This window comes from Trichoderma aggressivum, assembly GCF_033847375.1.
Source record: "Trichoderma aggressivum f. europaeum strain CBS 100526 chromosome Unknown scaffold_056, whole genome shotgun sequence".
Lineage (NCBI taxonomy): Eukaryota > Fungi > Ascomycota > Sordariomycetes > Hypocreales > Hypocreaceae > Trichoderma > Trichoderma aggressivum.
Genome location: NW_026946422.1, coordinates 1 through 210,771, shown reverse-complemented (window position 1 = coordinate 210,771; position 210,771 = coordinate 1). Strand labels below are relative to the sequence as shown.

General features: G+C 52.7%; 65 protein-coding genes across 65 annotated transcripts; 37 read left to right on the top strand and 28 right to left on the bottom strand.

Annotated features, from left to right (window-relative positions):
• Positions 1–3,739: 3,739 nt before the first annotated feature.
• On the top strand, positions 3,740–4,174 carry Triagg1_9646 (uncharacterized protein; the record flags this gene model as incomplete). The annotated part of the gene is made up of 2 exons (XM_062904626.1): positions 3,740–3,918; positions 4,003–4,174. The coding sequence occupies 2 exons, from the start codon at positions 3,740–3,742 to the stop codon at positions 4,172–4,174; spliced, it is 351 nt and encodes a 116-aa protein (XP_062751463.1).
• A 1,816-nt stretch (positions 4,175–5,990) lies between these two features.
• Positions 5,991–11,115, top strand: Triagg1_9645 (uncharacterized protein; the record flags this gene model as incomplete). Its single annotated transcript, XM_062904625.1, has 4 exons — positions 5,991–6,408; positions 6,471–6,597; positions 6,658–6,969; positions 7,053–11,115. The coding sequence occupies 4 exons, from the start codon at positions 5,991–5,993 to the stop codon at positions 11,113–11,115; spliced, it is 4,920 nt and encodes a 1,639-aa protein (XP_062751462.1).
• Positions 11,116–12,957: 1,842 nt separating this feature from the next.
• On the top strand, positions 12,958–13,677 carry Triagg1_9644 (uncharacterized protein; the record flags this gene model as incomplete). The annotated part of the gene is made up of 1 exon (XM_062904624.1): positions 12,958–13,677. The coding sequence occupies one exon, from the start codon at positions 12,958–12,960 to the stop codon at positions 13,675–13,677; it is 720 nt and encodes a 239-aa protein (XP_062751461.1).
• A 180-nt stretch (positions 13,678–13,857) lies between these two features.
• Triagg1_9643 (uncharacterized protein) lies at positions 13,858–15,699 on the bottom strand (the record flags this gene model as incomplete). Its single annotated transcript, XM_062904623.1, has 1 exon — positions 13,858–15,699. One exon carries the CDS (start codon positions 15,697–15,699, stop codon positions 13,858–13,860), a length of 1,842 nt encoding a protein of 613 aa, XP_062751460.1.
• A 231-nt stretch (positions 15,700–15,930) lies between these two features.
• Triagg1_9642 (uncharacterized protein) lies at positions 15,931–16,679 on the top strand (the record flags this gene model as incomplete). The annotated part of the gene is made up of 3 exons (XM_062904622.1): positions 15,931–15,986; positions 16,093–16,306; positions 16,398–16,679. The coding sequence occupies 3 exons, from the start codon at positions 15,931–15,933 to the stop codon at positions 16,677–16,679; spliced, it is 552 nt and encodes a 183-aa protein (XP_062751459.1).
• A 148-nt stretch (positions 16,680–16,827) lies between these two features.
• Triagg1_9641 (uncharacterized protein) lies at positions 16,828–17,326 on the bottom strand (the record flags this gene model as incomplete). The annotated part of the gene is made up of 2 exons (XM_062904621.1): positions 16,828–17,136; positions 17,195–17,326. 2 exons carry the CDS (start codon positions 17,324–17,326, stop codon positions 16,828–16,830), a joined length of 441 nt encoding a protein of 146 aa, XP_062751458.1.
• Positions 17,327–19,430: 2,104 nt separating this feature from the next.
• Positions 19,431–20,783, top strand: Triagg1_9640 (uncharacterized protein; the record flags this gene model as incomplete). The annotated part of the gene is made up of 2 exons (XM_062904620.1): positions 19,431–20,348; positions 20,403–20,783. The coding sequence occupies 2 exons, from the start codon at positions 19,431–19,433 to the stop codon at positions 20,781–20,783; spliced, it is 1,299 nt and encodes a 432-aa protein (XP_062751457.1).
• A 1,277-nt stretch (positions 20,784–22,060) lies between these two features.
• Positions 22,061–25,864, bottom strand: Triagg1_9639 (uncharacterized protein; the record flags this gene model as incomplete). Its single annotated transcript, XM_062904619.1, has 4 exons — positions 22,061–23,152; positions 23,277–24,073; positions 24,166–25,608; positions 25,666–25,864. 4 exons carry the CDS (start codon positions 25,862–25,864, stop codon positions 22,061–22,063), a joined length of 3,531 nt encoding a protein of 1,176 aa, XP_062751456.1.
• Positions 25,865–27,838: 1,974 nt separating this feature from the next.
• On the top strand, positions 27,839–29,662 carry Triagg1_9638 (uncharacterized protein; the record flags this gene model as incomplete). Its single annotated transcript, XM_062904618.1, has 1 exon — positions 27,839–29,662. One exon carries the CDS (start codon positions 27,839–27,841, stop codon positions 29,660–29,662), a length of 1,824 nt encoding a protein of 607 aa, XP_062751455.1.
• A 317-nt stretch (positions 29,663–29,979) lies between these two features.
• On the bottom strand, positions 29,980–30,715 carry Triagg1_9637 (uncharacterized protein; the record flags this gene model as incomplete). The annotated part of the gene is made up of 3 exons (XM_062904617.1): positions 29,980–30,267; positions 30,336–30,404; positions 30,458–30,715. The coding sequence occupies 3 exons, from the start codon at positions 30,713–30,715 to the stop codon at positions 29,980–29,982; spliced, it is 615 nt and encodes a 204-aa protein (XP_062751454.1).
• A 4,472-nt stretch (positions 30,716–35,187) lies between these two features.
• On the top strand, positions 35,188–38,051 carry Triagg1_9636 (uncharacterized protein; the record flags this gene model as incomplete). Its single annotated transcript, XM_062904615.1, has 3 exons — positions 35,188–35,332; positions 35,392–37,672; positions 37,727–38,051. The coding sequence occupies 3 exons, from the start codon at positions 35,188–35,190 to the stop codon at positions 38,049–38,051; spliced, it is 2,751 nt and encodes a 916-aa protein (XP_062751453.1).
• A 1,330-nt stretch (positions 38,052–39,381) lies between these two features.
• Triagg1_9635 (uncharacterized protein) lies at positions 39,382–41,582 on the bottom strand (the record flags this gene model as incomplete). The annotated part of the gene is made up of 6 exons (XM_062904614.1): positions 39,382–39,660; positions 39,740–39,852; positions 39,927–40,155; positions 40,718–41,143; positions 41,197–41,266; positions 41,326–41,582. The coding sequence occupies 6 exons, from the start codon at positions 41,580–41,582 to the stop codon at positions 39,382–39,384; spliced, it is 1,374 nt and encodes a 457-aa protein (XP_062751452.1).
• Positions 41,583–42,098: 516 nt separating this feature from the next.
• Triagg1_9634 (uncharacterized protein) lies at positions 42,099–44,043 on the bottom strand (the record flags this gene model as incomplete). The annotated part of the gene is made up of 4 exons (XM_062904613.1): positions 42,099–43,023; positions 43,079–43,499; positions 43,560–43,967; positions 44,040–44,043. 4 exons carry the CDS (start codon positions 44,041–44,043, stop codon positions 42,099–42,101), a joined length of 1,758 nt encoding a protein of 585 aa, XP_062751451.1.
• Positions 44,044–45,698: 1,655 nt separating this feature from the next.
• Triagg1_9633 (uncharacterized protein) lies at positions 45,699–46,356 on the top strand (the record flags this gene model as incomplete). The annotated part of the gene is made up of 2 exons (XM_062904612.1): positions 45,699–45,878; positions 45,937–46,356. 2 exons carry the CDS (start codon positions 45,699–45,701, stop codon positions 46,354–46,356), a joined length of 600 nt encoding a protein of 199 aa, XP_062751450.1.
• An 885-nt stretch (positions 46,357–47,241) lies between these two features.
• Triagg1_9632 (uncharacterized protein) lies at positions 47,242–49,174 on the top strand (the record flags this gene model as incomplete). Its single annotated transcript, XM_062904611.1, has 4 exons — positions 47,242–47,258; positions 47,320–47,355; positions 47,408–47,648; positions 47,852–49,174. The coding sequence occupies 4 exons, from the start codon at positions 47,242–47,244 to the stop codon at positions 49,172–49,174; spliced, it is 1,617 nt and encodes a 538-aa protein (XP_062751449.1).
• A 1,169-nt stretch (positions 49,175–50,343) lies between these two features.
• Positions 50,344–52,502, top strand: Triagg1_9631 (uncharacterized protein; the record flags this gene model as incomplete). Its single annotated transcript, XM_062904610.1, has 2 exons — positions 50,344–51,175; positions 51,235–52,502. The coding sequence occupies 2 exons, from the start codon at positions 50,344–50,346 to the stop codon at positions 52,500–52,502; spliced, it is 2,100 nt and encodes a 699-aa protein (XP_062751448.1).
• A 4,187-nt stretch (positions 52,503–56,689) lies between these two features.
• Positions 56,690–59,305, top strand: Triagg1_9630 (transcriptional regulator family: Fungal Specific TF; the record flags this gene model as incomplete). The annotated part of the gene is made up of 2 exons (XM_062904609.1): positions 56,690–57,454; positions 57,569–59,305. The coding sequence occupies 2 exons, from the start codon at positions 56,690–56,692 to the stop codon at positions 59,303–59,305; spliced, it is 2,502 nt and encodes an 833-aa protein (XP_062751447.1).
• Positions 59,306–59,816: 511 nt separating this feature from the next.
• Triagg1_9629 (uncharacterized protein) lies at positions 59,817–60,551 on the bottom strand (the record flags this gene model as incomplete). The annotated part of the gene is made up of 2 exons (XM_062904608.1): positions 59,817–60,355; positions 60,410–60,551. 2 exons carry the CDS (start codon positions 60,549–60,551, stop codon positions 59,817–59,819), a joined length of 681 nt encoding a protein of 226 aa, XP_062751446.1.
• An 897-nt stretch (positions 60,552–61,448) lies between these two features.
• Triagg1_9628 (uncharacterized protein) lies at positions 61,449–62,828 on the top strand (the record flags this gene model as incomplete). Its single annotated transcript, XM_062904607.1, has 1 exon — positions 61,449–62,828. The coding sequence occupies one exon, from the start codon at positions 61,449–61,451 to the stop codon at positions 62,826–62,828; it is 1,380 nt and encodes a 459-aa protein (XP_062751445.1).
• A 973-nt stretch (positions 62,829–63,801) lies between these two features.
• On the top strand, positions 63,802–64,135 carry Triagg1_9627 (uncharacterized protein; the record flags this gene model as incomplete). The annotated part of the gene is made up of 2 exons (XM_062904606.1): positions 63,802–63,892; positions 63,972–64,135. 2 exons carry the CDS (start codon positions 63,802–63,804, stop codon positions 64,133–64,135), a joined length of 255 nt encoding a protein of 84 aa, XP_062751444.1.
• Positions 64,136–67,301: 3,166 nt separating this feature from the next.
• Positions 67,302–68,442, top strand: Triagg1_9626 (uncharacterized protein; the record flags this gene model as incomplete). The annotated part of the gene is made up of 2 exons (XM_062904604.1): positions 67,302–67,362; positions 67,442–68,442. The coding sequence occupies 2 exons, from the start codon at positions 67,302–67,304 to the stop codon at positions 68,440–68,442; spliced, it is 1,062 nt and encodes a 353-aa protein (XP_062751443.1).
• A 553-nt stretch (positions 68,443–68,995) lies between these two features.
• Positions 68,996–70,682, bottom strand: Triagg1_9625 (uncharacterized protein; the record flags this gene model as incomplete). Its single annotated transcript, XM_062904603.1, has 6 exons — positions 68,996–69,061; positions 69,118–69,951; positions 70,029–70,115; positions 70,172–70,449; positions 70,523–70,545; positions 70,648–70,682. The coding sequence occupies 6 exons, from the start codon at positions 70,680–70,682 to the stop codon at positions 68,996–68,998; spliced, it is 1,323 nt and encodes a 440-aa protein (XP_062751442.1).
• A 1,237-nt stretch (positions 70,683–71,919) lies between these two features.
• Positions 71,920–73,929, top strand: Triagg1_9624 (uncharacterized protein; the record flags this gene model as incomplete). The annotated part of the gene is made up of 3 exons (XM_062904602.1): positions 71,920–72,110; positions 72,199–72,398; positions 72,476–73,929. 3 exons carry the CDS (start codon positions 71,920–71,922, stop codon positions 73,927–73,929), a joined length of 1,845 nt encoding a protein of 614 aa, XP_062751441.1.
• Positions 73,930–74,386: 457 nt separating this feature from the next.
• Positions 74,387–75,478, bottom strand: Triagg1_9623 (uncharacterized protein; the record flags this gene model as incomplete). The annotated part of the gene is made up of 1 exon (XM_062904601.1): positions 74,387–75,478. The coding sequence occupies one exon, from the start codon at positions 75,476–75,478 to the stop codon at positions 74,387–74,389; it is 1,092 nt and encodes a 363-aa protein (XP_062751440.1).
• Positions 75,479–77,188: 1,710 nt separating this feature from the next.
• Positions 77,189–79,374, top strand: Triagg1_9622 (uncharacterized protein; the record flags this gene model as incomplete). The annotated part of the gene is made up of 2 exons (XM_062904600.1): positions 77,189–77,938; positions 78,019–79,374. The coding sequence occupies 2 exons, from the start codon at positions 77,189–77,191 to the stop codon at positions 79,372–79,374; spliced, it is 2,106 nt and encodes a 701-aa protein (XP_062751439.1).
• Positions 79,375–79,637: 263 nt separating this feature from the next.
• On the bottom strand, positions 79,638–81,317 carry Triagg1_9621 (uncharacterized protein; the record flags this gene model as incomplete). The annotated part of the gene is made up of 1 exon (XM_062904599.1): positions 79,638–81,317. One exon carries the CDS (start codon positions 81,315–81,317, stop codon positions 79,638–79,640), a length of 1,680 nt encoding a protein of 559 aa, XP_062751438.1.
• Positions 81,318–82,513: 1,196 nt separating this feature from the next.
• On the top strand, positions 82,514–84,694 carry Triagg1_9620 (uncharacterized protein; the record flags this gene model as incomplete). Its single annotated transcript, XM_062904598.1, has 7 exons — positions 82,514–82,720; positions 82,818–83,142; positions 83,204–83,305; positions 83,378–83,426; positions 83,500–83,555; positions 83,619–84,159; positions 84,226–84,694. 7 exons carry the CDS (start codon positions 82,514–82,516, stop codon positions 84,692–84,694), a joined length of 1,749 nt encoding a protein of 582 aa, XP_062751437.1.
• A 318-nt stretch (positions 84,695–85,012) lies between these two features.
• Triagg1_9619 (CAZyme family GT4) lies at positions 85,013–86,795 on the bottom strand (the record flags this gene model as incomplete). The annotated part of the gene is made up of 4 exons (XM_062904597.1): positions 85,013–85,194; positions 85,256–86,243; positions 86,303–86,438; positions 86,527–86,795. 4 exons carry the CDS (start codon positions 86,793–86,795, stop codon positions 85,013–85,015), a joined length of 1,575 nt encoding a protein of 524 aa, XP_062751436.1.
• Positions 86,796–87,431: 636 nt separating this feature from the next.
• On the top strand, positions 87,432–88,511 carry Triagg1_9618 (uncharacterized protein; the record flags this gene model as incomplete). The annotated part of the gene is made up of 1 exon (XM_062904596.1): positions 87,432–88,511. One exon carries the CDS (start codon positions 87,432–87,434, stop codon positions 88,509–88,511), a length of 1,080 nt encoding a protein of 359 aa, XP_062751435.1.
• Positions 88,512–88,744: 233 nt separating this feature from the next.
• On the bottom strand, positions 88,745–89,599 carry Triagg1_9617 (uncharacterized protein; the record flags this gene model as incomplete). The annotated part of the gene is made up of 2 exons (XM_062904595.1): positions 88,745–89,260; positions 89,321–89,599. 2 exons carry the CDS (start codon positions 89,597–89,599, stop codon positions 88,745–88,747), a joined length of 795 nt encoding a protein of 264 aa, XP_062751434.1.
• Positions 89,600–90,109: 510 nt separating this feature from the next.
• On the top strand, positions 90,110–92,274 carry Triagg1_9616 (uncharacterized protein; the record flags this gene model as incomplete). Its single annotated transcript, XM_062904593.1, has 3 exons — positions 90,110–90,248; positions 90,345–91,150; positions 91,219–92,274. 3 exons carry the CDS (start codon positions 90,110–90,112, stop codon positions 92,272–92,274), a joined length of 2,001 nt encoding a protein of 666 aa, XP_062751433.1.
• Positions 92,275–93,125: 851 nt separating this feature from the next.
• Triagg1_9615 (uncharacterized protein) lies at positions 93,126–94,445 on the top strand (the record flags this gene model as incomplete). The annotated part of the gene is made up of 1 exon (XM_062904592.1): positions 93,126–94,445. One exon carries the CDS (start codon positions 93,126–93,128, stop codon positions 94,443–94,445), a length of 1,320 nt encoding a protein of 439 aa, XP_062751432.1.
• Positions 94,446–95,022: 577 nt separating this feature from the next.
• On the top strand, positions 95,023–95,655 carry Triagg1_9614 (uncharacterized protein; the record flags this gene model as incomplete). The annotated part of the gene is made up of 1 exon (XM_062904591.1): positions 95,023–95,655. One exon carries the CDS (start codon positions 95,023–95,025, stop codon positions 95,653–95,655), a length of 633 nt encoding a protein of 210 aa, XP_062751431.1.
• Positions 95,656–96,775: 1,120 nt separating this feature from the next.
• Triagg1_9613 (uncharacterized protein) lies at positions 96,776–98,847 on the bottom strand (the record flags this gene model as incomplete). The annotated part of the gene is made up of 5 exons (XM_062904590.1): positions 96,776–97,581; positions 97,655–98,071; positions 98,142–98,209; positions 98,272–98,370; positions 98,456–98,847. 5 exons carry the CDS (start codon positions 98,845–98,847, stop codon positions 96,776–96,778), a joined length of 1,782 nt encoding a protein of 593 aa, XP_062751430.1.
• A 6,516-nt stretch (positions 98,848–105,363) lies between these two features.
• Triagg1_9612 (uncharacterized protein) lies at positions 105,364–107,994 on the bottom strand (the record flags this gene model as incomplete). The annotated part of the gene is made up of 2 exons (XM_062904589.1): positions 105,364–106,062; positions 106,135–107,994. 2 exons carry the CDS (start codon positions 107,992–107,994, stop codon positions 105,364–105,366), a joined length of 2,559 nt encoding a protein of 852 aa, XP_062751429.1.
• Positions 107,995–108,416: 422 nt separating this feature from the next.
• Positions 108,417–109,733, top strand: Triagg1_9611 (uncharacterized protein; the record flags this gene model as incomplete). The annotated part of the gene is made up of 3 exons (XM_062904588.1): positions 108,417–108,454; positions 108,517–108,685; positions 108,756–109,733. The coding sequence occupies 3 exons, from the start codon at positions 108,417–108,419 to the stop codon at positions 109,731–109,733; spliced, it is 1,185 nt and encodes a 394-aa protein (XP_062751428.1).
• A 3,163-nt stretch (positions 109,734–112,896) lies between these two features.
• Triagg1_9610 (uncharacterized protein) lies at positions 112,897–114,874 on the bottom strand (the record flags this gene model as incomplete). The annotated part of the gene is made up of 5 exons (XM_062904587.1): positions 112,897–113,055; positions 113,374–113,489; positions 113,711–114,446; positions 114,514–114,640; positions 114,801–114,874. 5 exons carry the CDS (start codon positions 114,872–114,874, stop codon positions 112,897–112,899), a joined length of 1,212 nt encoding a protein of 403 aa, XP_062751427.1.
• Positions 114,875–116,147: 1,273 nt separating this feature from the next.
• Triagg1_9609 (uncharacterized protein) lies at positions 116,148–119,078 on the top strand (the record flags this gene model as incomplete). The annotated part of the gene is made up of 2 exons (XM_062904586.1): positions 116,148–118,147; positions 118,214–119,078. The coding sequence occupies 2 exons, from the start codon at positions 116,148–116,150 to the stop codon at positions 119,076–119,078; spliced, it is 2,865 nt and encodes a 954-aa protein (XP_062751426.1).
• A 4,332-nt stretch (positions 119,079–123,410) lies between these two features.
• On the top strand, positions 123,411–124,444 carry Triagg1_9608 (uncharacterized protein; the record flags this gene model as incomplete). Its single annotated transcript, XM_062904585.1, has 2 exons — positions 123,411–123,717; positions 123,849–124,444. 2 exons carry the CDS (start codon positions 123,411–123,413, stop codon positions 124,442–124,444), a joined length of 903 nt encoding a protein of 300 aa, XP_062751425.1.
• A 573-nt stretch (positions 124,445–125,017) lies between these two features.
• On the bottom strand, positions 125,018–125,736 carry Triagg1_9607 (uncharacterized protein; the record flags this gene model as incomplete). Its single annotated transcript, XM_062904584.1, has 2 exons — positions 125,018–125,274; positions 125,619–125,736. The coding sequence occupies 2 exons, from the start codon at positions 125,734–125,736 to the stop codon at positions 125,018–125,020; spliced, it is 375 nt and encodes a 124-aa protein (XP_062751424.1).
• Positions 125,737–127,219: 1,483 nt separating this feature from the next.
• On the bottom strand, positions 127,220–127,681 carry Triagg1_9606 (uncharacterized protein; the record flags this gene model as incomplete). The annotated part of the gene is made up of 1 exon (XM_062904582.1): positions 127,220–127,681. One exon carries the CDS (start codon positions 127,679–127,681, stop codon positions 127,220–127,222), a length of 462 nt encoding a protein of 153 aa, XP_062751423.1.
• A 5,745-nt stretch (positions 127,682–133,426) lies between these two features.
• On the top strand, positions 133,427–134,683 carry Triagg1_9605 (uncharacterized protein; the record flags this gene model as incomplete). Its single annotated transcript, XM_062904581.1, has 1 exon — positions 133,427–134,683. One exon carries the CDS (start codon positions 133,427–133,429, stop codon positions 134,681–134,683), a length of 1,257 nt encoding a protein of 418 aa, XP_062751422.1.
• A 461-nt stretch (positions 134,684–135,144) lies between these two features.
• Positions 135,145–136,343, top strand: Triagg1_9604 (uncharacterized protein; the record flags this gene model as incomplete). Its single annotated transcript, XM_062904580.1, has 2 exons — positions 135,145–135,621; positions 135,723–136,343. 2 exons carry the CDS (start codon positions 135,145–135,147, stop codon positions 136,341–136,343), a joined length of 1,098 nt encoding a protein of 365 aa, XP_062751421.1.
• A 218-nt stretch (positions 136,344–136,561) lies between these two features.
• On the bottom strand, positions 136,562–137,390 carry Triagg1_9603 (uncharacterized protein; the record flags this gene model as incomplete). The annotated part of the gene is made up of 2 exons (XM_062904579.1): positions 136,562–136,960; positions 137,061–137,390. The coding sequence occupies 2 exons, from the start codon at positions 137,388–137,390 to the stop codon at positions 136,562–136,564; spliced, it is 729 nt and encodes a 242-aa protein (XP_062751420.1).
• Positions 137,391–138,155: 765 nt separating this feature from the next.
• Triagg1_9602 (uncharacterized protein) lies at positions 138,156–138,940 on the top strand (the record flags this gene model as incomplete). Its single annotated transcript, XM_062904578.1, has 3 exons — positions 138,156–138,165; positions 138,567–138,852; positions 138,916–138,940. The coding sequence occupies 3 exons, from the start codon at positions 138,156–138,158 to the stop codon at positions 138,938–138,940; spliced, it is 321 nt and encodes a 106-aa protein (XP_062751419.1).
• A 551-nt stretch (positions 138,941–139,491) lies between these two features.
• Triagg1_9601 (uncharacterized protein) lies at positions 139,492–141,756 on the bottom strand (the record flags this gene model as incomplete). Its single annotated transcript, XM_062904577.1, has 1 exon — positions 139,492–141,756. One exon carries the CDS (start codon positions 141,754–141,756, stop codon positions 139,492–139,494), a length of 2,265 nt encoding a protein of 754 aa, XP_062751418.1.
• Positions 141,757–142,345: 589 nt separating this feature from the next.
• On the top strand, positions 142,346–143,094 carry Triagg1_9600 (uncharacterized protein; the record flags this gene model as incomplete). The annotated part of the gene is made up of 3 exons (XM_062904576.1): positions 142,346–142,383; positions 142,451–142,814; positions 142,882–143,094. The coding sequence occupies 3 exons, from the start codon at positions 142,346–142,348 to the stop codon at positions 143,092–143,094; spliced, it is 615 nt and encodes a 204-aa protein (XP_062751417.1).
• A 441-nt stretch (positions 143,095–143,535) lies between these two features.
• Positions 143,536–144,477, bottom strand: Triagg1_9599 (uncharacterized protein; the record flags this gene model as incomplete). Its single annotated transcript, XM_062904575.1, has 1 exon — positions 143,536–144,477. The coding sequence occupies one exon, from the start codon at positions 144,475–144,477 to the stop codon at positions 143,536–143,538; it is 942 nt and encodes a 313-aa protein (XP_062751416.1).
• Positions 144,478–147,363: 2,886 nt separating this feature from the next.
• Positions 147,364–149,044, bottom strand: Triagg1_9598 (uncharacterized protein; the record flags this gene model as incomplete). The annotated part of the gene is made up of 4 exons (XM_062904574.1): positions 147,364–147,407; positions 147,530–148,679; positions 148,763–148,858; positions 148,991–149,044. The coding sequence occupies 4 exons, from the start codon at positions 149,042–149,044 to the stop codon at positions 147,364–147,366; spliced, it is 1,344 nt and encodes a 447-aa protein (XP_062751415.1).
• Positions 149,045–150,974: 1,930 nt separating this feature from the next.
• Positions 150,975–152,786, top strand: Triagg1_9597 (uncharacterized protein; the record flags this gene model as incomplete). The annotated part of the gene is made up of 5 exons (XM_062904573.1): positions 150,975–151,110; positions 151,167–151,644; positions 151,704–151,772; positions 151,836–152,536; positions 152,623–152,786. 5 exons carry the CDS (start codon positions 150,975–150,977, stop codon positions 152,784–152,786), a joined length of 1,548 nt encoding a protein of 515 aa, XP_062751414.1.
• Positions 152,787–152,923: 137 nt separating this feature from the next.
• Triagg1_9596 (uncharacterized protein) lies at positions 152,924–153,355 on the bottom strand (the record flags this gene model as incomplete). The annotated part of the gene is made up of 1 exon (XM_062904570.1): positions 152,924–153,355. One exon carries the CDS (start codon positions 153,353–153,355, stop codon positions 152,924–152,926), a length of 432 nt encoding a protein of 143 aa, XP_062751413.1.
• Positions 153,356–154,273: 918 nt separating this feature from the next.
• Triagg1_9595 (uncharacterized protein) lies at positions 154,274–155,050 on the bottom strand (the record flags this gene model as incomplete). Its single annotated transcript, XM_062904569.1, has 2 exons — positions 154,274–154,311; positions 154,384–155,050. 2 exons carry the CDS (start codon positions 155,048–155,050, stop codon positions 154,274–154,276), a joined length of 705 nt encoding a protein of 234 aa, XP_062751412.1.
• A 1,556-nt stretch (positions 155,051–156,606) lies between these two features.
• Positions 156,607–157,563, top strand: Triagg1_9594 (uncharacterized protein; the record flags this gene model as incomplete). Its single annotated transcript, XM_062904568.1, has 1 exon — positions 156,607–157,563. The coding sequence occupies one exon, from the start codon at positions 156,607–156,609 to the stop codon at positions 157,561–157,563; it is 957 nt and encodes a 318-aa protein (XP_062751411.1).
• A 1,043-nt stretch (positions 157,564–158,606) lies between these two features.
• Triagg1_9593 (uncharacterized protein) lies at positions 158,607–160,772 on the top strand (the record flags this gene model as incomplete). Its single annotated transcript, XM_062904567.1, has 4 exons — positions 158,607–158,793; positions 158,870–159,579; positions 159,660–160,061; positions 160,116–160,772. The coding sequence occupies 4 exons, from the start codon at positions 158,607–158,609 to the stop codon at positions 160,770–160,772; spliced, it is 1,956 nt and encodes a 651-aa protein (XP_062751410.1).
• A 1,954-nt stretch (positions 160,773–162,726) lies between these two features.
• Triagg1_9592 (uncharacterized protein) lies at positions 162,727–164,679 on the bottom strand (the record flags this gene model as incomplete). The annotated part of the gene is made up of 3 exons (XM_062904566.1): positions 162,727–164,105; positions 164,180–164,550; positions 164,648–164,679. The coding sequence occupies 3 exons, from the start codon at positions 164,677–164,679 to the stop codon at positions 162,727–162,729; spliced, it is 1,782 nt and encodes a 593-aa protein (XP_062751409.1).
• Positions 164,680–170,514: 5,835 nt separating this feature from the next.
• Triagg1_9591 (uncharacterized protein) lies at positions 170,515–172,416 on the bottom strand (the record flags this gene model as incomplete). Its single annotated transcript, XM_062904565.1, has 4 exons — positions 170,515–171,010; positions 171,067–171,906; positions 172,027–172,088; positions 172,219–172,416. The coding sequence occupies 4 exons, from the start codon at positions 172,414–172,416 to the stop codon at positions 170,515–170,517; spliced, it is 1,596 nt and encodes a 531-aa protein (XP_062751408.1).
• Positions 172,417–173,101: 685 nt separating this feature from the next.
• Triagg1_9590 (uncharacterized protein) lies at positions 173,102–173,485 on the bottom strand (the record flags this gene model as incomplete). Its single annotated transcript, XM_062904564.1, has 1 exon — positions 173,102–173,485. The coding sequence occupies one exon, from the start codon at positions 173,483–173,485 to the stop codon at positions 173,102–173,104; it is 384 nt and encodes a 127-aa protein (XP_062751407.1).
• Positions 173,486–175,463: 1,978 nt separating this feature from the next.
• Triagg1_9589 (uncharacterized protein) lies at positions 175,464–176,972 on the top strand (the record flags this gene model as incomplete). The annotated part of the gene is made up of 1 exon (XM_062904563.1): positions 175,464–176,972. One exon carries the CDS (start codon positions 175,464–175,466, stop codon positions 176,970–176,972), a length of 1,509 nt encoding a protein of 502 aa, XP_062751406.1.
• Positions 176,973–178,684: 1,712 nt separating this feature from the next.
• Positions 178,685–179,278, top strand: Triagg1_9588 (uncharacterized protein; the record flags this gene model as incomplete). Its single annotated transcript, XM_062904562.1, has 2 exons — positions 178,685–179,041; positions 179,117–179,278. The coding sequence occupies 2 exons, from the start codon at positions 178,685–178,687 to the stop codon at positions 179,276–179,278; spliced, it is 519 nt and encodes a 172-aa protein (XP_062751405.1).
• Positions 179,279–180,509: 1,231 nt separating this feature from the next.
• Positions 180,510–181,865, top strand: Triagg1_9587 (uncharacterized protein; the record flags this gene model as incomplete). The annotated part of the gene is made up of 3 exons (XM_062904561.1): positions 180,510–181,140; positions 181,211–181,610; positions 181,664–181,865. 3 exons carry the CDS (start codon positions 180,510–180,512, stop codon positions 181,863–181,865), a joined length of 1,233 nt encoding a protein of 410 aa, XP_062751404.1.
• A 551-nt stretch (positions 181,866–182,416) lies between these two features.
• Positions 182,417–184,018, bottom strand: Triagg1_9586 (uncharacterized protein; the record flags this gene model as incomplete). Its single annotated transcript, XM_062904559.1, has 2 exons — positions 182,417–183,580; positions 183,680–184,018. The coding sequence occupies 2 exons, from the start codon at positions 184,016–184,018 to the stop codon at positions 182,417–182,419; spliced, it is 1,503 nt and encodes a 500-aa protein (XP_062751403.1).
• A 3,630-nt stretch (positions 184,019–187,648) lies between these two features.
• On the top strand, positions 187,649–191,128 carry Triagg1_9585 (uncharacterized protein; the record flags this gene model as incomplete). The annotated part of the gene is made up of 1 exon (XM_062904558.1): positions 187,649–191,128. The coding sequence occupies one exon, from the start codon at positions 187,649–187,651 to the stop codon at positions 191,126–191,128; it is 3,480 nt and encodes a 1,159-aa protein (XP_062751402.1).
• Positions 191,129–194,356: 3,228 nt separating this feature from the next.
• Positions 194,357–194,867, top strand: Triagg1_9584 (uncharacterized protein; the record flags this gene model as incomplete). Its single annotated transcript, XM_062904557.1, has 2 exons — positions 194,357–194,444; positions 194,533–194,867. 2 exons carry the CDS (start codon positions 194,357–194,359, stop codon positions 194,865–194,867), a joined length of 423 nt encoding a protein of 140 aa, XP_062751401.1.
• A 1,115-nt stretch (positions 194,868–195,982) lies between these two features.
• On the top strand, positions 195,983–198,262 carry Triagg1_9583 (uncharacterized protein; the record flags this gene model as incomplete). The annotated part of the gene is made up of 6 exons (XM_062904556.1): positions 195,983–196,066; positions 196,181–196,384; positions 196,465–196,618; positions 196,689–196,801; positions 196,865–197,202; positions 197,263–198,262. 6 exons carry the CDS (start codon positions 195,983–195,985, stop codon positions 198,260–198,262), a joined length of 1,893 nt encoding a protein of 630 aa, XP_062751400.1.
• A 2,348-nt stretch (positions 198,263–200,610) lies between these two features.
• On the bottom strand, positions 200,611–202,546 carry Triagg1_9582 (uncharacterized protein; the record flags this gene model as incomplete). Its single annotated transcript, XM_062904555.1, has 4 exons — positions 200,611–200,871; positions 200,942–202,062; positions 202,130–202,187; positions 202,265–202,546. The coding sequence occupies 4 exons, from the start codon at positions 202,544–202,546 to the stop codon at positions 200,611–200,613; spliced, it is 1,722 nt and encodes a 573-aa protein (XP_062751399.1).
• Between the last annotated feature and the right edge of the window lie 8,225 nt (positions 202,547–210,771).

Sequence of the window (210,771 nt, the reverse complement as noted above, 5' to 3'; positions counted from 1 at the left end):
CCCCCCAGGTGTCGTGATCTCAACTTCATGTCCTTGAACAGCCCTGTGCTGCCGATTGGGTTGCAGCTGTGACCTTGGCGACTCCTTCAGACCGAGCTGAGACGGGGCTGTAGCCTATAACATGTCGTTTCCTGACATCTCATGTTGCTGAATACGATCGATGCTGCAAGACCACGCACGCAACTCCATGTCAGAAGTGGGAGTGTGAGATGGGGGGATGCTTCTACATGCGCAGAATGTCCGCGAAAGCCTCCACAGCGGTAAATATGAGTACTGCCGCCGTGATTGATCAAGGCCGTCTTGTTAGACCCGGGCTACCGAGATTGATCACATGTTGGCTAAATTGTCCAGAATCATCTTTTCAAAGCCTCGGACTCTGGCCAATTGCTTGCCCGTGGCTTCTCCTGTGGCCGAGTGTTGTAATGACTGGTTGATATTTTATCCCGTTAATCACGCAAAATTGGAAGCTGCCCTCTTATATGGACACTCCACAGTGGTGGATTCACAGCTCTAGTTGATGATAACTGATATTATGTGTGGTATTGTAATGTCCTTTGCGTTAAAACGCTTTGTACACGTATCTTGGTCTTCTTGACGCTGTCTAGGCCGATCTGGACCTTGGGCAAGTTGGTGTCATAATGCTGGCTCTATCGTATATTCCAAATGAGAAACGAAATCGGCCATCAGCGAATTTCTATCCGTTTAATTCCCATCTCTAGAAGCGAGCACTTCCTTTCCATGAACCAGTTGGGGGGGGATATCTCATAACTCATCACCTGATATCGTCAATATGTGTATACCCACTCATGAGACACTAGATAGATTCAAAATACATCACTTGATGTCATTAGATCAAGCAAACTCATTCAATACATTGTTAAATCAAAGCTTTGGAATCCTATTCTTTGTTGAACCATCTGTCAAATCTCGTGAAATGTGTACTGTAGGAACATAGACTGACATTATATGACATCTGGAGTAGATTTCCTCCGTTATTAAAAGACGGGAACCTGGACCACTAAAAGGAAACTGCCATGCCTATGTTATAAAACTACATATATGGAGACATCAAGTCCAGAGAGAGACACATCCTATGCTGTATAGTTGGTTCCTAATCTTTGCTAGCTGCTGGCGTGAGCGGCACTTAGATCTTCATCACTCCTCTCTTCCCTGCTGAGTTTGACATTTATCAACTATGAGTTGGATCATGATCCCTGGGAAAATAATCCGTCTTATTGCTTTACTCCTTGAAAATTTCACAGGGTCTGCTGTAAGTATTTTGTTGATTTGGTATACTCTCACAATCTTCTACTTATGCCTGATATCTCGTGCCGCGGAGATGTGACAAGAAATTGGCAAATATGTATGTAGCCAATGGAATCTAGCATCAAAATCACTCGAATGGTCTTTTGTTCTCTACAAACGTCATTAATTGGGCGTTTGTTCTCAGAGTTAATAAACGTGGCGACAAGACATGTCAGAAACCCCTCGAGCCTACGGCAATAGGAGAATGTATTCTTGATGTTTCTTTGCAGTTCAGTCAACAACGAGTAACGTTCTACAAGAGCCGCATGGCCTTGGAGTCGTCTACTTGTTCGCGCTCATCAGTTGACATGGTAAAGATGTCTGTTGTACCAATACAGCATAAAATCTATAGAATTAATGCCGCACAGGCAGTCTTACACATCCCATGACATGATTACAAGAGACAGGACAGAATTGGATCTTGCTCTTTGGTGGAAAAGGGCTTGAGCCACGAGGTTAGGAAGCGAGACTCTTGCTCGTACTTCGTCATGATCGAAGCGAAACCGGATATGCCAGTAGCCGGCTGGGCCAGGAACAAGCTGCCATCCAAGGCATGTGGGATGGCAAGGGTGGCTCGGACTCTTACTTCACCCCATGGATACCTTGGCTCTTTGATCTCGTTTGCTTCACCGCACTTCAATACTCTCCGCTCTGGTGTGACACGACGATAACGGCTCCAATGCTTGTACAAGAAAACGTCGGGAAACACCTTGGCACCCCCCAAAGTATTCGTGGATGTCGCAGATTGATTTGATGAAATGGGCGTCGGAACACCAGGGAGAAGCCGATATTGGCGGCTTGTGCGTGTTATTCCATCGCGCGGCATCCCATGCACCCGAATACTTATTCAGAAGCTTTGGCCACTTTGCCCTGTCTCGGAGTATAAAATGTGGCCGTGCCATGCTTGCTTGACGACCTTTGATGAATGCATCCCGCGAGTGGCGTTCCGGCGATAGTGACTTGAGATATTGCGTATGACAAAGAGGAAACTGAGTATAGTACTCGGTAAGCCAGGAAAAATTACTGCGTCACAAGGTCACAGTTCGACAGGGTGCGGAAAGGATAGCGAGACTAGAGTCATATAATTTGACAGATTTGATGTTGTTGGGCCTCAAGATGTTCCCAATCGAGGAAACTTGCTGTTGGTCGCCCAAGGAACCAGTGTAGCCGGCGCCTATGTCTCATGGGGCCATCACCACTCCGTACCAGGATATATTGGCTGCCTGGCAGTGTGATATATACGGAATACCTACACCTGTCTAGGATCCTTCGTGTGCTTGTAGACGCCTCGGATGAGATGGGTAAACAGCACAATGACAGCTCAATCTACCAGCGGCTTTGATGCAGGAGAATAGACTTGCAAGTGGAGAGAGGAGACTGCTTGATAAGACTCCAAGACATTTCCAAGCATGTCGCACGTGTGTACTCGAGTGTTTCGCCACTGTGTACAGACAAAGGTAGGTACGAATAGAGGAGGTTTCAATGTCCATCCGGGTACGCCAATTCGCTAGGATGATGCTGGAACAGAAGAGTCCGCGCCAGGGGTTGCTTTGCAAACAAGATATACCTAGATATGATACGAACCGGCTGGAGAGATGTGATTGCGGAGCCGACGGACATGGCTGCTGGGAAGCTTGTTAGCGCGCCGATTTGAGAAGAGGCGAAGGCTAGCAGTTGAACGGAGTTTGGACGAAATTACGATACTTGTAGTCTGGGACTTGGTAGGTCGAAATCCGTCTGGTGAATCATCTGATGCTGCTGTGACGGGCAGAGTCATGCCATGCCATGTTCACGGGCGGCGGCTCGGAGCTGTACGAGTACATATCGTGTCTAGTCGTGTCGTGTCGTGCTGTGTCGTGTCTAGTGTCTCGCATTGTCTTGTCTGATGTTGTTCGTGTCTCGTCTTTGTGACTGAGGCACAGAATTGCATTGCAGCACTCGCAATTACAGTGCGGGACTGGACCAGCACAGCCGAGCTTCAGTCAGTCTGTCTGTCTGTCTCTCTGTCTCGGCGCGATCCTGTGCATACAGCACTGTACTGGAGGTACTCGTAGATGAAATGAATGGATGAGGTTCAACTGCATCCCTGATCCCAGCCCCAGCGTCCTTAGCGGCCGGGACTCAGCGATTAGACCCCTGCAGCCAGGCGTGATCGAGCCGCCGATTGGCCAGGCTGCGGCGCGCACCTGCATTTGGCGCGCCCAATCAGCAGGCGCGACACACCTCGGCGCTTCGACAGCTCTTGCCATTGAGCGCCTGGGCCGGGCCGCCCCACTCTGGACCGCAGCCCCAAATCGCCAGAAGCTCCAGCCATGCATCTGGGCTGCCCCCCCTCTGGTTCGAACGTCTCCAAGGCTCGAGATGCTGATTGATTTGTGGCGATGGAGAGTGAAGAGCCATATGGAATCGAATCGACTGTGGCAAAGCACAATCAATGGACGAACCATGGCCAGGGCTCAGCAGCGCTCGTTCTGGCTGCCGCGGGCGCGAACGAACTGGTATCACAGCACGGCTGCAAGGTACCGTGCAGTCTCCCAGGCCCGGCCCTCGCACAGAGGCCAGATCGCCAGCGTGGAACCACCGATGCAACGGTGAAAGGCGCCGCAAGTCGGGGTAAGAAGCCCCGGTTGCTCTGCTAGACGTAGTACGAGGGCTAATGCGCAGGCGTATCAGTTGGTGCTGCTACTGCTCCGTTAGGTACGAGCACTCGTACTCACTTACAAATGTTGCTCCGGGCAAGACAGACATGGGATACGGAGTCGACGCAGAGCAAGTCGAGAAGCCCTTCGACACCTCGATGCCTCTGGAAGCTTTGATAGGCCCATATCCAGATGTCTGGCCAGGGTACGCGGGCAGCCTGAGAGGCTAAGCAGGGGGCTTTCAACAAGGGATTCTCCTTCAGCAGCGGTACATGGCCCGCTAGCGCCTGTACATCACCTGTCTTCAATTCGTCCGCCTCGAGGATCTGAGCCCATGATTCCCAGTCCCAGTTGACTCTGAGGCGACTAGCAATCGCCATTGCCTCGCCTCGCCCTTTTCGCCTCACTGCTTAGCTGGGGCCCACCGCGGGCGCACGCGCGTAGCAGACGCAGAGCCTAACCCGCGGCGGCTCGTTGGGACGAAACGGAGTGGGAAGGGGGAGAGAAAAAAGAAAAAAGAAAAAAGAAGAAGAAGAAGAAGAAGAAGAAGCGAAAAGGCTGCCGGACACATGGAAGCGATGGAAGCGATGGCAGCGTTGCAACGACGTCTGTACCTGTTACTCTCTGCTCGCTACACGCGGTCGGTAGCGAGAGAGGTAGGTACCACTACCACGAAGCCGCACATGGCCAGCATGTTTTACTTACCAGCCGTTGATGCTGCAGATAGCTGCAACACGGAAGCCCAGGTATCTTGTCGGCATGCGCATGTACCTGGGCTGCGTCGACGCGCATTGGCCGGTCCTTAGCTGCCGGACCGTATCCGTTCCATCCCAAAGACGGCCGTTGGCAGCTTTTGCACTCTAATTTTATATGGCAGCCAACCCCATCCATTGACAGGCCTCAACCACGGCCGCATAGGCGCCATGCTCGCCTGGCTCCTCTCCATCGGACCCATCACACCCCAGCCTGCTCTTATTACCTACCTATCCAACCCTCCTCTCCAACCTGTCCATGTCCATCTAATATTCTAGCAGCGACCTTCACCGTGCGTGAGTGGTGCATGTCCCTGCCGGATGTACAGGTCTTAGGTTGCCTGCGCGTCGTTTACAAGTAGCCGTCTTGCACTTGGGCCGCTCCGATATTTTCTTTTTTTACCTCCTCCTCCTTCCCTCCCGCCATCCCCATCTGTGCTGTTTCACACAGCTTGCCAAGGGTCATCAGAGGAGGATAGACAAGGCCTGAACAGACCGAGAGAGAACGGACGGAAGATCCGTAACGTCTTTCTTTGTTTCCATCAGCGTGACCACCATTACGCACCCAGCCAAAACTTCTCCTGCATCCGCCTGCATCACCTACTACTCCCAATCCTCCAACAGGAGCATCCCCTAGGCGGCACGAACAAGCGCCGAGCTAATCAGATCAGCCCCTCCTCTAACGCTGCTCGGCACATCACAGAGAACCGTCATTCTTCTTGCCTACGAGTTTGTTCTTTATATGCAAAACCGTGACGCTGCCCTCTTCCGCTAGGCTGCTTAGCCTTCTTCTTTCAAACCTCACTTCGTGGCCTATACTACGGCCGAGCCTTGCATTGTCAAACCTTCCTCGACGACACATCGTACCTCACATCTTGTACCGTCATCGACCAATTCGACATTCCTCCTTCTCGAGCATAATAAACATCCACCATCCTCGGTGGCCCGAAAGAAATCTAGAGCGGCTGGTGAATTGCAGTGTTGAAGAGGCTTGTGTCCGGGAATAGGCAGGAGCTGGGTTTCATGTGATGATTGATACCTAAAGAACGCCGCAGCTTGCCGCCACTTTGTGGGCTCACCCCAGAGAACGCTCTCAGAGAGTCGGACCTTGGCCTGGCCACGGGACTGTGACACCGAAGCTGGTGTTGTCTCACGGGCTTGGAGTGCTTCGCATCTTGTTGGAAGGGAAACTGCCTCTGCGCTGGCAGAGGTGTAGGCCGACTAAACGGGCCAATATAATCTCGGACTGGACATAATTGGCCACCGTGGAAGCCTCGATAGCAGGACCGCAGCCATGTCTTCCGCGTCACATATCCATACCGTGTCCAATCGGTCCGGCAAATCGTCGACCGCACGAGGCCGTCCAGCACCGCCGGAATTCGCACAAATGCCCAACATCAAGGACCTCAGATACTTTATCCCATCAGCCGCCACGGCGGCCATCTACCTCTATGCCCAAGGCCCATCAATAGTATGCTGTCATCACGACACTCTCACCATTGACCGGAGGTTCACACGGCACGTCGACGATGTCCAGCTTCTTGCCGTGGACACCCAGAGTGAAATGGGCGCTGGCCGTTTTGTCGTGAGCTACGACGCCGGCCAGACCGCCATCGTCTGGGATCTGATGACTGGCGATGAGATATCTCGCTTTGTTTCGTACGAGACGCTTACAGTCGCCTCGTGGATGCGCAACGGAAACGTTGCGTTTGGTGAGAGAACTCGCGCTATTCTCGGGTGGCTTGCATGGCCTAGCTAACATGTTGGCTTATAGGAAACACGCAGGGAAACATCATCCTTTTCGAACCAACAACATCCGAGCACATCTCAGCTCGGACCCTCGACCAGATTGCAGTGACAGCATTAGCTCCTTCATCTGACTGTCGGACCTTTGCCATCGGGTAAGTTACCATCACCATTGGCCGCAACGTGTTGTCATGTACTGAACCAACCAACCTCAGCTACCAGAATGGATCACTCCTAGTCGCCACTCTACAGCCTCGCTTTACCATCTTGCACAACTTGACGACTTCGAGAGGTCCATCACCTATTGTTACCCTTTCCTGGCATGCGTCGTCCTCGAGGCAAAAGTCAGATATGTTGGCCGTACAGACACACGATGGCGACCTGCGGGTCTGGAGCGTGGCCAAGTCGTACAACGCTGAAGACCCCGCCAAGGTGATCAGAGTGCTCCAGAGGAACGAGAACATCCTGTCTGGCCCTAATTGGATGGGGTGGTCCAAGAACGGCCGCATCATCCAATACTCGGATTCGTATGTCCCTCCAAACTGGCCACAGCCTAAGCGCGCGGCGACCTGCTTCCCGTTGGCGGTTTTTGTGCTAATTGATCAAACAGGGAAACATTTTCGTGGGACGTAAGGACCAAGCATGTCACCAAGGACTCCATTCCGACCCTTGAGCATGTAAAAGGCCTGGCCGTCTACGGTCCCGGGGCCAGTCTTTTTACCATTGGGCCAAACAATACTGTACAGCAGTTTGATCTCAACTCTCCGGCCATCATGGTAGCAAACGTGCAACACCCGGCTGGTGTCCTTCCACCATCGCCTCCCACATCAGAAGAGACCGGAGGCAGATCGGTGCACTCCGCAACCACCATCCATACCTCAGAGTCCGAGTCAAGCTCCGTCCCTCTTGAGATGGGCATCTCTGAAAGCGATGATGACCACCTATCCCCCTTTCAGCGGCTGGCAAAGCGCAATGCACCTGAAGTGAGAAACGAAGTATATGACTCAGGCAGCCAGGCCTCCAGCCACTCATCCTTGTCGAAGTCTTCGGCAGGCTCCCGCACACCCGGACAGGCTGGCTCACTGAGATCGCGAGGAATGACAGAGGGGACATACATCTCGGCCGGTTCATCCTTGCACACCTCGACAGTTGGACGGCGAGAGGTGGACAATTATTCGATGGGCTACACGCTTCCTAGCACGAGTGGTCCGTCGTTGGCCTCGTCCAAATCCAGACATCGCCCATCTCGCTTGCGGCACGAGGTGCCTAGGAGCCCTGATGATGCCAAGGTGCAGGACTTGTTCAAGTACACTCGCTCACGCCTAAGCGATCTTCCATACAAACATCCGATACCCGCAAGCCAAACTCATCCTACCAATGACGACTTGCGTCGACAGATGCTCAGCACCATCTTCGGATGGAACAAGGAAGTAGACGACTTAATTCGCGATGAGATGAGTCGTTATCCCGCAGGATCGGCAAACCGCATCTTGCTCGCAAAGTGGTTGGGCGACATCGATTCAGACATCATGGCCGCTGGCTCTCAGAATATGACTTCTCAAGACTGGATGCTGTTGGCCTTGAGCGGAATCGGCGGCCAGGCATCTCAGCACAAGCTCGGCCGCGTTTACGTCCAACGCCTCTTGGAGAATGGCGATATTCATGTTGCCGTGACGATTATGCTTGGCATGGGCGACTACAATGATGCCATTGAAGTCTACATCTCGCATAAGAGATACATGGAAGCTCTCATCCTCACTTGTGTGGCGTTCCCAAGTGTCTGGGAGCGACAAGCTGCCATTGTGCGTAAATGGGGCGAGTGGTCTGTTAAGCACGGTCAGCAACAGCTGGCGATTCGTTGCTTTGCCTGCACCGACCAAGAATCCTCGGAGCCTTGGACTTCACCATCGGCTGCTCAGCTCAACTTCCAAAACATCACGCCGAGCATCCCCGAGATGCTGAGCCCTCCGCTGTCTCCCCCCGGAGTCCAGAGGGGGCCTCAACGCAGTGTCGCCAAAGCGTCGGCGCTGAAGCTGATCACGTCGTTTGGAGACCAAAATCAAAAGGCCAAGTTTTACTCGCAGGCCGATGGCGGCCAAACACCCATCGCGGCCGGGGTAACGCCTATTGCTGAATCGGCCATATCTCCCGGAAACGGCTTTGATCCTGCGACTGCGTTTCTTCGGCCATTGGGCAACAGTAGATTTAACACGCCAACGTCAGCTCGACCCGCCCAGAATTTTAACCGTGGCCGATTATCCTCCATTGGAGAGGCCACTCTTGATAGGAACAGTCTAAAGCCCATTGATAACACTGCAAAGATCGTTGACGCACCCCCGCAGCGGGCGGGCCATTCCCGCAAGTCGTCCGCCACTCAAGACAATATGACGACGGGTCTTGCGATGCAGCGCGCTGCTACGGCCAGCCCCATGATGATGCGAGACCAGCATCCACGTGTCGTTCAGGGGTACTCGGGAGAGCGGCCACCATCCCCTGACCAGACCATCATGAGCAGGTTACAGGAAGTTCACTCGACGCAGCGGAACGGCTCCCGTGATCGGATTCCCTCGCATCTGCATCTGCAGCTGCAGCCCCTGGCGCAACCGGCGGATGCCATGTCTCCTGACCAGTCTGCCGCCTCATCTAATCGCTTCCACTGGCCGTCCCGGACACGTCGTGGTACTGGTCCTCCTGTTGCCGGATCTGTGGCCGGCTCCATTACATCCACCTCGAGCGCTGGCCGGAGCCACAAATCGAACCCCCGGCATAGGGATGATTATATCCACAGCCTGGAGGCGGCTCAGAGTTACTCGAAGAGAGCTGGAAGCAGGACAAGGAGCAAGGAAAGGACGAGAGATGTGTCCACCGGTCGCCACGGCAGCCGGGAGCGGCGAGCCAAGTCGCGCGATCCTTCAGAAGAGCGCGGTAGAGCTTCGGCCAGATCTTGGACAAAGGCCAAAAGATCTCCCACGTCCCCCGTACCAATGTCACCGGAAGACTTAGCCATCCTCAGCACTCAAACTTATAACAATAACGTTGAGCCCCTGACGATACGGAAAGCGAGCGTGATAAGGGGTAAGACGAGCGGGCGAGCGTCTAGCCAAGGAAGGAGCCGATCCGCTCCGCGGTCACCCCCCTCGCCAGTGCCGCTATCGGCGACAGCTCTGCATTATCAGGGATCGGAAGATGAGGAAGATTTTAGAGCTGCCATGCAGGCGCAAGAAGAATTCAGAGCCAAGCACAGCAGGAGCGTTGGCCACAATATCAACTCTCCAGTTGTAGGCCGACGGGAATACGCAGAAAGCCGACGAAGAGAGACACCCGAATCTCGAGAAGCCGTCCCGACAGAGTTGAGCCACACTGTACACGTACGAGCTGCATCTACCGAGCACGCCGGCGACTTGAAGAAAATGAAGGATGAGAGGCAGCGCAAAAAGGAGCAGGCCGCACGGGAGCTAGAAGAGCGTCGAAAGTCTCTTGCAAAGCGACAACTGGGCCCTCAGATCCCCCACCCGAGCGAGATATCTCCTGGCATGCCTCCGATTCTGGTGGAGGCCGAGGATGAGACACTCCCGGATTACCTCCCTCCTCGCTCTGCAACAGAACCTCCGAGGAGTATGTATGCGCGAAATGGGCCACATATTGGCCTTCCTGCTACTCCCAAGGCGATGAGACTCATTGTCCGGTCGGACGATAGCCAGTATGAAGACCTCACCCCTCCACCAGTTCCCGCAACATTCTCCCAGAAGTATTCCCCGCAAAGTTCACCAGGGTACTCTCCGCATTACTACATGGAGAAGAAGAAGGTGGTGCAGAGGGAGGAAGAAGATCAGCAGCAACGGCAGTATCAACCACCACCGCCGCCGCCACCACCTCAGCAGCAGCAGCAGCAACAACAACAACAACAGGAGGAGGAGGAGCCACTGACACTGCTGCCATCGACCGTTTATCAACTGCCGTCAACGGTTTATCAACCCCCATCTCGACCCATGATTCCGCGAAGCATGTCGGCACCGATTCCCGAAGAACCCTCTCGTAAAACTCGTTTCGGGAGAAAGGGGAGTGCCAATGAGGGCAGGGGCCTCGATGACATTGTAGAGACGGAATGGCGCCGACAGGTGAACAACCTGGTGCCCCCACCACCGCCGCCTCCTCCTTCGGCGCCTGCTACTTTCTTGAAGGAGCTGCAACATCTCGCCGTTCCTCCTCCTCCCCCTCCACCCCCGCTGCCACACGTCCGACGCCAGCCGCCCGTTGCTGGAACGTTGGCCTCGGGTATGATTGAGATTGTCATGGATGACACCGATACGGAGGACCCCATGATGGCCGCTCCCAATGACGGCATGGTACCCATGATTCCTCCTCCCGAGCCACCTGTCAAGGCCCACAATCGCGGCCGCAGCCTCGGAGAGGGCAGCCTTTCTGGCCGCATGGCGAAGACGAACGAACGTCTCCGTTCAGGCAGCCGTAGCCGAAAGGAGGGATCCATCAGCATCAAATCACCCCCGCTTGAGATGTACGGCGATGGTGGCAATCCCTTCAGCCAGCTCAGATCGCCTGTGGCTGGTATTCCGCCTCCCGTTCTCTACGATCGAGACGCCATTCGATCGCCAATCGAGGGGCATGGAAGAAAACTGTCGTCGGCTGGCCTGCACGGCAACGGGATGTTTTAATTTTGATAACGACAACTACACCAAAGGTTCCCCCTGCGCATGACGATTTGGCGTTCTTGCCATGCTTTCTTTGCTTCCAGTTTGGTTTTGGTTTTTATTAATCCCCAAGATGCGAATGCTGTGTTCGTATCATCCTGTGAGTTCAAAATACGGGGTCGATGTTTTTGAAGGGGTTCTCTCTGGAGGAATTTATTTTCTGGCAGAGATATGTCATGACTATATTTGATTTCTTTCTTTCAATTCTGCAATTTCTTTTCTTCCTTTTGCACCAAAAAAATTGTATTCTTTCTGGTGTCTTTACATTGCACTTGTGCAATTTTAGAGGAGAAGCTTTTTTTCTTTAAACCTATCTTATTTTGTGATATATGCATCAAGGGGTTGTTGTTTTTGGATAGATGGCCTGTGGATTCGGCCTGAATCGACATGCACACGCATGCGGGCATTGAATATCCTGGATTGGAGATGCTTCTTCTCGGCACTTGCCCCCCTCTTTCGCTTCTTTTTCTCTTCTTTACGATTGATGACGGATTTGGGCAAAAAACAAACAAACAAGCAAGTGAAGCTGGAAGACGGCGACGTCTCATGGCAGCAAGACTGGGGGAAATGTATGGACATGCGGTGCAGGCAGAGGCAGGAATGCAGGGCAGACTTAGTTTTTTTATACAATGCTGCCTCGCGGCAAATTTTGGCTTGAGGTAGCTGATGAAAAATTGACGTCTTGTATCAAGCGCACGTTTTGTCATATTGGTGTCTGTGTACTAATGACAATTGATGTGGTGCATTGTTGGTACGCATATACTTGGAGGTTGGTGATGGCTTCACACCCTGTGACTGTGGCAGATTGGTGCGAGAGGGAGGGGTTCAAGTGCCGCCACAACACCACATTGCAGCAATTTTTGCGTCAAGCTGGGCATCTAGGCGGATACCCGAATGACTTGCGAATCCTCTCGTATTTTTTTTCTACTTCATACCAAGAATAAAGCAGCGTCAAAAACGAAAAAGAAAAAAAAAAAAAAAGGAAATAGTAAAAAAACCAAAAAAATAGTGTCGGCATTCTCCGTCTCACCATTCCATCCCACGCCCTCCGCGATCGTAATCCAGCCCGCCACGCGACGGGGGAGAGTCCTCTGCAGAGTGAAACCTCCCTCAAGTGTCATCTCCATTGCTTAGGGCCGAACCGACGGTCGCAAGTTTCCTGTGCGAGCGGCTGGCCACCGCAGCGTTCGGGCTGGGCGTCGAACGGAGGGGATCTGACGGGGGTGAGATTGGAAAAGGCGAGTTGAGCGAGAGCCTTCACCGTTTGACCATTACAGCCGTTAGCAGGGGCTTGTAATTTTGTTTATAAAGGGGGGGAGCCCTAGTTGGGAAGATTGTTGAGCCGGGCCCGGGGGGGGGGGGGGGGGATGTGCTTGTACTTTAGTGGGTTGAAGGCGCTGTAGCTCTGCTGAAGCATGTGCTAGAGCTAGGTACGGAGTACTGATAGCTTCAATCTCCACAGCTTTCCGACTTCCAACGCGGAACATGGCATCGTCGACACCACATTCACAGCCTTGATGCGCAGGCTTGCCTCTCGTTACATCCTACGGCCTACACGAACCTGGGCCCAATCGACTTGGTTCTCCCATAGAATGGCCCGCGCCACTTGATTGCCGCAAAGATCTCCGTCCGCCTTCCCAAACCCTCCAACAGCTTTCCCGAGATAGACGGACGGACGAGACAAAGGCAGATCCCAAGGCCAATTGCTCTATACCCTGCTGCTATACGAGGCGATATAGAGTCACATCGAGTTCTTTACTATTCACCAAAAAAGAGAGAAGACAAGAAAAAAACAAACAAATCACGATGCTCACCACGGCCCCTCGCCTGCGCATTCGCCGCCCCTCCCCCACGACGGCCGAGTTCACCGTCACCACGCTGCCGCCGCAGACGCTGCCCCTGCGCCTCCTCTGGCTCCTCCTCGTCTTCCTGCGCATCTCCCTGTCCGTCACGGTGCTGCTCGTCCTCTACGCGCGCTGGGTCCAGGAGCGCACCAGCTGCGGCTTCGGCTTCGGCGCACCGCCATCATCCACCTCGCCCTCGCCCTCGCCACCGCCGCCGTTCCTCTCGCTGGGCCGTCTCGTCCTCGCCCTCGACGCCTTTCAGGGCACGCCTGCCGGTGCGATGCTGGCTAGAGCCGCGGCGGCGGTGTCCCTCCCGGTGCTGCTGCCCGTTGCTGTGGTGGTGTTTTACGCGCTCAGCCTGAGGGTGCACAAGCAGGAGAGCCTGCTCGTTCTGAGGGGGCTGGGCGTGCAGACGTGCGAGAGCCCGGCGACGTACTTGGCGGCGGCGGCGACGCGCTTCATCCCGACGGAGAAGATTCAGGATATCCTGGTGAACGAGGCGTTTCGCGGGTTCGAGGTCAGGTATTATCTCGTGGTGGTGGTGGAGGGCGAGGAGGACGTCGTGGTTGTGTTTCCGGGGTTGTTGCCCAAGAGGAGGATTGTCGAGACGGTGTGGAGGGGGGTGAGGGAGTGTTTGTATGAGGGGAGAGGAGAGGATAGAGGGTTGGCGAGCGATAAGTGAAGTTGAGGATATTGCATAATGTGCTCATGAGATGATGCTGTTCTTATTTTACATGGTGGCGCTTATAGAGCGCACTTTTGGTATTGTATTTCCAAAGAGTCATGTATTCCAGAACCAAGAAATCTATATACCCCCTCTTGATTTTTTTTATATAGTTCATTTTCTTCGTTTGCTTTGGATTTACTCATCGGCCATGGAGGTATCGCTCTCGTCCGCCGTATGGGACCTGAACCCCCTTCTCGCCCTCATATCCTCTGCGTCTGCATATCCCTTTCGCTTCGCATACTTGTCATTCTGCTCATCCGCAGACTCCAGCAGCTTCATCTTCATGACGCCGGGATACTTGCCGCTCAGCCTCCCACCGTTCCCCCCCTCAAAGACCTTTGTGCTGCTGGCGCTGCTACTTGGCGCCGCCCTGGCCGTGGTGGTGCTGCCGCCGTTTCCCTGCTGCGAGACGTGCTGCAGCAGCTGGCCGGCGAGGATCTCGTCCATCTTGCGCTCCCGCCACATCTGCCACGTGTCGTCCATGATGCCAAACTGGCCGAACCGCCCGCTCGGCCCGTCGTCGCCGACGTGCACCCACCGCAGCGCATCATCCTCGCGATGAGCCGCCGCGGACTGGCTCAGGTCGGACGGGAAGATGCAGTCCCAGAGCACCAGGGGCACCTCGTCGGCCATGACGTAGTTTGGGCGGCGCGGGTTCCTTTCCACGTCGAGCAGCTCGCTCACCAGCGACGGCTGCTCGAGGCCCTGGCCGACGAGGAAGAGCACGGCGACCATGTGGCGGATCTGGTGCCACAGGAAAGCCGAGCCGCGGACGTGGAAGTAGTAGACCTTGGGGTACACCTCGCCCGAACCCAAGGCCAAGTCTTCCGGGGCGAAGCCGGCGGCTTTGAGGTACGGCAGGGCGGAGGCGGCATCCTTGACCTCGACAATGTCCGACTCGAACATGCGGCGCTTGAAGTTTGTGATTTGCTTGGCCGGGTCGATCTTGCAGAGGTTGCGGAAGTCGTGCTCGCCCTCGTACCGCTTCGCCGCGTCGCGCATGGCCTCGATGTCTAGCCAGCCGGACTTCATAATCTTCCTGGTCCTCTGCTTCATGGGGACGCCTTCCACGTGAGAGGGCGTCGGGGCAAAGGCCGGCTGAGTGAAGAAGTACCGGTACTGACGTTCCCTGCACGAGAAGCGGGCGGAGAAGTCGGGAGGCGGCGCGGGACACCAAGCGAGGATGCGGATCTCCTTGGGGAGCAGGCGGTTGAGGACATGGGGATAGGGGATCTCGTCGCGAATGTCGTCAAAGGGTTTCTCCTCTTGCTGCTGCCGATTCTGATCTGCTCCGGATTCTTCTTGAACAAACTCCCCTGGCGCGTCCTCGTCGTCCTGGACCGGCTCCCTGGGCAGAGGCCTGTTGCTGCGCACCCTCAGCCCAATGACCTGCCCAAAGGCGCTGACCCCGCGGTCCGTCCGGCCGCACTTTGAGTACTCGCAGCAGTCAAAGTCGACGAGCTTTTCGTCCTCGGGGAAGATGAGGCACGCCTTGGTGAGGGCGTTCCACAGCTCCTCCTCGATGGACGGCTGGTTGCCCATGGCCTGGAACTCGAAGCCGCCGTAGTTTTTGCCCAGGTACGCCAGCTTCAGGGCAATGTAGCGGGTGGAATACTTGGACGGGTCCATCTTCTTCTTGGCCTTGGGCATCTTGACCGGCGGAGCCACTGCCTCGCCTTCTCGTCGCGGCTGTTTATGTCGCTGTTGCTGTAGAGAGTCTTGCGTTGAACTGGGAAGCAAAGATGCGGCCACCTGTAGCTGCTGCTCCAGCTCTTTCACTCTCTGGACGAGACCGGCTTTGGTCCAGTTCTTGTATCTCCCTTGATCAGACATCTTCAGCCTCCTCTCGCGGACTAGATCCAAGTTGTTGACAGTTGATAAACGGCAGTGAAATCCTTCTCTAGCCCTGCTAGGCCAGCTGGTTATGGCACCTCCACAAATCTTGCGGCCTAGATTCCCCTGGTGGAAAGGTCGCATGTGATGAGTTTGTGTAAAGTATTTGATATTTCCATAGCCAACAGGGGTTTTATTTCTGGCTGCCTTGGGATTTTTTACATCTTTGTGTTAATGGCTTCAATTGGTGGTTTTTTGAGTAGAGATGTATGTGGCTTGGCGGCCAGTGAAGTGTGGCTGGTGAGATAAGTAGCGCCACTCTAGTTGTCAATGCTATTACGAGCGTCTCTTCTTCTCATCCTCTCTCCGACCCAAATGCGCCAGATCTTCCCCGGGAAGAAATGGACGATGAAGCCGTTCAGATACTTCTCGTAGGAGATGAAAAATGCGGCAAAACAACGTTTCTCTCGTTTGTAGCGACCCATCTTCCTATAGGGTAGTAATAAGCACACACTGACGGGCGGGCTTTCATCGCAGGCGAGTCAGCGCTGGCGAGAACATCAACCCGATCCCGCTGCTCCGTGACATTGACCAGCCGTACATATTCTCGGTCAAAGTAGCGTCCAAGAGCCTTCGGTTCGAGTTCTACGACACTTCCAGTCCCGAAAACTGGCGCCTGCTGGACCCGGACGTCATTGTCATCTGCTACGACATCAGCCAGCGCCTGAGCCTCATTAACATGAAGAGATATGTTGGTATTTTCTTTGAATTGCCCTCGATTTCCCTATCTATCCTTGTCTCTGCAATCTCTGCTATATACAATTCATAACGCTGGCCATTAGTGGATCAATGAGGTGAAACAGTCCTTTTCCCGCATGGATTCGCTGCCGGTGGTAGTGATGGGGCTGAAGAGGGACTTGCGGTCTGAGAATGATCCGAATGGCATCATATACCCACAGGATGCCTATCGAATGGCCCAAGAGATGAGAGCAGATCGTTATGTCGAATGCTCGGCGGTGACGGGAGAGCTGGTGAGGCCTGCGTTTGAAGACATCTGCAAGACGGCTGTCGGGACGACAACGGAGAAGGGCGGACAGAGCGAGGGCGGTTGCACGATGCTGTGATCCTGAGCGATATCCTGTTTGGAATCTTAGATGGAGATGTCTGAGTTTTTGTTTCTGGCAGCTCATTCATCTTGAATAAAAGAGAGAACCGTGCCTTGCCTCGAATTGACGCTTGGTGCTTGTAATTTTTAGTGGTATCCATGGCATTTCATGGCTCTGCGGCTTCATCTGCGTTGCCGTTGGCATTAGGATCCGCCGCCTCAAACTGGCCCAAAACTTGCAGAATAATGGTCACCATCTCCTCTTGCTGCTCGTCGCTGAAGCGCTCCGACATCTCCTCGATGACGGTGTTGAGAGCCGCCACCGAGGCCGGGCGAAGGTTGAGAATCATGACGACCTCGCCCTTGGAGAGCTCATACGGGCTTAGGCGCTCAAGCAGCTGGGAGATGCAGCCAGGGGTGTATGTGCTGGGCTTTTGGCTCAGCGGGTTGGGATATGACTGCAGATATTGGATGAGCTGAGGAAGAATGGTTAGTTGTTGAAAAACAGTCATGTCATCTTGAGTTGTGACGAACCTCTCTGACAACCGTCTCTAGATTGGGAGGGCCACGACGCTTCCTCTGCTTGTATCGGTCCTTTTGCTGGGTCAGATGCTGCAGCACCTCGTAGTTGGAGAGCACGGCAGCCTGAGCTTCGACGACCTTCATGGTGGTGGTGGTGGTGGTGATATATGCCTTTGCCTCTCCGGCTGAGTAGAGCAAGACAACAGACCAAAGAAACGCCCTCCAAGTGAACGACTATGGCTACAAGACTCTAGATAGTACAATGTCTTGTAATGAATGATTCCCCCTTGAGCATCAGAAAAGACACACCACGCTCTTATTGAGCTGCCGCATCCAAATCGCTGCTACACGCTTGATCTAAGAAAAGATTGGACGACGGCAAGCATTTTCTCGCGACCATCCGGCGGCCCAATCAAAGCAGCGCCAATTGCCCCTCCTAAATATCTGTGCAGACCGCCCAAACAGAATTGAGGCCGCTAAAAATTTCCTCGCGTGGCTTGTGCCATTTGATGGTCAAGATCAATCCCTTGTACAGTGTGGAATGTCGCACTGGCACCATGTAGCGTCCAGCATGCAGCCTTTTATTAGTACCTCTACCCACTGCCTAGAATACTATCACATGCAGGGAACGGTTGAGGTGAGGGTGAGGGAGAGGAAGAGAGAGGCTGGTGAGGCTCGTGATGGGCATTTCAGAGGGCTATAGCAGTATTCATAATTCAAACACTCAACTTAGTAGTACGAGGGGAAACTCGAGACGACATCTCAGTGAAAAAAAAGAAAGAAAGACGCTGAAGCTCGCGAAATTTGCCATTGACGGATGCCGAATTTGCACCAAGGCCAACAGGTACTAAGCTGCACTAGCCCGTGTTGAAACATGGCAACCCTGCATCCAAGTCAAGCTTGAGACCCTGGGAAGATATCAAGCAAGGCAAGCAAATGCCTCACGAACTGGCCTTGATGAGGGGGAAGGAAATAATACGGCACGCCATCACTAAGTTGTTTGTAGGTGTCTGTCGGTTATTTTGTGTGAATGTCAGCATTACGGTGGATGTATGTTCTGTTTCGTTTGCTTGACGTCAAGCACGCCATGGTTCCATGCTGGATCAACGCCTCTGGTTCCCGACCAACTGTAAAGCGGCCTTTGCATTTGATTGTAAAGTAGGAGCAATTGCGCAATTCCCAACATCGTTGTTCAAACAATACGCCGACAACTCGCTAGGCCCGGTCCTCTGAAATAGTCGTCACCCTCCAGTGAGCGCTATTCATTCGGGTTCGTGGCCCAGCCAGTGGCGCCCACCACTCTGGCACATTCAGCCATCTGATGTCCTTTGTATGGAGAATGGAGAATGCCTTGCCCGATATTGAACACATGCGCCATCCATCACGGGCACATGCAGGCAGCAAGTACTGGACTTGTTAATGAATGACATGGATTCCGTCAGCGCGGTTGAACTGGGCTCTCGTGAGGCTGCTCGTACTCGTACAAGTCCTTTAGTACCAGGTACTCTTTCGTCTCAATGGATGTACAGAGCCCGACACAGTGTACCGTCTCTTCCCCCGCCTAGCACCAAGTGGAGGGGCGGCAGCGGGGAAAAGAGACCCTGCCCAGGCGCAGTTACAGCGCGTTTGGCCCTGTGCCAGTGCTGCACTTGGCCTGAACTGCGCTGCATCTCGCTGAAGCCTGCCCCGACCCCACTCATGCACGTCTCGGCAACAGACGCAGGCCGGTATGCGGTAGGTCAAGTTTTTTTTTTTCCCAATGCGCATTCAGATTTTTTTTTTTTTGAGTTCCGCCCTCCTGCTAGCCGTCGAATCGGCGTCCTGACTCAGAGCCTCTCTCTCCTCTAATTTTCTTCTCCTTCTCCTTTCTCTCCCTCTTCCATCTTCCCTCTCCTTTTATCTTGGTCATCATGCTGCTGTAGCATCTTTGCGCTGTTCTGCTGCCGCCGCCGCTGCTTCGAGGCTCTGCCATCGCCGCCTTGGTCTTTGCTCCTTGATTCCGTCGCCTACCGCATCTCCAGCTTCGGCCGCAATCGGCAAAGATCTCTGGACCACGGCTTTTGCATCTGACGTCGGCCTGGAACTCTGCTCCCCACACGGACGGCGGGTCTGGCTGAAAAAACGAGCATCGCCCAAGCCCTCACGCGACCCCTCCATTTCTCTGGAATTGCTCAATTGGAGACTCTTCTCTTGTCGTCATCCCTGCCGTGCCGTGCCGTGCTGTGCTGTGCTGCTTGACGCCGTCGCCATGGTTCGAAACATTGTCGTCCTGGGAGGCAACTCCCACCCGCAGATGACGGAAAACGTCTGCAACTTCCTTGGTATCCCTCCTTGCGACCGCATCCTGTCAAAGTTCTCTGGCGGCGAGAGTCGCTGCGAGATCAAGGACTCTGTCCGTGGCAAGGATGTCTACATCATCCAGTCTGGCTCGGGCCATGTCAACGACAACCTCATCGATCTCTGCATCATGATCTCGGCGTGCAAAATTGGCTCCGCTAAGCGCGTCACCGCCGTTGTGCCTCTCTTCCCCTACTCGAGGCAACCTGACTGGCCCTATAACAAAGCCGGCGCTCCTCTATCGAGGTCATCCGAGTCTTCCAAGAAGGATTATAATTATACTTTCGAGAGCGTCCCCCCTACACCGCGGCCCGGCGGACCGCGAAGCGCCGGCCTCTCAAATGGGGTTAATGGCCTCACCGAAAAGCTCTCCAAGAACTCCGAGAATGGCCATCGAGAAGTCAACGGCGACTCGCTGCCAAAGCGATCAGACACCCTCTCCAGCGTCGGCTCTAATGGAGTCTACCCCGACCTTACAAAACGAAGCTTCACGACTCACGATTACGAGAATCAGACCAACATCAACGGCTTCCGGCCCAAGCCTGGTTATAAGCAATGGGTGGCCCAGGCCGGCACTCTTGTTGCTGATCTTCTTACTTGCGCTGGCGCTGATCACATCATTACCATGGACCTTCACGACCCTCAATACCAAGGCTTCTTCGACATTCCCGTCGACAACCTATACGGCAAATTCCTCCTCCAAAACTATATCCAAACCCACATCCCCGATTACAAGGAGGCGGTCATTGTCTCCCCCGACGCAGGTGGCGCAAAGCGAGCGACCGCCATCGCGGACAGCCTCAACATGGACTTTGCGCTCATTCACAAGGTAATATGACCCCATGATCTTCTTGTTCGAGACTCATTCTTTACCCCCCTCTAGGAACGTCGCCCCATCAAGTTTACAGACCACCGCAACGCCAGCATGATGCTGGTTGGCGACATTGCCAGTCGGGTCTGTATCTTGGTCGACGATCTTGCCGATACGGCCAACACCATCACTCGCGCTGCCAAGCTGCTGAAGCGAGAGGGCGCCACTAGAGTTTACGCCCTCATCACCCACGGCGTCTTCAGTGGAGATTCCATTGCCCGCGTCAATGCCTCTGCCATTGACAAGGTCATTGTGACCAACTCGGTCCCGCAGGAGGAGCATCGTCGTCTGTGCCCGAAATTGGAAGTGCTTGATATTTCGCCAGTCTTTGCTGAGGCCATCCGCCGCGTCCACCACGGCGAGTCTATTAGCGTGCTCTTCCAACTTGCCTGAGTTGGCCTGGATGGAGAGGCGCTAATTCTGTGTTGATGGATCAGCCATGAAGCTCGCGATGGTATCATTGCAGTGCTGATGAGGGAGCAAACGGAGACGGGCTAATCTGCTGGAGCGGTTGAGATTTCTGAGGGTCACTTGGTCTGGGCTGTCTTTTTTTCCTTTTCTTTTTCTTCTCCCTCTCCCTCTTTCCCCTCCCTCCTTACTTCATGGATAATACCCTTGTGGCTCTTGAACTCGGTCTTGAGAAACACGTCGTTTAACCTTGAGCCTTCGATGCCACCTGGGGCTATTTATGGAAGAGGTGTGGCTGTTCTCTTGTTTTTATACCGCCAAAAAGTACTCAGCTCTCCCTCCATCTACTCGATTGGCCGTACTAAACGAAACCCCTTGAAATGCCTGACTGGCCTCACACAATATCTCCGAGAAGATCCAAGTGCGAGAAGTAAGAGAGTTTTATTTGCGGCATGAGCTTTGTTTTGGTTGTCTTGACGGGGCTGCGCAGCTAGGCGCGTAGGCCCTGTCGCCTACCATTTTACTATTGATGGTATTTTTTTTTCTGTTCTTTGCTATACACATCATCGACAAATACTGTCGACGAAGGAGCTGCTAGAGTGCTGTATGTACCCGTAGCTCTCTTCAAAATATCTGGGAGGCTGCTTATTTTTTTTTTGGCCCCCTTCATCCTGGGGATCTTGACAAGAAAAAAACCATATAGAAAGTAAAATGGCATCGTAGACTTGAGGATTTCTGGAAACGTTTGTGTGTGTGCTTGCGCGCCGCATGTGCTAGTTTCATGTCTGGGCCACAAGAAGGGAAAAACACATGTCGTGTAAAAAACATTTTTGGGATTCAATTGGCCGTAGGGAGTAAATGCCAACTTGGAAAACCAAGATAGAAAAAAGTATTTTTGAAAAAAAAAAAAAGAATTGAAAAAGACAAGAGTCTGAAAAAAAGGAGAAGAACTGGTCTAAGGTGTATTCATCTATCTCGGCGCAATCTATATGTGTTTGCCTCCTGATTCATCATTCCTCATCACATCATATCCATGATCCATCTTGCCAAACCCATCGCTTTCTTTCGCTTATCCCCCCCCAAACAGTCGTAGTCTGTTAACAAGCACATAGCAAAGCTACGCTCCTCACATCTAAGTTTCTGCAGTCCAGGTGCCTCCGATCGTCGCAAGGTCTTCCGGGATCTGCCAACCATGTAATCTTGCGGCTCGTTGGTAAGCATCGACTGCCTCGCCGATGCCGTAGTCATTAGTCCTATTGGTCCTATTCGACGTTTCCAGTCTTGCTGGACGGTCTCGATCTACTAATCCCAGGCGAATCTGCAAAAATACCTTTTCCATCGTCATCACCGCCGACCAGCCCGAGTTTGTGAGCATCTCGGAACAAATCGCCCCCCCCCATCGTAACATGCCCTCCGCCTCCCTGGGAGAATGGCAAGAATCTTGGCCTTACAACGCGAACAAAGGGCGGGGAGAAGGGAAAGTTGGCGCCGAAACGAAATTCAAGCACGATGCTGGTGCACCCCTTTTGTTTCATGTCTTTCGCGAGTGGAAGGTCGACTTCGAAGCTGTGCAACTCAACCGTCCAGTGAAATACGTTGCTTATCTTGTCAAAGTCGATATACCACCCGAGAGATGCGAGGTTTTCTTGGCGTTGAATCTCGTGCAGTTCCTTGATGGCGCGGTTTAGGGTCTTGAGTGCCATTGGAGAAGTTGAAGCCCAGCTCGGAGCCGGGAGCTTGGGGAGAGACTCCAGATCTAGGCTCCCGGGCACAAAGTCAGTCGTGAATTGCGCGACCGACTTCTCATCGGGTTTTCTATGAACAAATGCCGCAGTATTGAGTTTGTGGCTTCTCCTATCCGTCGAGGCAATTGACGAGCTTCGGCGCTTGATTGAGCGCCTAGCAACATCGTCGGCATGATTCTCCTCAGAATCCAGAAGAAGTTCGTGATCCGTGTCGCCATGGTCGCTTTCATAAGATATCTCGGGCGTTTTCAATGATTCATCTGGTTCACGGTCGCTGATTTTGTTGTTTCTTTGGACAAGGTACCGACGGTTAGATGGTAGTGCTGATAAGGGGATCCGGACTTTTACGCCGACAGAAGCACAGAGCGCCCTCGAGGGCTGCTGGGGCACGTATCCCGTGCATGTCTCTGTGGGCTTGGTGGGAAATGGCTGTTGCATCGCTTCTACTGTTGGGTCTACCGAGACGAATAGGTATCTGCACTGAATCCATTCGATTTGCTTGACCACGTAGTGAGGTGTTGTTTTCACAAACTCGCTGCATCGATTAACGACCTCGCATATACTGATGGCGGCAGAGGGCTTGAGTAGAGAATTTGGCCAGTGAGTTTCCTATTGCACAACAAAAGTCAGCCAGAGAAAAGAGGTCTACCAAACGAAGATGGAGAAAGTGTTTGTACGGGGGGCCATGTAATTTGCCGACGGTATGAATGCTAAAGTGCAGACATGGACTTACCACAGCGTTCATTTGCGTCCTACAGTAACCTGAGCTCACTGAAAAATCATTGCTCATGTACACCCCATCTCCATAGGAGCGCCCATTCTGAACAGTGTTGAAGTCGAGACCTGTTCGTATAATGCTATGCCAGTTCTGAAGGCCGCTACCATGCCATGCAAAGATGGAAGGGAATTTTGACCTTTCCCCTTGAGACTTTGAAGCGGCCAGAATCTCTTTCATAAAAAGACGTTCCCGTTCTGGAGTCCCCTGCAGGAATCGAAACTGCATCCAATGAGGCTGCAACCCCTTCACCTTGTGAAGATTGGGAGGGTTGGGAGGAATCGGAGGAATCGGAGGGTTGGGAGGCACCATGACTTGAAAATCATCGGAATCACCGAGTTTCTCTGCTGGCTTGATTAAATTCGGTACTGCGTCGTCTTGAAGAATTAGAGACCTATTCGAGGATATGATCCACTTCAGAAGGGTAAGTGAGTTCTTATCAAGACGACCCCAGGAGGAAAGGCGCTGGCTTGGATTATTCAAGAGATATGTCCTCATGTCTAAAACAGATGGAATTCCGCGCAGTATCGTGGCAAAAGCAACGCATCGGTCACTCTCATTCAGATCATCAGTATCACCCGTGTACTGAAGAATCGTGACAGCTTTCCATTCCCTTCGAGTGTTCGAAACCTCTGTAGGCCGTTCGGCTTCCGGTAGAGGCAGCACTCCCAACGGCGTTGAAGAGGTCGAAATGACCTCAAATGTGTAGAGATAGGTCGCAATGGCCGTCACTTTGCAAACGTGCCTTTCGCAATCTAAGCAGGAGCGTTAGAACCGAGATGTTGGACCCAGCAGGTGATAAAAGGGTAATTGATGCTTGGGCAGCAGAAAACGGTCAGTTACTTACGTCCGTTGACTAGTAATGTCGCTGGCAGGGTGCCCTTCACCCCGATGACTATCATGAGCAAATCACCGACCTTGATCTTGGGGCTCATCTTTGCATGAACATCCGGGTCGAAGCGGATCGTCTTGTCGTAAAAGCAGGCCTCGGCGATGGTGTGCACTGCCGCTTCGCTCATTTCTCCAATGGGGATGCTCTTTAGATTGAGACCAACAGGGAAGTTTCGTAGACTTTTAGGGCTGCCAATGGCTGCAGCGAAGAAGCTGATCAGAATGTCAACGACGTACGGGTTGCTGACAATATCGTGTTCAATGCTTGTGCCTAATCCAAGAGTCGTAAACTGGTAAACACACAAGGGATCATGGCAGACGTAAGGTTTGAGAGCCTCAAACTCATCTTCCAGCCTTTGGTGACACACCATACAATATTTTGTACAGCGGGCGAAGCGGCGAAGCGCAACTTGCATGGCGACCATGGGAAAGCTGAAGTCCTCATCTTGATCCAAAGCATAGTCATGGCTCAATGACGGCATTGCAGTTTCGGGAACCGGCGTGTCCGGTGCACCATGTTCGAAAACAACTGCATCCTGCGAAAACCCACCCTTGGCGAGCACTTTGAGTTGATTCAGAGCTGTGTCCCAAGACAAACCCTTGCCCCGTCTTAACTGTAAAAATGACAAAAACCCATCGTTCATAAGCATGTCGATTGAGTTGGACATATAGAGAGGCACAAAGCTTCCACTGGTATCCTCAGCCTTGTCGTTTGAGGCGTTTTGGCTAGCATCAGACACTGTCGTTAAGGCGGAGCGAGCACCGTCGATGGATGGCTTGGGCTTTGAACACTTGCCAAAACGGAACTGAGGCTTCCAGTGGCCGTCGATTAAGAGTTCCGAAAAAGTCGGATAGTGTGGTGCAAATTTACACAAAAGAACTACATAGTCGCCACGTTCAAGGCCCCATGCTTCTAGAGCATGCTCGGGGATACCAAGTTTGGTGGCTCGGAGAGATAGGGAGAAGAACTCAGCCTCGCCAACTGGCACTCTGGGATAAATTCCTACCGAAATTCCTGCTGATCGAACAACGTTCAAATCTTTCTTCAACCGGGCGATTGAAACTGCAGTGCCGCTAGGTTGGTTCAAACGTGGCCGGGCGGAAACCGCAGAGAAAGTGTACTCATCCACATGGTCCTCGTATTCTGATTCCAGCTCTTCCTCATCAAATGAGTCTGACGCATCATCCGAGTCGACGTCTGGCTTGGCACTTGCATCATCTTCGACGCCGGTTTCTACCTTGGAAAGAAGCTTCTCTGCAACAGCTTGTATGATGGTCTGAACGTCCTTATTTGCAAGAGACGCCGACAGACGTTCAAGAAGAGAAGAGACATCGACTATAGAATGGTCGGATTCTGTGAATATCATGACGCTTGAGCTTTTGGGATAGGAATCGACATCTGACTAGGTTTAACACGCAAGTTTCAAGGGTGGCAGTTGGGAATGTGGGCACTTACCAAGGACCAGGATTTGGATGTCCAGGGATGGCGTCGCGTCATTGAGAGACCAGGTAAAGACAACCTCGCCATCCGAGTCTCCTTTTCGAATGTTGGATACTCCATCGATGTCAATCGCTTTCGATGCGGATATATCCTGGTTGAACTGTTTCAGGCCCATGATCGACGAGTTCCTCAAAGGCGTGACGTCGGACGACATGCAGCCATAAGAGGTGCGCGCTCCACTCTGGCGATGGGACCGTCGTCGATGCGATGAGATGCGATCGATGCGATACGATGGCGAAGCGAGGCTGCGCTGGTGATGCCGTTGTAAATCTGTATCGACAGAGGGGCAAGGAAATGGAGAGAGGCTGCGGGAGAGGCCGAAGAGGTAGAAGAAGAGAAGATGGGATTAAATGCCGTCTAGTTCTGCGTGCGCTGAGTTTGCGTTTCCAGGAGGTTTGTCGCCGGGTTGGCGGCAAGTGGCGGCAGAAAAGGCTGTGCCTGTGCCGGGCGACTCTTGCAGCCTTTTATATTCCGACGGTTGGGAGCAAAGGCAAGAAAAGGGAGAGAGAAGAAGAAAAAGAAAAGAGTCGAAGAGCGTCAGGGAATCACCAAAAGGTAGCAGCCAGTCACCTGTTTGAGCAACTGCATATGGCCTTGCGTTGGCACTTTTCCGAGCCCAATGAGAGATGGACACTGGACGAGGCGACAAGCCTTGCTCTGGCCTGATTGATCAGTACTGGCATGACATGCAGCGAGAAGCAATGGCCGCATGAATGCATTCAATCAGATTAGGCGGCACCATTCCATCAAATTACAAGGACAGCTGAGGGCAAAGTGACCACGGGCACAGCTCAAAGCTCAGCTCAGCAGCAGCAGCAGCAGAGGTATAAGTAGCACCGGGTTCAGTCAGGTACTTACGTGCACCCAACGACCTCAATTATATCAGTAGTATGCTCAAGAGCCAGTTGACTTGGTTGCTTCTCCGGCGCAGAGGTGCCCACTGAACAGCCTTGGACGTATGCTGCCCAACTGCATGCAGGATCCTCTAATGTTGCGGTTAATCTATGCGGAGGCCGACGAGGAAGCTTGCTTTGCTGGCAGAATCGCAAAGCTGCAGAGTCACGGCAGAAATAAATGGGAGAGCCGCCAGTGATTCGGTTCATCAAATGTTGGACGACACACAGATGTTGAAAGTACCACCGAAGTGCCTCCAAGCACTCCAAAGTTCAATTTCAAGGCTGGGTCAGCGAATCATCAAATACGAAGTCGACTCGCCACAGCAGAAACAAGGACTCAGCCTTGGTGGGGTGTCTGGCTGGGGCTGTTGCCTGCGATGCGGGCATCAGTTCAATGATGACTGATGGATGTGATCTCTGGCAGCCTGTCTGTGCTGTGATTCGGCGCATCCAAGTCACGCAGGCCTCCAGATGCTCTTCCTGGTAGTACTTTTGGCAGCGGCAACTTTAACATCCATTTCTGGGCAATGTGTTGGTTGGCGTCCATGTAGAAGCACAAGATGAAGCTTGGTGCTTGGGTACTAGGTACATGTATCTACCTCTCGTATTGACCAACTCCTCTAGTACCTAGCACTAAAAACAAAAGTAGGCACGATTCTACATATCAGATACTTGGTATAGTAGCGCATCTCGGGGTGTTCTAGGCTTGATATACTTTGTGTGGCTTCGGCTGTTTGCCTAGGTGTATCTCCCGTCCACGAGTCTCTATCAACGTGGTCTCACAATCAATTGAACCTCCAGGTTCTGTCACTGATGCTAACGCGGGAGGTAGTACCAGACATTAGTGCGTACATACACCATTGTAAACCCCACTGGGGCGGTGGGGAGGCTCAGCGGAATTTATTTTAGCACGAGCCTTAACTTGAGCGTCCCTGGTAAGACCCGAGCGCGCCGATGCGCCACTTTAACTCCCAGATTCGCGCATGAGCATCACTACGGTGACAGACATCCTCAGGCAAACGACAACGACAGCTTCGCACAATGGCCTCCGTGAGCTGTCGGTACTCGCAGTAGCCAGCGATGCTCTGCCGTCCAGTCCAGCCTTTCTCAAATCCTCGTTTAACGCGTCCCGAGACTCAGCCGCCTTCGCCACAGCTTGCCGATCTCGCCTCTGCCTGCATTGCATGGCCCTCTTCTAGACCAAATGCACGGGAATTGTGCAAGCCACCGACATGCTCAAGCCGTCTCCTCGTACGCTTTGGGGCTGGCCGCTCTCTCGGCTATCCCCTCGTCGCCTAATCCTGCTGTCTCTATTTGCGCTCCTCCTGATTGGCAGCCTGACGTGGGCCCTTCCAGCCTCACCGGGCCCTTCTGCATACGAGCACAACATCTCTCTCCCTCGCCCTCGCCCTAGTGACGCGCCTCCTAGGGAACCCGAAGTCTCCCGCCCATCACAGTCGTCACAGTCACCGCCGCCGCAAAAGGGCAGCGGATACAATGGCTCGTATTGGTTGGCCGACGAGAGAGGGCTCTCGACCGCCTATTCTAGCGCCATCACGCTTGATAATGAGCGGATCTTGCTTCCGCCGCTAAAGGCCCGACGGCCGATCTATTGTTATCATGCTACAACCATGAAGAAAACAAAAGACGAAAGAGATGCCGAACAAGAGCTGCTGCTGACATGGCGCCGTGCTTGGTGGGCGCAAGGGTTCCGTCCGGTTATCCTGGGTGCCGCCGAAGCCAAAAGCAATCCTATTTATCAGCAAGTGCGGGAAATGGCAGCATCGTCTGAGCTGAGGGAAGATCTCATGAGATGGCTCGCTTGGGACACTGTCAATGGAGGCATCTTATCGGAATTCACAGTCCTCCCCACGGTTCCTCGACAGGATTCGCTCCTACTGCTCCTGCGACAAGGAGAATACGCCAACTTGACGAAGTGGGCGGATTTGGACGACGCATTTCTCGTTGGACAAGAAGCCGATGTTCGACTGGCAGTCCAGTCCATTCTGCAGAAAGAAGGTATAGACCAAGTGACAAGTGTCACTGCGGCTCTTTCAGATGATGCCATCACAGTAGACGGGACAAAAACACCGCTTGCTTACTACAGCTCCAAGGTCATCGACAACAAGTATGCCCAAGTAATCAGCAAAGGACGCAGGGCGGAAACTCTCCGCAATCTGAACAAGCTCATCAACTATCATCTTCTAGTTGCCTGGCAGAATACCTTTCCCGATGGCATCGAGATCGTCAAGCCACACCCGCAGCATGCGACAGCTATGCTGGCCGGCGCCTTGAAGCTTGCCAAGTCTCTGTCCTCTTGTCCTGCATCTCCAATGCCATCCACATGCCCTCCTAATCTACCTCATTGCTTTCCCTGCGTGGCGTCGCCCATGGCCGTTTCTACTCCTTCACGTCTTCGCAAGTCTCCTCAGGTTTTTACAATTGGCGTTGTCCCGCATCCATGGTCCTTTGCATTGGTAGATAATCTTCGGGAGTCTATCAACGTCACCTGGATCCTAGATTCACCCCGGGATCCGTGGCTCAGTGCTGTCACCCTAGCGTATCTTGGTTCTGGAGTGTCTTCGCATCGCAGAGTTGTGCGATTTAAAGAGCTTGTGGCTGACGAGGCTGACTCGGTTCGCTCTCTGTGGCTTTTAGCAGAGGATGAAGTGCCTGGTGATATGGACTGGTATTTTGGATTCACCTTGCCCGAAAAGTCCATGAGTGATGGGAAATCTCGGAGTCCCGTTCCCGCTGATCGCTTGCCGAAAGAAGATGAGGAGCCAGACCGGGTCAATGGACCTGTTGCTTCGGACGAAGAGGTCGCCCGTGAGCGAGCTATACTTGACAGAGCAAAGAGCGTCATCATGATGAACAAGCCATCGAACAACAGGACCAAATCACGAGCCTCGCTCGAGGCCTGGAATATGGCCGATACAGAAGCCTGGCGGTTCACAAGAGCCTTCAACGCGCGACGCTTCTTGGAGCGTGAAGAGTGGCAAAAGGAGACATTGTCAACGTCTGGGATCGAAAGCAGCCTCAGAGCCCACGACTAATAGCAGGGGAATTGATGATATGAAGGCAACGTGAGTTAAAAATGTTGAAATTCTTATATTTAATCTTCCTGTACACCCTCTTCCCCCCCCCCCATGCCTGCGCTTTGCATTTGCACAGGCAGCCTTCATGTACATATATTTTTTTTAATCAATTTTTAAACATGTGGTGAGCAATCCCAATCAATTTTTCCCCCTCTTCTTTTTCATCGTTTTCTCTTCACCACATTTGTGGTAGCCTTTTGGATGTTGAATCCTTATGAGCTACCAGACCTCCTTTTCAATATCGCAATCACGATTGAATACAGAGGCCGCTAGCATTAGGCCTTGGCAATAGTATCGCCGCCCATCTCTCCGCTCAGTTCGCGCGATGTGATTCCACGGCGCAGCAATCCAAAACCATTCTCAGACAGAGAGCCATGGTGTTGATTGTCGCGAAGCAATGCCTGCTCCTCAAGAAGCTCGTGGATGTGGTCATTGAGCCAGAGGCCGTCGAGTAGCTGGGATGGCATGTCTTTGGCGCCAGTGATAACCTTCTTGCAAGTGGGCTTACCGCAAAAGCATTCGAATGGCTGGGCCATGTTCCATTCGGTAGAGGGATAGAAGAACTGTGTGAGCGAAGAATGGGGTATATCAGCTACACGGTTAACTAAGACGGGGCGGGGGTTCCACTGACGGTGAGTTCATCTCCAGGCTGAAGCCCCTTGGGTCCTGCCACGATCTTCATGTTTCGCATGTCAAAATGCTAGCAGCACTTATTTAGCTGTGAAATCCTCCGAAGTTATCCGCCCCACTTACAAGAGAAGGCTCGCACGAGTGGTTGATGTAGAGCAAGTCGCTGTTGAGGTTCAGATGCTGGTCCTTGCCCATCTGAACGGTAGCATAGGTAGGCTCGCTGGCCAAGGCGCAAGGAGGGAACTCGAGTTTGGCGAATAGGCCAAAGGGCGGCACGGTCACTTTGGACAAGCTCTTGGTCATGAAGTCGGCACCGCTGACGACGACGTCTTGGACGCCGGGGTGGGAGGGCTGCTTCCAGGAGGGTTTGAGTGGCGCCATTGCGAGTGCGTATGGAGTTTAGATGGAGGTGAAAGCAGAGAAGAGCGTTTAACGATACTGGCTGGATTCAACCTGATGGGATGACTGTTCTGAGTAAGAGTCGGAAGTGAGGGGATTTACCGCTTGGTGATCCAAGGTATGAACTACTAAGCTATCGAGCACAGTACGTGATGTGGTCAAACTCAATTTGTGTCTCCCGGGCCATCCACGAGCTATTTATAAACCAAGCTTCTCTACCTACCTAGTACACCATTTCCCCAACCCCCAAGCCATCTTCCGGCCCTTTAGCAACAACGTCGGTTTCAAAGCCGCTCATCTGCCGCGGGCCGTACAACGGTCGTTTGGCTGTTCCCTCTTGTCGGATTGCCGAGGGACCATGTCAGCGGGCTCCACGGCGGAAGTCCCGCTTCTACTAACATCTTCACCAGCCCATTGGATGCTATTCTACTTGTACACTTGCTAGGGCAGATAGCTCGTGACAAAGGGCGGCGGGGTAGGATTTTCTTGACGGGTTGCTTTTTGCGATCCATTTGTCCTTTGCTGCCCCGTGTATCGACTAGAGCCTATCAGATGCTAGTCCGTAACCTAAACTGGTAAAGCAAAAGGCGCGTGTTTTTTTTTTTGGAGGTTTGAAGCTCTCCCTCTCTTTTGGGTTTCCTTTAGGATCCTTTGGGCCGACTGGGCGGAAGTGACGGGATTTGTAGCTGCTGGACGTAACGTTTCCGTTTGAGCATCGAATAGAGAATGAATGAATGGACGCTCAAGTGTGAGGCTGAGGTTTGTTAGCAGGCACTAGCGGTGTTCTGGTTGTTTTGGGGGCCCTTGTCAAACTGGTATTTAAGCCCTGTGAGTTCATTACTGGAGTGCAAAAACCCACAATTGGGATTGGCCGTTGAGATGCTAATTAGCGCATGTACGAGTTCTTGACATGTGAAACCTTGTAATGAAAGGAGCGGTAATAGTAGCTTGGTTGGGACTGGGATTCATTCATGTGTTGCGGTCTAGGGTATGGGTGGCTTCACCAGCAATTCACCTTGATTTCCCAATAAAGGACGTCGGTGACTGGCAGCATTGTAGCTGTATAGAATGAGCCACCTACCAATTGAGTCGGGTACGCATATAGCGATTGGTGTTTCTCTCGAAGGCGAAACTCTCGGATGGTGAACCCGGTGAGACTCCTTGTGATGACCATTTGGGTAGATTCTGTTGTTTTCCCAGGGTCGTTGATCAAAGATCAGAAAGAAAGAGTCAGAGGAAACAAAAAACCACACAATTATATTTACTGGAACAAGAGAGTGTTTACTTATAGTTCGTGATGTTGTCCTCTAAGTGTTTCCCCCACATAAGGTTCACATAAGGTCTGCCATGAACACCGCTGAACCAAGTGAGAAAGGGTGGCTTTTTCGGTTTCGACAATAGTTATTGATAAATTTCAGCAGCTATTCTTCGACTTTATTACTGGCCATGATTGGATAGCCCAGATACCACCAGCATGACAGGCAGCCGAATCTGAAGCATTGTCTGAGCCAGCTGCCAGCCACTTCGCTAAATAATGCTCCAACTGGCACACGATTCTTTATGAAAAAAGGACTTCTCCCCTCGATAATCGGTACTCAAGTACATGTATGCACCCGTGAGCAAAATTTTCACTTCTATAAAATATTCTCTGTGCCCACTTCTTCTCCCAACTCTCTCCTCCCTCAACTTCTTCTGCTCTCTATATCTTGCACCGCAAACCCACGACCTTCCTCTTCTATATTTCACTTCCTTAACAACATCATCATGAAGCTCCAAATCACATCCAAAATGTGGTGGAAGCTCACGTTGCAAGGGGTAACCAACTGTCGCTTTTGTCTGTTAACTGGGTGTGATAGGTAGCAGTTGGTTGTCATCGTACGGTTGGCTTTTTTGCATTCAGCTTGATAGACTTGGGGAGTTTCCTGACGGCTTATCACGTCTGGTATCAGAAATTAGACTACCTAGGTATATGGAAGTACAGCATAGTCCTTTTTTGGCCGAGATGGTAATGATGTCGAATAAACCAAGTGTCTGAAAAGATGCTTGGTTTGTTGATCCACCCTCTGGCATTTAAACTTGTCGGGATACGCAGTTTGCAACTATCCAAACAACATAGCTAGGTTTACCATTCGCTTCAATATTGATCATGGCCAACCGGCATCTTCCCTGGAATCCTCGAGCTACCTACCTGTCTGGTCTAGTCCACTGCTAACAAAACATGATGAAATTCTTCCAGGACCACTGAACTCATCCTGTAATGGAGCCAAATGCCATCGTTTCTACGAATGATTGTCCGACAATGAACGATCTTGTAATGAGCTTTATAGTGGTACGTTGTATGGGAACCAAGGCCGTAGAAGCGAGCCGGCCTGCTGTTCTCTGCATTCTTGGTCTGGTGCACGCTCTGGATTCTAGCTATTGAGGACCGCCATCACGACTCGAGCTACCTACAATTGATACCAAGACGTCTGCTGTAATAGTCCTACCATACGAGACTCCCCTTACCCTGACATTTATGGCTGTGGGGAGAGAAGAATAGATGAGGGCATATGGATTCACATCCGCATGAGAAACTTATACTTGGCATTCAGTTGCTAACATACTCATTCAGACGTAGCTTTCTCCAGACGAGCATGATATCCCATCTCACTTTACGAAGCTTCTTAATTTGCTCAACCATGGCCACCCAAGGACAATAGAGTCTTGGCACTTGTACGGCCTGTCTTTCCGGATGAAGAGATGTTGGCATAGCGCTCGTTTACGACCTTTGCATGCTGCAGTCAGTGATGACCCAGTATTCAGACTACCAGTACTTGGAACTACATTTACTTGACGCGTGAAAAGTAGTATAACGAGACGGAATCAGGCTTACACGGACACAGCAAACTCACTTCACATGGCAAAACCAATTTCACCAGCTGATTCTTCACAATCCATTCTCAGTATCCCTCAACAGCCCTACCAGCGCATCTAATTCACGTTGCTATTGTGTTGCCGGGGCTTACGGGTCTGTAAAGCCGGCACACGTCCGGCAACCTTTTGACGGGCCTCCCCGCCAAGTACATCAGCTTTGCTTGTGATATGAAACGAGCTGCCGCGTCCTTGAGCCTCTATCACGCGCAGTGCCACGGCAACGACGAGATCCACGCCTCTTGGTGTTTTATTTTTTTTTCGTTTCCAGCGAGCCAATTGGCCATAGAAGCTGCAGGCCCCCTACTACAAAAGCCTTCTCGAGTGCAACCTCTCACGCCAGGCTTTTCACCTTCGCAACTCACCACTTTCCCACGCTCTACAACTTTTGATCAACAACCAACGCCCTATCTGTATCTTGAAACTGAGATTCTCAGTATTTGGTTGAGGCATCAAGCCTTACTCGATATCCTCATCGTCTTCTTCTTTTTGTTTTCTTCTCTTGTCTTGGTGTTCGACATCATCATCTTCCCTTCTCGCCGGCTCCTGCCTGCAACCGCAGCCTCCTCTCGAGGCACGACTTCAGCCTCATATCGCCGAGAGTCAGGCAAGGATCCGAACTGCTATTCTGGGAGGCGCAGAGTCTTTCCCACTCTTACTCTCCCCAACTACCTCTAAAGCTGAAAAGTTACAGGCGACGACGTCCCCTGTAATTCGCTAGAAAGCTCGTCTAACCCTCTCGCGGTTTCCCAGACGAGCTCCCGCAGCTTCCTACCTTGACTATTCTGCAACTCACAAGTAACTTCCTCTTCACTCTTCCAACCTCAGGCAGGCATCTGCTAACGAGTTCTACAGAAGGTACATGCCCACTACCTACCAGCAGGAGTAGGTAAGCGGCTCGTCGGTGCTCTTTGTGCTGGATTTGCTCCTTCGCAGTCTCTTCACCTTTTGCCCATCTTCAACCACACTCTTTCGACCGCCAGTCAACCTCAACACTGCCCTATCCGCTCCCTCTTGCGTCTGCTGTCTTCAATAGTTCCCCGTTGGAAGCCTGATCAAGGCTTTGTATGCATACAGACCTTTTCCTGCTCGCTTGGCAGCTGTTTGGTAAGCATGATTTCATATCTCCTGGTGGGAAGCCTGGGCTACTCTCTTTCCCCCTTGCTATTCCAAAGCTCAAAGCGACGGTTTGATATTGGACGCAACACCTCTTCCCTCATTGTTTCTCTTCATATCAACCGATTGTTTATCCCCCTTGCGTTCTTTGCTGCACTACTTGGCAGCAACATTACCCAATGAACCGGTCTGCTCTTCCATGCCCAAACATCTTCTCTTGATGAGAGGATGTCTTCACATCACACCCAGTATCTACAAGCTCCATTACGTTTCATTCGTCATCAGTCTTCATAGCGTACTGACAAGAACAGGTTCCAGTTGCAATCGCGCTTGTCTCGACGCTTATCCACACACAGCTGCTTCGTTCAGTGATTTACGCTGTTCTTCGACTGTTTCACTTCACCCCTTCCTTTAGGAAGAAACAAGTAATGGCAGTCATTGCTGCTGTCGACGAGTCCGCAATGGCCGGGAAAGTCTACACGCCCGGCGAACTCCTCCGACTCAAGAATACCCCTGTAAATAGAGAGCTCTACAATCAGCTCCAAGAAAAGCTTCGCCAAGATCAAGAGCTAGGTAAGGATGAGCCTCTGCCCAGTCTGCTACGCTACTTAATTGCTGACCAATCGCTCCAGGTGAAGTCCTTCGTATGCCTCTTGAGAGCTCACTTGCTCGCATCATGGAGGAACCTGCCGATAAGCCTGCAGGCTCGGAGAGCGCTTCTCCCCGCCGTGGCGAATCTGCTAGACAGTTGGACGGTACTGAATCTGAATGGAGATATCGTGGCCGCAGCGACTCGGAAACTATTGGGGGTCAGCCAATCTCCGCCCCGACTGGCCTGAGTGCCCAGAAGGATGAAGGCTTCCAACGATTCTACCGAGCAGTCGTGTCACCAACTCATGTTCGAGTTACTGCTGGGGGCCGCATCGTGCCCAACACACGTGGCTCTCCATCACCCACCACTAGGTGGCCCAAAGACAAATCTGCGGTGGAAGCAGCTGACAGCAACTCCAGCCGCCCGCCATACCGAGATATTCTCCAGCAAAGCCAGTTTATTCTGCCTCAGCACCCCATGGGATTCTTTCCCCACCACGCCATGATCCCAGGCTTTGCGCCTGGAATGGTGCCCGCAATGCCTGGGATGGCTGGGATGCCAGTAGTACCTGGGATGGCTGCACTTTCTGCGATGCCTCCAATGCCACCAATGCCATCAATGCCTGCGATGCATGCGATCCAAGCAATGTCGTCGGCGTCAGCGGCGTCAGGGATGCCAGCGGGACCAAGCCCATATCCTATTGTGCCGTGGCCATTGGGATTCAATATCGCAGGGCCAGGAGGAGCGGCTCAGCCCACTCCCATGGCCCATGCCTCAGGCCTTGTGTCAATGCCACCAAACCCAGCCACCAATGATAGGCAGGATGAGACGGGAGCTTCAGAGAATGCGACCCCGACTCGGCCTCCACCCCCTGAGAATGGTGATGTTGCCCGACCTTACGTGCACAATGGACAATGGGTGTTCCCCTCTGCCCACTTTGCTATGGGACCTCATCCCGCATTCATGGCTCCCTCAATGATGCCCATGGTGGCTGGCCACAGGCTCATTCCCAACCATGTCATGGCTCCTATGGCCCAGAGCAACGGGCAGGTGCCGCAGATATCACCACAAGCAGTGGCCATGCCACCTACTCTTCAATACCCCTCGGTACCAACCCCTACCCCCTCTACTGGACAGCATCAGTCCTCCATCCGAGCCAGCCAGATAACCAGGAAACAGCTTTCAGTTCTTCGTGCTTCCCTCAAGTGGGCAGAAGACCAGCTCCAGTACAACAAGCACCAGATTGATGAACGAACCATGGAACTTCATGCAGAGTCGTTGCGTTATTCTATTGGACACTTCGAGAAGATTCAGGATGAGCAGGCAGCAAGTGAGAAACGGAGCCACCCAAAAGACCAAGCAAAGGACGACATGAGTGACTTTGCCTCTGCAGACGAGGAACGATCAAAGTCGCCAGTGACTAGCAGCGTCAAACCTGAAAACAGCGGCGCTGAAAGCTTTACTAGCCTGCCAGAGGAGTCCTCCATGGAACGGGTTGACAAGGCGATGCCGACTACTCAGCGCAAGTCTTTCACTTCCAGCCACGAAGAAGCAACAGTTCAGGTTGCCCCGACTGCCCAAATTTCAGGGCTTTCTGATGAGGTCGGCGCCAACAAGAGATCCTCAACCTTGCCTGTCACGGCGGCGCTGGCTCCTCCATTCCAGCCTCGTACTGTGGGCGGCCAGGATACCAAGGACGTGTTGCCTAGCTCTGGCCATTCCAGGCCCATATCTGAAGAGTATGACTCTACCAAGCCTTATCTCGTTGGACAGCTCCCACTCGGTATGAGAGTTGAGCATGCCAGGGATACTGATTACATTTACCCCCGACAGCTTACTGAAGATGAACTCCGAGCTCGTCACATGTATTGGGGCAAAGCTCCTCACCACCTTCAGAGCGGGCTTCCCAAGTTTGATGGCAAGAATTTCTATCCACCTTCGCCAGACAGAAGCCAGTGTGGAGAGCATGAGTCGGAAGTCACTCGTGGACAAGGATCTCTTCATGTCAAGGCATCCCAAGTTGAAAATGGAGATGGGAATGCTAGCACTGACCCTTTTCACTCTTCTCGACATGATCCACGTCAATACGAGCGTGGTGGAGTGGGAATCACTACCGAGCCGAGCTCATCTCAGCACTCTGGAATGTCCACCAACGGCGGCGATCGTTCTCGCCAAGAGACTGGAAAAAAGGCCCCTAGAGGAAGTCGTCATCAAATGGCTATGACCGGCAATCCCAATGCTCGCTCAGAGAGCGACAGTCCCGATGAGAATGACGAGAAGAGTATCGTGTTCAAAGGGCGTAACTCCTTGCGCCAAACTCGGTAAGCTATTCCTAGTCGTCTATAATTTCTCATGCTAACACAAACCCTTTATAGGCCAAGGCCTCGCAGCGGCATATGGCACGATATGATGAAACGCGGTACATCGAGCAGCAACGCAGTTCCAGGAACAGTTTCCTCTACAACAGTTCAGGGTGTTCTACCTCACTACAGTGGCCATGCGACTGCGTCTCTCACTCCCACAGCGACCAATATCAGCTCATCTTCTCGCGAGCACACAATCAAGTCGGGAAATGCCAATGAGAGTGGACCGGCAGACCTTACGGCCGAAAGACAGATCGAAAACAGGCCCCTAGGAGATGGTAAGCACAATGCTTATTCAGGTGTCCAGGGGTCGAAGAAGCGATCCTCAATGCTTTGAACCGAGGACCATCCGGGCTCTATTTTGCAACAAGAGCAGCCCAATCCAAGGTTCAATCGAATCATCTCTTATTGCAAGCACATTTATGGATTGTATGAGTACCTATTACGACTGTTACTTGATTTCGTCATTATTTTTCTTTCAACTCTGTTATCGCTTTGTTTGCGACGAACCATCTGAGAATAGCATCATGTCAACCTCACCATTTCTCCGTGGTGTCGAAGGGCGGCCAATCAGTGCTTTCTAACAGACTCGGGGCGCGTCACTTATTGTTAGAGTTTGGCTGTATCATGTACCATCTGCAGAAATTTCGGAAAAACTAGAAACAACCAAAAAAAAAGGGGGAGAGGGAGGTGTGTATGAGAAGGTGTTGATCATTGTGGGAATATTTTGTACAGAAAAAGAAACAATTGCTTCAGTTATGAACGGCGTCTCCTTTGGAGCCTGCTTCCTGCTGCCCAGCAGAAGGTTTGGACTTTAGAGGACAATCAACTCGCTAACCAATCAATATATTGCTTTGCTTTTTTGCTAAACTCTTCTGCTCCGCTGGTTCAATTGATGATGGTGAAAAGATGTACTCGTAGCCTCTTGACACAAGCATCCTGGGTGCTGGTGAATATGACTTGAACCCGCCGACGCAACGGCGAAGTCAACCACATCGTTCTGGCCGTCTACGTAAATACAGAGCTTGATTGGAAGCCAAGGGCCTTCGAGCAGGCGTCATGTCCCTCACCATCAAATTTCCAGCTTCGTTACAGAAAAGGCAAGATGAAAATCTTCGGGCGAGCGCAGAGTTTCGTGGTAATGAATCTCAGTCGGGGTTTGCTCTTCGCCAGTCGTATACCTCGAAAACCATGAATTTTGTTGGTTGACGCGGAGATTATCTAGCGGATTTCACAGACTACGAAGAATAGAGACGCAACCTACCTGTCTATGCCTTTTCTTTGTTCAAGAATCAAGAGTTGAGGCAGTCTACGAAGGCTGTGCGCAATGGCAGCCCCTCGACAAATGAATCGAGTATGACAAGGCTCACTGAGACGGCAAAGGGGAACAAGAGCTAGAAAAGCTTCGGGAAACACCTCCCATGGAGCATTTCACACAACAAGTTGGTGAAACGGCCATTGAGAATTGTAAAATTCTCGATTCATCTACCCTGCTGAGAAAGCCGGACCTGCAGGGGTCTCGGGTATCGCTAAAACGCCGGAGTATATATGCCCATTCCTTGCCCATCATTGTGCCATGGATGCATCACATGGAAAAACTGTTTAGTTGAAAAAAAAAAGAATTCATCTCCTCGTCTCACCCAAATTTTTTTAGATTTGCTTTAGATTTAAGCAGAGATCTTGTTGGGGACACGGAGCTCACGGCCGACCTTGGAGCGGGACAGGATGCTCTCACGGTCCTTGTCAAGCTTGAGCTTGGTGATGACGACGTTGGAGGGGTGGATGCCCAGGGGAACGCTCTGGCCGCTGGCCTTGTCGCGGGTGACACGCTCGACGTGGATCACGTACTTGAGACGGTAGACGGAGGTGACCTTGCCCTCGCGGCCCTTGTTGGAGCCACGGACAATGGTGACCTCGTCGTCCTTGCGGATGGGGATGCTGCGGACCTGTTTGCGAGAAGGAAAAAAATGTTAATTTTCCACGATGAAGACCGAAGAAGAGGGATTGTTTGTGGATATTACGAACGTTGTACTTCTCGCGCAGCTCCTTGCTAAGGGGAGCGCTCATGATGACACGGCGCTGGCCGGAGCCGGCCTTGAAGTGAGCGGCACGGCTCTTGCTCCTGGAGGAGGAAATGTCTAATCCCAGCATGTTAACACACAAGACATATTCAATTGACGGCACAGATAAGTAGAGAGAAAGGAAAGCTTACTCTTGTTAACCTTGACCATCTTGACGGTTGAGTTTTGGACGACGAGGAGATCCTGTTTTTGTCGGTTGAGCGTTGGGTGATGAGGAGAGGAAGAAAAGAGAGTGAAAAGTCGTCCAGCTAGGAAATTGTCGTCGTCTGGCGGCCGCTGTGGGCGAAATTTTTTGGCGAGCGGTGGGTTGGCACGTGACTGTTGCTGCCCTAGTTCTTGCTGCCGTTTCTGGAAAGAGGGCTGCGAGCTTAATGTGATTAGTCATTGAGCGCAACTTAGCTGGCTCCCCCATCGAGGCAAAGCTTGCTTGTTGAGATTAGGTAATCAGCGCGCTGGGTTTTCAATGATGGAATCTGATCGTTGAGCAAAAAGTGAAGACGAAAGAGGGATCAAGGAAGGCGAAAGAAATTTGGTACTGATTTGGAGAGATGGATTCTTGCTTTGCTCTCCAATCTCATCTTTGGTGAGCGGAATGCGTATCTTCAGTGTGCAAATTATTTATACAAAATTTCCCTTCCACGAGAATGAAAGAGCTCCATTGGTTGTAATGTACAGAGGCCATCCGAGAACTCCTGGTCGTCTATCTATAATATATCGTACAGAGACCGCAGCACCATTTTTAAGGAGCACCATAGAGGTCATAGGAATCTTCAATGCCCATTATTTGGAGGCAGGAGGCATGAATCTGCCGTTGTTGTCATATCTCGCTTCTGCTTTCGGTCAGTAGTCTGTCAAGGAAAAAGATGGTCAACGGCCGTTAAATCAATGGAATCTCACTGAAGAATGTATAATTGAGTGTTACAGTCTCAACGCCCTTCATGTTGATATCGTTCAACAGATCAGGGTCCAAGTAAAAGAACACAGGCATGTCCACTGTCTCGCCAGCATTTAATCTCTGCTCCTCAAAACAGAAGCACTGAATCTTGCTAAAGTATGGCGCACACTGGGCAGGCGTCACGCTATAGGTCGCCACGCCAATGATGTCTTGGTCGCCCAGGTTGGTCGCCTTATAGAACGCCAGGGCGGTCTCTCCGGGAAGCACTCGGACCTCTCGCTGCTGGGGGACAAACTTCCAGGGCAGGATATCGGACACGGCCGCGTTGAACGTGACTTTGATTCGGTTCGCAGAGGTGACGGGAACGAGACGACTGGAGATGTCCTGGTTCTCTTCGCCGGACACGCCGTGGGCTCGGACGGGCTGGCCACCCCAACCGGTGGTTTGGCAAATCTGTAGCTTATTTAGTCCATTGACCAACGCCATCCAGAGAAGATGTTGCGAACCATTTTATAGAAAGGCACCGAGCCATATGCCAGAGCAAGTGTGCCCATGATCACGCTGAGGGTATAGAAGCTGCAGAAAGACATGAGCCCAGTGTTGCACGAATTGCCGCCGAGAAGTCCTCTCCATACGCTATTGTCTTGTTCCTCTGGCCATACTGCTCCCGCACCTTGTCCATAGACGGCGCATACGTGACATTCTGCCGCGGCTGGTGCTGCATCTGCTGTTCTCGCCGCGGCCGTGAGTTTGAGAATTTGCGCCGAAAGTCTGCAAAGCCGGGCCGGCTGCTCTGTGGCCGCGCATGCTGGCAGAAAAAGCAAGCCCACTGCGACGAAGAGCTCGCCGTCCGCGAAGGGCCGTTGCGCACCAGGCGCAGTGCGTTGCTCATCTTTGTCTTGCTGGTTGCGAGATTTGGATTGCGGAAGTCTGGAGGAAGCAAAGCTCAAGGCTCGGTTTGGAGCTAGCGCCAGCATCTGTATATCCGATGCTCAGTGGCATGACATCGCGAATTTGGTGGGGCAGCGGTTCGGGGCGAATTGACTTTGGCTTGTGCCGATGCAATGCTGTAGCTACATGTACCCCGACTGCCTCCATTTACATCACTTGATATACGGCGAGATACATTCCCAATTATAAGAAAAAAGAAGAAGGAAATCATATCCGGTAGAGTTTAATCTCATAAAAGTAATCTTTAATTTCTCTGTCATATACTGGCCTTGGCCGGGTACTTAAAGTCTAATGTCTGTTCAAATGTGCTATCAGTCTTGTATTGCAGCATGCCCTCCCCGTCATGTCGTCATGAATTTTCAAGTCGCTCCATACGCTGTGGTAATATTCCCATAATAATAAGAAAAGAATAGAAAAGAATAAAACAAGAAGCATTTTTGAATTACAGCTGGGATGTTTATGCCAATTTTTTGCGAGGTTGTTTCTTCTGGAAGCCATTGAGAAGCGGCTTCACCACCCTCTGCCTTCCAGATTGTGCCAGTCTCTCCAGGACCTGTATGACAAACACCTGGATTGCCAGAATGATGAGCCGGAATAGATGATCCAACAAACCCAGCCTTGGGACTCTTCCTCTGCTATAGGTCGAGTCTCGGAACTCAAAGGGGAGCTTAGCCCCTAGATGGTCCTGAGCCACTTGCAGCCCACTGGTGAATCCGTCTTCGTGGAATCCATATCCGGTCCATGCCCCAACATAGCTGATTCCTCTCCTGTTCTGTATGTAGCGCAGCATCCTTTGAGCGCGCACAGATGAGGGAGTGTGCAGGGGATGAGTATAGTAATACTTCCCCTGGATTTTGGATGGGCTGGGGCGATGGATTGGATTCAGGGTGACCAAAACATCGCCAAATGGGTTTCTGGGGATGCGTTGCATGATGTTCATGTTGTAAGTTATGGAGACTTTGTCCATGTTGGCTTTCTGTGTTGAGGGAGAAGACAATGTCAAAAAGTTCCAGCTTGACCACGCTCTTTTATTCTGTGGCATCAGAGACAGATCTGAATGTAGCACCGCTTCGTTCTGTGACGTCTGAAAGCAGGACAAAATCGAACGCTCCTGCTCCGTGGCGGAGGGGCCGAGAATGGAGAGCGCCTGGTCGCCGTGAGTGGCAAGGATAACGTGATCAAACACCTCCGTCTTGCCATTTTCGAGGTGCAATAGCACTCGTCCTTGATGGTCGTTGGACACATTTCTGACTGGAGTATTGAGGGACATGTGGTTGGGGGGAAAGCCCTTCATGACAGTATCAATGTATGAGCGAGCACCATTCTTGAGCGTCAACCACTGTGGGCGTAGGGCGAGGGTGGATAACAGGTGATGATTCCATCTAATGCGATTGTCAGTGTGAGAGCCGAAGAGGCGCGACAGCAGTCTCGACTCACAGGAAGCGAACCAGCATGGTTGCAGGAAACTCCAATGCGCATTTATCAGGGCTTGTGCTCCAGATGGCAGCTGTCAGAGGAATCAAATAATCGTCCCGGAAGCCATCCGAGTAGCCCTCACGCTGCAGGTACTCTCCAATGGTCAGCGTCTTGGAAACGTGATTTATCATGTTCTCTCCTCCATAGCGAGGCTCATATTCCTCATCATCTATGAGCAAGTCCAGCGCGAACTGGCTGAAGCGAACAATGTCAAACAGCGTCCTCCACATCCTCGGAGAGAAGACATTTCTTTTTTGGCAGAATATCGTGCTCAGATTCGTGCTCGCCCATTCAAACAGACCCTGGTCTCGCGAGACGCTGAAGGTGACCTCAGTAGGCTCAGTCGGGACTCCGATTCTGCTGAGGAAATTCAAGAAATTGGCTAGTCAGGGGGAGGTCAGCACTCGGAAGATGGCAATGGAACAGTCCCAAGTCAACTCACGGTATGTCGCCGAATTCATCGCAATAAACCCGGCGTCGACGGCCGTCGTGTACTTGCCGGCCTTCCATTGCACCGTGTTGGTGTGGCCGCCCAAGCGGTCTGCGGCTTCGTAAAGATAGACATCGTGATACGTTCTATTCAGGGCCCAAAGCGCAGCAATGCCCGAGCAGCCACTGCCGACAATGGCCACTTTCTTCCTGGCAAACCTGTCAACAGAGTGGCTCATAGGCGCGATGGTATCTTGCTTGGGGGGCGGCGGAGGGTGAAGGGCTTGAGAAGGGAGTTGGGAGTTGGGGACGGCTTCAGCTGCCCAAAAAATACACGGGAGACGACTTGCACATGTCAGAGACTCGACATCCAGCAGCGGCCGGGACAAGGGGGGCAAAGCTGCCGGCGCCACCCATGGAACTGTGCATAAGTGTCGCGGCCCTGATTCGAGGACGGGCAAGAGATAACATGCAGGAGAATCAAACAACTCACACATGCCGCGGTTCTGCTCGCAGGGGCATAGTCACTTGTACATGCAGCGATCTCCAGCAGGTACCTGCGCCTTATGTATATGTACGAGTACTAAGGTATACGTGCTGTGCGTCTGTGCTGATGTGCGCAAGGCAAGGCAAAGCAAGGGATCGGATCACCACAGGAACAGCTCGGGGATTTAGCAGGAAGAGCCCTTTGAATGGGTTTATGTAGGTACTCCTAAATGGGCTGCCAGGGTCTTGGAATTGTCAGGGTGTGTTTTCAAGGATGAAAGCGGCTGAGCTGACGCCACTTGTGGCTGATATACAGACCCGATACCAAAGTGCCGGTTTCGATCAACGTCCATTCCATTGCTTTCATCAAATGTTGGGATGCTAGCCTAGGTACACTCTGTACTGTACAGAACAAAGGTTCTCTCGCCTCATTTCTCGAAATGCCACGTACGAGTGCCGTGCCTGTACGTTTCTAATTGATGCATTAGTTCCTGCATCGAGCGACGTAAGCCAGCGGATTCGGCACGTCCGCACATCCTGCCAAGGCAAATAAAGACGTGGCTGGCAGGCAGACGGCAGCTGAAAATAAGCTATTACTTTACGGAGCTGTCTTAGCATCGCTGGCGGTTAACAGCGAGGCGATGTTACGAGAGTCAGGTACTCTGTACTTTTGGCCAGGATTTGTTGCGATAACGCATCCCGTCCAGCACCAAACTCGGCCTAGAACTGTGGCCTGATGCAATTCATGCCTCGACGTGGAGATACATCAGTGGAGCATGCATTTTTTCCCCTTCCATTTCGCCTCCATTATCACATGCTTTGCAGCCGGTGCAAATCATAAGACGAATGCATGTCGTTTTACCGGCATGGATCCGTCACCGCTTGACCGCCTTACTGGCCGAGTTCTTTTCGAGCAGTTGGTACGAGCAATGCCTGGCAGCAGTACTTCGTATCTCATCTCATGCTAGTAGAGACGGATAGGACAGCCAGGGCTGGCCCTTAAGCTGGCATGTCGAGCACTCAACGGGATCGGGAAACGTGGGAATCGAATCTCCAATTCTTGAAAGCGCCGTGTAGGAAAACCTTCATCAATATGCCCGGCATCTCAACTGTGCGCCATTGACAAAGTCTAGACGCTTAGCCTTAAATTCTTCGTAGCCGGGGGAATCAACTTATTGAGAAAGGAGAAAAAAAATTCAAATGCTGCACGCAGTTGTGAGATAATATTGGCCAAAAAGCACGGACCACCGGGAGCTTAGTCACTTGCCATATTTTAGCCGTGGCCTCATGCTGCACGTGCTCTACAGTACAATGCCCAGGCTGCATAAAGCGCAGATAGGTACTTGGCCATGGGTTGAAACAAGGTATCCTGTCCCGCGCAGAATGCGGTCAGAGTACCTAACTGCCCGCAGCAAACCCGTACCCCTTCGGATTGCCCAACCAGCCTGTCTTAGCCTTGAATGCGTACGTACGATGACGGCGCTTCTATTCTGAGGCGACCATTTTCAACATCACCAGAGGAACCCAGCTGAGCGCACATCTCAGGCATAGACGCCGTCATCAGTCTCCCGTTTCTCAACACTTCCAGCGAGTCGAGCTCTTCGCAACAGCTTATTGCACCGTCTACCCTTTTTCTCTCCGCTTACTCCTGAACCCAACAAGCAAGATGGCGAACCCTCTCGATACGGATGCTGGCTCCGAACTTTTCAGCTCGTATGAGGCGGAGCTCAAGCTCGTACATGCTGATCTGGCGCAAAAGCTGGACCAGATCCCCGAACTGAGTGGTGAACCGCGCAAGGCTGCCGTCAGCCAGGCTGAACGCGCCTTGGAAGAGGCAGATGAACTGGTACTGTAACCCGTTGCAAGTACGCAGAGCCAGGTCTAACATTTAATCGTCACCATAGCTTGGCCAAATGCGCCTTGAAAAGCAAAACATCCCTACGTCTGCACGAGCCAAAGTCAACCAGCGCTTCCGCAACTACGAAGCCGACGTCGATGCAAACCGCCGAAAGCTTACGAGCCTCTCCACCAACCGAGCGGCCCTGTTCGGTTCACGCTACACCGACGAACCGTCCGGATCAACGGATATCAATCTGGAACAGCGACAGCAGTTGCTGTCGGGAACTGAACGACTCGACCGAAGCACACAACGACTTCTCAGCAGCCAGCGGCTCGCCAACGAGACAGAAGCTATCGGAGCTGAAACGTTGGCCGATTTGCACAGGCAGGGCGAGACTATTCGCCACACGCACGACACTCTTTTGGACAGCGAGAATTATGTCGATCGCAGCGTCAAGACCTTGAGGGGGATGGCTCGGAGGTAATGTGATCCAACACCGGCAGTGTCGAAGCACAGAATATTGATGATGAACAGCATGGCTACGAACCGAGTGATTACAATTTCCATCATCACTATCCTGGTGCTTTTGATCATTGCTGTGATTTTCAGCAAGTTTCGATGAACGCCAGAGTTTTGCTTGGAGTTATGTCGGCGATTCGGAGTTAATTCAGCTGGGCTTATTGCGTGCTTCTTTTCATCTTCTTTCTTTCGCAACATACAGACTTGCACATATAAATGAGCCTTGGAACAGACAGCAGGGCCTATAATAGCAGTAACTCGGGTAGAGAAGGCAGTAGTGTTGAGGCCCCTTTGAAAGCATGCACTAGTAGAGTGCATTGTTTACAGCCATTGTGTTTACCTTTCCTTTATCTCATATAGGCAAAATAGAAGTGTATTGAGAAGCCAAAGCGTTTCCTTTATCAACAACGAAACTCGGGTGACAGCAAGCAGAAGCCTCGGGAATGTAAATGTACCTCCCACTACAGCAGCAGTGCGGAGTACATAGGCACAGAGTTAGAGGTGGTTGGGCAACGGCCATGTGGGGTAATTCAGCGTCTCGACTCTATGGCCGAGTTTATTCCGATAAAACCCCGGGGTTGACGCAGACGCTTACGCGAGGGTTCCTCACGGGAGCTCAGACTTTGTCCAACCGTTTTTATTAGCCTCACAAAACTTTCTTCCTCGCACAAACCACACCAACCTCTCCGCATCCTCCACCCTCTCTACCCCCCAACACTCTCTTCCCTTTCTTCTTCTATTCTTCAATTTTCTCTTCTTTATTTCTAGTGCATAGACGCACTTAGCCTCCCTTCTTCGAACTCTTCTAGTTACAGCTCGCTACGTGGTCGACGTGGCCTCACGGCCCACCATGTCTGAATTCCTTGGGTATGCGCGAATGGCCTCAACTCACGTGCTGTGTCCCTCGAGCTAACAAGCGAGACTCCAGATCCCGTATTTCTCTCATCTCCAAGAGCGATATTCGGTGAGAACTTTTGCTCCTCATTCACCAAGACGGTCACTGACCTCTAGTGAAGCTACGTGGGGACTTTGCACGAGATCAATTCGGACGAGTCGACAGTGTCTCTCGAGAATGTCCGCTCATTCGGCACAGAGGGTCGCAGGGGCAGGCCTGAAGAGGAGATAGCGCCATCAGACCAAGTCTACGAGTACATCGTTTTCCGCGGAAGCGATGTCAAGGATTTGCGAATTGAGGAGCACCCCGCTATCAAGGAAAATAAGCCTCCTGTCATGCCTGACGACCCTGCCATTGTCGGTGTAAGTGATGTCTCCTTCTATTTCTGCCAACGTCTTTATGCCCTTTTATGATGAATTATTGCGGATGTAAACTTTTTGTCACGTCGGAAAGCGCAAAACCATGTCGAGATTTCCGTTGCCTTCCTTCTGATTGTAAAGGACCATGTTCACTGTTTTCCTGAAAATCGTACTTTGCGAGCTTGTTCTAACAAACCGATGCAAAGGCCCGAGCTCGTCCTGGAGCGCAAGGACCAAATCAAAACGCTCCTGCTGGAGCTCCCCCCGGGGCCCCCGGCTTTCCACAACACCAATTTCCTCCCAACCAGTTCTACGGTGGCCCTCCGCCTCCGGGCTCTTGGGGACGAGGCGGACCCGGCCCTATGGCTGGACCGGGTTTTGGCAACGCGCCATTCCCTCCGGGACCTCCACCCCCAGGCTGGTACCCTCCTCCAGGCCAAGGCTTCCCGCCTGGACCAGGTGGTCCAGGTCCATGGGGCAACGCACCGTTTCCTCCGGGACCCGGTGGTCCCCCGGGCTCTGAAGCTCCTCAAGGTCAGCGGGCTGCACCTGAGCTCCCCTCCACCCAAGAGTCAAAGCCTCCTGTTGGACCCGGTGCAGACAAGTCGAAGGGGGCTCCCCAATCAGACCCCAAATCTCACGCTCAAGCAGCTAGACAGCCTGCCAACGCGCCAGCTCCTCCAGTTGAATCCAAACCGTCGGTAGAAGAGGTCAAGGCAGTTGCTACGACGCTGGCATCGAATGGGGCTCCAAAGGCAACCGATGCGTCCAAGGCCATCCCTACTGGTCCCAAAGCGAACCGTGTCCAGCCAGTTTTGCCTCTCACCGGACCTGCATCTAAGCCTTTCCAGCCTCCCTTTGCAGCGGAGAAAGCTTCCCAGGGCGTTCCTCAGCCTGCAGCTGCCGGGCCAAGCAGTGTACAAGATGCTACAAGTGCCGCTAGAGCAGCCGTGGCGCTGGCGATGGCACAACTGAGCAACACTGGCGGGAATGCTATGGATAATTTGACCACCAAGGTCCAAGAGATGCGAGTCAACGCCATCAGAGGCGGCAGTGTAAATCGTGGCCGTGGACGAGGTGGCCGCCCAGCCAAGGTAGAGGTTCCCGATGCAGACTTCGATTTTGCTCAGTCAAACGCCAAGTTTAACAAGGAAGACGTTGGTAAGGAAGCCGTTGGGGGCTCTCCGGCGAACGAGGCTCCTGTAGCGCCTGCAACGGAAGGCTCAGAGACCCAAGATGGCACCACTCCTGTGGCATACAATAAGTCAAGGTCGTTTTTCGACAACATTTCCAGCGAAGCGAGGGAGAGAGCCGAAAACAATGGCCAAAAGCCTGGCGGACGCGAGTGGCGCGGCGAGGAGCAGCGCAGAAACATTGAGACGTTTGGCCAAGGAAGCGTCGACGGTGGATACCGAAACTACCGTGGCCGCGGTCGCGGGCGCGGAACCCGAGGAGGCGGTCGCGGCTATAGCCGTGGTGGACGAGGAGGTCCCCGTCCCCAGTATCAGTCAACTGCCGCTGGCCAGTAAGATGTATTCGGTATGGCCATTGTCATTCCGAATAGATTCAAAGGCTACAACAATTCACCATACAAGTCCCTAGAATGAGACTACTATAACGACGTCAACTCCGCAAATGAGCTCATGGTGCGACTTTGAGCTCATTCTCTCAATATTCCTCCTAATTCATTTGCACCAATGTACCAAAATTCTTCACTGTTTGCCTCTTCCCAGCTACTCTATAGTAGCCGCGAAGACTTATATTATTCATGTTTGATTTGCTTTCAGCTCAGGATAGGAGCTACGATTTGCACTGGTCACGGAACTCGACGACGATGCCGGAGTTCGGTTTGCGTTTCAAGGGGGGCACAGGCATTGCATTCCATGAATCATGAGGGAACATGACGAATGAACAAAAAAAATCTTTTCCACTAGGAGTAGGGGGGCGCTTAGGAATAAGCTGGATTCTTTCACTGAACGATGAGGCTGGGGATAAGCATGCGAATATATAATGAACCTGTACTGCCTTCTACAAGAAGCACGGGGGTCTGGTCAAGAATAACCAGACAAGATGAAGTTTGATGAATTAGCACCTCGTAGTGGGCAAGTGACTTTCCGGCCCGCTGCCTAGAAAAAGAAAGAGGATTAATTCCCCATGCTCCAGGGTCGAGACAATTATTCAGTAGATCCAGTGATGCGCAGGAGAACGCGATGGATGGTCGCGTATGACTTGATAAGTAAGGTATATTTGTTGAGCCAGATGCGATCCATTTGAAAACAACAAGGTTCCCGTCGGGCAAACCCACAATGAGATGAGTGGCAAACTCCACGATGGGCGTGAGAAGTGTGTAGAAGCTCCAGCGTCATGGCGAAAATTGGAGTTTGTGAAAATAGAAGGTAAAAGCAAGTGGGTTCTGCCGCTCAGCCCCGCTAGGTTCAAGGCGGCGTGACGCATATCAAGGCGAACCCTCCAGTTGCCTGCGCAACTAACCTGAACCATTTCAATATCTTTTGACGTTTGGTCGAACGTTACGGAAGCCATCACAGCAGTTGGAAAAGTATAAGTTTCAGGAGCCTTGCCGGATTTTGTATTACAAATAAATACCTCTCATTTCACTTTTCTTTATTGAACAAAATTTTTTCTTCTTCTCTTTATTTTGGATTTACGTTGGCCATTCTCCCCAGAGCACGATTCAGAAATGTCGACGAGACAGCTTCGGAAGCTCCAGAAGCAGAGGGAACTGGAAGCAAAGACTGTCCAAGAACCCGAAGGCAGCGATGACGATGAAGACGATGAGGTTGCTCCCGTAGTGGCAAAACCTCGGGCGAATTTGTTTGCTGCACTTGGGGGAGAGGATGAGGATGAGGATGAAGGCGATGACAATGCTCACGAGAACCCTGAGCAAGCATCAGCACTGGATCCCCCCGTGGAAGAACCTGTCGCTGCAGCTACTGCCCGGAAAAATAAGAAGAAGAAGAAGAAGGGCAAGACCAAGAAAGCTGCTCCGGCCCAGGAAGCCGAGCAAAGCGAGGATGATGAAATCGACAGAGCCATCAAGGAATTGAAGATTGAGCAGAAGCCCCAGGCAGGATCCGTCACCAGCAATGCTCCCACATCCCAAGGGCTTTTCAAGATTAACCTCTACAATCTCAAGGCCATCAATGAGATGCGAAACCTGTTCGGTAGAGACACGATTGAGTCGGCAAACGCAGAAGAAGAGGAGCAGCGTCGTGGGGCACGCCATGGCATCATGCCGGAACAGGTGGACTTGGAGACGTTCCTGAGAGGACCACCTAATGCTCGAAAGCTCCCTGAAGTGTCTAGAAGACGCAACATCTTCATCCAGGGGAGAGAGCATTGGCCAATGAGTACCACGGGGGGGTTGTCCTTGAAAGAGCTCGGCAAGACGGCCGATGGAGTCGAGTATACTTATGCCCATGCCCCGGAATATGATGAAATCCAGGCCTTGTTTTTTGCACAGGTGCAGATGGGGGATCCCATGAGAATGGTGCATCTTCTCGCCCAATTCCGTAAGAAGGCGCAATAAACCCCATTGTTTGGAAAAAACCATGCTCACATATATGGACAGCCTACCACGTCTCAACGCTACTGCAAGTGAGCAGTGTGGCAAAGCAAGATCAGAACATGGCACTGGCCGCGGAGCTGTGTGAGCGCGCCTTGTTTAGCTTCGGACGAGTAGCCCCCTCGTCGTTCAAACAGGGTCTTGAACAAGGAATGGCTCGCATGGACTTTAGGAGACCAGAGAACCGTCAGTTTTGGCTAGCAGGGTATCACTACATCAAGAGCCTCATAAGGAAAGGCACCTATAGGACGGCGCTGGAGTGGGCGAAGCTCTTCTACTCTCTAGACCGCAGCGATCCTTATGCGATGAGGCACTTGATTCATTTCTTAGCCATCAGAGCGCACGAATCGAAGTGGCTACTCGATTTCTTAAACCATCTGGACACAGAAGGCGGCCGAGACGACACGGTGTATATCCTGCAGAGCCGAGTATTGGCGTTGCTACAAATAGGCGACGAACAGCAGGCAAAGCAGCATCTTATCGAGGGGATGCAGCGAGTACCATGGTTATACTGCGCGCTGTTCCAAGGCCTGAACGTCGACACCCCGCCGTCTGTCTGGGGCATCCATTGCGAGACGGAGGCCACCGAGTTCTGGGTGAAACTGTACCTGTACCAAACCAAAGATTTGTGGAACAATCCGCAGGCAACACGGCTTTTACTAGATGTGGCCAAGAGTATTGAACGGGTGGACGCAAAGTCCCTACCAAAGGACGAGCATCCGATTGATCTGGGCGTGGCCCGAATGGCCTACATCGACGGGCAGACATCTCTCCTGGCGCTGGTGCCGCGGAGCATGCTAGAACAACAACCCAACTACGAATTCGATCCCCTGCCGCCGGCAGAGAAAGATAACATCTTCACGGGAGAAGGATGCAGGCTCCCTTGGCGTGAGCAGCGGCAGAACCCAGCGCGCCTCGGCGGCATCATTGCCCAGATGGAAGAGCTTCTCGCGCGGAGGGGCCCTCCACCTCAGGAAGACGAGGACGCTCTCATGGAGCAGCTTCGCGACGGAGCGTTTTTCGGTGCCGACGGCGAGGCTGAAGACGGCGATGGCGTAGCTGAAGTGCCGGTGAGCGGCGAAGATCGGGGGATGGTGGCCGCGCTCATCCAGATGCTCGGGTTCGGGGGTGCCAGGGAGGCCGGCGCGGACGCGAGGGAAGGCGAGGCATCTAGAGACAACGACGACGACGACGTGCAACCTGCGGAAGACGACGGCTCGGGGACTACAGACCTTCCGGGGTCATGGCCAGCCGAAGAAGGTCGGCGGGAATAATGAGGGGGCGCGAATGAGGCCCTTGATGGATATTCGGTGTAATTCACGGGCGCTATGTATGTGCACATGTATCGCTATGCGGCCCGCGATTACTGCCCTTCTACTAGGTACCTATCTCGTTTTGTATGGAAGAATAGGCCCAGATTGACAGGGATTGAGAATGGCATGTTGGATACAGTTCACTGCCGATGGGGATCCCGTTGCCTTCTCGTGCGTTATCCGTGTCCGTGTCTGCCCTTGAAGCAAGTCATACCATACACGTGTCTAGAATGTCACTGCAGAGTCAGAATCCCCGGACATTGACACTAGCAGGACGTGGTCGCCGTCCGCAGGGAGTAATTATAGAAATCGTGGACTACTATCAAGTTAATGCAGGTCTATGTATGTGCATGTATGTAAGCCCGTCTCTTTGCACATCCGGCTAATAAACGCGAACAAGGCCAGGGGGGGCGGTAACTTGGACTTCAACAATGTAAGCACTCGCATCTGCAACTCGTCCAAGGGTCCTATCATCGGTGAAAAGGGGATTACAAAGCACAGGCCTTGGGATAACTACTAAGCATTATTATTATTATTTTCTTCAGAGGGATTCCTAATCAGCGTTTTGCTTGTTCGAAAAGAGCCTCTAGAGTATGTTCTCGTCGGAGCATATTCCGCAGCATCTGGCAGTATCTTCAGCTGTGCGAATTTAGGCTATGCTGAAGTGCCACGATACTTGACAAGGGGGTTGGTTGGCATCAAATGAGATTAGTAGATAGGGATTAGAGTCTTAACTCGCTTGCCGGTTACCATATCGGGACTCGGGGAAAAAAAAACCACAAAGGACGGAATTATATTCCGCGCAACAGGGTAGGCAGATGACAGTAAGCACACACACATACATACAACGGTGACGGCTGAGATAATTCTCGTTTGTGTTGGGGGGAGGGGGGAGAGCATGGCCTTGCCATAGGGCGAGCGGCAAGACAAAGGCTGAGTGGCTCGGGAGGGGGATCCACCGTCATCACTTTGAATCCGGAATCTATTTATACATTCCGGCCGAAAAAATAAAGGCACAGCTAGTTCCCGGGGTGGGAAAGAAGAAGAAAAGGCCAGAAAGCTGTAACCGTGATGTTGCTCGAAACTTGAAGAGGGAGGAGACGAAGGGGGGTGGAATCCAGGATGGGAAAAAGAAAAGAAAAGAAAGAAACAACACGGGCTTGTGCTAACAGGGTTTGGCAAGCATCTCGGCCGATTGCCCGTTTTTTCACTCGTCTTGTAGAAACCAGATGCCTGCAACTCCGAAGAGTCGGCAATGCGAGTGTATCCCGTGCGGTATGCCATCTTTAGCGGGTAGGGAGACAGAAAAAAAGACTAACAAGCACCGGAGCCGGCCAAAAGGGCACATAATAAAACGATGCTTACCGTGGCTTGAAACGAGCCGCGCGCCCTTCGCTAATCCGTCACCGGGCCATTGAAGGAGGTCGCACGGCTAAACCGCCATCTTGAGGGCTCAGGGCCAAGGCGGGCTGCAAGACAGAAGAAGAAAAATTGAAGGGGGGAGGGGAGTGGGCGTGTGTGTATGTGTGTGAACAAGGCCAGTCAAAGGGGTTACCGCGGCAAAGGAGGAGGTTGGACGGGGGGGGGGGGGGGCTTTTGATCAATGTCGAAAGGGACGGGTTGTTGACTCGCTATTAGAGAGTCAACAGCGAGGGCGAGAGAAGAAAAGAGAGATCATTCCCGTGGCTGCGTTGATTGTGCTCCAGTTGCATGGATGGAGGCATTTGGGGCACAGGCATGTTATGATACGCGTAAAAAAAAACAGTGCAACGGAACTGGACCGTTATACGAGTGCCTGCAAACTTGAAGCCATTGGAAGCGAAAAAGGGCATTCAATTCCATCTGGTTGATCCATCCGGATTGCACAGTGCGGGCGGGCGTCGGGCATGTACTGTGCACGTTGCTGGATTTTGCTCCGTAGTGGCATCGACGATCCCAAGGCTACTGCGCAGGGCCTTGCATACATTTACGGAGCGGCCAATGGCGGTAACAGGAGATGCGATTTGTCCGGCCCCGGGGGGAGCAGCTCTCGGCCGGGAGGAGCGAACTACTGCTGAGGATGGGCTAAGGACAGCACTAAAGGGCCACGGAGGTGCCAAAAGGAAAAGAAATGGGGACCAGAGAAGGGAAGAAAAAACTCGAGGTTGCTCCGTAGGGGGTCGACGGCAGGGGTCGACGATTGGGTGGCCCAGAACCGGAGCTTTCGCCCGTTGGTGTACGATACGGCCGAGTAGCGCCCAGGCATGGGATTAATGCAACTTGTAAGTACGAGCAGGTACAGTAGCACCGTGCTGAGGCCCTGGAAGCGGGTTGACGCTGTGGGGGGGAGGACAGTGATGGAGAATGAGTTGCGAGCATGGGGGGTCTTTTTTTCTCTTCTGATTCTTTTTTGCTTCTCTCGTCATGCCCAGTCTGGCGCAATGCTCCGGTGCTGCACGGTGCAGGCACGGGGCGCGTTGCCCAATTCCACCACCGGAGGTCGGGGCCACGATGTGACGGAGAGCGGTAGAAGAGATGCCAGGGGAGGGGGGACGGATGCCGCTAATGCTCTGTTTCGACGGCATTGACTCGATCTGGACAATATCACGTACGATGGATGCTTTTGGGGCGAGTCCAGCGGAAGCGGTGCTGACGGGGGGGGGGGGAAGATGATGATGCCGATGATGATGCTGATGATGATGGGTTGGAGATAATTATAGGTAGAGTTTCAGCTTGTCGCTGCCGCTTTGATTGCTAGCGGGTGATAGGCAACGGCTTGATTGCTGGGGGAGCAGCAGAAATGTCCCGTCTACCTGGAGCCTGCGCCTTAGCTGCATGCGCAATGTCATGTACCTAGGTAGGTAGTACCTGTACCTTGCCGCTTTTTTGCAAGCACCACCACCGAGCAGTTGCAGGTGCAATGCAGCTACGGAGTTGACCAGATTTGTTTCTAGCTTGTACCGTACGGGAGGCCTGGTGGAGTGAGTTCATGTTGTTTGTGTTTCATGACGGACGACGAGTTTCCGTGGACACGGCAGAGCCAGATGAGACAAACACACAAACATCCGTCCATTATAGAGGTAGGTAGGAGGGAATTGTCCGGCTGCTGAACATACAATCGACGTCGTTGAATCGCCAAACCCGTGTCCCGTCACGTGGCGGTCAGCTCCGGGGATCCCTCCCAATCCTGATCCAATCCAATCCAATCCTGATCCTGGGCCACCGTCTGTCTGATGATCGGGTCTGGTCTTGTCCAAGCCAGATTCGATTCACCCTCCGACTCCTTACTGCTACCCTAACTCTTGTGCCCGGTCAAACCATTCTGCCTCTTCGCGGGCTGGGCTGCTGGGCTGGGCTGGGCCCCCCCACCTTCGACGGCGCTGCAGGGACATGGTTCGGCCGAGCCAAAAGCCTCGCTAAAGGACCATTCACACTTCCGCAAGCTAGGCTTCAAACTAGCTTCCCAGCTGTGCTGGCATGTGCTGCGCCGGGGAAAAAAAATAGAGGGAAAATTAAGAGAAAATTTAAGCAAGCCACGGAGTACTCCGGCGTCCTGGCATGGGGGGGCCCAGTTCCCAGCCAAGCAACCGCCGATCACTAACCTCACCATCGCCGACGCAAGGACTCTTGGAAGCTGAGCTGTGACGACGACGCACCATCCCACCAGCCTCGGAGCTTTCCGCTGCATGGCTGAGCTGGACTTGCGTCCCTTTTCCTTCCAGCGGACGACGAACAGAGATAGGGAAAGCCGGAGGGCGCTCTTTGGTTGTGAGAGGTGTATGAGCGAGCGCAAACAAGAGGCTCGACCAAAGACAGACAAAAAAAAAAAAGTCACAAGAGACGAGACGAACAGCTCTCTTCAAGCCACTTCCTACAATCACACCCCCCCCCTCTCCGTCGTCCTCGTCTTTTCCTCCAATTCCTCTCCCACTCCTCTGCAGTCTTTTGCGTCTCCTGCCTGCCTTGTGTTGCCGTTGCTGTCCGTTATGCTTGGCGTTGGCGTGCTGCCGTTAGATAAGCGACTTGTATGCGTGCCGTCTCCTTGACATCACAAGCACATAGTATTTCAAAGTCGACCCTCTGCCCCTTCTCCGATCGGCCGAATCACTCGGCCGCCCAGCCATCTCGCATATCCCATCTCCCATCTCTGCCCCCGTCTTGCCCATCGGATGGCCTCAATGCATACGTATCCTTCCATCACCGAGCCGGGAGTGGCTCAGTCGCCAGCCATGGGCGTCGATGCCTCCAACCCCAGCGAAGGGGCAAGTCCCTACGACACTTCGTCCATGTCTCAGCAGCCTTCGCCGCACCAGCATCACTTGGGCGCGTCACATTCGCAGTCACAGCTGCAGTCGCAGGCGCAGTCGCAATCGCAGGCGCAGCAGTCGTCACAGCAGCAGCAGCAGCAGCAGCAGCAGCAGCAACCACAACAACAACAACCACAGCGTAGCGTCAAGCGGCCACGGCCCGTCAAGTCGTGTACCGAGTGTCGGAAGCGCAAGCTGCGATGCGATCGCCTCTGTCCTTGCTCGCAGTGCCAAAAGTCGAGCCGTCCCTGCAAGTACGCGCCCGACCAGGACTCGGCCAACCTGTCCGAAGGCTCGGACGCAGAGGCAGCTGAGCCGGGCCGGCCAGCCAAGCGCAACTACTCGCACAGCACTCTGCCCGGGCTGGGCAGCACGTACAGCGATGCTGGCGCCGCCAGACCGAACAAGGCGAGCGATTCTGCCAGCCTGCCGCTGCTCGAGGAGCTGTCCATACGCATGGAGCGGCTGGAGAAGCAGGTCCTCGTGCGAAGCCCCAGCAGGGCCGAGCTCGGCGGCGGCAGGATCGTCGCCGCGCCACCAGAGACGATACGGGGACTGACAGTGAAGCGCGGGGCCTTGCGAACCCGGTATTTCGGGCAGAACGACCCCCGGGTGCTGTTGAATCTGGTAAGTCGGGATCGGTCGTGTGTCGGAGGGGCAAGTTTTGCTTTCGATTCTCTTTTTTTTCTTTTGATATTGGCCAACCCAGAAGCTGACCCTCAACGCTCCCCCGTGTTCTAGTTTGACGATGCAAAGGCATATGTGGCACACAACTTCCAGCGGGAGCCCTTCCCCAGCTTTGAGGCCCTACATAAGCACCTACGAGGCGAATTGACAAAGTCGCTGACCCCCATTACCGTCTTTGTGGATTCCATGATGCCCATACACAAGCGAATGACGGACATCTTGCCCAAGAAGGTGGTCTGTGACCGCCTGCTGGCCGCCTATCTCGACACCTCGGAGACCCAGTTCAGAATCCTTCACACTCCAACATTCGTGGAACAGTATAACCAATACTGGCAAGGCAGCCCGCAGGCTGAGCATTTTCTGCCACAGATGCTGTCGGTCCTGGCGGTGGCGTCTCGGTTCGATACCAAATCAAGGGGATTGGTTCACCAAGAACGCGTAGAGGGCGTGCACATCCCGACTGCGTGCGCGCTGATTCGAATATGGCTGGACGGCCTCAAAGGCAAGCAGCTCGTGGAGCTTGCCACGCTGCAAGTCGAGGTGCTGCTGTTGCTGGCCAAGAGAATGATTATTCCGCGGGCACAAGACTCGTGGAATCACCTGGGCTTCGTCGTACGCATGGCAATGTCCATGGGGCTCCACAGAGATCCCTCCGAGTTTGAACCGCGCATGACGGTGTTCCACGGCGAGATTAGAAGAAGGCTGTGGTTCACCGTCCTGGACATGGACTTGTACATGTCCATTGCTGCCAACATGCCCTGTCTCACCCGAGATGGCGACTATTCCTGCCGGCCGCCGCGAAATCTCAACGACGTCGACCTCTACCCGGAAATGACGGAGCTGCCGCCGTCTCGGCCCCTTGACCAAGCAACAGACAGCCAGATCCAGGTCTATACGGTCATGACGCTCCCCACGCGGATGAGAGTGGCGCACATGATTAACCGCATCGACACCATTCGTGATTATCAAGAGGTGCTGGACGTGGGCGGAAAGCTCGACCGCTTCCTCGAGGACATCAACTACATCTTCCCGCGGCACGCAGCCCTCAGCGATGCGCAGAAGAGCAGGCTCTGGAGAAACCGCGTCATTCTCGACATGCACGTGCGCCGGCCTCTGCTGGCCTTGTATCGACCCTTTGCCATGGCGGCCCCTGAAGCTCCAACGCAAATCTCGCGGGCATACCTGCGGTCCTGCATGGTGATTTTGAAATACCTGGACGAGGTCGATCCTAATCTGCCTCACTTTCCAGACGTTGCTGAAATGTACGTGCAGATGCTGCGGCGGGACATTGTCCAGGCGGCCCTGAGCGTTTGCTACTTTATCAGGCCGCCCCTCCGGCCTTCTGCCGATACCGTCATGCTCGATCAGCACGGGATACGGTCTTCGCCAGTCCCTGTAGACGATTTTCCGGCGTACATACCGGATGATCTGATGTTGTGGACGCCGGCGCGGCTGATTGGCACGGTGCAGAAGACAATCGATCTCCTAGTTGGGCTTATCCGCGGCAGTGATGTCAAAGACGTTTTGTGCATTGCCGTTGTGCTGGAGAGCGTAAGAAAAGCTGATGTCCGAAGCGAAGAGATTACCAACAATTTGTTTGGCTTGCTGGATGCTTGCTTGAGGACCACCAATGTGACGGCGGATAAGCTGCGCAATTCATATCTAGGCAGCGCCAACGACGCGTACTCCCATGGCAGGATGCCTTACGTGCAGCAAGGCTACGGCATGGGAGGCCTTTCGGACCCTACCACAGAACTGGGCGGCTGGATAATGTGGGATGGCTGGGATTGATTCCGACTTTTCTAGCCCGCCCTTTGTGGTTCTGTTCGTCTATTAATCTTTTCTTTCATTCTGCTTCATCTGTCTGCTTGTATCTTGTTGTCTTTTCTATTGTTTGTCCTCTCTTCATTATGATTGTTTCGTCTTCTTCTACGGCTTGAACGAGCGACGAACGTCATGGTCATTTGGGTTCCTCCTCATATATAGAGGCTACTGATTGGCGAGTATTGGCTCTGAGTAACATGGTCGGTCACATTCTGGTTGGTTTCTTATAGGAAAGTGTGTGAGAGAAGGAGATACCCTACGCGCGTTAGTGTTTAGAGCAAGGTGAAGAGGCTTTTTCTTCCTCTTCTTTTTTTTCTTGTCTTTTTCTTCTTTTGGTTGTATATGTACAATATAGGGAGGGTGGAATCTTGATAGGCAACAAGTCGTACCATGGTGTGAATGGCGGGCCTCTAATTAATACATTTGCTATTATACTGCTATTGCTGCTCTCTTACACGTATCTCTAACACGATGGCCATCAGTTGGTCAGCACCGGGGCCTTGCCATCCCACTCATCGGACTCTGCTGCCGTGATGAGCCACGCTCCCAAGCTTTCCCTGCTCAGCGTCACGTTCCAGCCGCATCCCTGACCATTGTCCGGCCAGATTTTAACTTGTGCAGCCGGCCCTTCGGTCAATCTCGGCGCTCTCGCAAAGACAAACGGCACGCCGCTCTCCCGGACCAGCGTATCCATGTCGTTGTGGTCCTTGACGGCAAACTTCATGGTGCTGTGGCTCAGGACGGCGCGGAAAGCCCAGCTGAGGTTCTTCCAGGACTCGCGAGCGCCGAAGATGGAGTTTACGACGACCTTGGGAGGGTGTGCTGCGAGTGGCGTGGCGGCGACGGCGGCGAGGAGGACGCTGGTTGTTGCGGCGAGGAGGTTGGGGGGGGAGTCGGGGGAGAGGGGGGCGAAGGGGCTGTCGGAGGTGCGGCGCTGGTTGAGGGTGATGAGGACGGTGGAGGGGGGGGATGGTGTTAGGAGGGCGGTTTGGACGTCTTGTTGGGAGGAGGGGGAGCCTGGTTTTTTGCATGGTTAGTTTTGTGGAAGAAAGGGTGGTTTGCGAAACGTACCTTGTATGATGGTGAGGTTTGGGTGTGGGGGGAGGGAGGATGGGTTGCGGGTTAGGACGGTGACGGTGTGGTTGCGGGAGAGGGCGTTGGAGAGGGCGATGCGGCCGTTGCGTCCGGTGGCTCCGGAGATGAAGATGTGCATGTTTTGTGGATGTGGGATGTATATGATGTTTTGTGTTGTTGTTTGATTTGAAAGTGGGAGGGTGGATGTTGTAAGTGGTTGATATGAGGGTGCGTGTAAGTGAAACCAAGGCTGTAATTAATAAAGCAAGTTTTTTTTTTTTTTTTTGGTTTGAATTTGTCTGTCTGAATAGGAGGATGAAGATGTTTATGAAGTTTTACAAAGATTCTACAAGGTCTGGAAATGCCGTTTATATATTTGTTTCCATCGTTCTGCCATTCGGGCATCTTTTGAATCAATCCGTCCACTCGGCCGATATACTTTGATCGGATCCGTGACTCGGCCGGTGAGCCGGTGGAATTTAAGTCCACCTTGTGCACACGCCGCAACAAAAAAAGCACTGACTGACAATGCTCGGCCGAGTCCCAATTTGTAATCCCCTCATCCTTTCTGTCTCACGTGCGTAACACCAAGGCTCATGAAAAATCAATCAACGTCCCTTCTTTGTCATGACTCCCTGTTTTCTCTCTATTATGCCTTTAAGATTCTCGGATTAAGATTGTGGCGGGCCCCGAAAACTAAATGGACCAAGCAGGCTTTGATCGCTCCACCGACAACTCGAAACAGAAACGGGTAATACGGGCTGGACGGCCCGCAGTACATACAGTACCTCGGCATCGTGCCCCGGATTCCCAAGGTCCGATCAACGCCTGTCTCCCCCGCATTCTGCCACGATGCAGCATACATTCACGTGCATATAAACTGCCGATACTGCTCCCTATACTCCGAATACGCCGATATAAAAGGGAGATGTACGTGTTCTGCCTTGAGTAGTGGTTTTACGAGGCTCTGATGGGTTGAAAGACACAAGAATACAGTCACAACCACAAAACAGAGGCTATATATCACACGCCAATCATGGCTCCCAAGCAAAAGTCGCCCGTCTATGTCCTCGGCGTGGGCATGACCAAGTTCATCAAGCCCCGGGGCAAGGTCGACTACACCGAGCTGGGCTACGAGGCCGGCGTCAAGGCGCTGCTGGACGCGCACATCAGCTACGACGACGTGGACCAGGGCATCGCGTGCTACTGCTACGGCGACAGCACCTGCGGGCAGCGCGTGTTTTACCAGTTCGGGCTGACCAAGATCCCCGTCTACAACGTCAACAACAACTGCTCGACGGGCTCGACGGGGCTGGCCATGGGCCGCACGCTCATCGCCAACGGCGCGGCCGACTGCGTCATGGTGGTGGGCTTCGAGAAGATGAACCCGGGCAGCCTGCAGAGCTTCTGGAAGGACCGCGAGAACCCGACGGGCACGACGGTCAAGATGATGGCTGAGACGAGGGGCGTCACGAATGCCCCGGGGGCGGCGCAGATGTTTGGCAACGCAGGGCGCGAGTACATGGAGAGGTACGGCGCCACGGCCGAGGACTTTGCGGAGATTGCGCGCGTCAACCACGCACACTCGCCCAACAACCCTTACTCGCAGTTCCAGCAGGTGTACACGCTGGACGAGGTGCTCAAGTCGCCGACGATCCACGATCCGCTGACCAAGCTCCAGTGCTGTCCCACTTCAGACGGCGGCGCGGCGGCGATCCTGGTGTCGCACGAGTTTCTCGACCGGCGGCCGCACCTCCGGGCGCAGGCCGTGGAGATTGCCGGGCAGTGCCTGGCGACGGACGGCGCGAGCGTCTTCTCGCGCGGCGCCATCGACCTGATGGGCTACGAGATGACGCAGCACGCGGTCCGGACGGCGGCGGGCGAGGCGGGCATCTCGCCGCGGGACGTGCAAGTCGTGGAGCTGCACGACTGCTTCAGCGCAAACGAGATGGTGGCCATTGACGCCCTCGGGCTCAGCGACAAGGGGAAAGCGCACGAGCTGGTGCGCAGCGGCGACATCACGTACGGCGGCAAGTATCTCGTCAACCCGTCGGGCGGGCTCATCTCAAAGGGCCACCCGCTGGGCGCCACGGGCATCGCGCAGTGCGCCGAGCTGGTCTGGCACCTGCGCGGGTGGGCGAACAACCGCGCCGTGCCCAACACGCGATACTGCCTGCAGCACAACCTCGGCCTGGGCGGCGCCGTGGTGGTGACGGTGTATCGGCGCGCCGACGGGGGGGTTGCGCCGACGACGCTGGACTCGAGGGCGGTTGGCGAGGCGAACGGGCTGGGATACAATCCCGCGGTGGAGGCGAGGGGGTTTACGAAGACGCAGGCGGAGGCGGTGATGAGCAAGAAGGCGAGGAATGATTGGGCGCTGCAGGATACGCTGCAAAAGGTTGAGTCGCGGTTCTAGGGGTTTGACGCTGGCTGTGTCTTGATGTATTGATGTTGTCTTGCTGGGAGGAGACATGATGTGTGAACTGTGACTGCGACTGACTGTTTGCTGTGTATTAGTGTGTGAATTGTATGTATGACGGGCATCTATGTAGTCTTGTGAGCAATGAATGATTTATGATTTATGATCCTCTCAATGACTACTCTGTCGCTGTCTTGTGGCGATGACCAACACATGTCTGATCCATTGCACGTCTCCGTGTAAGAGCTGAGACTGAGACAAGCTTGACGATACGGACCAGGCGCAAATGACGCAATCCGGCGAAACGGCCTCAAACGACACGAATCACAACCCGAATAAAGGGGGCAATTCATCTTATATACATACATTAGCACATACAAACCCAACACATCAAATTCGTAATTCATCGAGCCCCCTATTCTCATTCTCACACAAAATACTTTCCCATCTGTTCAATCCAACGCCGTGAGCAAGTTTCACATCCCGCCCCCCCAAAGCTCCCTCTAGCGGGGCACTTGTTTCCCCAGGCAGTACACTATACCTCCGCAAATCTCCCTCACCGCACTCAGCCAAGGTATAGTAACGAAAACACTTGGACTAGCAGGTATCCGGTACATGGATCTCTAACCACCCCCTTGGGACAGACAGAGTTACAGCAATCGAGTCCCCCTTCCATTTTGGTGTGGCGCAATTCCCGCTTCAGTGACGAGCAGCCTTTTTTTGGTTCTTTGGCGATGTTCCTTTTTTGACATCTTAGAAGAGCAATTATTAATCGGACCTTTGTGTCAGCCCCTTCATAAAGAGAAGCTGATTCTTCGCTCGCACTTGTTCTTCTTCTTCCGCATCATTCCAAAAAAAAAAAAAACCACCCAACAATCTATTTTCTCCTTCTTCTATCGCATTCATCGCAAAAGTCAATTTATCTGTTCAGATAAGCCAGATTACAAACCAACCGCAACAACAGCAAAAAATGGCCGACACGCACACCTACGAGTTCAACGTCACCATGACCTGCGGCGGCTGCTCCGGCGCCATCGACCGCGTGCTCAAGAAGCTTGACGGTATGTGCTCTTCTCTCTCTCTCTCTCTTTCTTTTCTTCTTTTCTGTCGGGGACTGATGTAGGGGGTTGCGTGTTGCAGGCGTCGAGAGCTACGAGGTTTCCCTCGAGAACCAGAGCGCAAAGGTCGTCACTGCGCTGCCTTACGAGACGGTCCTGACCAAGATTGCCAAGACTGGCAAGAAGATCAACTCTGCGACGGCCGATGGTATTGAGAAGTCGATTGAGATTCCTGCTGCTGCGTAGACATGACAGCGGGGGTAGAGAGACGGGAGAGAGAAGCAGGCGGGGGAGAGGACAGCTTTTTCGCTGCTATCATTTGTCAAAGATTTGAGCGCTTTGTCTCTTTTTTTTTTATTAATGAAATGAAATCACGAGTCCTTTTATGGAGCTTGAAGACTTTGTGTCCTTTGTGAGGGGATACGAGGTTGGCCGAGGTGATGTTCGAGTGCGTTGTGCTGCGTGTTTGCCCACGTGTTCTTTCAGGTTTGTTGGAGTAGAATGTCTGGATGTTGACGGAGAAGGTGAGTCTGTTCGGTTGAAAGGATCAGATGGGCATACACATACGACAGAGGAACAGGAACAGGAACAGACAAGGAGCAGAAACAGGACCAGAACGAGTATATCCTGTAGCAACTCTATACAAAGAGGGGGCTCATCAATCTCGCTGATAAGGGGAATTCGATGATTTGTAGATCTACCAGGGACCACCATTTACTACTACTGGCCATGTGCCTGGCAAAGCAACTCGTAAACCATCTCCATCTCCATCCCGCTGCCCGCCGATCACCAACCAATAATCGCATCCCCAACGCCCGCCAGCTGAGGATGAAAGATGCTCCATCTACCAAGGCACCGAATTCTAGGCTTCCCCCGCATTTTGCACATCTGCCCTCCGCAGAGCCGGACTCTCGACGGCTGGAAACCTTGACGCTTCTTCCCCCCCAGTGCATAAACTATCCAGTCCAGGGTAGTTTCCAAGAATCCGTCGGACTTGCGCCCCAACCCGCACTATGCACCCCAGATTCTTTCTACTTGAGGAAAAAAAAAGCTGGGGGAAAAGAGACGAAACAAAGGCCCCCCAGGAGGAATAGAAGAATATGGAGATAGAGCTAACAACAAGAGGGGCATAGTGGCCCGGGAAAGCCTCCCGGGCAGTACTATAGCAGTAGCTGGATTAGACAGAGATCCGTTCGAGCGAAGAGCTTATCAGGTCCCGCATCCATCGGCGGAACGGGGGACTCTGGGCATTGACGGGATTTGGAGGCTTGTTTGCTGGGATGTATTGCTGGGAATGGGGATTGGAAGGATCTGGTGGCTACCTAGGCAGCTGTTCTTGTTTGATCTGGATAGGTTGGTTTTCTGGGGAAGAGGAGCGGGTTTGTTGGGAGGGGGGGGAGAATTGTACGACGGCTTCGGGAGAGGAATACCGAGCTTGGCTGGCTTGTCATGGGATCTGATCTGGGGTTTGGGGCTGGTGAAGTGAAGCAAGCCTCTGATCTATCCATCTTTAGGAGTGTATCTTGAGTATCTTTGATGAGAATTGTAGCTTGATCCTATTTACTAGTCAGGTTGCTATTGATAGTCTTGCTCTTACTCATGAGTATCTCTGTGTATGTATGCTTTGTTTATTGTATCACATAGTCTCCCTGCGAGCATCTTGCCAGCATCACGGCACTCCCGTCTCCGGAAACCGGTCACAAGGACAACCATTGAAGCTCCCTTGCTGCACGGTAAGCAATGGTAAAGCACTGACATAACTCTCCCCATCAAACCCCACGCCCATCGTGACACTCGGAGATTCGAGGCCTTGCTCTCCTCCTCCTCCTAACCATCCCCGGATTCCACAACGCTACTCTGCATCTAGATGATCCCCCCTCCTTACCATCCGCTCCCTTCCGCCCTTTCGAAACATCGTGGCTTGGAGCCCACTTTTGCCCGTGAGTGCCGCTCAGCATTCTATCTGGGCTGCAGTTTGTACGTAACTAGATATGTTGCATCGGTGGCTGCTTCACAGTGGGAAGAAGAATGCAGAGGATAGCTTTGGCCTGGCGTAAAGTCAAAGCTTTAGCAACGAATAGCTTCCCCCCTTGTGTAGCTATCTAGGCATCACCGTCTAGCTGTGTATGATGAAGCGGCTTGAGACGCCGGGGCATGCAAGGAAGAAGGGAAATGATAGGACCAACGTGTCGGTCTCTGTTGTTGAAGAATTCCGGTGCACCTAGCGCTGCACACCTTTTCCTGCTCCATCCCGCATCTTTGTTGGTTGCTCAATGCATGGGGATCTGCATCGGAGTTGAAGGGTTTGTTGTGATATTGCAACACTGACCTGAGTCAACTTACAGGGACGAGTACATTGTATACTGCTGCCCATTTTAGTACAGAGTGACATCGTGAAAGCCGTGGATGCATGGAAGTAAATCAGGACTGAGAATGCATCATTCTCACTTATACGGCAATGCAGTACTTGCCCAATGCAGTAAGAATTGGAGATGTCATGTAAAACAACAAGTAACCTTTACTCTATCAATTGAAAATAAAAACATTAATTTAAAAAAAAGAAAAAAGAAAGAAAAGATTAAGAAAAGAGGAACCGGGACAGTGTGTGACGACACAAACAGACTACAATCGAACACGGGCTTTCAGTCTCTCTCTTTCGCAACAAGGATCTGCCCTAAACGAGCTCCGATGCTGCTGCGGGGGCCTCATCACATCACTCGACGCAAGAGAAGGAGTAAAAAGAAACAATGGCAAAAAAAAAGGACCAACGGCGCAAATCACGGCCAATTCCTGCTGCGCGGACATGAGGATGTGGCTTGCTTTTTTTGCGAGGTGGCATGCCGCATGCATCTGATATGGCTTGATGGGCGTGGCATGATGCGCCATGGCATGATAATTTACTGCGGCCGGCGGGGCTTGCAGCTGTAGCTCTGCAGCTTTGCAGGGCTCTTCCCTCCCCCCTGGTCGCCTTTAGTTTCTCCGAACGCCATCAATCGCAAACCAGCCTCGATGGAACTGCGTGTGCGACGCCGCTTTTTGCTTCTTTCTGCAATCTTGCATTGGTGTTTTTTTTTTGTTTGATGGGGATTGCCACTGTGTAGTTGCGAGTCACCCAATCATGGCTTCGGTCCGTCCAGCCGAACGACGAAACGAGATGGATGCCCTCCTATCGGCCATGATATCACTGCCGTCCTCGTACGTGTACGTGGGATGTAGCTGAGGACTTCAAGGAGGACACAAGTATAAAGGAGCCGGTTCGTCTCCTGGATGAAGGTGTTTTTTTTTCCTACAGCTTGTTCTTTCCAGACTCTTCCTCTCAGCATCACATTTCTTCTTGAAAACAGTTTCAACCTCGACTCGATTCCTGTTTCCATCTATTCATATCCACAACTTCAACTCCCCAACATCCATCATGGGCAGCATCGATATCCCCTCTGAGCAGTGGGCGCAGATTGTCGAAAAGACCGGCGGACGTATGCTTTCCCCCCTTTCCAAATTCCCAATTCCTCCGCCTCTTCATCTATCCATTGCTAACAAAGCTTGTCTCTCCAGCCGTCGTCTACAAGAGGATCCCCGTCCAGAAGCCTGGGCCCGATGAGGTCCTCGTCAACATCAAGTACTCTGGCGTCTGCCACACCGACCTCCACGCCATGATGGGCGACTGGCCCCTCGACACCAAGCTGCCCCTCGTCGGAGGCCACGAGGGTGCCGGCGTCGTCGTCGCCCGCGGCGAGCTCGTCACCGACATTGAGATTGGCGACTACGCCGGCATCAAGTGGCTCAACGGCTCGTGCCTCAGCTGCTCCTACTGCCAGAACAGCGACGAGTCGCTCTGCCACAAGGCCCTGCTCTCGGGCTACACCGTCGACGGCACCTTCCAGGAGTACGCCATCGCAAAGGCCGCCCACGTCGCCCGCATCCCCAAGGAGTGCGACCTCGAGGCCGTCGCCCCGATCCTGTGCGCGGGCATCACCGTCTACAAGGGCCTCAAGGAGTCCAACACCCGCCCCGGCCAGACCGTTGCCGTCGTCGGCGCCGGTGGTGGTTTGGGCAGCATCGCCCTGCAGTACGCAAAGGCCATGGGCCTGCACACCATCGCCATCGACGGCGGCGACGAGAAGCGCGACCTGTGCCTCAAGCTGGGCGCCTCCGCCTATGTCGACTTCACAAAGACAAAGGACCTGGTCGCCGACGTCCGCGCCGCCACCCTCGACGGCGAGGGCCCCCACGCCGCCCTCCTCGTCGCCGCCCAGGAGAAGCCCTTCCAGCAGGCCACCCAGTACCTCCGCTCCAAGGGCGTCCTCGTCTGCATCGGCCTCCCCGCCGGCGCCCAGCTCAGCGCCCCCGTCTTCGACACCGTCATCCGCATGATCACCATCAAGGGCAGCTACGTCGGCAACCGCGCCGACACCGCCGAGGCCCTCGACTTCTTCCGCCGCGGCCTCATCACCGTGCCCTTCAAGACCATTGGCCTGAGCCAGCTGCAGGACGTCTACACCCTGATGCACGACGGCAAGATTGCCGGCCGCATCGTCGTCGACCCTACGAAATAAGATGAGTGGACAGACGAGAATACGCTGCTTTCCATTTGATCAACTGTTTTCAACTTGAAGAAAAAAAGTAAAACAAAAGTGATTGGTTTAGATATTCATCCTGGGCGAATATGGGCGGTTGGTTGCATGGGGCTGTCTCGGTATACAAATGACGGCGGAGCGTTGTGAGATGTAAAGTTCGATTATGATGAGCTTTTTTTTTTCTTTTTAGTTAATTGATGAGACATGATACAAAGTATTGGACATTTGTGTGTGTGTGAAGAAGGCATTATGATATCAACTGTGTGGCCAATACATCTCCCGCTGTGAATACCTGTCAGTCCCCTTTGTACCTGTTAGCAGCACTCTCATTGGCTTGCAACTTGTCACTCAATCCTCAGGACAAGAGTCTCGACAACCTACAATAAGTTACCCAATGATAGAAACCCGCACAAATGACGCGCAAATCTCATCACCATGATTTGTATGTAATGTATAAATTTTGTCAAGTACAAAAATCATCTGCCTAGTATCTACCCCGCGCCACATCGTAATCCGCCTATAACACCCCCCTCTATGAACCGCCGGGGCCACCAAGAAGAGCAAATCTTCGCACAATGCTAGGTCCGTATTCTTGGTACTAAGTCAATTGTTAGCCGTGATGCCGCCAAAAAGTATTTTATATATGCCACATACCTCTGCCTTGGTGTGGCAGTAAGATCGGAACTCGGGAGTCTGACCGAGCAGACTGCCGCCGAACCAGGGGCCGTGTCGCTGTCTCTTGTGTGTAATAACCTGGACGTCGAGTCCACCGCTGCGGGCGCCGCCGCTGCGCTGCTCGCTGGCCTGGATTCTGGCATCCACAAGCAGCTTGATATCTCGCTGCAATCGTCTTCCAAAGTCCTTGTAGAGGGTGCTTCCACCAGAGAGCACAATGTTCTTGTATAGACCTCGTCGAACGTCAATTGGGGACTGCTGAATGACGCCATCCACAACCACGGGCAGCGGGGTCAGGAAATCGGACGTGTAGATCTCGGGGTTGAAGAAGATCTCGGGTGCCAGGAACCGTTCGTAACCGACATCGACGGTAACCTGGCGGCCACCGGGCTGGGTCACTACGTGCTTGGCAAAGCGGCTGCGGTCGCGATCGTATCGGGCGAATTCCTTGACAATGTCGGGGCAGACGTAGCAGTACTCTTCCTTGATCTCCTGGGCTGTCTTGAGGGACGAATCGGGCTCGCCGCGGTCTCGGAGAAGAGACTGGACAAAGTACGTAATGTCTCTGCCGGCAACGGGAATCGACTTGATCGAAGACCCAATGACATAGCCCTCGGCCACGGGGATGACGTGGGTAACACCATCACCAGAGTCGATGACGGTACCGGTCAGCGATCGATCCGAGACCTTGGATGAGGTCCACGACGCCGCGAGGGCAAGGACGGCCTGCACGGCAATGTACATTCCGGCACAGTTGAAAGACTCAAAGAAGATCTCGGCCGTGTTTTCTCGGTTTTCGGGAGGGTTCAGCGGCTACCACACCGTTAGCAATTCGGTTCTTGGTCTTCCGTTCCAACCGGAGGGGTTGTCGTGTGTGTGGGTAAACGTACAGGCTCGGTGAGAAGGAAGTAGTGGTCTTCGGGCTCGACTCGCAGATACTTGAAGATAGAATTTGACCAAAACCGCTCCATATGATCCTAGGCATCCGTTAGATCGTCTTCTCCTTGTACTCTCGTGTCCCTCAGACGCATACCCAGTTCTCAATCTGACCGTGGCGGATGGGATAGTGGAGGCCATATCCGGGCCCGGCCGCGGCGCTAATGGCCTCATCGCCAATGTAGTAGTCCAAGTCCTCTGTTCCGCGCTTTGAGTTGAGGTGGCCGCTGGGACCAGCTCCTCCGGTAAGGAACGAGGGCTTGTTGGCAACGGAGGGACGACCCGATCCTGATCCTCCGGCGCCCCCACCAGCTCCGGCCTTGGTCGCAATGGCGGTAGGGAAGACGAACGAAGGGGAATCATTTCCGGCAAAACCTGGCAGGCGAACGAGCACATGTCAGTCGAGTTCAATTCAGGAGACGGGATACGAGGAACGGCGAGATGGTACCTAGCTTGGAGAAGCCCGTGCCGCTGTGAAAGTCTCCAGTTAGCTGCTGTTGTCACGCAAGACGATCCAGGAGAGGAGAGGAGAGAGGGGGAGCAAGAGCAGGAGGAGGGCGGAGCACGACTCACTTGTCCATGACAACGGCGGGAGTTTGGTTCGCCATGATTGCAAAAGGTGCTGGCAGCACAGGCAAAAGCTCCCAGACTCGTGACGGTGAGGCGTCGAGAGAGTTGCAGGCGGGAGAGCGAAGCAATGGAGCGTCGACAGCTGGACTCTAGGGACAAGTGGGGAGAGATGGATGGGAGAGGCACGTACGTACGTAACGTCCTGTGCTTTAGCTTAGGATGCTCAGCTAATTCTAGGCACGCCGTTATGTTATAGTGAGTGAGACCGCTAAACGACAGCAGCTCCAGTTGCTCTGACGAATCTCACCAGCCCCGCCAGCTACCGCGCGGCCGGGGTTTATGTGCTTAAGGGGGGTTTTGTGGGGAGCTGCCAGCGTTCAAAGGCTCCGACGTCATGCTGCGAATAGCTTCGCTTTCGGGATTGGAAGATGATGCTTGATACATCTTGGGTGCTCTGTACGGCTTTGCGGTTGGGGAGTCTTTGGTTTTGGCCACGCAATTGGAAGAGCTGCATTTTCTGCTTGATTCCCCAATTGCGTGTCTGCTTCATTCACATTCTGCATCAGTGAATTAATGCCATCTCATGCATGCTACGGATTGACACTCGTATATCTCGGGGCTGTTTGCTGAGATGCGGTTTTTGATCACGAAACAGATAGACCCGAACCACGCCATGAGGATCTACAGAGAAGCAGCACAAGCCTGGTGAAAGAAATCATATGCAGCAAACTCAAAGCTTCCTTCTGATATATCAAGGAAGGCGTCGCCCACAGAAATCTCAACCGCATGATGCGCCCTCAAGCCACTGCCTCAATGACTGCTTTGGCTCGACATCGACCCCTTTTCTTGAATCCGCCTGCCATATTCACGGTGTCTCCAGATACTTAGAAAGCCCCCCAGCTTTTGAGGGTTCAGAACATCCGCGGAACCAGCTTTCTTCGCCTGCCGCGTGCGTGCTCGGTGCAAAAATTCTCGGCTATCAGTTGAAAAGCGACTGCGCTCTGTAGGCCGGCAGAACAAAAGGCGGTGGCTTTGTCTCGTGCTGAGAGCAAATTCTCTGCACACACCTAGAAAAGACCAAAAACTCCAACACTTCCTAGATTTTATTCCTTTTACTCTCTTACTCTCGTGGTTCCCTCTCAGAGGGGCCGATCTGGTTGTCCTAGCCCGCCTTCTTCCGCTCCTTTTCCGCATTTATCATTACTGTCTCTTGTTCTCACAGCTTTCTGGACAGCTCTTCCGTGTACTTTTTATACGAGACCTCGCACCCAAAGCATGAGCAGCGGCTGTGACCATGAAGTTTCCCCCATGATGGCTGACAACACATACGGAACTGATGGTGCACTCGATCGCGTTCTCGGCTTCGGTCAGAAACAGCTCAAGAGTGTTCCAGCAATCTTTATCCATGCTGGAGCGGGTTTCCATAGTCACCAAAACGAACATGTTCACCTTGAGGCCTGCGTGGCGTAAGGCACCCCCTTCTCCCCGAGCTTTCTCTCGAAATCACCCCTTTGCTTTCTTTCTAATGTGCTAACCTGATGCATCATCTGATAGGGCCTGCGAGATGGGCATGAAATTCTTAAAAGCTGGCGCCACTGCCACCGAGGCCGTCGAAGTTGCTCTTCGCATCCTTGAGGACAAGGAGATAACGAACGCAGGCTACGGCTCCAATTTATCCATTGACGGCATCGTCGAGTGCGATGCAACAATCGTTGACCATCTAGGACGCAGTGGTGCCTGTGGAGCTGTCCCAAGTGAGTCAATTGTGCAATCCAGCCGAACAAAAACAACAACGTACATCATGTTCAACTAACAATGCTGCTTCTAATAGACGTCCGAAACCCCATTTCATTGGCGAAGCTCATCTTGGACACGAGCAACAAACCTCTGAGCCTCCGCCGGGTTCCCCCAAATGCTCTTGTGGGCGAAGGAGCAAGAGCCTTTGCTGAGGAACACGGCATGGCAACATTTTCTAACGAGTATCTCGTCTCAAAAAACTCCAGGGACCGCTTTCTACGATGGCAGGAGGACCTGAAGAGAGCTGATGTCAAGCCAAAAGACGCAAAAGGCGGCTCTGCTGCTAGCCAGATGAACTTGGGCTGCGGCCCGTGTCAATACGATACAATGGCAGTAACGGACCCTCATAAAAGCTTTCCTCGGGACCATACTGCAGCGATCCTGGCCGGCACTTGGAACGAAGGACAACCAGATTCTCCTTGTGTTGGCACGCCCAATCCTGATACGAGTAACATCTCGGAACCCCCAGCGTACCCGACAACATATGCTCGGGCTCTGGCCTCAACCCCAACGAATTCTCCAAGAAACCCCATGCGTGCAACATCGAGTGTGCTGCTGCAGACGACTTCTGCCGCTTTAACGGGCAATATGAGCCCGATGCTTTCACCCAACCGCTTAAAACGATACCCTAAAAACGCCAACCAAGGTGGTCGCGAGAACGGTGTGAGCAATGGCTCCCCTCGAGACGAGGCCAAACAGTCACAAAAGTCTGGAGGAGCGACTTTCGATGGAATGAAGCCCCCTAAGCGTCCCGGCAAGCTCCATGAGGTTTTGAACAACCCTGACGAGGATCAATCTCAACAAGAGGACGAAGCTCTCATAAGTATTCGCGGTCTTAAGCGTCCGCTTAGCGTATCAAATGAAAACGAGGATTCAATCACGCAAACAGTAAAGCGCCAGTTCCAGTCTGGTAGCTCTGAAGAGGATTCGGTCTCAGACACTATTGGTGCTATTGCAATTGATGATAGGGGCCACATTGCAGCAGGATCCTCATCTGGCGGCATTGGGATGAAACATCGGGGCCGCCTAGGACCAGCCGCCCTAGTCGGCATCGGGACGGCCGTTGTGCCTTGCGCCGAAGATGACAACGACAATCTCACGGTTGCGGCCGTAACGAGTGGTACGGGTGAACACATGGCCACCACAATGGCTTCTCAGAGATGTGCTGAGCGTCTTTATCATGGGACGCGTCGCGGTCCTGCCGGCATCGACGTTCAGGACGACGACGAAGACGCCATTATGGAATCTTTTATAGCTAAGGACTTTATGGACCACCCCGGGGTGAAAAACTGCCATTCCGCGGGTGCCATCGGCATCATGGCCGTCAAGAAGAACAGGAACGGCTACTATCTATACTTTGCCCACAATACAGACTCCTTTGCCCTGGCATCCATGGGCGGGCTGGAAAGAGAGCCGCGATGCGTCATGTCACGACTCCCCGACGGTGCTAAGATTGCAAAAGGTGGGCGCAAAGTTCGACTAGATTAAGGGGCTAGCCGGGGAAGAAATTCCTTCTTATTACTTTGGCATGTCAGGTTCTACCAGGCTGGAGGAGGGAATTGCAAGAGTAGGCTGGCTGGCACCTGTACACAATGGCGTTATGCTCCGTCTGTCTCTTCGTCTTCATATTCTTCGTTTCTCTCCTGATATTTGTACCTGGTACTCTCTTTGTATGATATTCGTATAGTGATTATCCCCCTCTATTCCTATATAGGCATTCTTTTGTTTCCAGAACTCCCATGTCTTTTACCCAAAGCTATTATTGCAAGCTGCCCTCGGCTGATGCTCACCGTTACACCAGCCCGGGCATCAATACAGGACTGTCTGATATATCTACTTTGCATGACAGCATAAACTCGCAGACAGCCATTTTTTATGTTAACACAAAAATATGTCTTGTTTTCCAATCCCCTCCAGGCAAACGTCAAACGTCAAGATGGATTGCTCATGGTTTCGGCGTTCCTGTGGCACTGCCCGTCTCTTCACGCCCGCTACCGTTGGTAATCTTCTTCTTCTTCTTCTTTTTCCGAGGCATGACGGCGGGCTTCGCTCCATAATTACCGAGGGCAAGGACAGTCCCGCATGTGAGACACTCGGCGTTCTCTGGGGGTTCGCAGAATATGCTGAGACACACTGAGCAGACAAAGCCAGTGTCGACGACCTTGCCGTGGCAAAAGCAAGCAGTACGGAAGTCGACAGTATCGTGAGTCGGCGTGATGAGATCCCCACGGGCCTCGGTATCGGGAATCAGACCAAACATGAGGTAGGTCAGCAAGCCCTTGGGATTGGAAGCTTTAAGGAAGATGCCGTTTGTGTTGAAGCAAGCTTGCTGGAGGAACGTCGAGTCTCCGGCAAGAGAAATGGTGTCAATGGCAACCTGATTATGGGCAGCGGCGAAGACGGCGTTCATCGTAGGGATATATTGAGAGGGTTCCGAGTCGGAGACGGAGATGACGACGATTCGGCCTTTCACTGGAGGAGGTGCGGTGGAATTTACGGGAGCGGCGTTGGAAATCGTGGTGTCTGATGAGCTTAGAGCCTGTACGGCCTTGTTGATGCGGCAGAGGGCGAGCGTCAGGGCTCCAGAGAGCTGCGTTGTTACCTGGTCGAGGTCCTGCACGGTGGTCTCTGCCATGAGCGTCTGGATGGACGAGAAGACGGAGGACTCGATTTGCGCGAACTGAGGGTACTTGTTGGCCGAGGCTGAAGAGGTATTCGTCTCGGCTGGCACGTCCTGCATCTGGACATCCCCTGAATTGTCCTTTGCTGCCGTGGTATTGGATGGACTCTGAGGGGTGGGATACAGCCATACGGCGCGGTTCACGTGTGCGGCAATGACGGCGACTTGGTTGGTGTTGCTAAAGGCCAGATGAGCATTGACGAAGACGAGAATGTTGGAGATGGCCTGGACGAGGGAGAGAGATGAGTCGAGAGCGGCCCAGGCGCGTGGATTTGTGTCGAGGACGATGGAGAGGAGGGAGGGAGAATTGTCGGCCGCGGTGACCTCGTAGTGCTCCGAGACGTCGACGGCATCCATGATGAACGGGTGGATGAGCTGGACGTAGGCTAACGGAGACAGCTACGAGGCCTGTGTAAGATGACGAGGAGAGATGGTGAAATGGTTCAGCGGTATTTGCTTGTTTGGGTGTCGAATTTGGTTCGTCGATGGAAGAGTGGTGTCGTTGGAATCGTTGGGCCAAGGCTAAAAATCGACAGATGGAAAGAGAGATGTCCAAAAGAGACGCGAAGATGGAGACGCGGTTATTGTCTTTAGAGCTGACAAGACGAGAAATTGCAATTTGATGGAAACAGCCGTAGCTCAACAAGCAGAGCGAAAGAAGATGTTCATGGCATGTTTGGGTGAGGCTAGAAACTAGCAGCTGCAAGACGCAGCTCCGTCATTGACAAGGCTGACTTTTGAGACCCAAAAAAAAAAGAATGCGAGAGACCGGGATGTGCACGGTTCTTGGGCGAGAGACAACGCCAAGGCACGTGACTGGATGCATGAGTATAATTCAAGATGCTTCTCGCAGTCACACGGCATTCTTCGTATGTTATTAGTACATATGCATTGGTGTATTATATGTAACAAGCAGCTTGTAATACTGTCTTACTTGAAGCTCTTCAAAGCGTTGAAGCAGTGCACATGGCGGAAGCAGAAGATCAAGGTCCAGTCACCCAACTGGTGAGCTTATAATACGACCCTGATGATGCAGTGTGGAGATGTGCTAAGGCTTGGGTACCCGAATGATAGGTGAAATCGGCTGTAAGCCTGCAAATCCCCAAAGAGGTCTTTAAACATCTCAAGAAGCCATCTTTTTGGTCCATCACCCCGGATAATGACAGAGATCGAGTGATTTATTTTAAAGCCTGCGAGCGAGTCGAATTTTACTGGGAGTTGGAGCTTGGGTCTAACGTGCCTGTTTGGGCTTGCAAAGGCGACTTCACGGTGACGCTGCCCAATGGAATAAGTGCCATGGTTGCTTGGGGCCAGTACATATTGGATGAAGTGCTGAAAGATGACGAAGAAGATGAAGAAGAAGAAGAAATGATAAAAAAAAAAAAAGAAGGGCCAGAAGAAGGGACACTGTGAGATGGAATGCTCAAAGTCAAAGAATGACGAAGCTGCACCTATAAGTACAAGTTCAGGCCCAGAGGGACCCTGACGTTGATTGATTGAATTAGCGACGAATCGAGTTCCCTGTACTCGGTCCTCCGCAGAGAATGCTCGATAATAGGCCAATTGCAGCGCTGGAACCCAAAATAACGTGCGCCAGCGTGCATTTCCGGTGACATGACTGGCTGCATGGCGGGAGAATATTGGGCCAACCAGGTCGCTAAAACACAGACGGTGACGCCAGTGGGTGGGGTTGGGAGCATCGAGCATCGACCACCGGAGTGGGGCAGAGTTGGGAGCCCTTTGGAGCTTCATTTTTATCAGCTAAACCTGCGTCTGGTCCATATCTTATCTTTTTCTCCGGGGGTTAAAGCTGGTGGCCTGTGACGTTTCGATAGAGTCGATCCATTCTCCATTCTCCATTCTTCAACATTCTTCTGCTTCTTGCTTTATCCAACCTCGAGTTCATCCCAAACTGGGCTTGCAAGGAACATACAATCCATCTCACTCCAAGAGAGCATTGGCATTGGAGATAGCAGGCCCAAGCTGGAGCCTGACCTTGATTCAAGCAAGACACAGACACAGACACAGACACTACACGACCTGAAAACACATCAAGCTCACTCAACCATGGCGACTGTGGCTCAGACGCTTCAAAGCTCGGGCCCGGCCGCGTCCCTCGAGGACCAGACGCTGCTCATCTTTGCGCGTCTGATGGAGGGCGGCCAGGAGGATGAAGAGACCTGTAGAGACCTGGACGCGCTGACCAAGCTGCTCAACGATGATGCCAACGCTCAGCAGAAGAACAAGGAGCACAAGTCCATCTGCAAGCTCATCGACAGCGATTGCGTCGACACCATCCTGTGCTATCTGGACATGCGCCAGCCCGAGATTGTCCGCGGCCACGCTACTCTGACGACATCGGCCTACCTGAGGGCTGCCGACGAGCAGGGCTCCAAGAACTTGTCCGCCTTCTTCTTTGATCGAGTCAAGAGAGGCACGTACGACGACTACATCGTGGCCTTTTGCGTGGCGGCGGCCATCTTCCCCATTGTTCCGGATCTCTCCGCCGAGCTGTTTCTCAATGAAGGATTTCTCGTTTCACTGGGCCCCTTGATGAGGAGGAAGTGGAAGAGCAGAAAGGTGGAGACTGCGTGCTTGGAAATGCTCAACGCTTCTTGCATGAACTCTGCGTGCCGAGAGGCCATACAAAAGTACTGCGTCGAGTGGCTCGAGGAGGTGGTTGACCAGGATCTGGATGGAGAGGTTCGCAGTATGAATGCGGACCCCAACGTCCATAGCGAGGGCGGCTCCATCAATATGAGGAAGCATTCCGAGCAGGTTCAGCACCTGGCCGCCGTCATTCTGGCCAAGCTCAGGGTGAGGAATTGACCCGTCTTTACACCATTGGCACAAACAAAAGCTTGCAATCGTTCATGACTGACTGACTCAGAATGAAGGTCGTGCCGTCGAACCCAGCGACCAAGGACCCAAATCAGTCTAGGATCGAGACAGCGGTCACGAGCATTGAAGATTTATCCGGCATGTTTACCAAGATGATTTTGCGTGACGAGGATCACGGAAGACAGCATTCTATAGAGGGCCTTGCCTATGCATCTCTTCAACCAAAGATTAAGGAGTCAATCGTTAACAACCCCGAACTACTAAAGAAACTCGCCAAAACGCTCAAGGACGCACCACCCCGATCTCCAATGACATATGGAGCTCTTAGCATCTTTCTCAACCTAACTCGATATCGACCCTCTCTTACTGAAGAGGAAAAGAAGATGTCTCAACTCAAGGCTTACGCGGACGCGGCTGGCAAGCTAGCTCCCCCAGACGCTCTAGATGACGATGATCACGTCACCAAGAGGTGCAAGGCTGTCTTCGATGTCGGCCTCACACCCATCCTTGTTACACACAGCAAGAACGGATCCCCAGCATCAATAACCATTATTATATCCATAATTCACTCATTCGCAATGACAAAGGCGCTTCGCGGCCCCTTGGCTCAGCAGGGAGCCCTTAGCATGCTATTGGCCGCATGGACGGCTCTTCCAGAAACCGAAGCGACTGGCCGTCGCATGGCCGCCCAGGCAATTGCTCGCATCCTCATCAGCACCAATCCTACTCTTGTATTCGGTGGCAATCGTTCCAGCTCAGCCATTGCTGCCATCCGACCCCTGGCTTCCATTCTCCCCCCCGATCCCGCAGCTGACAGACGAGACTTGCTTCCCACCTTTGAGGGCCTCATGGCACTTACCAACTTGGCTTCCATGGAAGATGAGGATATTCCTCGTTCCATTATCACCATCGCATGGGGCCAAATCGAGGAGCAGATGCTGTCTTCCAACGACCGCGTGTCTCAAGCAGCGGTTGAGCTGGTTTGCAACCTGATGCAAGCACCAGAGGGCATAGCGCTTTACGCAGATGGCAATCCACAAGCCAAGAACCGAATCCACATACTCCTAGCATTGGCAGACGCCGAAGATGCAGGCACGCGTAGCGCAGCAGGTGGTGCCTTAGCTTCCTTGACAGGCTACGAGAGTGTGGCGAAATTGGTCTTGCAAAGAGAAGGTGGCATCAAGGTCATTCTAGGGATGTGCACGGACGAGGACGAGGGGTTGCGGCATAGAGGCGTGGTCACGCTCTACAACATGGTCGCCGGAGAGGTGGAAGTTTGCCAGCTCGCGCGGGACAAGGTCAAGGAGGCGGATGGGATCGAGGCGCTGAAGCAATCTCTCAAGTTGACTAGGAGGCCGGAGGTTCTGCAGCTCACGGTTGAGACGTTGAAGGCGCTTTTGGGACAGGAGTAGTGCGTGCATAGGGGGAGACGTCTTTCGCATCTTGTCGTTACTCTGTTTTTCTCTCTCTGCATTTGATAGCTTTTATAGGCATTATTGTTTGAATCGAGTTGGGCATTTGGGAGACTCCCGGGTTCTCTCTCACTCTCTTTTTTATACATTCCTCATGGTCATGTCTACATACGTTTTGGAACAAACTGCATCACATCAAGATGAATAGAGGTGAAGGAGTCGAATGAGAAAACTTTTGTCGTGTTATTTCTATAAAAACCCCCTTAATTATCTATCCTGTTCAAAACAGCAACGCCTTCAACATGACCCGTCTGGGGGAAAAAGTCAAATCCTCTCAGGCTCTCAATCTCATACCTCTTGCCCTCGCCCTCGCCCCTGACCAAGACGCCGACGTCGCGCGCCTGGGTGTGCACGTTGCAGCTGACGTAGACGACCCTCCTGGGGCCGAAGCGGCGCAGCTGGCCGAGGAAGTCGGCGTCGCAGCCCTTGCGCGGGGGGTCGAGGATGACGGTGGTGTGGTCCGGGTGGTAGGCGACGCTCTTGAAGAGCTCGCGGGCGTCGGCGGCGATGAACTTGCAGCGGTCCTCGCCGAGGCCGTTGAGGGCGGCGTTTTGGCGGGCGGAGGCGATGGAGTCGGCGGCGATGTCGATGCCCGTGGAGTGCTGGAAGACGGAGGCGAGGGTGATTGTGAAGAGGCCGGAGCCGGAGTAGGCGTCGATGAGGTACTTGATGTCCGAGGACGAGGACGAGGACGAGGACGAGGGCAGGACGTGCTGCTTGATGTAGTCTGTGAAGATTGGCAGGATGGAGTTGTTGTTTTGGAAGAAGGAGCCCGCGGGGTTCGTGAAGTGGTGGTCGCGGATGTATTCGTGCGTGGTGGCTTTGGAGTCGGTCTCGCAGGTCTTGATGTCGATGCCAAACTCGCTGTCGTTGCGGACGGTACAAGGAGCCAGGCTGTCGGCGGCCGGGGCGGCGTCATCGCCAGAAGCATCGACGGGATGGCGCTGGGTGTTTTCTCGCAGGAGGATCGTCGCGCCTCGCTGGTACTCGCCAAACTCCCTCTGCATCCTTTCCCGTTCGCGCTTCATGCCCAGCCGGACGACGTCGGTGCCGATGGGGCAGTCCTCAATGTCCATGACCTTGCGCTGGCCCTTGCGCATGAAGCCAATGTCGGGACAGCTGTCGAACTGGGGCTTGGGGCCCTTGTTCCTCTTGTGCGGGCGGAACCCGGGAGGCCCGTCAAAGTGAGGCGTCAGCTTGGTGCGGTAGCCGTACTGCAGCGGGCTGCCGACGGTGTCGAGGACGGCGGGCACCAGCTCGGCCGGGAGGTTGGCGAAATTCCGAAAAGCCTTGTCGACGATTCTGCGCTTGCGGCGGAGCTGCTCGGCGTAGTCGAGCATCTGGAACTGGCAGCCGCCGCAGGTGCCAAAGTACTTGCACTGGATGCGGGCGTCGTCGCGCAGCGGCGAGGGCTTGATGATGGAGATGAAGTCGGCGACGGTCTGGTTCTCGCGCCGTAGGTGGCGGAACACCTTGACTTTGGCGACGTCGCCGGGCACGGTAAACGGCACGACGTATACCTGGTTGGAGCCGGCCCTCATGGCGAGGCCATCGCCGGTGGAGGAGAGCTCCAGGACTTCGACTTCGGTCTCGGTTCCTTCAGCTGGTAGGGCTTCTTCTTGCGTCTCGGTGGCTTCGCCGTCGGCGGTAGCATCGGTTTCGGATCTCCGTGATTCTAGCAGTGCTTCGATATCATATCGCAAGACCTCCTCCGAAGACCCTTCGGTGATGTTCTTTTCTCTCTTCGTCTTCTTCTGCTTCCAGCTGCGGTTGTTGCCGCCGGGATTGGGCCGCTTGGGCCTGTTGCCATTGGCGCCATTGCTGCTCGTCTGGGGCGCGGCTGGAGGGGCTGGAGGGGCCGCAGAGGCTTGAGCGGTCGCCATGAATGCCGACGGACGAAGAAGGCGGACGGGTGGTGGTCGTAGTCGGCAAGGCTGGAGGACAAGGCTGGCGATGGTGGGATACGATGAGAAGGGTCGTATCGGGCTTCTCATAGACGATGCGGAAACCCCCGTCGCAATTGAAGAATGGCGGATAGCACAAGGCACTCAGATGTCCTGGAGGAGATCCAACGGTGCTTTGTATCGTTTCAATGCGCTACCGATGGCTTCCTTCTACTGTGTCGAATATCTGTACAGAGTTTTGCCTTTGCATCTACGAAGGGAAAAAAAAAAAATCCATGCACCCCAAAAAGTTACTTGATATGGAAGTCCGTACACGGTAGACGAGCTGCAATCCGCCGCCTCTGATTGGCCGCGGCTGCGATAAGACATGCGGCATGGCTGATAGGCGGTCACAGGGGACTCGGAGCCTATTTTGGCACTAATTGGCGGCCTTTTTGGGCGTCACGAGGGCACTGGTTAAGCCAAATCGACGGGAAGCGTGGCATTGGATCCAGCTGACTGGCATATTGCGGAGACGAACGGTCCACATGTGGCACAAACGGATATTTGGGTGAGTTCGTGCTTTTTGGGTCGGTTGAGGTGATGAGGCCGGTTCTGCGGGATTGGGGATCCGGTATACTATGGCGGCGTCTGCTGTCCCTTCCAGTAAGCTGTTGTGACTCCCGACTTCAACCACAGAACCGCGGTTAGTCGCTTGTTTCACCGGTTTGGACCTCGCGGCGCCTCGTCGTGTTGCACCAACAACGTTCAGTCAGTTCTTGTAAGTGAGCGAGTGCCCCGCGCTTATCAAGTAGTCCGAGTCAATCCAAGTCGAGAGATAACGGACGCCCTTCCCGGCAATTATGTACATCCCCCGGGTCTGCTGAATACTATCGTCCTTGGAATCTCTTGTAATTAATAATAAACCGGTGCTAGTACATACTGTGACAAACGCGCACGCCGACGTTCCGGAGCAGACGCCGACCACCCATCCTTTTCCTTTGTGCAGCGCAACTCCCAACATGAGTGAGTAACATCCCCAACCCTCCTCTTTTTCATCTCATCTTTCTCTCATCTTCTTCCCTCCGTCTTTTACAATATTCGTCTGTAATAATAGGACAACTTGCTTTCTTCTCTGCATTCTCATATACTGCACTTGCTTTGCTCTCATCTCTTTGCCGCCTTATTGACAGATAATGTGGGTAGAATCGCCGGCTGTTCGTGGCCCCCGGCTTCTGGGATCGCTGCTCCTAGCCATCACGCTCCCCCGTGCCATCACCGTCCAGGCGGCTTCCATTCCGCAGGAGGTCATCTTCCAAAAGGAAGCACCAGGGCACATCGGCGGCGTCGCCAGCGAGAGCAGAGAATGCAGCGCCATAGGCAGAGATTTGCTGGCACGAGGGGTATGTTGCGTGCTAAGACTATGATTTGCGAAAGATGCCTCACCCGAAACCATCACCACAATCAGCAGAACTGACCTTTTGCTGTGTCTTCATTCAGGGTAATGCCATCGATGCCTTGGTCGGCACGACATTCTGTGTTGGCGTTATTGGCATGTATCACTCAGGCATCGGCGGCGGAGGCTTTGCCGTGGTCCGCGATGCAAACGGCGAGTATGAAGCCATCGACTTCAGAGAAGCTGCGCCGGCCGCGGCCTTTGAGGACATGTACAAGAACAACGCCAGCGCAAGCATCCGCGGCGGACTCGCTGTCGGCGTCCCCAGCGAGATCAAGGGGCTCGAGTACATGCACAACAAGTACGGCGTCCTCCCCTGGAAGACGGTCATGCAGGGCGCCATCCATGTGGCTCGCAATGGATTCCGAGGTAGATTTGCTTTGGTTCCCCTGAAAGATTTTCAACGTTGTGCTGATTCGAGTGGCGATAGTCTCGAGCGATCTTGTGCGGTACATGAGTACCACGTTCAAGGCGGACGGAGGGACTTTTCTCACCAAGGATCCCGACTGGGCTGCGGATTTTGCCCCTGACGGTGCGTCTAGAAGATTTGAATCTTCTTCTTTTTTTTTATGAGATGATCTAGACGCTAACTAACTTGTTCTAGGGGATTTGGTCAAAGAAGGTGCCTGGATGACGCGGAAACGCTACGCAGAGTAAGCCAGCCACTCGTTCCTTGGACTATTAAGCTTCGGATAGGATAGAATGCTTACTTGTCCATTCTTCTAGCACCCTTGAGAAGGTTTCCCAGCATGGCTCTGAGATATTTTATTCCGGAGAACTAGGTAAGCCTCAAGCTGACATGTGCCGCTGTAACAGGTTCTAACAACTCATCTGTCAACGTATAGCCGAGACCATTGTCGACTATGTTCGACGCACCGGCGGGACAATGACCCTCGACGACATGACCAACTACAAAGTCGTCATCCGTCCCGTCCACAATGTCACCTATCGAGGTCTCACTCTCCACGGCATCGGTTCCCCCGCCGGCGGCGCCGTCAGTCTCCAGATCCTCAAGATCATGGAGCGGTACGACTCGCAAGACTGGTCTGACCAGGACCTGTCCCGCCATCGCCTCGCCGAAGCCATGCGCTTCGCGTACGCCGCCCGAATCAGCCTCGGCGACCCGGAGTTTGTAGATGCCGACGTCGAGGGCTTTGAAAAGGAGATGCTCGACCCGAGGAACATTGATGCCATCCGCGAGAGGATCTGGGACAACCAGACGCATCCTACCAAGTACTACAACCCAGAGGACTTTTACGTCCCCGAGAACCACGGCACTTCGCACATTGTGGCTGCTGACAAGTCTGGCATGGCCGTCTCCTTGACGACAACCGTCAACCTCCTTTTCGGAGCCCGAATCATCGAGCCCGAAACCGGCATCATCTTGTACGTCTCTCTCCCGTGAAATCAAAACTTGTACAACACCGCCACTAACTCTGTGTCAATCCCCAGAAACAATGAAATGAACGACTTCTCCATCCCCGGCGTCAGCAACGAGTTCGGCTTCGCCCCCTCCGTAGCAAACTACATCCGCCCCGGCAAGCGTCCCCTCTCCTCCATCACCCCCATCATCGCCGCTTTCCCCAACGGCACTCTCTACGCCGCCATCGGCGCCGCCGGCGGCTCCCGAATCATCTCCGCCACGGCCCAGGTGCTATGGCACGTCCTCGATGACCACGACGCCACTCTGGCGGGTGCTCTGCGGCGGCCGCGCCTCCACGATCAGCTCATGCCGAATACCGTCCTGCTGGAAGAAATGTTCGACGACCAAGTGGCCTTGGGATTGGAGAAGAGAGGCCACAACGTGACTTGGGCTCGACCAGGTCTAAGCTCCGTACAGGCTGTCAGGAGATTCACCGACGGTGTGTTTGAGGCGGCGGGCGAGCCGAGACAAAAGAACAGCGCGGGATACACGCTGTAGAGATGGGCATGGAGTTTTGTGAAACGGAGCGTATGGACATGGGTCAATGAATAGAGGTTAGACATTGCAGTGATACCATTAGCATTAGCGCAAACATTTGGTTCTTCTTCTTGAATATGTTCGTCTTGCCGCTTTTTTATTCTATTCTCGAGTTCTACCCATGGCGCAATACTGCCTCCGTAGTCTCTGCCCCAAAAAGCAAGCAATGTCTATACATGTACCCTCCGCTAACCAGTCTATCAATAAAAGAAAAGGGGGTATCTCCTAGTTCTATATACCTAGCATTCTGCAATAAACACGAAACCAAACCATTATTCTTCACCTTCTTCTGCAAAGTGCCACCAGCCGGTCCATCTGCACCAGCCACTTGCCTTCAAATACCTCCTCGGAGAATCTCTTTGCCGATTTCCTCGCGCGTAGGCGCATCGCCAGGGGATCGGGAAGCGAAAGGGCTGCTTCGTATCCTGCTGCAAACTCGGCTGCAGTTGATCCGTGGAAGCCTGTCATCATCCCGTTAGTTTAGTGTTCTCTGTGCCTAGCTTTATTGTTCTCTAGACTTACCCGTTGGCTGACCATCAACTTCGGTGACAATGTCCAGCTTGGGGCCACCGCTATCGTGGACCACGGAAATCAACCCGGCGGCCTGGTATTCCACGACGCCGATTCCAAAGTGCTCGTTCCACATTCCATTGACGCCCACGGAAGCCTTCCTCGACCAGTCAAGAATCTCTGCCCAAGAAGCATTGATATGAAACAGGACACGGTCCTTGATACCGAGCTCATTCGCCATTAGCCGCAGCTTATAGACCCTCTTGGAGTCCGAGTCATCTCGGACGCTTCCAATCAGGACCAGGCGTGCTTTTTCTGCAGCTTCCGTCTTGGTCTTCACAAAATCAGCAAAAGACTGGAGAACAAGCGGGTGGTTCTTTTCAGGGCGAAACTGCGCAATGTAGATGAGAATCGGCTCTCGTTTCTTTTCGCTCCCCGCGGAAACGTCGACCTCCTTCTCGAACTCGCTGACGGCCACCGGGGGATACACGACAGCAATTGGGTTTTCTCGGTCCTTGCCTCGACGGTATGGACCCCACAAGCTCTTTACATGACCCTGGGTCCATGTGGAATTCGTCATGACAACGTCGATGGATGATCCAACAATAGAGTAGAGAAGAGCAAACAAATGCCAATATGCCTTCTTCACCGCCCCCTTGGCCCCGGTGCCCCGGCCAGCATTGACTCCCTGGGAGCCCACAGCAGATGTAGGATCCAGAGATTCCAGCATGTCGGTAGAGATTGTCGGATAGTGTACATAGGCGCCGGTGGGCACGCTCCGGAATAGGAGCTTCGAGAGGCTGAGTGCAAATGCGTAACCCATGGTATCAATAAAAACATCGGGCACCAGCAGGGAGAAGGCATCCCAGGCGAGTACTATCGAACCCAGAGACTGGCCCAGGAGCGTAAAGACTGGCCACCTTGACGCAAGAACCCAGCGTGTCTTGGAGAGGTCGAGGAATTGGACAGTCGGAGCGTGGAGCTGGATATTGAATCGAGTCTACATCTCAGTTTAGTCTGGCAGGCTCTCCGTGTCTCATCTTGATATTGGAATCTCACCTTGATCCGGTTTAGAACCGCACCTTTGGTTAGGGTGCGATCTCCGGTATACACAAAACACTTGGCTCTCGGCCATCGATCTTGCGTCGCACGAATGGCAGCCCACAGAACTCGCTCTCCGCCACCTCCAGCATTGCTGACGCGGTGTTAATGAAATGCAATGGGGAGTCATCGGAGGCACGGCAGCGGAGGGAGGGGCCGCGGCCACTTGGAGAGAATCATACCAGAAGGGGTGGAAGAAGCCAACTACTCCGTCCCAGTCTTTGGAGTCCTTGAGGTTGCCGTTTGCATCCAGGGAATCATTCGTTGTGCTGCCTGACTCTGGGCGCTGTTGCAGGTATTTCTTGTGTTCTTCATCCATCAAGCTGACCAGGTGCTTTCGCGTGCCATCTGTCTTGACTCGCAATATCCATCCGACGCCAGAGGCGATGAGGGGAAGAACAAAGAGCAGAATCAACGGCGAGGTGGCCACAAAAGTCGCAAAGATGGCCATTGAGTAGGAATTAAGCCCAAGAGCAGAAGACGGCCGGCTGCATGTCGCCGCCTCTGCCGAGCACTTGTCCGCCATGGGCAGGCCGGGAAACTCGCCCTCGCTCTGTCTGATACTGGCGATGCCTGGTTTGGGGGTCGAGCTGCTGATTTCTGGTTATTTATTATGTAGATGCCCGCAATGCCACACGCCTTGACGCGACAGCAGGTGGCATTGCCCGAGACAGGGACAATGGAAGAGTGAGAGGTTGCAGAAGGGAAGAAGCATGTGGGGGAATCTGCCTGTATGACTTGCTACTAATGTACGAGTATTGACAGCTTGTCCAGGCCAGTTTGGGACCACTATGAAGCCACTGTCAAGCAATCCTGTGGCGCCAGCTTCAGGCAACTGTGGCTTGAGCGCTGAATGGATTTCTTCGAGACCCACTCACGGGACCTCATCACGCTCAGTCTTTGTTCTCATGACGGCTAGGCTTCTCTATTATTCAGTATATTACAATTGGCCATGTGCTGGATCGAAACTTATCAATCAATCGATGGTATTGTGAACACACAACCTTTGACTGACCTGATTCTGGGCAATTAGAGTCACATTCTGGTCACATTCTCACTCCCATCGGCTTCAAAGCTATGACCGGCCATGGCTTTCTTCAGCAAATCAGTCAAGGGCATCGCCGCCCGTGGTAGCAGATTTTCACCTTCATCTTCACCTTCGCCTTCACATCTCGCCCAAGTCCCCTTTCCTGCAATCCGAAGCAGAACCAGTTCCATCCCAGGACGCCGCAGCTTTCACCTGAGCGCCGTAGGAGATGCCGTCCTGTGGACCGCTGACAGCATCACCTTCATCCACCATGCCGGGCTGCCCTGGTTCATCTCTATTCCCCTCGTAGCTGTCGGCGTCAACTTTTCATTTCGACTCCCGATTCAGTACTACACAAGACGCCTCGTGGTCGCCAGAAACAGATTGACGCCTCTTGTCACAGCCTGGAACTCCCGACATGCGGCGACCGTGCCTCAGGGCCAAGGTGAAGATGCTGCCCGACTCTGGCGGTTGCGGGTGGCTGGCTTGACAGAGAGGTCCCGTGCGCGGATATATAAAAGCTGGGGTGTCCAGAGATGGAAGTCATTTGCCCCTTTCCTGAGCATGGCGCCCTTCATTATCGTCTCGGAAGCTCTGAGACGCCTTTGCGGTGCCCCCACGGGATGGCTCAGTCATTCATTCGGACTGGTGGATATCCAGGCTGTTTCATCAGCCGTAGAGATGTCTCGCCGCTATCTCGATGAATCCCTGGTGGACGGTGGCTGTCTCTGGTTAACAGATCTGACTGCCATGGACCCTTATTATGCGCTTCCCGTCATCTGTTCGGCACTGCTTGCCCGGACGTCATGGGGGAGGTTGTCAAAGGACCAGCTTCGGGCCTTGCTGAGTGTCAGCCCGCCTCAGATGCCACAAACACCAGCTACCAGGATTCGGACGTCTGTAGGCCGAACACTTCTCTTAGTCCCTCTCTTCCCTATCCTCTTTGCCGACCTACCTAGCGCAATTTTCTTGTACTGGGCATCGACATTTGCCCTCAACGATGTCAACGAGGCCATCCTAGGGAGACTATTTCCACAAAAATCACCGGCATCTTTAAAGCCTACACCGAAGCCGATGGCAGTACTGCCATATCTACGAGGAGTGGTGGATTCCAAGGAACAGCCAGGTCCGAATAGATAATAAAATTTTGATTTCAACGCGCTCAAGGTAAAATTCCAAAATTGTCCAAAGTGATCCGAATCCTACCTATATACATCTTCGAAAAAAACGAGGTCAGGACACTGTATAAACCGGCCATAAAGCACGCCTAAACAAAAGAAAAGAATGAAGAGAAGGAAAGAAGGAAAGCAAAAACTCCTTGTAGAAACAATAATCACTAATTAGCCCGGTGTATCGTCTCGCGCAACTCGCCTTCAGCCAATAAAGATGGCCAGAAGCACAATGGTCAAAATGACGGCCATGATGAGTAGCAAGCAGCAGCCCTTGTTGCGCGCCGCCTTTTGGTATCGAGCTGCTTGACGAGTCTCCACGTCGGCGCCGCGGGTGCTTTCGTGGATATTCTCAACGGTATCAGAAATGGTAATGAGCTGCTGGCCCTGCTCGGTAACAATCTGTGCCACTTGCTTGAATAGCACATTCAAGTCGCCAACGCCCTGCTCGATGTTCCGGATTTCCTCTTCTCGCTCGATGATCAGGGCTTCCTGGAAATCCACCTCATCCTGTGGGGCTAGTTGCGATAGTTGCTGCTGCTGTTGCAGTTGTAGCTGTTCCTCCCCCCCGGCGCCAGATATTTCTGATGCCTGCGCCTCTCGGGCTGCGGTGATGGATGCGCGCTCTTTTTCCAGAGCCTTCCTCTGCAGACCCTGGAATTCCTGGAGGGCTGTCTGAAAATCGCTCGAGACCTTTGTCTGTTCGTACTTTTGTTGTTTCTAGCAATATGAGGTCAGCCCATCGTCATTTCGCATGGCAAGATGCAAGCGCAGACGTACGGTAAGGTCCTCCCACGTCTGCAGCTTCTTCACGCCATCGCCAATGTCCTTGCAAATCTCCCGAGACTTCTCCATTGTGTTGTGAACCCGCTCCCGCAAGCGAGGGGTATCTTTCTTGGTCCCCAGGACGTTGACATCGTTGGCAAGCTTGCGGTTATTGCTCAGCAGGGACTGTAGTTTGTCCTTCAGCTCGTACTGAAGGTCTTGGAACGCAGGGTCGTCGGTGTAGCCGGCGCCGCCCTGGCCGGCCTCGAGGTTGGAGAGTCGGTCATATGCCATGGTCGCGGCGGCTGTAGAAACGGAACGGGAAACGCGAATAGGGGAATCTGGTCCGTATTGCTGGTATATAGTGTATAATCGCCGCAGAAGGATGGAAGCTGACAAGAAGCGATGCGATTCTAGCGCTTGCGAGCAACAAAGATGGCCAAGACGAAACCGTTCGGTATGCAAAAAACGGAAGATGAATGAAAGCCGCTGGGACGATGGGGCTCTACGTAACCTGTTGCGACGGCCGAGTTACGACATGCATGCAAGTCACTCGGGCGATGGCGCGCCAATCAGAGGCGACGCCATCCATTCCACTTTTGCTTATCGCCACGTGACGCGCGCGGATAGAGCCAGGCTTGGCGCGTCTAGCGCAGCTCTGCTCAGCTTCTGGTTGCTTAGCCGGTGATTTTTCTTTTATTTACTCCCGTGCATCTCGTCCGCCCGCTCATTGATATCCCATCTCGTCGCCAGCGGCCTTGTTCGACCCGACGTTCCATTGCTCCGAGGGAATGCGCCGCGACCATGGCGGGCACACAAACGCGGCGAGCCCCCTACAAGGACACTCTGCAGCCGGCGTTGCATCGACGCTTCTCCTCAACAGCTAGTCTGTTGTTGGCCGTGTCGTACCTCGAATCGATCCTGCTGAGCAGCTGGGACTCCTGTGAGAAGCCAATCCCTCTTCCCGGCCCTCTAACTGCCTCTCTCTAACCAAGGGCGGGATGGAATGCTACAGATTTCTGGTCCTGGTTCCCTCTAGGCCCGGCAGGCTTTCGAACGCTGCTGCTCTTCACATGCGGCCTCACCATTCTCGTTCTCCGAATCGCCTTTTACCACGTGGGCATCAATACGACAGGCTCGGGCCTGCATCGCTTTGCATCTTCACTTCTCAGCCCCCGAACGTACGAGACAGCCTTTTGGTACGGTACTTCGAGTCTGCTCTACTGCGCCATCTATCTAGGAACGACAGATGAGGACTCAAATCTTGGATGGATCACATACTTTAGTGGCGACCGCGCCAGGCTAAACGAGCGACCCGTCTTCTTGGCCTGCTACATGATCACGTTTGCGCTTGTTCAGACTATTGAGCATCACAGACATGATACCGACCGTCTCGATCTCGGCGCGCTGGAAAGGAAGCCTGCGGCGGAGCAAAAGAACGCGGGTATCATATCAGGATCCCTTCAAGCTGTTCTGGAGGAGCTGCCGATGGCCCTAGCTGAATGCTTCAAGCTGGCACTCATGTCTATACCCGGGACACTCATCCTTTACTTTTTCTTCCTGAGATCGTTTGCCTGGTCGTGGACTTTGACATTCCTCCGTCCGTTCTACAACCTGCCCAGGACTAACATGCTTCCATCGTCTTGGCCCTCGGACATCTATCTTTTGGCTCGTTGTGTTTTGGCAGGAGTTGGTGTTGGATTCTTGTGGGCGGCCGGTAACAAGGCCTTCTCGATTTTCATGGTTAAGAAACCTCTGAAGAACGACAACCCCTTGACGTCTGACTCTAAGGACCCCAACGGCAGTCTACTCAACGGTCTGAAGAGCAAGAAGCTCTCCATCAAGGTAAGGATACGAAATCGGGCCAATATCATGTATGATGTCTTGAATGCTGACAAATGGAATCATAACAGTCCTTTGCCATGTGGGAATTGGCCCTCACAGCGCAGAACTATGGGCCCCGAAGGCAAAGTATTTTCAACGACATTGACCGCCAAGGTGGCCCCATGTGGTCTCAGATATACACAATCTGCATGGAGACTCTCAAAAGCATCGAGTCCAATGTTGATGCCTATGGGCAACCAGCAGCACACGTAGCTCCGGAAGCCGCACAGATTGAAGAAAAGCAACGCTCGTCAGCTCCGTTGAGGGACGATGCCATTTTCACCAGCCAGTCTAGACAGGCAACCCTTCGGACTGGGGTTGAAAGAGCTCTGGACAAACTTGCACGGAACCCCGGCTCAACACCCGCTTCAGAGCTTAGCCCTATCGCTCGCAAAACCTGGCAGAATGCCAAAGACCGAGTGCTGAGCAAAGAACAGCAAGAAGCAGTCTCTCCTGACCATTTAATGGACCAAGCCAGACAGGTGGCCATTCGCCTGATATCAATTGGATGGATCGGCGATCTCATCCGACAAAGCTTCCGAACGCAATTTGCCGCCGCAGTCCTGGGCGGTCCATCGGCCGAGCCAACCTTGCACGCAAACGCGGCCACTGCACTCTGCCAACTGGCGGTGCACAGCTTGGCTGAGGACTCGTATGGCAACGTTCACAGAGATGTCCCCAGCATAATCCGCACCCTGGCATCGATCATCAAGAAAGTGGAGGGGTTGAAGGCACAATTTCCTCTGCATTGGACCGACGTAAGGGGATCAAAGGAGTGTCCCGAGGTGGACGAGCTGGTGGAGGCGTTGAAGACTGGCTTGGAGCAGGTCATTTCCAAATTCGAGCCCTACAGCACTGATCTGAGGCTCACGCCTACCGACTTGCGGATCGCAAAGGAAGCCATTGGGAAACCAGAAGTGCAGAAGACCAAGGCGAGAGAAAGGACGCCCGAGCCCAAAAAAGCCTCCATTGAGACAAGGACGAATGGAGATCGGGCAGAGAGGAAACCCGCACGAGCAGACTTCAAGCGGGTAGAGTTTAAACGGGTAGAGTTCAAGGAGCCGGAGATGGAGCAGGTTCGGTAGCGAAAGCAGGGCTTTGTGAGACGAAGACGAGCTGGATGAGCAAAATGTACTTATAAAATGGGAATTCCTTGGGGGGTGTCATGAATGTCGCATATCGCATGAAGACGATACCGGAGTTTGAGGGATCACTATAATCAACAATACCAAGACACCTGAACTGCATGCTGGCCCGTAGAGAAACAAACAAACAAACAAACAAAGAGAAGAAACAAACAATCGAAACAAGGAAACAAAACAAGACGAATCAGCAGTGTAATATCAAATATTGCCAACTTTGGTACAGCTACACAAGGCAAAAAAGTACCAGCCAAGCCAATACTCTGCTGCAGGGACCAGCACACAAGCGTCTCAGCCACACAAAGTCACGAGTTGTGAACCCAGCAAAGCTGGGCAAAGGTATCCACGATTAGCGGAGCAGGTCCCGCGTACCTTGCATTGCACACGCGAAATGCCTGGTCGCCTAGTACATGTACATCATCGGCCATTGCGCCCCTACGACGCAGTACCTACAGTACCTCAGCATCCATTGATCCTTGCTCCATCCGAGCTCCCGACTAAAGCTTAGTAGCGAGGCGCCTGTAAATTACCTGCTGGGGCCCTGCTGGGCAGGTACAGCTGCACTCGTAATTTCGTCCTCCTGACTGCTTGCTTGTTCCTCCTGACAAACTCTCCTCTCCTCTCCCCCCATGACATGACGATATCGCCCTTTTGCCTCCCCTCAACAGCACTTACGGCAGCGTCTCGGATGATTCCCCAGCAGCCATAGCCATGCGACCGCGATTGTTCTCGTTATCCGAATCAGAAGGGCGGCGACGAATCAGTTGAGACCAGCTCCCGGGCGCGTTGTCGCCATGGCGCATCACAACCTTTTCTTGCGTATCCTCTACAGGTCCCTGTACCTGTTCCTCTACGTCGTGCTTTGCGGCCTGCTTCTCATTACGCCGAGCGACGCCATCCAGCGATCCGTGGTCAACAGGCAGTGGTACAACATCTGGATCATCGCGTCGGGCTACGTCGTCACCGTCTTCATCGTCGGCTTTGTCTACGTTGTGCGGCTGTACGTCAATCGGACGGTGCTGGCGTCGATCCCCAAGTCGTGGGTGCCCATCGACAAGGGCGACGTCAAGGAGGCGGTTTATAAGGTGATTGGGGCTGGGCTGAGCAAGAGCTCGGCGATTGCGTATGCTGCGCGGCCAAGGGTTGACGAGGAGATGATGGGGGACGATCAGGATGAGGACGACTTGGAGGACGAAGCGCGCACGCGAACCAAACTGATGGCGTGGAAGGAAGAAGCACTGGAACGAGACGAGCCGATTCCCATGCCGCCGCATCGTCCCGTCTGGGGCGTCATCGAACACTGCGGCTGGGCGTCTCCCAACTCGCCGGACCTTGCCAACCTGCAGTACGGCAATGTCGTTGCTGAAGTTCCGAATCTCATAGAGGCGCAAGCGCTTCGACTTGCGCCGTCGGACCCGACCTCTCAAACCGACCCTCCGATGCTGGATCCCGAAGCTGCAGAATTGTTGCAAAGACTCCCCAGCATGAGTCTCCGAGACTACTTTGGCCATTTGGCCAGTCTGGGTGTTGCCGTCATGGACGAAACGGTGGCCGAATTCCTGTCGAAATACGAAATCGCTCGTTTCTCCACGAAACCAATCTCCAATCCCGAGTTCCGCGAGCTGATGCATCTCTTTGCGGAAATCTTGCGATCGATACAGCCTTTGGACCCCACGGTCCTGGATCACCTATATGAAGAAGACGAAGAGGAGGGGGGGAGGATGCATAGGATGGCGACACCAGAAAGCGACATCGACAACGATGCTCCTGCGGAGACGATTCCGTCTACTCCAAGAACTATATCACGACCCTCCACGGCTAGTACTCAGCGCTCTGTTCAGAGACGGACAAGGCGGCGCACCAATACATATCGTACGGCGCCGAGTACACCCGGCAGCAGAAGACACATGGACATGACATCAGGCAGCGTCAGCACCAGTGGCTTTGCGCAGATGCGACGCACTTACACCTCCAGCCAGCACTCATCAGCCGCCAGCCTGCGATCCAAGTCGTCGGATGGCTCAGGATCCGTCATCCGTCTGGCAGACAGTGGGGACGCCAGTGATCTGCCATACATTCTTTCCTTGACGGAATCAACGGCGACGAGATATTGAGTCCCAGGCTGCCCGGGGGGGGAACTTGACGAATGCTACGCTGCGATGGGTTTGTATTAAAAATAGACTGTAACTTTTTATCGATGACGGCTCCAGAGGCCAGAGAGGATACGAGAGGGTGAAAAAGATATCGAGTACTTTTGTGATTTTAGACGAATAATTATATATACATAATTTCATTGGCTCAATCGGCCATAATTTTTCTTTTACTCCGTACATTGCTTTCACAATTCTGTTACCGTGTACTCCGTATTCGCAAGAATGATTGATTGATGTTTCTAGAAGCAGGCAGCTGTTTTCCCAACGGAGTAACTAAAAAGACCCCACTGAAGCTCCCAGTGCTCAAGAGTGACGCTACTCCAACCTTTTTTTTTTCTTTTTCCCAGCGACTTTTGTCCTGTCATTCGATATCCTCCTCACATTCGATAAACCCAACCACGGATTTCTCTCAAAGTTTCTTGCGCCCATTGCCATATCAAATTCAATCCAAGATTCACACAAACAATGCAGTCATAACAGCGACAACCCGAACATAATCCACCTCAGAAATCAAATCCATCTCAGCATCTTCCCAACAATGCCGCCAACCTCGTCAAAACCACCTCCCCTCCCCCTCGCCCCCGACCGCGCCGCCATAGCCAACAAAATCTCCCTGCTCCTATCCAACCGCACATCCCTCCTCAAAACACTCAACCCTTCCTCCTCTCCAACAGCGCGGCAAACGACGACGCGCCGGCATAATGTCAACGCAGACGACATTGAGCAGCTTTTTTCGGGGCCTCGGCCCAACGAGGGCGTGGGCTACGTTGCCGACCGGAAAGCCGCGCCTGCGACGGAGGACAGGATGCTGAGGCGGAGGTTGTTGGGCAAGGGGCAGAGGAATGGGAAGGGGGAGAAGAAGAGGTTTGCTGTGGAGAGTGAGAGCGATGAGGAGCCTGGGAGGAGTGGGCTGGGGAAGAGGAAGAGGAGGAGGAGGGAAGTGGGAGAATCTGAGGAAGTGGGAGAAGAGCTGGGGGGGGATGAGGTTGAAGATGAGGGAACTGGTCATGTTGAGGATGCTGCTCTGGTACTACAACAACAAGAAGAAGAAGAAGAGGTGATGGCGGATTCCAACGGCGGGGATGATGCGAAGCGGAATAAGAAGAAGAAGAAGAGGCAGAGGGAAAAAGAAAAGCAGAAGCTGAAGAAACTCGGCAATGCCTCATCATAATTCTACCAATTCCTTCATCCTCAAGGAGCTTCTACCAATTTCTCATCATCAAGAAGCTTCTACCATTTCCTCACCACCAAGAAGCACAAAAGAACAAAAAGCGGCCAATATCAAAAATATTATAACCATCCTATAATACTTTTTTTTACCAACAACATAAAAACTCACGAGAGATCTCTCCTATATACTTTATCCCCACCATCCCTTCCGAAAAAGAAATAATATCTCTCAGGTCAAACCCCCTCTCACTTCTCCTCCCTTGATATTAACCGCCAGAACAGCAATCTTTCCCCTCCTCTTCCTTTAGCTTCTCTTTGCTGTTCCCTTTCGCGAGAGCCACATCATCTTCAACCCGACCAAAAGAATCTAGACCTTTCCATCCTGACTTTTATGCCTTTCCACCAGGCTAAAGAAGAAACAAAAAAAAAGCCAGTTTCCTCCTCTTACTACGACGGTCAAAAAGCAGTAGTCCAAATCAGATCCCAAGATTTTTTTAAAAGATTCAGCAACTTTTGTTCGGCGTTTCAACGACGGATAGGGAGGGTAGCCTCAAGACGTGGTAGGATATGAGATATTTCTAGCAGGCCATATTCCATCAAGGATCGTATTAAGAGGCTCGATAAAAAAATGATTAACGCCAACTGATGTCGTTCCCTGGTAATGTCAAATAGACATATTAATCAAGAAGAAAGGGGAAAGGCGAGGTAGCTCCACAAATTGAAGTATGTTTTTTGTAGTGTGCCATGGAGGTGGTCAAGATCCAGTCCAAGGATGTTGTTTGTTATTATACAATCGAAAGTGAATGCGAATGTGTAAACTCGGAAACGGCCGTCACCTTTGAGCGTAGCTCAAAGAATCTGATCGGCCGTGATGCTGCCATGCCTAAGTATCCAATCTGGATTTGCAAAACAATAAAACATAAAAAAAGTAAACCAAGAAAAACACTAAAGAAAACCGAAGAAGAAGAAAAACATGCGTGAGGTATTGATATTTCTTTCAAACGCCAGCCTCAGAATGCGACCCCTTGGTCGTAAAGCAGCGCCAGAACTCATGCGCCGTGGTCATGATCCATCCTTCCTTTCCATCCGAACGTTACATGCCCGAGGCTTTCGACACCGCATCACTGTCTTCGTTTCCGCTTTCTGTCATCGTCGCCACGGGGATCTTCGTCTTCGTCTGATCGTTCAGCAGTATCGCTAGGGTTGAGAATATGCGCCATGCTCCCTCTCCTGGTAGGAGGCGCCGATGATTCCTTCAAGGCCCCAATCGTTTTGCTCTCGCGGTTCGATGCCGAGTTCCACGACCAGCTGCCAAACGTGTCCGAGCCACCGCTCGCGCCATTAGAAAAGGGGACATGTGGTGGCGTCGCGGGCCGTGAGTGGGGGTGGCCGTGAGTGGGCGGAGCTTGCAGGGAGAATGAAGAGAGAGAGTCTCTTATCCTCAGATCCTCTGGCGCAAGTCGGTTGGGAGACTGAGGCCACACGGGCGGCGGCACAGTTCCTGACGGGAAAGGAGGCGCATTTGGTTGCCATCCGTGTGCGCGAATGTCGGCGGCAGTATGGCGTCTAGCCAAGCTGTTGGGAACTGTCTCCACGTTGGAAAGGGGGTGAGGACCCGGAGGCGGAGCCGGCGCGGCATTGCGCAGAGGTGAAGATCCAGCACCGCCGCTGATGGATCCGTAGGGTCGTCGCGTGCCGACGGACAGGTTGGAGGGAACGGCTGGGCGGTAAGATGGCTGGTTTCGGCCCTGTGGGACGTTGAGAGTGACTCGTCTGGTGTCATCCTGCGGTAGCTGTCTGGGCGAGACGGGCGCGTTGTCGACAGTGCCGAAGAACTGTTGCCGGGCAGAATATACGGGTTCGTGTGGCTCGTCGAGTGAGCGCAGCATTTCTGCTTGCCTGACCATTTCGCCCTGGATCGACAAGACTTGAAAGCGTTCATGTTAGCCTCATCATATCTAGCTTTTTTTTTGAGCCAGATTGTTCAATGTGTGACGTACCATCTCGATGAACAGGATTGTCCGGAGGCACAAGCGACAGCAGTCCTTTGGACAGTTCCTGGTTGAAGTAGAGCAGTCGACTTAGTGTCTCCATGACTGCTTGGTTCTTAACATGCATGTAATGGGCCGATTCTTCGCTTCTCTGAAGTCTTGCCGCCGTATCATATAATGAGTGCTCCAAATTGGCCAGTCGAGCGTCAATGCTATCTGGCGGGACCTGAACAGGCTCGACTGGAGTGCCGGGTTGAGAGGTGGAGGTCTTGGGAAAGGTGTTCTCTCGGTTGACGAGAGCGTGTCGGCTCGCACGACGCTTGATTTCTCGAAGACCAACGAGGTCGCCACGCTTGAAGTTGCCGTTGCCGTGCTTGAACTCCCACAGAGTTGTTTCGGGGTTGCCGGTATGAAATACGTCCCGTTCTAGATGAGAGTGTGAGCACCTCTGTGCTTGGTCTGTTCAAGGATTAATGTAAACGGAAGCGGTCGGTACCTTTATGAAACCCATACATGTTGAGCTGCCGAACAAAGGACGAGATGTTGGTGTGCTTGAAGTATTGACTAAGAGGGCGAGGGTGAGCACATTCGTCAGGCCAGAGGCTGTTTGTCGAGGGGTTGCTTACGATAGTACCTTGGAGAAGTCGGCCGAGGGGGACATGACGAAACTTTCGGCGGATGATGACCACGAGATGAGATGTTGTATACTGGTATCCTCCAGCATGCTGCTTGCACCATCAGTAGCCGTCGCTAGGTCCGGGGGCACCCGGCGAGTTGACGAAAGGGAGCAGAGGGGTTCAGGATCCTCACTTGTATAGCTTGTGGATGAAGGCAGTCTGGACGATTTTGGGCTGATGAACAGCGGCCGCGGCGGCCGGAGGAGGCGCGGGCATGTTGATTGAGGTCGTCACGGCGGTGTGCTCCTGCGGCGATGTGTTGCCGGGTCGGGAGACGGCCGGCTTGCCATTGGCGCCAGGGTCGGAGTCGGGGCCGTGGGCGGTAGGCGAGTTGTCCTCTGGCGATGTGCCCTCCATCGGATGGTCGACGGGACTAGGTGGAGACATGCTGATGGTAGGTGGCGGTACGGAGACGGAGATGGAAACGGGGACGATTCGGGAGCCGGGCGAGTCTTGAAGTCTATCGATTGCCGGAATGGATTTCTGAGAGGTCTCAGTCCTGTGGGCCATCTGTACTGTCCCCATTGCGGTCAGCCAGCGATGGAATGGGATGTCCAGCGTGTGAATTGGGGAGAGTGAGGGGGTGGCAGGGGGGGGTCAGAGAGAAGAAGGTGATGGTTCAGGATTTGTAGCGGCGTCGAGGAGGAGAGGCGGGATGTGAGGAGGAAAAGCGACGGGCGGGCAGGCGGGCAAGGAGGCGCAAAGAAGAGCTCGGAGCTGCGACAACCGGCATTGGCTAGCTCAGGGAAGCTCCGTGGACTAGCTACCTGTACTCACCTCACCTCATGTCTGCGGGATGCAGCACTTTTGGGGTCGCAAGATGGAGGACAGGCGTGTCGTGTTGTTGCAGTTTGGGTGGAGTCGAAGCAGCAATGGAGATGACAAAAGTTCTCGAGTTTTCTATTTGTTCGTCGAGGGCCGCACACGCCCACACCGCAGCAGACAGACAGACGGTCTCGGTCTCGGGCTCCAGGCACAGGCACAGGCACAGGCACAGGCACACAGGCGTCGAGAGAGATCAGCCTCGCATTGGAGAGCCAGGCCCCGGGGAGCTTCTAGAAGCGGCAGCGTGTTGCCAGAGACTGCGGACAACAGCAGCGACGGCGCCGGCGCGAGGGCGCACACGGAGGTAAGCTGTGTGTGCGTATGTACGGAGCAGCTGTAATGCGCTGCACGATGCTAGTGGGCGAGGGCGAGGGCCACTAGCAGCAAAGAGAGAGAGCTCGACGATGCAGCGGCAGAGGCGACTTTTTGGGGGGGGGGCGAGGCGGTGACGGTCGAGGCACGTCCGGGAACAAGATGCGCGGGCCAGAGGAGAAAAAAAGAAACAAGGGGAAAGAGAAAAAAAAGATGATGAGGACGACGATGATGCACAGCTGCGGCCCGTCGAAACAGCAGCGCAGAAGCTCGCGTAGGGTTGATGTGTCTCAGCGACGACGGTGCAACCAGACGGAGCAGAACCGTTACGGAGGTGGGATTAACTGAGGTGTGCTGTACTTGTACATGCAATGACCGGGGGGGGGAGAAGCTGGAGGTTCAATGCTGGATCGGTATGCAGTACTTGCGCCGCCCATTATTAGATAAGTCGTGCTCTTGTACCGCAGCAGGGTGCGGCACGGAGCAATGGCCGCTGGCAGGTACCTCGAGGGGTCGGCAAACCGGACTGCGGTGTACCTTGTGGCAGTACCTACAGGTGGTGGGCGGCAAGTACCGGGTACCGCGCCTGTGCTGGGAGGCTTTAGGCTTTAGGCCGAGCCGCGACGGGGGACGGATGGAGCTGTCGGCAGCTTTTTGCGCCAGGGCTTCTTGGGGACCTTGGCAGGTAGAGATACACGGACATTGGATCGAGATACCTTAGTACTATAAAACCTACAGTCTCGATAAGATGGATGGATTCCTCATGGCGCAAGTTGAGGCGAAGAGCGAGAGGCACCAGACGGTACGCGTATCAGTGACATGGAAAGGGCTGAGCTGATGCCCGGATATCGATCTACAGCATTGGTAGAATACAAGGTTTTGCCCACCAACGAACAGAACAGCTCAAGCTTACAGCAGGTAGGTGTTCGTATTGGTTGATTGATTGATACCGATGCCGCTGTCAACAAGCCTCTTTCGGAGCTCGGGAACCCCTTCACAGGCCCGAGGTCCAGGCTTTAGGTAATGCGGCGAGCGCCTTGTACGTAATGCTGGCATGACGGAACACTTGCGGAAGGGCGTGGAGAAGCCAACATTTGACGCCCAAAGATCAGATGCAACATGACGACCGTGACCGGCATCCAACGGCCTTTGACTGACTGACGAGGTTCCCCATGATTATGATTTACACCTACTAACCATGGATGTCAAATTCTTGCTTCAACAGGGTCAGACTGCCAAGTTCCAAGCTACAGACAGACCAGGGACCGACGTTGCCCATGTTTGCCAGGCAAGGTAGCTAATCAAACCATGGCACTAAAGACACTACTCGTAGCAATAAAAGCTTGATGCTACAAAACACTGGGGAATCGGGCAAATAGAACTGAGCATTCTTCCATTTCTCCAGAGACCAGGATCACGGAACACGTACAGGTACATGCAGTACTTTGTGTCCAACCAAACTCAGTACTTGGACTGCTCATACGAGTACTAGCCGCCGCCGGCAATCTTTCCTCGGACCAGATTGAGAACTTGAATGTGTCTCTTCCTCACCAAGGCTGGGCGGGCAGATACTAGATCCGATCTCACCAGCAAGGTGAGATGGATTCAGCCATAGGTCCGAAAGAAGAGGCCCCTCCCCGCAACGAAACCTGCGCACAGACAAGGAGGCTTTTATTGGTGGCTTGCTGACAGGCCGTCAAACCGACCACAGGGAGATTTGGCAATGGATGGGGTTTGATGGACGGTGGGTAGCACAGAATCAAGGATGCAATCTACCATCTACCTATAGGTACCTTGCTTGTATGTACCTGTATATAGTGGTGGTGGTATGTACCCATCTATATACTTGGTTTAAAAAGGTCGATCCAATCATGAATACCGTTGTCAAGATAAGATGAAGCAATTACAGAAACATCATCACATGGACGTCTCCCATGAGCAAATGAACACTTTCACATGAAATTTGATGCAATCCAGAATCCAGAAAAAAGGGCTCCCTTATCTACTAGTAGCTCCTCCGTGCTAACCTGCCTTTGGTAGCTGCCCAGTCTTACGTCGGCGGCGCCAAATCTCATCCCCGTTCTTTTTCTTCTGCTTCTGAGGAGTAAAGGAGGCCGTTCTGGCACTTTTCCGTCGGTGCGTCTTTGCACGGATTGGCTGCTACTTAGTAGTTGCATGTAGACAGTTGCACGAAGCTACCTACATGCAGTACCTACAGCACCCAGTCATGCCCTGTTCTGCTCATCCAAGGCAGCCATCAGATGCATTGCCAAATTCCCATCAGTGCCAGCGCATCCCGTGATTCCGGTCCTGGCACACGCGGAGCTCCATTAGCCACAAGTCTCCATGCTAGCATCAGCATCAGATCAGCATCAACAAACCAAACCAAACCAATGGCCACAATCAACTTATTCAGCAGCCATGTTCCATTTTCCATCTTCTCCATGCTAAAACAGCTCAATGCTAGTGGCTAGCTAAGCTAGTGAGTATAGCTTCCACCTACTATGGGTACTATCTACACAATCTTCCAAGCCTGCTGCCGAAAAAGCTGCTGCCTGAATGTACTCGGTATGTTTGCCCATCAAATCCCCCCAATGGGCCCGCAGCCACTTCACCTACCTGCACTCGAACCGGTGAATTGACCTCCATTGATCCAGCAAATGCCAGTACGGGGTCGGCCAAGTCTCCTCCCCAATAGGCCGAATATCAATCCGTGGCACCACAGCAACGAATTGGTTAATTTGCTGGCTGCATGTCCCGCCCGTCCGTGCATATGTACGAGTGCGTACGACACTCACCGATCCGCAGGGGGGGATATGGATATGGATATGGATACGGACTCGGGCCAAGAAAGACGACGGGACTTTTCTCCAATGCTTTTGCTGTAGCGAGATGGCCCAAATACTTGCTACCAACCTACCGTGCCTGTACGATTACGATTACAGTACTCATACCGGGCGTATGCACCCCTTTTTTTTTTTTGGGAATGTCTATGTACCTTTTTCTTCACAGTACAGGTGCCTGTAAGTAGAATGTACTCCGCATTACTCGTATGTGCCTCTCTGCTGGGGAGGGTATCATTTACACCCCAAAGAAGCCCTCGGTGTTTCCCACCGCCCGTCTCACCAACATCAAATGCTTCAAGTTGTCGATTCGAGGCTCTGCTCTGCAACCAGAACCATGGAAGCTAAACCCAATCATGTCACCGTCCCTGCAAGTTGTCAGATTCCTCTTTCTGCCTCTGCCCGCGCTTTGCTCGAGGCGGCACTATTTCGTGCAAGAGACCGAGCTGCTGCGGCGCTAACAGCTGCCGATCTCGGGATGTTGCCAAATTATATTAACTGTTGCCGTCAGATCGGCGCGCGGCATAACACCCTGGCAGCCCTTGTTTTTTTGCCGTCTTGTTTTTTATTTTTCTCTCTCTGTATCTCTCGCTGCTTTTGCTTTTGCCCGTCGGCCTCCCCCCTTTCTGCCCCTGGCATCAAGGTACTCCGTTCAAGTACATACGATACGAGTACATGACGCCAGCCAACCGGCCACACTACCTAACCAGATAACTTGCACCAAGGAGGAAATATCCGGCGAATGGCTGCATGAGGAGCATGCCTACCTACGAGTATACAGAACATGTTGCCGGTTTCATTTAAAGGAAAAAGATGCCGTCGAATAAACGAAGAAATAGAGTAAAATACATCCCGTCTTGGCTCGGATAAACACCGCCTTAGTACTAAGGTAGGCAAACTCATGCATCTTGGCATTGGTGGCATCGACCAACACAGACGGCATCAGATACTGCAAACATACATACGACATCCATGATTCTCAATTGAAAAAAAAAAACGGTGCAGTCACTCCTGGTTCTGTTCTAGGCACCGACTTAATCAAAGCGGTATAGCAATAGAAAAAAAAAAAGGACGGAGCCGAGGGCGTGAAACCACCTGCATAGTCCCGCCAACCCTCTCCAAAAGCCCGAGGTTTACTCGTACATACAATCCCCTTCTCCCCCTACCTATAGGTACTTTCTGAAGAGCTTTGATCACATCTGGCCCGTGCAGGTGCCCTCGTAGGAATTTGCAAAATAGGGCAAACCACATGTTCCGTAGATGGATGCTTTGCCCGTACTATCCCTGCCCTGCTTGTTATTTTTCTTTTCTTTTCTTTTTTCTTGTTGCTGTTTTTCTGAGCGAGAGCCGGTAACCGATATTGCTCAATGTACTTCCGTATTTTGGAGCTACGGGACAATACTTTAGTACCGTAGGCAGTTCCGTGATAAGCCCGGATCATCGAGGTGATGCTTATTTCTCCGTGACCCTAGGAGGGTGGTGTAGCTATCTACCCGAGCAGCGGGAGAGCAGTACTACTATATCATCCATGATATTCTGGCATTCTCAGCTTCGATATTCTCCTGACTCACTTACAGCCCAGCACACCTAAAAAGACTGCCAAGCTACAACAGGTACTCCAAAACATAAAGTCCCCCCCACGCAACATTTTCGAAACAAAAAATCCATCCTACTTTAGCACGGAACAAAAAGGTTCTTTTGTTGCAACCAAACCAAACCAAACCAAAACCCCCCCTGTTACACCCCTCGGGCGAACTAGCCCTGTACGCATTGAGACGTGCAGCAAGAGAATACTCGTAGCGGGCACTGAAAACGGTCGAAACCCCCGACCTGATTCCAGAGTTCCCACCATCCACTGTCCCGAAAAAAGTAGGCTTCCAAAAGAAGGGATACGCTGTAATTCCGAACCCCGGTTTTGGGGTCTCTCCGTTCTTTTGAGCGGGAGGGAGGGGGCAAAAGGAAGAAGAAAGAAGAAACAAGTCCTTTTATCCGAGGTAAACAGAGGGAGAGAGAGAGAAAGAGAGGAAGTGAGATGCCCCCATTACTTCGTACTTGTGCATCGGGGCAACCGACCAGAACTTCTTCTAGCTCCCGCCACTTCTTGCAACTTTGGGATCTTTTGTGTTATACAGCCGCGGTCAAGACGCTTAGCTCCCCGAACCTCACGAAAGCTTTACGAATTACTTTTTTCCATTTTCAGCCAACATTAGCAAATGGTAGTATGGTGCACGTTTATTCTCCAGTTCAGTTTTTCCACCTTGGATTTTAGGAGTGTTACATAATGTAGGTAGTTCGGAATGTCAGTATCGAATATTCCCCGCCTCTAGAGAACGGGACATTTTCACAGTCTGCGATAGTGTAGCCTCTAAAGCGACCTGGAGCGTATTATTTACTAGACTTGGGCTAGGAGGCGGGTCGAATAGGGAATACTACACGTTCCGTTTAGAAATGCCTCTCTTGCCCAATGCCGCTGGCGTCGATGGGCATTGAGATGAGATCGAGCAACGAGACAAGCAGATGATGCTTCCTTGCCGGGTAAGAAACTACCTAGGTACCTGTACCTAGCACAAGTACACACTCCAGAGTACCTAGCTCAAGAGTTGGAATACTTGTGCCAAACAAGCCGTACTAAGGCCAATTGGCTCATAAGATATACTAGTAGTAGTAAATAGCAGAAAACAGACGTCTAAACTGACCAATAACTCGTGGTACCTTAGTATGCTTATCAAGAAATCTTGAAATTTCAACGGATATGCCCTCGAAACTTGATTCGACATTGTAAACCCCTTAGGTCACCATAATGAATACCAATTCACCAACCAAGAGTGCCATCATTTCACGCCTTCAAAACCTACCGAGTCTGAAGAGCTATATACCCATGCCAATCCATCAGCCAAATGCCAATCGTCAACCTTGCTTGTACTACACATTTTCCCACACCTCGTCAAACCAAAATCCCCAAAAACCCATGAAACTCTCCCATCCATACCCGCCCCCCTAATCAAACTATAACAACAAGTATAAACCATTCTTCCTCACAGCCATAATTCCGACGCTCCGCTCACAAATCATCGTCACCACTCACCCTATTCTCTCCAACCTCCCGAATCTTCTCCCCCAGAATCGTACGCCCGTACCGCTCTGCAACTTTGTACGCCGCCTCCATCATCCGGCCAGTGCGGTCACGCATCAGTTCCACCAACTCGAGCGCACGCATGCCCCTATCCTCGCCTTCGCGGCACTCCACCGCCAGGAGCTGCAGAAGCGTCTTGTCAATCTCCAGCTCGACCCGCGATAACAGAGAGCGCTGGGAATGACTTCCGCTGGTGGCCTCGACAAGGTCACGGAGCTGAGCTGCCTGCACGCCCTTGAGCATGAACAGCTGCTCCAGTTTCTTCGTCTCGGCGCCTTCCTCCTCCTCCTCGTCATCATCTTCGTCCATTGCGTCATCCTCCCCATTACCTGAATTTTCCTTGCTCTTCTTTGACTTGGGTTCCTCCAGTGAGTGCAGGGGAATCGAAAAGTCAAACTCCGAGAGCAGCGGCCGAGGAAAGTATGGGTACTGGTCGCCACCCTTGAGGATAATGCAGTGGAATTTGTTTTCCGCCACGGCAATGGGGAAATACGTCTCAGTCTTTCGACCAGAGGCAAGACGGGATAGAAGCTTGGTATCTAGAAGAGGCACCCAAGAGGCCCGTGACGGCTGACGCCAGTGCAGCAATGTCAGCAGCGTCCCCGTCGAGTCATAAATACAAGGATCCTAATAACCAGCTGTTAGAACTGCGCGTCATCTCTGTACATAGATGTAGACTAATGTTTTGACAAGACTTACACCAATGTCAGAAAAGAAGGCGCTCTTCAAAGTTGCGCCTTCGGGAAGTGCCACTGTGTCTTCGTTCTGGCAAATCTCGTCCCTCTTGACATTCTCAATGGTATATTGGAGGCGTGTGTTTCCGTCAGCCGTGACAGGGCCGTTGCCTATCGTGAGAACGTAATCTCTCCAGCTGGCACATGTAACCATGGGCGTGCTCTTGGGGCGATAGACCCGGTACGGTATTCCAAACAGTGTAAAAATGCGCACATAGTTGGCGCTCGTCACGACAGTAACAAAGGACTCGCTCAGTGACATGGCTGTAACGGCCTCCCCCTTGGGAAGCTGTGTCCGCCAGTCGGATCGCTGCGTCCAGGTTTCATGAGGACGATAGAATATAGTCGCCGGCTGATCGTCTTTTGGGGGGCACGAGAACAGAGTGCCTCGCTCATTGAGACATGCCTTGTCGTACAGAAAGGTGTCTGTGAAGTGAAAGTCTCTCTGAAACTCATGGTCGTAAAACTCCACGGTGACGGTATGGTGCCCGTCTTGATCCACTGTCCAGACGAATCCAATGAGATTCAAGCAGAGATACTTTCGGTTCCCCCTCCATGGTGTTGACCCGGGCTGAAACGCCTCGTGATACTGGGGATCCAGGAGATGCCTCCTCTTGTTGGCGTAGTCACCGGCACCTTCATCACCCACACGGCCTCTCTTCTGGCCGGTTGTATACCCAGCACCGTCGTCATCAACAACAAAGCCATCGTCATCGCCATCTGCATAGTTTTCATCCTCTAGATATGAGTCAAGACTGCCCAAAGAGTCTCGGCGAGGACGCGTGGGAATGTCGCGCTTCTGGCCATTGACCGCCGGAGCCCTTCTGTTGGCAGATATTTCCAATAGGGGATCGTGGATAAAGGGCGCTGGCTGCACCGGCAGCTTCAGCATCGGAGAGTATTGGTCGGAGAGAAAGTCGGGGTATATGTACACCTCTCCCTCCGCCGTCGTGAAGGAGAGAATGTTTTTGGACGGGTGCCACGCCAGGTCGATGACGTTGGAATACTCGTAACGCTGAATCACGTTTTGCGTGCTGGTCTCCCAGATCAGGACCTTTCCGCCCTTGCAGGCCGACGCCAGCATGACGCCGTTGGGCGACCAGGCGAGGGCGGTGATATCTGCCGAGTGGCCATTGGTAAAGGAGCGCTGCTTCTCCCAGTCGTTCTTGGATACGACTTGGATATCCCGCGTCGGCGTCGCGACAGCAAATGCCCTGCCGTCTGGATGCCATACAGCCTTGACCGAAGCTTCTGAATCTGCATCCCCAGCGCCAATCACCCCGTCCACCTTGTGTATCAGCTCAGGCTGCTCTGCCGTCAGAGAGTAGATGTATATGATTCCGTCCACGCAGGATATGGCGGCAATCCGGCCGTTGGGATCCAGGCTGACATATCGAGCGGCGCGGCCGTGCTCGTTGAGGTGCCGCAGCTGCTTGATGTCCTGCGTATTCACCACCTTGACGGTCAACTCGTCGCTGGCTACGGCGCACCACTGCGAGTCTGCGGAAAGCGCCACATCTCGCACCGGGAGCGACGTTCGCACGAGGAAGCGCTCAAAGTTGGACGTGGCGAGCGAGTACAGGCTGACGGTGCCGTCCTCGGAGCCGACGACGAAGAAGTCCTGAGCCGCAGCCACAGCAACGTTCTGCTCCTGGCAATCGTCAATGTTTGTCGGTTCGCCGTCGGAGCCCGTCTTGTAGAGCCGGATGGTGTTGTTGGAGCCCACGGTGACCAGCCGGCTGCCATCCTTGGTGTATGCGCATCGAGTCGTGCCTTGCGTGTGCGCAGGCCTCGGTCGAGGACGAGGAGCAGCTGTCGAGTCCATGATGGCAGCCTGTCGTTCGTTAGATTCAGTGCATGGGAGAATCTTGGAAGCTCTGGGTTCAGGCTTCAGTGCAGGGAGACGCGTCTAAGCGCGTATCAATTAAAGTCTGGGCGGTGTCGCGGCCCCGCGGTTGGATTTTAGCAGCAGCTTGTCTTGTCAGTTGAGCCCCGCCATTTGCTGTTATTTTGGGCCGCTGAATTCAAAAGTTTGGCGGGAGCCTAGCTGGCCATGCTTGCATCAAAATGTTAATAATCATCACGATATATTCTTTTGTTCAAATTTATTCGGCAGCCTAATTCATCCCTGGACGTCTTGATAGCATATAAACCGGCGTTGTGCCATCTCTTCCCCTTCCTCTTCATCTCGTCACTAGTCAAGATATTCCATCGCCATCCCCGTTACAAATCACACACCCCACCGCCATGGAGACTTCAGATCGAGACGCCTTCTTCCAAACCGAGTGAGTTGGAAAGGAGACCCCCTGGAATTCCTTTTACTTGCTCATTCTAATCATTGTCACAGTGCCTCCAACGCTGAGAGAGAGCGCAAGGCTCTCAAAGCTGGCAACAAGAATGGAGACCCAATTGCCATGAAGTCCAAGATTCTGGCTGCGGTCCCTGACCCCTTTTCCCCTTCAACCGCCATTTTCATCGCGGAATCAGCAGGCTTTGCCCGCCGCATAGACCTCGCAGTGAGTCATCAGCCGTAGCCAGTAATTATACATGACACGAAAAAGCTCATCACTCACCCACTGCTTCTAGTCTGCTGCAACAAAATCAACCTATCGAGGACCCAAGGCCCCCGTGACGTGTGTCGCCATTGGAGGCAGCGGGAACAAGACCGTCTTTGCCGGCTCATGGGACAAGGACATCTGGTCGTGGGACGTCGAGACGGCTCAGCTCGGACGCAAGTTCAGCGGCCACTCGGACTTCATCAAGGTCGTCATCTGCACCAAGGTATCCGGCAAGGAGATCCTCATCAGCGGCGGTGCAGACAAGAAGATCTTGGTCTGGGACATTGAGTCTGGCAAGCGCCTTCACACCCTCCAAGACCCAACCACGACAATGCTAGCCGTGCAGCACCTTGCCATCGACCCTGTCCTGAGCACGCCTGATGCCGTGGTCATCGCGAGCGCGAGCAGTGACCCTCACATCCGCCGATGGAAAATCACAGCCACTGGCTTCGAGCAGCTAACCGAGGCGTTCCATGACCGGCCCGACGCCGAGAAGCTCACCATTGCGGAACACGAGACGAGCGTCTACAAGCTGGTATACGACCTCGATAGCGACGAGGGCGATCTCTGGACGGCGAGCGCGGACGGCACCGCGAAATGTCTCGCTCGGGCTCGCAACTTTGAGGCCGACGATGTCTTTGCGCACGGGGACTACGTCCGCGCCGTGATTCCTACGGAAAGCTGGGTTGTTACTGCGGGACGAGACGAGAATGTCAAGGTCTGGGACAGGTCTTCAGGCAAGCTGTATTGCACACTGGAGGGACACTACGAGGAAGTGACGGATCTGATCCTGCTGCGTAACTCGCGAGGATTACCTGAAAAGGTTTGCAGTGTCAGCATCGACGGCACCATCCGTACGTGGCCTCTGAGCAAGGGCGAGTTGGACGAGGCAATCAAGAAGATTGAAGAGTCCAAGAGGCCGGTAGAACGAGAGGCTGAGCCGGAGTTGGGTAACCTGTTGACCGCAGAGGAGGAGGCAGAATTAGCTGAGCTGATGGATGATTGATTAATCGGGTACTCTTAGACAGCCAACAGAATAAGCACTTGGAACGGTCTATTCTCTACATCTCATTTGCTGAATGCTCTTGTTCAGGGGGTTGCTGATGGGCGGGCGCAGACGTCCCTCGTGACGGCTACCTGCTTTTCAAACCTTCGATGAGCTAGTTGCAAACGGAAACTCGTGGTTGCTGAAATACATGGCACTGCATTTGACATGAAACCGTTTACGGTATGTCATCTTCACCGACTCTTCCGCCTCTACGTGTAGCATGCTTGAAAAGCAAACGCTCATTTGCCTACCTGCATATCAACTTTGCCATCTTGCTGGATCCCCCCCCCTATTTTACCCCAAAAAAAAACATGTTAGTTGTATGAGCCAAATTTGGCTTCAAATCCGGTTATGTGGTTCTTTTTCTGTTTGTCAACCGGTAAGAAGCCAGCAAGGGGGTATGCACAACACATCGTTCTTGTAACGAACTGGGACCGGCATAGGAGCCCGTTTGCCGTAAAGCCACTCACTTGATTCGGTTCACAGCTTCCTTTGGGGTCATACGTGACATCATGGAAAGGAACCATACGGCACGTTCGACCAGAGTCGTTCAAAGCGGATAGGTAGCTCAAGTGGAAAGAGTTGGCGAAGCCACAACGAAGAGGGGATTAGCAGCATGATGCGGATCGAGGCTCAGGAGGAGTGCGGCTAGCTTTGCTAGTGAATCGAGTACTACCTACTGCTTCAAGTTATGCACTGGTAAGCTGCTCAACATTGACGAGGTGTGATCGATGAGCCAGCTCCATGGTCCACGACTGGGCTAGCTGAAGTTGGCCCCGAATCTCCGGTAGCACTCCGCTGCTATTTCGCATACGACGCTGTGCTTCTATGATTAGAGCGACCAATCTCCAGGCTAGCTGTGAGGTGAAGCTCAGGCCGGGATGCGCGCAGACATTGCAAGATGCTGCACTGGTCTCATCCGCACGCTGCGTTTGCTATACAAGCGGCTCATTTGCCACGCAGAGCACATCAAGGGGCCACAGTACCACGCATGCCGCTTTGTCGTAGCGCATGGATACACAGTTTGTTGCGGCGTGTTGGTAGGCAGCTCTCGGCAGCTGTGAGAGCTGTTTACTCGTTTGGGACGGTGCCTTCGGGTCCCGGCGCATAGCATTTCCAATTTTACCAGAATACCAGCAAACTAGATAATCTTGTTGGCCGCCGGTCCGGCGGCCTTGGGATCCCTGCATTGTGGAGCTCCGGGGTCCTGGGCATCTCCAAGCTGGCCGGAACATCTGCCGTTGGACGATTAGCTGCAGATCCAACTGAGCAACAAGCTTCACCTGCGGCCGCGGAATGCTGGATTAGAGTTGGAATAATGCCAAGTAGAGAGAATTGCGTATCAGCCGCGGTCTATGTACTTGTACTCCCAGAATCATGCCCAGGAGTCCCGGGGAAGTGGGGAATCCCTGTGATCATGGCCGCGGCCCGGATCACTTGGCGACTGAGAATGTATTTTCTCGGTTCATTCTGAAACAACTAGAAAGCTCGCATAATCTTTCTTGCTCGATTATCCAGAGCCTATTAATGTCGACGGAGATTATTCAAGCGAGAATGGCAATTAAAACTCGGCGCGAATTTGTTGTGAAGAGGGTCAACCGGGTTCTGTCGAGGCAAATCTCCCGGAAGCTATGTATGATGCACGGACCCCCTGTCGTTCGTAAACATTTGAACGGAAACCAAGGTTTCTAACTTATGTTGGGTTGTGTCTAGACGCATAGACTCTTCGGTGGCGACATGGGTACTTTGATGAGACAATTCTGGGATAGTACTACTAGGTATGTATGCGTACAGGGATGTCCTCGAGGTGTCTGATGCCTCATGAGCGAGTCTAGTCGGAGGAGCTACTGTCATTGCGGATAGTAGTTAGTACATTTCAATCATAAGATAACAAGTAAGCTGATGGATAGAATGGCCGTCTGGATTCTTTTCGCTAGGGTAATACGAGACAGGTGGTCAAGTTAGACGAATACTTCGTTTACCTGGACATACCTACGACTCCCGGTTGGGCTTTGATACTAGCAATCCGAGCAACAGGCGACAGCACAAAGCTCCCGCTGCCGTTGGGGAATACGTAGAAGCCTATGACTGACATGATGCAGACACATTCAAACATATCGTGGCTCCAATCTGGGGAAGTTGCCGTAAGGGGAAAGTCATGCTGGTAAAGGCCCACTGCAAGTTGCCAAAATCCCTTCTCCTGAAACCTGCATGTGGTGGTTACTTTCACACAGAGAGCGTTTCTCATTTCAAATCCTCCAGCTTCCGAGGACTGCGGAGACGGCTGCTGTGGCAATAATCCGACGGGAGGGGCATGTCTGTGCAGACGAGATACGGGTACCAGGAACAGGTCCAAGATAATGTTTCACGTCTGCCGGTGGCCGTGTATATCATAGACAAGCCTCCAAAATTTGGTGACGGCAAGTCCTAATTACATGGACAGAAGCCGTAAGCTGCCCTGAGCAATTTGACAGAACTGAATTGCATTCAGCACCCAACAGACAGAGTATGTGGATGTGCATCAAATGCTTCCCACCGTGCATTTGGTTGGCTGGATGCCTTTGGCCAACACCAGTAGTGTAAAGGCATGGTAGATGTTGGATCACCAAGTTTAGGTATGTGAGTTTCAGGTAAGTACTGGTGGCTGATGCTGAGCCAAGTACTCTGTCGACAACATGTTTCATCGCCACGTTGAGTCACGTTGTTCAACGTTTACGAGGTGCTCGCAAGTCGAAACAAGCCACGTTTTGTAGTCTCGTGGTACCGCTGGACTCTTTCAGTCGTGTAATCGTGGTTTCGATGCACCCAATCAGGGGGTACGCTTGGAGATATACAATAGTCTCCTCCAAATGGAATTGGGTAGAGCATATATGAGATTGAGAGTTGGCATTCCCCTGAGGTATAGAACGGCACTGTGATACTACCTAGTAGTATTCAAAGGCGTACTCGAATTGCCCGAACTTGGCATGGCCTCATGAGAAAAGGTCAAGTAGGCTGTTTTGAAGAGATGCACCCCCATCTGTTGCTGACTCCGAGTATAAGATTCGTTACAAGGCGTATTACCCTCATGTCCAAACATAAGGCGTGTGAGCGTATGACGGAGACGCAAACAACCTTTTGCCTACTTGATGCTGCTACTGATCTGTTCCGGCCCTTTCCTGGGCAAAACGTCAAGGTCCTGGCGATGGGCAAGGGTGATGTACGCTCCGCTCTGAGAGAAGAGAATAAGCATTGCCGTGGAAGGAGATGGACCACTACCGGGCGTCAAGGCGGCGATGGACTTGAAATTTAGTATAAGCAAACTGCGAGGAGTGCGCGCCTGGTTGCGAGAACAACATTCAACCCCCCTGAGCATTCGGTGGGATGCCCGAAAATTCGTGCTCGTTGCATTGATCATTGTTTGGTCAGTGTTGACGCTTGGATTGTTGGACCAGACGTACGGTGCAAACGGCCGCACTACTCGATCGGGGCACAACCCGACTGCTTCACATATATGGATGGCAACATGTGTGTTTGGATACACTCAGCTGATTCGTAGAGGATGAGATAGATACCACCACCACACAGGCCAACGCCACCGGAAATTTAGCGACCGAACCTCGGGGTCGTGATTGGCGCCATACTCTTTGGCTCCGGCTGGTTGTTTGGGGATAGCTTTGTTGCTTTGAGTACACACGTCCGAAGCGCTGGTAATACGAGTACCGATGCTGGCGGCTGCATCTTGGAAGTGTAGCCAATGGAAATCGGTGGAGTTGTGTGACGGCGATGTGGTGCCGCGTCATGATTGTCAGGCTGAGGTCAGCTGTGCTCCCCAGCTTCCAATGGCAGCTTCTTAGTGGTAGCTGTGCGCGACAAGCTATCAAGCGCGTGTCACGGCATTTTCTTTCTTTATGCCGAATGTGAAAGAGGGAAAGCTCCTTGGGGCTTGCACACACTCGCACATGCATGCCACTTGTACGGAGTAGACGCTGCCTCACTGCGACACAGAGACAGCTCCGCGGCGTCGCAGCAAGTCGTCTGTCGTCCTCTGACGATCATGTCTAAGACATCGTTCGCGCCTTGTGTTGCTGCTTCAGAGGACGCTAGCTTCTCCACTGAATCTTCTGTAGATATGGAGTACCGGTACTCAGGCCTCTCCAATGGCCGCCAGCGAGAATGTCTTTGAGTGCCGCTTGGTCGTGTGGGGTCCCCGGCATCAGGTTCGCCTGAGTGTGGGCGAGTGGGCTGAAAGCTCTGTGCCTCAAGGGGATAGGCTCCGATGAAGGCATTGCGAGGCCCGGAGATGAGGTAAACTGGCAGTAGTGTGAAGACCAACATGCGACGGTCAAGGACGCTTTGCAAACCAAAGCTATGGATGGACAGATCAGCCGGGCTTGTGCTGCGGCTGTGACAGACTGCTTGACTGCGTAGGGACTTTTTGTCAGTCGTTGGCGCCCAGAAACCCGACCGGTTGGCCCCAGGGGCACTGTCCAATTGTCCAATTCCCATCTCGCATTGCCGTCCCCCCATGTCGTCTGCCCCTGTCAGCCACTTTTGGCGTCTTCCCACTCCAAGCCCCTTGTTTCTGCCACCGAGATCAAGCGAAGTGGTTGTCAGATCCCCAAAATGGCGATGTTGAAGCCTCCTTTTCTTCGCGAAGGAACAGGTAGGATGAAGCTGGTAGGTTGGGTGCTGTAGCTTGGCGTAGTAGGGCCGACAAGTGTGACATCTGTAGGAAGCCCGGCGGCATCAGACACACGCATCCTTTTCCTTCCAGGGAGTTGGTCGAGCGGTTGTCTGCCTGTGTCCACGTCTCTTGTTGTTCTAGCACGGCATCGAGAAGACGCGGAGGGGCAATTCTTGCCGGCGGCTCGGCAAATTGGACTCTGTACGGAGCACCGCTTCTGCTCATCAACGACTCCATAATAGGATCAGAGAAAAAAACAAAGGGAACAAAGGAAAAGAAAAAGAAAAAAAAAGAACACACAGACGAAGAGGCGTATGAGCCCGACCCTTGCTCGCCCAGCAAACCGTGCACTCGCGCACCCGCCGCCCCGTGAGAGCTGCTCCCGAACGAACTCCAGGGCTCGGCCACTTTGGTACATAATTTTCTGGCGCATCTGACGCGGCTGTTGTGACTGACGGTGACGGGTGAGTTCCCCCATTGGCATGTCCGTCCAGCAAGTGACATGTGAGCACAAGGACTAGCAGGTAGCAGGATTAGCAGTGCTACCAACCATTACGAGGTGAAGCTATAACCAATTCTTCCCTGTTTCCCGGTGGGGCTCAAAGCCGAGTCGGTGATCAACTCCCGGCTTGTGCTCTTGCCTCTGCTAAGGCGGTAGCGCACTCGCACAAGTTCTGCGCAGTAGAGATGCTTGTACATGTAGCTGGGAACTACTAGCCCGCCTCTACTTGCATCTGCAAACGAGCAGGTACTCGGTACTCATGCAGGTACGAGGTGTGACAGAGCACTAACGTGAGGCAAAGGTGCACGGCATCAGGCAAGCGCACAGGAACCAGAGCTCCGTACTCCCGTACTTGTACCTGGTAATACGAGTACAGGTACGGGCACAGGTACGGGCACAGGTACTTGCATCTGCTGCCAGCCGCCCAGAGCTCTGTAGGTATGAAGCTCGACGAACGCCTTCAGACCTCCGACCTTCCAGTTCTCGATCTCTACTCTACACCACCTGCGAGTACTTTTACCTTTTACTCTGCTCCTCCTTACACCCTCCTTTCCTCTCCTACTTACCAATCTTCTCCCTTCATTCTCTCTCGTCTCGTCTCGTCTCGTCTCCTCCATCGTATTCTACTCTTCTCTACTCTTCTCTGCTCTGTTCTATTCTCGTCTCGGCATCCTCACCCTTCTCTTCCGCGAGGCTTCTCCCGTCGTACTCGGTAGTCTTCGCCCACTTCCTTGCTGCTGGTCGTCCGGGCCCTGCAAGTCAACCCTTTCTTTCCTACCCCTGCTGACGTCCCCAGTTGTCACTTGTCATATCCCAGAGCTTGCGCTTTCGATAGAAAAACGCAGCCATAGCTCCAGGAAGCCCGTCGGGTTCTCGCAACTCCAACTGTCCCGGCGAATCAGAAATCTCGGCTGCGTCATTGCGGTCATGGTCTCTTCCAACGCTTACGAGTAAAAAAAACGCCAGAATAAACGACAAGAGACACGGGCGGAAGCACATCACTCACCCACCGCCATTCCAACCTACCTCGTCCCTGTTCTCCATCACTGCCTCCGCCGCGGCCCTGGGGCCCTGCGCGCAGTCAATCAGCTGAGAAATTCATCCCAACATTCTTCGGCTCCGCTTACATTTCTGGGCCGTTTCTCTTCTTGATTCAATCCGTCTTCACCCTCATCCAGACGCCTCTTGACGTCCAATCTTCACCATGGCGGACACCAAGCTGGAAGCTTACGGAAACATCGTCGCCTTCGAAGGCCATCCTGACGTTGTGTCGACTCAACTCCGGTTGCTGCCAACCTCGCCTCAAATCCTCATTCTTCCTGCAATTCAGTGCTACATTACCAGTGATGATTCAGACAAGGCCTTCGATGTACGGACTTACATTCGAAAGGTCCATGACGCCCTTATCGCCCGCCAAGAAGCTGCGCGTAGCTTCCTGCAAGATGCGACAACATCGAACAAGCGATTGGCGTTTCTCAATGGCGGTTCACCGAGCGCCCATGCGCTCTGTATCAAGGCGATCATGAAGCACGAGACAGGCGGAGACAGGGTTGAGGCAGAAGCTGTTTACGCCCAGCTAGCGAAAGACGGCCTGGCTGGTCTCGAGGCTAAGAGCCAAATACACAGTCGGGCGGGCTCTGTTGGTGGCGAGTCAATGCTCAACGAGGAGCTCCATGATCCCATAACACGGGCCATGAGAGCTGCTGATGCTTTGGACCGCGACACAGCTAATCTTCAGCCATCCGACATGCTCGAGCTTACCATGACAACTCGACCACGAAGCCTAAGCCTGCCACTGTATGGCTACTCGGATGGCTTTGGTGATGCAGCCCCCTTTTTCCTCTTTGGCGCGCACGTTGAAGATGAGCCCGATGTGGAAGAGAGCTCCCCTCTAGCCCCAGGGGCGCCGACGTTTGCTGTTGTGGACTATAACCAGCCGTCAAAACGGCCGTCACCAGACTCGGTAGAACTCGCACCTGCATCGCCGAGCGGTGCTGATAAATCCAAAAGGCAGTCAAACCTTGGAGTGCGCCGTGAAATGGAAATGCTCTCCCCGACAGCCCCGACTTTCAATGCCCGCACACGCGATACCTTCACCAGCGGAGACTCCACCACGCCCGACATACGCACATCAGTTTCGAGCTCCAAGGGAACACTACAAAGAGTCAGATCGTTAGATAGAATCTATCCGATCAGTGCCAAGCTGAGAGATCTCTGCATCACTGGGGCTTCGCAAGAGATGGGAGAAGGGTCTGGTGTGTTCCCCCGTTCACGCTCTTTCATGGGTGTTGGCGAAGAGAGACCTCCAGCCATCCGGAGGTTGAGTTACATTGACCGGCGAACGGCCTTATCCAAGGGCCGTCGGCCAACAGTCAGGGTTGAACAAACTTCTCTCGATAAAAAGACGAAACATGGTCCAAATTCTGGCGGAGCATTTCAATCTCACTTAGGAGCAGACGTTGCCACCACTCCAGATGTCCCGTTCCAGCCATTACTACCTTGGGTAGAAAATCTAGTGGTTCACTTCAGGGATGAGACACCAAATTTGCTTCTCTCTTCAATTATCAAATCGTTCAAAGCCGGCAACTATCCTATACTGTCGTCCCCCGCTTCGGTGTCTGTGTACTCTGGAAATGTGTCCGCTCCAACGACTTTTCTTCTTCAGCCGACCGCATTTGATCAAAGGTCTCATGAAAGACCTCACGACCTCTCTGCGTTGGGTATAGTAAATGGCGGTTATGATCCATTTGTTTACGCTCGGCTTCAACCACCGCCTGCGAGAGAACGAACCGTCCCATCCGTGAATGTCATTCGCCCTCCAACACCAGCACAGACGCCACCTCCTTGCACAGGAATGGAGGGCAAGTTTCACGAGTTCGATATTGTTTCGGGACAGACTGCCGTCGCTATCCAGAACTCGCTTAGATCAGTCCTAAGCCTATACTTTCCTCCAGAAGCCGAGGGCTATCGCCAATTCCAATTCTCTCTCCTTCCCGAATTCGATGGTTTATGGAAGCCTGTATTCCGAGAGACCGAGCCCAAGGGCTCTCCAAGAGGAACCAACCGAAGAGTCGACCACATTCTGGCGATAGGGTCCCAGCAAGGTGTGGACAAAGTGTACTCGTCGGGAATCATCAAGCAACTAGAGACGATTGGGACGAAATCAAGCGATCGCCAGGGTCGCAGCGGGCGGGTAGATTTCCGGTGGGTTGCTCGTGCACGATATAAGCCTGGCATAATTGGTGACAGACAAGGCTAACTGATCTCTAGATACTTACTCGCCAATGCCATGCAAGCATTTACCGCCCTTCCCCTGACAAACCAAACATCCGATAACCCTTTCGCCAATTCCTATCTTCTGGCGACACTGCTTATTCCCCATCTCGAAACATACTTGGCACTCCACTCGGAAATTCGCTATCTTCTGCTAGAGTATCCTCCTGAGCACCTGGCCACCGTACTGGCATTGCAAAAGTTGATAGGCGTGGACCTTATCAAGGTGGCCCAAATTGTTGACCCTACCAACAAAGACTGTTTGCCATTTACGCAGATTGGGGGTCCTAACGTCGGGACCAAGATCAATACCAAAACACCCAATTTGTCACCACAGTCGTCAAGCTCGGATATCACCGTCTCCAACGCAAACTTCCTACTCACATGCACGGCCACCCCCAAAGATATAGCCAAGTTCGTTTCCGCTGTCTGGAATATTCAGATCGAAACTTGCGACCCTGAGCCTTCGCCCAAAAGGAAGAGTTTACCTGGCAAAAAACCGAGACCAGCACCGCTTGATGTCCTGCTCACCAAGTTTCCTCGATCGTCATTGTCGACTCGTGGTGGATCGTCGCCTACTTCGGCCGAGCCCTCTTCCAGTCCTGAATCATTGACGTTGTCCTCTCGACGCCAGTCGTTTACGGATAATATCAAGACACCCAAGTCAGCGACCATCTACAGCCGAGCCTTCTCCCGACGACGACTCTTCCGCAGCGACTCGGCATCGATGACTACCTTTGACCACGGTAGTGACGACAGTGAATTAGATCTAGAAGAACGGAGGCTCATGCCCATGTTCATGAAAACCGTTGAGCCTAAGGGTAATACCCGCAAAGCTCTCAAATTCTTGGGCTTGGCATAATAATCCGCAATCTGGGCCCTAAACTTCTTCTTTTTCTCTCTCTTTTTCTTTGTTTCATTATGTCGCGAAGCTTTTCTGCTTTGCCATGAGAAGTGCCAGGCTGGTCGCCAGGTACTTGTCTTGTTCCAACGACTTATGACATCTACATGCCACTGCTCCCTTCTCGCGTATCCCTTTATCGATTTTTAAACTTTTTCTTTTTCTTCTCATTTCAGTTTGAAGCCTTGTTTTATTTATTTCTTTTATTTGACGTCTTAGAGTTTTACACGGAAAGCTGGAGTTGTTTGGGCAACATACAAAATACGGAGATAGACAAGCGTACTGCAAGGTAGTGAGTGAGTGGTGGAAAACGGGGACGGTTAAGGACGCGAGTCTAGTTTTTTTTTAATCTCTAGCTTTTTCTTTTTCATTTATCGAAATGTTGCTGGGCCTGTCGGATAATACAAGATGATTGTTGATCAAGACTGATAACTGCAGTCGCTCGTTTTTTTCGTGCATGACACTTTGTAGAGAGCACTCCTTCTGCCAAGGACACTGACGGTGTTGCAGTGTCGTGTGATTGTGTGTATAATCAAGCAATTTCTTGTGCTATGTAGATGAGACGAAGCTGAATTACTAGCCCTTGCAAGACGAATAAACTAAACCTCCCCATGTCCTCCGTATTCTTTACATGGAATTAGTTTGACCAGGTACTTGTATCCTTCTAGAACGAACCCCCCCTATTCATAACTCCTCTCCCCCAGATCCTTGTCAATGATCACTGTATGAAGTACACCCGTCATCTTGCAATTCCAGTGTCCTGGTCGAGATGTGCAGGATGTCATGGTCCTTGCATTTTTTGCACATCTGCCCCGTCCCGAAATATGAATTGACTTGTCTACATCTTGAATCCTTACCTGTATCATTACTAGAGAGATGTTAATATAAAGTGAACATCTTCACCACGGAGACAGGGATGGAGACGAGACCAGACAACGGAATTGGGAGACGGTTAAATAGTAATTACGGGTAACAAGGCAAAAAGAAAGAAAAAAAGAAAACAGACATCCCTGAAACACAACATCATGGTCAATCAACATGCGCAATTCCCCTGTGTATTAATGGTACCCCCTCCCATTCTCGTAAAAAAGAAGGGTTGAAGAGAGGAAAAAAGGTACCGGAAAGCCTTCCGGGATGAAGCACCACAAAAAGCTGTAAGCGACAAAGGTAGGTAGGTTGTGAACAAATAATACCAACATAATAAAAAAAACCAAAGCTTGCTGCAAAGGCCATAGTTTCCATAAGCGTCCATTGTTCTCCCACATAGAAATCTTTGTGGGAGGGAGTCATTATGGGAAAAAAAGGAAGGCGTGAAAAGTACAGCTAGCGCAACCGTAAGGTCCTCATCTCTCTTGAATCTTGAATTTTGCGCCTTGTTCCCAAAGTGTATCACGTCCTTCCACCCGTATGACCGTCTTCTCCCTTTCCCGTCCGACCCTAATGTGTCCTAAAAAGCAAGCGAGATTTGCCACGTTGTGCGTGCGTGTGTCTGAAGGGGCGAGATCCAACGAGACATGATGTAATCTATGCGCAGAAATGGGGGCAAACTGAAACCCTAGAATAATGGAGAAAAAGGTCATAACAAACATTGTTCAGTCGTTTCCCAAGGGACGTCACACTGCTCTAATCATCCTGTCACCAGACTCGGCCACGACAAAGCGAACCACACGAAACCATCAAAGAGGAATACATTTAACAGCAGCTGCTGTTGGAAGAGTTGCCCACACCCTGGCCCTTGCCAACGTGCACGCTGGGTTTCGTGTTGTTGGCAGTCGTGGTGCCCATGCGCTCCTTGATCTGGCGAGCCATGGTCAGGAAAGCCTGCTCAACGTTGCTGGCGTTCTTGGCGGAAGTCTCGAGGAATGGGATGCCCAGGCTGTCAGCGAATTCCTAGAGAGGGGTCGTCAGCTTCAGCTTTGCAGGGGGAACCTGGGGGTCCGAGACATGGCAGCCTGGAGACGGCAACCGCCTTCTAGTTGCAGGTGACGGTGCGGCCACCAGGCTGCAGTTGAGGCGCTAACTCACCTTGGCAACAGTGTACTCGACAACCTTCTTATCGGACATATCGCTCTTGTTGCCCACGAGCAGCTTGTTGACGCCCTCGGTAGCATACCGGTCAATCTCCTGGAGCCACTGCTTGACGTTGTTGAAGGAGTCCATATCAGTGACATCGTAGACGACGCAGATGCCGTGAGCACCGCGGTAGTAAGACGAGGTGATGGTTCGGAAACGCTCCTGGCCGGCAGTATCCCACTGTAAAAGCAAAAAAAAAAAAAAAAAGAGTCTCAGCCAGCTGCATCGCATCGCCTTGATACGAGGCTTAGGTTTGCATCACTTACGATCTGCAGCTTCACGGTCTTGCCATCGAGCTCTATCGTTCGGATCTTCTGCGGAGGGGGGTCAGTGCCTGGCGAGATGAGAGGAAGCCAAATCAACGTACGAAATCGACACCGATGGTGGAGATGTAAGACTCGGTGTAGGTGTCATCGGCAAATCGCAGAAGCAAGCAAGACTTTCCAACACCGGAATCACCGATGAGGAGGAGCTTGAAGAGGTAGTCGTATCTAGAATGGGGGAAAGCGGCGTGTCAGCACACGGCTTCTCCTCTGCAACGGGCGCCGCCGCCGTCAATCAATCAAAGGCCATCCATCCATCGACTCAGCAGAACCAAGCATCGACGGAGACGACGCGGCCGACGGACGGAAAGTGCTTTTTCTGCACTGGACTGGACTGTACTCTGCGGAGTCGGTTAGCACCCGATAAGACGGACAGTTTCAGGAGATGAGATGCTATCGCAATCCAGCGACGGGACGGGGGGCTGCGTACCACTCGGGGTTCATGGTGGCGGTTGATTGTTTGATGTCGGTGTTGGCGTTGGAACGGAGAGAAATGGCAGCAGAAGCAGAAGGCAGGTTTGGTTTGGTCAAAGTGGCGATCGAAGCGGATGGTTGGCTCGAAGGTCAAAGGAGCGTCGGCTGGCCAAGTCTCGAGTACGTCAGGGAAAGATGACCTCGTTGGCTGGGCCTTGGGCTGGGAGGATGGGATGGGCGGTTTGGCGGTGGGAGCGCCAGTCACGTGCAGGGACCTCCCTCTGTGCCAGTGGCTCATTTGCCTATTATTAGCCGTGGATTGGTGATGGGCGCCGAGCTGCGTTGGCAGCTAGCACGCTGTACTACAGTACTAAGGTACCTGGGTACGGAGGCTGTACCTCGGAGCGCGCAGATGGCCGGCCGCGCTGCACAGATTGAGTACTCCCTACCGTCAAACAGTTTGGAATTCAACAGGAACCTTTAATGAAATCAAAACCTGCTTCTATGGGTTACTTGCAACAGGTGCTACCTGGGGTCAGCTTGTACTGTTTGTTATCTTATCTGGGGTGCCCACCTCCAGTATTAGCACATGTCACGACACAAAGAGCCTCCATTCGCAATGCCTTGAGCCTCCTCAGCGGCATGGTTCGCTTCTTGAACTCGTCAAAATGTCATCACCCACAAAGAGGATTTCCTCAACAAATCTATTCTCCTGCTTTGATGATTTCTCCTTCTTTTTTCTTCTTACCTATCCTTTTCCATCTCTCCACTATATCCCCCTCTCCCCTCACTGTCGCTCCCGTGTAAGTGTCCCTGCCTGGTACGAGTACGACTCTGCACTGCATTGCCAACTCCAGGCTACTACCTATACTTCGTGCTGCGGCACAAAAATACAGTTGCACGTTAGGCCAGCCGCGCATGTGATTCGAGCTCCATTCTCTCGCCCGGCCCTTGATCACCTGAGATTCAGCCACGGCGTCTTCCCAATCAGCGACCGGCCTCCCGATCAAGACAAGCAGTGCGAGAGAAAAAAAAAAAATACCATCGCAGGTGTCGTGATTCCGATTCCAGCTGCTGGAATCAGTCGACCAATCCCGAATCCACCCGCGTCATGTGCATCGTTATCTATCAAGAGAAGATCATTTTCTTTTCTTGTTCCTTTTAGAAGCGTTCCATTCCAGCCCAGCCTCTCTTCGTCTCCGTGACCCGGAATAGCGGAACGGCCCCGCAACGATGCTCCCTAAAGCAGCCCACTGTAGCCTTGTAAGAGGAGGCGCTACGGAAGCAAGGCGAGAAAAAAAATGACGGATTGTTTCCCGGCACTCTCCGTCCAATGCCGTGTGACATTGCTGCTTCAAACTTGTAAATTCTCTGATACCAACTTGAATACAGCAAACCTGCGAAAAACGGATACTCCTCACACCCCTCTCGCAAACCCCCCCAATCCCATGCGGCTCCTCCCCGGGAGCGCCAACCGCAATCAATGGCCGCGCCCCTGCGCAACACTCTGACGAGCCCAGCCGGCCGCTCATCATTCCGATCTTGGCCCGGCGCTTCAGTTCGCGGCATCACCAGCTTCAGCCCGGCCAATGCCCCAGCCCAGATTGCCGCGCGGCCGCCGTCAGAGAGTGTCTTGGAACAGCCACCTCCTGATGCGTTATTGCTGAAGAGACCAGTGTCTGCGCCGCGAGACAGCTTGCCCCAGACGTCCTTTGAGAGCTCGGGAGCCGTGTGGGTGGGAGGCCGGGGAGACCAGCCGCCGGATCCAAACAAAGCAAAGCTCGGCAAAAGTAAGTAGAAGCTTTCAATATGATGTACCTATCTGAAAAGAAGAGAAGGGAGACAAGAGAATAAGCATATTTAAAAAAAAAAAGAGCATATGAAGGCAATGGAAGCTTACTTACACGCTGAACCCTCGCAGCTCTACGAATCCTCCAAGAGCGCCTCCCGACGCTCCTCCAATCTCCCCTCCCGCAAGACATCCTCGCTCCCAACATCTCGCTCCAGCTCTTCCCCTCCACGCACCCCCATCTCCCCGTCGTCTCCGGCCGAGTCGCCTACAACGCCGCCCTCTGGACCTCCCCCATCGCCTGGAACCGCGTCCCCATCATCGGCAACGTCAAGCTCGAGATCCTCGCCGAGCGCATGACCTCGGAGCCCCTGACCTTTCTGCCCCGCCGCGCCGGCGCCATCCAGGAGCAGCTCGTCGTGCGCTGGTGCGAGAAGCGCAAGGTCAAGGAAAAGGATGACAAGCACAAGGGCACGGGCATCTCGCTGCCCTCGCTGCGCTTGGCCCGCGGCGTCGACCCCAAGGAGGCCTTTACGGGGCTCTTCATCTTCGATTTCGATGCGGAGGGCAGGATCCTTACGCATACCATTGAGCAGGCTCAGGAGGGTGGCGATTGGGAGAAGGGCATGGGAGCCAAGTTCGTGGGTCTCACTGATTGGCTGCTAGGGGGCTTGCAAGGTCCGGATGACACCCCGATACCCATGTTTGAGAGAAAACGGACGTTGTGATTTTTCGAAATGATTTGGTGGGAGAGGGTGTGTTTTCAGAAGCAGAAAGATGGAGGAAAGAAGGGATGTTTTGGTCCCCCCCGGCGTTGATGGCATCATCTTGATTTGGTCTCTTCACCTACCTAGTTGACCCCGAGGTAAGGTGTATGTTGTAACGATAGCTGCCCACTTAGAAGGCATTTGTATAACCCTGTATATCTTAGCAAGACTCTCTACTATGTTTATAATTAGCATCTCATAAACTACCCAGCAATATCATGTATAATAAGCCTGTCACATAACGAAGCAACATTCTTCAAAATCAAGCCGCATCATGCCAATATCACAAAGCCAGCAGTTGCGCGGAATAGACGTCTCTAGTCATTCAAAGGCGTGTAGCATGAAAACTACCTCTTTTGCACCAGTCAACTCTCGGTCCGGGGGCATTTCACAATATTCTGCCGCCGAACCGCCTCTGCCGCAGCGCATAAAAAAAACAAATAAAAAAAAAGAAAAAAGAAAAAGAATTCCCTGCTGTCGGCTTCTCAACCCCCTGCTTCTTGTTTGTTCCTCTAGAACAACGGGGTCCCATCTTTAAAAGAAAATATCTCCCAAATTCTCGCCCTCAAACCCAATCCGGACGAGCTTTTTCAACCGCGCCTTCTCCTTGGCCTTGTCCGCCGTCTTCTTCGCCTCGGCGAGCTTCTTCACCACCTCCACCTCGGCGAGCTCATATCCCGGCGGCGCATCGTCGTCCTTGTCCAGGTCAATCTCCCCCAGGAGCAAGACGTTCTCGCCTCGCACGAGGAAGATGCCGTGCGTTATATCGGCAAAGTAGCCGTAAGGATACTCTGATTCAGGGTTATTGGGTCTAGGAGCGAATATCCTCTCTGTCGTCGATTGGAGAACAATGTTGGCTGTTTTGCATGATAAAAAAGGTATTAGATGATCGAGGCTTTTTTCTCTTTCTCGTGTTTCGCACAAGATCCTTTTCGCAGCTCTTGGTTTTTTTTTTTTTGTTTTGGAGGGGGGACTACACACCGAATTGGTCCCAGCTTCGTAATACTCCAATCAACTTTCTCCCGTCACGCAGAACCACCATGAGTTTTTCTACAACCCGCCTGTTAGTATAAAGCAACCCCTAGTCTCCACGTCTCCCATCCTCCGATCCGACATTGTTCCATGGGAGGCATACTATCGGTGAGATCCAACAGCTGCGCGGCAGTCGTAAACATCTGCGGCGGCAGCTGGGCAAAGGGTTGCGAGGCCGGAGCCCCAGGAGGGGCGTCGGAAATGGTTAGATTTTCCATCATGATAGCATGAGGCGACGAGAACGAAAGGTTTTGTGTAATTCTGGTTTCGTGTTCCGGCTCAGGGTTCCATGAGCTGTGGTGTTTCGGCGTTCTTTTTGTTCTATATCAACATGGCCGGAGGAGGTTCTTGGTTAGCAACGAGGCTGTAGAGAGCAGCACATTGGCAAGTCCCAGTGAGGTTGGCTGGCCATCGCCCTGCCCGCTGTGGTTGAGCCGATGCGCTGTCGCCTTATCGATAAGTCCATCACGTGTCAGCGCCGTTTCCTAGAGTGTCTCGCCCGCCTACGTCAGAGGAACGAATTAGGTTTGTCGGGATACCAGGTAGCTAGAGACTACCTATACCTATTAACCCGCGCCTGTACCTATACTCCCACGGCGGGCATTGGAGCCTCGGGTGAATTGGGATTCAAAAGATGACGCAAGGTCCAATCCAATTTGATGCGTGGCATTTGGTTTCATCAGAGGTTGGATGCGCCCTCATCTGGACGTACCGGCACAGTACTGTATGCTAATAACTTCAAGGTTGTAAGCCGTCAACGATATTACTAAGAGTTACCTGCCCGTATTAGCTCATGCAGATCCCAGGGCTGGAACATTAGTACATGCCGTGGACGCCTCGTGAGCGTTTGCCTTACGTCGAAGCATGTGTAAAATTGCATACAAGGCATTCGACATTGGCAGCTCGTTTTACAGCAGCACGCCATCTTCCAACCCAATCAATCAAAGCTACGACGGTTGAGTCATCAGGTACTCGTGCTCGTACATGTACTTGTCAGAAGGAGGGGTGTCTGGGGCCCAGAGCTAAGGCAGGTACTTAGCTCCAGCGCACACGACAGCTCCCTCGTCATGTCTATGGCATCGATTTCTTCTATGCTCTCTATCATCCAGACATCCGGAACGCGCGATAGGCCGCCTCTCCGCCGTCGTTGTGTAAACAATTAATTTTGTGTATCCTATTTCAAGAGCATTGTGCCTTGTAATACACCAGATGTGCCCCGCCCCGTCTGAGTATTTTTCTTTCTGCGTGGTAGCTTCTATGATAAGTTAAAAAAAAAAAAGACCTGCCGACAACGCCTGAGCCGGATTCAAAAACTCATCGCACTCCTGGATGGTTAGCGGCTTTGTGTGTGTGTGTATGTGTGCGTGTGTGTGTCGAGGAAATGTTGTAGAGTAGCCGCGGTGACCAAATGGACCGCCGTGATCCGGTCAACCAGAAAGCAAGCATCTTCTATCTTCTTCTTCACTCCTGCTCTTGCTCTTGCTCTTGCTCTCCGGCTGTTCCGCCGTTGTTCACTGTTGCATCCGAGCTGTCTGCTGTGTGCAAGTTGCTTCCGCGACCTCAAAGCACTTGCCTTTCTATGGCGCTCCCCGGAGATTGTGAGGGGATGATTAATAAAGTATACAAGGAGAAGGGAAAGGGGTGGGGATATTTTTTGCAGAGAAGGACAACAGCCGAAAGCACAAAGCCCAAAGGGCAGCTTGCTCATGTCCTGTTCATCGAAGAGCGATTCAAGGCTTCTTGGAGCTCAGGTCTGTTGACGAGAACCTCAATTGCCTTGGTGTAGGTGAACCACTCGCGCTCTCTCTTGTCCTTTTCCGGCCACTCGTCCAACTGGTCCAGAACGGTGCCCTGGTAAAAGTAATAGCGAGAGCGGTCCTTGGACGTCTTGGGCGGCCGCTTCTCCTCAAAGTTGCCCAAGTCATAGTCAATGTTGACCGTAATGCCAGCCTCCTCCCATGCCTCCCGCACCGCAGACTCCTGACATGATTCATCCGACTCCCATCCTCCTTTGGGCAGGACCCAGCCCTTCCGCCGGGTAGACTGGATCAGGATGACGTGGTTGCGGTCTGCGCTGAGCGGCACGATGCCGGCGACAAGTCGTTCTCCTTGCGAGTTGTACCCTGCAGGAGGGAGATGGGTCAGTGGGATCCCGGGCTTTGGCATCGGCGGAGCGAAGCAAAAGCAGACAAATGACGCGGCTGGCAATGCAAGGACGGCAGAGAGGCGCCACAGGACAAACGGGGGGGGACAGAGGGGGGAATGAAAGAGTTTTTGGTGAGACACGGGGGCAGAGGGTGCGAGATTGAAGTCTTTGGGGGGAAAGACAGTCAAGGTAGTTGTGTGAAACAAGGTGCAATCAATCTTGACTCGAGAGAGGACTTACGTTGTTTGCTCCGCCCGGTCCGCGACTGCATTGACCGATTGTTGGATCCCTCGCCGCTGGACGCCGAACCCGACATTTTGCAAGCTGCCGTTGCCGACGTGCTCTGTGAATTTTGTGTGCGCGTGTTGAGGTTAAGCAGGATTTGGTGATGATTGGCCACTCGATTCTAGGTACGGAATAGAATTGGCCGAGGAGGGAAAGGAAAAAAAGAGGTGCCGGAAACGGGGGCTTCGCCGGCGGTCGAGAGCGTCGTAAGGCGGAGAGGCAGGGAGAAAAGTCACAGTGACATGTGCTGCATCATCATCGATTTAAGAGAGCAGGAAAATGGGATAAGGGATAAGGGCAAAAGGAAAAAAGTAAAAGGTGAAAAAAAGGGTCTTTGCTGTGTCGTCCCCGTTGAGATAATGACGGAGGCCGGGGGAGGGAACGAATGCAGGTCTCCAGCTAGGTGTATTTTTTTTTCTGCGGCAGGATGGCGTTCTAGACGGGGTCCGAAAGCGATGTATAAGTAACTCGGCGCGGACTCGGGGAACCGCCAGGCGTGGATGGTGCCTTGGACTTTGGGGGGAGGGACTTTCAGTTAGTACGGCAAAAGTGGCCAATATCGGAATACCTGACCTGACCTGACCTGACCTGATGGATTTAGCACTGGACTGGACTGGACTGGACTGGACTGGAACTGGTTTGTTCGTCCCAAGGCGGAACTGGAACTACTGGAGCTGTAAGCGCGGGCTTGGTGCGGTGCGGCGTGATTTGGACTTGGACTGTGCTGTGCTGTGCTGTGCTGTGCAAGCCTGAGCTGGTACCTGGCGCTGGTAGTGGAACCAAGGGCTTGCAAGGTTCAATATTGGGTTGGCTCAAACGCGGAGATGGGGCCAGAGTTTTGTCGCGCACTGGTACTTGTACTGTATGTACAGCAGCCCGTGGGGTTTATTAATTGCCCGGGCAAGATTCTGGTTCTGGCCTGGCCTGGCCTTGGTCCTGGCAGTGGTCTGTACTGTACGAGTGTGTAGGTACTTGGTGGCCTGGATACCTATAGTAGACGGTACAAAGTGGTGCTACTGTACTCCGTAGGTACTGTACAAAGCATCAAGGGTGTTGGTGGTGGTGGCAGTTTGGGGGTTCAATACTTGGAAAGTTGGGGGCCACCAAAAGCGCCAGCTGCGGGATGCCAACATGTACAGTATGTACGGATACCAAGTGCTTGGTTTGGCGACGCACGCGCGCAAGCTTCAGCCGTGCTGGCCGGGTGCAAACTCCGTCAGCGCAATCCGCGGCGGTATCAGGGGCAGCAAGCCGGCCACGGCCGCATCAACTAGGCTCAGGCGACGGGGAGGCACACGTGCGTCTGCGAGCGCGGTACGGCGAGGCGGCACGGGGGGTTGCGGTCTGGGGGGCAATAAAGGGAGTGAGTGGGTGAGAGGTAGGTAGGTAGGTAGAGTAGAGGTTGGTGAGCGGGAAAAAAGGGAGTTTGGAAACTCTCCGGGAGCTTGTACTCGCACTTGTACTCGTATATAACAGCAACGGACAAGGACAAGGGCAAGGAGGGACTCCCAACCTGCCAAGCAGTACAGTAACGATGGGGGTAACAAACAGTACGAGTACTCCCGCAGCCAGAAACCACGGCTTCTAGGCTGTCTGCTGCGTGTCTCGTGCCATGACAATACCTTAGATGGGAGGGTCCCGGCCGAGGAGGATCCGCGTTAGCTTTATAGTCAAACTAAGGTGCCATCTATGTTAGTGTCATGAGCGGGATGGAGCTCGACAAGGCCTGCCTGCCCAGTCATGTCGTGCGTCAGGGCCGGTGGCGCCGGGACGACGTGAACAAGGGCAGGCAAGGACTTTTTAACGACGAGGAACGAAGCTGTTATTGATGGAGGCAAAGGCGAGGCGAGGCAGGCGAGGCGATGCCATGTGCAGTGATGTGATGTGATGTGAAGCGGCAGGGAGGAGGAGGCAGCAAGGCAGATTGTGGGATATTGATGTTGCTCCGGTCTGCTCTGGTCCGCTCAGCTGTGCTTTGCTAAACACCACAGCAACACCAACGAGAAACGGACAGACAGATGGACAGCCTTTTTGTATGTCATCAAGTCCGCACGTGTGCGAGCAGGTACCTCGTACGCCTACAGTAACAGGACACGCGGGATGAGATGGAAGAGACATGGCACGGGCCCGAGGCCGAAAAACTGTACATGTACCTAGGGACCAGGTCCAGTGGGAGAGTTTGGGGGTTTCCATCCCACGAAGCCGCAATTCGCCCTGGAGAGGAACGAGGAAAAAAGGTTGGCAAGGCCTGGAAAATCCCCAAAATTAAATTAAATCAAAATAAACCAAAATAAAATAGCACCGCCAAGCACCCCTGTCCCTCCATGCAGGCGACGCGCACCCGATGCGTCGTCCAATGGGCGCCGGGCCAAATGCTCCATATAACAACAATGTGCAGACGACGAGCAATGGCCATAACACTACTGGCTGTGGTACGGAGAGCTATATACCGACATGGAGGCAGAGAGGCACCACTCAGCTGCCAAGGTGACACAAAGACCCGTGTAATGCATTGATTCTGAACCTTTAAAGGTAGTTGAGTCAAGACACATGCGCGCCGAGACAGACGGAGCAGAGGGGAGACTGGATGGAGAGCTTTTGTGACTCAGGTGATGCTCGACTTGCTGCCGGATAAGCTTTCACTAACTGGGAGCTGAGATGGGATTGATCAATGTCCTGGACCCTCCGTACACCTCCATCTGTATGAGCACCTACTTGTATGTAGGTATGTACCTGTGCATGGACGAGGCGCCACGCCATCGTGGTATTTGCAGCACATATATCGTTTAGTCAGGGGGGCTCGTCCGTCCAATCATTAAATATAGGCCGCCCTCGCCTCATTAGCCCGCATCGAGAAATAGTCGCATGAGGCTTCTGCTGGCTGATATTACCCGGCAAAGCTGTGTGCATATTCGGCATGTCCAAACAGAATAGCATACCGAGTAGAGGAGGGGGAAACGGTGAGCAAAAGCCGTTGCCTCGCTCCCCCTTGCAGCCAGAAGACGCATCCCAACGGCCTCGCCAGGTCCAACAAGATGCTAGAGCGTCGCCACGCTCCTTGGTCTCTCGGGCAAGGGAGGGCAAAGGCAGTTTGCGTTCCTGGCTTCAACCTGGCACACACGGCTAGTATTACTAGGATGTGCGTATTACCAAGTTGCCTGATATAGTACGAGTAGTATCACAAAAGTAATCAATGCGGGCGTATCCTTTCTACTCCCAGCATGCTAGACGTCACATCGGAAGAGTCAAGTAAAGTGCTTAGTAGTGCGGAATGATCCCATTGAGAGCGGTGGTGACTCAACGACTGCCTCCAATATACATGCATGCATGCATGGACACTTTAGTATCCACGTACGGACGACATCATGTAGACGTACGCGAGACGTACCGCCTAGCATCGGCCGCAGAGCCCGAACCCTAGATGCAATGCCTATGGATAACCCGGCAACTGGAACATTTCGGAAACATGACGGTACGATAAAAGACCCCAAGGGACGGGTTGATCCTCTGCTGCGTTGCCAAACCAGGCCGATGAGCTGTCATTGTCTCCATCCATCCACATGTTACCTGTATCCTCCAGGGCCCAAGCTGCCAGCTTCTATACTCGTACCTGTGCCGCCTTGAGATTGAAATCACCCATGCCTGCACGTACCTTGTAGTGCTCTCACGTTAGTACAGGCGGTTGAGCCCATTACAGCACGCCGACAAGGAGCTCTGGAGGTCTTTTGGGGACTTGGCAGCATCAAGCCCGGATGCCCGCGGCCGCTCTGAGCACCCAAGCCGCGCAGTTGAACAACTTACATTGAGGTCAATCCATGGATATGCATGTACCTGAGGTACGCACCTGTGGCCCTCGTGCTTGGTGGGTTTAGCGACTGGACGGGCCGCTGAATCTGGCGCTGTAAACGCATCCCGTCACCCTGGCAGCCACTAACACAATCAACTCAACCCCTCACTTGCTGCCCCGCCATGGCGACTCGAGCTTGACCTCATCAACCCATGAGAACCTCTTTTTCTACTCCGCCGACGCGCGCTTGCGGTGCTTGAATCATCTCTCCTTCTCTCCATCTCCATCTCCATCTCTGTGAATATGAATTACTGCCGTCGGCAGCAGAGATAGCGCCTCTGCCCTGCCCTGCCCTGCCCTGCCCCGTCCAACCAAGCAACTGCATCCTCGCCCGTGGCCCTCCTGTCGCTTCAAGACCGCATAAGCCTGCTTCTACTGTATCGGCATCATGACTGCGGCTAGATCACATACATGCCACCCCACAAGTTAAATTCGTCCCTTCGTCTCTCACCCAGCTCAAGTGCCCAGCACGGTGGTTCTGCTTGTTCCGCTTGGACTTTGTGCCGCTTCGACTCCCTCCTGCGCTATTCCCGTACGCCTTACCTTAACCTTGGGCCATCTCCATCTATATGGAAACGCTCGCATTCACTCCATCTTGACGCCTCACGCACCAACTTGCCTGTTCAGGAAAACTCGAGGTGCCAGACCAGCCATGGACCTGGACGGCGGGCAGACCCCTGAAGACGCCTCGACGAGCGAACTTATATCCCCGATCGGTGAGTCAATAAAATCACACTCGTTTTTGTTCCTCTGCCTTTTTTTCCCTGACACGTGCGGCATTCAATGCATGTCGTTGGCTCAGGGCATTTCAATCCCTTTCGGCAAAGTCTCTGCTTGAATGCGAACCCCTGTCCAGCCTTTTTTTCATCCCACAACACAACACGGGCACACTCTTATCACGCATTTCCATGTCAAGAAAGCGTGGGATTCGTGTTACTCCAACGGCGTTCGAGTTGCCCAGTGGCTGCCACCCTGAGTCTTTTGCCTCTCATTTGCGTAATGGCTCCCCCATCCTGTCTTATACCGAACCCCCACTTTGCAATCTCTCGATATTGTTCGTTGCAACACTACTTTCCAATGTTCTCTTTACTGGCTGCCAGTTCATCAATGCGTGTAAGCCGCCGCTACGATGCCGTGTCCAAAGAGACAAGCTGTTTTGCGGTCATCCCCATATAGCTCCTGTTTTTCATCTCTCAGAAACAACACCGCCAACGTCCAGTTGTCTCCCGTCTTTGCCATCATTTAACCAAGGTTCACATGTAGTAGATATTTGGTAATCTATACAAATACTCCTTGATACATGATTGCCCCCGATTTCATAGCTGATGTACTATTTTTCAAATCACGCTAACAAATTGCAAAGGATATTCAAACTCCTCAAAATGCGGTTACTGTGGCACTCGAGGACAAAGTTAGTGCCATCATCATTCTCGTTCATGTATTTCAAGGCGTATCAACGGAGATGGGGAATCCAAGCCTTACCCGCCCTAGACTTGCCGTAGTTGTTGTACTGCTTTCAGAAAGCAAAGATGGATTCCATTTTTCAAGTCACAGGCTAACCCTTTTCCTTGAGCGTTTAGGCTTTTCGTATTATGCCAGTGCTACGTCTCTTAGCCCTCAATTTTATCTCACCATGCTAGATCGTTGTTGGAGGCGATCAGGAAAGCTCCTATATCGCCCCAATCAGCGAGCATCCTGTTGTCCTCATTACACCATTCGTCTAGATTCGGACCAATTTTACCCAACAAGGGGTCAGCGCCAAACCGTTAATCGCTTCAACAAATATGTTTTCGGCGAGGCTTATGCTAAGCAAGCCGCTCGTCTGTATCCAAGATCACGCGAAGAGACCAAAAAGCGTGATAATGAGTTTTGCCTAACAGAGCGTATACACGAGGCTGAGCTAAGTCGAGTCAAGATACCGCCTGAGCCAGCACACAAGTGGGTAGTTACCCTTGAAGAAGACACTTTTACTGAGGAAAAGTATCTCGTTTATGATAACTACCAGAGAGTTGTCCATGGAGATGAACCCGGTGAAAGGACGAGGCACTCGTTTGAACGTTTTCTCTGCAATTCGCCCCTGCAGCGTCAGGTCATGGTTGGGCCTGATGGACGGCAACGCCGCTTAGGTTCCTACCACCAATGCTATCGCCTAGACGGCGTCCTAGTGGCTGTTGGTGTACTTGACCTGTTGCCGCAATGCGTCAGCTCTGTTTACTTCCTTTACCATGAAAGCGTTCATGCATTTGCTCCTGGGAAACTAGGTGCCCTTTATGAAATAGCTCTCGCCGTTGAGGAGGGCTACCGATGGTGGTATCCTGGATTCTACATTCACAGCTGCCCCAAAATGAAATACAAAATCGACTACGGCCCTCAGTATATTCTCGATCCGGATAACTTGGACTGGAGGCCTCTCGACAAGGCTGTTCTGGATATTCTTGGCAGGGACACTTATACAAGTTTCTCGGCAGTCTTGGGGGGAAACGGTTCTAATAGTACATCTGAGATGCGCTCTGCAGTCTCCACAGGCATACCCTCCAGTGGAGCTTCCGAGACGCCCATGTCTTTGGATGAGAGCCCACAGAGCCCGGAGGATGCCAACTCGGACGAAGAGGACGACGAGCAGGTCGACGAAGTGTACGACTCTTTGTTCCGATCCAAAATGCCAGGCATCCCTTCTGTCGCCACCATGGAAAGTTTAGACCTGGACCACATTATTCTCAGAATCTTTCCCACAGGCCCGTTGTTTGAGACATCGGATCTAGTTGGCTGGAGGCACAGCAATATCAGACAGCCGTCGGGCATCAGGCACAGTATTGCACAGCTGATTGCAGCATTAGGACCTGACTTGATGGGTGACATATGTCTAGATCTAGTGCGCCGGCAACTCTAGTTGACGGCATTGGGAAGATTGAACTACCTACCCTCTTCATTCAGTTGGTTATTGTGTGTAGGATTGGTTAGGATACCATCGCTCTTGTAGCGCCAGTGTGTACTTCGCCGGCGGATTGTTGTAGATAGACTTTCATCTTACATTATCTAATTATCGAGGCGCTTTTGAATTCCAGGCCTTATATATGCTTATGCCTTCTATATAAGTCCTTTTGCATTATTCGGTTCTCTCTAGGTTAAGCCGCGTGAGCTTGGGAAAGCTCAGAGCTCCAAGCAGCTGCCCCACCCCCGCATCCTATCTTATCTTATCGCTCACCTAGGTGAGCCGATACAACTTTTTGTCAAGTTCAAAAACCTTTCAGCAACAAGCATCACCAGGCCGGCAATCCACGCCCCCCCTGGAGCAATTGCGACGGATTACCCTGCCTCGGCTTCATAAAAACACATGGAAACACGGTGACAATGGCTCAACAAACGCTTTTATCCCCCGCCGAGCTTGCGTACCTCCACAGTTCCCTCTCCCTCAGCCCGCCCATCCGGCCCGACGGCAGGACATCTAAGCAATTCCGACCCCTGACGGCAGAGACTGGTATCTTGCCTGGCACAAACGGCAGCGCGCGCGTCTGTTTGGCGGACGGCACGGAGGCCATTGTGGGCGTCAAGGCGGAGATTGAGAAGACGGTCGACCCGCTGGGCGGCGAAGGGTACCAGGAGTACGTCAAGAGCGCGAGCGGCGTGGGCGGCGGCGATGCGGAGGAGGACAGGCGCGAGGCGAGGGGCGAGTGGCTCGAGATGACGGTGGAGATTCCGGGGCTGAGAGACGACGATGCGGGGACGGTGTTTTTGGCTGAGTTGTTGAGGGAGGCGCTGCTTGCGGATGGGGAGTTTGCGAAGAAGCTGTGGATTAACAGGCGGTTTCACTGGAGGCTATATCTCGACGTGAGTGGATCGAATCTCTCTTTTGTTCTACATGATATTGGTTTTTGTCTTTGGGTCGGCTTTGTTTAATATTGGGAGTACTAATGAATTTGTGGCCGCAGATTCTTTTGATATCACCACCGCTTTCATATCCTCTGCCGCTCCTCTCCCTCACAACACATCTCGCCCTCCTCGCCACAAGACTCCCGCGTCTCAGATCAGAAGGTGACGAGGATCCCATGTTCGACGACGACTGGGAGGCCGCCCCGTTCCTATACCCCCGCGGGGGCGCGACCACGGGCTCACGGCCGTCCATTACGCTGCTGGTCGTTGCCGTGGGCGACAGCATCCTGTTCGACCCTTCCAAGGAGGAGCTCGCCGTCGCCGACTCTGCGCTGGCCGTGTCGCTGTGCGAGGTTAGGACGCAGCGGGAGCAGGGCGGCATGGAGGTGGATTCCGGGCGCGAGCTGCGGCTGGTGTCGATGCGGACGATTGATCCTCCCTCGAGGCTGACGCCGCCCGGGGTGCCCAGCACGGCTAATCTGGCGGCGAGCGGGACTTTTGATACGACGCAGCAAAAGCAACAGCAGAGAGCGGATCAACATCCCCAAGAAGGCGTCTGGAAGGCACCGCTGGGAGGCACTAGGTTTGCCGTCTTGGATAGCATTATGCAGGCTGTCCTAGAAAAGGGGGGTGTTGCAGACGAAGTCTTGGATGGGCTGGAAGGGGTAGACCTGGCGTGAAAAAAACATGTTGTCATATTCTGGGCTGCGTTTATTTGTTTTGTTGCTTTTTTGCTATATACTGGTACATCTACATCATGTTCGGTTCTCACTGACATTGGGGGAATTTGCCTAATGCCTAATGTGCGGGGTTACATCCTAGTGTTACAATAGAAAAGGGCATCTGGCCCTGCCTGTCAATCAATGCACATATAAATAATCGGCTCATGATGCCTCAATCAAAAGATGCCCAGCCACTTCTTCTTCTGCCCAGCGGGGGCCTCAGCCTCGGCCTCGGCCTGGGACGGCAGCTCGCGTCCCATGGCGGCAGCCTCGAGCTGCTCCTCCGACTTGGGCTCGTCCTTTCCAAACACCATCTGCACGGGGTCCTTGGCCTCGATGCCGTGCATCTTCATAAAGTACCTGCGCTTCGCAACGTCGTCGAGGTGTCGGGTCCGGTGCTCGGTGGCCTTGAGGGCCTTGTCCTTTTCGTGCATGAGGATGACGTTTTTCCACTGGGCGAAGAAGTAAGTGGGCTGGTGCCACAGGTCGGATATCGGCGGCACGAGGTCCTTGAAGGGAGAGTTGTAGGCGTAGTTCATGAAGAAGGTGTAGACGCCCATAGCGAGAAGCGCGCCCTAACGCAGATTAAAACAAAAAAATGTCAGCCCAAACGCCGCACAACAACTCTCAGTAGCAAAAGAAAGAAGAAAACCATGATCCATTGACAGCCCGTACCATGGTGATAAAGGTATGCAGCAGCCTGCTGTGCCAGAACCAGTGCGTCCAGGTTCCCTCGGGCGCCATCATGCCCGGGTAGTTTTTCTTGTTTTGGGCCGCAATCTCGTCCTCGGTCAGGGCAGGGCCGTAGTGCTTGGGGATTGAATTCCGCTTGAGCCTGGACCCGTGCGAGGGCGGGTTGAACTTGGCCGGCTTCTCCAGCACGATGGGCTTCTCGGTCGAGACGAAGCGGACGTGGATGTTCTGCGAGAGGGGAATCTGGATGCCTCGCCAGAGCGGCCCCTGCAGCGGCAGCAGGAAGCGCGGGATGACTGCCCTCGTCACCATTGCGAGTATGGGCTGACGATGCAAGGCGATGGATAAGAGGTGTTGTAGTGATGGAATCCGGACAAGAAAACGAGAAAGAAAAGAAAAGAAAAGATGAACCACAAGCACCGCCGAAAGGCCTCGGTCGGTCTCTCTTTTTTTTTTTTCCCACTGGCGTTGCTATGAAGCTCTGCTCATCCCACCAAAAAAAACTAGCGGGATGTTGAAAAAAATGGGGACCCCCAGGAAAAGGCTGACCTGAGAGCCTCTTTCCTTTGCCGATGTTTCTCCGGCCGAAGAAGAAGCCGAGTTTGAGCAAAAGGAAGCGCGGAACGAAGGAAAATCCGGTGGACCCGGAAGAGAGAAGAAAAAAATCTGGCAGGGAACAAGGATGGGAGACAAAGGGAAAGCCCACATGCTGTGGCGTGGCGCCTTCCCTTGGACGCCGCTTTGGCCGCCCGACTTTACCCGGGGAAATCGCCCGACGAGTGAGCGTGACTGTGTAATTGCGGGCGTGTGATTGGCTGCGCACCAGCCACACGTGTGGCTGATCACCGCCGGTTCTGCAGCACCATGGTGTCATAAACTTTTTTTTCCTTGAAATTTCTGGTTTCCTCCTGTTCCTTTCTTTTCCTTCTCCTATACTTGTCTCATAAACCTATTTTTCAACCTCTGAAAATTTTTGCTTTCCAAAGCAGTTAACCGGCTTAGGTTTCTCTTTGGACTTTTCAAACTCTTACGTCTTTCTTTTCTTCCTAACAACTCTTTAATACCCCATACTTCAACATGGCTGGCGGTAAGTTTGCTTTCAACTTGGCAGAATTCCGGTTGCCGAGACGTTTCCGAACAAGACGTGGGAGTTGCCATTGAGGCGGGCCACGACGGTCGACGACCTGGACGCTTGGTGTTTTGGACTTTCCGGTGAATGATGCACTCAAAGGTGTTTTCTTCGTGTGCTCATGTCGCCGGTGAGAGTGCTGAGGCTGCCTGGCGCAGTGCGTCATTTTCATATGACGGCCTTACGAATGACGGCCCAGTGCAAACACCACACACACACCACCTCGGTCCTTTGTTGTCGACTCCGTGCTGCACCGATTGAACTCTTTTGTCACGTCCTCGAACAAACCAACTATTTCTCGATTTCACAAAAAAAAAAAAAAAAAACAACCCCCGGTTGCTAAGACTTTTTTCTTTTAGGTGACACTAAGAAGGGTGCCAACCTCTTCAAGACCCGTTGCGCTCAGTGCCACACCGTCGAGGCCAACGGCGGCAACAAGATCGGCCCTGCCCTGCACGGCCTCTTCGGCCGCAAGACGGGCTCCGTCGAGGGCTACGCCTACACCGACGCCAACAAGCAGGCCGGCGTCACCTGGGACGACAAGACCCTGTTCGCCTACCTTGAGAACCCCAAGAAGTACATTCCCGGCACCAAGATGGCCTTTGGTGGCCTGAAGAAGGACAAGGATCGCAACGACCTCATTGCGTACGTTTTTTCCCCGCCAATCCCACGTTTGAAAACCACTGTTGCTAACACACCTCGCCCCAGCTACCTCAAGGAGTCTACCGCTTAAGCGATGAATGAAAGAAAAAAAAAGAATTGTAATGACAGAGATATCAATAGACGGGGTGCCGCGATTGTACTACTATAGATAAAGTTAGAATAGTCGAAGCACCATCACTGTGCTTGTACCATTAATATCCAACTCCGCTTTTTCAGCGACTGGACGCTGCTTTGGCCTTTTTTTCTTCTTGGCTCAACTTGATGGCGGGTGTGACGGGTGTGTGTGAGATGCTGAATTTTCTTCTTCAGTGTGTGTAGTGGGGGGAGGGTTGTTTTTACTTGTGATGGACAGGACAGGGTTGAACGGGGACTCGGTATTGGCTGACGGGATCCCGAATCGCCGTCTGCCATGTGTTACATTTGCTACCCTCCTGTTGTGGGAATTGCCGGACAGGGTCACGCTGCATGGATCGGACGATGCATGTGCTGTTACGGAGAATATGTGATAAAAAAAAGACCACCGCTTCGTACTTGTGTACGTAAAATCAACACCACATCTATATGCGTACGCCTGGTATATCTACATTTGCCGTCATCTAAACACCTATGTTTCCCCCCTTTTTACTCCCCCTTTCCCAGCTTCCTATCCAGCTTCCTGTACGAGTCTGGGTTGAGCACGCTACACCGCGTATTCTCCAGCGCATGCTCCCAGTCGTCCTGGTCAATCTCCCGCGCCGCCTTCTTGCCCAGCATAAACTTCCTCAGCGCGGCCTCGGCGGCCTTGATGTGCAGGCCGCCGAGATCCGCGCCGCTAAAGTCCTTGCACCGGGAGTCCAGGGCGACGGCCGGCAGCCTGGCGAGCTCGGCCTCGGAGGCGTTGCCGTGGGCCGTCTTGTAGATGGCGCGGAGGATGTCGACGCGCTCCTCGGGGGTGGGGAGATCGACGAAGAGCCGCACGCTGAGACGTCCCGGGCGGAGCATCGCCGCGTCGATCATGTCTGGCCGGTTGGTCGTGCCCATGACGTAGATGCCCGAGCGGTCTTGGGCGCCGTCGAGCTCTGTGAGCAGGGCGTTGACGACGCGGACGCCGGCGTCTGTGGAGGCGTTGTCTCGTCGGGGCACGAGCGAGTCGATTTCGTCAAAGAAGAGGATGCAGGGCGTGGAGGAACGGGCTCGCTGGAAGAGCTCGCGGACAGCCCGTTCGGACTCACCGACGTACTTGTTCAGCAGCTCGGGGCCGTTGATGAGGATGAAGGAGGCCTGTGCCTCGTTGGCAACGGCCTGGGCGACGAGGGTTTTGCCGCATCCGGGGGGTCCCCAGAGGAGCGCGCCGGCGGGACGTCTGAGACCAAACTCCTGGTAGAGCTCTGGGTTTTTGATGGGCCCAATGATGGACATGTGTAGCTGCTCGCGAACTTGCTCCAGGGCGCCGACCTGATCCCAGGTTACGCTTGGAATCACGGTAAAGCCTTCTCTCCGGAGAGACGGCGTGAAACCCTTGATGGCAAGCCGGAAGTCATCGAGCGTCAACGGCTCTGTGGGTATCGTTGTAAATGCGGGCTGTCTTAGATCCAACGAGATGCCTGACACATCCATCTGGTCTCTGTGGGGAGGCCGAGTAAGTATCTCCAGCTGCCGTCCATCGGGGTCTTCTGCATTGAGAATTCGCTCCTGTGCTGCTTGTTCCGCCAATGTTGTGACAATAATAATGTCTGCGCCGACGAAGCCGTGTGTCATCTTTGCTACTTCTCCGAGGTCTAGGCTATCGGATAGTATCTTCTCCCGCGTCACCACCTTGAGAATATCATGCCGAGCATCTAGGTCTGGCACCCTCATTTGGATTGTCCTTTCGAATAGGCCGGCTTCAAGCGCAACGGGGTCGACATCCGTTAGCCTTGATGTTGTTGCCATTGCCAAAACGTTGGCCTGTTCTTGTTGAAGTCTTTGCATCTGCCGTACGAACTGGTTGAGCATCTTTCGGCCGTGCTCGTTGTGATTGGAGCTTCCCGGGTTAGGTATGTGCCAGTCAAGATCCTCGATGAGGACGATACTCGGGGCCAGCCCGATGGCCGTATCGAAAGCCTCGGCCAGACTCTTCTCCACGCGTTCGGGATCCTCGAAGCAGCCATTGAGAGTGATGACAGGCACCTCAAGGTTCGCCGCTACCGTGCGGATAAGTGACCTCTTGCCCGTTCCCGGAGGACCGAACAGGAGCATTCCGGGGACTCTCCTCCAACCATTTCCTTGGTAGAGTTCCGGACACTTGAGAAGATAACGTGTTTGGCGTAAAAGGTGGCGATGTATCTCGCCAACACCTCCCAGCGGTAACGGCTCGTCCAATTGCTCGACTTTGAAGCGGGTAGACTTGGGCGACTTCTTCTGCACCGTCTTGTCCTGCCTCTCGGGCTTTGGTGTATCTTTCGATGCGTCGCCATTGATTGCCGCCTCGGTACCTGTATCGGGGCCACTTACTGTGCCGTCTCTCTCGTCGCCTTCGGTCTGGATACGTCGTTTCTTGGCCGCAGGCTGCTCGGTAGTGCCCAGAGGTATAGGGTCGACTTGCCAGTGTTTTGTCAGCTGTCGGTTGAGTAGAAATCGATCGTCGTCTGGTTTCTTCGGCTCAGACTCTTCTATAGCTGCCTCTGAGTCTTCCGAATCCTCGAGTTCTTCCTTGCGGAACTGCAGCACCCGATCAATCGAGTCTTCGAGGGGGCGCTTCTTCTGCCTGGAAACGCTCGAATTGGATCGCTTGATGGCATCGTATGCCGCGGTGATGGTTTTGAATGGCTTGCCGTCGTTGGCCTCTTCCAATTTCTTGATGATCTGGTAGACATCTCGATCAAGGCCCTGGCGCAGGTTCAGCCGGGACTTGAAATTGGGCGCCATTTTGGCTGTGAGGCTGTCGACGACGCTCTTGAAAAAGACGAGTTTTGCTTCATGGTTTGCGCAAAAATAAAAGTTGCCCTGTTTAATTCAGCACGAGGCGGGGATGAGATTTTGTATCAGCGCTAGCCGTATATGATCAGTCTATCGATTTAGTGCAGGTTGTGTACAGTGAAGAGTACGGGCACATGAGCGCCGGCGGCAAGGCATTGGGGAGCCTTATTACGCTGCTTGGAAGAAAAAGAAATATTTGACTAAATTGAAAGGAGGTTCCAATGCTAATTTAATTGACATTTCATCGTAAAGTCAATGGCATTTTCTTGGCTTCCACTCTCTTTCGTGCCTATCTATTCTTGATCTAGCCTAAAACCTGTATAAATACCGACCAAGTGAGATTCCGTCCCCGAACCCCTGTTTATCGATAAAGCTTTCGGGCGCCACATGATACATCGAGACAATGACGACAAGGGCCTTGTCCGCCGATTATCGTCCGGACTTGCGTTCCCTCTCCATTCCCCGTCTGCGGACTCACGGTCGAACAAATTGACAAGAGCAGCGGCCGAGTCCGTAGCGCAACGCATCGTCTCTCACAATGGGTGGCAAACAGAGCAAGATCACCGACCAGGACAAGTAACGAGCCCCCAGTCCGCCGTTGTCGCTGCCCACAGACCGTCGACTGACAAGAGAACCACTCCAGGGCGATTCTGGACATGAAGATCCAGCGCGACAGGTTACACCAGTACCAGCGCCGCATCACCGTCCTCACGGATAAAGAAACGGACATTGCCAAGCAGATGCTCGCCAAGGGCGACAAGAAGCGGGCGCTGCTGGCGCTGCGGCGCAAGAAGTACCAGGAGTCGCTGTTGACCAAGACGGATGCGCAGCTGGAGCAGCTGGAGAGGCTGACGGCCAGCGTCGAGTTTGCGCAGATCCAGAAGGACGTCGTGTTTGGCTTGCAGCAGGGCACAAAGGTGCTGTCCGAGATTCACGCCGAGATGGGCGGCATTGAGCACGTGGAGAAGTTGATGGGGGAGACTGCGGATGCGATTGCATACCAAAATGTATTGATTTGCCTAGACTTCTTTTTGCACATCTAGTTACCTCTTGAATGCTGACTGACCATTGCAGGAAATCAGCGAAATGCTCGGCTCGCGCATCACCGCGGCAGACGAGGAAGAAGTCGACGAAGAACTCGCCGCGCTGGAGGCGGAAATGTCCGGCGTGAACCAGAAACTCCCCACGGTCCCGAGCGCTCAGCTTCCCGTTTCCGAACGGCCGGCGGAACAAGAGGAAGAAGCGCAGGAGAACAGACCAGAGAGACAGGCGATGCTGGCTGCTTGATTGACTGAATGAATGACTGATTGATATGGGAGTATTGGCATGTTGGGGTTCCGGATGATTATTAGACATCTATTTCTTTCGTTTTTCATGTTGGGTCATGTGCTTGAGTACATGTATAGATGGCAGCAAACACCATGGCGAGCACGGGAAGGCGTTTTTGTATCTTTCACTACTTTAACATCTTCTGAATTTATATAAGATTTCCATGATTTATTATATTTGATACTAGTTTTGGCCATGTATCATCCATCCGTAAGAATACTTTGTACTTTAGCTGCCGTATTTGGATACCAGCTTCTTCATAATTGACATGGCTCCTCCACGGTACCCCGTCCCAAAGATTGAGTAGTGGTTTAAATGGTGATATCTGTAAAAGGCCGTCAGCTCTGCTTGCCTCTGACTTTACACGCCATAGACTCATCTGTCAATCACGTTTAGCACTCACAATTCATAGAGCATGATACGATCATCCCACTCCTCCTTTGGCTCTGCCCTAGGCACGAGCTCCTCATAGTCGCTCCAAAAGGAACCCCCGTAGCCACCAAACATCCTCATGATGCCCAATTCGTATTCCGAGTGGCCATACACGCAGGAAGGGTCAAAGACAACCTCTTCTCGCCCACCCTGCCCGGCAATCTGGCCCTCGGAATGATTCCCGCTCCAGAGATCGCCGTGGACGACAACGGGCGTGATGCTGATGCGATCGTCCCCGATAAGCCGCGGGACGACGCTACTAGCAATCTTCTCGACTGTGTCGGCGGCCTGGTCATCGGGCCCGTGATTCTCCACGATGCGCCTCATGATGAAGCGCAGCCTGTTCTCGGCGAAGAAGTCGGCCCAGGAGGCGCGCCACGAATTATCCTGCTGCGTGTCGCCGCAGCACGTCGGCACGGGGAAGCCGAACACGGGCCTGTCGAAGCCGTCGGGAACGGGCGCGGGGGTCGTATGCAGCTTGGCGAGCTTTGCGGCGAAAGAGACGCCGGAACCCTTTGACGCGGAGTAGCCAAGGTTGAGGAAGTCGGTGGCGAGGAAGTACTTGTTGGAGAGCTGCAGGGGGCCGTGGAAGTATGATTTGGGGCAGAAGTTGGGGACGGCGTCGTGGATCGCGTTGAGAGAGGCGTGTTCGCCTGTAAGTGAGGAGGCGAGGATGTTTAGCTTTGAAGGCGGAGGGGGGGAGGCTGGATGAGGGGCTGGACCTTGAAACATTACTTTTGCGCCCTCGCCGGAGGCTGTTTTGACAAAGTAGTCGAATGGCTGGCCATCTTTTGTCGTGGAGAGCTTGAAGGTTGATGAGAAGCCTGAGCCCCCGACAGGTGAGATTGTGGTGCTGTTTTTGTCTAGGTCCAAGGCTGCGAGGATGGCGGGATCGATTGTGTGGGACATGATGAATGGGAGATGTTTGAAATCGGTGAGTATGAAGTTGATATATTAGTAGTTCTACATGTGAGTTGTACTGAGTTTGATGTTGTACTAATTATTGATGTGAGCATGTGAGTGACGTCAAGGTGCTGCGTGGATGGCCCCATGAAAATCACACCCAGCAATCTCAACACAGACAAAAGCATTCAGAATGAGAGTATCAAATCATCTTGGAAGTAAAATAAAGTAAACATATGAAAAGCTCTAAATTTCATCAAGGGGGGTATTCCAACCAAAATTCCATCGCTAAGACCCGATATCCGCTCGTATTATGTATTCATCCCTCCTTGCCAAAATCCTTCCCAATCCCCGTTCCTTATTGTGTGTGTGTGTGTATTTTGTCCGGCCTGGCCGCTCGCAAGTGGGGCCGGACGCCGAACCCGAAACTCATCGGGAGAAGCGCCGTTGGTTGCTTTTCCCTCGCGCCCGTTTTATATTGTATTTCGCTCGCTCACTAGAGAGACAAGGGAAACCAAAGTGGAAATGTTGAAACCGAAAATGTATGCATCTCGTCATGGCCAAGGAAGTATTCGTTTATTTTGGTGATTCGTGTTCAGTGACCCGGCGCATCGTTTACTGCTTCTCGACCTTTTCCACGTGAGAAGACGAAGTCGAGCTGATGCGGCCTCGGGGGCTGGCGGGTCGAGACTGGACTGGGGTGTTTGTCTCGGAGCAGTTGGACGACTCGGGGTAGTCGAGCTCACAGGCGGGCTTGTTGTAGCAGTAGTGGCAGGGGCAGGCGACGACCTTGTTGATCGGGGGTCGCGGGGTGCAGTGGCGAGCCCACCAGCTTTGTCCTTGAGAAGAAGGCATAGTGATTGTGAGTTGTGGAGTGAGTTTGTTGAGAAGAAGAAAAGAGTCGAGCGAAACCGGTTGGGGTTTGTGATGTCGTATGTTGTGTTTGTTGATAAAGTAGTGTGTTGTGTTGTTGTGTAAGAGCTCAGTGCTTTAGTGGAGAGCTGTATAATAGAACAGTCGAGTCAAGTCAAGTTCGAGTTTTCTTCACAAGGAGCCTGAAAAAAGATGGAGAAGCTTGTTTGTGAGTATGAGTAGTAAAAACATCAAAAGCAACGGGGGGAGACTCAGATGAGTTTATATACAACTTATCCTCGCCCCCCTCAAGGGTCTCTCCGATATCAATAGTAGTCATTTCGCCATAATTGGAAAAAATGAACAGGAAAAAAAAAAATACCCACTAACCTCATGCGCAGCAAGATGACTGGACAGCCACATACCCGAACACTGCCGAAGACAACACACACACTCCGTTCCCCTGCAAAACCATACCGGAAACGTACAGATTACGGTCTCGGCGCTCCGTCGGTGTTTCGCAATCTACGAAGCTGACTGGCCTCTTTTTTTCTCCGACGCTGCAAAAGGCGGCAGCTTATCAGAAACGCGCCGTCTGGACATCGTGATGGATCACATTGCATTGCAGTTTGTCGCCCAGTGCCATCGATGGAAAAGAGCAACTTCCAAAACAAAAGGACCTGATGAGTTGTGACCGGCCGAATTGGACCGCGTTGGTGCGAAGCTCAACGTCTCTCTCTCTCGTCAAATCAACTGCACTGTAACCTCAGAGTCTCAACTTGATTCAGGCTCAACTGCACTGCGGTAACTAATCCCAACGGGGCCATTGCTGCCTCATTAAGCCCTGCGTAGATCTTGCCCGGCACAACGTAAAGATGCCTCTAGTGGTGACTAAGCCCTGCAGAACTTACAAATTGCGCTGCTGCTATGAAGTAATAGTGCATCGAGTTGCATAAGCAATTCCGCCTGCTTCATTCCAAATTCCAAATCAATCGAGAAAGAGACACGGCAAAATCCGTTCCCAAGTTGCCAAAGTTCCAGAAAGCAACAGAAACCCCCAAGAAATCAAGGAAAGCAAACCAACTGCCGCCCGTGCAGGATACGAGTATTCTTTCAGGCACCAAGAATCTCCATCTCGGCACTGTTCCACTGCAGGGCCACACCCCTGCTCTAAAAAAAGATAAAAAAGATAAAAAAATCCGCAGCCCTTGCCGTGCCATTCATCCGAACCAGCAACATCGAGCAATAACCGAACGACTTCCGAACCACCGCCTTCAAAATCGAAATTGCCGGCCCGCCTCAGCTCCAGCCTCCAAGCTCCAGCTACAAGCTCCCAACATGTGGCGGCTACTCGTATGCATGAATAAGGCACCTAGTTCCATAGGTTCATAGTCCTCGTAAACGGTACTCGTGTAACGGTAGAAGCTCCTCTCATGAGTCCACAATCATCCGATTTCTTTGCCTCTCTGGTCGATAAATCGATGCACTTGGCTCCGTCATCTTCCGTAGACATGGGCACTTATAACGGACGGATGCCTGCCCTTGAAAGACCCAGCACCGACAAAAAAGAAACGGCCCTTTCCAAGCAAATCTTGTTGTTATTATCGTCGTGAAACTCCACTAGGTGCTGACATGGCGGCTCCCTCTCCTGACTCTGGCTCGGGATCCGAATGCCCTCCCCTAGTCGAATCAGATCATTCTCGTCCAATTCTCATCGGTCCGGAAGCCATCCCCAACAGACAAACAAACAAACGCGAACCCGCACAATACTTGCGCCATAGCCATGGTGTGGCAAGAATTAATTAAGGCTTTGATTTTTTTCTCTTTACCTCCTCCTGGTTTCTCACCTACAACGTAAAAAAAAAAAAAAAAAAAGAGATACGTCGATATATGCTATGAACAAGCAAGAGCAACAAAAATGCCTTGACCGCCGCATCATTCCCGAGCCCCTTCTCATTGGTTGATTTGCTCCCCTGCCACCCAAAAACAGATATTACAAGGAATCCATGCCATCCAGTCTTACGACTCTGTTGTTACCGTCTAGATACCCAGGGTGAACTCAACACCAACGTCAATGTCGCGGGCTACATGTTTTGAAAAATTTACATCGTCAGCAGGTGATTCTTCTCTTCTTTTTTAAAAATTTTTTTTTTTCTTCTTCTTTTTCTTTTTCATTGTTCATCATAGAGTTGCGTCGTAAACTTACCCAGCTTGACAACCTTGGACAGCTGCACGGCCTTCTCGGCGGCGCTCTGCAGGTCATCAATAGAAAAGATCTTCATACCAGACTCGTTGATGATCTGGTGGGCAAGCTCGACGTTGGTACCCTGCAGACGGGCAATGATGGGGATCTTGAGGTTGAGGGCCTCGACGGTGCGGATCAGGCCGGTGGCGATGGCGTCGCAGCGGACGATGCCGCCAAAGATGTTGACGAAGATGGCGCTGACCTTGGGGTCGCTGGTGATGAGCTCAAAGGCCTCTCGGATGGCGGCGGGAGTGGCGCCACCGCCGACGTCGAGGAAGTTGGCGGGCTGGCCGCCGTTGAGCTTGATGATGTCCATGGTGGCCATGGCGAGGCCGGCACCGTTGACGAGGCAGCCAATGTCGCCGTCCAGCTTGATGAAGTTGAGGTTGGACTGGGCGGCACGGACCTCGTCGGGGTCCTCCTGGGTAGTGTCGCGCCACTCGAAAACCTCCTGCTGGCGGTAGTCGGCGTTGTCGTCGAAGCCAAACTTGGCGTCCATGCAGAGGACCTGGTGGTCCGACGTCTCGGACAGGGGGTTGATCTCGATCTGGGTGGCGTCACGCTCGAGGAAGATCTTGTAGAGCTTCTGGATGGTGTCCTTGGCGTCCTCGACGCACTGCTCGCTGAAGCCCAGGCCGGTGGCGATGCCGCGAGCAATCTCGTCGGTCACGCCGGTGTTGATGTCGATGTAGGTCGTAGTGATGGCATCGGGCTGCTCCTTGGCAACGGTCTCAATGTCGACACCTCCCTGGGACGACGAGACGATGACGGGGGTCTGGGAAGCACGGTCCATCAGGATAGCCAGGTAGAACTCGCGGCGGGCAAACTTGCGCTCGCAAATGTAGACGGCATTGCACAGACGGCCGCCGGCGCCCGTCTGCTTGGTGATGAGCTTGTGGCCAATCATCTGCTGGGCAAACATCTCGGCCTCGTGGGGGGAGTAGATGACACGGACACCGCCCTTGAGGCCGTTGTCAAAGGTTCCCTTTCCTCGTCCACCGGCGAGGACCTGGGCCTTGATGACCAGGTCGCCGGTACCAATCTCCTTGGCCACAGACTTGGCCTCGGCGGCCGTCTTGGCCACGGCGCCCTTGGGAACGCCTACGCCATACTGTTGTTGCAGAAAAGACAAGGTGCCGTGTCAGCCGGATGCCGCGCGGGGGGGAGGTATTAGAATGAGGTGATTTGGTTTACCTTTCTCAGGAGGTCGGCGGACAGGTACTCGTGGATGCTGAGAGCTCGTCGCTGCTGAGCGACGCCGGGCAGTCGGACAGAAGGAGTGGCGTGGCGCTGCGAAAGGGAGCAGAAGCTCAGCGTTAGAAGCTGCTTGCAAGATGCAACACCCCCAAGGAGGGGCGGGGTTTTTTTTTATATCGGCCAAGGGGGGGTAAAAAGAGAGCAACTTTTGCGACGATTGCATACCTTTGCGGCACTGAGCGCCGACGCCGCCGCGCGGCTACGGCCAATGTTGAACATTGCGATGAAGGGGCTGGCGGCTGCCAAATTGAGTGGAGAGAGACGGTGAGGGAGGGAGATGGAGGAAGTCGTCGTCGACCGAGATGTGGTTTTTTTCTCTTTTTTTTTTTGGCGGTTTGATGCTCAAAGACGCACAGCTCTCAATGCGGAAACCGATTTCCTGGCTTGTTCGGCCTAGGCTGGTGACGGGGGTACCCGAGTTTCGCCGACTGGTGCGGAAAATCGTTGCGCCGGGGCGCGACAGCTGCCGAAGAGCCCTGTCAAGCGGCTGTCAGGCTGGCGGCGATGTACCAGAGTACCTGGGCGGTGTATGCGCAGACGCGGGGCCAGCCGGGTACTCGGTACTCGCTCGTCTTAAGCCAATTGGCGGTGCGTGGGGGGAGCCATGCGGTGCGTCTTTCGATGTTTTGACTGCCGCATCCCGAGCCGAATGAGGCGCAACTTTGATGATAGCCAGGATCCGGGACGCTTGTTTTGCATCACCCCAAGGTTGTTGCCTGATCCACTATACAGGTACGAGTACTCTTTACGAATTACAGAATGTACTTGGGACTGGAGACTTCAGGTTTCTATTAGTCTTATCGATAGCTAGGAGGTACCTTGGCAGTAAGAGACAGGCTTCTTCTTTCAGCTCTCATGTCTCACCGTATGTCTCTCTTCACCTCGTACTCGATCCAATCCAATCCAATCCAATCTATGCAAGGCTTCAAGATCTCATGCACGGACGCCATCCCACACATGCCGGCATCTAACTGGAACCCAACATCCAAACGCCGGATCTACACCACACCCACCGCCGCCCATCCCATGCACCCACCCATCCGTTCCAAGTCACAGTTGAACGCCTCCCAACATCCATCTGACTTGAACAATTCCCCAATACTATCAGCCCTATAACACCTGATATGTTCTGTGCTACATGCTCCGGACTTTTCAGCCCTGCAATTACCAGCTAAATCAATACGAGTAAACGCAGCCAATCCAAATACTACCACATGTAGCCCCAGCCCCCCCTTACGCTATGCTCGTAAGCCAGCCATTCGCAGTCGAGCCTCGCCCAAATGGCTTGCAGCTGCTGGACTCTACTAGTTCGCCTCCAATTCGGGCAATTTCGCCCTCTCCTTTTCCCTTTTCACCTCTTCCTACGGAGTAAATGTGTTCCCCTGCTTCCAGCTGGCCTCGTTTGTCGTATTTCCCCGTATCATCGCCCGCCATTTGCTACAAGGGTCGTGCCCTCTTGCATTGGCTGCTACATTAGCTTCAATGTTCCTTGTGCTCCCTTTCAGCGCCGCCACCGCGCCAAAAATGGCTGCCTTTTTGGAAACCCGGGCTCTCGCTCTGTGACCTATCGCGTCAAAGCCGTAGATTTTTTTTTTTTTTTTTTTAAACTAAACAAGGTTACGGGCCGTAGATCTAGAATTATGCTCGGGTTACAAGTACGAGTACTCGTAGAATGCGATTTCTCGTGGGACTTGGGAATAAGAAGCAGCCGAGCCCGCTTCCCGTTGCAAGTAATAGCGGCTCTCTCTCTCTCTCTCCTGTGCTGTCAACCGCGCGACTCGATTCCGTCCTTTGTTGCTCTCCTGTTGTTTGTTTGCTTGCGTTGCTTTGCGTCAAGCTGGCACGCAGCTGTTGCTTGCCGCGCTCTACAGCTTTCGACATCAAGATCCTTTCGTCCAACGGCATCAACACTGCTGGGGAAAAGCAAGAGGCCGTCATTCCCCACGTCCCAACGTTTCGCCTCATTGGCCATAGCTCTTCTTGTCTGCCCTTGGAGTCCTGCGGTAGGATCAAGTTCGCGGCTTCCTACTTACAGGCCCAGTTCCGTTGTGTAATCCCACCCGTCTGTACCTCTATATATTTTACCCTCGTCGCCCAAGTTACACGGTCCGCCATGTTGCTATCAAGTATACAATCGGCGAGTTTCACCATGGTTGCCAGCGTCGGGCTTGCTGCTGTAACCATCCTGACCGTGCTCGTGTGGCTCCGGCATTTTGCGTCAGATATCAGAATCAGGAAGCTTGGCGGTGTCCGGGCACCAATCCTGGCGGGCAACTTGCTGTCAGGTAATTGTCCCCCCCGTTGACATTGTTTGTTTGCTCTCCCCTGATCGTCACCACAGCTTCCAAGTTATACTACGAGATTGGCAAGAATCAGTACAACAACAACCTTGTCGCTTGGTGTACGGCGCGGCTGGACAAGCTGCCACCCGGAAAGAGAACGTTTGCCGAATTCAGCTTGACGGGATCCAAGAGAGTCCTCATCACCAGGGATCCAGAGCAGACCAAGGCGGTTTTAGCGACCAATGTCGCCAGCTTCGGCCATGGGCCCATGTGGCACAAGCTATGGCGCCCCTTTCTAGGAGACGGCATATTTGCTGTAGACGGACAGCTCTGGCACGACAGCCGCGCCATGATCAAGCCCATGTTTGTCAGGGACAGGCTGCGCAACCTCGTCATCTTTGATACCTGTACTAGCAAGCTGATGTCCAAGATTCCCTCTGCGGGAGCCACTGTCGACCTCAAGGACCTCTTCTACCGGTGGTCGATGGACACGACGACGGAGTTCCTGCTTGGGGAGAATGTCAACAGCCTGGATTTGTAAGAATTGTTGATCCGTGAATCGGTATACGAAAAGGAATGCTAATACCGGGTTCTAGCCCCGACAATGACGTCTTGGATGCCATGCATGTTGCACAACGGATCCAAATGTTCATCTTTGTCCTCAAGTTAGTCTATCCATCGGTTTTGAGCAAAATATGACTGAGCGGGTACTAAACAGCTGCTTCCAGTCCCATCGCGCCGTTGATCCCAAAAGGTGACTATCACCGAGCCATTAGGAAGATGGAAGAGTTTATTGAGCCGGCCATCGCCCGGACTCTAGCCATCCCTCAAGCTCGGCTTGAAGAGCTCTCCAAATTGGACATGGAATTCTCGTTTTTGCACAGCATCGCACGCCACACCAGGGACCCCAAAGTAATCCGAGATCAAATCATGTCCGTACTCCTTGCCGCAAGAGACACCACGGCGGCAACCATGTCGTGGGCAATGTACGAGCTGTCCAACTATCCCAAGCTCTGGGCTAGGTTGCGCAGAGAGGTCCTGAGCGAACTTGGGAGCCACGAAACGCCAACGTACGAGGCACTCAAGGATCTGACATATGTCAAAAACGTCCTCAACGAGACCCTTCGGCTTCACCCGGCCGCTCCTCTCAACATGCGCCAAGTCCTGGAGACGACAACCATTCCGGGCCGACCGGGCGAGCCGGGCGTTGTGCTGCTCAAGGGAGACAGTGTGACGATCAACACGCTCGGGATGCACATGTACGCAGACTTGTACCCTCCCGTGTCTGATACCTTTGCGGATCCCAGGATATTCAGCCCCGAGAGGTGGGAGCACTGGACGCCCAAGCCTTGGACGTATGTTCCTTTTTCTGGAGGGCCTAGGATATGCGCCGGGCAGAATTTTGCTTTGACGGAAATGGCATTTTGCTGTGAGTTGCAGATGGAGATGATGATGATGATGATGAAGATGTCCCTCTTACTTGTGTGCATCAACTGACTGTTTGTCTGTGTCTAGTGGTCCGCCTGGCTCAGCGGTTCGAGAGCATCGAGTATCGCGGCGATTGGGCGGCTCAGAGGCTGCGGGCAGACATCATCGGGACGCCAGCATTGGGAGTTCACGTGGCCTTGTACGAGCCGGGTGAGAAGCCCGATTTGCGGTTCAAAGGCCATGCCAATTAAAAAGGTTTCATGCTACATACAGCTGCATTTGATATTTTACATAGTCTATACCCATACGTTAGTTTCGTCATGAAGAGCAATACAACAAAATCTGATGCAATATAACGCCTTCCCTGTATCATACACCCGTAGTTAGATTACTCAAACCCAGACCACACCGTCCCCAGCACCCTCCCCCGATCATCGAGCCTCACTCCTTCGCCCCTCAGCAAGCTCTTCTTCTCCGTCATCGTAATCCCCTCCCCGTCCTTGGGCCAGCTGCCCTTGAACCCGCCCAGCGTCCCTCCCGTCGCCACCACGCGATGGCACGGCACCTCTGGCGCGAACGGGTTCCTCCGCAGCGCGTTGCCCACGGCCCGCGGCGACGTGCCCAGGTGCGCCGACAGCAGGCCGTACGTGGTCACCCGGCCGCGCGGGATCTGGCAGAGGGCCGTCCAGACGCGCTTCTCGAAGGGCGTGCGCTGGCTTTGCGCGATGCGGAGGAGCTGTGGCTGCATGTCTGCCGGGACGGGGATGGACGTGGATGTGGATTTTGTGGCTTTTTGGACTTTTGAGATTGAAGGTTTCATCGCTTTGGTGGTGTGTGCTGGTTTTGGTTTGTTGGGTTTTTGTATGGTGGGTGCCATGGGGAAAGGAAAAGTGTTGATTGCTTGTGTTTTTGTTTGCGAGGTGGTGATGAGTCTTTGTGTGGTTGTGCGTGTAAGTGGTTTCGAGTGTCTTGGTGTGGTAGAGATGGTACCGTGTTTGTTCTGATGATTTTTTTTTGGAGTATGAATTAATATTGTTCGAGGTGAAGTAAATCAAGGATAGGGTGATTTTCAAAGGAATATATATATATATATATGTGCACGGGCGAATTCGGTATTCCTGGTCAACTTATTTGTCGCAACACACAATAGTTGGTTAATTGGTTGGCGTCGCGATATCGAAAGCAACACTCGACGCCGGGTCACGTGGCATTGCTTCGGAGCTGCGATGACATCAGCGGGTGAAGGGCATCAAACTTGTGTTGCGATGAATATGGCGTAGGATTTCTCATGGTGGATTTCTTACAATGGAATTCAAATAGGCAGTGTAAATCTCCATAGAATATATGCAGCAAAAAGACTCATCCACGTCCACGAGCTTAGTAATAAAATACAATCTTGTCTATTTCAGTTCCATCACCACCAGGCCGAGAATTAATCAGAGTAGTAAATTCAACATTTATATGATCAATGGCCGCATGTGCCTCTAACCTAACGCCGGTATCATGCCCCTATAGTGATATCGCATCTTTGCTCCGTGCCCGCAACGTACTTGTATCGGCACCATTATAATCAAACCCTTTCGTGGAATGGGCCGGGGCAGCTCTAATTCAGAGACCTGCCTCGCCCTGGTATTCTGTCTCTCTAGTCGTCATCGTACAATCTCTCCGTAAATCGGCCTTGGTAGTATTCTCATGAGCCGTGGCCTTTGTCTTGTTCCTTTGTAGCTTCGCAAGCGTCTTAGACCATAAATGACTCTCCGCAGCCGCATTGCTCCTCTGCTACTGGTCAGTCTCTGAATATCGTAGGAATAAACAGCCAATGAATTGATATGACGGGATAGCACGTACTGATGTTGGGGTTCTTGAACACAAACTTCTGACTCAGTTTATCTTCCGCCCAGTCCATTTCGCTGCCGATGATGCTGAAGAGCGCCTTGCTGTCAATCAAAACCTTGACGCCGTCTTGCTCCACCAGTTCATCGAAAGCGCCCGGTTTGTCGACGTATTCCAGCTGGTAGGCCAGCCCACTGCAGCCTCGGTTCCGTACACCGACCTTGATGAGCTTCGGGTCGGGCTGGTTGAGCAGTGCGCGCAGCTGCTCCACGGCAGCGGGTGTGAGCTTCATTGCCGCCTTGCGCGCGCGAAGCTTGGAACGAGGTCGGGCTGCAGGGGCAGGCTGCGTCTTTTGCGCATCGGTCTCGGCAGTTTTGGGAGATGGAGGAGCCGAGGAGGTCGTTGGAGAAGGCGACTGAGCCTCAACCTGCGGTGGGGCCATCGGCTTGGGTACGGCATCGTGTTGAGGCGGCGGCCGTGTCTCGTGGACTCGAGGAAGGGCCTCTGGCTGGGCAAGGGATGACTTGGCGAGGTTGTCGCTTGTGGGAGGCTCGGGGATTTTGGACGGCAGCGGATAGGAGTGGTAGGCAAAGCCGGCCACTCTGGATGCGCACAGGTGGCGGAAGGACGAGCGGCTGAGGCGCAGCGCGGCGCGGCCGGTAGAGAAGGAGACGTTCATCATTGTATCATAAAGATGCTGCCCAAACGTGCATGCTTGGGGGATTGTGGGAAGGATTGGGATCCGGAGGTTCCAGGTGGGGAGGGTTAGATGCGGATGTTTTGAAATCAATTTCTCGGCTCAGCTCAGGAACCCTCAACGGTTATGACATGATCTTTTTGCCGTCCTGTACCGCCGTGGCCCTGTGCCCGCACAGCGGTCGGCCGAGCCAATCGGCATCCGAGAATTAGTCAGTGGCTGAGGGAAAATGTCGGAATAGCCATTTTCGGTTTGCCGCTACGTATCTTTGCGTGGCAAATGACCAAGGCGCTAATAGAGCTTTGACAGCAATGTTTGCACAGCTAATAAGCTACTAATTGCGAAAGGTGATGATGCCTGGGTATCTGAGTTGAAGCATTGAAGCTGCAGATGAGTCTATTATTAAGTATCTAGGTAGGTATGACTAACTTTGGTTCGATGGTGTTCAAAAGGGTTGGGTTCTCTTTCTGGTAACCCTTTTGGGGTATTCTCCTTAAGATGTCCATATCCACCAATTACAAGCTGTAAGATCGAGCTGAAATGTGGTATATGCTTGACAACCTTGAAAAGTAGATGGACATAAATTGAGCAAGTGGAGCGTGCAAGTTCAATCAGCGACCCAAGACTTTGGATTCAAATGGACTACATCAAAACCGTTACCTAAACTCAATCATCTATTACCATCATCCATTGCCGGGTAGGAGAAAGAAAGCAGACGAAATCCCCTGGAAACCGAAGGGATATATGAGAGCCAGAATCTGGTATTATCCAAGAGCAACTCACAATAGAGGGCCTATAGGTGTGTCATTGTTGTGAAAGGGCTGAGTCGGTGAGCAATTGTGGAAACTGCTCACTGCCGCCAAATGCTGCAAGGGCGCCGAAAGTGGTATTTTCCGACGACATGCAGGTGCAAGAGGCTGGCTGAAAGTGAACAAGACAACAAAAAGGCACAGCAAAAGACGCCCTGCCATGAGCCCGACAAAATAAGCTGCATGTACTTCGTAGTCTAATCTCCACCTCGATCCCATTTAGTCATGATCGACATCCCCCAGCCACGTCATATGCAGCTGCATTGGCCATCACGATGCCATCAATGGCCTAAACATCAAGATGACCAGGGAGAGATTAAGTTTATCCTCTTTCGACTACGGATACGACGCTGTCATGTAGCTACCCCTGCCATAGCTCTGTCCAGGTGCATTTCAGCTCCCAATGGCAATGCCGGCCAGCGGTGCTTTCGTCGTCTCTGCCTGCGACTCAGCTGGTTTATTGCATGGCAGCTTTGCCTTTTTTCACCCCGAGACATTGAACGGCTGAAAACTCCGGTGGGAAATCGGCAAATGAGGTCTTTGCAACAAGATCATGGCCGCAGGCACTGCAGTTAGGTCTACTACAGTCCTACTACCATTTTCCAGGTAACAGTGCTGCGATGGGAGTATAAATAGAGACGTAATGGTCGGTAGAACAGCTCTTGTCAACTCTGTTCTCACTCTCAGTTCATCAATCACCGGGTTTATCAACTCTCAACTTTTACAGTTGCCATGGCTGTACACAAGACGCTGGTTCAGGTCCTCGTGGCTTCAGCCGCAATGGCTAGTGTTGGCACCGCTCATGCCATCGCCGTCCCTGCCGGCCAGCTAGATGCCCGCACATATCCGACTCCCACGTGTGACCCAAGCCAAACAGTAACACAGACGGAGACCAAGACAGTCACCTCGTGGAAGGCCCTGTTGACGATTACTCTGGGTGGAGGCACCAATACGGAGACCAAGACTGAGATCTGCACCGTCACCGACACGGAGACGGTCACCCAGACAGAAACCTCTACCTCTACCACCACCGTCACTCCGACAATCACACCCCCAAGCTGCCCGACGCAGTGTCCGCCTCCTCCGTCGTGCAACAACCTTGGGTTTGACTGGGCGTACTACAATAACTCGGCTCGTAACACCGACACAACATACTCTACCTTCCACCCAGACTCCTACAAGAAGACAGCCCCCATCTATGTCGGCACCACTTCATATGTCGGCGGTCTTTATGAGGGCTCTGGGACAACTGGCCCCATCTACGATTCCAGCCGAAACTTTCCTCTCGATTTCTTTGCCCTGAACCACCACGCCTACATCTACGCCTGCGAGGCCGGCACATATAGCATCTCCATCCCCTATGCAAACGACGCCGTCTACCTATGGACCGGTGCGAGCGCCTACTCTGGCTGGACGGATAATAACGCGGTCGCCAAAGCACGTTACAATCAACCAGACCACATCGCCGGCCGTGCTAGCTTTAATCTCGACATTCCGGCTAATTCGTACGTGCCCATCCGCTTCTTCTATGGACAGGCGCAGTACGGCGGAGGCTTCAACTTTAACATTACGACCCCGAGCGGACAAGTCATTGTCAGCAACGAGGAAACGTTTAGCCCGTATGTCGTGCGGTATTCGTGTGATGGAACTACGGCGCCTCCGTTTCCGGCATTTGGAAAGGAGACTTGATTAGCTCCATCACATCGTTGGGGGAAGCAGTCTGAAATATACTGGACGTATTATGCTTAATATAGGTATATATTAAATAAAATGACTACCGGGCACTCACCAAGTACATGCATTTCTTCCAATGTCGTGGTAATAAATTTAGAGATTATATACAGGCTGTGAAATCTTCGAGGGAGACTGTCTCTCGAACAACTGATCCCGACAGAAATTTTGGAATTGTCGCTTCTTAATAACTGAAACCAGGGAGCTCCTACAGCATTACACTGGAATATACCTTGAAGAGACTGGGCAGCCAATAACTGCACGCATTAGGCAGATGTTGGTAGTACCGTTGACCAAGATGCCCATTGAGGCTTCTTCTACCCCGTGGCTGTGGCTGTGGCTGTGGTGGCGGTGATGGCGGTGACGGCTAGTCCAGCCACACAAAGAGACTGTACTGTTATTAAAGGCATTTATTCAATTCTCGCAATAGTACATCAGTTGAGGTATTTCCTACTTTTGCCGGGTGGATGCCCTGTTCCTTGAAGATCTGCTACTGTGGCTATGTACATTTCTCTATTGTCCGCTATATTCCGACTATATATCTCCTGTATTTGGTAATATGGCTATAATCCTCTAGTCCCTGCATACATGTACTAAAACCATCTTCGTCTAGTATCGGCTAGTTTTCACTAGGTACTAAGACAGCTCCAAGCTTGAGACCGGATTACTGCATGGCCGCTCCCTATATTAGTCTATGGACAGTAAGAATGCCTCCCGCCCTGTCAGACGGCACTCGATGCCCTGTCAGATCCAGATCGCGAGTGGGCTTCAGGCACCAATCTGCCCGATACAGCGGCTGAGTCTTATTCAGTGGAGCGCGCTACGGCGGATTCAGCAACATAAGCCTCTGGTAAGCCTCTGGAACCGCCTAGCGCAGCCCTTGGCCAGGCACCCGGACTCTTTGAGTTTCCATCCTTCAACTCGGATCGGTCCTCGATCAACAACAAGCATCAAGGCATCGGCACCGTCAAAGATTGCATCTCCACAAAGGCCCGGCAGTAATGGATGATGAAAACGACGATTTGGAGGAATGGATGCGCGCAAATCCCCTCCCTGCATCCCCGGGGGGCACCGTCCCCAGTTATGGTCTGGTACAGGTGCCGAAGCTGGACAAGTGCGTCGTCAGTCCTGAGCGATGGTGCAGAGCTTGTGGGGAGGCCATGAACGGTGGGGAGTCTTTTGTATCTGGTAAGTCGAACCAACTGTTCCCCTCTTCCATGTCCGTTCTGTTGGTGGGGGGTTTTCGCTGATCGGTTAAGTGCAGTCTTCCTCGAAGAGGGCTCAGTTAGAGTCGATGGCCCGCACAAATATCTGGCTGATGAAGACGATGACGAAGACGAAGACGATGGGTCTGACCTGCGGGTGGTCCGTCGACCTTTCTTCAGCTGGGATCCCTTTGGTAGGCCTCGGAAGCCCAACTACGAGAGTGCCACGATACACACCGAATGCTTTAATCTGTTCCGACGCAACTGCCCAGATGGCCAGGCAGCGCCCCGGCTGTTCCTTGCGGCACGCTGGAGAAGCCCTTGGGAGGGTGCGCCGAAATTCATATTGAGCGTCAAATCCGATGTTACTAGCTTGATACGGCTGGCGGCGATAGCATGCAACATGCCGCAGCTGGAACTGATGCCGACGGAGCTCAAGCGCCTGGTGTGGGAAGACTTGATCGCCCAACCGTGCGCTCTTACTCGCTATTACTCTGTTGTATCGCTAGCCGCCGATTCGAGCTGCCAGCCTTTGGATGGGCAAATCTCAATGCCCGTTGCCAAGGTTGCTCATTGGGAGCGAGGCCAAGGCCCGGCGAGCGAGGAGGAAGTCCTTCCGCCCGTCATTCGAATCGTCATTGATCACCAGGGAATCAGCCGCATCGAGAGGCTTGCAAAAAGGCCCGAAGCGCTTTCACAGCCATCGGATACTGAATTGTACATTGTGGAGAGTCAAGAAGCGCTAAAGCATGTCGAGGTGCAATTTCAGGTAACTCACCAACAACCGCCCCAAATCAATTGTATTGTGCTTGTCACCTACCAGGCTAACGACCATTGAATATGATATAGTCAGGATTAGCGCGCCTAAGACACCACGGGGATGAAAAGGCATTGAATCTTCTTCCCTGGGATACGCCCTCGCCTCCGGTGGTAGAGCATCTGCTGAGCCCAACAGCCGGACGGCCCAGTTATGTTAGTGTAACGCAATTTTCAACCATTGAGGTGTCAAAGATTACAGGAATGACATTTTTCATGACCTGGGCAAATCATTATGCCTCACCTAGGGGAACTGGGCCCCAGTACTTTATGCATGCGCACACCTCCAAGGAGCCTTCTGCCAGATCAACATTCGATAAGCTCCTCTACCCACAACAATGGGCTGGGCTTTGGCACTATGTGCCATTTCCACATGGCGACCGATTGCTGTGTTTTGGAGTTGAACACGAATCTGGGACGAGTCTCAAGGTCTTGGTACGAATCTATGCTTCCATTGGCGTCTTATCGTCTGGTCTAACTTTGTTACAGTTTCGATTTGAGAAAGCCGGCGATGTCACGGTTGGCATCCATTATGACGGATATCCCAACCGCACCCAGACGCTGTGGCCGGCAAGCGACCGGATGCAGCTGATTTGCGGTCTATCAGAGACCGGCAGCGTCATCACACTAGATGCACATGCCGAGGGGGATGACATGCCAGACAGGCCTTTCAGACTGCCCTTTAGGCAGAGCGTGGTGCCATTTAGTCACGGAGGATGCTTGTCGTGGGCGCCGCTGGAGCACGTCGCACGCCTACGGCTTTTCACGAACGAAGATGACGGCGTCTGCCGGGGCCTCTTGTTAGAATACGAAGACGGTGGACAAAGAACCGTTGGAGAATGCCGAGTTGGCGTTGATGTAGAGCGGGCCTATGTGAAGCCCGTGTGCCTTTGCATTGGGCGGAAGTCGGGGTATTCCCGCTGGAATGTTCGAGCCAGAGTTGATGGTCAAGCGGAACACACGCACACGGAGAGGAATTGGCAATGTTACGAAATGCGAGGCAGACTTGTTTCCTGGCAGAGGCGGGGGTATTCTACGCTCAAGGTAGTTGGTGAGGATGACGCCGGTGTTGATAATGGTGGTGATGGTGCTGGCGCTGCTGTTGTTTTTATTAACGATGATGATGATGATGATATGCCATTTTAAAACCATCTGTTTGGTTTTGTATATGATTGGCACAGGATTGGCAGATGACGATATGTTGGATGATAGATGGATATTGGCAGTAAGACAAATTGACACCTTTTTTGATGAACAATGTGTTGTCCCTAAACTACTAACTTGAAGGATAGTTGGCAGGCGAAATAGACTTGAAACAGCAACCTGAAAGCTCAGTTCTACTAGATACTACTAATACAACTTGGAATATACAAGGTACCCAATTTGTCTGCGGCACAACTCTCAAGAGAAAAGTCTCGACTCTGTACTTGCATGTTGGCCACCACGACATTCAGCAACAGAAACAGGCCACTTTGGCCCAGTGTAAATAACCAGGGTAACATACAAACTCTGCATCCAAGTGTTTAATGTCGCAGCCTTCACTACCCTAATAATTGAACTTGGGTATTACATGTCAAGGCCTTCCAAACTCGATAACCTGGTACGTACCCGCCTACCTCCGTGAAGTACTAAAGGTACCTGCCTCTTGTAACTTGCCACAACTTCTCACTACCAACGTTGGCTAACCCTGTATGTAAACACCTAACACCACAACCCTTCAACAAAAACAACACAAAATAAGGCACTTTGGCCGAGCGGTCTAAGGCGCCGTGTTCAGGTTCAGCTTGCTTCGCGGTCTAGTAATAGGCGAGGGTTCGAATCCCTCAGGTGTCATTCTTTTTGTTGAAGTTCTCACCCCCCCCTTTTGTTACCGAACAGGAGCACAAGTTGCGAATGGCGGAGCAGAGGGTTACTTTTCTTTTCTTTCTTCTTTTTTTTTTGAGTTCTTTTGTGTTGCGAATTCTGGCGCCCGCTCTCTGCTTACATTCCCTGGTTTGGTGGGGGCTCGCGGGAGACTGGAAATTACCTACCTATAGTAGGTATGTGCGAACAACTTTTTACTTGTCAAACTGTCTCCTGTTTTGCTATACTGCCAAATCTTCTTTCTTTCTTTCTTTCTTTTCTTTTCTTTTCTTTTTTTGCACGTTATAAGTCAAGACTTGAGTCAAATTGTAACATTACATACATCTTCCACGTTAACACGAAGCAAAAGGCCACAAAAGGGGTCAACTTCCCAACTCCCTCCCACAAGAAACAAAAAAAAAACATATACACGTCCCCAATACAAGGGGGGTTCAGTGCTCCGTCCATTACGGATAAAAAAAAAAATTCCCACAAAAAAGATGACCGCTACGAGCACAAGGTACCTCGCTATATCCGACCAGCGCGGCCGGGCGGTGCCGTCTTGGCCACGTTCCCTTCGGCACCTCGCCGGCAATTCGCCTCTTGGCCTACGCACAAGTTTTGATTTTTTTTCTTTGGCGCGGATTTTCGGACAATTTCTCGATTCTTAGCGTTACGGAGATGAAAACTGGGTATGAAATCTTAGCACGCACTTGCAACGGGTACTTGGATCTACGGCTTTTGAAAATACGGGCACAACTCTCGGTAGTCTCTCTTTGTTTTTTTTGTTCTCAGGGTGGAAGAGGCTATTATGATACTCCGTAATCGGCCGTCCAACAGCGGCAAAATGAATCATCTCTTCTTGACGAAAAAAGTGTCCAGAATCGTTCGTCTGATGATTCGAGTGGACTCCCCAGCCCGTGGAAAGTGGCGTGGCGCTATTTTATACGACAACGTTAACAAGAAAGAAAAAGTTATGCATGGAAGTATTCGAGAAAGGCTAGGACACTGGCGCCGAGCTAGGAGAAACGCATCAGCTAACGGGTTTCCACTCAGACAGGAGCAAGAGTCAGGTCATCACAGCTGTCTCTCTCTCTCTTATCAGTGGGTAACAATGCTTGTGCTATAAACATGCTGTGATATTGATATTGAATGTTTTTCTTTGTAAAAAGTCATTATAATACATTAAACGCGTGGTATCTACATCCGCTCCATTACAGTACTGTACACTATACACAAAACTCCCCCCTCTCCGCCGTTAGTTAGCCTCCGTCTCGGCCTCAACCTCCTTGCTGGGAGGAAGGGCGGGTGCCTCGCGGTCGAGCTCGAATGACTCGTCCTCAATCTTGTCGTAGTGGTGGAAGAGGGCGAAGAAGACAAAGGCAGTGATGATACTGGCTCCGGCAACACCGGTGTACATCCAGATGAACTCGGGGTCCTTGGACACGGAGACCAGGGCCTCGGAGATGGCAGAGCCAAAGGCGTTGGTGAAGAGGTACAAGCTCTGGACAAACGACTTCATGCTGGGGGGAGCCTTGGTGTAGGCGTACTCGAGACCGGTGACGGAAATGAAGATCTCGGCCAGGCCGACGAAGACGTAGGCAGGAGCCTGGACGGCAATGTGCACGTTGTTGGGGAGAGTCTTGCCGTCGACGTTGGCGGCGTCGCACTCGAGGGGGCTCTTGTAGCAAGGGCCGGCGTTGTAGATGAGGTGCTGGACAATGGCGGCATAGCCAAGGCACATGGAGATCCAGACGAAACCAAGCGTTATTCGGGCAATGGGTCGGATCTGGATGCCGGCCTTGCGCAGTGCGGGGTACACGAGCATCTCGAGGAAAGGAGTGAAGATGAGAATCGAGATGGCATCAAAGTTCTGCATAAAGTCGTTGGGCATGCCGTGGCCGTTCATCTGGCCGGCCTGGGTAACAAAGTTTGTCGAGAATTGACCGTAGCCAACCCAGAAGATGGGGTAAAAGACAAAGACCTTGCAGGCGCGGATGGCACGCTTGAGCTCGTCGACGAAGTGGTCGTTCCAGACAACGGGCTTGGTCTTGCCGTGGGCAGCGCGCCATGAAGGCTTGGCGGCGTCCATGTCGCGGCTGGCAATCATCATGCCGAGGGCCTTGAAGGCGTCGGTGATGATGGAGCCCTGCGGGGGGTGGATGATGTACGACTTGCGGCGGATGACGAGGATGAAGATGCCCACGTTGAACATGAGGAAGCACATGAGGAAGGCGGTCCAGAAGCCGCAGTACTTTTCCATGAAGGGGGTGGCGATGAGGGACAGAGAGCCCAGGTTGATGCACCAGTAGAAGATCATGTAGATGCGCTGGTAGGTAATGGCAGGGTCGATGATGATTCGCTCGCCAGAACTTTCTGTTCGGATAGCCATGGTTCGGCGCTGGTACTGATCGGCAATCAGGGGGGCGATGTTGGACTTGATACCGCCGGTACCGAAACCAATGACGATGATAGCAACAATGTATCCAGGCAGGCCGGCATTGGCCGCGTGAGCTGCAGGCAGAGATGTCGTCCAGAGGATGACGAGACCGACCCAGTAGACGCCGCAGAAGAGCATGATGGCCTTGTACTTGCCCAAGTACTGATCAGAGATGATGGCACCGAGAATAGGAGTCACTGCACAGGAGAACCCAAAGTCAGCAAAGGCTCCTCCTCGATGTAGCTGACGGAAGCTCATTGTTTTGACGTACCGTAGCAGAACCATTGGAAGAACAAGTTCAGACCAGTGGCGGCCTGGCCACCCATACCCAGTCCGGGAGCATCGGTGGTGTCGCCCTTGTCGTTGCTGATGTAGTTCTGGAAGAGACCCGAGGCACCGTAGTAGGTGAAACGCTCCATAAGCTCGACAATGGCGATGAGGAAGGCAGAGGCAGGCAGGTTCTCGCCAACACGGCGCAGCGTCCGCTTCTCAAAGTCATTGGGTTCCTCGCCATCGGCGGTGTTGCCCTCCTCGGCACTCTCCGGCGAGGAGCTAAAGTCCTTCTTCTCATCGGCAATGAAGCCTCCAGCGAGATCGCGAGTCTCGCCGTGAGGGACACGCTCGTTGAACTCCTCGTGGAGCCTGTCAAAGCAAGATGTGTAAGTATATGGCTAGATGGTGAGAAGCAAGAGAAGAAGACGAAGAAGAAATAATCTTCAGTCCCTCCATGGAGACGTACTCAGCAACGGTATCTTCGTGATTGTTGGCCATGGTTGCAATCCGACTATTCGTCTACACCTCTACTGTTCCAAACCCAAGACAGGCCCTTTCAAAGAAACGACAAGACCAGCCAGGAAGTGAGCAAGGGAAGAACAAGAGGAGAGAAGGACGAGTAAACCGCGCAGACGGGGTGGGATGCCACGATTTAAAGGATTTCAGGGCACTCCAGTCTCCAACAGTCCACTCCAGTCGCCAGTCTCCAGATAGATACAACGTTGTCCGCCACCAAGCTTTCGTAGTCTCAGGACGGGGACGAGAGAGAGACAGAGGGAGCTGCCCCCCCAGAACTTTTGGCCCTAGCCACGCCGCGGTCGTCTCGCTTCGTGCTTCTTCCCCACGGGCCAGTCCATGTATCCTAGGTAGTACGAGTGGTTTTAGTTTCCCAGCAGCCTGTATGTACTCGTACGAGTACACCCACGCGGCGAGGGCGCTGACTTTGGCAGTTATCCGAGGCCGTCAATCGTCATAGCAAGAGGGCAGACGCTGCGATTCGTGCGAGTGAGATGCGGTCCCTCGCCATCAGCCCCATCGGACGGCAAAGACCTTGTTGAGCTAGGCCACAAGCAGCCGCCTGGTGGTCAGGGGCCTCCCTTGCTCCGTTTGTCGTTTTTGCCTTGTTCCTTGTCTGTGGTTGGTTTTCCTTTGCCTGCGGTTGATTCTCTCTCAGATCGAGGTCCACAGCCTAAAGGCCCGAAACGAGCAGGAGGGCCACGCGAGTTGCCCACCAAGAAAAAAAAAGCCATGCCTGGCAACTCCGTGGCTGCCGCTGCCTCGAAGCCACCGGCATGTGGCGTGCCGATTAGTTACCTGATGGCTATAGTAGTACCTGTACTTGTACTAGTAGTTGGGAGCATTTGCGGGTCGGGGCTCATCGTTGCTGCTGTTGGAAATTGGCCGGAGATGTAAAGGCGAGGTTCGCGTGTGTTCTAGCAGTTCCAGCGGCTTGTAGGGCCTGAGATGCACCGAGGCAAAAGGCTTGCAGATGATTCTAGTGGCTACAGGGCAATTGCCTAGCGCCTCCGCCCGGGGGGCCACTTGCCTGGGGCGAATCAGCGCGCGGAAGGGGCGACTCAGATGCGCGTTTTTGGAAGAGCGCAGCCACTGGCCTGGGAAGGTGCCGGCACGGGGGAAAAAAGAACCGAACCTTGAAGCATGCACAAAACTCAATCCTCAATAAGCGTATATCCCATGCGATGCGACGCCCAGTTCGCAGCATCAGGTTTTCTTCTTCTTCTTTTTCCTTTTTCGGCCGTGGCATGATTCGTGGACCTTTGACGACTCGCCAGGGCTCTCACGTGCCAGCCCGGAGCTTGTCTTGTCCATCTTTACCGCAGACGGGAGGTGGCAGTCGAGTGTCGGACGACGGGCGACTCGAACGGACTCGAATGGACAGGTACTTGTGTGTCGACAGGTTGCATTCGATTCGGGGCCGGCAATGGCAGTGCACAAGGGTCAGGGGACGGGAATATTCACGAGTACCGTCGGGCTACTACCAGCACTAGCACCAGCACTGCCGGTACGAGCCATGCGCTCAACTGCGCTACCTACAGAAGGCGCCGGGCGCTACTGCTACCATACATACGAGTACAGCAGAAACAATTTGATTTGAAAGACGGAATCGGAAAAGCATTCATTGGATCGAATGTGCGCTCGACTATGCCCTTCGTGGCCGCCTCAGCACCTCGTCGGGCAAGGAAGCCGAAGGGCGGTTAACCTGATCGGTTCAGGCCACGCAAATCGTCATCAACAATGCCCATGTTACATACGAGCACTGCGGGCATAAATGGCTCGAAATGAGGCTCAAGATGAGACGCCCGACGTCTGCTGCATTGCAATGTCCGGGCTCCAGCTCAGCTCAGGCCGCCAACCATTGATTGAGGCGCCATGCCATGCGCTTTTACGCGCAGACCGCCAGAGCCCGAGTCATTCATCCAGTTGGCGATGCCTCGGGCGGCGATGTGCCGACCATGTAGGCAGTACTGCGCGCTTCGTGTGTGTTTGGCTCGCCATGCAGGTACCGTATACCCATGACTTGCCGTGCTGGGGCAGGCTGACTGCCAGCTCAGCCGTCTCGTCAACTCCGTTCCGTCTTCTTGCTCTTAGCCTTCCTCACCATCCAGCCGCACCACCGTTGCTAATCCCTCCCTCAGGCGCCTATTTCCGTCCTGGTGGCGCGAGCATGAGCATTTGCCTACTTAGTACGGATTGCCTAGCGTCAGGTACAAGTGCCATTTATGCAAAGAGAAGCTGCATGTGAAGAATCTGATGATGGGCTAACTGGGATTGTTTAGCAGCGGCACATCTACGAGATGCCAATGCTTGCAATCATTCTTCTAGAACACAGTGGCAAAATTACTGCAGAACATTCTTGTACATACAGTAGCGTGCGATGCGGCTAATTATCACCGGGCAGTCATCCTTTCGACATCTACATACACCAAATCTACGCTTCGTATTCAGCACATCTGCGGCATCAATGGCACCACCTCGCAACCCGTGTCATCGAACGGCTAATCGGCGCCCTCGCCAAGGGGCTTGCGGAGAGGCTTGGGGAACTTTTTGACTGACTCCTCCATCTGTGCGCACCCTTCATCACGGCCTCCACACGCGTTGTGCGATGGTGCGGAGGGTGGAATTAAGGGTTCTGGGGTTGAATCGCATTATGTACGAGAAACCTCAAGACGTGGTGAGCTGAGGCTGTATTGGTCAGTTCCCGCAACCCATGTGGGGTGATGACCATGCTTCAGTTGTTTACTTCTGCTACCCTGCTTGCCTGCCATTGGTGAGAGCCGATTCTCCGTACGGTGGCAGGAAAGCTCGGAAAACGGAAGAGTTTGGCTGAGCAAAGCCAGCGACTTGGAAATGAGGCGGCATCGATGCTTGCACTCGCTAATAGTATAGGAAACTAGGCACGGACAATTCGGAGATATCCTTCTTCTGGTGCCGAAATAGCGCCCCGGTCTGAACACTCCGAGACTCCAAACGCTCGACGCAAAACTTGCTTCGTCCGACTATGTAGGTGGAACAGGAAAATAGTCTAAGAGGTTGGGGAGACGGGGAAAAGGGGGTCGTGATGGAGACGAGTGTCATGCTCGGTGCCACCCAGCTGCTAGCTTTATCAACGATTCTTCAATTTTATTACACGTAGTATTGCCTCATCGCAATATTTCAGATACAGCTGGGCGATATGACTTGCCGACTGCTCGACCTCGCGAGAAAGCCGCAACCAAGTCTCAGGAGGGTATCGAAAACATCACGGGTGATACTAGATACCAGGTGAAAATTCTTTCAATGTCACCAGCTACGACTGACATATTTACTGAGAGTGCTAAGGTTATATTTAAGAAGAATCTCCCCCAAAGCGATACCATGAGCAATACGAGTTAATGACATGACAGAGCGTCGAAAAAGATGGCTATTTGCTGAATGTTCGAAACTAACATACTCTCGTTTCGTTGTCATAGTTTACCAAACGGAATACAGGGTAGATACTTGACCGACAGCGATGACAACTGCTCCTTGATAGAAGAGAAACAACTTGCCAGTAAATACCTAACGACTTGGTAGTTACGAATTGCTTCAGTGAGAAGCTGAAATGAGTCTTGGAGCCGACTACAAAGAAGAGAAGAATCCAGAGCTGAAAAATGAGACGAAACGGAAGATGACGACGATTCCTCTAAAAGCGGCAAAAGGAAGACCAAAAGGCTAAAGACTAAAGGTTTGCTAATGCTATTTGAAGCCTGACGAAGAAAAACCCTTGTTTCGGATCATGAAGCTATCAAAGAATCCCGCTTGGTGTATATTTCGCGTGTGCCGCTTTTAGGGAGCCCGACGTGAAGTTTCCCAAGTACAGTACGGCGATTCTCTGTCAGATGTCTGCCATGAATGTGCAGCGAGCACTAGAATTTTCGGTCGCATGGCATGTACCGTACACGCACCTATCAAAAGCACCTCATTGAGAAGCCCACTGGCCATTACAGCATCTATCTTACAAATCATAGTCTTGTCGCAACGGAAATACTCTAGCTCTCTCTGACGTGGCTGCAAAGTCTTTGGATGAGACTAAGTTTGCTGTGAAGAGAGGTGTTACGCACTTAGTCCACGTGAAAGTGGGCAATCAAAGCCTCGAGTGAGGTTAAAATTGCTGTGAAATGTCGTTGTGGCGAGTGGGATACGATGACGGTGTGAGGAGGCTCAATGGGACACCCCTACAACTGGGACATTCCATACTAGTTTTATGATGGACCTATTAGACTGCGCACTTCCATTGCTATCTGCGGCAAGAGCTGAGAATCCTTTTAATAGAAGTGGACAAGTCATAAAAGAACACGAAAGGAGAACAAGGCACATTTGAATTACGCCCAAGCTATGAAAGCTGGCATTCCTCCCCCAAAGTTCTTCTGGACAAACACAGCCAAAATTTGCGTCTTGTGCTATGACAATCAGAGGAACATATGGAATGTGTCTTCCCCGAGAGGGATTGGGAAATAGGAGACGACATGGAGAGTACTCTTCATTGGCGAAACGGGTTTGCTCATGAGTGCGTTGGTAAAACTCATCAATGGATATCGTGAAGCCTCCAAGGGGGGGGGTTAAGATTGCCGTAAAGGGGGGAGCTGCATATCTGATTATAACACGACACTTATAAGCTAATACATAGCCGCACAGCCAAGCAAAGGGAACAATACCAAGGCTTGATGAGGGCTAAGAATGTTGTAAAAGAAGTTGAACTAGCAAAATGCCTACTGTAGCGACTACCTCTTTGGGCTTGCTACAATTTGAGGGCACACTAGAAGGATTCAAACCCACAGCCACGTGGAAGATATGGAGGCGAAGCTGAAGCCTTCACCTTGGTGGGATTAAAAATGCTGTGAAGCGAACTCCCTCTCTCCATGTGGCACAAATTGATAGGTGCACTACATCTCATTAGACTGCCACGCCAAAGTAGCAAGATCAAGGCCTCGGGTGGGCATAAAAATGCTCCAATGGAAATGATAGGGTGAGACATGTAGCCATCTCAAGGCTTGAGGTGAGTTTAAAAATGCTGTGAAGAGGGTATGAGACACGTCACATATAGCCATCTGCTGCAGGATGCGCTAAACACACAGCCAATGAAATAAAGCCAGAGCGATATAGTAAAAGAGCACACCGTTATGAGATCCCTGACATAGATCTGAGGCTACTACCTATACACACATACTATGTTTAGTAATGCCAATCTAACCTCACGTCAGTTTCTGAGACAGTCCGACATGATCAACTGGTAAAGGATGAGTTTGTTAGAGTGAGTAGATGAGTTTCAACATGCTAATTGGCTGAGATACTTGTTGAAAAGATTATACGTTACATGTAATCTAAATGAAGAAGAGGCGACTTGTGAAACCATGTCCAGAGCATGCTTTCTACTTCCGAGCTAGATTATCACAATTCGCCCCATGACGCACTATGCGTTCATGACTAGTCAAAGATTGATAGGCTATTGATAGAGAGGGAGAGGAGAAACTATAATGTGTTGCTGAGAGGTCTCTTGAACAGCTCACCGCATTGCTCATGAATTGGACAGATAATTCGCGGCGACTCTCTCAATGAGTTGCCTCGCATTACTGAATTTCAACATCTGGGGCTACGTGGCAAAATCTCACTCCTGTTGACAAGTCTTGTTGAAAATATCTATAATCATATATTTAACTATTCTTGGGTATCATTACTTTTACGACCTTTTTGATCAAACGTGTATTCCCACCTCTTGCAACGCCCATGACAAAAACCCAGCTGGGGCTCCTAGATTGTTGAAATAGAGCTCACCAGCCTCGCCCAGAAACAGTCTTATGAGCTGCGTCGTCCATATGGCTCATAGGGGAATACTGCTGAAATACCAGCAGCAAGAATGAAGAGAGCCGCACAGATATACAGAGGCGCCGACGTCTGAGTGTTTGCAAAAGTCGCCACGATAGCTGAGACAATACCCATGATGCGGTTAAAGGCCACGGCAACACCGTTGCCAGTGCCACGGTGGGCACTGGGAAGCACCTCCGGAGTGTAGGCGTACAGCGTGCCATAGTAGATGTTTAGGAAACACGCGATCAGGCAGGTAAAGGCCGTATCTTGGGCTGCGGTCTTGACTGCGGTGTAGGCAAAGAAGAAAGCACAGGTAATCAAAGCGCCAATGGACATGGTGTATTTGCGGCCAAGCAGTTTTGTGTTGCACATGTATCCTGCAATGATCGGACCGGGAATACCGCAAATGTTGGTGATGCAGTAGTTGCGCCACGTTTCGAAGGTGGTTCGATCAAAGACTCTGCCGTGGTTGGCAAGGTAGGTACTGAGATACTGGTCAGCAAGAGGCTTTGTGGTACAATGGACTCATGGGGAACATACGGAAGGAATACGTAGAAGAGCGGGTAGATGAGGCCGATCAAAGCCCACGAAACCCAGACCAGGATGGTGGAGATTGTCATCTTCTTGTTGATAAAGAGTCCACGGAAATGAATGCGGGTTTCGGAGAAGGAAAACAGCTTCTTGCCGTGAGCCGATCGAATCTTTCCACAGGCTTCGAGCTTCTCAAGAGTCAGGGAGCATGGGCGGTTGTACTTGGCAGCCAAGAACTGGAACGTCTCCACCACCTTGGCATCCTCACCAAGGCCGAGGAGATACTTGGGCGTCTCACGCAGTCTGACCACCGTGATTCGAAGAACCGACATGACGAACACTATGGCACCACCGGTGAAGAGCATATATCGCCAGCCCCAGTTGTTGGCCTTTGTACAAGTCTCAACATCGGTACAGTTCCATTTTCCAGGAACCATGAATCCCCAGGCAATGAAACCAGTGATGGCCTGTCCGAGGCCCCACCATGCCGCCAGGAAGGTCAAGAGCCACTGCTTATTGCCAGGAAGATACTCGAGGAAGACGGTTGTGTCTAGGATGAGGTTGCCGCCTCCACCAAAGCCGAGAAGGGCGATGAAGAATGCGAGGGATGGCCAGTTGGGCATAGCACCAGCGATAACGCAGCTTGCAGAGCAGATGAAGAGGGTAATGTTAAAAGCCCACTTGCGACCAATGACATCGGCGCTGAAACCCCAGAAAATGGCGCCCGTCAGCATACCGACGTACACGGCGATGGTGAGCGCATTGGCGTAGCCGTGCTGGCCGAATTCGCGGAAAGCGGACGGGGCAACAATGGATTGGAATAGGAGGATCAAGGAATCGACGGCATAGCTACGAAGCACCGTCGGTTAGCACACCAAATCATCGTTTACCACATATACATGAAACCGGTGGATGGGAAGAGACGAGAGCAGTATTAAATGATGAGATCACCGCGCAATGGCAACTTACCCAAATCCATTGAGGAAGAAGAGTTTCCAGTGGTAGCCAGTCCAGCCAATCTCGTCAATTGCCTTTAGTCCAGTGTTAGTGCTGAAGCGTTTTGGAGACGAGATTTGGAGCTTGGGAAGAGACAAGTGTCGTCGCAGTTCACCGCCACAGGGACCATGGCCTGGGTCATAGTAAGGCTCTCGTATCACTCACGTTGTTCACAAGATGCATCTTCATGTTCAAGGCGGGGTCGAGATCCTGCAGGGAGAGGATATCTTCGCCGCTGCGCAGCGACGACCCATCGGCGTTTCTGAGATCGCCAAACATTGGGTCATTTTTACCACCTCCGACATCCTTCTCCATTGAGCTGGTGTCAATGGCTGACTTTTCCGGGTTTGCAGTATCAGCCATGGTTGCGGATCGTTTGGACGCAATTGAGGACTCTCGCTCAATTATCACACAGGATGCCAGGATGCAGCAAAACCGGGCTCACAGAAGCACAGGAGAGCTTCGTTGCTTGGGCTAGGTATCTCAATCGCGTCAAGCTCTGCGGAGGAGCCTGTTGTGGTACCCGAGGAATTGGACGCAGCGTCACAAGCAAAGTCAATTGAGCTTGCTTTTCGGCTTGTTCCACCCGAAACGGACTTTGCCGTAGAGGAGAACGGAGGGGCAAGCTTTGTAGGTAATTGTCGATACCGGTTTCTGAGCGCGCTCTGGACCTCGACAGAGGGTTTATCAGGCTGGTGGGAGAAGACAAAGCAAAGAGGAAGCAACCAGAGAAGAAACAGCTGTGGTCACCAGAGAAACCACACCAGAAAAAAAAGAGCTATCCTGCCAAGTACAGTAGGACTAACCCAGTGACGATTGCGAGAATGGGGAAGAGAATGGGAAAAAAAGTGCGGGCGAGGATGTATTAAATGGACACACAATGCAGCAAAACCACCACGCGACGTAATCATCAAAGGCACACGACCAAGGCTAAGGAACCATGACATGCAAGGGCCTTATGTGGTAAAAGACCACGCGAAGATCCCATCTCCAAGCTGGGCTTTTGCATGTATTGCTCGTGCTTGTGATTGAGAGGCAATCTGGCGCTCTAGTGCGCAGTAGCCTTCCAGGAAGACGGCTCTATCGCCGACTCGATCCAATCAGCGCAGCCGGCTCCGTGAGAGGCCCCGTCCGGTGGAGATGCAGCCAGCCCGGGGCTCTCAAGCTGTGGAGGTTTTGCAGGTTGGGGGGGTTTTTGCTTTGCGCGCAGTGAGACTCCAGTGTGGGGGGCCCGGCCGGTAGCGTCTCGCTGGTGGTGCGGCAAAGCGTCTCCCCGTGCTCTCAACGAATGGCGCTGATAGGTGCGAGCGGCGTCGACATCGTGAGCGTTCGAAGGGGCTTGCTTGGACGGGCAAGGCGTGGTGGGGATGTTGGCTCGGCCAGACTCAGCAGCACGAACTGCTCGGCGGCGGGCTGGTGCAGTCGCGGGCATCGTGGCATCGCGGCCTCGATTCGTTGGCTGCTTCAATCGACGCCTTGGAGGGTTGCGAGATATAATTGACGGGCGACAGGCCCGGCCTCGTTTGTTTGCGGAGAGTCATGGTCCAGGTCCAGGTCCAGGTCCAGGTCATGGTCATGGTCCGAGTCCGGGTCTGTTGAGAATTTTCTTTTATCATCTCTCTCTTTTTCTCTCTCTCTTTCTCCTTCCCTGCCTCCTTCCCGTCTTCTTCCTTGCTCCTCCTCTTCTTTCCGTCGTTCATCCGCAACGCATGCGGGAGGCGCTATCCATCGCATTTATAACGACAACTGCCGCAAAGAGAACTACAGTATGTGCAGGGCAAGTACCTTAGGTATCAATACTCGTACCTCCTCGTACCCCGTACCCCGTACTCGTTGTACTTCGGCCTTGGTTACAACTTGTTCTTACCTCCGGGATCGATTGTCTGGAGCATGACTTATTCCTTCATCCTCCAGCTACAGTACCAACGAGCATGAGCTTGATTGGTTGGCCTGTAAACCGAAAGCTGAGCGACAGCCCGCCCGTCGTGATTCGAGCCTTTCGTTTTATCCGAAGGAAAATGCATGTTTCTCGTACTAATGCGGAGGAGATTGTCGAATGACACACATAATGGCTGCGTCAATTACCGAACGCATGCATCATAGTCTCGGCCCTTACAAAAGGGTGGGCATGGCGCCGGTTTCTGGAATCGCAGCCTGGTGATTAAACCTTTTACTCCCACAGGTGGCTTGCACTGGATTGATATCTTTGAGGGTGTCGTCATTTACGACTACACTCCCCTCTGTGCGTGTGTCCTTGTGTCTCTTCCCCATGTGTAGCCAGACGCCTTGGCATTGGATCCCATTCACGCCACGAAAAGCGCAGTAATCAGTACGAGTATGATCTTGGACGCAATTCTACCTAGACCTACGCTAAAATCGTCTCTCTGGCCACTCCTAAAAGTTCTTTTCTTTTCATCCAAAGTCTTGGAATGAATGGATTTACAGTGCGGCCCGGACTAGAAGACGCCCCTAGCACCAACTAGCTATTGTGAGGTAGTACTAGAGAAAATCTCCCGCCCCGCCTGCAGCCAGCATACCGTATTGTACATGGCTTAAACCAGCCTCTCTCATTGGCTCTGCTTCCGCTTTCTAAGCCACGATGGGGGCTTGCCTGCTAGGTCTTGGCGTTCGTCATCGGGGACAGACCACAATGGCAGTTACTAGGTAGGTAGTTCTTTTTTTTTTTTTTTGCAAGGCTGTTGCTTTGGCTTCGAATCGTATCAGTTATCGGTGCCTTGCCATTTTCTCCCCCAACAAAATTCCTTTCCACAGTTATTCATCGGCTAGCGTCGGGCTCACCGCTTTAATCACAATCTGGAGAAGCGTTAGTGTGCTTTCTAGCACGCAATGTCACGATTATCATGTGATTCTGCCGTCGAATCAAAGGCGGACAAGGTACATGCAATTGAGATGGCGCCCTCGTATACATTCCTGAGTAGGTACATGGTGTAAGATGGGGGTTTTCCGACTTCATATCGATTTCTAGGCCTTATTACCGGGTAAGATCATATTCATTGACGGGTTTAGACCAGGGCCATTCCCTTCATACAAGCTACCTCGTAGATGGAGTACGGCGATCTGAGCAGGTACCGTTGCTGTATTCTGCTTAATTGACTTCTTCGTGGCTATCTCATCTTGCAACCTTTTCTTTTATTTTGGTTATACACCTGTTATTTGGCATGTTCCAATTCTACATGCTGTGACGATGTTGCTCTTCTGGAAGATGTGTCCAATGTGCTCTCATTGACGCTATTAGCCATTGGATTGGCTGACTAAGACTCATTAATGATTTGATGACGGGATTTTCAGGCATCAAGGTTGCGTCAAATCGCCATCCATCAACTGCCATCAAATAGCTGCATAGCGTTTCGATTGGGTAGCTTCTAACCGAATCAACTGTCTCTTTTGCCATGATACCCCGGGTTTCACCATCTTTGTGCCAGGAATGTCTCCAGGCTGCAGCTCGCTTCGGTCCGCAGGGAGCCCGCCGATATACTTCACCAGCAAATCAGTTGACGGGCGATGAGGCAAAGACAGACCAGGGAAACACCTCTAGGCCAGATAATGATGACAATTCACAAGAATCAGAGCCCGGGGCAATGACGCGGAGACTACAAGACGCAACTGAAGAGGCGCTATTCTCGGGCGGCTCATCCGGTAGACGAGCCGTGCAGGATGCGGGATTCTCTGACGAGCTGAAAGAGAAGCTTCTGAATAAGATTGCAGACGCAAATTTTAGACAAGAGTTTTCCAGCGCATTCGCCGAGAAGGATCTCACATCTGCGGCTGGTGAAGGTACTAAGCACATCGCCACCTCGGCACCGTGGACCGGGGAGGAATCCACCGCAAACGCAGTATTGAGGATGCTGGATGACGCCAAAAAGCCCCTGAAACCAGAATTCAGAGGCAAGTTCCAACCGCCTGTTGTTGATCCTCGAGTGAAGCGGACTCCGGCAGTGCCTCCTCGCCTGAGAGCAGTAAATGCCCGCGATAGAGCATCCATGTACGCTGGCTTGGGACTGAAAGAAGACAAAGGCTTGAGTGACAAGGAGCGGGAAGAGATGAGAAAGGAGTTTCGTGCACGATTCGAGCCGATCGCGCGAGTAATGCCCTCAACACCATCAGGTCTTGCTGCGCTGGCTAATGACCACATCGAAAACGCCATTGCCAGGGGCCAGTTCAAGAACATTGCGCGCGGCAAAGGCGTGGAGATTGATCTTACCCGAAGCAATCCATTCGTTGATACCACGGAGTATTTGATGAATAGGATCATTCAGCGTCAAGATATTGTGCCTCCCTGGATTGAGAAGCAACAGGAACTCTCAAAGGCCGCATACTCTCTTCGGTCCAGGCTGCGGGCTGACTGGAAGCGTCATGCTGCAAGGATGATTGCTTCCAAGGGAGGTTCTCTAGAAGAGCAGATGGCTAGAGCAGATCAATATGCCGTTGCCGAAACGCTGCACAATCCGCGACAGTCGGCCGAGAAAACAGTAAGCACGGCGGAGCAAGAGTCCGAACAGAGCAGTGAGCCAGATATTGTTCCCATATCAAGGCCATTCCGTGACCCGGATTGGGAAAGGGCAGAGCATGCGTACTTGAAGCTATCCATAGAACAACTCAACGGCATCGCAAGAAGTTACAACCTCATGGCTCCGGAACTGGCCAAAAAGCCGTATTACAATCTGCAACGAGAACTGGATGCCTGTTTCGCGGATGTCGCACCTCTGATTGCCAAGGAGATAAAAGACAGGGCAACACGGCCGCGCGTTACGTCGAATTTAACGTCAAAACCGTCTCCTTTCGGAGGAGACGGACTAATGAGTCACTTGGTGGGTAAAGATACCGTAAAGATTTACGATACGAGGGCGCAGCCGTATGGGTTCAAGGAGTGGTGGAAGGATGTATGGAAGAAGGAATAAGGCTCGAATGGAGTATTATCTGAGAGGCCGTGACGCTCTCCATTGATGTTTTGGTCTGCTGGAGCTGAGTTTGGAGGACTTCCCCTGAACTTGAACACACCTTGGGTATAAATTTTAATTTGAACAAATAGCTAATCTGTGAGCGTTATTACATTGGCTGTCATAAAAGTTCAGCATATCGATCCATTTCGACCATAGGAATATATCATCTTTTACGTCATCTTATTCATGATTCAGAGCCTCCGCATAGATGTTTACTTGACGATATTACTATGAGGAAGATCTGCTTGGCCTCAAGCACTGGTTCGTGATCTGTCACACTCCCGGCTTGGCCAATCGGGTATTTTCTTGGAGGCTTAGCACTGAGTCCATCTTGAACCTTGCAGTTCGTGTTGTATCCCAATTTCACAGCAACTTTAAACTCTTCCGCGGCCATCTCTTCACCCCCGACCCTCTCATTGGCTGCACTCGCATGCAAGTACATGCATGCAGTGGCTTTCACAGCATTTTAAGCCCACCCAAGGTCTTTGTCTTCCCTTTCTCCATCGGTCATGTTACGCTTCTTCATTTCCGTTTAGAAGATGTATCGTTTGTCATGATAATATCGAGCTACTACCACATAACCTGATTTCACAGCATGATTCCCCCCCCGGTCCTTTGGCTTCCATTGGCTGTAATCGTTTGCAATGCTAATAGTCGGTCCACCCCCTCTCAAATCCTTGTTTTTAATGAATTTGCTTCGTTGGATTAATAGTGACGGTATAGATTGAGAGCACGATTGATGGGCCATTGTTGGCCATGACTCTCGACTTCAGTATTCATGAAATTCCTAACAGTGGAATTGTTAGAGTGAGCGCTATTAGGTTCATGTTGACTTATTTCTCACCTCTACATAGGCAAGCTGGATACCGTGTAGCATGACGATAGATTGACCTGAGGTCAAACAGGCCCCCCTTTCGATCGTAGGTGAGTTGCTCTGGGAGCCTCTGTTCGCGTACCAACGCTTCACAGCACTTTTAAACTCTCCCAACGCCCGGAATCTTTGCGTTTCTCACTTTTCCCTGGTTGTACTCTTATGCAACTACGGGAAGCTGCATGATGGGTGCAGCAATCCTAGGTTGTTGCATAAGGCTGATCCGTCACGGTGGATTTCACAGCAATTTTAATCCCTCCCAATGGCTTCGTATTTCTACTCCACACCGGGTGCCATGTTCTTCTTCTGCGGATATGATTGACATATTTCATTACGCTACTGTGAATTTTGTGCAATTCCAATATCTATATCAAATGCGAGTATCCAACCAGGTATACAGAGCTCACACCTACCAACCAATAACCTCTAAGTGAGTACTCACCTCGTATCTATACGTTATGAATGCATGTTGTTCAGCAAAGTTTACGGATCCTGACATTGCTTCCTAGGCAAATGAGATTCTCTTTTTTTTCGCGGGGTCCTGCCAACAGCAAAACTGCCCCTCCAAGGCCGGAAATCAATCAGTCACTGTGGACAGTCAAAGACTCCACCACAAGCAGCTACATATGAACAACGATCAAGATGGCTTCAGACTCCATCAGCTGCTTGCTCTGTCCATCATTGTGTCGTGATCCTAAGCTAATCTGCTATGCTACAATTTAGGCGGGGTTGGACCCATTGATGGTCAAATACACCAGGAGTATCTACTTTGACCGAGTTTCTCTATTCGTAAGATGCTATGGGAAGTATTGCGTTTGCCAGGTCAAATGCAAAGGCCGGCATAATTTCCTTGGAGGAGCTCGAGTCAGGCCTCCGTGAGGTCGAAAAGGAGTTGGAAGCCGACACCTTTTCCATTGTTCCCGGCGTCGAGCCCCGCCTATTCGATGAAGCCATTGGATGCTGTCAAATTCATTCGCCCGTCAGTGACTTGCAGAAGCTTGGTGAGGTTATCAAGAGCGTCAACTGGAATACTCTAGGGTGTGGTGCCCTTGCGGGCAACCCATTTGAAATTGACCGTGACTTGATCACCAAGGAACTTGGATTTCACTCCCCAGCTGAGTTTGGCTTCATCCATCTTTCGGATGCTTACTCTACCGTCAGTCTCGAGATATTATGAGGTAAGAGTGGCCGTGTCTTTGGTCATATGGCTGGGCTTAATGATACCCAAAAGGGCCTCCCCAGCAACTACAACAAGGGAGTTCTCTCTCAAGAGACGCACAACATCTCTGGTCAATGTGCTGCCAAGTCGGACAAGACTGGCATCCCCATGGATGAGATCTCATTGAAGCAGCTCAAAGCTATTGGTGACTGCTTTGAAGAGGATATTACATAGGCACTCGTCACGAGCGAGCGTGGAGAGTAGGTTAGCTAAGGACGGCACTAGCAAGTCGTCGGTGCTGGAAAAGAGCCAAGTGATCAAGGCAGCACTAAGCGGAACCCAAGTTTGAGAATGATGAATAAAGAAAACCCCGTATGAATTTGTAAAAATAGGAAAAGTGTAATAAAATTAGATAACCAGCGCAAGTTGCGTATATGATGCAAGCTTGGATCATCGTTCCGTGCCGAGCGGTGTTGATCATCTTTCCCCATCAAATGCAGGACAATCTTGTGCTGTCATACTGACTCGATCCCCCGTCATCTGCTGATCAAAAGCCAATTCCCACAAGGCTGCCTCTTGCTTGCCATGCGCCCCCCCTCTTTCTCTCCAGTACCTGAATGAGGCAGCTGACCCAAATCAGCAGCACGCGGCGACCACGGCAAAGCTACTGCAAGGCATCCTTCAGACTGAAGCGAAACAAAAACCTGGCCAATGAAGCCCATGAGCATGAGACCCCGGTTTGTGCCCTGTCGCTGTTTATCTTCTCACTACGCAGAGAGTATCGATATCGTGATAAGAGAACTAACTAGTAGAACTATTGATCTTCGCTATGATGATGATGAGCCCACGGCTGCGGCCCCGGTTCAGCTACCCCACACCCCAGCCTTTTCTCCATGGTGATGGCTCAGTTTGGTCATAAGAATGGCAGTGCCTTTTTGTCGAATCTCGGAATTCATCACTTTTCCCTTTTTCTCTCTCTCTGTAATTCCCCTGCGTCTCATCTCACCCCGTTTCGCATGCGACCCGCGTTTCCAAACCGGAACCATCTGAATTGCTGACCACAGGTTCTGCTCCTATTGGCCACCCCCCGTCTCCTTTTGCTTCACGGGTCAAGGCGCGCGGTTTCATCGGGGGTTCTATTTAAATCGCTGTTAAAAGTAGATTACGAGCGATTCGAATCGTTGTTCTTGGCTTTTTCTTGTCCTTGGTCATCTTCGAATCTTGTGCCGCCCTTCTTTTCACCCTCCCGTCTGACAACTCTCAAGCGTTGTTGTGCACGAGGCCCTCGACTTGTGTACCTGCTGACACCGGCTGAGTTTTGACTCAAAAAGGGCTGAATATAGTAATTCTTGCTTTTTGGGCCGTCTAGAGAATATCAAAGCCCGTTTCATCACCAGTCATTCGCCCGTTTGATTCGGTATTTGTAGATAGAATTAATTATCCCCCCCCCTCCCGTCTTTCCAACATGGACAACAACCAAGATTTGGACTTTGAACCTTGCGAGGTCGCCAACGCCATGCAGCTGCGAACCAGAAAACACCAGAAATTCGACGACGTCGAACAGCAGCTCGTCAACCCCAAGGCATCCGCGCCGTACCAATTCTCCGTCAGCAATGTCCTCAACGAGATAAGCACCTGGAACCCGTTCGCCAAGGCCATCGTCAAGGGCGACGTCGTCTGGCTCTTCGACAACACCGCCTTCAAGGCCACCGAGCACGAGCCGTGGCAGGCCGAGTTCATCATGGCCGTGTTCGAAAATGAGCCCAAGTGCGCGGTCGCCGACATCGTCGCGGGCATCGCGGGCGCCGTTGGGCTGGCCGACGATGCCGAGGAGCGCCAGACCATTGAGGAGAGGCTGCTGCCGTTCTTGTGGGACATTCAGGCGGCGAGGACGACGACGGTGTCGCAGGGGGGCTTGGAGCTGAAGCTGGGGCCGAGCGGCTTCAATGGCATCTCGGCGAATGTTTTGAAGCTGCTGCATAACAGCAAGGCGTCGTTTACTACCAAGAAGACTACGTTGAGTATTGAGGGTGTGAGCGGTGTCTTGAGCATGGAGACTCATTTTGCGGCTCCTGAGGGTTGGGGGATCATATCCGGTATGAGCTTGCCACCTCGATCTCCGATCGGCTCACATGAAGACTCAAAAACTAACTTGAAAATTGCTAGATATTGACGACACAATCAAAATCACGACAACCAGTGATCCCGTCGGCATCCTCAAAGAGACATTCATCAACCCCCCATCCCCCGTTCCTGGAATGCCCGAGCTCTACGCAGGCATCAAGTCGTTTCTCCCCCACAACACGCCGTGGTTCTACCTCTCCGCATCGCCTTACAACCTGTATCCTTTCCTCAAGGGCTTCCGGGACACGTACTACCCCCCAGGGACCTTTATTCTACGCGATTCCAGCTGGAAGACCGTGTCGGGACTTTTGTCTTCGCTGACGGTGGGCACGGAGGAGTACAAGGTAGACCGCATGAAGAAGATCAATTCGTGGCTGCCCAAGCGGAAGCTCATCGTTTTCGGAGACTCTACGCAGTCTGATCCCGAGGCTTACGGCGAGATGTAAGATCACCTTTTCTCTACCTGAATTGAAGCTAACGTTGTCTGCTACCCAGTTATCGAAAGTTCCCTGGCTGGATTAGGATGATTTTCATCCGCAAGGATACCAACTCGGCTGCCTTTGGCCTCGCGGAGAAGAATGAGCCGCAGAGGTTTGAAAAGGCGTTTACGGGTATTCCTAGAGATGCCTGGCACGTCTTTGAGGACCCCGACGAGTGTTTGGATCTGGTGAAGAAGGCCGTCCAGAGAAACTCATAATGTTGAGGCAGCTTTTGTTCTGGTATCATTTGTATTTTTATTGTTTTTGAGTGGCGCTCGGGTTGTAATCTGATTGTACATGCTCATATGATTTCGGAGGATATAATTGTTCATTCAAGGGTGCCTTGAGGTGTCAGACACGCAACAAACGCTTCATCACATTTCCATTGGCCATGTGTTTCCATGTTATTCGTTGTATTGAAATGAATGGTCGGTGTATCGATATAATAACAGCTCTTGTGGCTGTTTCCTTTTTCGTCATGCAAAGGACCGTCGTCTCCTATCCAAGGCCCAATAGAGACTTTTCGAATACAGTCAATCCAAGTACATATTGTGACAACTCCCAACCCATTGTTTCCATCTCCCCTTGTGTACTGACAGTCAAGATCACCCAAAAAACGCCTTTCGCCTATACCCATCCGTATGCTTTGATGATGCCCACCGAAGCTATTATACCATCATATTTCCAAAAGCTGCCCCTCCGAGATAAATTCCCAGCAGCTATCCAAAGTGTATGCAACTCTACTCTCAGTCGCGAGATAATGGCGCCTCTATGAAAGGAACAAGTACTCTCGAATTTGAGCAGCAGTCTGCTTCGCCAGCTCCTCTTTGGCACGTTCTCCAAAAGTAAACTCGTCATAGAATAAGTGGTCGTTTGGAACTTCACACTCTTGGCTGGGCTGGGATGCGCTTATGACCGTAACGGATCGAGCATCGGCGATGCAGGGTGTCCAAACGTCAAAAAACCGCATCGCATCATCTGCAGGTCTGCTGCCTCGGCCTCGGCTATCCCTAAGGCCGGATCGCTGCATTTCTTCTTCCGTCATGGCATCCAAGACGCTCTTGACCAAGGAGGACTGCAAGCCCAATCGTCGCGGGTAAGGTGCGTAAATGATGTCTTCACCGCTCTCTTGTCCATTGCTGTCCTTGTCCTTGGGCTGAAGCGATTCCGGGAGATATCGCAGCAAGGATGCCATTGTCGGAACTGACGAGGCCGTGTCGATGCCCTCCTCTTCAACCCCCTCGGGCTTAGTGTTACCCTTCCTTCTCCAATCCTCCAGCTGTTTAGACACTTGGTCATTCCACCTTGCGTTGAGATATGCAGCGTTACGCATCTGAACGCCCCTCGACTGCGATTCAGATGGAAGGGGGCGCTTCTGCCAGCCTGGGGCTAGAGTAATGTCAAAGAGCTGCGGGATCACGACGCGGAAGCTCTCCGTTTTGCGCTCGTCGGGCTTGTTCTCGGGGTCGGGGTGCGTGAGAGCGTGGATTTCTTCCTTGGTAACATTCGACCAAAAATCAGAAAAAGCAGGAGACGCTGGGTTCAAGGACTTTCGGTAGAGCAATTCGATCTGAGTGAAGATATCGGCGACCGAGGCGTCAATGAGTCTTTCGCCCGTTCCCCGCGGCAGCGAGGCCATGTTCCACGTCTCCCAGGTGCCAAATGTGAAAACCCACAGCGTCTCTCGAGGCGGAATCTTTGGCGCAGACATGGTAAGAAACTTTTGGACTTGCGCTGCCAGATCCGGGGTCTTTGTTGGCACCGGATACTGTTCCGGGATGTACAAGTTGTCAAGGGCAGGTTTTCCCGTGAGATTCGCCTGCTCATTAAACATTTCCAAGGCTCGTATCTCTGTGCCATAGATGCTGTTGGAGGTTAGGCCGGGTTGTGATTCGATCGGAGGGATAAAAGAAAGAACAGAGTGACATTTGAGCTGGCAGAGTAGTAAATTAGCATTGTCGAGTGTAGGTATATGTATACACGAGTCGATGTAAGTGCATATAGGTAAGTATTGGTTGATTTCCCCTCTTACCTGTTTGCAGAGGTGTTCTGGCCAAGATGTGTGCGTGTGCTTGGCATTAGGCGCACTTCCCATCAAGTCTTGCGACCCAAACACGACAATTCGAAGTTGACCGGGGCCAGCCGATTCGGGCGTTGACCAGCTCAAGATTCGCTGGTAACGGTCGTCGAGCTGCAGCGTGACAAAGTAGAAGAGCATGAGCAGGCCAAAGGCAGCGGCGGCGATCTGCAGGATAGATCGTGGACCGCCCCGCCACATGCGATGCGAGCAGACGACGAGAAGTGCCTTTGCGCGGAGGCTCCATTTCGACGAGCCATCGCTTGGGAGCTGTTCTTTGGCGAAGCCGCTCATGCTGCCACAAGCTCGCGTTGGCGAGGGTTAGGGTTAAGGAAGCAGAAACGAAATGGAGGCAAAAGGAAACGGCGGCTTCAGCAAACAAACATGAGATGAGATTGAGTTCGAGATTGAGATTGATATAAAAGAATCGGGCGCCGGTACCAGGCCTGGGCGTGTACGAGTACAAGTATTAAAGCAGTCCAGTATCAAAGGATGGGGTTGAGACGGCGCGAGACCCAGGGGGGATGTGCATGGGCCTGTCGAGAAGCGCTAAGCAGACCCCTAAAACTGATCACCAGGGGCCCGGGAGAAGAAGAATCACAGCGGGTGGGATATAGGTATGTATAGGTAGTAGAAGCGGCGATGAGTAAGTAGGTACGGCGGTGCAAGGGAAAGGAGCGTGCGAGGACTCGTAAGTGGTTGGTAGGTTAGTATGAGTAAAAGCGAGTGAGTGAGGATGGAGTGGAAGCGCAGTTCCAGGGAGCACGGGCAGGCTAATAGCACGGGCAGTAATCATGGAGGATCGCCGACCGTTTACCCAGTACGGAGCACGCGCACGCGAGCAACAGATGCGTCGACATTGACATCCATGGAGGTACGGAGCATGTACGAGTACGTGTAGTATTGAGAAGGACCAGGTGACGGCGTTCCAAATGCTAGCAGCGAACTACCTGATTGATTATACCGGAGAATCCTTGCCACTGAATCCTGACACAATGCCGTGCGGACAAGGTGGTACGTACGCCAGCACACGTAAGTCGCTGTTGATAAACGGCGGTGCAGCTGGAGTACAAGTACCGATGTGTACTTGCTCCGTACCTGGTACCTAAGGTAACTTGATGGAGAACAGTTGTAACAACCAACTCGAAACTCTGTTGGATATGCCTACTAAGGTACCTACCTAGGTATAATCACACACTCTTGCACGTATTGATGAGGCATACGTGTACACAACTCACATCAGCCGCCTTTTGATATGTCTCTGTCCATTGATGCCCGAGTGCTACACCGGTTTTCTTTATGCCATGCAATGTTGGTTATATTATACCCGGCAACCGGAATGGCTGAAACGCAGCTTCGTTGCCGCATTGCCGTGGGTGGGCATTTAGCGATGCCACAAAGCCACCGCTTTCGGGGGAGTGGAGACACGGACGCTGTTACAAAGTACTAACTGACTTGTGCGTCTCCCGTGCAGACGCTACTAGATGTAATGCAGCAGGTCGTTGGAGCTCCTGGTTGAAGAGGAAATAAAGATGGAGGAATGCCCGGCCGACATACAGTACCCTTACTGGAGATGGGGGAGGCTACAGTAGCCCCCCGAAGCACGATGAAGGCAGTGATCCGCAGGCCCTTTGTCTGATCAAGTCCGGAGTAACAAAGAAGAGACAAACTACCTAGTAATGTTACTTTCGAGCCTTGGCCTACGTGACAGGAGGCTGGTCTGAATGAGAATGGGCGAATGAAGGCCGGAATCAATGCAGTGGTTCTTTGATGCCGAGGGCGCCTAATTTGCTTGGACACTGCATCTGGAAAAGGGGCACGCGACAGAATCTCCCATCTTCTGGACGAGGCCAAGACCCCGACGCGACCCCTTGGCTTGGAGAGTGCCTGTACCTGTACCTGTACTTGATAGCTACAAGCCATCACCGGCTGCTACTCAGGAAAGGCGTAGAGTAAAACTGCATACAAGGCATTTTGGCGTCGTTGAAAGACTTCCAGGTTCCGTCTTGGAAGTAAGTACCTACCTCTAAGGAGATGGTAGTGGTAGCATCTCGGAATGGGAGACGTTCAAGGGTTGGGTACCTGCATCCACCATATCGATAGCGAGAACATCGGGCATGGGCTCTTCCAGCGACACCCATTTTTCCCCTACCAAGGAGCATGAAAGCTGGAATTGGAAGAGGGGGGCGTAAAAGCACACACTAGAGAAATGCCACCACCGTTAGCTGTTGATGGCCGTCGATCAAACAGCCAAGATGATGCGTTATGAAGGATGTGGCTTTCCTGCCAGTGCGCTACCTAGGTAGGTACTACCTACAGGTAGTACTAAGGTACAATTTCTCACCCAAAGCTACATGTAAAGAGGGGCTGAAGTGAACTGATTCCACGATGCGCTCTTGATGCCGACACACTTATACTTGTAAGCCACCACGAACGAAACAGCCCATTTTCTCCGAGACCCAGATTTGGTCCGTCGGCAGTGTCTGCCGGTGAGGCGGTGCCCGTCAGCTACACCAGAGTTGCCGAACCCGGTCCCGAAGCTTCATCTCACTCAACATGCTAGACTACCTACCTAGGTACCTAGGCCTATATAATACACGTAAAGACACTGCAGCTTACGTGTTGCACCCTTCACTAGCTGTCTGTACGCGCCCGAGGGATGAAAATTTTCTTCTTGTTCTTGTTCGATAGCGTTGCTCTGTGTGCCGCGTGTATTTGATAGCTGGAGGTAGTTTGAGGGAGGGTGATTAGCTGGTCATCACATTCCAGTGCGCCAGGCAAATACGCCGCAGCAATGTGCTTCAATGTAGAGGGATACGGTCACCAACAACATCTGACCTTAGTACTGCATAATATACTAGTACAAGTGCATGTTCTCTGCAAATAAAAAGGACGAGCCCATCACCAAAGCAACGGTGAAGCAGAGCTCGTCTCGATTTCCTCTAGGCTCACATGTATGTAAGCGCCCTGCTGGAAGCCTGCAGCCTTAACCGTGACCGACATCCAGTCACAGTCCAGGACTTCCGTGATAGGGCTCACTCGGTCCTATTCTGGAAGCCACTGGTTTTTCTTCAAAAGGCGATGAATTAGCACCACGCATCGGCAATCTCCTCCCTTGCATGGCCTTGCGGCGCTCAACCAGTTCGATTCAAGAAGTTGTTGTGAAAACACCAGCAGCCGCTGCTGACATCATCTTCCTTGAATTTCGGTCCCCCCGTAATCTCAAGGGCACAGCGCACGTGGCGGGACTGGCATGTTGCCAACTTTGCAGCTGAAGTGTGAGTGTTTACCAACAAAGGGACTGGACAGGATTGATGGATGTTTTAAGATTGGATCAACCTCGAACTGGGCTTTTGTTGGGACCTGCTGTATCTGTACCTACCTACTATAGCCACTGTCGGAATCGCTGCGAGGGGCTTTAACCCGGCGGTACTCAATACCTGTGCATTTACTTTAGTAGTACCTTTAGCGGCTCCCCTGCTTACCCGCTCTGCCTGGATTTTGTATTCATGGGACCGCCCGTTGTCGATCGCGCCTAGAACGTCACACACACACACACACACACACACACACACACACACACAGACGCCAGCGTCGTCTCTGCCCGTCTGAACCACCGGCTGTTTGCGCCGCAGCTTCGTCCGAGAGCGCACATTGAGCAGTTGATTTCGACCAGGCGGCAGGGCGCGGTCAATCCGGGACGCAGAGCTTCAGCCACCGCGACGGACCTGCAGCGCCATCCAACCGCCCCCGTCAGTTCAGTTCGGTTGCTGTCTCGAGACCCCTCTCAACCCGACGTCGAATCAATCAACAATGCACAAGGTCCGAATCCGCGAGCTACAAGCATGATCGCGCCCGCATTGCGATCCATCTTCTGCGTCTAGGCCTCGGACGTCTTGTGCAACGCTCGACACAACGCACGACATGCTCTCCCACCTGCGATTCCACCGGCGGGGGCCCTCAAACCCGACCTCGCCGGCCCCGGATCAATCCTCGCCTTCGTCTCTCAACAGCCATCAGCAGTCTCCCTTGAACCCCGACTCGGCATCTCCGCTTGACGCACATCTGTCGTCTTCCGCTTCCAACTCCTTGCCGCCGACCTTGCCGCCGATAACCCGCGTGACGTCAAGCGAACTTAATCTAGAGCCTCTTGGGGAGAAGCGGGATGTCGAGAAACAACCGCAGATTATCGAGAAGCAGCCGCAAACCGTCAGCCGCCCTCCGCAGCCCCAGAGATCGGGATACAGCACCGGCTCTGGATTTATCGGCGGTGTTGCTCTGCGGAATTATCAGCGGAATGTGGAAGCACAGCAAGTGGACGGCCATGCTCAAGCTTCCCACCCGACGCCCATGTCAAACAATGCCGACCTATCAAGGCCATTGCCGCAGACATCCGGTAGTTCAAAGGGCAATCTTCCCTACTCCTCCTCATCTAACCAGCGGCTCTCTGGTTCTCGACTGGCGGGCGAATCTCTGTCTTCGAGTAATGTATTAAATATTGAGCCCCAAAAGGGGAAGAAGGGATTGCCGTTCCTCAAGAACCCCATGTCAACGTTGCTGTTGAGGAGGAGAAACAATCAAAACCTTCCAAATGCATCGCCTCTGCCCCTAGACAGCCGTCTGGACGAGCCTACTTATGACCCCCGCATTAAAGGTACTAGGGTTCATGACTTTAGCGCACCGAGACGAAGGACGAATGCTCCTGCTAATGATACCGTGGCCATCCGCTCTGCATCCTTGGCCAATATCGCCCTGGAGTCGGGCGTTGGCCCTCATGACGGGGCGGAGACTCGTGGCCCGGTGGTGTTGGATGGGCAGCTACAGCGCCGCATGATGAGCAGTGCGTCGGATCCTGCTCGCCCGGAATCCGGGAGCACAAACTCGCACACCATTGCCCAATCATCTAGTGTGTCTTCTGTCAGAACGGGTTCCTCCACTGCAGAGCAAGCCTTTCCGTTGGACGACCATGTCGTTACTGGACTAACCATGAAGGGCAACGACCCAGCTCTTCAAAAGACCCCTTCAACAATTTCTCAGGCCACCACTCAGGAAATTGGTGATGCGGTTAGAAATACCGGCTCTATACGAACGACCAGGTCGAGAAACGTCTCCCTCTCGTCTATACCGAGGCACATGAAGAGTACTTCGTCACGATTTAGTTTCGACATGATTGGAGCCGCCAAGCAGGAAAAGCTCCTGGAAGAACGGCACCGACAGCGGGAGTTGGACAAGAAGGCTGCTGCACAAGACGAGCCGAGAGACTCTCGCTTTGACGATTTCGATGAAGATGCCTTTGATTACGACGCCATGATGGACGATGACGGATTGGAAGAGAAAATCCCTGGAATTAATGCGGATTACGATGATGAGGAAGAGCCGTATCTCGATGACCAGTACTATGGACAAGAGGCTCAGTATATTGAGGATGAAATCGATCCAGATGATGACCAGGAAAACTTTGCCGGGTTCAGTTTTCAGCGATCTAATCCAACATCGTCTCTGGCGACTCCACAGAGCGGAGGCATGATGCCAACCCCTAGAGATGCCGACGGCGAGGTTATTGGTTCTGCCATGACAAAGGACACACCAGGGCTCTCAAACCTTGCTCTGTCGCCCGAGCCTGGTTCAGCCCCAGACCAGGAGGCCGATGCTGAGGTGTCGGGTCTAGGGATTCATCGAGTTGATGCTGTTTCTGCCTCTTTCCAAACATTGGGTTTGGAAGCAGGCGCCGCCCCTGTCCCTATTGGTATGCCTCCGCCGGCGGGCACGAAACGCGGGGTCAAAGATGACGATCTATATTTTGATGAAGGCATGGCTAGCTTCGGAGGTGTGTTTGCCGAAGATTTAGCCGGATCGCCTGTGGATGATGGGGTGCCTTTTGATGAGTCAATATTCGACAATGATGATACGGACCAATACGGCCGGCCTCTACCTGGAGCTTTTGCACAGGCAAAGTCAGCGCGAGAGAAAGGTAACCAAGAGTCCCCGAAGGAGGAGACGGAAAAGCCAGAGGGTGAGGTGGCATCCCAGCAGTCTTCAGAGCAGTTGGAGGATGCTCAGTCGGCGATAGACGCATCTACGAGCATAAGCACAGAGCACCCGAGTGAAGATGTGGTTGCCGAAATCCCGAGCGACTTGCCTCCGTTATCTGAGACTACCATTGTTGCTCCTCAGCCGACAGCGTACGGCGCAAATCCTATTGCTGCCTATCAGGCGGCTTTGGCTGCGGCCGCCCAGAAAGCGGCGGAGGCTGGTCAATTCGAACGCGCAGCAGCGCAGTCTCCCACCGATGCAGATAACAACGGCCAAGCGCCTACAAGTTTTGAGGATTCAGATGCGCTCCGTGACTACGAGTACGACGACTATGGCTATTCTTACGATGACATGGATGATTTTGAAATGGACGACGACGCCATCATCGCCGAGGCTAATGCTAGTGCTCTGGCTAACGATTCCGATGGGTGGTATGGGCAAGAGTTTGGCTTTTATGCTGCTCCAGTCAACAACCACGGCTCGGGCTCCAACATGGAGGGCGGCGGATATGTCGCTGGTGGATTTTTCGGCCCCAAAGGCGCAAGCAATCTAAATCGCAGCATAAGCGGGCGTGTAGTGTCGAGAGAGCCAAACCTGACTCCCATCACTGAGCGATCCGAGTATTCCAATAGAAATTCCCTCATGAGCCTCGGAATGCCACCCATTAGTGGTACGCCAATCGTCCAGAGCCCCGGACTGGCCCAGCTGGCCATGATGGCGGACCGAGGCGACGACCAGATGAACCTCACGGCACTCCTCCGGCTGCGGTCAAAGGCATGGGGCGGCTCGCAAGCCAGCTTGGCTTCTAGCAAAGATGGTTCCCCAAGGTCAGAGAGAGGGGACGGTCCAAGCTCACCGCGAGGACCTAGTTTTCCCAGCGGGTTCCCTCCCTCCACGGCTCATACACGAAAGAACTCAGTCTTCTCCATCGTGAGTCGCGATTCAGATGGCAGTGTTCCTGCCAGCCCTACACTTACAATGCCCACGTCAGCACTTGCCCACAGCTCGTCAATTGGGCCCGAATTCATCAATCGAGACGTAGACATGGCTTCAGCTTGGGGAGCGATCTCAACATCGCCGATCCAAATGGGGTCGAACATCTTCCAGGAAGGCATTTCTCCGCTTAGCGACCCCCATCATCCTTCTGCCTTTACAGTGCCCAATGCACATCCGCATGCTATGTGTAGCGGTCAAGACGCGTCAAGTCCAGAGAGAGGACATCAGCGGCAGAAGGGATCAACAGATAGTATATCGTATATAATGGAAGAAGAGAGCGGGGAAAAGCGGTGGGTTATGGAACGTCGGCGAACGGGAGAGTTTGGGGAAGTAGAGATTTTGGAACGCGAGGTCGTCGAGGGAGGACGTATATAGGATTCGGCGGTTGGACTTGGAGAACACGGTATCAACTCGCATGAGAAACGAGAAGGACGCGACAAGGACGCTGTCGACAAGCTTGAACGGATGGAATTGTAGGATACGAGGGGACTTTGACGCGATTCAGCACGCGACGTCTTCCAAGAGGAAATTTTCTCTGAGTACTTGGATGTATATAAAAGGATTGTTTTTTGGAGGGTCGGGTCGATCTTGGATTTGTCGAGGAGAATGGTGTTTGGGAGTGTTTGCAGCGGCGCTGTTTGCCGTAAAAGGGTCGAAGCACGTTTATAGACGTCTATACCTTTTGAATTTGCTACTCAGTAACTTTTTTGGGGCGACTACAAGAGGCGCTCTTATCATTAGGATACCCCCCCTCCTATTGGCTATGGAGTGGATAAGGTAGAATCTCGTGGCTTTGGAATCTTTTGCTGTCTTCTTCTTCTTCTAATTGTTGGGGGTGAGGGTTGATGTTGGGGTAATTCATGAGTGTCAAAAGTTTAGATAGTGGCTACCTGAGACTCTGGGTTGGCTATCAGGCATTTTTTGTCTTGAATTTCAAGGAGTGACGATACCAGATGCTAGAGGAATATAGCTGATATGAGAGTAGTCGCTGTGGCAGACAAGAGACTCAAAAATCTGGAGATCTGCGGTAGTGTTGAATAACATGTGTTTCATCCTCATCCTGCCATGGCACTTGAAGTCGAGAGTCGTTTGCAGAGTGGCGATTCCGACTTGAAATGATTACAAGATCCATAATCATCACAGAGGGAGAGATGGAAGGAAGAAAAGAGGAAGGTGGAGAATAGAAAGGTATGTAAAGTATTGGGTAGGATTTACTGAATGCAAAGTTTAGACACAGGATATCGAGTTTTCACTGGACGACGTTCAACAGTGTTGGCTGACAAGGCGCTGCTTATCATGAGAGAAGATGCCACGAAGCCTACCTCGTATTACCTGAAACGAGCATTGCATTTGTAAAGTTACCGGCAGTGGATCGTAATGGAAAGTTACCACCACGCTGCTAGGAGGCGTAGCCAAGGTTTGGCTTGCTGGGCTTGCTGGGCTTGCTGGGCTTGCTGGGCTTGCTGGGCTTGCTGGGCTTGCTGGGCTTGCTGGGCTTGCTGGGCTTGCTGGGCTTGTACAAGCCATTGTCGAGGTTCCGGTTCCCGGTCCGGGCCGGTTGAAATGTCTCCAGAATGGCCCCAGAAAACTATTTCATGTGGGAGTGGCGTATTGCATGGGCCGATTTTAGGAAGCAAAGAGACTGGATCAAATGCCTGCATACTTGCATGTGCATGTACGAGTACGGAGCAGTTGGCGAGCCTATGAGAGAGCGTCCTTCAGGAGATAAGGCAAAAGAAGCTTCCGGACAAATGCAACGGCTGTAGTGGAAATAAAGGCAACGGAGTAAACAAGTGGTTTGTCAACGCAGAAATGGAGGCCGAAGGGGCTGTGCCGTGCCATGCAGTATAGATTGCGCCATATCTGGACCCAAAGCCGGGGGCCGATCGGGTCTCGGTGATTGGCCCGCTGGTTTTTCTGGACAAATGCTGCAAGTAATATGATAATTCTAAAGCAACGGAAAACTCCATTCGGCAATAGACGTTGCTATCGAATCAATGTCGGATGTGTCATGGAGGTATTAGTAAATACGGCTGTCATTGAAGCAAAGGCCGCCGGTGACGCCGTCGCTCTGATTGTCCAGCACTTGAGACGGCAGTGGCAGCAGTTGGACGCCTCGGAATCCGGGGATATGGCTTTGGACGAATGTGAATTGCAGCAGCATGGAGTTGAAGAGTGCGCTACACGCAACAGTGGGAATCGGTTCCGTAACGGCTACAGGTTGATGGAGCAGCGAGAGAGCCGTTGATGCGACAAGGCAAAAAAAGCACATGTAATTTCAAGTTGTTGCGCCTGCAGCGACATGCCCCTTGTCTGGCCCGGGAAAAGCCCACTCACACCGGACGCAGCACGCATGGCAAGGGAAGAAGCTCGGAGGCACATGAAAGAGAAGAAGGAACCGCGGGGGATTCGAGGCATGGCCAGGGCTGACGGGTTTGCGATGTGTGGAGGTGGAGAAGCGTGGATGGTTGGGGATGCATATGCATGCATGGCAGGATGACGGGACGGGACTAGGATTGGCCATGCAATGGGTTGATTCTTCATTTCGTTTCGTTTCTTTTCCTTTCGTTTCTCTTCTTTTCCGAGTTCTGAGATGATGACTTTCGACAACGTGATGTCTGCCGCCGGTACTCCACAGAGCTGATGGTGTTGTTGTTGCTGCTGTACTCGTAGAATAGAGAGACTGGAGGCAACGTGGATGGAACTCTGCAACTGGTGATTCCGCGGCAGCTAGTTCCAACTCGACGATGCGTGAAGCCCGCCCCTGCTCCGATTCTCTCCGTTAGACCCTCCCGTATGCCCGTATTTGAGCGGGGCATCGAGGAGGCACAGATTGAATGTGAGGTTGTATCGGCTCGGCGGGCTGCTGCGATGCTTCAAGCCCGTCTGCGGCCAGATGCGCCCTCCCCCCTCCTCCCCTCCATACTCGTATGCCCCGGGATTGTCATGTGCAGGCATTGAATTCGCAATGATTCGGCCACTGGCTCCCCCCGCAGATCAGGAGATGCGTGGCACGATGGCTGCTGGCGATAAGACCGGACTGGAGCTTTGGTGTGGGTGGCTCTTTTGGTGATGTGAGACGCCTGGTGGACTCTCCGAGATCCCGAATTCGGACAAAGCCAGCGCCCCCGGTTCTCGGGCCAGCAACCTGTGAACTGGAGCGCTCCAGCTGTGCATTCGCTGCTTTTAGGCGCCTTTTAGGTGTTCCGGGTGCCCAAAGGGCGCGCTAGGCCGCCTAAACGTGGGCGGGACTTCCCAAACGAGCTGCGCGGCTGGGGAAAATGTCTACTGTACGCACCATTTTTGATTTTTTTTTTCCAGGTTGCTTTATCGCACTCCGGACCTCCGGCGTGTTTTATTAATTCGCGAACCTCCACTCTTTCGCGCCTCCATCTCGACGTCCTTCTCCTCCATCCGTTTGCTCTCTAATTCACTCGTCAAGCTTCTTATATACACGTCTCTCCCCCCCGCTGTTCCCCAGACTTGAACTTGACTTCACGTCCAAACCTCCCAAGTTCCCCCTCCAACAGTCTAATATCAGGACAACCCCCGCCATCAACTCTCCCAACCCTCTTCTACCAACGTCCACCCTTCACATCAACCATGTTCGCCACGAGAGCTCTTCGACAGGCCGCTGTCCACGCGGAGCGGACGCCGCTGATTCGATTCCTTGGACCCAGAGCCACTCCTAGTAAGCCCAATGCCTCCTCATCCTCCTACTTACTTCTCCCCATGATGAAGGGACGTTATATATGCTAACGAGACTTTTTTCCCCTCAGCTTCAATCGACCACACTCCTCAGCCTCACCCCGCATCCCCCTCAGGAAAGCTCCCCGAGGGTTTCACCGCATTCTACGGCAACGGAGATGCCGCCGCCCGACACAACTCCTTCGGCGCCTACCGTGACCACGCCCAACAGCACGGCCCTCTTCAGCGGACCATCGGCAGCGTTGAGGCCGGCATTGGTGGCTCCTCTGGCTACCAGCTCGGCTCCATTGCTCCTCCCAGGGGGGTTGCCTTTGATGTCTCCGAGCTCCCTACCCGCTTCCACCGCCAGCCCATCGACCTGAGCGAGATCGAAGCCATCGAATCCGGCGGCGCGGCTTTTGCTTAATGAATGACGGCGGCAGATGGTGGACGAGAAAGAAGGAATCCCATCTACACCATGGGATTGAGTGGAGAAAATATGACCTTGTTTAACGGCGGTTTCTACGACAAAAACGGCGTACCTCGGCACTGACATCTGATCAGAAGCGAGGTGTTTTGTACGATGATATTGTATGATTGGGGAGTGCTGTTGGAGAGGGACAAGCGGAAGCCTGCTAATGGAGAAGTCGTCAAGACTGGACCGCGACGACAAACGACGCAGGCTGCTTTACATATGGGGGTTCAATCGGCCAGATATGGACTACGCTTTTGTAGCTGGCTGTTCCTTCACTTATTGGTTCGAGGAGATTGTACGGCTTGACGATGAAGGATATACCTCGCCGAACAGACACGATGCCGAGTCGTGCTGTGTTGCTTCGCGTCTTGCGGGTCTTCTGGGCAAGGTTTTCAGCCATCTCTTATATCCCTCAACAACGCTGTTGTTGGCCGAGTTGCTGGAGCGGAGAGGTGGATTAGTGCCGCAAGGCGCAAACTTTTATTAGCATTATACACAAAAACCCCCTTTGAGAAAATTTTAAAAGTCGATACACAAAAAAAAAAATAACAAATATCATTTCCAATCAGTTACATGATCAAAATATCCGAGTGCGCGCGAATGGATAGCTCGCTGAACAGCTGCCTACCTATGCGCGGTAGGGCGTGTAATGTGAAACACGCCAACGCTGCTTGGTGTCTTGACTTGATTTAATAAATTAATGAGAAGCTATGCTCGGCTCGCAGCAGTATGGAGTTCTTTGCTGCGAAAGGTGTGTAGCACTATATGCGAGTATATAGGTATCATACCTATCTCGGCTGAGCAAATACCTACTAATGGCACCACAAAATATCTTGAAAGTCAATTAAAGAGCGTGATTGGCTTAGCTTGTATACAGTGAGTCGTGTGTAACCTCACTGTCCATCCGCACACTCTTCACGTGGGATGATACAGTGCGCAGCCTCAACTCCCATTATCTACTATCGCTGCCCCACCGTCCGGGGTCGCGATAATGACATCCACGTCGTCTTTTCATCGCTGGCCATGACAGGAGCTCGCAGCTCCCCGTTTCGCCAGATTCGCATCCCATGGAGGCGTCACCACTGACACGCCAGCCTCAGCCAGAGGTCTTTGTTCCCAAGATCATCGAGCTCTACTCGGCCCTGTTCAAGGTTTGCCTCCTTCTCCCTTGGTTGCAAGAACAATCCAGCTAAATCGGCCACCAAGGTATTAGCATCCCGTCTCTCATTGGCATGCGCCCGAGCTGATCGACGACGTACTACCAGGAGGAGGACGATGGCGACAAGTCGGAGGGCTTCTGGAGGGAGTTTTTTCTGTTGCGACCCGACCGGCCGATGCTGAGGAAGATCCTAAACGACATCCACCCGGCCGATTTACTGCTCCTGGAGGGGCGGACGAGAGAGCTCTTTGGCCAGGCCATCGCGGCGGTTAAAAATGGCAAAGGCTCGGCCCCCTTATATGCTCTTGATGTGCGCAGTGCTACGGAAATCCATTGAGTTGCTTGTTTCTGGCTTGGACGTTTTCCCCATGGCTGACATCTTCCACGCAGACCTTGAGCGTCTTTCTCGCCTGCGTATTGACCAAGAAGCACTCGCACCCGAGCTCCGACATCATCACCATACTGGCCGGTCTAGACCACGTTGATACTGTGTTTACAGATTTCGTGAGCACGCTTGATGGCATCATTCGCAATGGGACAAACTGTGTGTACACCTGTCAACATCTGCTGGATGCTGTGCTGTGCGAGTAAGCTGACGCATGGAACGATGCAAGTGGAGCTGAGCCATAAGGCTATCGAGGTGCTACTAGCCGTCTCAGCCGGTGCATATCAGACGACGCTTCTTACGTACATGATACAGAGGGACCTCTTCCCCTCCATTATGAAGGTAATGCTGCGGCGACAATGGACCAACGGCAGGATGCTTGTTAACCGTTGATTCATGCGCTAGTTTATTCAAAGCTCAGAGGAGCCTGAGCAGGGCCTAGAGCCATTCACCCTGTTGGGAATACTCGCCAACTATAACAAGTTTGAGTTCCAAAACCCATATCAACTACGGTTGAACGACTTCGTCAACGAGGCCGTTATTCAGAAAGTCGTCCGCTGCATTGGTGGTGCATGCCAGGCGTTGCGATCTGATTACATCGACATTCAGGAGGACCTTCCGGAGGGCTGGACGTTGAGTAGCACTCTAAACATGTTTGGGCTTGGAGCCATCACGCCCGGCCCCAAGCCAGAGAAGAAGCCCGTGTACGACGCCGCAACGGCAAAGCAGCTGTTTACGAAATTGTGAGTGATTGTAGAATCCTGCTGGAGAAAAACTGATTAATATAGACTGACTTGCTTTAGGCCTGGCCAAAACGCCGCCATTTTGCTGGCAACGTATGATTTCTCTCATGCGAACAAGCTGTTTTGCTTCCATCTCGTAACCTTGCCCGGTGAAAAGGGGAAGGAGCGTCCAATGGCCAACTATCTGTCACTCACCTCTTATCTTCTGCAGCACTCCCACCTGTCGTCTCGAGCAACGTATTACGCTCATCTCAACCTGATGGTGTTTCGCCTGCTGATCGAGGACCCAGCCATCTGCAAGAAGATTTGCAGCGACGAGTCCAAGACGGCTGTGCGACTCTGTCGACAACGGCAGCCGTTCTTGCCCCTGGTCAAGGGGGAGCGGGTTCTTGCAGCATGCGTTCTCGACACCATGCTGGACGGCATCAACCACAACCTAAAGCGGCGGTTGGACGTCAGCCTCTATGTCCTCTGCCTGGGTATCATGCTCCGAATCATCTCGTATCTTTCACGGTCCCGAACAAGACTGAGCTATCACTGGTCAGAGTTTTTCCGGTCTTTGCTGTCCCTCATCCGATTCCTCAACACGTATGCTTCAGACCTGAAAGATTTACAGCACATTGACACAGTCCTCGACCACGTCGTGAATCTGGTGGCACTGTCGCTGTCTGCCGGCGAGGCCTTTTTGCCAACGCCAGCGGCATACGACGACCTCTTTTACAAAGTGTTTGAATCGGGCGAAGTGCTGGCGTCCTTTAAGGAGAGCTACCGGCTAGGAAACCGCAACAGCAACTCCATCGACACGCTGATCAACGTCAGCACACACTACAAGCAGATGCTCACCGAGAGGGGCAACTCGGAGAAGAAGCTGCCGAGCAACCTGACGACGCATCAAGTCGCCGAGGTGATCAAGCAGGGCTACGAGACGCTCAGCATCCAGGCGAAGGAGGGGCTGGATGGGTGGGAGAGATATCGGGAGGCGGATGAGAAGATTTTGCTCAAGAAGCTGGCGAGGACGGCGGTGGGCGATGTGATGGGCATGGTGGAGCGGCAAAACTAACGTATGTAATATACTGGGGTTATCTTGTCTTGTTTTTTTCTCGGCCTCTTGTTCTTCTCCTTTTCTGCTATTTGTTTTGTATTTGTGTCATCGTTTTTAATCAAGCCAGCGTCTTTGGATTTCCTTCTTTGAGGGGGACTGTTGGCCGGTCTATAGAGTGAGTGGTGAAACAAAAAGAAAGGAAAGGCTGCTCGAGACACGGCGAGTAGCCTATATGAATTTCTCATCAAGGTTGTACAACAAGGCACGAGGTCGAGGTCAAGGCCACTCCTCTTACGCGTATTAACAGCATATTCCATCCCGTCAACTTGGCTCCTGTCATGCGTAATATCAAGAAAAAGAAAAAAAAAAGCAATAGGGCGTTTTATATGGTACAGACCCGGCGTGTTGTGGATAAGACCTTGCAAAAGTACTCCGTTTCCCATCAAATTTATCATGATCATGAGTCATCCTGCTAGTCGAAAAGGTTAAAAAAAGAAGAAGAAGAAAACAAGATTCTCCTTTCATGTCCATCAGCCGATACCCACATCTCGCCGCAGTATTACACGGCAAGAGGCAATGTAAGCTGGAGCGGCCACACCCCCCCTTTTTTTTTCGCTTTTCGCTGGGTACTAAGGTGGTCATTCCATTACTCAACAGAGAATATATACATGCCTACATGAAAACGCCGACCGCCAAAACCAAACAAACAAAAAGCATCACGTGGATGCTTTCTCTTTCTCCCCCACCCCCGGTCGTGAGAATCCCACAGTGAATCATCATCACCCACCGATATCGCCTCGGAGCAAACAACGTTATGACGGGCTTCTCCCTCCGTTCACACGCAACGCCTCTGTACTTGTAACCACAATCTCCGTATTTTTTTCCTGGGCGAGTCCCCGCTAATTCATGTCGTTGAGTTGTAACGTTTGGGCGCCCGCTAAGCCTCATCCAGTTATTGTGCTGTAGCTCCCGATGCAGCTAGTTTCCCGGAAGAGAAAGCGAGGGCATGGGCAGGTACTTTATTCTTTTCTTCTTTTTCGTCTTGGACTTCCCCTTCCAGTATTCTTGTATGGGGGAGGATCTCAAAGAACAACCAAGATGATGAATATTTCACGTTTCCATCATGCAAGATACAGAAAAAAAAAAACCTCCAGCTTCTTTTTTCTTCTCAGCTACTAATTCATCATCATCCTGTTTCCTTCATCTACCATCAGCCCGCCACCCGCATGTCTCGGCTCGATTCCCAGTCCTCTCCACAAACAAAGGATCCTCCCCTAGTCACAAGTCCGCCATAGGGCGCAGCAAAGCCGAAAAGCCCGCCGCCTTGTCAAAAAAAAATAAAATATTCCGAATACCACCAGACATACATAATCAAAGTCTTTTAACAAGCACAAGCTCCCAGGGCGCGCGAATGACAACCAAACGACATGTGAGATCCAATATTATTACTCTTCTTCTTCTTCTTCTTGTGGCTCCACCACCCCCCATCCGATACTTGTAGAAAAGCATGGACGACGCCCACACACCGCTGGTGTCGTCACTTTGAGACGAGCTGAGGGAATGGTCTTCTTGTGATTAGTCTTGTCTACTGGGGGTGCAGCTTTCTCTCTTCTTCATTCAACCTTCTTTCTTCCTCTTCTTCTCTTTCTTTTCTGTGTATTCCATTTTTGACTTATTTCTTCTTTTTTTTCTTCTTTTTTAGTTCATTCTGTTATTTACTTTCACTTAATCGGAATAAAGGGGAGGAGGTTGATGATACCATCTGGACCGGATACTCTTACTGCACGACGCCCTTTACAGCAACTCGACGACGATAAAGCCAAATTTAGCCTCGATGTCGGCAACTCGATATCGATGTAACAGCATTACAATGTCGACGTCTTATACAACGCCTTTAGCAATCATTGCATACGCTACGAACCACGGTCGAAACTTGCACCGTCCAAGCCGCCGAAGAACATTCAACACTTGCGTCTTCCGCCCAATGCGGTAAATCCCTCCGTCGACTTATACTTCGGGCCTTGCAGCCAAACAAAGACGTCACAGAGTTCAGAGCCAACACTTATCATATGTTATGAACAGGTATTTATTCGTTCAATTCCCATCCCCGTTGGAGCCTTACTTCTAGCCCCCATGGTATCTTGTAGTATAATAGAATAAGCTAATTGTTTACAGGAAGAAATCGTGCCACGACATCAAGGGTATGGTCGCATGCGCAGCGTTACATGATCATCATCTGGGCTCACTCGGTCGCCCACTCCAGCTCTGCATCCCGCAAGTTTCGTACCGTCTAACGGAGAGGCAACTTGTATGCATCAAAAGAAAAGAAAAGAAAAAAAGAGACCGCCCTCTAACCGCGCTGTTCTTTAAAAGAAGTGGTCGAGGAGACGTCTCCAGGCAGGCAGGGCAGCGAGCTCCTCGCGCTGCTGGCGGATAAGATCCCAGTCGAACTCACGGAGGCCGGTGTCGACGTCAATGTTCTTGGTTCTCAGGAGAGGCTCACGCTTCCAGATCCAAGCAAAGGCCCAAAAGCCCAGGACGACGGGAGCTGCCAGGAACTGCTTGAAGAAGCTCTCCGCAGTACCCATACCCTTGACATCGGGACCAGCAATGATGGCAGTGTAGAACTAAAGGCAGGCAGGTCAGCGAAATGTTTCTAGGGAGAGAAGAGAGTTAAAACAAGGGGGTCATTCTTACCTGGGCCATGAGGACAATGATGCAGAGGAAAAGGCCGAGCCAAGAGCCATAGACACCACCGACAGCCTTGAAGGGAATCTCATCCAGGCTGTGTCCGTGGTACTTCCAGGCCTTGCGGAATCGAATGTGAGCAAGGCAGACGGAGCCCCAAGTGAAGAGAGCGGCCAGACCAGAGATGGCAAGAAGCCAGTCAAAGACGACGGGGCCGGTAGCGTCCAAGCTGACGTAGGCGATGAAGCCGAACAGGATGAGAACAATGACGGAAGGCAGGGGGCGGCCAGACTTGTCAATGTAGGTGAAGAGCTTGGGAGCATAGCCCTGCTGAGCGAGAGCAGTCAAGGTTCGGGAACCGCCGTAAACACCAGACACACCAATGGACAGGACGGACACGAGAATGACGAGGTTCATGAAGTGGTCGAAGCCCTTGAGGCCAGCGTACTTGCCGACAAGCACAAAGGGAGAGGCCTTGGAGTCGGAGTAGGCGGCAGAAGAGAGCAGAGCGGGATCATCGCTGTCGATGAGGACGCCGACGAAGAAGAGACCGAGGATGTAGAAGACGGTGATACGCCAGAAGACCTGCTTGATGGCACCGGGCATGTTCTTGGTGGGGTTGTCCGACTCGGCAGCGGCGAGACCAACCAACTCGGTACCGGAGAAGGAGAAGGCGGCAGTGACGAAGACGGAGCAGAAGCCCTTGAAGCCGTTCTTGAACGCGCCGGGGTCGTACCAGTAACGGGCACCCCAGTATTCGTTGTAGCGACCGTCGCTAGGACCGCCACCGCAGACGAGGACAAGAGCAATGATCATGAAGATGACAGTGGCCGCGAGCTTGAAGCAAGATGCCCAAAACTCCTCTTCGGCATAACCCAGAGCACCAAACAGGTTGATGATGATGATGGCGACGAGGAAGACGGAGATCCACACAGCAGTCGAGATGTTGGAATTCCAATACGAAATCGTAATACCACAGACGGTCAACTCAAGCGGAAGAACGGCAGCCCACTGAAGAACATAGTTCCAGCCCATGGCGAAACCCCAGGCAGGATCGATGAAACGAGCAGAGTATGTGTAGAAAGAACCAGAGACGGGATACATGATGGCGAGTTCACCGAGAGCATACACTATTCGACGTCTCTTGTCAGTCACTGCACAACTATCGTGGCGCTGGGTGAGCTCAGGGCTACTTACCGACATTGAACATCATGATACCAATGATGAGGAAATCAATGAAGAGGGAGCCAGGGCCCTGTGTTTTTCATATCGCGTCAGCAAACCCGAACACGCTCGAGTCGACGCGGAACGGAAGCGGTAAAAAAGACTTACACCTCTGCTGAGAGCACCACCCGAACCGACGAAGAAACCAGCACCGATGGAACCACCAATGGCAATCATGTGCAGATGGCGAGCCTTCATGGGACGCTCAAGCTCCACCATGCCGGGGCCATAGTGCTTCTTCTTGAAGGAGTCGGCATTGAGACCGTTGCGGGTGAACCAGTTGGAGTCGCGGTCGAGGCCCTCCTTGGGGATGACCACGGTGCTGGCCTGATAGTCGACGACATTGTCGCCCTTCTCCGGGGGAGTGACGACGCCCGATTCCTTGGACATGATGGATGTGTCTCTCTGTGTCTTTGTCTAAGCGTGAGACGTTGGACTTTGAGGATGAAGGAGAAGAAGAAGAAAGAAGAGAGGGAAGAGGCAGAGGCGGAGGGACAATCGGCCTAATAAATGAAGACGGTCGACCCTTTGGAAACAGGGATACCGATTAAGAGGGCGGTGTCGACTAGGAGGGCCGGCAAGGACAATTTATGCATGGAAGCCTTCACAGGAACCAAAAGACCCAAAAGGACGTTGCACCGGAGGCTGTCTGGGGTGGAGGGGGGCGATTTTGGGGAGGCTTGCCTTGGTGTGAGGCTAATGAAGTTCGAGACTTTTAGCTTCGCAGCTCTTTTTTTCGCGGGTGCCGGGGGGTGTGAGGCGAGAGAAGTGGGAATTTGGGATAAGATGGAGATGGAAGAGAAAGAGGAGGGAGGGGGGGGAAGCGAAGGATGCGGAAGAGAAGAGCCAAGTCTTGAACCGAAGCGGGAACGTACCTTGACTTGCAAATCAGATGCAAATGATTTCAGGTTGAGTCTTTTTGGGTTCGGGTTTTGGGGGGGTGCGAGTGGGAGGCACAGCGAGGCACAGCACATGCAAGCCAAGCACGAGCAGAGCAGAGACAAAAAGGCCCTTGAATTCGGGTGGTGAGGCCCTGATCAGGCTACCGGTGCATGGATGGGGCGGGAGAGGAGAGGGTTGAGTTCAATGTTGAGAAGGATTGGAGGAGTTGCACGGGACTGTTAAGGCTGGAGGGACGAGTACAGGTACCTTCTTGGGTTCCCTGTTGCAGTGCGTGCTGCTGGGACGGATACAGCGCTCTTCCAGGGTTCTCACTCACCTGGAATCTCTCAGCTCCTCCATCACCACCAGCACCCGGCAGCAACACGACACGACACGACACTCGCCAAATACGACATTGGGCACTGTACCTGCTACAGGCACACGCGAGCATCCCGGTACTCGTACGCTACAGCTCCAAGCGATTCCTGGATCCAAGCAAAGAGCGCGGCCTCTGGTGACACCGGGTTCAATTGCCAGCCCCAGGTGCAAGTACGAGCGCTACACCATCCAGTATGGCGCATATCTCCAAAACGCTCCAAATCCCCGGCTCTCTCTACTCGACGGGGCTACTTTGCTTCACTCTGCTCTGCTCCGGTCCCGTCCCCACACAGGCGATAACCCATCCATCCCATTACGCGCGTGCTGGATCCTGGTCCTGGTCGAGGGAGGGCCCCTCACCCCCCCTTGCTTCCCCAATCCCAGAGCATCAATGGCTGCATTGAGCATCTGGTGGTGCAGATCTTGGCGGCCCTTTGGTTCTTTGGTTTTGCCCCGAAACACGCTGGCCACTTGTGCTTGTGCTTCTGCGTCTGCGTCTGCTTGTACTCGTACCGTGGACCGGTGCTTGCTGCAGTACAGCCCATAGGTTGCTTGCTTGCTTGCTCGCTGCAGGCTCGCACAGACAAGTGGTGTATAGAGAGCAGAGGAGAGACGAAACAAGACAAGGCAAGAAATCCATGCTTGCTTGCTTGCTTACCCTCCGGTGAGCGATATCGCATGCTGCCTGTGCAATCCTTCCAAGGCTGGGATTCTGCGAGAGCCATGGATGTTTATCATCGTCCCCGCACTGCTCTATCGCTGATGCTGATGGCGCCATTCGGATTATCAAATCGTTTCGCTGCCGCTATCAGTGGATGCCGCGTGATGTCTCCAGCGAACCAGACGGCGGCCCACTTGCCCCTACGGGGAAGTTGGGGGTTGCTGGGCTGCTGGCGTTTTAGCGGGCTCTGCTCGCGGATTACAGGGGACGCCAGGCAAAGACTGCGTGGAGATGCTGGCGCAACGGGGCAGGTGGCGCAAGCGAATCGCAGAGCTGCCCGCCCATTGGCCGGTGGGACTGCGTACCTCGTACCCCGTAGGCCTACATGCTGGACTGCACATGGACTGTTGCAGCGACGGCTGGTGATGCACCCAACGATGCGATACGATACCGCACTGATGGACATCCATGGACCTGCACGTCGTCCAGCCTCATGGCGAGCAAGGACACGGTACCGGGTATGTACGAGTATAGTAGCGCTGATCGCTGCTACGCCGGGTCTGGGTATTGGTACTGTACCTTACCTAGATACCTCGACCCGGGATCGCTGGGACTGGGACTGGCTCTGCTCGCTCTTCACCCAGTCGGAATACATGGACCAGTCGAGGTGGCATCGGTCCTTCGCTGCATCCAAGGGATCTCGCTCCAAAGGACCCAGCAGGGGAGGGAGCCTAGCCTTGCCTTGCCTTGCCTTGCCTTGCCTTACCTTGCCTTGCCTTGCCTTGCCTTGGTACGATACCTACTCGTGTCAGCGCCATCACACACACACCGCTGGCACTTTGGGTGCTAATTGATACCTGTACCTGAGCATGCGAGTCGAGCAAGGGATTGATTGATTCCTGGTACCAGTACCTGCCCGCCTCGCCTCGCCTCGCCTCGTCAACTGTTTGGCATCCCCAGCTGCTAAAGCACTAGCGAAGATCTGCTGTACAGGCTTCTGCTTGCTCAACGATCCGTATTGCATCATCGCATCGTGTTCGTTGTACTGTTGCTGTAACATTTGATGACGGTGTTTTTACAGACGACTTGAACCGTTCGTAGTGTCAACTGAACTGCTGCCAGGCCTGCCTGACTGGCAATCTCCATCCCACGATGGGCCTTACTCGTGTCAGGCCGACGAGATTGCATGTGGTTCAGCTCGCCCGGCCATCTGAAGCAGTCCGTCGCACTCGCAAACGCTCGCAATCTGCCCAGACATCACCAGACTCGACTCCGCAATGGTTCCATCACTGCACTCCCTCTCGCACCTCCGTTGCACGCCACATGGCCCAAGTTTCGCCTCGATCATGCCGGCTGCTTGCCTCCGAACGCCTGCCCAACGAACGACAAGACAATTGAATGTTTTGATCCACAACCCTAGCTCGTTGAGCGGCTGAGCCGACATGGCATGGCCCAAGCTGCCTCGCGACATCTCCTCACGCCCAACACACCGGCCACACACCGGTAGGTAAAGGTACGAGTAGGCATCATTCCGAATGTCTCGTCCAACTCCGAATACTGTATACAGCAGCCTCGTTTTTCCAACAACCCCAAGAACGGATATCCCCCGCCACTAGGCCTCCACCACCACGATAGCACGACAGCCTGTGGTTGGTGGCTGCATCCCCGCGCAGCCGGTCTATCTCTTCAAGCTTAGCACTAAGGCACTTGCGAGTACGCTTCATCCATTGGATCTGGTGCCTCCCGGTGGCGACGTGCGTCTTCCATGAAGCATTCTAGCAAGCTTCTGCCCTGCTGACCTGCCCTTCCTGGCCCAAAGCTGTCGTCTTGGCCCGAGGCGCCGGCGGGTCGCATCTACCGCACGCATCACTTCTGGTATCATCCCCGATTGTCCAATTTCACAAGCCGCGGGGGCGAACACGAGTCGTGAGCCAACAGACGGCCACTGGCTGGGAGGACAAGGAAAGCGGTCGTTTTGAACTCGCAATCCATCTACCCCAAACACAGCAAAGCGCCGCTTTTACCTCTCTGAATGACACAGCAAAACAAAAAAAAAAAAGAGGCAACCTTGACCGTCTCCAGGCATTACACAATGCTTCATGTAAGCGGCCGAATACGCTGGCCCCCGAGCGTTTCCAGGGGTTGCTGTCATCATTGAGACTATCGCTACTGCTACTGCTTGCACGACTCCGTACGTCTGCAGCACTCGGCCACCTCGATACCCCGGTCATGGTTGCTGGAAATGTCACCGCGTGCAGGTTCCCTTGCGTTCCTGGCCACACGAATTCCGCACAGACGGTGTACGAGTAGAGAGAGCTACTCTCACGGCTGCTTGCATGATCAACACCAAGCGCCAGAGACGCGAAGCCAGCCACGACGCTACCCTCGGGGACCTCGTCAGCCTCAACAGGGCTATTGGGAATACAATGACCGTTTTGCCGCCCCTCGTGATAAGATGAGAAAGGCCTAGCACAACCACTAACACCTACCTGTATATCCAGGTGTCTAGAATTACAGATACGGCACAGAGTGCAAGTAGGTGGTTCTATTCGCAAGGTAGTCTCTATTGCTAGTGGCATGATGCGCTTGGCTTGCCCACCCCGAATGCGCCCACTGGGCTATCTGACCAGGTCGTGATAACATGGATCGCTATTATCTCCTAGCCCATCCCAGCTGAATTACGCTCGTCTGCCATTCTCTTGACAAGTGCCATCTTAGATGGGCAACGCTTGAACCTTGAATTGCCTTTAGCGCACCCTGACTAGCCCGTGGCGCTATGCTTGTGCTTGATTGTGCCTCGCTCGGCTAATCTCTTCCCCCTCCTGTGTGATAGCCGAGGGCAATTATGCATCTCAGACACCACAAACCTGTCCGCCACAAAGACCGAACGCCAACACTAGAATGCGACATTTTCTTTCTAGAAGCCGCTCACTCAGCTCGATGGCGCTACAAGCGTGAACTTGTCTGGCCACCGACTCGTCGGCTCGTACTATGTACTGTCAGCCGGGGGTTGCGAACCCAGCGGCACTGATTGGCCGGCGTCGTGATGGCCTCTACCTCTCTACCTCTCTACCGCTGTGCCATATTTGGAGAGTGGATGAACTACAGGTAGGTACTACTGCCTAGTTTGCCCTTGCTGCTAGCGCCGCCTCTTGTCTCCTCACCAAGATATCAAATCCCAATCTAACTATGCCTTTGCCCGTTTATAGAGACCAGACACGAAACTTGGCGGTACACACGGACCACGAACAGCTCATAGACCACGACTAGCAGCAGTGCCTACGGGGTTTCGCTAGCACGAAAAGAAAAGAGTCACAGCTTCCATGATGATAAGCACATGCCAGGTGGAGGGGGAAGAATCTCGGCGCCGCAGCAGCATCGACGCACGTGCGCTCTATCCATTTGCAATGGCACGGTTCCGTTCCCCTCCCATCGCCATCGCCATCGCCATCTGCCCACGCGTCTGGATTTTGTCCCCTCAACGGTATGTTGCATAATCAGAGGCCCTGCCTGACCTGATGCTACATACTCGTACACCAACACACGATTCGACTACTGGACGTTGGCGTAGATCGCATGTGCGGTGCCCCTACTTAACCTACTGGCCTAGTCAACAACCGCCCGCAGGAACAGCCCTCTTTTGGTGTCGAGGTGGCTGCAGCAGTGCCTTTTGCTACCCAGCTAGCCCATCTCTGCCGCTCTATCCAAGGCTGCTCTTGTCACCCCGCAAACCGCCCAAATTCTCCGTACGGCAAGGCGGCGCGGAGGGCGCATCTTAAAATGGCCCGTATGTACTTTGTAAACGAACGAGTGAGACGGCTTCTTTGTTCTAGAATCGCTGGAAGCGCTAGATTGGCACATCTAGCACAGGGTCCCAAAGATGTAGAGCTGAGACAAGGCTTTGGTGATGCTGATAACCACCACGCATCACTAACACGAGACGGCCACCCGGTAGTCCTACTACTGCTGATATTACTACTTACTCGTACGGCACCGCGCGGAATACTACCTCGACCCTACTGCTACTGTGGAGTCTCTGTATGACCAAATACCACCTTGGCAGCAGTATTCGCATCTCCAGCTCTCACCCAGCAATGGCCCTTGCAATCTCATCCCACCTCTCTCACACGCTATTGGAGATGTCGGGTGCCAGTGTAACGCCTGCTTCAACTTGTTGCTCCGGCGATGGTTAGCCGCATATGGCTAGGTCAAGCTGGCCTGGCGCTGCAGATGAGCGAATGACACTGTTCCCAGGGATCGGCGACGCCGTTTCCTCCACTAGGATGCGATTTGGTATGCATGGAATACCGATAGCTAGAGCGAAAAGAGACCGAGCTGATAAGCACCTACTCTGCTGGTGTGTCCTCAGCTAGCGGTAGTACAAGTATGGAACGATTTCACATTGGCATCTGACGCGGAGCTGCCGCGCCTCGTCTCGGCTCGATGAGGCTAGGCCAGGCCAAAATCATGTCTAAAAACAAGATGATGGCCATGATCCTTTAGCAAAAACGGGAAAGGCAGAAGCCGGCCGCGATTCAACACATCGTTCCCGCGCCTGAGAATGCGAATAATACCTCTACATACTACGAGTGAGTACTTCGTACCCGTCACTCCATATCTCCAGTCCAGACATGGCCTATTTGGTGGATTTTTCCGTTTTGGGGGATCCGCCGCGCCGAGACCGAAGATTGGGCAAGGGCAGCAATGACACGTTGATTGTTGGTCATGTCTTTACCAAGAATAAACCCGTGGCACGAGTCAGTGTCAATTAACGTTCGTCAATCTTCCAGTCTTCCCATGCTGCGGCTCCGCTTTCACGTCGAAGCCTTGGGCGCCAAAGGGTGCAAGAGTGGGAAAGCTGAAAGGACATGGCGCGTTTGGTGCTCCAGATGTGGACTTATCAACCTCCGTATGGATCGTTTTCGCTGGGAATAGCTCCACCGGCGTCCATCGCTTGACAGCTTTGAGAGGAGAAAAAACCCCTCAAGAGATTCGAGACTGATCAAGCCTCTCGAGATAGCCGGGCCAGTTTCGAGCTGTCAGGGTCTTGACACCCGCCTTTGATATTCCGGGGCAATCGTTGCATTGCGTAATGGGCATCGGTTGCAATGGGGGATTTTGCCAAGCGGCCGGGTTGCCCCCCCTCGAGACGTGACCGTTGGCGACAATCTTGCCCTTCTCTGTAACGCAAATCCTACGGTAGTATAATGAAACCGTATCCACGCCGAATGGACTACTTTGATTCAAGCTTATTTCGCAACGGTTTGACCACAATTCCAACAGCGCAAGCTTACAACTACTACCGGGACTCTCCAACTTTTTGCTTTCGCCAAGCTGAAACTCTCTTGAACAGGTCTCGACCGCATCTCTCGATAGCGTCCTTCTCCCCCCTCACGAAACTAAGCACGCCAGGAGAACCGGGCATTGAGCATTCTCGGTGATGCGGAAGCCATTTGTCAAGATGAGCAGGCTCGTGATGGAATCACTCAGCTTCTCTGGGCTCACCCTCCTACCCCTCCCCTTGGTGGAGTTTCAATTACGTACAAAATGCGGCCTCCTTCGACGATGGCGAGATCCTGGAATCTGGTCCTCTCCAGTTTTCGGCCCCATCGACTAGATACTCCAAGATGAGAAGCAGATGAAAGGTCCGTGATGGCAAGCAAAAATCCGGGGCCCCAGGTTTTCGGTGGATGAAGCTGTGGCGAGCCCATCGTGGGCCCGTGGTCCATGTGGAAACCGCTACGACATCATCACCACCAGATTTGAACTTTGTTTTTTTCTCATCCGGATTCTTGTTTTTTCTGGCTCCGGGCAGGGCTTGAACTCAATTAACGAGAGAGCTCGAGTTTCTCGGGGAATGCACTTCTGGCTGCATTCTAGGCTCGGCAATTCGCGGCTGAAGCCAACCCTTACCTTGTGTGCTTAGCATGCATCCGTGCAGAACGCGCAATTTGCTTCCGCTGCGCCATCATCCGTCTCTGCATGAGGGTTGTATCTTTTGATTGGATTACCGGTGAGGCTTGATCTTTTATTCCGACCCCCAGGCATTTTGATGAAGTGTTTTTTGCGTGTTTGACTTGTAAATTTCCCCTGTTTTGGTCCTGGTGCCGTGGCGTATTGCCACTGACTCAAAAGAGTCCAAGCCATTTGTCGCCGCTGACCTTGTTTGTGCTACGGTGGCTTCAAGCTACGAACTGGGGGATGGGGGTAAAAGAAAAAGAGAGAGAGAGCGGCAGTTGTGGGATGCGACGAGTAATTTCACTGATGCATGCGGTTGTCCGAGTTGTCCGGCGAATAGCAAAATGCGCTGAGTAAACGTGTACTCGTAGTTTGTCTCCCAACAACCGTGCCATGTAAGAACGGACGTTTTCAGCCGGGAGCGCAACGCGCAAGGGTTAGTAAAAATCGTAACCAACTGATTTAACTTGGTAGTTTCAATGGAACGGCGAATACCTCTGGGAGGATTTGTTCCAAACCTTCTAGCTCCAATTTTTGACTTTTTTCTTACGAGTCCCGGGGAGGCAACTCTGCGGGTAACTGGATGGCGCCGCGCTTGTGAGAACCGAATTGTTTGCCCAGGTGCTCTAAATCCGCCAGATTGCCTATTGAGGGAATACGTGCGTGAAAGTGGCTTGAAGCCAAAAAGCGATTTTTTCCAAGTTTACGAAGGGGGGGGGGGGGGGGGGGGGGGGGG